This window comes from Lytechinus variegatus, chromosome 13 (genome assembly GCF_018143015.1).
Source record: "Lytechinus variegatus isolate NC3 chromosome 13, Lvar_3.0, whole genome shotgun sequence".
Lineage (NCBI taxonomy): Eukaryota > Metazoa > Echinodermata > Echinoidea > Temnopleuroida > Toxopneustidae > Lytechinus > Lytechinus variegatus.
Window position 1 is genome coordinate 6,875,018 of NC_054752.1, and position 288,358 is coordinate 7,163,375.

At 35.7% G+C, this 288,358-nt stretch overlaps 4 protein-coding genes and 2 long non-coding RNA genes across 8 annotated transcripts; 1 reads left to right on the plus strand and 5 right to left on the minus strand.

Moving 5' to 3' along the window:
- The first annotated feature begins 1,511 nt into the window (after nucleotides 1–1,511).
- On the plus strand, nucleotides 1,512–12,231 carry LOC121426500 (glycosyltransferase-like domain-containing protein 1). 3 transcript variants are annotated; one of them, XM_041622829.1, is made up of 8 exons: nucleotides 1,513–1,854; nucleotides 2,834–3,001; nucleotides 3,955–4,977; nucleotides 6,151–6,260; nucleotides 6,769–6,913; nucleotides 8,169–8,239; nucleotides 9,461–9,552; nucleotides 10,392–12,231. In XM_041622829.1, the coding sequence occupies exons 1-8, from the start codon at nucleotides 1,646–1,648 to the stop codon at nucleotides 10,497–10,499; spliced, it is 1,926 nt and encodes a 641-aa protein (XP_041478763.1). In that variant the 5' UTR covers nucleotides 1,513–1,645; the 3' UTR covers nucleotides 10,500–12,231. The 3 variants fall into 3 exon arrangements, 2 of the variants coding, with proteins under 2 accessions (XP_041478764.1, XP_041478763.1); XR_005971606.1 differs by lacking the exon at nucleotides 10,392–12,231 and having other exon boundaries at nucleotides 1,512–1,854; nucleotides 6,769–6,917; nucleotides 9,461–9,474; XM_041622830.1 differs by lacking the exons at nucleotides 8,169–8,239; nucleotides 9,461–9,552; nucleotides 10,392–12,231 and having other exon boundaries at nucleotides 1,512–1,854; nucleotides 6,747–6,859.
- An 8,461-nt stretch (nucleotides 12,232–20,692) lies between these two features.
- On the minus strand, nucleotides 20,693–216,862 carry LOC121426608 (mucin-19-like). The gene is made up of 161 exons (XM_041622966.1): nucleotides 216,832–216,862; nucleotides 216,186–216,227; nucleotides 215,413–215,814; nucleotides 214,361–214,411; nucleotides 213,400–213,441; nucleotides 211,943–212,344; nucleotides 210,597–210,650; nucleotides 209,255–209,308; nucleotides 206,108–206,160; nucleotides 205,083–205,190; nucleotides 202,426–202,501; nucleotides 200,570–200,784; nucleotides 198,441–198,542; nucleotides 195,847–195,889; nucleotides 194,827–194,856; nucleotides 192,770–192,798; nucleotides 191,527–191,640; nucleotides 190,415–190,454; nucleotides 189,610–189,639; nucleotides 187,760–187,813; nucleotides 186,990–187,046; nucleotides 186,528–186,566; nucleotides 185,806–185,853; nucleotides 185,161–185,214; nucleotides 182,656–182,697; nucleotides 181,140–181,166; nucleotides 178,688–178,971; nucleotides 178,135–178,378; nucleotides 176,912–177,198; nucleotides 175,981–176,161; nucleotides 171,666–171,872; nucleotides 169,911–170,134; nucleotides 169,434–169,590; nucleotides 169,114–169,173; nucleotides 168,215–168,421; nucleotides 167,067–167,290; nucleotides 166,590–166,746; nucleotides 166,270–166,329; nucleotides 165,371–165,577; nucleotides 164,223–164,446; nucleotides 163,751–163,907; nucleotides 163,423–163,482; nucleotides 161,657–161,863; nucleotides 160,507–160,730; nucleotides 160,035–160,191; nucleotides 159,707–159,766; nucleotides 158,530–158,565; nucleotides 158,216–158,248; nucleotides 156,957–157,088; nucleotides 155,927–155,962; nucleotides 154,999–155,205; nucleotides 153,717–154,139; nucleotides 152,823–153,029; nucleotides 151,531–151,953; nucleotides 150,635–150,844; nucleotides 149,407–149,829; nucleotides 148,506–148,715; nucleotides 147,615–147,650; nucleotides 147,295–147,327; nucleotides 146,035–146,166; nucleotides 145,017–145,052; nucleotides 143,663–143,869; nucleotides 140,893–141,315; nucleotides 140,001–140,210; nucleotides 138,773–139,195; nucleotides 137,883–138,089; nucleotides 136,585–137,007; nucleotides 135,693–135,902; nucleotides 134,461–134,883; nucleotides 133,136–133,345; nucleotides 132,131–132,166; nucleotides 131,819–131,851; nucleotides 130,159–130,287; nucleotides 127,570–127,793; nucleotides 127,109–127,265; nucleotides 126,817–126,876; nucleotides 126,448–126,654; nucleotides 121,587–121,810; nucleotides 121,114–121,270; nucleotides 120,789–120,848; nucleotides 120,406–120,612; nucleotides 117,111–117,334; nucleotides 116,638–116,794; nucleotides 116,313–116,372; nucleotides 115,930–116,136; nucleotides 112,633–112,856; nucleotides 112,160–112,316; nucleotides 111,835–111,894; nucleotides 111,452–111,658; nucleotides 108,156–108,379; nucleotides 107,683–107,839; nucleotides 107,358–107,417; nucleotides 106,975–107,181; nucleotides 103,673–103,896; nucleotides 103,198–103,354; nucleotides 102,869–102,928; nucleotides 102,074–102,273; nucleotides 100,869–101,007; nucleotides 93,686–93,895; nucleotides 92,692–92,727; nucleotides 92,375–92,407; nucleotides 91,633–91,761; nucleotides 90,319–90,741; nucleotides 89,425–89,631; nucleotides 88,122–88,544; nucleotides 87,229–87,435; nucleotides 85,916–86,338; nucleotides 85,022–85,228; nucleotides 83,713–84,135; nucleotides 82,817–83,026; nucleotides 81,819–81,854; nucleotides 81,504–81,536; nucleotides 72,628–72,762; nucleotides 71,602–71,820; nucleotides 70,133–70,342; nucleotides 66,595–66,630; nucleotides 66,270–66,305; nucleotides 65,502–65,708; nucleotides 63,734–64,156; nucleotides 62,839–63,045; nucleotides 62,257–62,679; nucleotides 61,367–61,573; nucleotides 60,785–61,207; nucleotides 59,891–60,097; nucleotides 59,309–59,731; nucleotides 58,419–58,625; nucleotides 57,836–58,258; nucleotides 56,946–57,152; nucleotides 56,363–56,785; nucleotides 55,586–55,795; nucleotides 53,690–53,725; nucleotides 53,376–53,408; nucleotides 52,641–52,772; nucleotides 49,333–49,368; nucleotides 49,025–49,060; nucleotides 48,250–48,456; nucleotides 46,120–46,542; nucleotides 44,095–44,304; nucleotides 43,610–43,819; nucleotides 43,089–43,124; nucleotides 42,769–42,804; nucleotides 41,976–42,188; nucleotides 40,950–41,159; nucleotides 40,430–40,465; nucleotides 39,765–39,977; nucleotides 38,730–38,939; nucleotides 38,208–38,243; nucleotides 37,886–37,921; nucleotides 37,088–37,297; nucleotides 36,196–36,408; nucleotides 33,224–33,433; nucleotides 32,700–32,735; nucleotides 32,200–32,241; nucleotides 30,777–30,803; nucleotides 29,499–29,534; nucleotides 27,783–27,839; nucleotides 26,596–26,859; nucleotides 26,077–26,105; nucleotides 25,253–25,357; nucleotides 22,917–22,959; nucleotides 20,693–22,112 (listed from the first exon to the last, which is right to left on the minus strand). The coding sequence occupies exons 1-161, from the start codon at nucleotides 216,860–216,862 to the stop codon at nucleotides 21,772–21,774; spliced, it is 26,946 nt and encodes an 8,981-aa protein (XP_041478900.1). The 3' UTR covers nucleotides 20,693–21,771.
- A 250-nt stretch (nucleotides 216,863–217,112) lies between these two features.
- Nucleotides 217,113–240,339, minus strand: LOC121426609 (mucin-2-like). Its single transcript, XM_041622967.1, has 25 exons — nucleotides 240,288–240,339; nucleotides 239,644–239,691; nucleotides 238,854–238,895; nucleotides 238,076–238,478; nucleotides 237,561–237,611; nucleotides 236,590–236,631; nucleotides 235,817–236,218; nucleotides 235,310–235,360; nucleotides 233,776–233,817; nucleotides 233,003–233,404; nucleotides 231,943–231,996; nucleotides 231,339–231,392; nucleotides 227,734–227,775; nucleotides 226,957–227,358; nucleotides 225,524–225,577; nucleotides 223,912–223,965; nucleotides 223,116–223,154; nucleotides 222,404–222,451; nucleotides 221,766–221,816; nucleotides 221,219–221,260; nucleotides 220,446–220,847; nucleotides 219,934–219,987; nucleotides 218,966–219,007; nucleotides 218,194–218,595; nucleotides 217,113–217,201 (listed from the first exon to the last, which is right to left on the minus strand). Exons 4-25 carry the CDS (start codon nucleotides 238,446–238,448, stop codon nucleotides 217,113–217,115), a joined length of 3,192 nt encoding a protein of 1,063 aa, XP_041478901.1. The 5' UTR covers nucleotides 238,449–238,478; nucleotides 238,854–238,895; nucleotides 239,644–239,691; nucleotides 240,288–240,339.
- Nucleotides 240,340–241,029: 690 nt separating this feature from the next.
- On the minus strand, nucleotides 241,030–242,505 carry LOC121426826. Its single transcript, XR_005971635.1, has 3 exons — nucleotides 242,463–242,505; nucleotides 241,791–241,841; nucleotides 241,030–241,061 (listed from the first exon to the last, which is right to left on the minus strand). It is a non-coding gene; the product is annotated as an uncharacterized LOC121426826 (long non-coding RNA).
- A 3,249-nt stretch (nucleotides 242,506–245,754) lies between these two features.
- Nucleotides 245,755–247,560, minus strand: LOC121426825. Its single transcript, XR_005971634.1, has 3 exons — nucleotides 247,403–247,560; nucleotides 246,355–246,408; nucleotides 245,755–245,805 (listed from the first exon to the last, which is right to left on the minus strand). It is a non-coding gene; the product is annotated as an uncharacterized LOC121426825 (long non-coding RNA).
- Nucleotides 247,561–269,310, minus strand: LOC121426610 (mucin-22-like). Its single transcript, XM_041622968.1, has 19 exons — nucleotides 269,223–269,310; nucleotides 268,451–268,852; nucleotides 267,939–267,986; nucleotides 266,965–267,006; nucleotides 266,196–266,594; nucleotides 261,829–261,882; nucleotides 261,232–261,285; nucleotides 257,611–257,652; nucleotides 256,834–257,235; nucleotides 255,391–255,444; nucleotides 254,757–254,807; nucleotides 253,372–253,413; nucleotides 251,924–252,325; nucleotides 251,409–251,459; nucleotides 250,435–250,476; nucleotides 249,662–250,063; nucleotides 249,147–249,197; nucleotides 248,180–248,221; nucleotides 247,561–247,805 (listed from the first exon to the last, which is right to left on the minus strand). Exons 2-19 carry the CDS (start codon nucleotides 268,827–268,829, stop codon nucleotides 247,561–247,563), a joined length of 2,802 nt encoding a protein of 933 aa, XP_041478902.1. The 5' UTR covers nucleotides 268,830–268,852; nucleotides 269,223–269,310.
- Nucleotides 269,311–288,358: the final 19,048 nt, after the last annotated feature.

Sequence of the window (288,358 nt, forward strand, 5' to 3'; positions counted from 1 at the left end):
AATCCTGTATTTGTGGTTGAAAAACTCTTCTTTTTTTTTTGGGGGGGGGGTTCGTCCAAATTTTCCATCTGAAAAATTTGCCCCCTCTTTTGGAAAATCATGGATCTGCCCCTGAATGTCGTATGTTGAACTGAGCATTACAGCTGGTTTTTTGATGATCTACATGTAATTTTACCAATACCGACCCCCAGGGATTGGGAAAATCGTTATTTCAAGTTCGGTGTTGGTGTTGATGAACTGTAGCTCACAAACAGGTGGCGAACTAGTCCTTTGCCAGGACTGTTCTACTTTTCAGTTAAGTTGTTGATCAATAACACAATCTTTGACCTCTACGCCCGAAATGAAAACAGCCGCACGATTTCCTACCATCATCATTGGTGAAGGGCGTGAAAGAGGGGATAGCACGATCACTGGGGAAGGCGCGCAGGGGATGGAGAATGAAGCAAATGGAGAGAAATAACAAGTACACCGACAATTAGAATCTAGACTAGCGGCGAACACGATGAAACATCTCTGTAAAATGATCTTTTACAGTTATGACTGAGTTACTGATGAACGCAAATTAGAAAAATTAGGAAAATGATATTTACACTTTCTGATTCTTGCAGTGATGTTAACCTTTGCATTCTGTAAAATAAGATGTTATGCAATTTCTCTCATATTTCACTTCCGTTGACAAGAAAATTTCTCGCGTAAAGTTGAGGTGATCAGCAGTGCAGGGCAGAGGCGTGACGTCATACAGGATCGGTATCACTTCTCTGAACCCAGCTCGGTGTTGGAGCTCGGTTTAGCAGCTTTTCATGCTCTCAACACCAACACCGAACACCATACGTGAAATTACCCATTGTTGGTGCCATGGCTCGGTAGGACAAAAAACACAACTAAACAGTATTTCTACTAAAAAGCATTACCGTAATATTCTTTATTAGCACTATTATCACAGAAATTGCCTAAAACCTACCTCAAAATATCTTTAATAGTGGAAAATAAGGCTTAAATACTCCATAAAATCTGCTGGAAAATGTTTGAAGGATATCGGTCCATCCCTATAGTGGGCTAATGGCTAACAATAGCCATTTTACAGTCTTTCATGCTGACCTAGACTGTGTGAGCCTCTGAGATGAGCCGTGGAAACATGTCACATCAATAGACAATGAACGTGGCTGCCAAAAAATGTGAAGATGTCCCTAAGTTGGTCTCCATTTTCACTCAAAATATAGAAATAAAATTTGAGGCCAATCCCATTGAATTTTTGGACACATGTCTACAGCACAAATCTAGTACCTTTGTCTAGCCTACCAATGCCTATTGGAGCAATAGACACTATTTATGATTAACTGGTTCCTTAAAAAAAAAAAAAGATCTACTATATTCATGATTCATGGAAAGAAATCCATATTTACCCCCCCCCACCCCCCGCCAAAAATAACAGATTGACATGTTTAGACTTGCGAATCGTTCCGGTTAGTGCTGAGTACTTGGGGTACTTGCAGCTTTTTTACCACCTTATGTGGGTCCCAGTGCCCCCGAGATTGAGTACTCAACTGTACTCAGTAGACAGTAGAGTGGGAAAATGGTTAAATCTACAATAAAATAGACAGTTATTTTTCTTTCATTTCTACTCCCAGGTACACACTGACCAGCCATGACTGAAGATCCCAGAGAAGAAGTCAATCGAGGAGTACTGCTGTTGGAACCATTCTATGGTGGCTCTCATCGTCAGCTCATTGATCTCCTTCATGAGAGTATCCCAGAATGCACTTTGTTTACCTTGCCCGCTTCCAAGTGGCACTGGAGAGCAAGGACATCGGCTCTATACTTCTCCACCGAAGTACCTTACGATCACTCATTCAGGTATCCTGGCAATCTTTTACTAACTATTGTTATAAGCTACTGAAATCTGTGCATCCGATTGGCTCGGAGCAAACTTTTCATCGAGAAACACGCCCGTGGCTTGGTGCATAGTTGGTGGAGCCCTGGGAACCGTTTCATAAAGCTGTTTGTAAGATAAAAGTGACTTTACGAACGACTGGTGAACCTTTCATATGCGCTAAACCATAGTGAATGAATATACCATTTACCACAAGAAAGGATCACCAGTCATTCTTGAAGTCGCTCTTAACCTGCAAACAACTTTATGAAACACCAACCTGATCTCTGCCTATTAGAGAAATGGATTTCTCAGCTTAAGTCTGCTGGGTTAATAGTGCTGAATGATATTTGATTTCAGTGTTAGTCCATTATCGCCAGTAAAATATTGGTAGTTATAATAAAATATCTCGCCCAGTCTGAAAGTTTATGGTATATATCATTTCCAATAATGAGCTGTAATTCTGTGAGAGTAGGGAAGGGGCAAATGATGCTTTATCAGTGCTTGTCCATAAAAAATGGGCATTTGGGTACCAATTTACAAACTTACATGTAGGAGTTGGCTTAAAACAATATAGAGCAGCATTTGGGGTCAATTAATGCTGATTAACTTTTCATAATTTTGGTAATATTATGTTATGATTATTATTGAAATATCGTCCTGCACAGGCTGCACTATGAATGAATCATCACTGATGCGTTTTACATTGAGCAATCAGTGGTAAAGATTTTGATAGCTTATAAGTGTTATTCATAAACTTGATGAAGGAATCCGGGCTAAGTAATTCGGAAATCTTAAAGGTCATGAGATATATGGGCAGGTTACATCATGATATCTAATATGATTCAGGAAAATTTGCTCATTCATACAAATAGGGTATCCTATGTCCATGTTTGCATAAAGGTTAAAATGCCCTGCCACTTACAGTATATTTATTTTTTTTTACTTTTATTTTTTCCCTAGTGTTCTGTTTGCAAGCTCCGTCCTGAACCTCGCAGAGCTGGTTGCCTTGAGACCTGACCTAGCAACGATCAGGAAAATCCTGTACTTCCATGAGAACCAGCTAGTTTATCCAGTCCAGAAACACAAGGACAGGGACTTCCAGTATGGTTACAACCAAATACTTTCATGGTAAATTGTGATGATATCCCAGGGTTTACTACCATGACACAGTCGTCATCATACTCGTACTCAAGATCATGGGCCCGTTTCATAAAGGACAAGTTTGCAACTGTTGTAACTTTGCCATTATGGCAACTACCATGGTAACGTTGATTATGATTGGCTGCTGAGCCCTGTTACCATGGTAGTTGCCATTATGGCAACTTTACGACAGTTGCAAGTCCTTTATGAAATGGGCCCCATGTATTAAGGGATTATCTTCAGGTCAGGGTGATGACTGACTGCACGCACATACCGTGAAAGATGTCACAAAATTGCCAAAAATGAGGAAAAATCGTACTTTCAAGAGCCTGGAATCATGGATATGTGCAAAAGAGTATACCACCCTATCATGAAGATGGCCTATTGAGGCACTTTTAACCCTAAAAAGACTGGGGGGGGGGGGATAGTTCAGGGACTAAATAAGATACTTTCAGATCATAGGATGGTTTATTGTTTAGCTATGTTTTGAAAGTCAATGTATGGACATGGTGTTAGCCTTGTAATAGCAGTGCAGCAGAGTTTGCTTGGCTCATGATCCATTGTAGCCTAGGTGTTTGGTTCCCTTCTTCAAAGTTCACATTGGGGATGGCAGATGTTTCTATGGCACTCATAGTGTATCTGTGCTGTCAGTGTAACAGTGTTTCCATCCTGCAACTAACCATGTTGATTTTTAGGATACAATTTACTCCTTTTAATGTAGTGATAAAATATCACATCAAATATCTGTTGTTGAGACGACCTTTTCATTCATTGCTGGATGGATGAAAGCCGGTCATGTATGTACAAGAAAAAACAACATAATTTCAATTGAAAAATATTGCTCTTTTTCAACCCATCTTATGGTAATTGGAATTAGTAGTGTAGTGCAAGTTACTTCCTTGTTAAGTGATCATAATTGCAATTTTATCTTTCATTTACAGCCTTGTTGCAGATGTTATTGTCTTCAATTCATATTATAACCAAGAGAGTTTCCTGACATCCATTGATTCCTTCTTAAAATTGATGCCAAATAGGCCAAGAAAGTTTGCTGAGAGGATTCGTCCAAAGTGCCAAGTCCTGTACTTTCCCCTTTATTTCCCTCCCGTCCTGCCTAGCAAGGCACCAGATCCAGACATGACTGTTCCTTCTGGCAAATACTCTGAAACACCCTTCAGCCACGATGTCGGGAGCAGACATTCTTCAGAACATACCCCTGATCAGAGCATCGGGTCACCAGATTGCAAGCCGCCAAGTTCTGCAGCAAAAGTAACAAGTTGTGCAGGTGGTGGGTGTAGCTCTGTACAGCCTGGACTGATGATAGACATAGCACATTGGGGTCATCTAGGGGAAGGGGATTTTAGGAGAAAAGAATATGGGATGACCTTTGATGAACTGCAGGACAACCAGGTTTCATCTCATGTCTCAGTGGACGACCGAGGTAATCCTGCAAGAAGAGCAATGAAATTGCAGGAATCAAAAGAAACGTTTGCTCATAGGATTGTATTAGATACTGTAGACCATGCTTCTTTCCCAAAACAGGAAGATGGGAATGAAATAGATGAGCGATCTTTTGATGACCAAAAGCGTATTCCTGTCTTATTTCAGAATCCTTTGGAATCTTCAGAAGTGGAACGATCATCTCAGGATTCAAAGGGAATGAGCTGTGCATCAAGAAAACCTGTAACAGATACCAAAGCTCCTGCTAATGTATTCAACCAGGAAGATACCAATGAAGATACAACCGCTGATGTTTTACCAGATTGCAGTACATTTACAGAACAACGTGAAAATATCTGTCGGGGAATAGAAAAAACAAAAATAGGTTCAGTAGGTCCTCATGGTGGAGGTAGTCGTGACCATGCCAGCACAGATGAGAAGCGAGTTGGTGATTGCAGCTCTGTCAAGAATGGAAATGATAATGGACGGAGCATTCGACCACTACATATTCTTTGGCCTCATAGATGGTAAGATATAAGAAAATGATGAAGTGATGTTACCTTGTCAAAAGTCCATGTGACTTCTTTTAGGAGGATTTCCACTAGTATGAAGGCACTTTGCGTCTTTTTCATAGCGGCTTTCCTGCCTTTCCATTGCGTTTGTGTGCAAATTGGTAATGGAAGGCCGTTTGTGGGATTCCCGCACGAAAATCATGGCTCTAACTTCTGACAAGTTACCAATAAAAATAAAGGTAAATGACTGTTGAAACAGGCAATTAATCTAAAAAGTAAAGGTGACTAATCATAGAACTCCCAAGAACGTTCTGTAATCTGATTGGTCTCAATTGGAACACATGATATTTAGCGAATTGCATTACGACATCCAAATTGCACTATCCTGCACTCTAACGTCATACTAAATGTAATATCCTTCACTCTAACATCATACTAAATGCAGAGTGCAGGATAGTACAAAGTCTGCACTGTGGCGTGCCGTACTACGTAGTGTGATCAGCTCGGCTGCGCCAACAATCGCAAGTCGAACAAATTTGTGACAGAAATTCCAGTTGCACTGCAACTCAGTGACATGGGAGAGGGGGAAGTTTGTAAAAAACAAAAAATACACATATTATTGTGCATAGAGGACCTAAATAATGAATTCTGTGCTCGACTCGCCAAATGGATATACCGCTCTCGATCCTGCGGACCTCGGTGCAATACATTGGCTCTTCCTGCACATCGTTCATTATTTGGCCCTACATATACACGCTTACGTGCATTACTTATATATTATATCTCTGAGGGAAGAGGGTGTTTTGCTGTCTTTGATGCTAATCACCAAAAAATTACTCATCAAAGACCAACCAATCAATGATAATGGTCTGGTCACTCTCTTTGACTGCCAGACCCAAGAAAGAGTTTTGACTTGCTGCATAGCTAGCCAAAGAAAACACATTATTTTCAGTTTGTTTTTGTCGTTTTTGATTAGTTATGAAGTTTACATCTACGCCAGGCCTGCATCCGGCATCGGATCCAGCAAAGCATTTCATGGGCCTAATTATCTGGGGATAATAGTGACTCTATTATGCTTGTGCATAGGCCCATACATTTTTTTGCCATAGCTAATGCTGGATACGCTATTGATCTAAATACCCTTCTTTTTGTTCCTCGTCTCTCTTTTTTGTCAACTTATGAATTTAGGGAACATGACAAGAATCCAGATCAATTCTTCTCTGTATTGTTTCAACTGCGTGAGCAAGACTGTAATTTTCATGTCTCTGTGTTGGGTGAAAGCTATCTGCAAGTTCCATGTAAGTTTATGCTTAAATAGTGTTAAAAATCCCCCAGATTTTGTGGCTGTAGATTGAATTGAAATTGATATCGACCTTGAAATGTATGGAGGGAGTAGAACTTAAACACCTATATATTTTAAGCAATGAAGGCTGTCAAACCACTGATGGGGGACCAAAACCTCCGCAATGGATAGCACTATGAATCATGAGTGGTGATAGATCATACATGTATATGGTTATGAGGTCACCCACCATAACGGGTGTTGCTATTCGATATTAAGGGTTACCATGTAAATCATGATTATTTTTATGAAATCAAGGGGGTTGTTCCAACAAAATTTGGTAACATTCTAGACCTGAATTCATTTGCAAGTAAGGTAGAAAGTTTCATGGCTGTAGGGTCTATAGAACTTAGTTGCACATACTCAAAGACAGAGCACCAGGGGTGGAGCCAGAAGCCTGTGTTGCATGTACAAAGTCAATGGGGATATAGACCTGTAACAGTGTTTATTATCTTCATGTACAGCAATCTTTGAGGAAGCAAAGCTTAAATTGAAAGATCATATTTTTAGCTGGGGGTTTCTACCAAGCAAGGAGGACTATTACAGGATACTTTCCGAGGCTGATGTTGTTGTTTCTACTGCAAATCATGAATTCTTTGGAGTCGCTATGTAGGTACCTTCTTCTTGTGAGATTGCTTTCTATTAAAGTTTTGATGTTTTTGATTGTCTATTGTTAATCAACCTAATATTAAATGTACTTTGTGTCAAAGAAGTAGTTTGTAGTAGTAGTGATAGAACTATATAGTAGTATGAACAGGAGGAGGAGTAGTAGAAGTAGTTGTAGTTGTAGTAGTAGTAATAGTAGTTGTAGTGATAGTGGTATTAGTAGTAGTAGTAGTAGTAGTAGCAGTAGTACTGTAGTAGTAGTGCAGTAATACTGTAGTAGTAGTAGTAGTCGTAGTAGTACTGTAGTAGTAACAGTAGTAGCAGCAGCAGTAGTAGTAGTAGTAGCAGTAGTAGTAGTAGTAGTAGTAGTACTGTAGTAGAAGTAGTAGTAGTAGTAATAGTAGTAGTAGTAGTAGTAGTAGTAGTAGTAGAAGTAGTGTAATTTGAATACCATTGGTAAAAGTAGGAGGAGGAGGAGAAAAGAAGGAAAAGAAGAAAAATGTTATCAGTTTAATCAGTGTAATAAGTATATAAAATCAGCCCCAGAATCAATTTCTAAGCTTTCAGTTTCCTTTATTCTCTCATTTCCAACAAAAATGATACAAAATTCACAAAAATTATCATCCTTATAAACAATTTGAATAAAAGGAAAGAAACATGCAATACAAAAAATAAATATAGATGAGTATCGATCAATCAACAAATATGATTGCTTGAAGTAATTTATCGATGATGGAAATTCATGTTACATAGTTCTGCGGAGCGTTTATCATGAAAGGGCTTGTCTGATGGTTTACCCGACAAATACCATAGTATGAGTAAGACACCTGTGCATGTCTACCATACAAACCCAAAGTAAGTTATCAGATTTGAAATCTCGTCAGATGATGCTTATTGATAAACTGATCTCCTAGGCTGCGAAACATAAAGTTTGTCAATTGATTGTTGAGCTGATTTTTATGGACTACCATCCACAATAATTAATGCAGTCATTCTTTTAAAATGAGCGTCGGGACAATCGCTAAGCTTTATGTTACAGGACCCAGAGGGCCATTCCATAAAGCAGTTAGTAAGGTAAGAGTGACTTTAAGAATGACTGTTGATCCTGTTTTACGCGCTAAACCATCGCCAGTGAATATACAATTTCCCACAAGAAACGATCACCAGTCATTCTTAAAGTCGCTCTTAACTTACGAACAGCTTTATGAAACACACACCAGTACTCTTTCTTTGCTATCCTTATATTCTTATTTGATAGGTTAGAAGCCACTTATTATCAGTGTTATCCGCTCTGCCCAGCCCGCCTGGTCTACCCAGAGATATTCCCCGGTAAGTTGACCCTTCGTGACTAAAGTCTTTGTCTGCTATTTCATATGGTAACAAAATTGTAGTTTGAATGATGATTCCAGTGAAAAATAAGGCTAATGACTAATATTTAGCACATGTGAAACCAAACAAGAACATGATTAGAATCACAAAGCCAAGAATACAATCACAATAAGTACGATGATTTAAAATGGCCTTGTAATCCCCCCCCCATGTTGTAATATTGGAGCTTGTTGCAGTGAACCATTCTACGTGCCATTATACTCTGTTATTGAGAGGACTATTTCTCTAAACATCTAGAAAAGGAATGTTTTGTAGTAGAAATTATATAGTGTTTTCTGTGCTTTCTTGTAATGTAAAGGTTTATTGGATTAATGATATAATAAAGCATAGTAAATTATTTTCAGAAATAATTTTTGTCCTTACCTTAATACTGACAGAAATTGGACCCTTTTTATTTTGGTTGTTGTGTAGTGGCATGATTTGTTTGTACTCATACCAAAATCATGATTATCTGACATAAATTGTCCATACTACATCAATAGAAGAGAGCTCTTGAAAAGATGCAAACAAAACACTTCCACTGGTGTGTAATGGTGCAAATGAAGGAAAAGTCCATCCAAAAATCAATTTACTTTTGAAAGAGAAGAATGGGAGATACAAAAGTGATGAAGGATTTGTGAAAATCCATTAAAGAATAACCGAGATGTGAGTTTTCCCACCTGTCCTGTAATATGAATTCAATTGACTACCATTCTCTCAGAAAATGAAGAATTTTGATGTGTGGACCAACTTTATTACTTGTTTATTTTTTATTTTTTTCTCTAGTATGAAAGCTCGTTTTTATTTTTCTAACATGATACAGTGAACATACGTTGTCAGGATATAACAGTTGGTGATAACAGCTTGGTGGTCAACCAAGGATCAGTGCAGAATTAGAAAGAATTATGGCTCACATAGCAGCCTGTCGAATTTATGAATGTGACGTCCCAACCTCAGCGCCCTCCCTCAGAGGATATAGCAAAACGCATTAATGGAGTTGTCAGAGATGCGCCTGCTGCAGACCTCAAACGCCTGCAAGGGAATGGCTTCAGCTTCTCAGATGGCAGCTTGATGATCTATTAGCTATACTTTGAACTGATTACCAATCCTTAACATACAATGTGTAATTCTGTAGGAAATATGGTATCAAAAGCAATCCCTTCTGTTTTGTATTTTTCACAGCTGAACACCTTTACAGAACACCAACACAGCTCTTGAAGAAACTAAAGAGATTTTGCAGAAGCCCAAACCTTGTCAGGTGTCATCATTTTCAGGTAAGAACTCTGAATTCGCAAAAGTGGCAAAACTGCAACAAAATCATGGATTATGTAGCTTTCTTTGTATCGTGGTCTATTCAACTAAGCATGAATATAACACCCATTGTATCTACTCACAATTACAGCAGTTTTGAACTTATTTACCGCCTCTTTGTCTAAACCTTTTTCATGAACGTGAGCAAATGACAACACTTTCTAATTTGTGCGATGCTTCAATTTCAAGTTCAAAGCCATTTATTAATTACAGCACAGAATCTAAAGTGAAGCAAAACTTGAGAGGATTGGCATTGGTAAAAGATTTCACATTGTGTGAAAGAGAGAGCATTCAGGGAATTCTGTCACTCTTTAAACCTGTGAATTTTCGGACCATTACCATTATCCATGTGTGTTATTCATAGACTTATTTTACATACTCTGTACTGTCATGGAAATAAAAAAAAACATTAAAAGTGGGTCTTTTTACCCTGATGGTCATTCTACTTTTGATATCCTGTTGTCCAGTGCATACAAGGCTAAAGGAGAGACAGATGCTTCAATAAGTTGAGACCAAACTACTAAGATTATCATTTTTGACGGAATAAAATGTGTTGATTAGAATGTTAATCAATGGTTATACATGTATTTAGATCTCAGCATATCATGATGGGTTGCTAAAATCTCAAAATAAAAAAAAATATGAAGACAGTTTTTATTGAAAGCTATGTTTTTCTACGATTGATTCCATTGGCTGCAATATATTGTCAATCGTAAAAATCAAATGTACAATTAAGTGCTAAAGTTTGTGTTCCGGCCCCCAGGAGTAGACCAATCAGAATTTTACTGTCTCTTCCATACAGGGTGACTTGACAAAATACAGCTGGAAGAATCTACAAGGTCACTATCATCAGCTATTGAATACTGATGAGCAAGGATATAAAGATGGAATATCTTCCTCAAGCAGCTGACATCTTCTTATTGATCGACAATTGTGATCTCAATTCTTCCAGTCATATGCTTCAATACTCTCCGATGATGCGCTGCTGCAAGTCATCCAGATCTGCAGGTGGGGTGCTGTACACTTATAACTTTAAGTACCCCTAGAGGAAGACAGGCAGACACTTCCCAGGGCCATGGTAGCAATTTCTATCAAGAAGTGCATCGAGAGAAATGGACAACATGTGGAAGGTCGAAGGTGGGAAGCTTTGTCCAAGTTGTGACCAAAATGACAATGAAAGGAACTTTTCTGGGAAGATGATTTATTGATATACTGGTTCTCTTGTTTATTTTTTCTTGAATACTAAAGATACACATAAATTTTACGCTCATTGTTTGTGTGAATGCCTTTCTCTCTCTTTCAGCAGCTAATCACCTGACTTGGCGCAAATGGCTTTTGACGCTTTTTCAAACAATGGCTGTTGTGCACTCATCCATAACAACAGCACTAAAACAAATTTTACCAAGTGACAATATTTACTCTATCTATACATGCTAGAAATTCTCTCTGAACCCATATTTTCTTTAAAAAATATTTAATTTAAAAAGAGTAACACTGTTTTGACTCGCACTATAGAAAAATGTAAAAATGTTTGCTTCTGAAACAAGATCCCATGATCTCAACTAAAACTTTCGTGGAACATTTACCTCATGACATACATGTAATAGCAAATGTCCCACACACACCCACACCACTTTGTCTGTCTTTATATTTCTCTTAGTCTTAGACACGCTCAAGACACCTACTGAACCTTTCACACGTCCATTCGTGCACACCCTCCCACACACAGAGACACCCATGTCAACAATCTCCCTATTTATCCAACCCACTCACACCCTGGCTTTCTCTCACACTCACACTCAGTACGTCTCTATGAATGTTACATACACACATTAAACCCGATTTCTAACATCAACTCTTTCTTTGAGCACACACATTTCACACACCTACGAGCGGACACACATACACCCATGTCAATAATCTCTGTATTAGTTTCTCAAACACACACGCACACCCTTTCTATCACTCATGCACACACAGTCTCTATCAATGCCCGATACACCCACTCACTCAATCTTTCATACACTTTCTCCGAGCACACACATTAAACCTCTCATACACATGCACAAAATGCCCTCGTACTGAGACATCCACAACAACTCCAAATCTCTTATGTCAGACACACAGTCTTTTTTTGTTCAATAACTCATACTATCAAACACGGTCAAACACACACACCCATTCTTTCTATCTAACCAACACACACCATCCTTAGTCTTTCTCAGACCTCACAGCCAATCTTTCGAACACATTTCTGTCACATACCACCAACAGTCTCCCTATCTCTCTCACACATACCCACCCATCCAAATTTAGTCTCCCCCATTCACACCACTTTGTCTCTCTATTTCTCTCAGTCTTAGACACAATCTCTCACACATAATCACCCTTGATTTTACACATCAACTCGCGGACACCCTCCCACAAACAGACACCCACTCATGTCAACAATCTCTGTGTTTCTCCAACCCACACACACCCTCCTTTTTTCTCTTACACTCTCACACAGTCTCTGTTCATGTCACTCATGTCAACAATCTCTGTGTTTCTCCAACCCACACACACCCTCCTTTTTTCTCTTACACTCTCACACAGTCTCTGTTCATGTCACTCATGTCAACAATCTCTGTGTTTCTCCAACCCACACACCCTCCTTTTTTCTATTTACTCTCACACAGTCTCTGTTCATGTCACTCATGTCAACAATCTCTGTGTTTCTCCAACCCACACACACCCTCCTTTTCTCTCTTACACTCTCACACAGTCTCTGTTCATGTCACTCATGTCAACAATCTCTGTGTTTCTCCAACCCACACACACACCCTCCTTTTCTCTCTTACACTCTCACACAGTCTCTGTTCATGTCACTCATGTCAACAATCTCTGTGTTTCTCCAATCCACACACACCCTCCTTTTCTCTCTTACACTCTCACACAGTCTCTGTTCATGTCACTCATGTCAACAATCTCTGTGTTTCTCCAACCCACACACACCCTCCTTTTCTCTCTTACACTCTCACACAGTCTCTGTTCATGTCACTCATGTCAACAATCTCTGTGTTTCTCCAACCCACACACACCCTCCTTTTCTCTCTTTACTCTCACACAGTCTCTGTTCATGTCACTCATGTCAACAATCTCTGTGTTTCTCCAACCCACACACACCCTCCTTTTCTCTCTTACACTCTCACACAGTCTCTGTTCATGTCACTCATGTCAACAATCTCTGTGTTTCTCCAACCCACACACACCCCCCTTTTCTCTCTTACACTCTCACACAGTCTCTGTTCATGTCAACAATCTCTGTGTTTCTCCGACCCACACGCACCCTCCTTTTCTCTCTTACACTCTCACACAGTCTCTGTTCATGTCACTCATGTCAACAATCTCTGTGTTTCTCCAACCCACACACACCATCCTTTTCTCTCTTACACTCTCACACAGTCTCTGTTCATGTCACTCATGTCAACAATCTCTGTGTTTCTCCAACCCACACACACCCTCCTTTTCTCTCTTACACTCTCACACAGTCTCTGTTTATGTCACTCATGTCAACAATCTCTGTGTTTCTCCAACCCACACACACCCTCCTTTTCTCTCTTACACTCTCACACAGTCTCTGTTCATGTCACTCATGTCAACAATCTCTGTGTTTCTCCAACCCACACACACCATCCTTTTCTCTCTTACACTCTCACACAGTCTCTGTTCATGTCACTCATGTCAACAATCTCTGTGTTTCTCCAACCCACACACACCCTCCTTTTCTCTCTTGCACTCTCACACAGTCTCTGTTCATGTCACTCATGTCAACAATCTCTGTGTTTCTCCAACCCACACACACCCTCCTTTTCTCTCTTACACTCTCACACAGTCTCTGTTCATGTCACTCATGTCAACAATCTCTGTGTTTCTCCAACCCACACACACCCTCCTTTTCTCTCTTACACTCTCACACAGTCTCTGTTCATGTCACTCATGTCAACAATCTCTGTGTTTCTCCAACCCACACACACCATCCTTTTCTCTCACACTCTCACACAGTCTCTGTTCATGTCACTCATGTCAACAATCTCTGTGTTTCTCCAACCCACACACACCATCCTTTTCTCTCTTACACTCTCACACAGTCTCTGTTCATGTCACTCATGTCAACAATCTCTGTGTTTCTCCAACCCACACACACCATCCTTTTCTCTCTTACACTCTCACACAGTCTCTGTTCATGTCACTCATGTCAACAATCTCTGTGTTTCTCCAACCCACACACACCCTCCTTTTCTCTCTCACAGTCTCACACAGTCTCTGTTCATGTCACTCATGTCAACAATCTCTGTGTTTCTCCAACCCACACACACCCTCCTTTTCTCTCTTACACTCTCACACAGTCTCTGTTCATGTCACTCATGTCAACAATCTCTGTGTTTCTCCAACCCACACACACCCTCCTTTTCTCTCTTACACTCTCACACAGTCTCTGTTTATGTCACTCATGTCAACAATCTCTGTGTTTCTCCAACCCACACACACCCTCCTTTTCTCTCTTTACTCTCACACAGTCTCTGTTCATGTCACTCATGTCAACAATCTCTGTGTTTCTCCAACCCACACACACCCTCCTTTTCTCTCTTTACTCTCACACAGTCTCTGTTCATGTCACTCATGTCAACAATCTCTGTGTTTCTCCAACCCACACACACCCTCCTTTTCTCTCTTACACTCTCACACAGTCTCTGTTCATGTCACTCATGTCAACAATCTCTGTGTTTCTCCAACCCACACACACCATCCTTTTCTCTCTTACACTCTCACACAGTCTCTGTTCATGTCACTCATGTCAACAATCTCTGTGTTTCTCCAACCCACACACACCCTCCTTTTCTCTCTTACACTCTCACACAGTCTCTGTTCATGTCACTCATGTCAACAATCTCTGTGTTTCTCCAACCCACACACACCCTCCTTTTCTCTCTTGCACTCTCACACAGTCTCTGTTCATGTCACTCATGTCAACAATCTCTGTGTTTCTCCAACCCACACACACCCTCCTTTTCTCTCTTTACTCTCACACAGTCTCTGTTCATGTCACTCATGTCAACAATCTCTGTGTTTCTCCAACCCACACACACCCTCCTTTTCTCTCTTTACTCTCACACAGTCTCTGTTCATGTCACTCATGTCAACAATCTCTGTGTTTCTCCAACCCACACACACCCTCCTTTTCTCTCTTGCACTCTCACACAGTCTCTGTTCATGTCACTCATGTCAACAATCTCTGTGTTTCTCCAACCCACACACACCCTCCTTTTCTCTCTTGCACTCTCACACAGTCTCTGTTCATGTCACTCATGTCAACAATCTCTGTGTTTCTCCAACCCACACACACCCTCCTTTTCTCTCTTCCACTCTCACACAGTCTCTGTTCATGTCACTCATGTCAACAATCTCTGTGTTTCTCCAACCCACACACACCATCCTTTTCTCTCTTACACTCTCACACAGTCTCTGTTCATGTCACTCATGTCAACAATCTCTGTGTTTCTCCAACCCACACACACCATCCTTTTCTCTCTTACACTCTCACACAGTCTCTGTTCATGTCACTCATGTCAACAATCTCTGTGTTTCTCCAACCCACACACACCCTCCTTTTCTCTCTTACACTCTCACACAGTCTCTGTTCATGTCACTCATGTCAACAATCTCTGTGTTTCTCCAACCCACACACACCATCCTTTTCTCTCTTACACTCTCACACAGTCTCTGTTCATGTCACTCATGTCAACAATCTCTGTGTTTCTCCAACCCACACACACCCTCCTTTTCTCTCTTGCACTCTCACACAGTCTCTGTTCATGTCACTCATGTCAACAATCTCTGTGTTTCTCCAACCCACACACACCATCCTTTTCTCTCTTACACTCTCACACAGTCTCTGTTCATGTCACTCATGTCAACAATCTCTGTGTTTCTCCAACCCACACACACCATCCTTTTCTCTCTTACACTCTCACACAGTCTCTGTTCATGTCACTCATGTCAACAATCTCTGTGTTTCTCCAACCCACACACACCCTCCTTTTCTCTCTTACACTCTCACACAGTCTCTGTTCATGTCACTCATGTCAACAATCTCTGTGTTTCTCCAACCCACACACACCATCCTTTTCTCTCTTACACTCTCACACAGTCTCTGTTCATGTCACTCATGTCAACAATCTCTGTGTTTCTCCAACCCACACACACCCTCCTTTTCTCTCTTACACTCTCACACAGTCTCTGTTTATGTCACTCATGTCAACAATCTCTGTGTTTCTCCAACCCACACACACCCTCCTTTTCTCTCTTTACTCTCACACAGTCTCTGTTCATGTCACTCATGTCAACAATCTCTGTGTTTCTCCAACCCACACACCCTCCTTTTCTCTCTTTACTCTCACACAGTCTCTGTTCATGTCACTCATGTCAACAATCTCTGTGTTTCTCCAACCCACACACACCCTCCTTTTCTCTCTTACACTCTCACACAGTCTCTGTTTATGTCACTCATGTCAACAATCTCTGTGTTTCTCCAACCCACACACACCCTCCTTTTCTCTCTTACACTCTCACACAGTCTCTGTTCATGTCACTCATGTCAACAATCTCTGTGTTTCTCCAACCCACACACACCCTCCTTTTCTCTCTTACTCTCACACAGTCTCTGTTCATGTCACTCATGTCAACAATCTCTGTGTTTCTCCAACCCACGCACTTTTTTTTTTTAAACAAGTCCACACCTAGTTACCAATAAATAGCATTTCCATTTATTTGAAAGCAAGATAAAAGAGCATTGTAGATTAAATGCCTTGCTGACGGACATAGGTGCCGCGGCGGGGATCGAACCCCGGACTTTCCATGTATAGCCAGGCGCCTTAGACCACTCGGCCACGGCACCTCACACACACCCTCCTTTTCTCTCTTACATAGTCTCTGTTCATGTCACTCATGTCAACAATCTCTGTGTTTCTCCAACCCACACACACCCTCCTTTTCTCTCTTACACTCTCACACAGTCTCTGTTCATGTCACTCATGTCAACAATCTCTGTGTTTCTCCAACCCACACACACCCTCCTTTTCTCTCTTACACTCTCACACAGTCTCTGTTTATGTCACTCATGTCAACAATCTCTGTGTTTCTCCAACCCACACACACCCTCCTTTTCTCTCTTACACTCTCACACAGTCTCTGTTCATGTCACTCATGTCAACAATCTCTGTGTTTCTCCAACCCACACACACCCTCCTTTTCTCTCTTACACTCTCACACAGTCTCTGTTTATGTCACTCATGTCAACAATCTCTGTGTTTCTCCAACCCACACACACCTCCTTTTCTCTCTTACACTCTCACACAGTCTCTGTTCATGTCACTCATGTCAACAATCTCTGTGTTTCTCCAACCCACACACACCCTCCTTTTCTCTCTTTACTCTCACACAGTCTCTGTTCATGTCACTCATGTCAACAATCTCTGTTTCTCCAACCCACACACACCCTCCTTTTCTCTCTTTACTCTCACACAGTCTCTGTTCATGTCACTCATGTCAACAATCTCTGTGTTTCTCCAACCCACACACACCCTCCTTTTCTCTCTTGCACTCTCACACAGTCTCTGTTCATGTCACTCATGTCAACAATCTCTGTGTTTCTCCAACCCACACACACCATCCTTTTCTCTCTTACACTCTCACACAGTCTCTGTTCATGTCACTCATGTCAACAATCTCTGTGTTTCTCCAACCCACACACACCCTCCTTTTCTCTCTTACACTCTCACACAGTCTCTGTTCATGTCACTCATGTCAACAATCTCTGTGTTTCTCCAACCCACACACACCCTCCTTTTCTCTCTTGCACTCTCACACAGTCTCTGTTCATGTCACTCATGTCAACAATCTCTGTGTTTCTCCAACCCACACACACCCTCCTTTTCTCTCTTACACTCTCACACAGTCTCTGTTCATGTCACTCATGTCAACAATCTCTGTGTTTCTCCAACCCACACACACCCTCCTTTTCTCTCTTTACTCTCACACAGTCTCTGTTCATGTCACTCATGTCAACAATCTCTGTGTTTCTCCAACCCACACACACCCTCCTTTTCTCTCTTTACTCTCACACAGTCTCTGTTCATGTCACTCATGTCAACAATCTCTGTGTTTCTCCAACCCACACACACCCTCCTTTTCTCTCTTACACTCTCACACAGTCTCTGTTCATGTCACTCATGTCAACAATCTCTGTGTTTCTCCAACCCACACACACCATCCTTTTCTCTCTTACACTCTCACACAGTCTCTGTTCATGTCACTCATGTCAACAATCTCTGTGTTTCTCCAACCCACACACACCCTCCTTTTCTCTCTTACACTCTCACACAGTCTCTGTTCATGTCACTCATGTCAACAATCTCTGTGTTTCTCCAACCCACACACACCCTCCTTTTCTCTCTTTACTCTCACAAAGTCTCTGTTCATGTCACTCATTTCAACAATCTCTGTGTTTCTCCAACCCACACACACCCTCCTTTTCTCTCTTACTCTCACACAGTCTCTGTTCATGTCACTCATGTCAACAATCTCTGTGTTTCTCCAACCACGCACTTTTTTTTTTTTAAACAAGTCCACACCTAGTTACCAATAAATAGCATTTCCATTTATTTGAAAGCAAGATAAAAGAGCATTGTAGATTAAATGCCTTGCTGACGGACATAGGTGCCGCGGCGGGGATCGAACCCCGGACTTTCCATGTATAGCCAGGCGCCTTAGACCACTCGGCCACGGCACCTCCACACACACCCTCCTTTTCTCTCTTACATAGTCTCTGTTCATGTCACTCATGTCAACAATCTCTGTGTTTCTCCACCCACACACACCATCCTTTTCTCTCTTACACTCTCACACAGTCTCTGTTCATGTCACTCATGTCAACAATCTCTGTGTTTCTCCAACCCACACACACCCTCCTTTTCTCTCTTACACTCTCACACAGTCTCTGTTTATGTCACTCATGTCAACAATCTCTGTGTTTCTCCAACCCACACACACCCTCCTTTTCTCTCTTTACTCTCACAAAGTCTCTGTTCATGTCACTCATGTCAACAATCTCTGTGTTTCTCCAACCCACACACACCCTCCTTTTCTCTCTTACTCTCACACAGTCTCTGTTCATGTCACTCATGTCAACAATCTCTGTGTTTCTCCAACCCACGCACTTTTTTTTTTTTAAACAAGTCCACACCTAGTTACCAATAAATAGCATTTCCATTTATTTGAAAGCAAGATAAAAGAGCATTGTAGATTAAATGCCTTGCTGACGGACATAGGTGCCGCGGCGGGGATCGAACCCCGGACTTTCCATGTATAGCCAGGCGCCTTAGACCACTCGGCCACGGCACCTCCACACACACCCTCCTTTTCTCTCTTACATAGTCTCTGTTCATGTCACTCATGTCAACAATCTCTGTGTTTCTCCAACCCACACACACCATCCTTTTCTCTCTTACACTCTCACACAGTCTCTGTTCATGTCACTCATGTCAACAATCTCTGTGTTTCTCCAACCCACACACACCCTTCCTTTTCTCTCTTACACTCTCACACAGTCTCTGTTCATGTCACTCATGTCAACAATCTCTGTGTTTCTCCAACCCACACACACCCTCCTTTTCTCTCTTACACTCTCACACAGTCTCTGTTCATGTCACTCATGTCAACAATCTGTGTTTCTCCAACCCACACACACCCTCCTTTTCTCTCTTACACTCTCACACAGTCTCTGTTCATGTCACTCATGTCAACAATCTCTGTGTTTCTCCAACCCACACACACCATCCTTTTCTCTCTTTACTCTCACACAGTCTCTGTTCATGTCACTCATGTCAACAATCTCTGTGTTTCTCCAACCACACACTTTTTTTTTTAAAACAAGTCCACACCTAGGTACCAATAAATAGCATTTCCATTTATTTCAAAGCGAGATAAAAGAGCATGGATAAATGCCCTCATACTCAGACATCCACATCAGTGTCTCTCTCACACGCTCATAACTTAGACATCCCCAATCTTTGTTTTGATTCAATTACTCACATACCAGCTCAAACACACACAAAAAACGCCCAGTCTTCCTTTCTAACCAACACCTACCCATCCATAGTCAATCTCATGCAGAAACAGTCAATCTTTCTAGCACATGCCACACACTAAGAACAGTCTCCCTATCTGTCACACACCCACCCATCAATCGTCTCTCCCCCACACACCACTTTGCCTCTCTATTTCTCTAACTTATTTAGTCTAAGACACACAATCTCTCACACATACTCAACGCACCTAGTCCCGTACACCCTCTCACACGCACAGACACTCATGTCAAAAATCTCTATTTCCCCAACTCAATCACACCCTCTCTATTTCTCTTACACTCACACACAGTCCCTATCATTATGTTCACCCGATCTTTCTCTTTATAACACACCACTTTCTCTGAACACACACTTTAAATCTCTCATACACACGCACAAAACGTCCTCTTACTCAGACATCTACAGCATTGTCTTTCTTAACATCTCTCACTCACACGCTCATAATGAAGTCAGGTGACGCATTTTTTTTTGAATCACTAACATCTCCACATACTATCTCTCTCAAACAACAACAATCTTTCTAACAAAGACACACCAACCAATAGTTTTTCTTTACACGGTCAGTCTTTTTAATGCGTACCACGAACAGTCTCCCTATCTCTCCCACACACACCCACCTTCCCACACACCATTATGTCTATCTTTCTATCTATCTTACTTCGCCTTAGACACACAATCTCTCTCACACACTCAACCTTTCACACGCCCACTCACGTACACGCTCCCACACAACTCATGCCAATCCAACCCACACATACCTCTCTCTCTCTCGTACACTCACACACACCCATGCAATCACACATACAATCTCTTTTTCTATATTGGACTCTTTTCCTCTCGGTTTCTAGGTTTCCATATCAGATTTTAAGGAAACATTCACTTAAAAATCAAAGAACAAACAGTTTCCATTTCATTCTTCTTCTTGTTTTATTATTCAGCTGCCATCTACAAGATTGAAAGGGCCATCTCTAAATCATCTCCATAAACATCAAGAAACAAAAGAAAAAAAAATGTATCCTTAACGGTGTATGTTACTCATAAATGCAATTAAAAGTATGATTTCATTCTACATTAAATTATGGAGTAGATTATAGTCTTTCTGCCATCTTTTCAAGGGCCAATTTTGTTTTAAATTTCACTTATACAGAACACATAGTACATGGTTTCAATTTAAGATTTTATCAATCCATCTTACTTTGCATTTGCTAATGAGTTAAAACTTGATAAACCTAAGTTACCTGTTACTCCTATTTTGTAAATACATTAAGGAATAACCAATCACCCTTAAATTACATTATAAATCTTATTGTTACATAGGTAAATAATCCAATCACCTCACATTAATTGACGATACTACATAAAACTACATAAAGGCGGATCTTATTATATATCTTTTTTCATTATAACACATTACTACAATAGTCTTTTAAATCAAGTAAAATACATCATGGAGACATGTTCATATTGACAATTTGGTGATTCTGATACAGATGTAAGAAAAATATACCAAGTCAATTTTATTTCATTTTGATGAACCCAAATGTTGAATGCACCACAAGTATAGATACACGTATGCATGGAGTGGATACTATAAACAAACTGAAAGTTTGCAGCTGCCAAGACTTGGAATGCTATCCCTCTTTCAATATGAAATGCTTCCGGTGTTCTTGGTTTCAAATCTTCCCTTAAGACATACCTTTTTCCTCAATAATTAAATTCCCTTTTTATCTTGAATATTGCAGTAATTATTGCAATTGTTGAATTGATATTCATACATTGTATGCACTATGGTACTTCTTGTTTTTAGCGCTTCGAAATATCCATTATTATTATTATTGTTATTAAAGTTGGCGATAAAACATTTCAAAAAGTTGTACATCTAAAACAGAAAAAGAGAGACAAACTGGCAGCTGAATCTTCCTACAGAAAAATATAATATATTTGTATATAGGATATCAAGGGATTCCAATCCCATCGCTTTATTTTTAGATACTACTACGGTACTACCGTTGTAGGATTGAGAGCTTGAATGGGATCGTAGGCACAGGTTTCACAGTTGCATTGCTCTATGACGTAGTACTGCTTCGTGTAAGAGGTGCCATCTGCACACAAGAACTCCGCCTCAAACATGTTGAACATAGTCGGCTTGCAGCAGCGGCAGAAGGAATCGAAGTACGGTGCACCATCGATAGAGGCATTCATCATAGCAGTAGAGTTGGACTCACACATACCATCACAATAGGACAAGGTGACTGGGGTAGTAGAAACGCAACCATCTCCCATCTCATAGTTATCTTCCTTTATACTTCGTGGCTGGCATGTTGGGACTTCTTGTTCTATTGAGGTGAAACAAAAGGGAAATACAAATGAAAAATAAATTAAAATGAAAATCCCAATTTCATTATTCAAATAGTAGTCTGAACTTATACTCCGAAAATTCATTTTGCTCAAACCATCATGGGCACCTTTTGCAGCGCCAAATCAACGATGCTCTTTCCCTTTATATGGTTCACATATGCAAAAAGAGTTTACAATTACGAACAAGCAGAGGTAGTACTTCATTCTTAAAGTACAAAGAGTTCTCGACAATAAAGACTATGTTTTCAATAAATTTCATACAGAACACATTATTTAGAGACATTCATTTTCATCAATACATTCTTGAATAAATGCCAAAGAGGGCAATAAACATTTTCTGCATTTGATTGCATGCATAGTGTTCAATTGAGAATACAATCGAAGCAATCATGATTTCAAAGTGGCTAACCCATTTTTGCATATCACAGGAAAATGGTTAGACCTTGCATCTCTGAAGGGCAGATTTCCTCTTTCTAGTTTAACTCTTTGCCTGCCACAGACAGAATCATTCGAGTGTCATTTCATGGTGCAACCTGAAGAGGGATAATGCATGGTTATGCCAATTCAGCTCACAATAGCTTTTGATCGCTTTATATTGTAAAGAAAAGCATTGTGACTTGCATCGAACAAAGCGGGCAAACAGTTAATACAGAGATAATTGATCTTACCCTTTTGAATGACAGTTTATCAAGCACAGGAGAAAATTTGTATTATTATGATTCATAAACTGTGCCAGATTCCAAGGAAAAGCAGAAAGAGAAAGTAAATGAATCCTCACTTACCACATACTTCACAGCATTCTCCTTCCCTTCTCACCAGCTTGCCCTGCAATTAATAAAATGTATAATAGGAAAATGTGAATGAAGCACCAGAATAAGGAAACAACAGACCCAAGTGTAGTGTACAGAGTGTTGTACACTAATAAGGTACCTTAGCAAAAGTCTGTACCATATCTTTTAGAAGGAATCCAGCTTGCTGTCAAGGGGAAGTCATACCTGGGTTCTATAACACATGTACAAGGAATTAATTGGATGCTCGACTGGTACAATTAATTTTACACTGTAGTCAATGCAATGAATTGTACAATAATTTTCTACAAGGATTGCTAAGCTTTGTGCATACAGGCACCTGGACTTTAAGCCTTTCTGTTTTCTGTCACCATTAAACTAATTTATTGATATAAGGCAGTCCATAATTTAAAGAACTGCACAAAATTTGCAGAAGGAACACATCTCTGTTTTCCTGATCACCACCCATGACTTAAAATACAGCGCGTCCCAAAAAAAATGTCCCTCTGACATAGGACTGAATTAATTCTAAAATGTGGTAGGATTCTCAAATAAATGTTCATGAGTAGAAAGCTCATTTCATGTTCTAACTTTTATGAAAATTACATTGGTCACGCTTCAGCGGTTTTGAATACACACTCTGTTACGTAACAGTGGTGCATTTTAGCTCATTCCAAGTTTGCAGCATTGATGCATTTCTTCATTGTCTATGGCATGTTAACCCCCATTCTTACATCCAGGATCTGAGCAGGGATAATTCCCTAATCATATCTAGGCTCATCAAATCATAAACTTGAGCATGTTCAGAGGACAAGAAACATAAAAAAATAAGTTTGTTTGATGATTGATAAGGGGAATCAGTGCACCAACTTGAAAGAAAATGTGAATGATGGATGAGTACAATAAGCTGAAAAAGGGGGAATCAAGTTAATCACCCTTTGCAAAAAGGAACTATAGGCCTACCAAAGAAAATTTTGACTTTTTTCTTTTAAAAAGTTACACTGCATTATTGAACTTGACCTCAGTAGCTAATTAACTAAAAAAAAGTAATGAAAACAAAAATGCAGTATTGTTGGAATTATGCATGAAACAGACATGACCCGTTGTCTCAATCATTGTGCATCTCCCGTTTATCAAACATGAAATGAACTGTCAATACTGTTTTTGCCCTTCTGAACATGCTCAAGGTTGTGATTTGATGAGCCTGGTTAGATCATGGAGATTTCCCTGGTCAGATCAGGGAATTCCTTGGTCAGAACAAGGAGATAGAGGTGAAATCTCCTTGGTCAGAATGGTCAAAGGTGGTTGATATGCAAGAAAGTGCAGAACACAAAGCAGTGTTGCATGCATATAAACTTGGAATGGGTTGAAAAGCACCACTGTTACATAATAGGCTGTGTATTCAAAACCACTGAAGCAAGACCAATGAAATTTTTATAGAAGTTAGGACATGAGATGGGCTTCCTATATCCATACATTTCATTGAGAATAATTTTTATTTTTGGAAGTTATTAAGCCGCATATCAGAGGGACATTTTTTTTGGGACGCGCTGTATAAACTACAAACTTTCACTTGGGGCCTTCTATATACACACCTGTTCTAGCTGTTAAATAATAAGTGATGCACTTAATCAACATTGATATCACAAACAATAATACTAAATATAGCAATAATAATAACACTAATATTACTATTACTACTACTGATAATGATAAATAATATTAACTGTTAAATAATAAGTGATGCAATTAATGAACATCAATACCAGTTCCATCACTGTTTAAACTTCTCAACAAACATACTTTGCCAACATCTTTATTCCTTGAAAAACTTGTGGGCTGTGAGGACAACATGGCTTAGCCCTAGGTAATTATAATAATGTGCATATTGAGAACTCCGATGAGTTGATTCAAGCTCTTTATAGGTCATATTATTACCATTATCATTCAAGTAATCAAAATATGACATAAAAGTTTTGGTAGGCCATACCAGTCTCACTTTCAATATATATTGTCACATTTACATAATATACATGTATGACATGTAAAGAAATGAGTATTCATTGATATCATGGTACATGGTTGGAAAGTTTGCACCATCCATCTACCTCTTATACCAAAATTACAGCCACACTTGAATGATTTTGAACACCAGCCTTTACAAAGAAAGTTCATTAACCACAAATCAATGATTCGTGTAAATGGGACAAAACATACAGTGTATGACAAGTGAAGGTATAACATATGGCATGCTGCAATTTAAAAACCTGGGTACAGATCCAATTCAGCATGGTTATAATTTGTTTGAAAGAAAGAAAAGGAAGACATACCACACAGACAATTGGAGGACATGACGTAGTTATTGCCATAATGCCCGTGTTTTCTTTGCAGATCAACTTCTCGCAAGGATTATCTGAAATGATCTCTTCTCCCCACTGTAAAGGGTTGGAATGAGAGGTAAAGAGAGAGAGAGAAATAGAGTGATAGATGGATAGAGAGAAAGACAGACAAGGTGTAAGAGACAAGAGAAAGGCAGAAAGAGAGAGAGAGAGCAGGAAGGGTATGAAGGGAGAGATTAATGAAAGAGAGAGAACACGAGAGAGCAAGAGAAGAGAGATAAATATTGTGTTACTAAATTAAAATGAAATCAAATAAAATGGGTGAGTAAATTGACTTCCATTGCTCTGGTTGTTCATAGAGAACCATTTTATGGAAGTTTGATAAGATAACAAAATCAAGCTGTATCTAAGAATGTAAAAACCTTCCATCTACACTTTAAGTTCACAATTTAGAATGAGGGTTGAAGGTAAAAGTTGGCTGCTTGCTTTATGGAATTACCCCGAAATTCTTGGAAACTGGAAATAAAATATCCGTGAGAGAATCGGCAGCCCGGCATATCTGACCGGCCTGATAGAACATAATATCAAGTATATGGTTTCTGCTTTAAAGTACGGGTATCTAGCTTGGTTATTACAATACCATTTGATACCAGGTACAATTTTTTTTTTTTGGGGGGGTGGGGGATGCTCCAAAATATATTGCTTAATCCGGTTAGATTCCAATAAACACACATTACACCTTTACCTACTTTATGCACTTGCCTCTAAATAAAATTATGAGAAAAGCAAAGTAATACGGGGCATTGTAAACTTACCTCATAACGTATACCATTCTTAAGACAGCCTGTTTGAAAAATACAAATGTATAAATAATTAATAAGCAGTTGTATAATTTGAGAGTTATTATGATGTTTAACTGATATGAACAGAGGGTGTGAATGGTGTTCTTTTCTGTCTTTCTATACAATTGCATGAATTAGCATAACTGAGTAAATAATTCAATAAAGGAATTATCCAAAAATAATAACAAACAAATGCAATTTCATATATTGGGTAGGTGAAAATGGAAACGCAATCACTTTGTAATAACCTGAAAACTGATTTTTTTAAATAAGCTTACCACTTTCATTTCCATTGAGAACATTATTCAATTATCTGTTCTCTTGAAAACTGGTTAAAAATTTGCAAACCATTCTTGTTTCACTAAGAACATATTGAAAATATCTATTAACTTGAAAATTTAAAAGAGAGGCTAACCAGTCTCATTTCTATTAAAACACAAATCTTTCAAGTATCTATTAATTTAAAAATTGATTTTCAAAAGAGGAGCATACCCGTCTCATTTCCTGGTTTTGGTGTAGTCATGATCATGGTAGTTACACTAGTGGTAGAGCTGGCAATTGGTGTGGTGGTTGTTTCCGTAGTTGTGACCCCTCCTTCTGTCACGGTCAACTCAGTGGTGATCTCCTCCGGTGTGGTTGTGGTCACCTTCTGGACTGTGGACCCTGCTGTAGCTGTTGTTTCAATAACTGTGGTCTTCTCCGTCGTCTCTTCTGGTGTTGTGGTTGTTTCACGGATCATTGTGGTTGACACCATTGCTAAAGAATAAACCATGCATGTTTGCGTGCAGACATATTTTAAAGAAATAATTGCTGATCATCAACATATTGATAATTATCATAACCATTCTTATCTTAATATTACTTTAATTACTTTAATAAATGATTTTACCAATGAAATCAATATACCAAGAAATGATGGGAAATTTATTTCCTCGGAGCTTAATTGTTAATTGAACCAATGTGAAAATTGCCAATGCACATAAATTGAGGATGTGCTAGAGGAGCATTTAATGGAACATGAGGACACACTGTAAAAAAGTTTGCTACCTAAAAAACATGACGATTGGTCACAGGTGTGTTGCTATAGAGCAGTAGAAGCCCACAGAAACGGTGTGAGCCCTTACAGAGCACAAACATTATGTCTTATAGTCACATCTTTCACATTGATCCAAGATGTATCTATTGCGCTGTTGTGACATTAGGAATTGCTGCGCCGATTGTAATGTTGCGCTGACAACACTTCTGTGCAGCCAGTACAGGAGGGGGATCTTTGATCTCAACTCAAGGGAACCCCACACATACCATGCCCTAATTCAAACAGCAAAATTTGAAGAAAAGAAATCTTCTGCCCTTGATCAATGGGTGCAGTAAGAGCATGCGCTATAAAAGTCATCACTGCATTGGTAAGATCAACTACTGCATATTCATTAATGAAAATGCGAGTTACATATCCTGTGCGCTTCGGCATTCAAACATGACTCCCGGTCGCGCCGAACTATTTATGAGCCCCCTCCCCGTTTTGGTTTTAATAATGACTTTGTCAAATCATCATTAAAACTAAATGCAAGAAATGCACAAAACATGTTTTAAAATGTTTTAATAGCACTGTAACATATGAAGCGATTAATAAGAAAAACCTTCACATGCAGTTTTCTCAAAATGCTATGATCTGAACTTACCTCCTGTTGTTGAAGGCCTTGTCACGGTGGTCGATTCTGTCCTCACAGTTGTAGGAACTAAATATACAGATGATAAAATAGATTTATTTCAACAAACTCGCTTGAAAAATTTTCAACTTTTTCAGAAGGCACAAAAGCTCAGCTGATGAAGTGGTGGTCTTGCAATCGGCAGACATGTATTCAAAACACATTTGAAGGGCTTATGCCTTTTTTGTGAGGTATTCATCCTGCTTACAGGGTCTCCATGGAGACGACCTCTTGGTGTAAGTCCTCAGTAGAGTTCTATTGAAGTCAGTGCACTTGCTTGCATGCAGACTCCCATATTCAATTCATATGAGCATATTGCATTGTTACTATGAAAACTATCGATCCAATGATGTTAACAAACATGTCTGAGCGACTGCTTACATTTCCCTTCACATTTCAGGGGGGTTTTCACAAAGAGTTAAGTATGACTTAGAGTTGCACTTAAATTTCCAGTTGGGTGCAGTACAAAAAGCATCACTGCATTGGTCAAAATCATGCTAAGGAGGTGCATAGTATTGCATATTAATTAGTATTATACAACTCCCAAGATTGTTCTGTAATCTGATTGGTCCAAATCGAATAGCATGATATTCAGCAAATTGCAATATTGCATCCAAAATGCACTATCCTACACTCTGACGTCAGAGTGCAGGATAGTGTGAGTTCTGGAATTATCTATTATCTTGAATAAAGATCAAATATAGCATTCGGGGCAACTCAGTAACATGAGTGAGGGGGGTTGTATAAAACAAACAATACACACATTCTTGTGCATATAGGACCTAAATATTGAACTCTAGGTTCAACTCGCCAAATGGATATACCGCACTTGCTCCTGCGGACCTCGATGAGGTATATCCATTGGCTCTTTTCGCACATCGTTCATTTTTGGCCCTGTATGCATGTGCTTACGTGCATTACTTGTATAAGATTGTGCATTACATTTAATGTGCACATTTCACTAAGCATGACCCTAAGACACGCTCAACTCTTTGTGATACACCCCCACCCCTCAGACGAAAGAATAAATATCCCCCTCTACCTATTTACAATCCAGAGAGCACAATCAGAACCAATACCACAATTATCAATAAACCTTAACCCCCCCATCTGTGTCCCATTTCGTAAAGGTTCATGATTTTGGTAACTTTTTGGTAACACAGCTCAACAGCCAATCACAATCACAAGTAAGGTTATCACGGTAATTTTAACAACTGGAAAATACCTTTAATTATTGAATGTCTCAATAAAATTGGCCCCTGACTTTGAATATAACATGTCCAGTACAATATGACATTTACGAGAAACACACTGATACTAACAACAATAATGATGATAACAAAAATATGACATACATGTAAGAACATTGTAATTTTTTTAAAAATAAACAGTGATATGGATCATAATGAAATGATATCCTAAGTATTAGTCAAATCTACTTATGACTGGTACTAATACGTTCTTTTCACCATTTGTATCAAATAACAAGGATCCATATCACTTTCTTAACAAACACATAATACTACTTGTACAGTAGCTCGGGCATTAGAATAATTACCTGCACATGTTCAATACCTTTGAAACAGTCCAAATGTGTCAGAACTGTTCCAAAGATACACTGTGCATATAATTCTTACTAATGCCCCCCATGATGGGTATTATTCGTATAATATTCATCTGTAAAATTACCTTCTGTACTCTCCCTCATCCTTGGGGTTGTAGTTTCTGTGTAATGATAAAGAAAAATGTAGAAATTCCAATGTTCGTTCAAAATGTATCCTTAAGTAATGGTACATTGTCACTTGGTTTTCACGAGCTTATATCTATTTTACATTTTGTGTCATCCCATGTGGTCTAACCCTATTTCATCTGCAACCGATTCATCTACTTGCCATTAGCCTGTTTACCATTTAATCTAATTTCCAGTTAGGCTACATCTCATTTGTCTAGTATCCACTTGGTTGGATACCAATTAGCCCATATGGTTAGACATATGCTTGGAAACCAAGATTTCTTTTTTTTTGCAGGAGTTTCTAAATAATTTATTCATTTATCTAAAATAAATTGACATCCTCCCAAAATAACAACGATATAAATAAATACATTTTATATGTGACAATCATTGAGATAAATAATGCTGACAAAGACTGATGATTAAATCATACATCAAGCATGTGATAGAATATGTTGGATAAAGCAAAGAGGCCAGCTATCTAAGCAAAAAACTGCTAGAAGCAATGGCAGCTAAATATAAATTTGACAAAGTAAGAATTGGGAGGCAAATAACTGATTAGGACCAACTGAGAGCTTCAATAAATGGAAATTAAACAAGGTGGCTATTACACCAATCTAGTGCAGACCAAACAGTAAATAGTAAACCGAATGAGTTTAGACCAAATATAGTATTAGGATCAAGTCCTTTTGGACCAAGTGAATTTGAGCCCTGAATAGCATTATATCATCATCATGAAAGACAAGGCAGGGTGCTACATAACTTTTTATATTCAGTTGCCCTGTCGGGCAAGTACATTTTTAAATAGTTGGAATATACTTGCCCGAAAAAATCCTTGAAAAAAAAGTTTTGCCTCTTCAAAAATAATATATTACAGTTTAAGAAACCATTGACCTTTTTTTTCTCTCTTTTGACATAAACTGATGAACTTTGTTCTTGCATATCTTTTTACAAAGTAATTTTATCTTGCCCGCCATGACCAATTAGAATTACCAAAATCAGGGTCAATATGATATACCGACCCTAATTTTGGTAATTTTACTGTGAGAATTTCGCTTGCCCAATTCGGGCAAGTGGTTTTTGTCTTTACTTCAAAACACTTGCCCGACTTTAAATTTTACTTGCCCCAGGCAATCGGGCAAGTGCTTATGTAGCACGCTGCAAGGGAATCACAAAGATGTTGGTTATCCAAAGGTGATATTACACTGATACATGGATGAACCTAAATCACATACCTGCACTGAATGGTGTCGTCACAGGTTCTGTGTCAGGATCATGATTATAAAAAAAGAGATATGTCAAGATTAAGCAGATAATTCCATTCATATCATATTATTCATTTTGCCTGGCCATCACATACAGTTGAGGCCAAAAGTTTATATACACCCATGGAATTCAGTGAAATTTGTTCGTTTGGCAAACATTGTAAAATTTAATAAATCTTCAAAAATATAAATAATACCATGACTAATTCGGTATCAAATGAAAGAGCGTATGAAGCTCTTTCCCATGATTGAGATGCCGTTGGGATTAAAGTATATTTCAGGTTGGAATTTCCTTTGAAGAAAAAGTAATATTCATGCCAAATGTATTCTATTGTTTGTTATATTCTTAATCATTGGTTCATAGAAATATATAGATGATTTATATTATATTTTCTATCATGATATGTCACCTCTGAACAAAAAAGTTTAATCTGATATGTTTGTGTTAAGAAGTAACTAGCACAAATATGAAATGTTTTTGTCAAGTTTTTCATTCTTAATTTTTCTTAAATATGATGATTTGGTGGAAAAAATGACACATTACTTTTCAGTTCCTGATGACAAAGCAATGTGATGAAGGGGCATGACATACTCATTTGTTTGAAATCAAATTTGTCATGATAGCAAAAATATTTTATAGTAAAGTAAATTTTATGATGTTTGCAAGTGTCAACTTTTCTTGGAATTTCCTGGGTGTATGTAAACTACTTGCCTAAACTGGACCTTAAAATCGACTTACAGCCCAAAATTGGGTAGGAATAAAATATTCTGATCAGAAGATTAAAAGATGGAACAAACTAAAATTCAAAGCTCTCAATCGTCATATGAATAACTGAATTAAAATTCATAGCTATTTCACTACTTTTTTTTTATTTCATTTTTCTTACTCTTCATAGACATGAAGACAAATTTAATTAAGAATCACAATGACAACAGCGATTAACATGCAATTAGCTACAACTTTAACATATGGATAAAATCAATAGTTATCCTCAACCTCATATAAGATCGTATTACCGGTATGTTAAAATCATTATAAATTGATTAAAATACTGTTTCTAAAAACTGGGTTGTTCAGCGTTTGTACATATACATCATTTTCTCTAGTACTAACATCAATGAACATTTTCCTTGAGGTATTATGTTTAATAGCAGAGACTATTAAGACATGTGATTTTCTTTTGCAGTTCAAATGCCCCTCCCAAATTATTGTACTCCTTTTTCCAATTGTTTTTTCTTGTGGGTAAAGATACACCAGAATAAAGAAGAGGCTTCAAGCTTTAAATTGATGTGTTATTTGTTGCCCATATTGGTGATGAACTTATGATATCAAGCTATAGATAATTCCCAGTTTTTTAATTTCCAGGCAGTGCTGTATAACATTCTAAATTACCTGTTGTAGTCGGTCTAGGTCTCGTTGGAGGAGTTCCAACATCTAAAAGTAAAGCAAAGTAAAAGTAAATGCAGATTTAATTGATGAAGTCATGTTGCAAAGTTCATATTGCCTAAAATTGAAAAAAATACTATGTAAGAAAATGGAATGAAAGAGAAATAAGATAATTTTGTCAAAGAGACATGTTTATTTGAAAATATTTTTAGTGGCTGATTTGAATTTAAGTATTCGTGAGCATGACAGCAAATTTCTACACCTTAGGTCAGCATAATGCAATATTTTCAGCACTTTACTTAATCATTCCAAGAAAAGATTTAAAGTTGCATGATCTGCGGATAATTCTGAAAGTGTCATAAGCTCATTGATTAATAACTTCACTCTTATTATCCTTTTATCTTCTTCGATTTGAACTTAACTTGACATTCAATTGAAATCACATACGATGAAAGGATAAGAAATAAGCATAGTAAACAAATGAAAGTGGGAAATCGTGAACCTACCTCCATCGCCTGTTTCAATTGGTTCAGTTGAAGGTTCTGTCAAAGAGAAAGGTTATCAGTTGAAATTTGTTTTACATCCTTGGTCCTGAATAAAGCCCACAAAATATTGTAAATCATGTCTGTGGGCTAATAAGTAAGGCATTTTAACAAGAGCCAGGGCTACATCTTTCATGCTAGGTCCCAAATCCGACTTCTAATGGCTAAAGTCATAGAAAAAAGCTAACAGGTATAACAAATCTCCATATAAAGGAGTTATGCACCGTCAACCGTGAGAGTCAAGGCATACTTTTACTTTTGTCAGTCCGAAGGGGGGGAGGGGGGTGTTGGACATAATCAAGACCCCTTTCTATGACCTCGGCTGTGGATCACATAATCCTTAAGGAATTGATTGATAAAAGGAAGTCATTAACTTCAGAGAACTGAAATAGCTAAGTTTGTTAAAATATAATGTAGTAAAATTACACTTGAAAGAAACTTATTGTTGATACTCATAGAGGCAATGTTAACAATACCAAGGTGAATACCTGGAGTTGTTGTTACTGTTGTAGTTGTCTGAGTTGTAGTGCCTTCAGGGGTGGTCATAATAACAGTTGTTGTCTCTTCAGAAACTGTGGTGCTTGCTGTTGTCGTGATAGTAGTTGTCATTTCCTCTGTCACTGTAGTGGTTGGAGCAGTTGTGGTCGCTGGGGTGGTAGTGGTTGCCACACTTGTTGTAGTTACAGTAGTTGTTGGCTCTGTAGTTTGATATATTGATTCCAAATATTTATACAATATAATACTAATAATGTAATTCATAATAGTACAACTCTAAATCCAGTTTGATTTTAGCTCATGTATTTATTCTCTTCAATGGAAATATTGGACATTTTTCAATAAAGATAACAACCCTACACATATTGTATACGGTCCACATTGTCGCATTTGTATGGGGTTTGATAACATGTTTCTCTAGTAAAAATATACATACACAAATACAATGCTTTCACATCAAACCACTGGTTCTAAATGTGATGAATTATATATCTTCATGCTACCTATAATATCAATTTTGATGATTTCTATGATTTGTGGTTGCTATTAAAGCAAAGCATGTTTTAGTCTGTTGCATGCGCTAGCACCAAAGTAAATGCATGCATGCGACTTTTTAGAGCTGGCTGACGCAGGCTCGACCGATATGCTGTTTACCGGGTCCAGGGAAGGGAGAGAAATTTGCCTCCATACAGTATATCTTTGTGAAAATTAAACCGTTTTTGATCAATTCTTGTCATATGATTTTCATTTTTGAAGCCTATCAGTCATTACTACTGTTTGATGCTTGCGCGCGATGTTGGCCCTGAAGTTAGAAATTTGGCCTGTTTGCTGCAACCGATAGATGGTGCACGTACCATATAGTGACACTACCAAATTAAAAGTACTCATTAAAAGGACATTAATTACAATATGAGATTCTCTTGAATTTGTTTAATTTAACTCTTGCCCCCCACTCATTTGTTTTGTATTTCAACTGTATTACATTGTATAAGGTGCAACATTTAATGATATATTGTAAAGTTGGCCATTATAAGGGTCTTTTCCTTCCTGGCTGCTCCCTGTCAAGCATCATTTTATACACTGTACCAATGTAAATATTTTTTTAGTGTATGTGTATCATATTATTATATTTTTAATGTTTTGGTTAACCCTATCCAGACCGGGGGAGGGGGGGGGCCCTCCTTAACGATTCGCGCAATATTTTCGCCGCATGAAATTTTTTGACCGCGCTGCTCACTGACATTTTACTTTCAAGTAGAGAAGAGTCCCCAAAAAATTTCATTGAAAAAACAATGAAAAACAAAATGTCAAAAAACAAAGAAATACATAAGAAATTGCAAAAAACAATATAATACATAAAAACTTCATCTGATATCGCAACTTTTTTCATGTACACTTGCTAAGAACATTACAAAGATTTTCTAAAGCAAAATTACAACATTTGGAGCTTTATTTAGGTAGTTAGAGGGAAAAGTATGTTTTCGCATACTAATTACGCAAATATATTACCCATAAATTAGCATTATCACTTAATAGAAATTTGCATGATAGAAATTACAATATAATTTTGTAAAGATTATGTCACAGACAACCTGCGTGACAATTTTTGGCACGATCGCTCGGCCAACGGCTGAGATCTCAAGGGGGGGGGGGGGGGTGCTGGGCAAATGAACTGAAAATACCTTGGCCTAGATAGGGTTAAATAAATTGAATTGAAAAAACACAGAAAATTAGTAGGCCATTCCAAAAATTAATGAAAATATACATGTAACATTGATAAAATAACAAGTGGAATGCCTCTGGCCGTCTCACCTGCATCACGCGGTTCAATATAGCAGCAGTGCTGACTTTGAATACTACTCTAACTCGCACAAGATGTTCAGTGATACATGGTTACTCTTATGTCCACTTTTTATGAACTAGACCAATAAACTTACAGAGATATGATGGTTATTCAACAAAAAAACCCAACATGGCCAAAGTTCATTGACCTTACATGACCTTTGACCTTGATCATGTGACCTGAAACTCGCACAGGATGTTCAGTGATACTTGATTACTCTTATGTACAAGTTTCATGAATCAGATCCATAAACTTTCAAAGTTTTGATGGTAATTCAACTGATACACCCAATTCGGCCAAAGTTCATTGACCTTTGACCTTGGTCATGTGACCTGAAACGTGCACAGGATGTTCAGTGATATTTGATTACTCATATGTCCAAGTTTAATGAACTAGACTAATAAAGTTTCAAAGTTATGATGGTAATTCAACAGATACCCCCAATTCGGCCAAAGTTCTTGACCCTAAATGACCTTTGACCTTAATCATTAGGCCTGAAACTTGCACAAAATATTCAGTGATGCTTGATTACTATTATGTCCAAGTTTCATGAATCAGATCCATAAACTTTTAAAGTTATGATGGGAATTCAACAGATATCCCCAATTCGGCCAAAGTTCATTGACCCTAAATGACCTTTGACCTTGGTCATGTGACGTGAAACTCATGCAGGATGTTCAGTGATACTTGATTAACCTTATGTCCAAGTTTCATGAACTAGGTCCATATATTTTCTAAGTTATGATGACATTTCAAAAACTTAACCTCAGGTTAAGATTTCAATGTTGATTCCTCCAACATGGTCTAAGTTCATTGACCCTAAATGACCTTTGACCTTGGTCATGTAACATGAAACTTTTATAGGATGTTCAGTAATACTTGATTAACCTTATGGCCAAGTTTCATGAACTAGGTCCATATACTTTCTAAGTTATGATGTCACTTCAAAAACTTAACCCCAGGTTAAGATTTGCTGTTGACGCTGCCGCCGTCGGAAAAGCAGCGCCTATAGTCTCACTCTGCTTCGCAGGTGAGACAAAAATAGCTGACTCTTCTGAAGTATAATGTACATGTAGTAAATTTTACAGAGAATTCCCCCCTTAAGAAAATCCATGTGAATACCTGGAGTAGTTGTTGTTACTGTTGTAGTTGTCTGAGTAGTGGAGCTTTCAGGTGTGGTCGTAGTAACAGTTGTTGTCTCTTCAGAAACTGTGGTGCTTGCTGTCGTCGTGACAGTAGTTGTTGTTTCCTCTGTCACTGTAGTGGTTGGAGCAGTTGTAGTTGCTGGGGTGGTAGTGGTTGCAACAGCTGTCGTTGTGACAGTAGTTGTAGGCTCTGTATTTAGATGATTTCAAGTAATGATCACAATCAAAATAAGTGACTAAAATTACGAGAAAAGAGAAGCTAATAAAGTTATCAACTAGTGCCATTCAGTGGCCTTGGTTATCTCCCCTCTTCTTTTCAAATTACAACTTTTCAGCAAAATACTTTTAGCAAAGTAATTAATGGAAGGAGTAATCCTGGGTTATTTTAGTGCATTTCTAATAGGGTGCAAGGTCTATTGGTTGCAGTGGACAGGCCCATTTCTAACTTCAGGGTCAACATCGCACACAGGAGCATGAAGCACACAGTGCTAGTGTACAGTAATGTGACTGAAATGCTTCAAAAACTGAAAACCATATTGCAGCCTGCCAGCTACAACAGATAGGTCGTGCCACATATTGTGAATTCACCAAATTGACTAACACTGCATAAATATGTATTTGGTATTTCTAGTCATGTATATATAACATTCATGTATATATAACATTAAAAAAAATAATAAAAAAAAGACATTCAAAGTAATGAGTAATTTGGATTGATACACATTGGTAATTTGTAGGCCTTTACAAACACTTATAAAATATAAATAGGTGGATTTATTGAGGTATAAATGTAGTTGTAGAATTTTTTTTTTCAAGGAACCTATACGTCATCGTCCTAAAGCCAATGTTTTCAATGTCATGGTGAATACCTGGAGTCGTTGTTGTTACTGTTGTCGTTGTGTGAGTAGTGGAGCTTTCAGGTGTGGTAGTAGTAACAGTTGTTGTCTCTTCAGAAACTGTGGTGCTTGCTGTTGTCGTGGTAGTTGTTGTTTCCTCCGTCACTGTAGTGGTTGGAGCAGTTGTGGTTGCTGGCAAAGTAGTGGTTGTAACACTTGTTGTTGTGACAGTAGTTGTAGGCTCTACAGGATATTTTAATAAAAACGATTTACAGCAATGATGATGATAAAAATAATACAAAAATTATAATGTAACTTGTGAAGGTTTCCATGGCAAAAGAGAAGTGCATATTAAGGTTTACTTCACACCAAGCATCTTTTGTGGCCATTTGTTGGTAATTAATAGGATCATCCAAAAATTATGATAACAAAACTAGTTATTACAGTATATCACTAATTCAACTCTCTAACATGCCAAAAGCCCATCACTGTATAATCAATACTTGGCCCATTTATTTTCCTTCTTAATAATAAAGTGTCATTGAACATAAATTCTGATATACAGCCGGACATGCTGATATCCTTATGGGGTTTGATAATAAATTTCTCTAGTACAGATTCCAGTACTAACAAATAATGGTTGTATATCAAATATTTGGTGTTAAATATGATGACATATACACATCCATACATGTATCGCCTAATATTAATGAAAACATGAAATTAATATTGTTCAGATATGGCCAAAAAATAGTCAATTTCAATACAAATATAAGAAAGATTAGTTTAAAATGAAATACGTTAAGATCAAAGTAGAGCATTTTAAATTACCAGTTTGTCCAGTTCTTGATCGTGGAGTTTCTACATCTATAAGGAAAACGATGAATGAAAAAAAATGTGTTACTCCACTTACTCCGTAGGTTGTATTGCTACTTTTATAACACATGAAAAAAACAGATGAACTTTGTAAGCGCATAAAAAGTGAGGAAAAAAATTGAAGCAAAGTGGCATGTGTATCAAATGGTGTCTTTTAATGGCAGACTGCAAACTAATGTCAATGGCTTGTTAAGAAAGATGATACTTCTTATGGGTTCCTCTTGCTTTATTTCAACTGAATTATATCCTTATCTTAACAGGTTTATAGTGAACCTACCTGCATCACCTATATCAGTTGGTTTTGTTGAAAGTTCTGTCAAAGAGAAATGGTGGATTAAGATATTGAATAGGACATGAGTTAAGTGTGTGTGTATAAGTGAACATGATCCACATCCAAATTTTGAATTTGTTTACACGGAGGGTCAAAAAGTTTGTTGAATCATGTCTCTTCTCAGTATGCCATTTGACCAAACAGAAAGTATATCCCCCTTTCAAATTACGATTTCTCAACAAAATGATTAAAAATAAATGACAGCAACATTTGTAAGTTCACAAGTTAACACATAAGAGAACTAAAATTATACATGACTCTACACATATAAATACTAAAGTTCATACAAGGACATTTATATAAAAACATGGTGTAATTTGAATTGATAAAAAAATGCTTATTACTGGACCTTTTCCAAAGTTGAAAAAAAAAAACAGAGAGAATAGATACAGCTCACTCTAGGAAAGTTTAAGATAAAAGGTATGACTGGTTTCCAAGTAGAAATGTTTGCAATATCTTGGTGAATACCTGGAGTTGTTGTTACTGTTGTAGTTGTCTGAGTAGTGGAGCTTTCAGGTGTGGTGGTAGTAACAGTTGTTGTCTCTTCAGAAACTGTGGTGCTTGCTGTCGTCGTGAGAGTAGTTGTTGTTTCCTCTGTCACTGTAGTGGTTGGAGCAGTTGTAGTTGCTGGGGTGGTAGTCGTTGCAATGCTTGTTGTTGTGATAGTAGTTGTAGGCTCTGTATTTGAATGATTTCAAGTAATGATCACAATCAAAATAAATGACTAAAATTACGAGAAAAGAGAAGCTAATAAAGTTATCAACTAGTGCCATTCAGTGGCCTTGGTTATCTCCCCTCTTCTTTTCAAAATACAACTTTTCAGCAAAAAACTTTTTAGCAAAGTAATTAATGGAAGGAGTAATCCTGGGTTATTTTGGTGGATTCATGTTGCGGAGCAAGATTTGTCAGTTGCGGTGGACAGGCCCATATCTCACTTCAGGGTCAACATCGCACACAGGAGCATGCAGCACACATTGCTAGTATACAGTAATGTGACTGCAATGCTTCAAAAACTGAAAACCATATTGCAAAAGCAGAAGAATTCTCTGAAAACTGTCATAATTTCACAAAGAAATCTGTCTGACATTTCTCTCCTACGTCCTGGACCCTGGTAAACAGCATAATTTCATGCATATACTATAGAGCATGCAACAGATGTCAACTTTTCCCCCATGAGGCTTTTTGAATTTCAGCCTGCCAGCTACAACAGATAGGTCGTGCCACACATTTTGAATTCACCAAATTGACTAACCCTGCATAATATGTATTTGGTATTTCTAGTCATGTATACATAACAACATAAAAAAAAATAATAAAAAAAGACATTCAAAGTAATGAGTAATTTGGATTGATACACATTGCTAATTTGTAGGCCTTTTCAAACACTTATAGAATATAAATAGGTGGCTTTATTGAGGTATAAATGTAGTTGTAGAATTTTTTTTTCAAGGAACCTATACGTCATCGTCCTAAAGCCAATGTTTTCAATGTCATGGTGAATACCTGGAGTCGTTGTTGTTACTGTTGTCGTTGTGTGAGTAGTGGAGCTTTCAGGTGTGGTAGTAGTAACAGTTGTTGTCTCTTCAGAAACTGTGGTGCTTGCTGTTGTCGTGACAGTAGTTGTTGTTTCCTCCGTCACTGTAGTGGTTGGAGCAGTTGTAGTTGCTGGCAAAGTAGTTGTTGTAACACTTGTTGTTGTGACAGTAGTTGTAGGCTCTACAGGATATTTTAATAAAAACGATTTACAGCAATGATGATGATAAAAATAATACAAAAATTATAATGTAACTTGTGAAGGTTTCCATGGCAAAGGAGAAGTGCATATTAAGGTTTATGTTACACCATGCATCCTTTGTGGGCATTTGCTGGTAATTAATAGGATCATCCAAAAATTATGATAACAAAACTAGTTATTACAGTATATCATTAATTCAACTCTTTAGCATGCCAAAAGCCCATCTCTGTATAATCAATACTTGGCCCATTTATTTCCCTTCTTAATAATAAAGTGTCATTGAACGTAAATTCTGATATACAGCCAGACATGCTGATATCCTTATGGTGTTTGATAATAAATTTGTTAAGAAAGATTATATTTCTTATGGGTTCCTCTTGTTTTATTTCAACTGAATTATATCCTTATCTTAACAGGTTTATGGTGAACCTACCTGCATCACCTATATCAGTTGGTTTTGTTGAAAGTTCTGTCAAAGAGAAATGGTGGATTAAGATATTGAATAGGACATGAGTTAAGTGTGTGTGTATAAGTGAACATGATCCACATCCAAATTTTGAATTTGTTTACACGGAGGGTCACAAAGTTTGTTGAATCATGTCTCTTCTCAGTATGCCATTTGACCAAACAGAAAGTATATCCCCCTTTCAAATTACGATTTCTCAACAAAATGATTAAAAATAAATGACAGCAACATTTGTAAGTTCACAAGTTAACACATAAGAAAACTAAAATTATAAATGACTGTACACATATAAATACTAAAGTTCATACAAGGACATTTATATAAAAACAAGGTGTAATTTGAATTGATAAAAAAATGCTTATTACTGGACCTTTTCCAAAGTTGAAAAAAAAACAGAGAGAATAGATACAGCTCACTCTAGGAAAGTTTAAGATAAAAAGTATGACTGGTTTCCAAGTAGAAATGTTTGCAACATCTTGGTGAATACCTGGAGTTGTTGTTACTGTTGTAGTTGTCTGAGTAGTGGAGCTTTCAGGTGTGGTGGTAGTAACAGTTGTTGTCTCTTCAGAAACTGTGGTGCTTGCTGTCGTCGTGACAGTAGTTGTTGTTTCCTCTGTCACTGTAGTGGTTGGAGCAGTTGTAGTTGCTGGAGTGGTAGTCGTTGCAACACTTGTTGTTGTGACAGTAGTTGTAGGCTCTGTATTTTGATGATTTCAAGTAATTATCACAATCAAAATAAGTGACTAAAATTACGAGAAAAGATAAGCTAATAAAGTTATCAACTAGTGCCATTCAGTTGCCTTGGTTATCTCCCCTCTTCTTTTCAAAAAACAACTTTTCAGCAAAATACTTTTTAGCAAAGTAATAAATGGAAGGAGTAATCCTGGGTTATTTTGGTGGATACCTAATAGGGTGCATGGTCTATTGGTTGCAGTGGACAGGCCCATTTCTAGCTTCAGGGTCAACATCGCACACAGGAGCATGCAAAACATAGTACTAGTGTACAGTAATGTGACTGTAATGCTTTAAAAACTGAAAACCATATTGCAAAAGCAGAAGAATTCTCTGAAAACTCATTATTTCACAAAGAAATCTGTCTGACATTTCTCTCCCATGTCCTGGACCCTGGTAAATAGCATAATTTCATGCATGTACTATAGAGCATGCAACAGATGTCAACTTTTTCCCCATGAGGCTTTTTGAATTTCAGCCTGCCAGCTACAACAGTTAGGTTGCACCCCATATTGTGAATTCATCAAATTGACTAACACTGCATAAATATGTATTTGGTACTTCTAAATATGTATATATAACGACGTAAAAAAAAAGACATTCAAATTAAAGGAATAATTTGAATTGATACACATTGCTAATTTGTAGAAATTTTTCAAACACTTATAGAATATAAATAGGTGGTTTTATTGAAGTATAAATGTAGTTGTAGAATTTTGTTTTTAAAGGAACCTATACGTCATCGTCCTAAAGCCAATGTTTTCAATGTCATGGTGAATACCTGGAGTCGTTGTTGTTACTGTTGTCGTAGTGTGAGTAGTGGAGCTTTCAGGTGTGGTAGTAGTAACAGCTGTTGTCTCTTCAGAAACTGTGGTGCTTGCTGTCGTCGTGACAGTAGTTGTTGTTTCCTCCGTCACTGTAGTGGTTGGAGCAGTTGTGGTTGCTGGCAAGGTAGTGGTTGTAACACTTGTTGTTGTGACAGTAGTTGTAGGCTCTACAGTATATTTTAATAAAAACGATTTACAGCAATGATGATGATAAAAAGAATACAATAAATAAAATGTAACTTGTGAAGGTTTCCATGGCAAAAGAGAAGTGCATATTAAGGTTTATGTTACACCACGCATCTTTTGTGGGCATTTGATAGGATCATCCAAAAATTATGATAACAAAACTAGTTATTACAGTATATCACTATTTCAACTCGCTAGTATGCCAAAAGCCCATCTCTGTATAATCAATACTTGGCCCATTTATTTCCCTTCTTAATGATAAAGTGTCATTGAACATAAATTCTGATATACAGCCAGACATGCTGATATCCTTATGGGGTTTGATAATTAATTTCTCTAGTAGAGATTCCAGTACTAACAAATAATGGTTGTATATTAAAAATTTGGTGTTAAATATGATGACATATACACATCCATACATGTATCTCCTAATATCAATGAAAACATGAAATTAATATTGTTCAGATATGGCAAAAACATAGTCAATTTCAATACAAATATAAGAAAGATTAGTTTAAAATGAAATATGTTAAGAGATCAAAGTAGAGCATTTTAAATTACCAGTTTGTCCAGTTCTTGATTGGGGAGTTTCCACATCTGTAAGGAAACGATGAATGAAATAAAATGTGTTACTCCACTTACTCCGTAGCTTGTATGGCTACTTTTATAACAAATGAAAAAACAGATGAACTTTGTAAGCGCATAAAAAGTGAGGAAAAAAATTGAAGCAAAGTGGCATGTGTATCAAATGGTGTCTTTTAATGGCAGACTGCAAACTAATGTCAATGGCTTGTTAAGAAAGATGATACTTCTTATGGGTTCCTCTTGTTTTATTTCAACTGAATTATATCCTTATCTTAACAGGTTTATAGTGAACCTACCTGCATCACCTATATCAGTTGGTTTTGTTGAAAGTTCTGTCAAAGAGAAATGGTGGATTAAGATATTGAATAGGACATGAGTTAAGTGTGTGTGTATAAGTGAACATGATCCACATCCAAATTTTGAATTTGTTTACACGGAGGGTCACAAAGTTTGTTGAATCATGTCTCTTCTCAGTATGACATTTGACCAAACAGAAAGAATATCCCCCTTTCAAATTACGATTTCTCAACAAAATGATTAAAAATAAATGCCAGCAACATTTGTAAGTTCACCAGTTAACACATAAGAAAACTAAAATTATACATGACTCTACACATATAAATACTAAAGTTCATACAAGGACATTTATATACAAACAAGGTGTAATTTTAATTGATTAAAAAATGCTTAATACTGGACCTTTTCCAAAGTTGAAAAAAAAACCAGAGAGAATAGATACAGCTCACTCTAGGAAAGTTTAAGATAAAAAGTATGACTGGTTTCCAAGTAGAAATGTTTGCAACATCTGGGTGAATACCTGGAGTTGTTGTTACTGTTGTAGTTGTCTGAGTAGTGGAGCTTTCAGGTGTGGTCGTTGTAACAGTTGTTGTCTCTTCAGAAACTGTGGTGCTTGCTGTCGTCGTGACAGTAGTTGTTGTTTCCTCTGTCACTGTAGTGGTTGGAGCAGTTGTAGTTGCTGGGGTGGTAGTCGTTGCAACACTTGTTGTTGTGATAGTAGTTGTAGGCTCTGTATGTGGATGATATCAAGTAAGTTAACCAGTTAACACATAAGAAAACTAAAATTATACATGACTCTACACATATAAATACTAAAGTTCAAACAAGGACATTTATATACAAACAAGGTGTAATTTGAATTGATAAAAAAATGCTTATTACTGGACCTTTTCCAAAGTTGAAAAAAAAAACAGAGAGAATAGATACAGCTCACTCTAGGAAAGTTTAAGATAAAAAGTATGACTGGTTTCAAAGTAGAAATGTTTCCAACATCTTGGTAAATACCTGGAGTTGTTGTTACTGTTGTAGTTGTGTGAGTAGTGGAGCTTTCAGGTGTGGTGGTAGTAACAGTTGTAGTCTCTTCAGAAACTGTGGTGCTTGCTGTCGTTGTGAGAGCAGTTGTTGTTTCTTCTGTTACTGTAGTGGTTGAAGCAGTTGTGGTTGCTGGCAAAGTAGTGGTTGTTACACTTGTTGTTGTGACAGTAGTTGTAGGCTCTGTATTTTTATGATTTTAAGAAACAATAATAATCAAAAGAATTGTAATACAAGGCAAACGCCAAGCGTTGTCTCGCCTGCATATTGCAGTCATGAAGAGACTGCATGTCAAAACTATGCTATATGACTTCTGAGGCTGTCAGCAGTTTAGGGCGTGAATTGTGGTGTGAATATTATGAATGGTGCCAAGAACTATAGCTCATTAAATAAATAACAACAGTTTTTAAAGAATAAATAAGTAAAATAAAAAAACTGGTTCAGGTATAGAGAGTACTGAGTTCTGAAGTAAAATGTTAGTGTTGAAAAGTATAAAATTATAAAGTTCATGTCATACGAGGAACAAAGTAGTATGAAAGTTCATTGACCTTTGACCTTAATCAAATCCAACTCACATTCGAACCTGACCTGCACCTTCAAGAGATGGACCTCTGTTACGAGTTTGGCGATCCCACCTCGAAGCTATAGAAAGTTATTGTGTGTACAACACAGCAGTGCCAGTCATGGAAAGTTCATTGACCTTTGACCTTAATCAAATTCAACTCATATTTGAACTTGACCTGCACCTTCAAGAGATGGACCTCTTGAATGAATTTCGCAATCCTACCTCGAAGATATAAAAAGTTATTATGTGTACAACAAGGCACAGTGCCGGTCATGGAAAGTTCATTGACCTTTGACCTTAATCAAATTAACCTCACATTCGAACTTCACCTGCACCTTCAAAAGATGGACCTCTTGTATGAATTTGGCGATCTCAACTCGAAGCTATAGAAAATTATTGTGTGTACAACATAGCACAGTGCCAGTCATGGAAAGTTCATTGACCTTTGACCTTATTCAAATTTGACTCATATTCAAACTTGACCTGTGCCTTCAGGAGATGGACCTCTGGTATGAAGTTGGTGATCCCACCTCGAAGCTATAGAAAGTTATTGGGTGTACAACACAATTGTTGACGAACACAGCACAGTGCCAGTCATGGAAAGTTCATTGACCTTTGACCTTATTCAAATTCGACTCATATTTGAACTTGACCTGTGCCTTCAGGAGATGGACCTCTGGTATGAATTGGGTGATCCCACCTTGAAGATATAGAAAGTTATTATGTGTACAACACAATTGTTGACGACGCCGACATCGGAAATAGTTATACCTATGTCTCGCTCCGCTACGCAAGCGAGACAAAAACGCTAGTAAAGATAAGCTAATAAATTATATCACTTAAACCCACTCTCAAACATTTTGGTGAATATCTCCCCTCTTTTTCAAAATGCAACTGTTCAGCAAAGTAATAAATTGTAGGAGAAATCCTGACCTGACTAACAACGGAGCAAAATGATTGTGATTGGTATTTCAAGTCATGTATGTGTAATAACCGAAAAAAGTAATTGCAAAAATGATATAAACATAGAAGGGGCAATTTCAATTGAAAAACAATGTTAATTGGTATGCATTTTTTAATTTTGAAGAAGCTCTAAACTTGATCAAATGTAAATAGGTGACTTGATTGAAGTGTTATGTTTTGTTCCAAAAAACAATATTTCAACCTCATGAAACCAATGCTTTCAATGTCATGGTGAATACCTGGAGTTGTTTCTTTGTCACCATTGTATTTGTGTCAGTTGTGGAGCTTTAAGGTGTGGTCATGGTATCAATTTTCTTAATATCACTCACAGTCTAGGGAAATACTCATGGCAAAACCAAATCTTATAGATGGGATTCCTCAATTACTGTTGTACAGGATTAGCAGGATAAGCAATAGCTGCCTATTTTTGAACATAAAATAATGTATTATGCTGAGGTCAAACTATTCACCTAATTCAAGGCATCCTCTGACTGTCACGTTTATGGTTACAGGCATGCTGGTGCTATCCAGTACTTCAATGTCAAAAGATTCCACAGATTCATCATTAAATGTATTTCGCACTACAAACATTCCACTTTCAAGAGCAGTGGAGTTAACAGGATATTCCTCCGTATCAACTTCTCCTGTACTGCTCACAATATTTGAGATGCGAACCCTCCGTACTGCATTGTTGTTTTCTCCTTCACCCTGCTCAAACAAAGTCAGCGCATTCACTGTTATTGTGTTCCCAGGGGAAGAAAGCGATACAGTGAACTTAGGAACTTCGGACTCCAGTGTGATTATACCATTAGTACTGCTATCACCATTTCCATCAGTAGGGATAAGGGTGATTATAACATTCAATTTATCCAAGTCCTGCTCCTCACACTCATCTAGAATAAAAGCAGATGACAGAAACAGGGTTAAGTTGTAAAAACATTCTGATATACCAGTCATCAGAAGATACAAAACATTCACACTTTGTTGCATTTCATTTTATTTGATAGCATCTTAAATCCTTCAAGAATAAAGTACTGTCACTGATATTCCCATCAGTTGGGGTGATCAAAACATTCACACTACCCAAGTCATCCTCATAGTTATCTAGCACAACTGTACAGAAGATGTTACAGGAAAAGACAGGGCCAGAAAAGATATCAAAATGATAAGAGTGATTTGAATTGATAAAACTTGCAAATTGGTACACCCTTGACTCTTGAAGAAACTTTAACATAAAATAAATAGGTGGTTTTATTGAAGAATAATATAGAAGTAATTTTTTTTTTCAAAACAAAATATACTTCATCATCATGTATCAAATGCTTTGAATGTCATGGTGAATACCTAGAGTTGTTTTTTGGGCTTCAAATTTAGTATGTAGTCTGAATTTTCAACTTATGATGCTACTTTGTTCATGGACTAGTTTTTTTTTCAATGTTTAACTATGGTTATATGGATATAAAAACAGATAGTATCTTCCCTCCCCTTTTAAATGGCAATTTTTAAACAATTTTTTTTCATCAAATAAAAAAAATAGCGGAAGCAATTCTAGAATAACAGGTTATGTTAGAACACAAAACTTGTACATAAGTCAATGCATAGAAAGAAACAAGGCAAAAGCAATTTAGTGTCTCGCCCACTTATGAAAATAACCAGAAATATTTTGATTTGCGAGGGCACGCAAGAGAATTATATCGAAACTTCATTGTGAAATGACTGGGATGGAATAACACTTGTCATAAGAGCCTTGCACATACACTTTAATGGTGACCCGAAATAAACTTTGACCTTACCATGTGACCTTGGACTGCAGCATGGCATGCACGTCCCCCAAGTCTATCTAACATCCAAGTTTGGTTGAAGGTTGACTTACGGTTGCGGAGTTAGGTGTGATAAGAGAGTCTTGCATGTAAACTTTAACGTTGACCTGAAAACAACCTTCCTTTGACATTACCATGTGACCTCCGACTACAGCATAACATGCAGGTACACCAAGTCCATCTACTATCCAAGTTTGCTGGAAATGCGACTTACGTTTGCGGAGTAAGTTGTCGTAAGAGAGTCTTGCAGGTAAACTTTAACATTGACCTGAAAATTACCTTTGACCTCCGACTGCAGCATAACATGCTGGTCCCCTAAGTCCACCCACCATCCAAGTTTGGTTGAAAAGCGACTTACGGTTGCGGAGTTAGGTGTCCTAAGAGAGTCTTACATGTAAACTTTAACATTGACCCGAAAATGACATTTGACCTTTTTATGTGACCTCAGACTGCAGCATGACAGGCTGTTCTCCCAAGTCTATCTACCATCCAAGTTTGCTTGAAAAGCAACTTACGGTTGTGTCATTACAGGTTTGTGACGGACGGACGACATTTGGATCCCTAAGTCTCGCCTTCACCTCTGGTGGGCGAGGCAAAAAGTACATAGGACATCAATTTACAAACAATTTTCAATTCAAATTAACAAACAATGGTAATTATTAGACTTTTTCCAAATTTCAAAATTAAAAAAGAAAAGACGAAAAAGGAAAAGTTCACTCTATTTAAGTATAGCCTCAAAAGTATGACTAGTTCCAATGAAGAAAACAAATGTTTAAATACCTTGAGTTGTTACTGTTGTAGTTGTCTGAGTAGTGGAGCTTTCAGGTGTGGTCGTAGTAACAGTTGTTGTCTCTTCAGAAACTGTGGTACTTGCTATCGTCGTGACAGTAGTTGTAATTTCTTCTGTTACTGTAGTGGTTGGAGCAGTTGTGGTTGCTGGCAAAGTAGTGGTTGTAACACTTGTTGTTGTGACAGTAGTTGTAGGCTCTACAGTATATTTTAATAAAAAAATGATTTACAGCAATGATGACAATAAAAATACTACAAGAATTATGATGTAAATTGTAAAGGTTTCCATGGAGAAGGAGAAGTGTGTACCATGAATATTTTGTGGGCAATTGTTGGTCTTTAAAAGGACCACCCATAAGTTATGATAACAATTTAATCATAACAGTATCCCACTAATTCCAGGCCCTGGCATGCCAAATCCCATCTCTGTATAATTAATACATTCAAACATTCATTTTCCCTTCTCTTGAAGCATCACTGTATATAAATTCTGATAAACAGTCAGAAATGCCGAAATCTTTATGGGGTTTGATAATGTATATATTTCTTGGGTATAGATTTCAGTACTCAAATATGTTTGGATATCAAACATTTGGTGTTCAATAAGATGACCTACACATCCATACATGTATCTCCTAATATCAATGAAAACATGAAATTAATATTGTTCAGATATGGCAAAAACATAGTCAATTTCAATACAAATATAAGAAAGATTAGTTTAAAATGAAATACGTTAAGATCAAAGTAGAGCATTTTAAATTACCAGTTTGTCCAGTTCTTGATCGGGGAGTTTCTACATCTATAAGGAAGCGATGAATGAAATACAAAGTGTTATTCCTCTTTACTTAGGTTGTATTGCTACATTTATAATGCATGCCAAAAAAAAGAGATTAACTTCGTAAGCACATCATAAGTTAGGGAAAATCAAGAAAAGATGCAGGTGTATTAAATGATCAATTTTAATGGCAAGCTTGTTTGGAAGATTACATTTTATATTGGCTCCTCTTGTTTGATTTCAACTGAATGATATCAATATCTTAAATGGATGATGGTGAGAAATTGGGAACCTACCTCCATCGCCAGTATCAATTGGTTCTGTTGACAGTTCTGTCAAAGAGAAATGGATGATTTTCTGTTGATTACTTTTGTAGAATAGGACATGAGGTAAGTTAACATGTTTCACATCCTAATTTCTGAGTTATTGTGTATGGAAGGACACTTGTTAAATAAAGTCTCTTCAGTACACTAATTGACCAACAGCCAGAGAAGTATCTTTATGCTGAAATCCCATATCCATCTTTTGACCACTGTTCCTCACATTTGTCATAGAAATAAATCTCATACGAATTACAATAATATATGCTTGAACAAAGAACTCTTCTTTCTGCGTTAAGAAATTCTTTGTGCTTGGATTATTTTATGCCTATATAGATATATGTATATCTGTGTCAAAAAATTGCTTGTTGTATACATTGTAAATGAAATTATTAATATCATAATATTTTCTTGAGTATATAATTTCTTCTTGAATTTCTTTTTTTTTTTGGATGTTGAGGCAGCTTTTTTATCTTTTATGGATATTGTTCATTAGATTTGTACATCAAACCGGTTTTGAGAAATAAACAGCCTGATGAATTTCATGCCTTGAGAAAAAGGGAATACCCAAGTCTGAGATGGATATTATCCTCCCTAGAATCTCTGGTGATCTTGTTGGTGTGAACCTCGATTTTTCTTCGTTGATCAGAAACCCTATATCCGAAGCCAGCTTTCGGACAATGCTTACGTTGTAGGCAAGAGTGGTCCTGGAAGGGCTGAGGAGCCAGTCATCCAGGTAACAGAAGATAGTAATGCCTCGCCTTCGTAACTCTGCGGCGAGGACTCTCACCAGTCGGGAAAATATCCTTGGGGCTGGCTTTAGGCCAAACGGAAGGGCTATGAACTGGTAACAATCATCTCCTACTTTGAAGGAAATTTGGATTGTATCCCAACCTTATTATCTCTAGAAAAAATTTGCCACTGAATATCTTTTCCCAGTTCTGTTAGCAAAGAAAAATTCTTCCCCCTACTGGGACTTGCTGAAGGAGGGGAATGACTTGTTTGATTGTCAAAAGTCCCGGTTTTGAGTGGGGGCACTGAATTCAGTGCGCTAAAAGTGGGACTGGCGGCCCCGTCCCCCACCCGAGGTTTCCTATGACTTTCCCAGCAGTCCCTTTCAATCCTGGCGTCACCACCGGACCGAGGGAAGAAGGAGAGGGATGACCCCTTATGTTCATTGTAGGTCTGGGGCTAGGGTCTGGAGCTAGAGCTTGCAAAAGGGGGTCTCTGGACCTGGCCCTGGGCCGGTCTAACATTAGTGCCCGGCAGAATAGATCTACTCGAGGAGAGCTTATAAAATATCTTGTCAGCTGTGGTGCTGGCTGAAATAGACTCGTCCTATACATCTTGAAAGTGTCCATGAAACAAGTCCTTACCTTCGCAAGGAAGCTTATTTAGAAGTCTCACTGCCCCTTTCTCAATCTTGAGAGCATCTAAAACTTTAGCCCTCCTTGCCCTCATGCATAGCAGTGTTTATCTTGCTGCTTGCACATACTGGAGATCAGCGATCTTTGTGAGTGACTCTAACAATAAGTTCTTGTCATTGCTAGAGACTCCAAGACGCTCAGCCTCACTAAGAGTGGTTAACAGGCACCCCTGGTACATCGTGAGTCTCATACTGCTCCGGGCGGCCGCGTCCAGCGCTGCTAGCTTGTAGTCGGCTGAGCGGTAACTAGTGCCGGAGAGGGTTACGGCCTGATCTAGACTTCCTTGCTCCCGCATCCCCGACACGGAAAGCAACGTACGGGACCAAAGGGGTGCACAAAAAATCCTCAAAGTCTTGAGCGGCAAACTGATAATCCTTCGAGACTTCTTTACTGATTGGTTTAAGCCAAGAGTGTTGCTTATCTAAGCCCCGAAAGCAGGATTTATACGGAGCATCCATCTTGATCGCAGGACTGACTTCGTCCGAACGACTGAAGGACGAGTTCAGGCGGAAGATTGACTTCTCACGCTCAGTTTCGCTACTAGTACTGTCTTCGAAGTTGAGAGCAGTATTTAGTCAAGATCAGGTCTGACTGATGCCTGTTGCCACTAGCCGGAGTATTGCGTTTGTGTATGCCAGAACTCTCTCGTACCCCTAATGGTGATTGTCCTCATTCGAATCCCATATGCTGGGCAGCTTGGAGGGAATGCATGGGGCTGCTATTAGAATTTGATGGAGAGAAATCGCCCCAGTCTCTTCTGCGAGATGTAACAGGTCGGTGGTAATCAAATTCCGAATCAGATTCTCCCACAATGGAAAACTCTTTTTCTCTACGGCTAGTACGAGGCGAGTTATCATTAGCCTCCACTCCGCGACCGGTACGAGGCAATGTAGACCTCTCTCTACGTCTAGAATGAGTCGAGTTTTCATTAGCCCGTTGTATCGGGTGGCTTTGTCTACTACTTGCCAGGCTGGCGGTAGGCGGTGCCCGCTGGGGGAGGATTGCCTGCAAGGCTTTCAAGATCCTACTACCAGCCTCGGCGGGGTCTGGCAATGAATGGACTGACCGGTCGCAGTCCCTGGCCAGTCGGCTCTTCTTCTGAATTACAGGGGGTTGTAGTGGGTCGTTAATTTGAGCCTGACTGTCATTAGAACACGAGTGGTCATCGCGAGGCCTCTTCTTGCCCCGATAGGAAGGAGTGTAAACAGTCTCTTCTGATTTATCCGTACCCTTGTCTAGTGGTTAGGGTTAGTGGCTTATATGCGGCGAGAGGGTTTTATGGGTCTCGTTCCGTGACGGGTTTCCCAGGCTATTTGATTGCAGTTAGCCTCTTTCTGGCAGTTTTTTACCAGTGGCTATTTGAGTAAGGGTAACGAATAGCAATTTGATGAGATGGTATAGGTAAGTATACTTGTTAGTAAATAACTTGTTTGTTTGAGTTAAATCTAATTTTCTATTTCTTTTCAAGGAGTCACACTACATTGGCTATGGTCACCACGCAAATTTTAAGGTTTGTAACAAATACCGAAATTAACCCCCCCCCCTTCAAATTAGAATTATTTCAACAAAATGATTAAAAACGAATGATAAACAATAAATGGTATTAACAATTCTAGGGTAAGTGGCTAATATTTAAGAAAAATATAATTATACATGAGTCAGCAAATAGAAATATTAATGTACATACTGGATATTGATATAGAAATAAGGTGAACTTCAAATTAATAAACAATACTAATAATTAGATCTTTTCAAAGTTGAAAAAACTAACACATAGACAGACAAGAAAGGTTCACTCTATTCAAATATAACTTAAGAAGTATGAGAAGAAAATGTTTGCAATGTCCTGGTGAATACCTGGAGTTGTTGTTACTGTTGTAGTTGTCTGAGTAGTGGAGCTTTCAGGTGTGGTCGTAGTAACAGTTGTTGTCTCTTCAGAAACTGTGGTGCTTGCTGTCGTCGTGACAGTAGTTGTTGTTTCCTCTGTCACTGTAGTGGTTGGAGCAGTTTAATATTTTAATAAAAACGATTTACAGCAATGATGATGATAAAAATAATACAAAAATTATAATGTAACTTGTGAAGGTTTTCATGGCAAAAACAGAAGTGTGTATTACATGTAAGTTTTATGTTACACCATGCATCTTTCGTGGGCAATTGTTGGTCCTCAATAGGATCATCCAAAAATTATAATAAAACTAGTTATTATAGTATAGCACTAACTCAACTCTCAAGCATACCGAAAGCACATCGCTGTATTATTGATACTTGGCCCATTTATTTCCCTTCTTAATAAAGTGTCATTGAATATAAATTCTGATATACAGCCGGACATGCTTTAAGGGGTTTGATATGTTTCTTAAGTACAGATTCCAGTACTCAAATAAAATGTTTCTATATCAAATATTTGGTGTTAAATATGATGACATATACGCAACATGTACACATCCCTACATGTATCCCCCGATACCAATGAAAATATTAAATTAATATTGTTCAGATATGGCAAAAACAATCAATTTTATTCCAAATATAAGAAAGATTAGTTGATAAGGAAACACTTTAAGATCAAAGTAAAACATTTTAAATTACCAGTTGGTCTAGTCCTTGATGGGGGAGATCCATCTATAAGGAAACAATGAATGAAATAACATGTGTTACTCAACTTTACATAGGTTGTATAGCTAAATTTTTAATGCATAACAAAAACAGATGAACTTTGTAAGCACATAAAAAGAGAGGGGAAAAAGAAGCAAGGAAGCATGTGTATCCAATGGTGACTTTGAATGGCAGACTGCAAACTGGTGTCAAAGGCTTGTTAAGAAAGATTATAGTTCGTGTGGGTTCCTCTTGTTTGATTTCAACTGAATTATATCCTTATTTTAACAGGTTTATGGTGAACCTACCTGCATCACCTACATCACTTGGTGTTGTTGAAAGTTCTGTCAAAGAGAAATGGAGGATTTATACATTAAATAGGACATGGGTTAAGTTTGCATGTATAGGTGAACATGATCCACATCAAAATTTTGAATTTGTTTACACGGAGGGACAAAAAGTTTGTTAAATCAAGTCTCTTCTCAGTATGCCATTTGACCAACAGCCAGAGAAGTATCTTTATGCTGAAATCCCAGATCCATCTTTTGATCACTGTTCCTTACATTTGTCATAGAAATAAATTTCATAAGAATTATAAAAGTGAACAAAGAATGAGACTCTAAATATATTCAAAAAATCTCTTAACTCTTAACTGCGTTACGTTCGCATTATTGCACATCCGTAGGCGTGTTTCGTTCGCATTTTTGCACAACCACACATTTCCAATAGACATCCCCTGTCCCATTGTTTTTGGAACAATTGCATGCCCTGGAGCATGTCTAGCTACAATGTATAGCCTGGCGTTTGTGTATACCGTACATGTGTTCCGATCGATCGATCACTCATGCGACATTAGTTTAGCGTTCGATGGATTATCGCAGTTTACAAATTACAGAATTGTTGAGTTTTCCTTGAAAATTTGTATAGAGATCAGCGGTAACCCCCAAAAAATCAATACATCCTGATCACAGCCAGGAAGTTCATTGAAAAAGGAGAGGAGAAAATCAATAAAACCCTCCTCACAAACAATATCATGGCCAGGTTTATTGTTAGGAGTCTGTGACTCGTGGCACGAATGTGAATGAGACCCTTTCAATGGAGTACAGTACCTTGACCAGGCAAAAATTTACTCTCTTTTATTTTCCACTATATATGGGCTATTTTTATTAGATTATCATGATTTTGGTATCAATACAAAGCTTATGTAATGGACAGTCCAAGTGGATACATAAAAATCATGCCACTAACACAAGAACAAAAGTAAAAGGGGGGCTAAATTTTGTTGGAGTATTAGGAGGAAACATTTAGAAAATGTAATTTACTATACATTTTTCCATAATTTATCCAATGAATTTATATACGATAAGAAAGCCCAGGAAACACTCTACAAGTTTGCTTACAACATTTTCTTTCAAAATGATCAGATAAAAAGTTATGGCAGTCTAAATAACAGAGTGTATTATACTGCGTAGAGGGGATCACTGCTAAAATAATGCAACACACAGGGGGTTTACAGGTGAACGCAAGAAGAGTTAAACTGCTCTTTTTTGTGTTCAGAAATCCTATGTTGTATGTAAAGTGCATAAAATTAGTATTAATATTATCTCATGTATTTCATTATTCATTGACTGTCTTATCTTTTTTTTTGTTGGGTATTGTTAATATAGCTTTTTCATTTTTTTCTATGGAAATTGTTTTTGATACTGTTTCAGTCACATGAAATCATACATTAATTCATCTTAATTGAGCAAAATGAAAATAACACTATAGTTATGAGTTTAGATAGAATAGAATAGAAATGTCATTAGGTATATAAACCATGGAAATTTTGAACAATAAACAGCCTGATGAAATTATGCCCTGAGAAATAACCAAAAACTTGTTTATTTGAATTCAATTAAATTTTTTGTTTTGCTTATTTTCAAAGAGTCACGCTACATTGGCTTTGGTCATCATGCAATGTTACGCTTCAAAATAAAAACAGATAGTATCTTCCCGCCCCTTTTAAATGGCAAATTTTAAACAAAATTATTTTCATCAAATAAAAAAAATGGCAGGAGCAATTCTAGAATAACAGGTTATGTTAGAAAACAAAACTTGTACATAAGTCGACACATGGAAAGAAAAAAGTGCATAGGACATCAAAATACAAACAAGTATGACTGGTTCCCAAGTAGAAATTTTTGCAACATCTTGGTAAATACCTGGAGTTGTTGTTACTGTTGTAGTTGTCTGAGTAGTGGAACTTTCAGGTGTGGTGGTAGTAACAGTTGTTGTCTCTTCAGAAACTGTGGTGCTTGCTGTCATTGTGACAGTAGTTGTTGTTTCCTCTGTCACTTTAGTGGTTGGAGCAGTTGTGGTTGCTGGAGTGGTAGTTGTTGTAATGCTTGTTGTTGTGACAGTAGTTGTAGGCTCTGTAATTTTATAATTTCAAGAAACAATAACGATCAAAAGAATTGTAATAAAAAACGCTAGTAAAGATAAGCTAATAAATTATATCACTTAAACCCACTCTCAAACATTGTGGTGAATATCTCCCCTCCTTTTCAAACTGCAACTGTTCAGCAAAGTAATAAATTGTAGGAGAAATCCTGACTTGACTAACAACGGCGCAAAATGATTGTGATTGGTATTTCAAGCCATTTATGTGAAATAAAAAAAACAAATTGTAAAAATGATATAAACACAGAAGGGGCAATTTCAATTGAAAAACAATGCTAATTGGCATGCATTCAATGTCATGGTGAATACCTGGAGTTGTTTTTTGTCACCATTGTATTTGTATCAGTTGTGGAGCTTTAAGGTGTGGTCATGGTATCAATTTCCTTAATATCACTCACAGTCTAGGGAAATACTCATGGCAAAACCAAATCTTATACATAGGATTCCTCAATTACCGCTGTACAGGATTAGCAAGATAAGCAATAGCTGCCTATTTTTGAACATAAAATAATGTATTATTCTGAAGTCAAAATATTCACCTAATTTAAGGCATCCTCTGACTGTCACGTTTATGGTTATAGGCATGCTGGTGCTATCCAGTACTTCAATGTCAAAAGATTCCACAGATTCATCATTAAATGTATTTCGCACTACAAACATTCCACTTTCAAGAGCAGTGGAGTTAACAGGATATTCCTCCGTATCAACTTCTCCTGTACTGCTCACAATATTTGAGATGCGAACCCTCCGTACTGGATTGTTGTTTCCTCCTTCACCCTGCTCAAACAAAGTCAGCGCATTCACTGTTATTGTGTTCCCAGGGGAAGAAAGCGATACAGTGAACTTAGGGACTTCGGATTCCAGTGTAATTATACCATTAGTACTGCTATCACCATTTCCATCGGTAGGGATAAGGGTGATTATAACATTCAATTTATCCAAGTCCTGCTCCTCACACTCATCTAGAATAAAAGAAGATGACAGAAACAGGGTTAACAAACAATAGTAATTATTAGACTATTTCCAAATTTGAAAAATAAACAAAAAAGACGAAAAAGGAAATGTTCACTCTATATACCCTCAAAAGTATGACTAGTTCCAATGAAGAAAATATTTAAATACCTTGAGTTGTGAATGTTGTAGTTGTCTGAGTAGTGGAACTTTCAGGTGTGGTGGTAGTAACAGTTGTTGTCTCTTCAGAAACTGTGGTGCTTGCTGTCGTCGTGACAGTAGTTGTTGTTTCCTCTGTCACTGTAGTGGTTGGAGCAGTTGTAGTTGCTGGGGTGGTAGTCGTTGCAATGCTTGTTGTTGTGACAGAAGTTGTAGGCTCTATATTTTCATGATTTTAAGAAACAATAACAATCAAAAGATTGTAATAAAAATGCTAAGATAAGCTAATAAATGATATTACTTAAACCCACTCTCAAACATTTTGGTGAATATCTCCCCTCCTTTCCAAAATGCAACTGTTAAGCAAAGTAATAAATTGTAGGAGAATCCTGACTTGACTAACAACGGAGCAAAACGATTGTGATTGGTATTTCAAGTCATGTATGCGTAATAACCAAAAAAAGTAATTGCAAAAATGATATAAACATAAAAGGGGCAATTTCAATTGAAAAACAATGCTAATTGGTATGCATTTTTTAATTTTGAAGAAGCTCTAAACTTGATCAAATGTAAATAGGTGACTTGATTGAAGTGTAATGTTTTTTTTTCCAAAAAAGAATATACATGTACTTAAACCTCATGAAACCAATGCTTTCAATGTCATGGTGAATACCTGGAGTTGTTTTTGTCACCACTGTATTTGAGTCAGTTGTGGAGCTTTAAAGTGTGGTCATGGTATCAATTTCCTTAATATCACTCACAGTCTAGGGAAATACTCATGGCAAAACCAAATCTTATACATAGGATTCCTCAATTACCGCTGTACAGGATTAGCAAGATAAGCAATAGCTGCCTATTTTTTAACATAAAATAATGTATTATTCTGAAGTCAAAATATTCACCTAATTTAAGGCATCCTCTGACTGTCACGTTTATGGTTATAGGCATGCTGGTGCTATCCAGTACTTCAATGTCAAAAGATTCCACAGATTCATCATTAAATGTATTTCGCACTACAAACATTCCACTTTCAAGAGCAGTGGAGTTAACAGGATATTCCTCCGTATCAACTTCTCCTGTACTGCTCACAATATTTGAGATGCGAACCCTCCGTACTGCATTGTTGTTTCCTCCTTCACCCTGCTCAAACAAAGTCAGCGCATTCACTGTTATTGTGTTCCCCGGGGAAGAAAGCGATACAGTGAACTTAGGGACTTCGGATTCCAGTGTAATTATACCATTAGTACTGCTATCACCATTTCCATCGGTAGGGATAAGGGTGATTATAACATTCAATTTATCCAAGTCCTGCTCCTCACACTCATCTAGAATAAAAGAAGATGACAGAAACAGGGTTAACAAACAATAGTAATTATTAGATTATTTCCAAATTTGAAAAATAAACAAAAAAGACGAAAAAGGAAATGTTCACTCTATATACCCTCAAAAGTATGACTAGTTCCAATGAAGAAAATATTTAAATACCTTGAGTTGTGAATGTTGTAGTTGTCTGAGTAGTGGAACTTTCAGGTGTGGTGGTAGTAACAGTTGTTGTCTCTTCAGAAACTGTGGTGCTTGCTGTCGTCGTGACAGTAGTTGTTGTTTCCTCTGTCACTGTAGTGGTTGGAGCAGTTGTAGTTGCTGGGGTGGTAGTCGTTGCAATGCTTGTTGTTGTGACAGAAGTTGTAGGCTCTATATTTTCATGATTTTAAGAAACAATAACAATCAAAAGATTGTAATAAAAATGCTAAGATAAGCTAATAAATGATATTACTTAAACCCACTCTCAAACATTTTGGTGAATATCTCCCCTCCTTTCCAAAATGCAACTGTTAAGCAAAGTAATAAATTGTAGGAGAATCCTGACTTGACTAACAACGGAGCAAAACGATTGTGATTGGTATTTCAAGTCATGTATGCGTAATAACCAAAAAAAGTAATTGCAAAAATGATATAAACATAAAAGGGGCAATTTCAATTGAAAAACAATGCTAATTGGTATGCATTTTTTAATTTTGAAGAAGCTCTAAACTTGATCAAATGTAAATAGGTGACTTGATTGAAGTGTAATGTTTTTTTTTCCAAAAAAGAATATACATGTACTTAAACCTCATGAAACCAATGCTTTCAATGTCATGGTGAATACCTGGAGTTGTTTTTGTCACCACTGTATTTGAGTCAGTTGTGGAGCTTTAAAGTGTGGTCATGGTATCAATTTCCTTAATATCACTCACAGTCTAGGGAAATACTCATGGCAAAACCAAATCTTATACATAGGATTCCTCAATTACCGTTGTACAGGATTAGCAAGATAAGCAATAGCTGCCTAGTTTTGAACATAAAATAATGTATTATGCTGAAGTCAAACTATTCACCTAATTTAAGGCATCCTCTGACTGTCACGTTTATGGTTATAGGCATGCTGGTGCTATCCAGTACTTCAATGTCAAAAGATTCCACAGATTCATCATTAAATGTATTTCGCACTACAAACATTCCACTTTCAAGAGCAGTGGAGTTAACAGGATATTCCTCCGTATCAACTTCTCCTGTACTGCTCACAATATTTGAGATGCGAACCCTCCGTACTGCATTGTTGTTTCCTCCTTCACCCTGCTCAAACAAAGTCAGCGCATTCACTGTTATTGTGTTCCCAGGGGAAGAAAGCGATACAGTGAACTTAGGGACTTCGGATTCCAGTGTAATTATACCATTAGTACTGCTATCACCATTTCCATCAGTAGGGATAAGGGTGATTATAACATTCAATTTATCCAAGTCCTGCTCCTCACACTCATCTAGAATAAAAGAAGATGACAGAAACAGGGTTAACAAACAATAGTAATTGTTAGACTTTTTCCAAATTTGAAAAATAAACAAAAAGACGAAAAAGGAAAAGTTCACTCTATATAACCTCAAAAGTATGACTAGTTCTAATGAAGAAAATGTTTAAATACCTTGAGTAGTGAATGTTGTAGTTGTCTGAGTAGTGGAACTTTCAGGTGTGGTGGTAGTAACAGTTGTTGTCTCTTCAGAAACTGTGGTGCTTGCTGTCGTCGTGACAGTAGTTGTTGTTTCCTCTGTCACTGTAGTGGTTGGAGCAGTTGTAGTTGCTGGGGTGGTAGTCGTTGCAATGCTTGTTGTTGTGACAGAAGTTGTAGGCTCTATATTTTCATGATTTTTAAGACACAATGACAATCAAAAGATTGTAATAAAAATGCTAATAAAGATAAGCTAATAAATGATATTACTTTAACCCACTCTCAAACATTTTGGTGAATATCTTCCCTCCTTTTCAAAATGCAACTGTTAAGCAAAGTAATAAATTGTAGGAGAATCCTGACTTGACTAACAACGGAGCAAAATGATTGTGATTGGTATTTCAAGTCATGTATGCGTAATAACCATAAAAAGTAATTGCAAAAATGATATAAACATAAAAGGGGCAATTTCAATTGAAAAACAATGCTAATTGGTATGCATTTTTTAATCTTGAAGAAGCTCTAAACTTGATAAAATGTAAATAGGTGGCTTGATTGAAGTGTAATGTTTTTTTTCCAAAAATAATATACATGTACTTCAACTTCATGAAACCAATGCTTTCAATGTCATGGTGAATACCTGGAGTTGTTTTTTGTCACCATTGTATTTGAGTCAGTTGTGGAGCTTTAAAGTGTGGTCATGGTATCAATTTCCTTAATATCACTCACAGTCTAGGGAAATACTCATGGCAAAACCAAATCTTATACATAGGATTCCTCAATTACCGTTGTACAGGATTAGCAAGATAAGCAACAGCTGCCTATTTTTGAACATAAAATAATGTATTATGCTGAAGTCAAACTATTCACCTAATTTAAGGCATCCTCTGACTGTCACGTTTATGGTTATAGGCATGCTGGTGCTATCCAGTACTTCAATGTCAAAAGATTCCACAGATTCATCATTAAATGTATTTCGCACTACAAACATTCCACTTTCAAGAGCAGTGGAGTTAACAGGATATTCCTCCGTATCAACTTCTCCTGTGCTGCTCACAATATTTGAGATGCGAACCCTCCGTACTGGATTGTTGTTTCCTCCTTCACCCTGCTCAAACAAAGTCAGCGCATTCACTGTTATTGTGTTCCCAGGGGAAGAAAGCGATACAGTGAACTTAGGGACTTCGGATTCCAGTGTAATTATACCATTAGTACTGCTATCACCATTTCCATCAGTAGGGATAAGGGTGATCATGACATTCAATTTATCCAAGTCCTGCTCCTCACACTCATCTAGAATAAAAGAAGATGACAGAAACAGGGTTAACAAACAATAGTAATTATTAGAATATTTCCAAATTTGAAAAATAAACAAAAAGACGAAAAAGGAAAAGTTCACTCTATATAACCTCAAAAGTATGACTAGTTCCAATGAAGAAAATATTTAAATACCTTGAGTTGTGAATGTTGTAGTTGTCTGAGTAGTGGAACTTTCAGGTGTGGTGGTAGTAACAGTTGTTGTCTCTTCAGAAACTGTGGTGCTTGCTGTCGTCGTGACAGTAGTTGTTGTTTCCTCTGTCACTGTAGTGGTTGGAGCAGTTGTAGTTGCTGGGGTGGTAGTCGTTGCAATGCTTGTTGTTGTGACAGAAGTTGTAGGCTCTATATTTTCATGATTTTTAAGACACAATGACAATCAAAAGATTGTAATAAAAATGCTAATAAAGATAAGCTAATAAATGATATTACTTAAACCCACTCTCAAACATTTTGGTGAATATCTTCCCTCCTTTTCAAAATGCAACTGTTAAGCAAAGTAATAAATTGTAGGAGAATCCTGACTTAACAACGGAGCAAAATGATTGTGATTGGTATTTCAAGTCATGTATGCGTAATAACCATAAAAAGTAATTGCAAAAATGATATAAACATAAAAGGGGCAATTTCAATTGAAAAACAATGCTAATTGGTATGCATTTTTTAATCTTGAAGAAGCTCTAAACTTGATCAAATGTAAATAGGTGGCTTGATTGAAGTGTAATGTTTTTTTTCCAAAAATAATATACATGTACTTCAACTTCATAAATCCAATGTTTTCTATGTCATGGTGAATACCTGGAGTTGTTTTTTGTCACCATTGTATTTGAGTCAGTTGTGGAGCTTTAAAGTGTGGTCATGGTATCAATTTCCTTAATATCACTCACAGTCTAGGGAAATACTCATGGCAAAACCAAATCTTATACATAGGATTCCTCAATTACCGTTGTACAGGATTAGCAAGATAAGCAACAGCTGCCTATTTTTGAACATAAAATAATGTATTATGCTGAAGTCAAACTATTCACCTAATTTAAGGCATCCTCTGACTGTCACGTTTATGGTTATAGGCATGCTGGTGCTATCCAGTACTTCAATGTCAAAAGATTCCACAGATTCATCATTAAATGTATTTCGCACTACAAACATTCCACTTTCAAGAGCAGTGGAGTTAACAGGATATTCCTCCGTATCAACTTCTCCTGTGCTGCTCACAATATTTGAGATGCGAACCCTCCGTACTGGATTGTTGTTTCCTCCTTCACCCTGCTCAAACAAAGTCAGCGCATTCACTGTTATTGTGTTCCCAGGGGAAGAAAGCGATACAGTGAACTTAGGGACTTCGGATTCCAGTGTAATTATACCATTAGTACTGCTATCACCATTTCCATCAGTAGGGATAAGGGTGATCATGACATTCAATTTATCCAAGTCCTGCTCCTCACACTCATCTAGAATAAAAGAAGATGACAGAAACAGGGTTAACAAACAATAGTAATTATTAGAATATTTCCAAATTTGAAAAATAAACAAAAAGACGAAAAAGGAAAAGTTCACTCTATATAACCTCAAAAGTATGACTAGTTCCAATGAAGAAAATATTTAAATACCTTGAGTTGTGAATGTTGTAGTTGTCTGAGTAGTGGAACTTTCAGGTGTGGTGGTAGTAACAGTTGTTGTCTCTTCAGAAACTGTGGTGCTTGCTGTCGTCGTGACAGTAGTTGTTGTTTCCTCTGTCACTGTAGTGGTTGGAGCAGTTGTAGTTGCTGGGGTGGTAGTCGTTGCAATGCTTGTTGTTGTGACAGAAGTTGTAGGCTCTATATTTTCATGATTTTTAAGACACAATGACAATCAAAAGATTGTAATAAAAATGCTAATAAAGATAAGCTAATAAATGATATTACTTAAACCCACTCTCAAACATTTTGGTGAATATCTTCCCTCCTTTTCAAAATGCAACTGTTAAGCAAAGTAATAAATTGTAGGAGAATCCTGACTTGACTAACAACGGAGCAAAATGATTGTGATTGGTATTTCAAGTCATGTATGCGTAATAACCATAAAAAGTAATTGCAAAAATGATATAAACATAAAAGGGGCAATTTCAATTGAAAAACAATGCTAATTGGTATGCATTTTTTAATCTTGAAGAAGCTCTAAACTTGATAAAATGTAAATAGGTGGCTTGATTGAAGTGTAATGTTTTTTTTCCAAAAATAATATACATGTACTTCAACTTCATGAAACCAATGCTTTCAATGTCATGGTGAATACCTGGAGTTGATTTTTGTCACCATTGTATTTGTGTCAGTTGTGGAGCTTTAAGGTGTGGTCATGGTATCAATTTCCTTAATATCACTCACAGTCTAGTGAAATAATCATGGCAAAACCAAATCTTATAGATAGGATTCCTCAATTACTGTTGTACAGGATGAGCAGGATAAACAATAGCTTCCTATTTTTAAACATCAAAATAATGTATTATGCTGAAGTCAAACTATTCACCTAATTCAAGGCATCCTCTGACTGTCACGTTTATGGTTACAGGCATGCTGGTGATATCCAGTACTTCAATGTCAAAAGATTCCACAGATTCATCATTAAACGTATTTCGCACTACAAACATTCCACTTTCAAGAGTAGTGGAGTTAACAGGATATTCCTCCGTATCAACTTCTCCTGTACTGCTCACAATATTTGAGATGCGAACCCTCCGTACTGCATTGTTGTTTTCTCCTTCACCCTGCTCAAACAAAGTCAGCGCATTCACTGTTATTGTGTTCCCAGGGGAAGAAAGCGATACAGTGAACTTAGGGACTTCGGACTCCAGTGTAATTATACCATTAGTACTGCCATCACCATTTCCATCAGTAGGGATAAGGGTGATTATAACATTCAATTTATCCAAGTCCTGCTCCTCACACTCATCTAGAATAAAAGCAGATGACAGAAACAGGGTTACGTTTTAAAAATATGCTGATATACCAGTCATAAGAAGATACAAAACATTCATACTTTGTTGCATTTCATTTTAATTGATAGCATCTTAATCCTTCAAGAATAAAGTACTGTCACTGATATTCCCATCAGTTGGGGTGATCAAAACATTCACACTACCCAAGTCATCCTCGTAGTTATCTAGCACAACTGTACAGAAGATGTTATAGGAAAAGACCGGGCCAGAAAAGATATCAAAATGAAAAGAGTGATTTGAAATGATAAAACTTGCAAATCCGTAAACCCTTGAATCTTGAAGAAGCTTTGACATTGATAAAATAAAAAGGTGGTTTTATTGAAGTATAATATAGAAGCAATTTTTTTTTCAAAACAAAATATACTTCATCCTCATGTATGAAATGCTTTGAATGTCATGGTGAATACCTAGAGTTGTTTTTTGGGCTTCCAATTTAGAATGTAGTCTGAATTTTCAACTTATGATGCTACTTTGTTCATGGACTAGTTTTTTTTTCAATGTTAAACTATGGTTTTATGGATATAAAAACAGTATCTTCCCTCCCCTTTTAAATGGCAATTTTTAAACAAAATTTTTTCATGAAATAAAAAAAATGGCATGAACAATTCTAGATTAACAGGTCATGCTAGAAACAAAACTTGTACATAAGTCAACGCATAGAAATAAACAAGGCAAAAACAATTTTGTGTCTCGCCCACTTATGAAAATAACCAAAATATCGTGATTTGTGTGGGCAAGCAAGAGAATTGTATCGAAACTTCATTGTTTAACGTTGACCTCAAAATGACCTTTGACCTAACCATGTGACCTCCAACTGCAGCATAACATGCAGGTCCCCCAAGTCCATCTACCATCCAAGGTTGGTTGAAAAGTGACTTACGGTTGTGGAGTTAAGTGTCACAAGAGTCTTGCATCAAAACTTTAACATTGACCTGAAAACAACCTTTGACCTTACCACGTGACCTCAGACTGCAGCATAACATGCAGGTCCCCCAAGTCAATCTACCATCCAAGTTTGGTTGAAAAACGATTTACGGTTTGTGACCGACGGACGACGAACGCCGGACGACATTTGGATCCCTAAGTCTCGCCTTCACCTCTGGTGGGCGAGACAAAAAGTACATAGGACATGAATTTACAAACAATTTGCAATTCAAATTAACAAACAATGGTAGGTATTAGACTTTTTCCAAATTTCAAAATTAAAAAAGAAAAGACATAAAAGGAAAAGTTCACTCTATTTAAGTATAACCTCAAAAGTATGACTAGTTTCAATGAAGAAAATTCATGTTTAAATACCTTGAGTTGTTACTGTTGTAGTTGTCTGAGTAGTGGAGCTTTCAGGTGTGGTGGTAGTAACAGTTGTTGTCTCTTCAGAAACTGTGGTGCTTGCTATCGTCGTGACAGTAGTTGTAATTTCTTCTGTTACTGTAGTGGCTGGAGCAGTTGTGGTTGCTGGCAAAGTAGTGGTTGTAACACTTGTTGTTGTGACAGTAGTTGTAGGCTCTACAGTATATTTTAATAAAAAATGATTTACAGCAATGATGACAAAAATACTACAAGAATTATGATGTAAATTGTGAAGGTTTCCATGGAGGAGAAGTGTGTACCATGAATATTTTGTGGGCAATTGTTGGTCTTTAAAAGGACCACCCACAAGTTATGATAACAATTTAATCATAACAGTATCCCACTAATTCCATGACCTGGCATGCCAAATCCCATCCCTGTATAATTAATACATTCAAACATTTATTTTCCCTTCTCTTGAAGTATCATTGTATATAAATTCTGATATACAGTCAGAAATGCCGAAATCTTTATGGGGTTTGATAATGTATATATTTCTTGGGTATAGATTTCAGTACTCAAACATGTTTGGATATCAAACATTTGGTGTTCAATAAGATGACCTACACATCCATACATGTATCTCCTAATATCAATGAAAACATGAAATTAATATTGTTCAGATATGGCAAAAACATAGTCAATTTCAATACAAATATAAGAAAGATTAGTTTAAAATGAAATACGTTAAGATCAAAGTAGAGCATTTTAAATTACCAGTTTGTCCAGTTCTTGATCGGGGAGTTTCTACATCTGTAAGGAAGCGATGAATGAAATACAAAGTGTTATTCCACTTTACTTAGGTTGTAATGCTACATTAATAATGCATGACAAAAAAAGATGAACTTCGTAAGCACATCAAAAGTGAGGGAAATTCCAAGAAAGGGGCAGGTGTATTAAATGATGACTTTTAATGGCAGACTGCAAACTTATGTCAAAAGCTTGTTTGGAAGATGACATTTTATATTGGCTCCTCTTGTTTGATTTCAGCTGAATGATATCAATATCTTAAATGGATGATGGTGAGAAATTGGGAACCTACCTCCATCGCCAGTATCAATTGGTTCTGTTGACAGTTCTGTCAAAGAGAAATGGATGATTTTCTGTTGATTTTACTTTTGTAGAATAGGACATGAGGTAAGTTAACATGTTTCACATCCTAATTTCTGAGTTATTGTGTATGGAAGGACACAAATCTTGTTAAATAAAGTCTCTTCAGTACACTAATTGACCAACAGCCAGAGAAGTATCTTTATGCTGAAATCCCATATCCATCTTTTGACCACTGTTCCTCACATTTGTCATAGAAATAAATTTCATAAGAATTACAATAGTATATGCTTGAACAAAGAACTCTTCTTTCTGCGTTAAGAAATTCTTTGTGCTTGGATTATTTTATGCCTATATAGATATATGTATATCTGTATTACAAAATGGTTTGTTGTATGCAATGTACATAAAATTATTAATATCATAATATTTTCTCGAGTATATAATTTCTTCTTGAATTTCTTATATCTTTTTTGGTTGTTGAAGTAGCTTTTTTTTTTCTTTTATGGATATTGTTGATTAGATTTGTACATCAAACCAGTTTTGAGAAATAAATAGCCTGATGTATTTCATGCCTTGACTAAAAGGAAAAACCCAAGTTTGGGATGGATATTATCGCCCCTAGAAACTCTGGTGATCTTGTTGGTGTGGACCTCGATTTTTCGTCGGTGATCAGAAACCCTATATCCGAAGCCAGCTTTCGGACAATGCTAACGTTGAAGGCAAGAGTGGTCCTGGAATGGCCGAGGAGCCAGTCGTCCAGGTAACAGAAGATAGTAATGCCTCGCCTTCTTAACTCTGCGGCGAGGACTCTCACCAGTCGGAAAAATATCCTAGGGGCGGGCTTTAGGCCGAACGGAAGGGCTACGAACTGGTAACAAACGTCTCCTACTTTGAAGCCCAGAAACTTGCAGGCCTCTGGGGCTATCGGGACATGATAATAAGCGTCTTTGAGGTCTATGGTGACTGCCCATTGGTTGGGTTTTATCAGAGGTAGGTTGGTTGTAAGGGATTCCATTCTGAATGTTTGATCTGGAAGGAGTTTGTTTACCGTCTTTAGATTGATTATCATGCGGAAACCCCCGCAGCATTTCTTTACAAGGAAAGCGGGGGAGAGGATGAGGGCCTTGTGGTCTGGGACTGTTATGATGGCTCCTTTCTGGAGTAGTGACTGTATTTCTGACCGGAGAGCCTGTCGTCGTGAAGGATCCCTTGGTATGGGGGTCTGTTGCTGAAAACGGGAAGGATGAATAACTCTTGGGAAATTTGGATTGTATCCCGACCTTATTATCTCTAGAACAAATTTGTCATTGGTTATCTTTTCCTAGTTCTGTAGGCAAAGAAATATTCTTCCCCCTACTGGGACTTGCTGAAGGAGGTGAATGACTAGTGTTTGATTGTCAAAAGTCCCGGTTTTGAGTGGGGGCCCTGAATTCGGTGCGCTAAAAGTGGGACTGGCGGCCCCGTCCCCCACCCGAGGTTTCCTATGACTTTCCCCGCGGCCCCTTTCAATCCTGGCGTTACCACCGGACCGAGAGAAAAAGGAGAGGGATGACCCCTTATGTTCATTGTAGGTCTGGGGCTTGGGTCTGGAGCTAGAGCTAGCAAAAGGGGGTCTCTGGGCCTGGCCCTTGGCCGGTCTAACATTGGTGCCCGGCGGACTTGGTCTACTCGAGGAGAGCTTATAAAATGTCTTGTCAGCTGTGGTGCTGGCTGAAATAGACTCGTCCAATACATCTTGAAAGTGTCCATGAAACAAGTCCTTACCTTCGCAAGGAAGCTTATTTAGAAGTCTCACTGCCCCTTTCTCAATCTTGAGAGCATCTAAAACTTTAGCCCTCATTGCCCTTGTGCATAGCAGTGTTTATCTTGCTGCTTGCTCATACTGGAGATCAGCGATCTTTGTGAGTGACTCTAACAATAAATTCTTGTCATTGGTAGAGACTCCAAGCTGCTCAGCCTCACTAAGAGTGGTTACAGGCACCCCTGGTGCATCGGGAGTCTCATACTGCTCCGGGCGGCCGCGTCCAGCGCTGCTAGCTGATAGTTGGCTGAGCGGTAACCAGTGCCGCGGAGAGGGTTACGGCCCGATCTAGACTTCCTCGCTCCCGCATCCCCGACATGGAAATCAACGTCCGGGACCGAAGGTGTGCGCAAAAAATCCTCAAAGTCTTGAGCGGCAAACTGATAATCCTTCGAGACTTCTTTACTGATCGGTTTAAGCAGAGAGTGTTGCGTATCTAGGGCCGGAAAGCAGGATTTATACGGAGCATCCATCTTGATCGCAGGACTGACTTCGTCCAAACGACTAAGGAACGAGTTCAGGCGGAAGATTGACTTCTCTCGCTCAGTTTTGCTACTAGTACTGTCTTCGGCCCGAAGTTGAGAGCAGTATTTAGTCGAGATCAGGGCTGACTGATGCCTGTTCCCACTAGCCGGAGTATCGCATTCGTGTATGCCAGAACTCTCTCGTACCCCTAATGGTGATTGTCCTCATTCAAATCCCATATGCTGGGCAGCTTGGAGGGAATGCACGGTGCTGCTATTAGAATTTGATGGGGAGAAATCACCCCAGTCTCTTCTGCGAGATGTAACAGGTTGGTGGTAATCAAATTCCGATTCAGATTCTCCCACAATGGAAAACTCTTTTTCTCTACAGCTAGTACGAGGCGAGTTATCATTAGCCCCCACTCCGCGACTGGTCCGCGACTGGTCCGCGACTGGTACGAGGCGATCTAGACCTTTCTCTACGTCTAGAATGAGTCGAGTTTTCATTAGCCCGTTGTCTCGGGTGGCTTTGTCTACTACTTGCCGGGCTGGCGGTACACAAGTCCAGAGGGTCAGGGTCAGGATGGGTCGATGGCAGCGCCTGCTGGGGGAGGATCGCCTGCAAGGCTTTCAACGAAAGAGGCTTATATGCGGCGAGCGGGTTTTATGGGTCTTGTTCCGTGACAGGTCTCCCAGGCTACCTGATTGCAGTTAGCCTCTTTCTGGGAGTTTTTTACCGGTTGCTATTCGAGTCAGGGTAACGAATAGCACTTTGATGAGATGGTATAGGTAAGTAAATAGTATATACATGTAGGTAAGCATATAGGTTAGTAAATAACTTGTTTATTTATTTGAGTTAAATATAATTTTCTATTTCTTTATGGTCTATGGTCACCACGCAAATTTTAAAGTTTAAGGTTTGTAACAAATACGGAAATTAACCCCCCCTTCAAATTAGAATTATTTCGACAAAATGATTAAAAACGAATGATAAACAATAAATGGTATTAACAATTCTAGGTTAAGTGGCTAATATTTTAGAAAAATATAATTATACATGAGTCAGCACATAGAAATATTAATGTACATACAAGGATATTGATATAGAAATAAGGTGTACTTCAAATTAATAAACAATACTAATAATTAAAACTTTTCAAAGTTGAAAAAATTAACACATACACAAACAAGAAAGGTTCACTCTATTTAAATATAATCTAAAAAGTATGAGAAGAAAATGTTTGCAATGTCCTGGTGAATACCTGGAGTTGTTTTTACTGTTGTAGTTGTCTGAGTAGTGGAGCTTTCAGGTGTGGTTGTAGTAACAGTTGTTGTCTCTTCAGAAACTGTGGTGCTTGCTGTCGTCGTGACAGTAGCTGTTGTTTCCTCTGTCACTGTAGTGGTTGGAGCAGTTGTAGTTGCTGGGGTGGTAGTGGTAGCAACAGTGGTTGTTGTGACAGTAGTTGTAGGCTCTGTATTTGGACGATTTCAAGTAATGATCCCAATTAAAACAAGCGCCAAAAATATTGATAAAAGTTAAGCTATTAAAAGTAATCAATTTGTGCCACTCTCTGGCCTTCAGTTATCTCCCATCTTTTTCAAGATACAACTTTTGGGCAAAATAGTTTCTAGCAGCGGAATATATGGAAGGAGTAATCCCAGGTTAATTCACCTAAATCTGCATGAAATCATTGATCTTTCAATTCAAGAATGACTATCAAGTGTAGAAATGAAAATCAAAATACAAGGTGTCATTCAAATTAATAGACAATGCTGGTTTGTACACCTTTCAATTCTTAAAGATGACAATTATATTAAGAACAATATTAGTTACATTTGTGACAAGTCACCCTAAAACCAACAATAAGTCGCCAAAAATGAATTTGGAGATTTTTATCAAGGTTTGCTCAGGCACATCCTAAGCTTTAAAATGTTATATGATTTGTCAAACTTCATCAACAATAACTCAAATATTTGATTGAATTTTTGTAGAGAAAACAATGCGTGAGCTTCAGAAAATACAGACAAACATTTGCAGTTTGTGTTCACTCAAGCATGATATTAGCGCACTGTGAAATTTCAATGAAACTTCCAAGCAGTCTGCAAAACCTTGTGTCAAAGAAATTTTTGTATGTTGTTTTCTATTCAATTTCACAACTTTTTTACAGTATCAAGATGAAGAAGTACTTTATCAGAAAAGCTAAATTTTGAATTTGGGCCTTTTGAATACCAATTTACTATTTTGGCTATTAACAGGAAACCTACCTGGCAAAGCATTGGTAGTTTTAAGGTGGTTGGCCACATTCATATAGCACTTCTTACAGTTTGTTCTAAGCACTTTACAGTGCAATTATTAATGCCCCAGTCATAGGATCCTGGCATGCCCACACACAATTTAATCACATTCTCCACTCCCTGGGGAGCGCTCTCAGAAGAGTTCCAAGACTCAATTGCTAGATAGGCTCTCGCATTCAACCAGGTGCCTATTTAACCTACGTGTAGAGAGTTGATTGACGCCTTGAAAAAGGACGCTAGCCCACGGTGAGATTCAAACACACGACCCTATGAGCGCAAGGTGAGAGTCCGAACAGCTACACAATGACTATCAAATATTGACAGAATATATATAGGTAATTCTATATAATTGAAATATGATATAATATTATAATTATTTTTAAGAAACTATTATTGATACCTATTATGACAATGTTTTCAATGTCATGGTGAATACCTGGAGTTGTTGTTGTTACTGTTGTCATTGTGTGAGTAGTGGAGCTTTCAGGTGTGGTTGTAGTAACAGTTGTTGTCTCTTCAGAAACTGTGGTGCTTGCTGTCGTCGTGAGAGTAGTTGTTGTTTCCTCTGTCACTGTAGTGGTTGGAGCAGTTGTAGTTGCTGGGGTGGTAGTCGTTGCAACGCTTGTTGTTGTGACAGTAGTTGTAGGCTCTGTATCTGGATGATTTCAAGTAATGATCACAATCAAAATAAGTGACTAAAATAACAAGGAAAGGTAAGCTAATAAAGTTATCAACTAGTTCCATTCAGTGGCCTTGGTTATTTCCCCTCTTCTTTTCAAAAAAAAACTTTTCAGCAAAATACTTTTTAGCAAAGTAACAAATGGAAGGAGTAATCCTGGGTTATTTTGGTGGATACCTTATAGGGTGCACTGTAGTAGACAGGCCCATTTCTAACTTCAGGGTCAACATCGCACACAGGAGCATGCAGCACACAGTGCTAGTGTACAGTAATGTGACTGCAATGCTTCAAAATCTGAAAACCATATTGCAAAAGCAGAAGAATTCTCTGAAAACTGTCATAATTTCACAAAGAAATCTGACATTTCTCTCCCATGTCCTGGACCCTGGTAAATAGCATAATTTCATCCATGTACTATAGAGCATGCAACAGATGTCAACTTTTTCCCCATGAGGCTTTTTGAATTTCAGCCTGCCAGCGACAACAGATAGGTCGTGCCACATATTGTGAATTCACCAAATTGACTAACACTGCATAAATATGTATTTGGTATTTCTAGTCATGTATATATAAAACAACATAAAAAAATAATTAAAAAAAGACATTAAAAGTAAGGAGTAATTTGGATTGATACACATTGCTAATTTGTAGGCCTTTTCAAACACTGATAGAATATAAATAGATGGCTTTATTGAGGTATAATGTAGTTGTAGAATTCTTATTTTTTAGGAAATTATACATCATCGTCCTAAAGCCAATGTTTTCAATGTCATGATTGAATACCTGGAGTCGTTGTTGTTACTGTTGTAGTTGTCTGAGTAGTGGAGCTTTCAGGTGTGGTTGTAGTAACAGTTGTTGTCTCTTCAGAAACTGTGGTGCTTGCTGTCGTCGTGACAGTAGTTGTTTTTTCCTCTGTCACTGTAGTGGTTGGAGCAGTTTAATATTTTAATGAAAAAGATTTACAGCAATGATGATGATAAAATTAATACAAAAATTATAATGTAACTTGTGAAGGTTTTCATGGCAAAAACAGAAGTGTGTATTACATGTAAGTTTTATGTTACACCATGCATCTTTCGTGGGCAATTGTTGGTCCTCAATAGGATCATCCAAAAGTTATAATAAAACTGGTTATTATAGTATTGCACTAACTCAACTCTCAAGCATACCAAAAGCACATCTCTGTATTATTAATACTTGGCCTATTTATTTCCCTTCTTAATAAAGTGTCATTGAATATAAATTCTGATATACAGCCGGACATGCTGATATCTTTATGGGGTTCGATAATATGTTTCTTAAGTACAGATTCCAGTACTCAAATATAATGTTTGTATATCAAATATTTGGTGTTAAATATGATGACATATACACAACATGTACACATCCCTACATGTGGGGGAAGGCGGGTTAAGTTGAGCATAGGGGCAAGTTGAGCCACCAGCCCCAGGCCAATAATGAATGAGTCAGACATTATGGTGGTGGTATGTATTGATGACCCATTACATAACCCCTAATCCCACCACATTGTTTTCATCTTTGAAGCAAAAAGTACTTATTTAGAGGGGCAAATACAGATTTCAGCCAAAAAAGTAAAAAAGGGTGTGAAATAGATAAGTGCTTTTTACCCACACACGTCTTTAAATATAATAAAGAAATAAGAACAATATTGTTAGTCCAGGTATGGATCCTCATTCTTGTCCTAGTCTTTTACATGATGGATGCATAAGAAATGTGTGGATGTAAAAATATTGCATGAAGTTAGGACTGGGGTAAGTTGAGCCAGCCAACATGGGGCAAGTTGAGCCATAGTAATTCATATGGTAATGTATAATAAAAAAACGAACAATCTTTAAAATGCCATTGATATGCAGGCCGAAGGGAGCAAAACCACGTGACAGTTCTTTTGCTTTTAGAGGATGTTAGTATTTAAAGAGTATTAGCAAGTGAAAAGACTTTAAATAAGAAATTGGCATACTAGTTCTTCCCGCATACATTTTGTACATAGTTTTTGTGGCTTAAATTACCCCCAGAAGGAGGCACAAATTACCCCACATATGGGGCAAGTTGAGCCATTTGACATCGTTTTTTTCAAAGGTCACAATTAATATTTGTGTGGGGGTAGAAAGTTTTATAAAGGTGAAAAATATTTCCCAAGAATCAAATTTAAAGGCAAGGTACTTATTCCTGCATTATTATTATTCATATCAATTCTAACATGCAAAATGCAAAAAGTGTCACAACTTACCCCGCCTTCCCCTATTAGTACACAGCTCCTCGTCATAATATTAAAGGTTACCAAAAATTTTCTGTAGAATCTGATTTTTTGTGCTATTTCCCCTATTTTGAGGGTGCTGAACATGAATCTGCTTGTTGCCAAATTTATAAATGCCGTCTTTGACCGTTGCCATGGCAACGAATTAATTTCCCAAAAATAGCATGTAAACCCCTGTAAATGGTAGATAAACATGATAAACATTAGCAAATAGATTGAAATCAAGGTTCCAATTAAATACAAATGAAATTCAGAAATATTTAGGATCATCAAAATAGTTCCAACTGCCCTGTTGCCATGGTAACGGCTCATTTTTCCTCCAGAAAAGTAAAAAAATTTGATTTATAGTTGTAGAATCTGTTTTTTTTTTTTCATTTTCCATGCGTTTACGGTGTTAAACATAGGAGTTATTTTTGCTAAATGTATAAATACACTCTCATTACATTGCCATGGCAACCAAATAATACCTTATTTGGTAAAAAAAGGAATAACATGGTAAAAAAGATAATGGCGAGAAATACAATAAAAGCGACCTAATCTACATGCGTTGGGTTTTTCCCAATCATTTAGAACAAAAACTACAGTAAGTATTCTGCAGGAGTTTATTGGAATGATAGGAATTGATGTTGCCTTGACAATGTTTGAATTTAAAGATAAATAGGAATATTGCAAATTGGCCGTTGCCATGGTAACAGCTTATTTTTCTAAGAAAAGTATCCATTTGATAGAAAATATTACAGAATCTGAATTTTCTTTCATTTCCTCTAATTACAAGATGCTATATCTATATATGCTTGTTGCTAAATGTATAAATACCATCTTAAGCCATTGCCATGGCAACCGAATAACATGGGGGAGATAATAATGGAAAATACCATAAAAATCACAATCTACCTGCGTAAATTTTGAACCATTCGTTTAATACTGAACAAAACTTACGGTAAGTTGTCTGCATGAGTTCATTTGAAAGAAAATAATTACTGTTGCCTTGGTAAAACTTGCATTTAATATAAATATAAATATGAATGTTGCAACCCCCCCCCATTGCCATGGTAACAGCTGATTTTTCTCAAAAAATTACGAAGTTGATAAAAACTGATTTTCCTTTCATTTCCCTTAATGATAGGGTGCTCAACATCCATATGCTTGTTAATGTAAAAATACTCCTTCGGGCCATTTTCAATTTACAATAAAGTCCAATCGACATAATCATTATCATTAATCATAAAGTTCAAGTTTCAGGTCATATGATCAAGGTCTTAGGTCTTTTACGATCGCCAATATTTGGCCATGTTGTATTATCATCATTGAATCTCATCAAGTTTCTGATAAGGCAAAACTTTGAGAGTGCATATAGGTATTCAACTATCACTGATCATTGTGCAGGAGTTTCAGGTTAAAGTTCTGGTCAATGAAATTTGACTGTACTGTGGTATCAACATCAGAAATCTTACTTAGGTTTAGTAATTTTCAAGTTAATTGTATATCATGTCACAAGGTGAAGGTTAAGGGTCTTTTGAGGTTAAAAAAAACCCCCTCAAGATTCTATTATTAAATGAATGGGTTTTTCATGAAAGTCCCACATTGAGTCTACATTAAAACATGGAAAAATTTTACCTTGTATTTCTCAAAAGGTCAGTTGTATCTAATAGAAGGCCAGGATTATGTCAATTTGCCAAATAAACTTTAGAGTTATAATTATTATCTTTCACAGCTTTCTATTAAAGGTCAAGTCCAACCCCGATAAATGTTGATTTGAATAAATAAAGAAAAATCATACTAGCATAACGCTGAAAATTTCATGTAAAAGAAGAAAGTTGTGGCATTTTAAATTTGCTTATTTTTCACATAACAGTGATATGCACAACTCAGTAATATGCAAATGAGACAGTCGATGATGTCCCTCACTATTTCTTTTGTTTTTTATTGTTTTAATTATACAATATTTCATTTTATACTGATTTGACAATAAGGGCCAACTTGACTGAACCATATAGTATTAAACAATGCTAATTACATGTGTTCATGTAGGAATAAAACTTTGTATTAGACATGAAAATGAGGAGAAAATAGAAAAATTTATATTTCACATAATAAAATGCAAAAGACATAGTGAGTGGATGACATCATCAGTCTTCTCATTTGCATACCAACCAGAAAATGCCAGTATCTGTTTTTTGTGAAATTAAGCGAAAATATAAAATATAAGTTTCATGTTTTACATCCGATTTTGATAAAATTTTCAGTGTTATGTTTGTTGGATTTTCTCTTTTTATTAAACTAAATTCTGTGTTGGGGTGGATTTGTCCTTTAAAATAAATACATACATTTTAACATTTATAGCAAGTTCTTCATGTAAACATGCTCAAAGCACTTTCCAATATAGCTTAACATTGTGGGGGCGTCGTGGTCTAGTGGTTAAGCCTCTTTCTTTCAATCTGAGGGACATGGGTTCGATTCCCAGCCGGGGTGTGTTTTCCTTTTAAAAGCAAGAAAATTATCCATATTGTACTGGAACCCAGGTGAGGTAAATGGATACTTGAAGGAAGTTGTGAGCACCGGATGCGGTAGACTAGCTTAGCCAGGGTAATATAGGAGCACGATACAAATGCTAGGCTATATTATTTCATTTATTATTATAAAAATGAATAATTCGACTCTTCGAGTGCTTACAATATATAAAGTGGGTGTTATATATAAAATTCAAAAAATAATTGTACAGAAGGACATAAACTGATTTTGAATACTGGGACCAGTGAAACTTGTGCACTGTTTACCCAAGTTTGGGATAGAAAAGGGTATGGAAAAAACCCAGCATGAAATGTATTGTGGTGTCAAGTTATTAATCTACAAGTAAACAAAGCAATTTTTCTATGATTCTGTTTTTGACCAGTAGCAAGTGAAGCTCTTTGAACAAAGGAAACATGATCATACTTTCTGGCTGTTGTAATGGTACCGACTGCTCGATTCTGAATGTGCTGTTTTGACTATATCTAGGCGCCTGAACACCAGTGATTGAACAGCATGATGGCAAGCATCATCCGTCAATATCTTTCCGACCATTATATTTTATCATGGTAGCTCCATGTTTGCATAAATGGGAGTTTTGGGTTTTACAAAGCGAATTTACTTGCTTACTCGTTAATGACGAATTAAGTTCAACACCTAGAATTCTAACAGATTCAGCAGGTTCAGAATTACCAATTAACAAATGAACATGGGCAGGTAAATAGTGTCTATGTCTAGGACTTTTTGTTCATTCAAGAGTAGGCTTAACTTTATTTCTTATCATTGATACATTAATTTCCGGAATACAATAGCATTGTGAAAACTAGTTGGAGATTTGGGAACTAAAGAAATCAAATTCAACATTATTCTGCCTCAAAGTGTCCCCAAGTGGTAATAAATACAGAGAAAAAAGTATAGGTCCCAGTACAAAACCCTGAGGAACGCCATATTCAAACCCATCACCCATTTTTAATTACTACCGACCGCCATTTGTTTTAAAGGCAAGGTCAGTGTGTCATATGTAAATGGGCCCTGTTGTACAAAGAGTTACGATTGATACGATCAATCGTAACTCTATGGAAATTCATCAGTGTCATAATTTCTTCTATGAAAATTTTGCACAATGTCCTTTGTAAACAAAGGAAATCACACAAAATTGTTCAGAAATTAATGACTTTACAGATATACATTCATACATTCATATCTAGAAATCTTTTTGAACAAACATGCATTTCATATGCTGATTTTGCTGGCTTTCCATAGTTGCGATTGATCGGATCAATTGCAACTCTTTGTACAACAGGGCCCCAATTTTGATTTCTTGACTCTAAAACCCCCAAATAAATATTTTGAACAACTCTCTATCAAAATGAAATCATTTGTGACCCTTAAATTGGCAGCAACCTTGGAGTTAGAAGTTGGGGGTAATTCAATTCAGCAAATAGATCTCGCATGTCAAGTTCTTAAAAACTTTACCCCTAAATCATTATTTCTGTCAGATTTCTAGGGCAAATTGCCCAAAATATTCTCAAAATTGTCTCTAGCTGAATTCTCCCAAATTTCACAAACCCTTAGAAAAATTGGCATACTGGCTATTTTTTTCGTTATAAAATTTATTAGAGCACAAATGGTCAGAAAAAAATCTTAACACTACACATTCCTCACTTGAACCTGGGAAGCGATTCGCTAGGTCCATTGGAGAGATTGAGCGTTGGCCACAGACTGTAGGTGGTTGGACAATAGGGTGACCCTTTGATTATGAGCAGAGCCATCAAGGGATTCAGTCAGGTGAAGGAAGCTACATCTTCATTTGAGTCTGTTTTTGGCAGGTTCATACTTAAAAGAGTGGATGAAGATGGTTATCTTCTTGCTTGTTTTTTTCCACCTGTGCTGATACCTCTCTTCTGATGTGTGGATGGGCAATACCACACTGTAGCTAGAGATCATCTGCTCTTGTTTTTGTCGCAGCCAGTAATTGCTCTGCAAGCAGCATTCAGGGCTGTATCAATCGTGGCAGCATGTGATGACCTAAAACGGATGAGGACTGCATACTCAGCAGTCAAGTAGCAAAGAGCAGGAGCTGTCGCACGGATGGTTTTGCACCTGTTCCCATTTTGTGTTGGAAAGCTTCTTCAGGATGCTGTTCCTTGCTCCAACTTTAGCCTTGTCTTGGCAACATGTTCTTTGCAGGTAAGGGAACTGTCTACAGTGACGTCAAGGTAGATTGGCTTACTGGTGTGTTCCAACCATTTTCTTTTATATACCATCTGACCCTTAGTTACTGGTCTGCATCTCTGTTTTTTAGGTGGAAAGCACTGAGTTGGGATTTCTCTGGATTTGCCCAGAGATGATTTGCAGCGTAGTAAAGGAGTCAGGCCTACCAGAGCATCGCTGAGTGCTTTTTCATCTCTTCAAAGGACTGTTTGTGTGAAGCAATGCAAATGTCAGCAGCGGACAGGTAGCTCTCATTATTTGGTGGATTGGTTGGTCATTTGTGTAGATGATAAAGAGTAGGACGATGATGCTTCCTTTTGGGAGACCTTTTGTGTGTCAGCCATCTGCTACTGGAACCACTGAGATTCACAAAACCGTTGATTTGAGAGCATGTTCTGAATCGTCTGTGTCAGGCTAAGGTCCTTTGTCATCTCAAAGACTTTCCTTGTGAGTATTCAATGATTGAGGTCAACAAAGGCTGCTCTTTTTATCAACCCTTCCTCGAAGCAATCTTCAATGTACTGTGTCAGATTCATCAGTTAACTAGTACAAGACTTTCCAGGCCTAAATCCTGCTTGTTCTGGAAGGAGGAGCTCATCCACCAAGGAGGCTATGTGGTGGAGTAGGAGCCTTTCAAAGATCTTGTATGACAAAGCAGAGATATTGGCCTGTAGCTCTTTGGGCTGGCTGGTGTTTTGCCTGGCTTGAGTAAGGCAACTACCCTTGATTTCCTCCATAAGTTTGGCATTGTGCTTTCACTCAAGACAGTAGTTTAGCATGTCAAGCCGCAGTTGGCGTGCAACGAGTCCAAGATGTTTCATCTGTTCACAGATCGAGGACATCGTCCAATCCAGCTGCCTTGCTGATCTTCATTGCTTTGATAGCATTGCACAAGTCGTTCATGCTGAAAGTTCTTGTGAATTCAGATGACTCTTGGCAGGCTATTCCCAAACTTTGAGGTTGGAACTTCGCGGGTTACCTTGGCTGTTCACTAGAAGCTGGCTGGCCACTTGGCCGGCAGTAACTTGGGACCTACATGTAGATTTGTAGAGTCATTCCCAAGGATCCGAATCTGGTGTTTTTGCTGGCCCTGAGTATAGCTTGTATGGCATCTCTGTGGAATATTCTTCCTTGATGATTTCTTCAACAGCTCTAAAATGTGTCGTAATGAGTAGGGAGTGCAGGGAGGTTCTGAAGATATGTATCCAGATCTATGGAAAACTGCTCACAGTTTACTTTCTTCAGGTTGAAAAGTCTGCAGGAGGGAACTTTGCGAGGAGTGATGTTTACCACGACATCAGGCAATTTGCAACATTGATATTTATCACATTCTTGATTAACCACTATCAAAGCAACAGCAACAAGCAAATCAATGTCTAGCAACCTACATGTATACTTTGGCGGAAATGAAAGAATAATCGGACATATTTTTATTAAAATTTGTTATTTTCTGGTGTAAATGGAGCTGTTACCATGATAATAGGCCATTTGCATCATTGATATTTATTAACAAAATCAAGCGTTGCCAAGGAAATATCCATTTTATCATTCTAATTAATTAATGCAGAATACTTTGAATTTTGCTTTAAGAATTAAATTAATGGGTCAAGCCTTTCGCATGTAGATTAGTTCGTTTTTACTGTACATCCACCATTACCTTTTTCAACAGGTTATTTTTTACCAAATAAGTTGGAATTTGGTTGCCATGGCAATGGTCTGAGATGGTACTTACACAATAACCAACAAGCATATTATTTTTTAGCAACCTAAACTTAGTGGAAATGAAAGGATAAAAACGTGACTGTACATGATTTTATCAAAATTTGTACTTTTCTGAGAAAAATAAGATGTTACCATGGCAACGGGCCATTTGCAACATCGATATATATTTCTAAATTCAAGCATTGTCAAGGCAACATCAATTCCTATCATTCCAATAATCTCATGCATAATACTTATGTAGTTATTGTTCTAAATGAGTGGGAAAAACCCCAACACATGTAGATTAAGTAGCATTTATTCTCTTTCCTGCCATTATCTTTTTTTCCATGTTATTATCTTTTTTACCAAATTAGGTATTATTTGGTTGCCATGGCAACGGCATGAGAGTGTATTTATACATTTAGCAAAATCACTTTCTATGTTTAACACCCTAATCGCAGGGAAAATGAAACAAAAAACAGATTATACAGCTTTAAATATTTTTTTTTACTTTTCTGGAGGAAAAATGAGCCGTTACCATGGCAACGGGCTAATTGGAACTATTTTGATGATCTTAAATATTTCTGAATTTCGGAACCTTGAATTCAATCTCTTGGCTAATTTATATCATGTTTATCTACCATTTACATGGGAATACGTGTTATTTTTGAGAAATTAATCGGTTGCCATGGCAACGGTCGAAGACGGCATTTATAAATTTGGCAACAAGCAGATTCGTATTCAGCACCCTAAAAATAGGAGAAATAGCACAAAAAATCAGATTCTACAGAAAATTTTTGGAATTCTTACTACTTGCCGCCTACTATATCCCCTGATACCAATGAAAACATAAAATTAATATTGTTCAGATATGGCAAAAACAATCAATTTTAATCCAAATATAAGAAAGATTAGTTTATAAGGAAACACTTTAAGATCAAAGTAGAGAATTTTAAATTACCAGTTGGTCTAGTCCTTGATGGGGGAGATCCATCTATAAGGGAACAATGAATGAAATAACATGTGTTACTCAACTTTACATAGGTTGTATAGCTACATTTATACTACTTAACAAAAACAGATGAACTTTGTAAACACATAAAAAGAGAGGGGAAAAAAGAAGCAAAGAGGCATGTATATCAAATGGTGTCTTTTAATGGCAGACTACAAACTAGTGTCAAAGGCTTGTTAAGATATATTATAGTCCGTGTGGGTTCCTCTTGTTTGATTTCAACTGAATTATATCCTTATTTTAACAGGTTTATGGTGAACCTACCTGCATCACCTATATCACTTGGTGTTGTTGAAAGTTCTGTCAAAGAGAAATGGAAGATTTATATATTGAATAGGACATGGGTTAAGTTTGCATGTATAAGTGAACATGATCCACATCCAAATTTTGAATTTGGAGGGACAAAAAGTTTGTCAAATCAAATCTCTTCTCAGTATGCCATTTGACCAACAGCCAGAGAGGTATCTTTACGCTGGAATTCCATATCCATCTTTTGATCACTGTTCCTTACATTTGTCATAGAAATAAATTTCATAAGAATTATAAAAGTGAACAAAGAATGAGACTCTAAATATATTTAAAAAATCTCTTAAACTGCTCTTTTTTGTGTTCAGAAATCCTATGTTGTATGTAAAGTGCATAAAATTAGTATTAATATTATCTCGTGTATTTCATTATTCATTGACTGTCATATCTTTTTTTTTGTTGGGTATTGTTAATATAGCTTTTTCATTTTTTTCTATGGAAATTGTTCTTGATACTGTTTCAGTCACATGAAACCATACATTAATTCATCTTAATTGAGCAAAATAAAAGTAATGATATAGTTATGAGTTTAGATAGAATAGAAAAAGAAATGTCATTAGATATATAAACCATGGAAATTTTGAGCAAAAAACAGCCTGATGAATTTACGCCCTTAGAAATGACCAATAACTTGCTTATTTCAATTCAATTATATTTTTTGTTTTGCTTATTGCAAAGAGTCACGCTACATTGGCTATGGTCATCATGCAACGTTAAGGTACAAAATAAAAACAGATAGTATCTTCCCTCCCCTTTTAAATGGCAAATTTTAAACAAAATTATTTTCATCAAATAAAAAGAAATGGCAGGAGCAATTCTAGAATAACAGGTTATGTTAGAAAACAAAACTTGTACATAAGTTGACACATGGAAAGAAAAGAGTACATAGGACATCAATTTACAAACAAGTATGACTGGTTCCCAAGTAGAAATGTTTGCAACATCTTGGTGAATACCTGGAGTTGTTGTTACTGTTGTAGTTGTCTGAGTAGTGAAGCTTTCAGGTGTGGTGGTAGTAACAGTTGTTGTCTCTTCAGAAACTGTAGTACTTGCTGTCGTTGTGACAGTAGTTGTTGTTTCCTCTGTCACTGTAGTGGTTGGAGCAGTTGTGGTTGCTGGAGTGGTAGTTGTTGCAATGCTTGTTGTTGTGACAGTAGTTGTAGGCTCTGTATTTTTATGATTTTAAGAAACAATAACAATCAAAAGAATTGTAATAAAAACGCTAGTAAAGATAAGCTAATAAATTATATCACTTCAACCCACTCTCAAACATTTTGGTGAATATCTCCCCTCTTTTTCAAACTTCAACAATTCAGCAAAGTAATAAATTGTAGGAGAAATCCTGACTTGACTAACAACGGCACAAAATAATTGCGATTGGTATTTCAAGTCATGTATGTGAAATAACAGAAAAAAGAAATTATAAAATGATATAAACATAGAAGGGGCAATTTCAATTGAAAAACAATGCTAATTGGTATGCATTTTTTAATTTTGAAGAAGCTCTAAACTTGATAAAATGTAAATAGGTGACTTGATTGAAGTGGAATGTTTTTTTTCCAAAAAAAATATACATGTACTTCAACCTCATGAAACCAATGCTTTCAATGTCATGGTGAATACCTGGAGTTGTTTTTTGTCACCACTGTATTTGTGTCAGCTGTGGAGCTTTAAGGTGTGGTCATGGTATCAACTTCCTTAATATCACTCACAGTCTAGGGAAATACTCATGGCAAGACCAAATCTTATACATAGGATTCCTCAATTACTGTTGTACAGGATTAGCAGGATAAACAATAGCTGCCTATTTTAAACATAAAATAATGTATTATGCTGAAGTCAAACTATTCACCTAATTCAAGGCATCCTCTGACTGTCACGTTTATGGTTACAGGCATGCTGGTGATATCCAGTACTTCAATGTCAAAAGATTCCACAGATTCATCATTAAATGTATTTCGCACTACAAACATTCCACTTTCAAGAGCAGTGGAGTTAACAGGATATTCCTCCGTATCAACTTCTCCTGTACTGCTCACAATATTTGAGATGCGAACCCTCCGTACTGGATTGTTGTTTCCTCCTTCACCCTGCTCAGACAAAGTCAGCGCATTCACTGTTATTGTGTTCCCAGGGGAAGAAAGCGATACAGTGAACTTAGGGACTTCGGACTCCAGTGTAATTATACCATTAGTACTGCTATTACCATTTCCATCAGTAGGGATAAGGGTGATTATAACATTCAATTTATCCAAGTCCTGCTCCTCACACTCATCTAGAAAAAGCAGATGACAGAAACAGGGTTAAGTTTTACAAATATTCTGATATACCAGTCATCAGAAGATACAAAACATTCATACTTTGTTGCATTTCATTTTATTTGATAGCGTCTTAAATCCTTCAAGAATAAAGTACTGTCACTGATATTCCCATCAGTTGGGGTGATCAAAACATTCACACTACCCAAGTCATCATAGTTATCTAGCACAACTGTACAGAAGATGTTATAGGAAAAGACAGGGCCAGAAAAGATATCAAAATGAAAAGAGTGATTTGAATTGATAAAACTTGCAAATCGGTAGACCCTTGAATCTTGAAGAAGCTTTGACATTGATAAAATAAATAGGTGGTTTTATTGAAGTATAATAAAGAAGTAATTTTTCTTTCAAAACAAAATATACTTCATCCTCATGTATCAAATGCTTTGAAAGTCATGGTGAATACCTAGAGTTGTTTTTTGGGCTTCCAATTTAGAATGTAGTCTGAATTTTCAACATATGATGCTACTTTGTTCATGGACTATTTTTTTTTTCAATGTTTAACTATGGTTATATGGATATAAAAACAGATAGTATCTTCCCTCCCCTTTTAAATGGCAATTTTTAAACAATTTTTTTTTCATCAAATAAAAAAAATGGTGGGAGCAATTCTAGAATAACAGATTATGTTAGAGAACAAAACTTGTACATAAGTCATCACATAGAAATAAAAAAAGACATAGGACATCAATTCACAAACAAGTTGCAATTCAAATTAACAAACAATAGTAATTATTAGACTCTTTCCAAATTAGAAAAATAAACAAAAGACGAAAAAGGAAAAGTTCACTCTATATAACCTCAAAAATATGACTAGTTCCAATGAAGAAAATGTTTAAATACCTTGAGTTGTTAATGTTGTAGTTGTCTGAGTAGTGGAACTTTCAGGTGTGGTGGTAGTAACAGTTGTTGTCTCTTCAGAAACTGTAGTGCTTGCTGTCGTCGTGACAGTAGTTGTTGTTTCCTCTGTCACTGTAGTGGTTGGAGCAGTTGTAGTTGCTGGGGTGGTAGTCGTTGCAATGCTTGTTGTTGTGACAGTAGTTGTAGGCTCTATATTTTTATGATTTTAAGAAACAAAAACAATCAAAAGAATTGTAATAAAAATGCCAATAAATATAAGCTAATGAATTATATTACTTAAACCCACTCTCAAACATTTTGGTGAATATCTCCCCTCCTTTTCAAAATGCAACTGTTAAGCAAAGTAATAAATTGTAGGAGAATCCTGACTTGACTAACAACGGCGCAAAATGATTGTGATTGGTATTTCAAGTCATGTATGTGTAATAACCGAAAAAAGTAATTGCAAAAATGATATAAACATAGAAGGGGCAATTTCAATTGAAAAACAATGCTAATTGGTATGCATTTTTTAATTTTGAAGAAGCTCTAAACTTGATAAAATGTAAATAGGTGACTTGATTGAAGTGGAATGTTTTTTTTCCAAAAAAAATATACATGTACTTCAACCTCATGAAACCAATGCTTTCAATGTCATGGTGAATACCTGGAGTTGTTTTTTGTCACCACTGTATTTGTGTCAGCTGTGGAGCTTTAAGGTGTGGTCATGGTATCAACTTCCTTAATATCACTCACAGTATAGGGAAATACTCATGGCAAAACCAAATCTTATACATAGGCTTCCTCAATAACTGTCGTACAGGATTAGCAGGATAAGCAATAGCTGCCTATTTTAAACATCAAAATAATGTATTATGCTGAAGTCAAACTATTCACCTAATTCAAGGCATCCTCTGACTGTCACGTTTATGGTTACAGGCATGCTGGTGATATCCAGTACTTCAATGTCAAAAGATTCCACAGATTCATCATTAAATGTATTTCGCACTACAAACATTCCACTTTCAAGAGCAGTGGAGTTAACAGGATATTCCTCCGTATCAACTTCTCCTGTACTGCTCACAATATTTGAGATGCGAACCCTCCGTACTGGATTGTTGTTTCCTCCTTCACCCTGCTCAGACAAAGTCAGCGCATTCACTGTTATTGTGTTCCCAGGGGAAGAAAGCGATACAGTGAACTTAGGGACTTCGGACTCCAGTGTAATTTTACCATTAGTACTGCTATTACCATTTCCATCAGTAGGGATAAGGGTGACTATAACATTCAATTTATCCAAGTCCTGCTCCTCACACTCATCTAGAAAAAGCAGATGACAGAAAAAGGGTTAAGTTTTACAAATATTCTGATATACCAGTCATCAGAAGATATAAAACATTCATACTTTGTTGCATTTCATTTTATTTGATAGCGTCTTAAATCCTTCAAGAATAAAGTACTGTCACTGATATTCCCATCAGTTGGGGTGATCAAAACATTCACACTACCCAAGTCATCATAGTTATCTAGCACAACTGTACAGAAGATGTTATAGGAAAAGACAGGGCCAGAAAAGATATCAAAATGAAAAGAGTGATTTGAATTGATAAAACTTGCAAATCGGTAGACCCTTGAATCTTGAAGAAGCTTTGACATTGATAAAATAAATAGGTGGTTTTATTGAAGTATAATAAAGAAGTAATTTTTCTTTCAAAACAAAATATACTTCATCCTCATGTATCAATTGCTTTGAAAGTCATGGTGAATACCAAGAGTTGTTTTTTGGGCTTCCAATTTAGAATGTAGTCTGAATTTTCAACATATGATGCTACTTTGTTCATGGACTAGTTTTTTTTTTTCAATGTTTAACTATGGTTATATGGATATAAAAACAGATAGTATCTTCCCTCCCCTTTTAAATGGCAATTTTTAAACAATTTTTTTTTCATCAAATAAAAAAAAAATGGTGGGAGCAATTCTAGAATAACAGATTATGTTAGAGAACAAAACTTGTACATAAGTCATCACATAGAAATAAAAAAAGACATAGGACATCAATTCACAAACAAGTTGCAATTCAAATTAACAAACAATAGTAATTATTAGACTCTTTCCAAATTAGAAAAATAATCAAAAGACGAAAAAGGAAAAGTTCACTCTATATAACCTAAAAAATATGACTTGTTCCAATGAAGAAAATGTTTAAATACCTTGAGTTGTTAATGTTGTAGTTGTCTGAGTAGTGGAACTTTCAGGTGTGGTGGTAGTAACAGTTGTTGTCTCTTCAGAAACTGTAGTGCTTGCTGTTGTCGTGACAGTAGTTGTTGTTTCCTCTGTCACTGTAGTGGTTGGAGCAGTTGTAGTTGCTGGGGTGGTAGTCGTTGCAATGCTTGATGTTGTGACAGTAGTTGTCGGCTCTATATTTTTATGATTTTAAGAAACAAAAACAATCAAAAGAATTGTAATAAAAATGCCAATAAATATAAGCTAATAAATGATATCACTCAAACCCACTCTCAAACATTTTGGTGAATATCTCCCCTCCTTTTCAAAATGCAACTGTTAAGCAAAGTAATAAATTGTAGGAGAATCCTGACTTGACTAACAACGGCGCAAAATGATTGTGATTGGTATTTCAAGTCATGTATGTGTAATAATCGAAAAAAGTAATTGCAAAAATGATATAAACATAGAAGGGGCAATTTCAATTGAAAAACAATGCTAATTGGTATGCATTTTTTAATTTTGAAGAAGCTCTAAACTTGATAAAATGTAAATAGGTGACTTGATTGAAGTGGAATGTTTTTTTTCCAAAAAAAATATACATGTACTTCAACCTCATGAAACCAATGCTTTCAATGTCATGGTGAATACCTGGAGTTGTTTTTTGTCACCACTGTATTTGTGTCAGCTGTGGAGCTTTAAGGTGTGGTCATGGTATCAACTTCCTTAATATCACTCACAGTCTAGGGAAATACTCATGGCAAGACCAAATCTTATACATAGGATTCCTCAATTACTGTTGTACAGGATTAGCAGGATAAACAATAGCTGACTATTTTAAACATAAAATAATGTATTATGCTGAAGTCAAACTATTCACCTAATTCAAGGCATCCTCTGACTGTCACGTTTACGGTTATAGGCATGCTGGTGATATCCAGTACTTCAATGTCAAAAGATTCCACAGATTCATCATTAAATGTATTTCGCACTACAAACATTCCACTTTCAAGAGCAGTGGAGTTAACAGGATATTCCTCCGTATCAACTTCTCCTGTACTGCTCACAATATTTGAGATGCGAACCCTCCGTACTGGATTGTTGTTTCCTCCTTCACCCTGCTCAGACAAAGTCAGCGCATTCACTGTTATTGTGTTCCCAGGGGAAGAAAGCGATACAGTGAACTTAGGGACTTCGGACTCCAGTGTAATTATACCATTAGTACTGCTATTACCATTTCCATCAGTAGGGATAAGGGTGATTATAACATTCAATTTATCCAAGTCCTGCTCCTCACACTCATCTAGAATAAAAGCAGATGACAGAAACAGGGTTAAGTTTTACAAATATTCTGATATACCAGTCATCAGAAGATACAAAACATTCATACTTTGTTGCATTTCATTTTATTTGATAGCGTCTTAAATCCTTCAAGAATAAAGTACTGTCACTGATATTCCCATCAGTTGGGGTGATCGAAACATTCACACTACCCAAGTCATCATCATAGTTATCTAGCACAACTGTACAGAAGATGTTATAGGAAAAGACAGGGCCAGAAAAGATATCAAAATGAAAAGAGTGATTTGAATTGATAAAACTTGCAAATCGGTAGACCCTTGAATTTTGAAGAAGCTTTGACATTGATAAAATAAATAGGTGGTTTTATTGAAGTATAATAAAGAAGTAATTTTTCTTTCAAAACAAAATATACTTCATCCTCATGTATCAAATGCTTTGAAAGTCATGGTGAATACCTAGAGTTGTTTTTTGGGCTTCCAATTTAGAATGTAGTCTGAATTTTCAACATATGATGCTACTTTGTTCATGGACTAGTTTTTTTTTCAATGTTTAACTATGGTTATATGGATATAAAAACAGATAGTATCTTCCCTCCCCTTTTAAATGGCAATTTTTTTTCATCAAATAACAAAAAATGGTGGGAGCAATTCTAGAATAACAGATTATGTTAGAGAACAAAACTTGTACATAAGTCATCACATAGAAATAAAAAAAGACATAGGACATCAATTCACAAACAAGTTGCAATTCAAATTAACAAACAATAGTAATTATTAGACTCTTTCCAAATTAGAAAAATAAACAAAAGACGAAAAAGGAAAAGTTCACTCTATATAACCTCAAAAATATGACTAGTTCCAATGAAGAAAATGTTTAAATACCTTGAGTTGTTAATGTTGTAGTTGTCTGAGTAGTGGAACTTTCAGGTGTGGTGGCAGTAACAGTTGTTGTCTCTTCAGAAACTGTAGTGCTTGCTGTCGTCGTGACAGTAGTTGTTGTTTCCTCTGTCACTGTAGTGGTTGGAGCAATTGTGGTTGCTGGGGTGGTAGTCGTTGCAATGCTTGTTGTTGTGACAGTAGTTGTAGGCTCTATATTTTTATGATTTTAAGAAACAATAACAATCAAAAGAATTGTAATAAAAATGCTAATAAAGATAAGCTAATAAATGATATTACTTAAACCCACTCTCAAACATTTTGGTGAATATCTCCCCTCTTTTTCAAAATGCAACTGTTAAGCAAAGTAATAAATTGTAGGAGAATCCTGACTTGACTAACAACGGCGCAAAATGATTGTGATTGGTATTTCAAGTCATGTATGCGTAATAATTGAAAAAAATAATTGCAAAAATGATATGAACATAGAAGGGGCAATTTCAATTGAAAAACAATGCTAATTGGTATGCATTTTTTAATTTTGAAGAAGCTCTAAACTTGATAAAATGTAAATAGGGTGACTTGATTGAAGTGGAATGTTTTTTTTCCAAAAAAAATATACATGTACTTCAACCTCATGAAACCAATGCTTTCAATGTCATGGTGAATACCTGGAGTTGTTTTTTGTCACCACTGTATTTGTGTCAGCTGTGGAGCTTTAAGGTGTGGTCATGGTATCAACTTCCTTAATATCACTCACAGTCTAGGGAAATACTCATGGCAAGACCAAATCTTATACATAGGATTCCTCAATTACTGTTGTACAGGATTAGCAGGATAAACAATAGCTGCCTATTTTAAACATAAAATAATGTATTATGCTGAAGTCAAACTATTCACCTAATTCAAGGCATCCTCTGACTGTCACGTTTATGGTTATAGGCATGCTGGTGATATCCAGTACTTCAATGTCAAAAGATTCCACAGATTCATCATTAAATGTATTTCGCACTACAAACATTCCACTTTCAAGAGCAGTGGAGTTAACAGGATATTCCTCTGTATCAACTTCTCCTGTACTGCTCACAATATTTGAGATGCGAACCCTCCGTACTGGATTGTTGTTTCCTCCTTCACCCTGCTCAGACAAAGTCAGCGCATTCACTGTTATTGTGTTCCCAGGGGAAGAAAGCGATACAGTGAACTTAGGGACTTCGGACTCCAGAGTAATTATACCATTAGTACTGCTATTACCATTTCCATCAGTAGGGATAAGGGTGATTATAACATTCAATTTATCCAAGTCCTGCTCCTCACACTCATCTAGAATAAAAGCAGATGACAGAAACAGGGTTAAGTTTTACAAATATTCTGATATACCAGTCATCAGAAGATACAAAACATTCATACTTTGTTGCATTTCATTTTATTTGATAGCGTCTTAAATCCTTCAAGAATAAAGTACTGTCACTGATATTCCCATCAGTTGGGGTGATCAAAACATTCACACTACCCAAGTCATCATAGTTATCTAGCACAACTGTACAGAAGATGTTATAGGAAAAGACAGGGCCAGAAAAGATATCAAAATGAAAAAAGTGATTTGAATTGATAAAACTTGAAAATCGGTAGACCCTTGAATCTTGAAGAAGCTTTGACATTGATAAAATAAATAGGTGGTTTTATTGAAGTATAATATAGAAGTAATTTTTCTTTCAAAACAAAATATACTTCATCCTCATGTATCAAATGCTTTGAAAGTCATGGTGAATACCTAGAGTTGTTTTTTGGGCTTCCAATTTAGAATGTAGTCTGAATTTTCAACATATGATGCTACTTTGTTCATGGACTAGTGTTTTTTTTTTAATGTTTAACTATGGTTATATGGATATAAAAACAGATAGTATCTTCCCTCCCCTTTTAAATGGCAATTTTTATACAATTTTTTTTTCATCAAATAAAAAAAATTGCGGGAGCAATTCTAGAATAACAGGCTATGTTAGAAAACAATACTTGTACATAAGTCATCACATAGAAATAAAAAAGGACATAGGACATCAATTCACAAACAAGTTGCAATTTAAATTAACAAACAATAGTAATTATTAGAATATTTCCAAATTTGAAAAATAAACAAAAAGACCAAAAAGGAAAAGTTCACTCTATATAACCTCAAAAGTATGACTAGTTCCAATGAAGAAAATGTTTAAATACCTTGAGTTGTTAATGTTGTAGTTGTCTGAGTAGTGGAACTTTCAGGTGTGGTGGTAGTAACAGTTGTTGTCTCTTCAGAAACTGTGGTGCTTGCTGTCGTTGTGACAGTAGTTGTTGTTTCCTCTGTCACTGTAGTGGTTGGAGCAGTTTAATATTTCAATAAAAACGATTTACAGCAATGATGATGATAAAAATAATACACAAATCATAATGTAACTTGTGAAGGTTTTCATGGCAAAAACAGAGGTGTGTATTACATGTAGGTTTTATGTTACACTATGCATCTTTCGTGGGCAATTGTTGGTCCTTAATAGGATCATCCAAACATTATAATAAAACTAGTTATTATAGTATAGCACTAACTCAACTCTCAAGCATACCAAAAGCACATCTCTGTATTATTGATACTTGGCCCATTTATTTCCTTTCTAAATAAAGTGTCATTGAATATAAATTCTGATATACATCCGGACATGCAGATATCTTTATGGGGTTTGATAATATGTTTGTTAAGTACAGATTCCAGTACTCAAATATAATGTTTGTATATCAAATATTTGGTGTAAAATATGATGTAACATACGCAACATGTACATATCCCTACATGTTTCCCCTCATACCAATGAAAACATGAAATTAATATTGTTCAGATATGGCAAAAACAATCTATTTTAATCCAAATATAAGAAAGATTAGTTTATAAGGAAACACTTTAAGATCAAAGTAGAGAATTTTAAATTACCAGTTGGTCTAGTCCTTGATGGGGGAGATCCATCTGTAAGGGAACAATGAATGAAATAACATGTGTTACTCAACTTTACATAGGTTGTATAGCTATATTTATAATACAAATAAAAAAACAGATGAACTTTGTAAACACATAAAAAGAGAGGGGAAAAAAGAAGCAAAGAGGCATGTGTATCAAATGGTGTCTTTTAATGGCAGACTACAAACTAGTGTCAAAGGCTTGTTAAGATATATTATAGTCCGTGTGGGTTCCTCTTGTTTGATTTCAACTGAAATTATATCCTTATTTTAACAGGTTTATGGTGAACCTACCTGCATCACCTATATCACTTGGTGTTGTTGAAAGTTCTGTCAAAGAGAAATGGAAGATTTATATATTGAATGGGACATGGGTTAAGTTTGCATGTATAAGTGAACATGATCCACATCCAAATTTTGAATTTGGAGGGACAAAAAGTTTGTCAAATCAAGTCTCTTCTCAAAATGCCATTTGACCAACAGCCAGAGAAGTATCTTTACACTGAAATTCCATATCCATCTTTTGATCACTGTTCCTTACATTTGTCATAGAAGTAAATTTCATAAGAATTATAAAAGTTAACAAAGAATGAGACTCTAAATATGTTTAAAAAATCTCTTAAACTGCTCTTTTTTGTGTTCAGAAATCCTATGTTGTATGTAAAGTGCATAAAATTAGTATTAATATTATCTCGTGTATTTCATTATTCATTGACTGTCATATTTTTTTGTTGGGTATTGTTAATATAGCTTTTTCATTTTTTTCTATGGAAATTGTTTTTGATACTGTTTCAGTCACATGAAACCATACATTAATTCATCTTAATTGAGCAAAATGAAAATAACGATATAGTTATGAGTTTAGATAGAATAGAAAAAGAAATGTCATTAGATATATAAACCATGGAAATTTTGAGCAATAAACAGCCTGATGAATTTATGCCCTGAGAAATAACCAATAACTTGTTCATTTGAATTCAATTATATTTTTTGTTTTGCTTATTGCAAAGAGTCACGCTACATTGGCTATGGTCATCATGCAATGTTAAGGTTCAAAATAAAAACAGAAAGTATCTTCCCTCCCCTTTTAAATGGCAAATTTTAAACAAAATTATTTTCATCAAATACAAAAAAAATGGTAGGAGCAATTCTGGAATAACAGGTCATGTTAGAAAACTAAACTTTTACATAAGTCGACACATGGAAAGAAAACAGTACATAGGACATCAATTACAAACAATTATGACTGGTTCCCAAGTAGAAATGTTTGCAACATCTTGGTGAATACCTGGAGTTGTTGTTACTGTTGTAGTTGTCTGAGTAGTTGAGCTTTCAGGTGTGGTGGTAGTAACAGTTGTTGTCTCTTCAGAAACTGTGGTGCTTGCTGTCGTCGTGACAGTAGTTGTTGTTTCCTCTGTCACTGTAGTGATTGGAGCAGTTGTAGTTGCTGGGGTGGTAGTCGTTGCAATGCTTATTGTTGTGACAGTAGTTGTAGGCTCTGTATTTTTATGATTTTAAGAAACAATAACAATCAAAAGAATTGTAATAAAATCGCTAGTAAAGATAAATTAATAAATTATATCACTTCAACCCACTCTCAAACATTTTGATGAATATCTCCCCTCTTTTTCAAAATGCAACTGTTGAGCAAATGAATAAATTGTAGGAGAAATCCTGACTTGACTAACAATGGCGCAAAATGATTGTGATTGATATTTCAAGTCATGTATGTGTAATAACAGAAAAATGGAATTTAAACAAGTGGAATGCCCCTGGCAGTCTAACCTGCATCACGCGATTCAATATAGCAGCAGTGCTGATTTTGAAAACTACTTTAACTCGCACAAGATGTTCAGTGATACTATGTTACTCGTATTTCCATGTTTTATGAACTAGACCAATACTTACAGAGATATGATGGTAATTCAACAAATACCCCCAACGTGACCAAAGTTCATTGACCTTACATGGCCTTTGACCTTGATCATATGACCTGAAACTCGCACAGGATGCTCAGTGATACTTGAATACTATTAAGTCAGATTGATATATATAAGAATTGTAAAAGCAATTGCATTCATTTATTAATTCCCCTTTAAGGATATTTTGGAATGATGAAGAATGTTCCAGCTGTGTTACACATGAGTAATCTTTGAATAATCTTTGTTATATCTGGTATGTCCCAAGAGAGACAATACAGACTGCTAAACAATGGGGATTGCTTTACAATAGACTTGTATTGGTAGTGTAAATGAACTATAGGCTTAGCTATTTTGTTGACATTGTTTATTTCAATGAGGTCATTCAAGAGTGTTTCAAGTGTAGACTGCTCTAGAAATGGGCAGAATGTTTTTAATGACAAAATGTAGACAATACTAGAACCTTCCATAATAGTGAATACTAGAACCCTCTAGAATAGTGAATACTAGAAGTTTCTAGAATAGTTGAAATGTGTTTATATAAGGTGGGAGTTTCTTTAAGGATCATCATATACCAGATCACTTCATCAGATCAGAACTAAGAGTTTCACGCCAGACTTTATGTCAGAGCAGAGTTTATTTACACCTGGAATATTTATCTTCTGTGGAATTATTTACCCGCCATCAATGAACTGTTTGCAGTTATTTTGAGAGAGGAATTCTCAGTTCTCATCGAGATCATCAACCTGTTTTAATGAACGCTTTTCAACCCATGGATTACTGAAATTGACTGTTAATCATCATTAACATCGTCTTCACGGACATTTCAACTCGTTACAGTGACTCTTGTTATTCATCATGCTTCAACATCGGTTTCATCGTTCGCCAACCAACTTGGATTTATTGGACACTTGGATAAATTGGACACGTATGTGAAGGATTCGTTGGATGCCCTCAAGATCTTTCAGGCTACGCAACCACCCTCGCAGGGGCCACGATTTCTCTTCACGATGGATATCTCATCTCTCTGCACTAATATTCCCATGAATTAAGGTCTTTGAGCTATCAGGTACTTTCCACACAAGTTTCCATCACCGGACCGTCCAGACGATACTACTGTTCTTCGACTCACTGAGTTGGTACTCAGACCTGCTGCTCTACAGTTCAATGGAGGCTTCTATCTGCAGATGAAAGCAGTTGCCATGGGAACTAAAATGGGACCTTCCTACGCATGCCTCTTTGTCGGTTGTATTGAACAGGAGATCTTGAGGAGCTTCCGAAGGCCCACAGCCTCTTCTTTCAAAGAGGTACATTGAAGACGATGTAGGAGTCGCATCTTGCCCCTTGGAGGACCTGAATGAGCTGATTGCTCATTTCAACGATTTCCATCCGTGTCTCAAGGTCACTCACAAGATCTCTGAGGATTCCCTCCAATTTCTAGACATTCAACTTTGGATATATGGCCAGCAGATTAAAACTAGTGTACACTACAAGTCTACAGATGCTCACTGCTACCTAAATTATTCTTCTCATCCACCCAGCTGCAAGCAGTCAATTCTTTTCTCACAACTCTTTGCAGTGATGACAAGGACTTCAGACAACGATCCGAAGAAATGACAGGGTTCTTCCGACAAAGGGTTTATCGAGAGCAAGTCATCCAAAAAGCTTCTTGGAAAGCTTCCAGTCTAAGTCCCTATGGAATAGCCTGCTAATTGATATATGAAGTTCTCCATCCTTGCCTCTCTTCAAATCAAAATTAAAAACATAATTATCTCTTCAGTTAAGAAAATATGCTGTGTAGACATAAGTAAAAAGAGCTCTGAACAAGCGCAGCTGAATATATCCATATAAAAGCTGCGCTATACAGTGCGTCCAAGAAAAAACGAAACCGAGATTTATTGATGATTTATCAAAACTTAATCATCAATAAAATAGACAAATGCCCTACCAATTTAAAGCTTGGAATCTCCTTTTTCATCTGAAAATACTTAGATTATTTCTCATTCACGCATGAGTGAGCAAAAACTATTTGAAGAGGGGATACCAAAAAGTCACTTTGCGGGCTGTATCTGGGTTTCCGAAAAGAAAACCACATTTTTAAAAAGTGTGATATCTGCTCTTCAATTTGATACCTCAATTACAGAAAATGGTCAAGAAATAACAAAGTTCTGGCTATTTGAAATAAGGCTTGAATTTCAATAATTTCATAAAATGAAGAGGTTTTACAGACTAGCCTTCAAACTCACTCGACACTCCGTTTTGTTGACGATCAGCCATGCATCACGTCTTTTGTTAACAGTGCGATAGCTTCTGTGGGAAATCGGTGAAAACACGTTTATTTAATGAAATTATGGAAATACAAGAATGTTTTGAGGGAGCATAACTTTTTGTATTTCTTGACCGTTTTCTGTGATTAAGGTATCAAATAAAAGAGCAGATATTGAACTTTTTAGGCATGGGGTTTCCTTTTTGAAATTCAGATACCCCCCGCCAAATGGGTTTTTGGCATCCTTTCTTCAAATTGTTTTTGCTCACTCATGTGTGAATGAAGAATAATCTAAGTAATATCAGATGAAAGAGGAAATTCTAAGCTTTACATTGGTAGGTCATTTGTCTATTTTATTAATGATTAAGTTATGATAAATCATCGCTAAATCTCTGTTTCGTTTTTTCTGGGACGCACTGTATAAATTAATGCTTATTATCATATTATTTTTAAGTCGCATGGCCACTTTGCAACCAAGTCAGGAGAACATGGAAAGGGTACCATTGTTCCTAACGTACCATCGGTCTACCGAGAGGATCGTCTCAACCATCATGAATACATGTAACACAGGCATTCTCAAGGAGGATGAGACTAACCGGGAGATATTCAAGAACCCTCCAATGGTCGCGTATAAGACAAGAGCTTCCGCAATCTGCTGGTACATTCCAAATTAACATCTACAACTACTGAGGAGAATCACAGGACCGTGAGATGCGGAAGAAGCAGATGTAATACATGCAACTTCTTACTGCAAAATACCACTATCAAGGGACCTAAGTCTACCTGGATTGCTCGGGATCATTTTACATGCAATACCTACAACTTGATCTATGTTATATTATGCACCACATGTGAAATGCTATATGTCGGTGAGACTAAACGGAGGATGGCCGATCGCACCAGTGAACATCTTACATCTACGATCAATCCGACATCACACCACAGGACTTCCAGTTGCTCATCATTTCAATCTTCCAGGACACTCCATCAGCAACTTCAATATACATGTATGTGGCATCGTGAGATGTTCTGGTGCTACAGATGAGGAGAGGAAAATCCGGGAAGAACGTGTGATCCACCGCCTGGGATGTCTCCAACCAAACAAACGGAGTCAACGCAGCCTTTCACTCCTTCCCTATGAACTCTTCGCTTCTTGTCAATATTCTTTGCTTCTTTGTTTTCTGGTGTGTTGTTGTCATCTTTTCTTTCTATAATCTTTCTCTCGCTCTCCCCCTTTCTCATACGTTCTCTCTCCCTCTTTCTCTTCCTTAGCTGGTATGTTCTTGCCTTTTCTTCTATTTTCTTTCTACCACTCCGCCCCTATATTTGTCTCTCTTTTCTTTTCTTCTTCTTTTTGTTTTTCTATTTCTAATTCTATTTCACCCCTTCTCTGTGTCTCCCACCTCTCTCTCTTCTATCCCTCTCCTTCTCTATCTCCCTCTCTATTTTATCCATTTTCTGTTCATTCTACTTTCTGTTCCTCTTATGTTTGCTTTTTCCTAATGCTTCTCTTTCTCTCTTGTTTCTGCATTCCTGTTTTCCTTTTGTTTTCATTTCTTTCGTTTATTATCTGATCCCTTCTCCTTTATTTCCTTCCCTCCTCTCTTTCCTTTGTTATGTAAAAGCGCCCCTCTGTTGGGTGCGCCTCCATCAAGGGCGCTCCCTGAGAGAGCGCGCTTTACCGTTGTTGATCTTGACGCATTTGATCTTAATCAATAAATCACTTGACAAAGCCCTATGGACGAAAATTTGTGAAAACAAAATTCACTAAGGAGTTTTTATTTATATATATATATATATATATATATATATATATATATATATATATATATGGAGCAGAAGTTAGAACGAGAGTTAATTCAAGACAACACATAGAATAAGAATTCAAGATAAAGAAAGAAAAAATTACAGGTCCGGCTCCACACAAAACATTATCAGCGCAAGGTAATAGGAAAGTGAGAGGTACATGTACTGTACTGGAGAGAAGCTCTATTGAGCTCTCCATCCATTCGAGCAATGTGGAAGGCAAAACAAGCTCAAACGTAAAAGACCAAGAAAGGGTCTTAAAATACACGAAAACTAACGCTAGTGTGCTAAACCTAGACTCAGATTGATATAACAGTAAAAAGAGTAACATAAAAAAACGCCAAGGAAAGAGTCTCCAATCATAATCATTCTAATGTTGGAGAGAGTTAGTTTTAGACATCTTGACTCGGTTAAGATACAAAGTGAAAAGAGGACGTGATGTGGCCATGATTAAGTAACTGGGCGTAATGCTTGGGTCAGGGAGATCGGTCACCGTGCAAGGAATTTCGTGTGGGTTATTGTCTTAGGTATAGTCAGTCAAGTGGATAAATGGCATAAAGGATGTATCCCAGTTATTGAAGTAAATAATAATTTGAATTTGCAATGTTCCTGCAGAAGAAAAAAACAAAACAATGTAAGGCACCTAACAGAAAATTAATACCATATCTATTAGCATAGTATTCATGAATGTTTTCATAATTTTAGAAGAAATAGGGAGTATGGGGTGAACTGCTGTTTAGTTAAAGATTCTTGGTGGAAGTCCTGCTAAAAGACAAGGGGTGGTATTCCAAAAGCCACAGTCCACTCAAAGGCCATAACAACCCCATACAAATATTGATTTGAATCATCAGAGAAATATCTAACAAGCATAATACTGAAAATTTATCTGATCGGATTTAAATACAAAAATCATGACATTATAAAGTTTCACTTAAATTTTTCACAATACAGTTAAATGTGCAATCCAGTGAAATGCAAATGTGAGAGTCGATGATGTCCTTCACTAACTACTCCTTTTTTTTATTGATTGAATTGTGCAGTATTTCAGTTTTTAAAGATTTGACAACAAGGACCAACTTGTCTGAACCATAAAATGTTAAAGGGATGGTCTAGGCTGGACATACTTATATCTCAATAAAAAGAGTAAAATTCACAAAGCAAAATGCTGAAAACTTGATCAAAATCGGATAACAAATAACAAAGTTATTGAATTTTAAAGATTATCATTATTCCGGTGAAACAGTTCTAGTCATGTCTCTATGAATATTCATTAGTTGGGCTGATGTTGTCATATCCCCACTTTTTCTTTTGTACTTTATTATATGTAATTATGTGTATTAAAAAAACTAAAACAATTGGATTGACAACTGATTAAGTGCATTAGTTATCTATTGCCGCAACTTATTTCATCATAATGGAGACACATCATTTACACATGTATGAAAAAATGAAAGACTTATGATTTCATGTAATAAATGAGAAAAAGGAAAGCGGGGATGTGACATCATCAACCCACCTACTGAAAATTCATGATGATGTGCATATAACTGTTTAAAAAAAGTATTGATAAACTTTAAGATTCAATAACTTTGTTATTTGTTATCCAATTTTTGATGAAATTTTCAGCATTTTGCTCTGTGAATTTTACAATATTTAATAAGATATAAATATTTTTAGCCTGGATCATTCCTTTAAAACAGTGATATTTTCACACATTTAGGAAGGAATTACACTTTGTTTCAAAGGCAAAGAGGAAAAAATTAGAATATTTCATTATTTCATATTTCCTATAATAGAATACAAAAGAAATAGTGAGTTGGTGACACCATTGTTCCCCTCAGTTGCAAAACTACCAGTCTCTGCATATGACTATATGTACTTTGTAAAATGAAACAATATTTTAAAATATCATTACTTTCAAATTTTATTTCTGATTTGATGAAACTTTTTAGTAATATGCATTTCTTTTTATTCTTTTTATTCAAATAAACTTTTTGCTGGGGTGAACTTGGCCTTTAATCATGTGGTAAATTATCTCTGCCATGAATAAGGAAAAAGTATTATGAAAATGAGCATTCTACTGTATAGAAGCGTTTGTCTGAATTTGTAGTCAAGGCCAGGGTTAAGACCTAGTTTAATGAGCAGAATACTGGTTCTATGACATTTGCTCTCGCGACAATTGCTCTGTTGCTATTTCCACACATTAATGGAATAACCAACTTTAACCCTGGATTTAACACTATACCCTATCCTAAACCTAACCCTGAACCTTATTGCATCCTTAACCCTATATTTTAGACAAAATAATACCCGGAGCAATTGTCACCAGAGAGAATGTTGTGTCACCCAGAATATCATCCAGGTAATTTTGTTAGGTCATTTTTCTTTGACATGTAGTAAGAAACCTTCTCATAATAATACAAAAAATGTAACTGGTGTCACCAACATCCTTTTTTCGATTGACAGGGTAAAATTCTCACCTGTGCATCCGTATATTTGTAAGTTCCACATTACATCTGTGGGGTAGTTGTCAGGGATGATCCGCAGATCTGTTATTGGATCAGTGATGTTGACATTAAATCTATCTGCAGTGTTCTCAGAACCATCAAGAACAAACACCTGTAAATTGGCCAAAGAAAAGAAAATGCATTTACTCTTTAATCAAATTTCTTCATGATTAAAATTTAGTTAATACTGGCCTTAGTTGGTTACAGTCATACTTGGAACAAATGTTCCTGTGTAGTCTTGATACAAACTACACAGATTATGCCAGTGCTTGCCTATCATGTGAAATTCCTACTCTGGAATACAGAAGGGAGAAACTCAGCCTGGATTTCGCAATGTCTTTAATCGAACATCCAACATTCAGTACCTGGTTACCTTCTCCAAAAACTTAACCATCAATCTCCGACATACTCCTAGATATCAGCAATACAGTAAGACAAATCGATTTCACAATAGCCCCATACCATATTTCATAGATCTCCTGAATAAAGACATGCCCATATTTTTTTCTACTCAAAATATTCAAAATTCTGTGCACTAGTTTGGTGAACTTCGTGAAGCTCTACCAGATGGAAGAAAAAAAATCGGTCAATACATAAAGAAGAAGCATTTTATGTGAATTTTGAAAAATATGCATATATCAATTTTTCATAAATAAGCATAAAAAATTTTCTAGTCATAATTTCTAAATTGTGTGTAGAAGTTTAATGAACCTCATGAAGCTTTACCAGATGGAAGCAAAAAAAAAAAATCAAAATCGGTCAACAAATAAAGAAAAAGAGGCATTTTCTCTGATTTATGAATAAATTTTACATAGATTGGCACAAATAATTTTCGTTGGACCGGATGAGCTAGAAATGTGACTAGCTGCCCCAAAACCAACAATAAGCCACCCAAAATCAATTTTGAAAGTTTTAAGAGTTTGGTTAAGCACATCATAAACTTTAATATGATATACAACGTGACAAAATTGATCAACAGCAACCGACACAATTCCCTGAATGAATGCAGAAGAAACTAGCGAGAGCTTAAAAAACAATGTTTGAAAATGTAGGTTCACCAAAGCATGAGGTGTGTACACTGTTCAATCTCATGATACTTCTAAGCAGTCTGCTAAAATATATGTCAAAGAAACCCTTGTATCTGGTTATTATAATAGGTGTGAATTTGAAAATCTCACCTTAATCATTTGGCTTTCATCCAGATAGGAACTGTTTCTTCCCTGGACAGTCGTGTACTCCAATCTAAAAGAATCAGTCAATCCTTCTACTGCCACACCAGTAACCATGGCTGGTTCACTAAACATGGCTGAAATCATGGATCCATTATCATCGATTTTCACATTTCCATTTAGTTTTACCAAGGGATCAGCACAATAACCTGAAATTTGAAGGAAACATATATATATATATATATATTGCATGGTTTATTGACTGCAAACAATAAAGTGTATATATATTCTTATATGTACTTTTTATCACCCATATGTAATCATTATCAATTACAGAAGACATCTTTATGGTTGAGGATATTCAAGCAATAAAATGAGTTAAATGAGGCATTAGACAAACAAGTATTCATAACAAGGCAAATGCCAAGCATTGTCTCGCCTGCATATTGCGGTCATGAAGAGACTGCAATATGTCAAAACTATGCTATATGACTTCTGAGGCTGTCAGCAGTTAAGGGGGTGAATTGTGGTTCTGACAGCTTACATATGCATTAATGGTATAGGCCTACTTAATCCCTAGAAAATCAGATAACACTAAGAATGCTCGTTGTTACAGTAGTTGTCGGTTCTGAATTTTAATACGAATAACTAGAAATTATAATCACAATAATAGGAAAATGATAAATGAAAGTAATGTAACTCATAATAGCCAGACTAAAATTTGAATACAAAAACAACTGTTGAAGCGTTTTAGCCCTATCATATAATTCCAAAATAAATGAAAGAGTAATCGCCTTAACCTACCAGAAATTGTAGATGAGGTGGTAGTTTCTGGGACTGATGTTGTAGTTGTTGTAACCGGACCTAGTAAAAATAATATCATGAAGACAATTATATTAGCTATCTTACATACATGTAGCTTTCAGTGCAAAGTTGATGTCAATTTGAAAAGCACTACTTAAACGTCCATACAGTCAAAGTATTAAATCTTTATTCCCAATTTTAGTCAGACATAAATTCAAAACAACAAAGGCAAAAAGACTAAATGAATGTATCAATGCCATCATTACTCTTTTGCTCAAAGTTATTCATGAGCTCTCATCCGAGATTAAGCAAATATAAATATTATTTACTTTCATTGCAGCCATGCAAAGTCATGGAAGTGATGTCTGTATCCTCCGTAAAAATTATTCGAACTGCACGGCTGGACGCAAGTCTTTCTGAGAAGCTGATTTCCACAGTAACAGTTCCATCTAACTGTAAATAGCGTTCAGTCGTACTTGGATTTCCCTACAGTAGATAAAGATAAAATAAAATTGAAAAATTTCAAAATGATAATAAAATTTCTTCAAAAGATCTATCCACACTCAAAATTATCCCAACTGACACAGACCACCCAAAATTTTGCAAAGAGACTATGCAATTTGATATTGATATTGATTTTGACTCTTCACCCAAAAGAAACAATTATCAAGGGAAAAGAAATAGTGGCAGCTAATTCATTCATGTCCATGAATAAACATCAAGAGCAGAGAGAGTACATTTGCCACTTAAAATTTTCCTGTTACTGATATGAGATAATAAATATAATTGAAGCGATATTTGTACCTGTGCATCCTGGACGTTTCTGACGAGAAGATTTGTCTTACTTGTTACATCCTCATAATTATCACCATCTGTTGTCACCTCAACAGAGAGAGATACATTCTTGACTCCTGATAAATTGGGAGTAACCTCGATTGCGGAAATATCAGCTGTTGACGATGGCAAGCGTACAGTGTAAGATCTAGTACTGTCTTTAGTGAGGTCCTCGGTCAGAAGATCATAACATTCTGTTAATGAAATATCATGAATTTCTAGTTACAAGGAATAAGAGATATATTTATAGCATCCAAATAGGCCTATATATATTTCATAAAACTTCTCAGATGAACCATCATATGCTTATATCAATATGCTTGACAAAAGTCATAAAAACTATATACTTATAGAAGAATAAACAGAGACACACTGCATGGATAGATAACTAGCACATCAAAATTGCACTAAAATTTGTCAAAAAAGTGTTTTAAAAAATTTCAACAAAGCAAACGCCAAGTGTTGTCTCGCCTGCATATTGCAGTCACAAAGAGACTGCATGTCAAACCTATGCTATATGACTTCTGAGGCTGTCAGCAGTTTAGGGGGTGAATTGTGGTTCTGACAGTTTTCATATGCATTTATGGTATAGGCCTACTTTATCCCTAGAAAATCAGATAAAACTAAGAATGCTGTTAGTACTATGAAGCTATAATAATTTCCATGCAAGTAAGGAAATGAATATTAGTGAAATAGAATTTAATTGATAATAATGTGAGTGAGTAAAATAATCAAATCAAATTAATTTAATTATTGAGGTGTTATGGCAAACTTATTGTTTGAAAATATGGAGGAAAGGTTGTACATGAAAGATAAATATAAAACTTATTGTTTGTGATTTTTAGCCATCTTGCCTTCACTTTAGCAGTAGGGTTTTCTAAATTGATCTGTGTGCATACGATAAGTAAATGAGGCAAGAGTGAAGTACTACAAAATACAATAAGTAATAGGGTATGAGTAGGAAGTTTGAAAGAGCAGTTTTTTATCAGCACATTTTGATTAAAGGCTATGATAGATGTGAGGGCAATATGTCTGCGGCACCACAGCGAGGACGCGGATCAAACTTCAAAATATTCACACTGTAATGAAATGCCAATCTTTGGCATTATGTTGGATGATGGTAGGGGCATAACTTTTCTCAACTTGTTTTATACAGTCTACAGTATTACAAGAACATGCACATACAGCAAATCTGAAGGGTAACATTTAAGAAACTTTGACAGCTTTTCTATTGTACCATTGGCAAATTTGTGTGAATATTAGAAATGGTGCTAATGCCAAGAACTATAGCTCATTAAATAAATAACAACAAGAGTTTTTAATGAATAAACAAGTAAAAAAAAAAATCTGGTTCAGGTATAGAGAGTAATGAGTTCTGAAGTAAAATTTTTGGGTTAAAAAGTATAAAATTATGAAGTTCATGTCATTAGAGGAAGCAGTGTGAAAGTTCATTGACCTTTGACCTTAATCAAATTCAAATCACATTCGAACCTGACCTGCACCTTCAAGAGATGGACCTCTGTTACAAGTTTGCAATCCTACCTGGAAGCTATAGAAAGTTATTGTGTGTACAACATAGCAGTGCCAGGCATTGAAAGTTCATTGACCTTTGACCTTAATCAAATTCAACTGACATTCGAACTTGACCTGCACCTTCAAGAGGCGGACCCTTGTATGATTTGGCAATCCTACCTCGAAGATATCAAGTTATTATATGTACAACACAATTGGTGACGCCGACGGTGGAAATAGTGATACCTATGACTCGCTCCGCTACGTAGGCAAGAAAAAAATGCTGATGTTATGATCAAATCAAGGCAAAATTTAGAACTTCAAATTATAAGTGAATTAGGTTATATTAATATGCTTGACAAAAAGTCCCAATATTCTGTATGGACAGAATACATGATATATGACTAGCACATCAATAAAAAAAAATACTGTAGCTATGAGAACATTTGAAAACATGGAAGCAGCAAAGCTGTTTTTAACAATAAACTAGCATTCTGTTACTTTTCTATTTAAATAAAACAACATTCACAAAAGACTCCTTAAATTATCAACATTACATAACATGCAAAGGAAATACGTTTAATCCAAGACTTCCCTTTCAAATACAAAGGCACTATCTCAGAGTCTTTAATGGCAATGATCAACAATCTTTCACCTTAAAAATAATATCTAACTCAAATTCTAGACATCAACAACAATGGAACAGTTAAAGTGGATCTAAGCAAAATGACTTATGGTAGTCCCGGTGGGGTCACTCAATATGACTTGGGGACCGCATGACCGTTACCAAAATCGCGGGAAAAGGGGTCAGTTTCACGGAACATCCGCGGACAGAACACTCCTCGAAGTAGTGAAAATATGCTCACTGTCCTCAATCTGATGGAAATAGGGGTCAGGAAAAAGGGGAGAACGATCACGGGAAGTAAAATCCGTCGCCGAGTCACCAGCTGCAGAGGGCACGCGCATCATGCTCTGTATCTTTATATGGACAACTCTACATTTATTTTTACAAAGAATTCTACTTTTCTTATTTTTCAAGAAAAATAAAGTTCTTTTGGATTATTGTATCAGTATACAACTTCAAGATCCTTACGTTCCTCCCTTTCCAAATCTCTTGTTACCCCCAAAGTTTCCAAAACCTAGGGTGAAAGATCATTTGTTTATTCATCCTCGAAGCTATGGAATAGCCTCCCTCATAACATCAAACAGTGCTTGACTTCTGAAACTTTCAAAAATTACATGAAAACATTTCTGTTCAATTCTTCTTAATTTCTTTAATAATTTCCTAAAATGCGCCTTGAGCACTCTACAGAGTGGATTTGGCGTGATATAAGTCTAATTATTATTATTATTATCATTATGACATGGCTCTTGGTCATCTTTAACATGTTTAAGGACTGAGCACTCTGACGCCTGTGTTGCAATTTCCTCTAATGAGGAAAGGGTGTAAATGCCCTGTCCTTGAAATATGTTAAATAGGGGTAAATTTGCGAAATGGGCAAAAGTGTCCTTGCAATCTTATAATTAGGGGTTTTTCAAGTTACCATTTTACCATAATTTTGTACTTGTTTTGCGTGAAAATAGGGGGGTAAATTTCACAAAATGTCCTTGAAATTGACTGCAATAGGGTTCACTTGCATTTGTGGTAACAGTCAAACGTGTCCCCCTCTGCGGCTGAGTGACCCCATTGGGATGGAAGTAATAATCCTACACAAATATACTAGTACATGTATTTGCACATATTTTATTAATCTCTATACCTCGAGTTGTTGTCACTGTTGTAGTTGTTTGAGTAGTGGAGCTTTCAGGTGTGGTGGTAGTAAGAGTTGTCGTCTCTTCAGAAACTGTGGTGCTTGCGGTTGTTGTTACTGTAGTTGTTGTTTCTTCTTTCACTGTCGTCATTGGAGAAGTTGTGGTTGCTGGAGTGGTAGTTGTTGAAACACTCGTTGTTACAGTAGTTGTCGGTTCTGTATTTTAATACGAATAACTAGAAATTATAATCACAATAATATGAAAATGATAAATGAAAGTAATGTAACTCATAATAGCCAGACTAAAATTTGAATACAAAGACAACTGTTGAAGCGTTTTAGCCCTATCATATAATTCAAAAATAAATGAAAGACTAATTGCCTTAACCTACCAGATGTTGTAGATTTGGTGGTAGTTTCTGGGACTGATGTTGTAGTTGTTGTAACCGGACCTAGTAAAAATAATACCATGAAGACAATTATATTACCTATCTTACATACATGTAGCTTTCAGTGCAAAGTTGATGTCAGTTTGAAAAGCACTTCTTAAATGTCCATACAGTCAAAGGATAAACCTTTATTTCCAATTTTAGTCAGACAAAAAACAAAGAGAAAGGCAAAATAACTAAATGAATATATCAATGTCATCATTACTCTTTAGCTCAAAATTATTCATGAGTTCTCATCCGAGATTAAGCAAATATAAATATCATTTACTTTCGTTGCAGCCATGCAAAGTCATGGAAGTGATGTCTGTATCCTCTGTAAAAATTATTCGAACTGCACGGCTGGACGCAAGTCTTTCTGAGAAGCTGATTTCCACAGTAACAGTTCCATCTAACTGTACATAGCGTTCAGTCGTACTGGGATTTCCCTACAGTAGATAAAGATTAAATAAAAATGAAAAAAATTCAAAATGATAATGAAATTCCTTCAAAAGATCTACCCACACTCAAAATTATCCCACTGACCCAGACCACCCAAAATTTTGCAGAGACTATGCAATTTGACATTGCTTTCAATTTTGACTCTTCACCCAAAAGAAACAATTATCAAGGGAAAGGAAATAGTAGCGGCCAATTCATTCACGTCAATGAATAAACATCAAGAGCAGAAAGAGTACATTTGCCACTTAAAATTTTCCTGTTACTGATATGAGATAAAGCATATAATTGAAGCGATATTTGTACCTGTGCATCCTGGACGTTTCTGACGAGAAGATTTGTCTTACTTGTTACATCCTCATAATTATCACCATCTGTTGTCACCTCAACAGAGAGAGATACATTCTTGACTCCTGATAAATTGGGAGTAACCTCGATTGCGGAAATATCAGCTGTTGACGATGGCAAGCGTACAGTGTAAGATCTAGTACTGTCTTTAGTGAGGTCCTCGGTCAGAAGATCATAACATTCTGTTAAAGAAATATCATGAATTTCTAGTTACAAGGAATAAGAGATATATTTATAGCATCCAAATAGGCCTATATATATTTCATAAAACTTCTCAGATGAACCATCATATGCTTATATCAATATGCTTGACAAAAGTCATAAAAACTATATACTTATAGAAGAATAAACAGAGACACACTGCATGGATAGATAACTAGCACATCAAAATTGCACTAAAATTTGTCAAAAAAGTGTTTTAAAAAATTTCAACAAAGCAAACGCCAAGTGTTGTCTCGCCTGCATATTGCAGTCACAAAGAGACTGCATGTCAAACCTATGCCATATGACTTCTGAGGCTGTCAGCAGTTTAGGGGGTGAATTGTGGTTCTGACAGTTTTCATATGCATTAATGGTATAGGCCTACTTTATCCCTAGAAAATCAGATAACACTAAGAATGTTGTTAATACTATGAAGCTAAAATTATTTCCATGCAAGTAAGGAAAAGAATGTTAGTGAAATAGAATTTAATTGATAATAATGTGAGTAAAATAATCAAATCAAATTAATTTAATTATTGAGGTGTCATGGCAAACTTATTGTTTGAAAATATGGAGGAAAGGTTGTACATGAAAGATAAATATAAAACTTATTGTTTGTGATTTTTAGCCATCTTGCCTTCACTTTAGCAGTAGGGTTTTCTAAATTGATCTGTGTGCATACGATAAGTAAATGATGCAAGAGTGAAGTACTACAAAATACAATAAGTAATAGGGTATGAGTAGGAAGTTTGAAAGAGCAGTTTTTTATCAGCACATTTTGATTAAAGGCTATGATAGATGTGAGGGCAATATGTCTGCGGCACCACAGCGGGGACGCGGATCAAACTTCAAAATATTCACACTGTAATGAAATGCCAATCTTTGGCATTATGTTGGATGATGGTAGGGGCATAACTTTTCTCAACTTGTTTTATACAGTCTACAGTATTACAAGAACATGCACATACAGCAAATCTGAAGGGTAACATTTAAGAAACTTTGACAGCTTTTCTATTGTACCATTGGCAAATTTGTGTGAATATTAGAAATGGTGCTAATGCCAAGAACTATAGCTCATTAAATAAATAACAACAAGAGTTTTTAATGAATAAACAAGTAAAAAAAAATCTGGTTCAGGTATAGAGAGTACTGAGTTCTGAAGTAAAATTTTTGGGTTAAAAAGTATAAAATTATGAAGTTCATGTCATTAGAGGAAGCAGTGTGAAAGTTCATTGACCTTTGACCTTAATCAAATTCAAATCACATTCGAACCTGACCTGCACCTTCAAGAGATGGACCTCTGTTACAAGTTTGCAATCCTACCTGGAAGCTATAGAAAGTTATTGTGTGTACAACATAGCAGTGCCAGGCATTGAAAGTTCATTGACCTTTGACCTTAATCAAATTCAACTGACATTCGAACTTGACCTGCACCTTCAAGAGGCGGACCCTTATATGATTTGGCAATCCTACCTCGAAGATATCAAGTTATTATATGTACAACACAATTGGTGATGCCGACGGTGGAAATAGTGATACCTATGACTCGCTCCGCTACGCAGGCAAGAAAAAAATGCTGATGTTATGATCAAATCAAGGCAAAATTTAGAACTTCAAATTATAAGTGAATTAGGTTATATTAATATGCTTGACAAAAAGTCCCAATATTCTGTATGGACAGAATACATGATATATGACTAGCACATCAATAAAAAAAAATACTGTAGCTATGAGAACATTTGAAAACATGGAAGCAGCAAAGCTGTTTTTCACAATAAACTAGCATTCTGTTACTTTTCTATTTAAATAAAACAACATTCACAAAAGACTCCTTAAATTATCAACATTACATAACATGCAAAGGAAATACGTTTAATCCAAGACTTCCCTTTCAAATACAAAGGCACTATCTCAGAGTCTTTAATGGCAATGATCAACAATCTTTCACCTTAAAAATAATATCTAACTCAAATTCTAGACATCAACAACAATGGAACAGTTAAAGTGGATCTAAGCAAAATGACTTATGGTAGTCCCGGTGGGGTCACTCAATATGACTTGGGGACCGCATGACCGTTACCAAAATCGCGGGAAAAGGGGTCAGTTTCACGGAACATCCGCGGACAGAACACTCCTCGAAGTAGTGAAAATATGCTCACTGTCCTCGATCTGATGGAAATAGGGGTCAGGAAAAAGGGGAGAACGATCACGGGAAGTAAAATCCATCGCCGAGTCACCAGCTGCAGAGGGCACGCGCATCATGCTCTGTATCTTTATATGGACAACTCTACATTTATTTTTACAAAGAATTCTACTTTTCTTATTTTTCAAGAAAAATAAAGTTCTTTTGGATTATTGTATCAGTATACAACTTCAAGATCCTTACGTTCCTCCCTTTCCAAATCTCTTGTTACCCCCAAAGTTTCCAAAACCTGGGGTGAAAGATCATTTGTTTATTCATCCTCGAAGCTATGGAATAGCCTCCCTCATAACATCAAACAGTGCTTGACTTCTGAAACTTTCAAAAATTACATGAAAACATTTCTGTTCAATTCTTCTTAATTTCTTTAATAATTTCCTAAAATGCGCCTTGAGCACTCTACAGAGTGGATTTGGCGTGATATAAGTCTAATTATTATTATTATTATCATTATGACATGGCTCTTGGTCATCTTTAACATGTTTAAGCATTGAGCACTCTGACGCCTGTGTTGCAATTTCCTCTAATGAGGAAAGGGTGTAAATGCCCTGTCCTTGAAATACGTTAAATAGGGGTAAATTTGCGAAATGGGCAAAAGTGTCCTTGCAATCTTATAATTAGGGGTTTTTCAAGTTACCATTTTACCGCAATTTTGTACTTGTTTTGCGTGAAAATAGGGGGGTAAATTTCACAAAATGTCCTTGAAATTGACTGCAATAGGGTTCACTTGCATTTGTGGTAACAGTCAAACGTGTCCCCCTCTGCGGCTGAGTGACCCCACTGGGATGGAAGTAATAATCCTACACAAATATACTAGTACATGTATTTGCACATATTTTATTAATCTCTATACCTCGAGTTGTTGTCACTGTTGTAGTTGTTTGAGTAGTGGAGCTTTCAGGTGTGGTGGTAGTAAGAGTTGTCGTCTCTTCAGAAACTGTGGTGCTTGCGGTTGTTGTTACTGTAGTTGTTGTTTCTTCTTTCACTGTCGTCATTGGAGAAGTTGTGGTTGCTGGAGTGGTAGTTGTTGAAACACTCGTTGTTACAGTAGTTGTCGGTTCTGTATTTTAATACGAATAACTAGAAATTATAATCACAATAATATGAAAATGATAAATGAAAGTAATGTAACTCATAATAGCCAGACTAAAATTTGAATACAAAGACAACTGTTGAAGCGTTTTAGCCCTATCATATAATTCAAAAATAAATGAAAGACTAATTGCCTTAACCTACCAGATGTTGTAGATTTGGTGGTAGTTTCTGGGACTGATGTTGTAGTTGTTGTAACCGGACCTAGTAAAAATAATACCATGAAGACAATTATATTACCTATCTTACATACATGTAGCTTTCAGTGCAAAGTTGATGTCAGTTTGAAAAGCACTTCTTAAATGTCCATACAGTCAAAGGATAAACCTTTATTCCCAATTTTAGTCAGACAAAAAACAAAGAGAAAGGCAAAATAACTAAATGAATATATCAATGTCATCATTACTCTTTAGCTCAAAATTATTCATGAGTTCTCATCCGAGATTAAGCAAATATAAATATCATTTACTTTCGTTGCAGCCATGCAAAGTCATGGAAGTGACGTCTGTATCCTCTGTAAAAATTATTCGAACTGCACGGCTGGACGCAAGTCTTTCTGAGAAGCTGATTTCCACAGTAACAGTTCCATCTAACTGTACATAGCGTTCAGTCGTACTGGGATTTCCCTACAGTAGATAAAGATTAAATAAAAATGAAAAAAATTCAAAATGATAATGAAATTCCTTCAAAAGATCTACCCACACTCAAAATTATCCCACTGACCCAGACCACCCAAAATTTTGCAGAGACTATGCAATTTGACATTGCTTTCAATTTTGACTCTTCACCCAAAAGAAACAATTATCAAGGGAAAGGAAATAGTAGCGGCCAATTCATTCACGTCAATGAATAAACATCAAGAGCAGAAAGAGTACATTTGCCACTTAAAATTTTCCTGTTACTGATATGAGATAAAGCATATAATTGAAGCGATATTTGTACCTGTGCATCCTGGACGTTTCTGACGAGAAGATTTGTCTTACTTGTTACATCCTCATAATTATCACCATCTGTTGTCACCTCAACAGAGAGAGATACATTCTTGACTCCTGATAAATTGGGAGTAACCTCGATTGCGGAAATATCAGCTGTTGACGATGGCAAGCGTACAGTGTAAGATCTAGTACTGTCTTTAGTGAGGTCCTCGGTCAGAAGATCATAACATTCTGTTAAAGAAATATCATGAATTTCTAGTTACAAGGAATAAGAGATATATTTATAGCATCCAAATAGGCCTATATATATTTCATAAAACTTCTCAGATGAACCATCATATGCTTATATCAATATGCTTGACAAAAGTCATAAAAACTATATACTTATAGAAGAATAAACAGAGACACACTGCATGGATAGATAACTAGCACATCAAAATTGCACTAAAATTTGTCAAAAAAGTGTTTAAAAAAATTTCAACAAAGCAAACGCCAAGTGTTGTCTCGCCTGCATATTGCAGTCACAAAGAGACTGCATGTCAAACCTATGCTATATGACTTCTGAGGCTGTCAGCAGTTTAGGGGGTGAATTGTGGTTCTGACAGTTTTCATATGCATTAATGGTATAGGCCTACTTTATCCCTAGAAAATCAGATAACACTAAGAATGTTGTTAATACTATGAAGCTAAAATTATTTCCATGCAAGTAAGGAAAAGAATGTTAGTGAAATAGAATTTAATTGATAATAATGTGAGTAAAATAATCAAATCAAATTAATTTAATTATTGAGGTGTTATGGCAAACTTATTGTTTGAAAATATGGAGGAAAGGTTGTACATGAAAGATAAATATAAAACTTATTGTTTGTGATTTTTAGCCATCTTGCCTTCACTTTAGCAGTAGGGTTTTCTAAATTGATCTGTGTGCATACGATAAGTAAATGATGCAAGAGTGAAGTACTACAAAATACAATAAGTAATAGGGTATGAGTAGGAAGTTTGAAAGAGCAGTTTTTTATCAGCACATTTTGATTAAAGGCTATGATAGATGTGAGGGCAATATGTCTGCGGCACCACAGCGGGGACGCGGATCAAACTTCAAAATATTCACACTGTAATGAAATGCCAATCTTTGGCATTATGTTGGATGATGGTAGGGGCATAACTTTTCTCAACTTGTTTTATACAGTCTACAGTATTACAAGAACATGCACATACAGCAAATCTGAAGGGTAACATTTAAGAAACTTTGACAGCTTTTCTATTGTACCATTGGCAAATTTGTGTGAATATTAGAAATGGTGCTAATGCCAAGAACTATAGCTCATTAAATAAATAACAACAAGAGTTTTTAATGAATAAACAAGTAAAAAAAAAATCTGGTTCAGGTATAGAGAGTAATGAGTTCTGAAGTAAAATTTTTGGGTTAAAAAGTATAAAATTATGAAGTTCATGTCATTAGAGGAAGCAGTGTGAAAGTTCATTGACCTTTGACCTTAATCAAATTCAAATCACATTCGAACCTGACCTGCACCTTCAAGAGATGGACCTCTGTTACAAGTTTGCAATCCTACCTGGAAGCTATAGAAAGTTATTGTGTGTACAACATAGCAGTGCCAGGCATTGAAAGTTCATTGACCTTTGACCTTAATCAAATTCAACTGACATTCGAACTTGACCTGCACCTTCAAGAGGCGGACCCTTATATGATTTGGCAATCCTACCTCGAAGATATCAAGTTATTATATGTACAACACAATTGGTGATGCCGACGGTGGAAATAGTGATACCTATGACTCGCTCCGCTACGCAGGCAAGAAAAAAATGCTGATGTTATGATCAAATCAAGGCAAAATTTAGAACTTCAAATTATAAGTGAATTAGGTTATATTAATATGCTTGACAAAAAGTCCCAATATTCTGTATGGACAGAATACATGATATATGACTAGCACATCAATAAAAAAAAATACTGTAGCTATGAGAACATTTGAAAACATGGAAGCAGCAAAGCTGTTTTTCACAATAAACTAGCATTCTGTTACTTTTCTATTTAAATAAAACAACATTCACAAAAGACTCCTTAAATTATCAACATTACATAACATGCAAAGGAAATACGTTTAATCCAAGACTTCCCTTTCAAATACAAAGGCACTATCTCAGAGTCTTTAATGGCAATGATCAACAATCTTTCACCTTAAAAATAATATCTAACTCAAATTCTAGACATCAACAACAATGGAACAGTTAAAGTGGATCTAAGCAAAATGACTTATGGTAGTCCCGGTGGGGTCACTCAATATGACTTGGGGACCGCATGACCGTTACCAAAATCGCGGGAAAAGGGGTCAGTTTCACGGAACATCCGCGGACAGAACACTCCTCGAAGTAGTGAAAATATGCTCACTGTCCTCGATCTGATGGAAATAGGGGTCAGGAAAAAGGGGAGAACGATCACGGGAAGTAAAATCCATCGCCGAGTCACCAGCTGCAGAGGGCACGCGCATCATGCTCTGTATCTTTATATGGACAACTCTACATTTATTTTTACAAAGAATTCTACTTTTCTTATTTTTCAAGAAAAATAAAGTTCTTTTGGATTATTGTATCAGTATACAACTTCAAGATCCTTACGTTCCTCCCTTTCCAAATCTCTTGTTACCCCCAAAGTTTCCAAAACCTGGGGTGAAAGATCATTTGTTTATTCATCCTCGAAGCTATGGAATAGCCTCCCTCATAACATCAAACAGTGCTTGACTTCTGAAACTTTCAAAAATTACATCAAAACATTTCTGTTCAATTCTTCTTAATTTCTTTAATAATTTCCTAAAATGCGCCTTGAGCACTCTACAGAGTGGATTTGGCGTGATATAAGTCTAATTATTATTATTATTATCATTATGACATGGCTCTTGGTCATCTTTAACATGTTTAAGCATTGAGCACTCTGACGCCTGTGTTGCAATTTCCTCTAATGAGGAAAGGGTGTAAATGCCCTGTCCTTGAAATACGTTAAATAGGGGTAAATTTGCGAAATGGGCAAAAGAGTCCTTGTAATCTTAGAATTAGGGGTTTTTCAAGTTACCATTTTACCGCAATTTTGTACTTGTTTTGCGTGAAAATAGGGGGGTAAATTTCACAAAATGTCCTTGAAATTGACTGCAATAGGGTTCACTTGCATTTGTGGTAACAGTCAAACGTGTCCCCCTCTGCGGCTGAGTGACCCCACTGGGATGGAAGTAATAATCCTACACAAATATACTAGTACATGTATTTGCACATATTTTATTAATCTCTATACCTCGAGTTGTTGTCACTGTTGTAGTTGTTTGAGTAGTGGAGCTTTCAGGTGTGGTGGTAGTAAGAGTTGTCGTCTCTTCAGAAACTGTGGTGCTTGCGGTTGTTGTTACTGTAGTTGTTGTTTCTTCTTTCACTGTCGTCATTGGAGAAGTTGTGGTTGCTGGAGTGGTAGTTGTTGAAACACTCGTTGTTACAGTAGTTGTCGGTTCTGTATTTTAATACGAATAACTAGAAATTATAATCACAATAATATGAAAATGATAAATGAAAGTAATGTAACTCATAATAGCCAGACTAAAATTTGAATACAAAGACAACTGTTGAAGCGTTTTAGCCCTATCATATAATTCAAAAATAAATGAAAGACTAATTGCCTTAACCTACCAGATGTTGTAGATTTGGTGGTAGTTTCTGGGACTGATGTTGTAGTTGTTGTAACCGGACCTAGTAAAAATAATACCATGAAGACAATTATATTACCTATCTTACATACATGTAGCTTTCAGTGCAAAGTTGATGTCAGTTTGAAAAGCACTTCTTAAATGTCCATACAGTCAAAGGATAAACCTTTATTCCCAATTTTAGTCAGACAAAAAACAAAGAGAAAGGCAAAATAACTAAATGAATATATCAATGTCATCATTACTCTTTAGCTCAAAATTATTCATGAGTTCTCATCCGAGATTAAGCAAATATAAATATCATTTACTTTCGTTGCAGCCATGCAAAGTCATGGAAGTGATGTCTGTATCCTCTGTAAAAATTATTCGAACTGCACGGCTGGACGCAAGTCTTTCTGAGAAGCTGATTTCCACAGTAACAGTTCCATCTAACTGTACATAGCGTTCAGTCGTACTGGGATTTCCCTACAGTAGATAAAGATAAAATAAAAATGAAAAAAATTCAAAATGATAATGAAATTCCTTCAAAAGATCTACCCACACTCAAAATTATCCCACTGACCCAGACCACCCAAAATTTTGCAGAGACTATGCAATTTGACATTGCTTTCAATTTTGACTCTTCACCCAAAAGAAACAATTATCAAGGGAAAGGAAATAGTAGCGGCCAATTCATTCACGTCAATGAATAAACATCAAGAGCAGAAAGAGTACATTTGCCACTTAAAATTTTCCTGTTACTGATATGAGATAAAGCATATAATTGAAGCGATATTTGTACCTGTGCATCCTGGACGTTTCTGACGAGAAGATTTGTCTTACTTGTTACATCCTCATAATTATCACCATCTGTTGTCACCTCAACAGAGAGAGATACATTCTTGACTCCTGATAAATTGGGAGTAACCTCGATTGCGGAAATATCAGCTGTTGACGATGGCAAGCGTACAGTGTAAGATCTAGTACTGTCTTTAGTGAGGTCCTCGGTCAGAAGATCATAACATTCTGTTAAAGAAATATCATGAATTTCTAGTTACAAGGAATAAGAGATATATTTATAGCATCCAAATAGGCCTATATATATTTCATAAAACTTCTCAGATGAACCATCATATGCTTATATCAATATGCTTGACAAACTTCATAAAAACTATATACTTATAGAAGAATAAACAGAGACACACTGCATGGATAGATAACTAGCACATCAAAATTGCACTAAAATTTGTCAAAAAAGTGTTTTAAAAAATTTCAACAAAGCAAACGCCAAGTGTTGTCTCGCCTGCATATTGCAGTCACAAAGAGACTGCATGTCAAACCTATGCCATATGACTTCTGAGGCTGTCAGCAGTTTAGGGGGTGAATTGTGGTTCTGACAGTTTTCATATGCATTAATGGTATAGGCCTACTTTATCCCTAGAAAATCAGATAACACTAAGAATGTTGTTAATACTATGAAGCTAAAATTATTTCCATGCAAGTAAGGAAAAGAATGTTAGTGAAATAGAATTTAATTGATAATAATGTGAGTAAAATAATCAAATCAAATTAATTTAATTATTGAGGTGTTATGGCAAACTTATTGTTTGAAAATATGGAGGAAAGGTTGTACATGAAAGATAAATATAAAACTTATTGTTTGTGATTTTTAGCCATCTTGCCTTCACTTTAGCAGTAGGGTTTTCTAAATTGATCTGTGTGCATACGATAAGTAAATGAGGCAAGAGTGAAGTACTACAAAATACAATAAGTAATAGGGTATGAGTAGGAAGTTTGAAAGAGCAGTTTTTTATCAGCACATTTTGATTAAAGGCTATGATAGATGTGAGGGCAATATGTCTGCGGCACCACAGCGGGGACGCGGATCAAACTTCAAAATATTCACACTGTAATGAAATGCCAATCTTTGGCATTATGTTGGATGATGGTAGGGGCATAACTTTTCTCAACTTGTTTTATACAGTCTACAGTATTACAAGAACATGCACATACAGCAAATCTGAAGGGTAACATTTAAGAAACTTTGACAGCTTTTCTATTGTACCATTGGCAAATTTGTGTGAATTTTAGAAATGGTGCTAATGCCAAGAACTATAGCTCATTAAATAAATAACAACAAGAGTTTTTAATGAATAAACAAGTAAAAAAAAATCTGGTTCAGGTATAGAGAGTACTGAGTTCTGAAGTAAAATTTTTGGGTTAAAAAGTATAAAATTATGAAGTTCATGTCATTAGAGGAAGCAGTGTGAAAGTTCATTGACCTTTGACCTTAATCAAATTCAAATCACATTCGAACCTGACCTGCACCTTCAAGAGATGGACCTCTGTTACAAGTTTGCAATCCTACCTGGAAGCTATAGAAAGTTATTGTGTGTACAACATAGCAGTGCCAGGCATTGAAAGTTCATTGACCTTTGACCTTAATCAAATTCAACTGACATTCGAACTTGACCTGCACCTTCAAGAGGCGGACCCTTATATGATTTGGCAATCCTACCTCGAAGATATCAAGTTATTATATGTACAACACAATTGGTGATGCCGACGGTGGAAATAGTGATACCTATGACTCGCTCCGCTACGCAGGCAAGAAAAAAATGCTGATGTTATGATCAAATCAAGGCAAAATTTAGAACTTCAAATTATAAGTGAATTAGGTTATATTAATATGCTTGACAAAAAGTCCCAATATTCTGTATGGACAGAATACATGATATATGACTAGCACATCAATAAAAAAAAATACTGTAGCTATGAGAACATTTGAAAACATGGAAGCAGCAAAGCTGTTTTTCACAATAAACTAGCATTCTGTTACTTTTCTATTTAAATAAAACAACATTCACAAAAGACTCCTTATATTATCAACATTACATAACATGCAAAGGAAATACGTTTAATCCAAGACTTCCCTTTCAAATACAAAGGCACTATCTCAGAGTCTTTAATGGCAATGATCAACAATCTTTCACCTTAAAAATAATATCTAACTCAAATTCTAGACATCAACAACAATGGAACAGTTAAAGTGGATCTAAGCAAAATGACTTATGGTAGTCCCGGTGGGGTCACTCAATATGACTTGGGGACCGCATGACCGTTACCAAAATCGCGGGAAAAGGGGTCAGTTTCACGGAACATCCGCGGACAAAACACTCCTCAAAGTAGTGAAAATATGCTCACTGTCCTCGATCTGATGGAAATAGGGGTCAGGAAAAAGGGGAGAACGATCACGGGAAGTAAAATCCATCGCCGAGTCACCAGCTGCAGAGGGCACGCGCATCATGCTCTGTATCTTTATATGGACAACTCTACATTTATTTTTACAAAGAATTCTACTTTTCTTATTTTTCAAGAAAAATAAAGTTCTTTTGGATTATTGTATCAGTATACAACTTCAAGATCCTTACGTTCCTCCCTTTCCAAATCTCTTGTTACCCCCAAAGTTTCCAAAACCTGGGGTGAAAGATCATTTGTTTATTCATCCTCGAAGCTATGGAATAGCCTCCCTCATAACATCAAACAGTGCTTGACTTCTGAAACTTTCAAAAATTACATCAAAACATTTCTGTTCAATTCTTCTTAATTTCTTTAATAATTTCCTAAAATGCGCCTTGAGCACTCTACAGAGTGGATTTGGCGTGATATAAGTCTAATTATTATTATTATTATCATTATGACATGGCTCTTGGTCATCTTTAACATGTTTAAGGACTGAGCACTCTGACGCCTGTGTTGCAATTTCCTCTAATGAGGAAAGGGTGTAATGCCCTGTCCTTGAAATACGTTAAATAGGGGTAAATTTGCGAAATGGGCAAAAGTGTCCTTGCAATCTTATAATTAGGGGTTTTTCAAGTTACCATTTTACCATAATTTTGTACTTGTTTTGCGTGAAAATAGGGGGGTAAATTTCACAAAATGTCCTTGAAATTGACTGCAATAGGGTTCACTTGCATTTGTGGTAACAGTCAAACGTGTCCCCCTCTGTGGCTGAGTGACCCCATTGGGATGGAAGTAATAATCCTACACAAATATACTAGTACATGTATTTGCACATATTTTATTAATCTCTATACCTCGAGTTGTTGTCACTGTTGTAGTTGTTTGAGTAGTGGAGCTTTCAGGTGTGGTGGTAGTAAGAGTTGTCGTCTCTTCAGAAACTGTGGTGCTTGCGGTTGTTGTTACTGTAGTTGTTGTTTCTTCTTTCACTGTCGTCATTGGAGAAGTTGTGGTTGCTGGAGTGGTAGTTGTTGAAACACTCGTTGTTACAGTAGTTGTCGGTTCTGTATTTTAATACGAATAACTAGAAATTATAATCACAATAATATGAAAATGATAAATGAAAGTAATGTAACTCATAATAGCCAGACTAAAATTTGAATACAAAGACAACTGTTGAAGCGTTTTAGCCCTATCATATAATTCAAAAATAAATGAAAGACTAATTGCCTTAACCTACCAGATGTTGTAGATTTGGTGGTAGTTTCTGGGACTGATGTTGTAGTTGTTGTAACCGGACCTAGTAAAAATAATACCATGAAGACAATTATATTACCTATCTTACATACATGTAGCTTTCAGTGCAAAATTGATGTCAGTTTGAAAAGCACTTCTTAAATGTCCATACAGTCAAAGGATAAACCTTTATTTCCAATTTTAGTCAGACAAAAAACAAAGAGAAAGGCAAAATAACTAAATGAATATATCAATGTCATCATTACTCTTTAGCTCAAAATTATTCATGAGTTCTCATCCGAGATTAAGCAAATATAAATATCATTTACTTTCGTTGCAGCCATGCAAAGTCATGGAAGTGATGTCTGTATCCTCTGTAAAAATTATTCGAACTGCACGGCTGGACGCAAGTCTTTCTGAGAAGCTGATTTCCACAGTAACAGTTCCATCTAACTGTACATAGCGTTCAGTCGTACTGGGATTTCCCTACAGTAGATAAAGATAAAATAAAAATGAAAAAAATTCAAAATGATAATGAAATTCCTTCAAAAGATCTACCCACACTCAACATTATCCCACTGACCCAGACCACCCAAAATTTTGCAGAGACTATGCAATTTGACATTGCTTTCAATTTTGACTCTTCACCCAAAAGAAACAATTATCAAGGGAAAGGAAATAGTAGCGGCCAATTCATTCACGTCAATGAATAAACATCAAGAGCAGAAAGAGTACATTTGCCACTTAAAATTTTCCTGTTACTGATATGAGATAAAGCATATAATTGAAGCGATATTTGTACCTGTGCATCCTGGACGTTTCTGACGAGAAGATTTGTCTTACTTGTTACATCCTCATAATTATCACCATCTGTTGTCACCTCAACAGAGAGAGATACATTCTTGACTCCTGATAAATTGGGAGTAACCTCGATTGCGGAAATATCAGCTGTTGACGATGGCAAGCGTACAGTGTAAGATCTAGTACTGTCTTTAGTGAGGTCCTCGGTCAGAAGATCATAACATTCTGTTAAAGAAATATGAATTTTAAGTTACAAAGAATAAGAGATATATTTATAGCATGAAAATAGGCCTATATATTTCATAAAAATTCTCAGATGAATCATCATGAGTGACTTGCGCAATCTTGTTAGATGTAATGGCATACGCAACATGTCTTAGTAAGCACCTAGGAAAAAATTTACAAATTAGTCCAGAGAGAAGGATCAAACAAATTTATAGAAGACATCTCTATTGTTGAGAATATTTAAGCAATAAAGAGAGTTATGAAAATTGAGCCATGAAGCAAACAAATAAATGCCGATATTATCAAATCAAGGTAAAATTTCGAAATTCAATTATAATTCAATTAGCTTATATCAATATGCTTGACAAACGTCATAAAAACTATATACTTATAGAAGAATAAACAGAGACACACTGCATGGATAGATAACTAGCACATCAATATTGCACTAAAATTTGTCAAAAAAGTGTTTAAAAAAATTTCAACAAGGCAAACGCCAAGCGTTGTCTCGCCTGCATATTGCAGTCACGAAAAGACTGCATGTCAAACCTATGCTATATGACTTCTGAGGATGTCAGCAGTTTAGGGGGTGAATTGTGGTTCTGACAGTTTTCATATGCATTAATGGTATAGGCCTACTTTATCCCTAGAAAATCAGATAACACTAAGAATGTTGTTAATACTATGAAGCTAAAATTATTTCCATGCAAGTAAGGAAAAGAATGTTAGTGAAATATACACAACAAAAAAAGTAAGTCCCCCTTGAACAAACATCAATAATTTCCGAACCAATTCGAATTATTGATATATTTTTACATGAGCGTGTAGGTAATTTTCTAGGCTACCCTCTGAGTAAATGTTATGGACATATTTTACGTCATGCTTCAGTGAGCACCGTCAGAAGGCAAAAATGTCACTTTTCAAAAGTCACAAGCCAAATATCATGACTTTGATTCCATTTTACTGGAAGTAATTCCACATTCTCATCATGAAAAATAGTCAGAAGGCTTGTAAAAGGTACTTTCTAAAGTACAATACAACTTTTTTGCTTAATTTCATGGTTGAATAAACACGAGTCAAAATTTGCAATAATTGGATTTTTTACACATTTATATCACTAAGAATGAAAGAATATGATGACAGTTATTTTTGGGAAGAGTATCTTCAACAATTTTCATCGTTTCACGGTTCAATGAACATTTATTGAAAACAAAAAATACGATTTTCAAATATCATAGACAAGTATTGTTTCATTTTGGTAACTGAAAATGATCTTTTCTCAACTTTTTCGTTATGTTCACGACCATTTAACATGCTTCAATGATTCAAAGGCGTTTAACTAAACATTCACGCTTGAATGAACATGTGGATTGTGATGCTCTATTTTTTACGTTATTGGAAAAAAATGCAATTCGTAACTATGGATATCTGTTAAAAACCTCCTTGCATAGTTCATTTGATTTGATTTTTATGAAAATCCCGATGTTAAATGCATCAGTGAGCACATAATATTCGAAAATTATGCAAATGAGAAGAAAGTTCAAAGCCTTGGCCCCACTCTGTGCCGTGTTGAATGGTTATTTTGGTGTGCGCGCCTTTTGGATAGTGTTACTCTGAAGCCATGTGCGAAGTTTCATGAAAAAACTGTTGGCAGAAGTAGCAAAAACCGTCCATGAAACAAACCCTCATTTCATATTTGTGAAAATTTTGACTTCTTCTCTCATAGACTTGTGTACATTATGAGTGCATATGTTTAAGAATAAGTAAACCCTCATTCAATATGGTGGAACTTTTTTTTCAAGGCTGTCTTTAGCAATGTCATTTGGCAGTAATGTTTATTAGCCTATGGGCAGAATTCTGTGCAAAAATGAAATCGATATGTTTATTCATGGATAAGGGAGCACGCATCAAAGTGGGAAAATTTGTATTTTCAGTGTCACAGACTCATTTTAAAGGGTCATAAAGTGCATATTGAGGGCAACTTCGGTTTCAAATATTTTTGTTTTATCATCCATCATTTCTATCACCACGCACTTTTCGAACTTAAAACATTTTCATGGTTGAGCGAGCACATTCGAAAACTTATGAATGAATACTCTTTATACGGCATAAATGTATTCTTTTCGTAACAATTTTTCATGACCAGTTTAATTTATGGGCAAATTAGTGGTGGACCCAGAATTTTAAAATGGGGGAGGGGCCTATAACCGGGGGAGCCACCAACATTTTCAAATTTTAACATGTTCTAAAGCAAGTTGTAAAGGATACTACCATAACCCCCTATGATGATACGTCAAAATACAGGGGCCACACAACGGTTTTCAAAGTGGGGGGGGAGGTGGGGGTAGCAGAGCCAAAAGTGGGAGGGTGGGGGCTGACCATGCAAAAAATCACAATCGTATAGTCATTTTTACATTTTTGTACATGCTTTTTAAAAAAAGTGGGGGGGCTGAACCCCCTCCCCCCGCTTCCGCGGCCCCTGCAATACATTGCGCTCACTCAACCATGAACATACGATATCAAAATTGTGTGTGGAGTGGCTAAATGATGGATAGTAAACCAGTATACCACCATAAAATTCACCTAAAAAACAACTTTTGTCTAACATTGTATTTGCACAATCTGAAACACGACTCTTGTGACTTTCAAAAATGGTCATTTTTAATTCAATCTTTGATTATTCACGCATGACCCAACCGATCAATTTCATATTTCCCCAGGAGTTGCCTAATGAGTGTAGAAATCTACCTACGAAATATCATATCTCAAAATAATTCCGTTCAAAAGTTACAGCAATTTGATTTAGGGGGGACTTACTCTTTTTGTTGTGTATAGAATTTAATTGATAATAATGTGAGTAAAATAATCAAATCAAATTAATTTAATTATTGAGGTGTTATGGCAAACTTATTGTTTGAAAATATGGAGGAAAGGTTGTACATGAAAGATAAATATAAAAACTTATTGTGTGTGATTTTTAGCCATCTTGCCTTCACTTTAGCAGTAGGGTTTTCTAAATTGATCTGTGTGCATATGATAAGTAAATGATGCAAGAGTGAAGTACTACAAAATAAAATAAGGAATAGGGTATGAGTAGGAAGTTTGAAAGAGTGCAGTTTTTTATCAGCACATTTTGCTTAAAGGCTATGATAGATGTGAGGGCAAAATTTCTGCGGCACCACTGCGGGGACGCGGATCACACTTCATAATATTCACACTGTAATGAAATGCCAATTTTTGGAATTATGTTGGATGATGGTAGGGGCATAACTTTTCTCAATTTTTTTTGTACAGTCTACAGTATTACAAGAACATGCACATACAGCAAATCTGAAGGGTAACATTTAAGAAACTTTGACAGCTTTTCTATTGTACCATTGGCAAATTTGTGTGAATATTAGAAATGGTGCTAATGCCAAGAACTATAGCTCATTTAATAAATAACAACAAGAGTTTTTAATGAATAAACAAGTAAAAAAAAAATCTGGTTCAGGTATAGAGAGTACTGAAATCTTAAGTAAAATTTTTGCGTTAAAATGTATAAAATTATAAAGTTCATGTCATTAGAGGAAGTAGTGTGAAAATTCATTGACCTTTGACCTTAATCAAATTCAAATCACATTCGAACCTGACCTGCACCTTCAAGAGATGGACCTCTGTTACAAGTTTGCAATCCCACCTCAAAGCTATAGAAAGTTATTGTGTGTACAACATAGCAGTGCTAGGCATTGAAAATTCACTGACCTTTGACCTTAATCAAATTCAACTCACATTTGAACTTGACCTGCACCTTCAAGAGATGAACCTCTGTTACAAGTTTGCAATCCTACCTCGAAGCTAAAGAAAGTTATTGTGTGTACAACATAGCAGTGCCAGTAATTGAAAGTTCATTGACCTTTGACCTTAATCAAATTCAACTGACATTCGAACTTGACCTGCACCTTCAAGAGACGGACCTCTTGTATGAATTTGGCAATCCTACCTCGAAGATATAAAAAGTTATTAAGTGTACAACACAATTGTTGACGCTGACACCGGAAATAGTGGTACTATGTCTTGCTCAGCTACGCAGGCGAGACAAAAATGCTGATGTTATGATCAAATCAAGGCAAAATTTAGAACTTCAAATTATAATTGAATTAGGTTATATTAGTATGCTTGACAAAAAGTCCCAATACTTTATAACAATGTGTGTTTAGAAGAATATTCTGTAAGGATAGAATACATGATATATGACTAGCACATCAATTAAAAACAATTACTGTAGCTACATGTATGAGAACATTTGAAAACATGGAAGCAGCAAAGCTGTTTTTCACAAAAAACTAGCATTCTGTTGCTTTTCTTTTTAAATGAAACATTTACAAAAGACTCCTTAAATTATCAACTTTACTTCACATGCAAAGGAAATACGTTTAATCCAAGACTTCCCTTTCAAATACAAAGGCACTATCTCACAGTCTTTAATGGCAATGATCAACAATCTTTCACCTTAAAAATAATATCTAACTCAAATTCTAGACATCAACAACAATGGAACAGTTAAAGTGGATCTAAGCAAAATGACTTTTGGTAGTAATAATCCTACACAAATATACTAGTAAATGTATCTGCACATCTTTTATCAATCTCTATACCTCGAGTTGTTGTCACTGTTGTAGTTGTTTGAGTAGTGGAGCTTTCAGGTGTGGTGGTAGTAAGAGTTGTCGTCTCTTCAGAAACTGTGGTGCTTGCGGTTGTTGTTACTGTAGTTGTCATTTCTTCTGTCACTGTCGTCATTGGAGAAGTTGTGGTTGCTGGAGTGGTTGTTGTTGAAACACTCGTTGTTACAGTAGTTGTCGGTTCTGTATTTTAATACGAATAACTAGAAATCATAATCACAATAATGGGAAAATGATGTAACTCATAATAGCCAGACTAAAATTGAATACAAAGACACCTGTTGAAGCGTTTTAGCCCTATCATATAATTCGAAAATAAATGAAAGACTAATTGCCTTAACCTACCAGATGTTGTAGATTTGGTGGTAGTTTCTGGGACTGATGTTGTAGTTGTTGTAACCGAACCTAGTAAAAATAATACCATGAAGACAATTATACCTTAAACGTCGATAATTATACTACTTAAACGTCGATACAGTCAAAGGATTAAATCTTTATTCCCAATCTTCGTCAGACATAAAATTAAAACAACAAAGGCAAAATAACTAAATGAATGTATCAATGTCATCATTACTCTTTTGCTCAAAATTATTCATGAGCTCTCATCTGAGATTGAGCAAATATAAATATTATTTACTTTCATTGCAGCCATGCAAAGTCATGGAAGTGATGTCTGTATCCTCCGTAAAAATTATTCGAACTGCACGGCTGGACGTAAGTCTTTCTGAGAAGATGATTTCCACAGTAACAGTTCCATCTAACTGTATATAGCGTTCAGTCGTACTGGGATTTCCCTACAGTAGATAAAGATAAAATAAAAATGAAAAAAATTCAAAATGATAATGAAATTCCTTCAAAAGATCTACCCACACTCAAAATTATCCCACTGACCCAGACCACCCAAAATTTTGCAGAGAGACTATGCAGTTTGACATTGCTTTCAATTTTGACTCTTCACCCAAAAGAAACAATTATCAAGGAAAAGGAAATAGTGGCGGCCAATTCATTAACATCAATAGCAGAAAGAGTACATTTGCCACTTAAAATTTTCCTGTTACTGATATGAGATAAAAAATATAATTGAAGCGATATTTGTACCTGTGCATCCTGGACGTTTCTGGCGGGAAGATTTGTCTTACTTGTAACATCCTCATAATTCTCACCATCTGTTGTCACCTCCACAGAGAGAGATACATTCTTGACTCCTGATAAATTGGGAGTAACCTCGATTGCGGAAATATCCACTGTGCCCGATGGCAAGCGTACAGTGTAGGATCTAGTACTGTCTTTATTGAGGTCCTCGGTCAGAACATCATAACATTCTGTTAAAGAAATATCATGAATTTCAAGTTACAAGGAATAAGAGATATATTAATAGCATCAAAATAGGCCTATATATTTCATAGAACTTCTCAGATGAACCATCATGACTTGTAGAATCTTATGCTAGATGTAATGGCATACACAACATCTCTTAGTGAGCAGTCTGAGCACCAAGGAAACAAGGCAAAAGCCTTGTTTTAAAAAAACAAAATATTCGTTATTGTGTGTACAGCACAGTAAAGTGCCAGTCATGGAAAGTTCTTTGACCTTTGACCTCATTCAAATTTGGCCCGCATTTGAACTTGACCTGCACCTTCAAGAGATGGACCTCTGTTATGAATTTGGTGATCCCACCTCGAAGATATAGAAAATTATAATGTGTACAACATAGCACAGTGCCAGTCATGGAAAGTTCATTGAACTTTGACCTTATTCAAATTCGACTCATATTCGAACTTGACTTGTGCCTTAAGGAGATTGACCTCTGATATGAATTTGGTGTTCCCACCTCGAAGCTATAGCAAGTTATTGGGTGTACAACACAATTGTTGATGACGACGCCGACGCGGGAAATAGTGATACCTTTGTCTCGCTCCGTTACGCAGGTGAGACAAAAACGCTAATAAAGTTAAGCTAATAAATTATATCACTTAAACCCACTCTCATATATTTTGGTGAATATCTCCTCTCTTTTTCAAGAGACTCACGCAGGATGTTTGGTGATACATAATTGACCTTATGTCAAAGTTCAGCAAAGTAAAAATTTGCAGGAGAAATCCTGACTTGACTGACTAACAAAGGCACAAAATGATTGTGATTGGTATTTCAAGTCATGTATGTGTAATAACAGAAAAAGTAATTGCAAAATTGATATAAACATAGAAGGGGCAATTTCAATTGAAAAACAATTCTAATTGGTATGCATTTTTTTAATCTTGAAGAGGCTCTTAACTTGATCAAATGTAAATAGGAGGCTTGATTGAAGTGTAATGTTTTTTTTCCAAAAAAGAATATACATGTACTTCAACCTCATGAAACCAATGCTTTCAATGTCATGGTGAATACCTGGAGTTGTTTTTTGTCACCACTGTATTTGTGTCAGTTGTGGAGCTTTCAGGTGTGGTCATAGTAAAAATTTCCTTAATATCACTCCCAGTCTAGGGAAATACTCATGGCAAAACCAAATCATATAGATGGGATTCCTCAATTCCTTATGTACAGGATTAGCAGGATAAGCAATATCGGCCTATTTCTTAAACAAAAAATAATGTATTATGCTGAAGTCAAACTATTCACCTAATTCAAGGCATCCTCTAACTGTCATGTTTATGGTAATAGGCATGCTGGTGATATCCAGTACTTCAATGTCAAAAGATTCCACAGATTCTTCATTAAATGTATTTCGCACTACAAACATTCCACTTTCAAGAGCAGTTCAGTTAATAGGACATTTCTCCGCATCAACGACTCCTGTACTGCGAACCCTCCATACTGTATTGTTTTTCTTTTTTTTTTTCAAAACACAATATACTTCATCCTCATGTATAAAATGCTTTGAATGTCGTGGTGAATACCTAGCATTGTTTTGGGGGCTGCCAAATTAGAATGTAGTCTAAATTTTCAATTTATGATGCTACTTTGTTCGTGGACTAGTTTTTAAAAGAAAATTTTAATCAAAAAAGAAAAGACGAAAAAAGAAAAGTTCACTCTATTTAAAGGGGAATCCAACCCAAATAAAAACTTGTTTTTATAAGGAAAAGAAAAATCAGACAAGTTGATAGGTGAAAGTTTGAACAATATTGGACAAACAAAAAGAAAGATACAAATTTTTAAAAGTTGTAAATATTGGTAATCACTATACCCATGGAGATTTCAAATTGGCCGCTTATGGGATGTCATAGTGATGTAAGACAAGGACTACTCTTCCATGTACTCCAATACATATTATGGCTAAAATGTCATTTTTCCAAAAAGTTTTATTTCAAATTATATTTTTCTTTCATGAGGACATAAAACAATATACTACATGGGTTATATTTAGATTACTGCCCCAGGGGAATGGGTACTTAGGAGAAAACCACAAATCCCTGATAATAAAGTACATGGTCTATGGGAAAGTTGTCCTTGCCCCTTGTCATACTTTACTTACCCAGTTGCCAATTTGAAATCTACATAATATTAGTGATCTCAATTTTAAAGCAGCTATAACTTTCTTATTGCTTGTCCAATTTCTTTCAAACTTTCACCATTCTGTTTAATTTATTTTTCTCTTTCCAAACACAACATTTTATGGCCAAGGCTGGATTCCCCTTTAAGTATAACCTCAAAGTATGACTAGTTCCAATGAAGAAAATGTTTAAATACCTTGAGTTGTTACTGTTGTAGTTGTCTGAGTAGTGGAGCTTTCAGGTGTGGTCGTAGTAACAGTTGATGTCTCTTCAGGAACTGTGGTGCTTGCTGTTGTCGTGACAGTAGTTGTTATTTCCTCTGTCACTGTAGTGGTTGGAGCAGTTTAATATTTTAACAAGTGGAATATTTCTGGCCGTCTCACCTGCATTGCGCGATTCAACATAGCAGCAGTGCAGACTTTGAAAACTACTATAACTCGCACAAGAAACGCGCACAGGATGTTCAGTGATACTTGGTTACTCTTATTTCCATGTTTTATGAACTAGACCAATACACTTACAGATATAGGATGGTAATTCAACAAATACCCCCATTGTTGCCAAAATTCATTGACCTCACATGACCTTTGAACTTGATCATGTGACCTGAAACTTGCACAGGATATTCAGTGATACTTGATTACTCTTATGTCCAAGTTTCAAAAGTGAGATCAGTAAACTTGCAAAGTTATGATGGTAATTCAACAGATACCCCCATTATGGCCAAAGTTCATTGACCTTTGACCTTGGTCATGTGACCTTAAAGGTGCACAGGATGTTCAGTGATACTTGATTACTCTTATGTCCAAGTTTTATGAACTAGACCAACATACTTTCAAAGTTATGATGGTAATTCAACAAATACTCCCAATTCGGCAAAAGTTTATTGACCCTAAATGACCTTTGACCTTGATCATGTGACCTGAAACTTGCACATGATATTCAGTGATACTTGATTACTCTTATGTCCAAGTTTCAAAAGTGAGATCAATAAACTTGCAAAGTTTTGATTGTAATTCAATAGATACCCCCAAATCGGCCAAAGTTCATTGACCCCAAATGACCTTTGACCTTGGTCATGTGACATGAAGCTCTGATAGGATGTTCAGTAATACTTGATTAACCTTATGGCCAAGTTTCATGAACTAGGTCCATATACTTTCTAAGTTATGATGTCATTTCAAAAATTTAACCTCAGGTTAAGATTTGATGTTGACGCCCCCGCCGCCGACGGAAAAGCGGCGCCTATAGTCTCACTCTGCTATGCAGGTGAGACAATAAAAACGATTTACAGCAATGATAGTGATAACAATAATACAAAAACTATAATGTAACTTGTGAAGATTTTCATGGCAAAAAAGAAGTGTGTATTACATGTAAGTTTTATGTTACACCATGCATCTTTCATTGGCAATTGTTGGTCCTCAATAGGATCATCCAAAAATTATAATAAAACTAGTTATTTTTGTATAGCACTTAGTCAACTCTCAAGCATACCAAAAGCACATATCTGTATTATTGATACTTTGCCCATTCATTTTCCTTCTTAATAAAGTGTCATTGAATATAAATTCTGATATACAGCCGGACATGCTGATATCTTTATGGGGTTTGATAATATGTTTCTTAAGTACAGATTCCAGTACTCAAATATGTTTGTATATCAAATATTTGGTGTTAAATATGATGACATATACACAACATGTACACGTCCCTACATGTATCCCCTGATACCAATGAAAACATAAAATTAATATTGTTCAGATATGGCAAAAACAATCAATTTTAATCCAAATATAAGAACGATTTGTTTATAAGGAAACACTTTAAGATCAAAGTAAAGCATTTTAAATTACCAGTTGGTCTAGTCCTTGATGGGGGAGATCCATCTATAAGGAAACAATGAATGAAATAACATGTGTTACTCAACTTTACATAGGTTGTATAGCTACATTTATAATACATAACAAAAACAGATGAACTTTGTAAGCACATAAAAAGAGGGGGAAAAGAAGCAAAGAGTCATGTGTATCAAATGGTGTCTTTTAATGGCAGACTGTAAACTAGTGTCAAAGGTTTGTTAAGAAAGACAATAGTTCGTGTGGGTTCCTCTTGTTTGATTTCAACAGAATTATATCCTTATTTTAACAGGTTTATGGTGAACCTACCTGCATCACCTATATCACTTGGGGTTGTTGAAAGTTCTGTCAAAGAGAAATGGAAGATTTATATATTGAATAGGACATGGGTTAAGTTTGCATGTATAAGTGAACATGATCCACATCTCAATTTTTTATTTGTTTACACGGAGGGACAAAAAGTTTGTTAAAGCAAGTCTCTTCTCAGTATGCCATTTGACCAACAGCCAGAGAAGTATCTTTACGCTGGAATTCCATATCCATCTTTTGATCACCGTTCCTTACATTTGTCATAGAAATAAATTTCATGAGAATTATAAAAGTGAACAAAGAATGAGACTCTGAATATATTTTAAAAATCTCTTAAACAACTCTTTTTTGTGTTCAGAAATCGTATGCTGTATACTAATGTAAAGTGCATAAAATTAGTATTAATATTACCTCATGTATTTCATTATTCATTGACTGTCTTATATCTTTTTTTGTTGGGTGTTGTTAATATAGCTTTTTCATTTTTTCTATGGAAATTGTTTTTGATACTGTTTCAGTCACATGAAACCATACATTAATTCATCTTACTTGAGCAAAATGAAAATAACGATATAGTTATGAGTTTAGATAGAATAGAAAATGAAATGTCATTAGATATATAAACCATGGAAATTTTGAGCAATAAACAGCCTGATGAATTTACGTCCTGAGAAATAACAAATAACTTGTTTATTTGAATTCAATTATTTTTTTTGTTTATTTTCAAAGAGTCACGCTACATTGGCTATGGTCATCATGCAATGTTAAGGTTCTAAATAAAAACAGATAATATCTTCTCTCCCCTTTTAAATGGCAAATTTTAAACAAAATTATTTTCATCAAATAAAAAAATGGCAGGAGCAATTCAAGAATAACAGGTTATGTAAGAAAACAAAACTTGTACATAAGTTGACACATGGAAAGAAAAAAGTACATAGGACATCAATTTACAAACAATTATGACTAGTTCCCAAGTATAAATGTTTGCAACATCTTGGTGAATACCTTGAGTTGTTGTTACTGTTGTAGTTGTCTGAGTAGTGGAGCTTTCAGGTGTGGTGGTAGTAACAGTTGTTGTCTCTTCAGAAACTGTAGTGCTTGCTGTCGTCGTGACAGTAGTTGTTGTTTCCTCTGTCACTGTAGTGGTTGGAGCAGTTGTAGTTGCTGGGGTGGTAGTCGTTGCAATGCTTGTTGTTGTGACAGCAGTTGTAGGCTCTATATTTTTATCATTTTAAGAAACAATAACAATCAAAAGAATTGTAATAAAAATGCCAATAAAGATAAGCTAATGAATTATATTACTTAAACCCACTCTCAAACATTTTGGTGAATATCTCCCCTCCTTTTCAAAATGCAACTGTTAAGCAAAGTAATAAATTGTAGGAGAATCCTGACTTGACTAACAACGGCGCAAAATGATTGTGATTGGTATTTCAAGTCATGTATGTGTAATAACCGAAAAAAGTAATTGCAAAAATGATATAAACATAGAAGGGGCAATTTCAATTGAAAAACAATGCTAATTGGTAGCATTTTTTAATTTTGAAGAAGCTCTAAACTTGAAACAAGTGGAATGCCTCTGGCCATCTCACCTGCATCACGCGGTTCAATATAGCAGCAGTGCTCACTTTGAATACTACTCTAACTCGCACAAGATGTTTAGTGATACATGGTTACTCTTTTGTCCACTTTTTATGAACTAGACCAATAAACTCACAGAGATATGATGGTTATTCAACAAAAAACCCCAACATGGCCAAAGTTCATTGACCTTAAATGACCTTTGACCTTGGTCATGTGACATGAAACTCTAATAGGATGTTCAGTAATACTTGATTAACCTTATGGCCAAATTTTCTTGACTAGGTCCATATACTTTCTACGTTATGACGTCATTTCAAAAACTTAACCTCAGGTTAAGATTTGATGTTGACGCCGCCGCCGTCGGAAAAGTGGAGCCTATAGTCTCACTTTGCTTCGCAGGTGAGACAAAAAATGTAAATAGGTGACTTGATTGAAGTGTAATGTTTTTTTTCCAAAAAAGAATATACATGTACTTCAACTTCATGAAACTAATGCTTTCAATGTTATGGTGAATACCTGGAGTTGTTTTTTGTCACCACTGTATTTGTGTCAGTTGTGGAGCTTTAAGGTGTGGTCATGGTATCAATTTCCTTAATATCACTCACAGTCTAGGGAAATACTCATGGCAAAACCAAATATTATACATAGGATTCCTCAATAACTGTCGTACAGGATTAGCAGGATAAGCAATAGCTGCCTATTTTTAAACATAAAATAATGTATTATGCTGAAGTCAAACTATTCACCTAATTCAAGGCATCCTCTGACTGTCACGTTTATGGTTATAGGCATGCTGGTGATATCCAGTACTTCAATGTCAAAAGATTCCACAGATTCATCATTAAATGTATTTCGCACTACAAACATTCCACTTTCAAGAGTAGTGGAGTTAACAGGATATTCCTCCGTATCAACTTCTCCTGTACTGCTCACAATATTTGAGATGCGAACCCTCCGTACTGCATTATTGTTTCCTCCTTCACCCTGCTCAGACAAAGTCAGCGCATTCACTGTTATTGTGTTCCCAGGGGAAGAAAGCGATACAGTGAACTTAGGGACTTCGGACTCCAGTGTAATTATACCATTAGTACTGCTATTACCATTTCCATCAGTAGGGATAAGGGTGATTATAACATTCAATTTATCCAAGTCCTGCTCCTCACACTCATCTAGAATAAAAGCAGATGACAGAAAAAGGGTTAAGTTTTACAAATATTCTGATATACCTGTCATCAGAAGATACAAAACATTCATATTTTTTGTTGCATTTAATTTTATTTGATAGCGTCTTAAATCCTTCAAGAATAAAGTACTGTCACTGATATTCCCATCAGTTGGGGTGATCAAAACATTCACACTACCCAAGTCATCCTCATAGTTATCTAGCACAACTGTACAGAAGATGTTATAGGAAAAGACAGGGCCAGAAAAGATATCAAAATGAAAAGAGTGATTTGAATTGATATAACTTGAAAATCGGTAGACCCTTGAATCTTGAAGAAGCTTTGACATTGATAAACTAAATAGGTGGTTTTATTGAAGTATAATATAGAAGTATTTTTTTTTTCAAAACAAATTATACTTCATCCTCATGTATCAAATGCTTTGAATGTCATGGTGAATACCTAGAGTTGTTTTTTGGGCTTCCAATTTAGAATGTAGTCTGAATTTTCAACTTAAATGTATGATGCTACTTTTTTCATGGACTAGTTTTTTTTTTCAATGTTTAACTATGGTTATATGGATATAAAAACAGATAGTATCTTTCCTCCCCTTTTAAATGGCAATTTTTAAACAAATTATTTTTTTCATCAAATAAAAAAAATGGCAGGAGCAATTCTAGAATAACAGGTTATGTTGGAAAACAAAACTTGTACATAAGTCGACACATGGAAAGAAAAAAGTACATAGGACATCAATTTACAAACAATTATGACTGGTTCCCAAGTAGAATTGTTTGCAACATCTTGGTGAATACCTGGAGTTGTTGTTACTGTTGTAGTTGTCTGAGTAGTGGAGCTTTCAGGTGTGGTGGTAGTAACAGTTGTTGTCTCTTCAGAAATTGTAGTGCTTGCTGTTGTTGTGACAGTAGTTGTTGTTTCCTCTGTCACTGTAGTGGTTGGAGCAGTTGTGGTTGCAGGGGTGGTAGTTGTTGCAATGCTTGTTGTTGTGACAGTAGTTGTAGGCTCTATATTTTTATCATTTTAAGAAACAATAACAATCAAAAGAATTGTAATAAAAATGCCAATAAATATAAGCTAATGAATTACTTAAACCCACTCTCAAACATTTTGGTGAATATCTCCCCTCCTTTTCAAAATGCAACTGTTAAGCAAAGTAATAAATTGTAGGAGAATCCTGACTTGACTAACAACGGCGCAAAATGATTGTGATTGGTATTTCAAGTCATGTATGTGTAATAACCGAAAAAAGTAATTGCAAAAATGAAATAAACATAGAAGGGGCAATTTCAATTGAAAAACAATGCTAATTGCTATGCATTTTTTAATTTTGAAGAAGCTCTAAACTTGATAAAATGTAAATAGGTGACATGATTGAAGTGTAATGTTTTTTTCCAAAAAAGAATATACATGTACTTCAACCTCATGAAACCAATGCTTTCAATGTCATGGTGAATACCTGGAGTTGTTTTTTGTCACCACTGTATTTGTGTCAGTTGTGGAGCTTTAAGGTGTGGTCATGGTATCAATTTCCTTAATATCACTCACAGTCTAGGGAAATACTCATGGCAAAACCAAATCATATGCATAGGATTCCTCAATAACTGTCGTAAAGGAGTAGCAGGATAAGCAATAGCTGCCTATTTTTAAACATAAAATAATGTATTATGCTGAAGTCAAACTATTTACCTAATTCAAGGCATCCTCTGACTGTCAGGTTTATGGTTATAGGCATGCTGGTGATATCCAGTACTTCAATGTCAAAAGATTCCACAGATTCATCATTAAATGTATTTCGCACTACAAACATTCCACTTTCAAGAGTAGTGGAGTTAACAGGATATTCCTCCGTATCAACTTCTCCTGTACTGCTCACAATATTTGAGATGCGAACCCTCCGTACTGCATTGTTGTTTCCTCCTTCACCCTGCTCAGACAAAGTCAGCGCATTCACTGTTATTGTGTTCCCAGGGGAAGAAAGCGATACAGTGAACTTAGGGACTTCGGACTCCAGTGTAATTATACCATTAGTACTGCTATTACCATTTCCATCAGTAGGGATAAGGGTGATTATAACATTCAATTTATCCAAGTCCTGCTCCTCACACTCATCTAGAATATAAGCAGATGACAGAAAAAAGGGTTAAGTTTTAAAAATTTTCCGATATACCTGTCATCAGAAGATACAAAACATTCATACTTTGTTGCATTTAATTTTATTTGATAGCGTCTTAAATCCTTCAAGAATAAAGTACTGTCACTGATATTCCCATCAGTTGGGTTGATCGAAACATTCACACTACCCAAGTCATTGTCATAGTTATCTAGCACAACTGTACAGAAGATGTTATAGGAAAAGACAGGGCCAGAAAAGATATCAAAATGAAAAGAGTGATTTGAATTGATAAAACTTGCAAATCGGTAGACCCTTGAATCTTGAAGAAGCTTTGACAATGATAAACTAAATAGGTGGTTTTATTGAAGTATAATATAGAAGTATTTTTATTTTCAAAACAAATTATACTTCATCCTCATGTATCAAATGCTTTGAATGTCATGGTGAATACCTAGAGTTATTTTTTGGGCTTCCAATTTAGAATGTAGTCTGAATTTTCAACTTATGATGCTACTATGTTCATGGACTAGTTTTTTTTTTCAATGTTTAACTATGGTTATATGGATATAAAAAACAGATAGTATCTTCCCACCCTGTTTAAATGGCAATTTTTATACAAATTTTGTTTTCACCAAATAAAAAAAAATGGCAATTCTAGAATAACAGATTATAGTAGAAAACAAAACTTGTACATAAGTCATCACATAGAAATAAAAAAGGAATAGGACATCAATTCACAAACAAGTTGCAATTAAAATTAATAAACAATAATAATTATTAGAATATTTCCAAATTTGAAAAATAAAAGAAATACGAAAAAGGAAAAGTTCACTCTATATGACTAGTTCCAATGAAGAAAATGTTTAAATACCTTGAGTTGTGAATGTTGTAGTTGTCTGAGTAGTGGAACTTTCAGGTGTGGTGGTAGTAACAGTTGTTGTCTCTTCAGAAACTGTAGTGCTTGCTGTTGTCGTGACAGTAGTTGTTGTTTCCTCTGTCACTGTAGTGGTTGGAGCAGTTGTGGTTGCTGGGGTGGTAGTCGTTGCAATGCTTGTTGTTGTGACAGTAGTTGTAGGCTCTATATTTTTATGATTTTAAGAAACAAAACAATCAAAAGAATTGTAATAAGAATGCCAATAAAGATAAGCTAATGAATTATATTACTTAAACCCACTCTCAAACATTTTGGTGAATATCTCCCCTCCTTTTCAAAATGCAACTGTTAAGCAAAGTAATAAATTGTAGGAGAATCCTGACTTGACTAACAACGGCGCAAAATGATTGTGATTGGTATTTCAAGTCATGTATGTGTAATAACCAAAAAAAGTAATTGCAAAAATGATATAAACATAGAAGGGGCAATTTCAATTGAAAAACAATGCTAATTGCTGTGCATTTTTTAATTTTGAAAAAGCTCTAAACTTGATAAAATGTAAATAGGTGACTTGATTGAAGTGTAATGTTTTTTTCCAAAAAAGAATATACATGTACTTCAACCTCATGAAACCAATGCTTTCAATGTCATGGTGAATACCTGGAGTTTTTTGTCACCACTGTATTTGTGTCAGTTGTGGAGCTTTAAGGTGTGGTCATGGTATCAATTTCCTTAATATCACTCACAGTCTAGGGAAATACTCATGGCAAAACCAAATCTTATACATAGGCTTCCTCAATGACTGTCGTACAGGATTAGCAGGATAAGCAATAGCTGCCTATTTTTAAACATAAAATAATGTATTATGCTGAAGTCAAACTATTCACCTAATTCAAGGCATCCTCTGACTGTCACGTTTATGGTTATAGGCATGCTGGTGATATCCAGTACTTCAATGTCAAAAGATTCCACAGATTCATCATTAAATGTATTTCGCACTACAAACATTCCACTTTCAAGAGTAGTGGAGTTAACAGGATATTCCTCCGTATCAACTTCTCCTGTACTGCTCACAATATTTGAGATGCGAACCCTCCGTACTGGATTGTTGTTTCCTCCTTCACCCTGCTCAGACAAAGTCAGCGCATTCACTGTTATTGTGTTCCCAGGGGAAGAAAGCGATACAGTGAACTTAGGGACTTCGGACTCCAGTGTAATTATACCATTAGTACTGCTATTACCATTTCCATCAGTAGGGATAAGGGTGATTATAACATTCAATTTATCCAAGTCCTGCTCCTCACACTCATCTAGAATAAAAGCAGATGACAGAAAAAGGGTTAAGTTTTACAAATATTCTGATATACCTGTTATCAGAAGATACAAAACATTCATACTTTGTTGCATTTCATTTTATTTGATAGCGTCTTAAATCCTTCAAGAATAAAGTAATGTCACTGATATTCCCATCAGTTGGGGTGATCAAAACATTCACACTGCCCAAGTCATCCTCATAGTTGTCTAGCACAACTGTACAGAAGATGTTATAGGAAAAGACAGGGCCAGAAAAGATATCAAAATGAAAAGAGTGATTTGAATTGATAAAACTTGCAAGTCGGTAGACCCTTGAATCTTGAAGAAGCTTTGACATTGATAAACTAAATAGGTGGTTTTATTGAAGTATAATTTAGAAGTATTTTTTTTTTCAAAACAAATTATACTTCATCCTCATGTATCAAATGCTTTGAATGTCATGGTGAATACCTAGAGTTGTTTTTTGGGCTTCCAAATTAGAATGTAGTCTGAATTTTCAACTTACATGTATGATGCTACTTTTTTCATGGACTAGTTTTTTTTTTCAATGTTTAACTATGGTTATAAGGATATAAAAACAGATAGTATCTTCCCTCCCCTTTTAAATGGCAATTTTTAAACAAATTTTTTTTCATCAAATAAAAAAAATGGCAGGAGCAATTCTAGAATAACAGGTTATGTTGGAAAACAAAACTTGTACATAAGTCGACACATGGAAAGAAAAAAGTACATAGGACATCAATTTACAAACAATTATGACTGGTTCCCAAGTAGAAATGTTTGCAACATCTTTGTGAATACCTGGAGTTGTTGTTACTGTTGTAGTTGTCTGAGTAGTGGAGCTTTCAGGTGTGGTGGTAGTAACAGTTGTTGTCTCTTCAGAAACTGTAGTGCTTGCTGTTGTCGTGACAGTAGTTGTTGTTTCCTCTGTCACTGTAGTGGTTGGAGCAGTTGTAGTTGCAGGGGTGGTAGTCGTTGCAATGCTTGTTGTTGTGACAGTAGTTGTCGGCTCTATATTTTTATGATTTTAAGAAACAAAAACAATCAAAATAATTGTAATAAAAATGCCAATAAATATAAGCTAATGAATATTACTTAAACCCACTCTCAAACATTTTGGTGAATATCTCCCCTCCTTTTCAAAATGCAACTGTTAAGCAAAGTAATAAATTGTAGGAGAATCCTGACTTGACTAACAACGGCGCAAAATGATTGTGATTGGTATTTCAAGTCATGTATGTGTAATAACCGAAAAAAGTAATTGCAAAAATGATATAAACATAGAAGGGGCAATTTCAATTGAAAAACAATGCTAATTGCTATGCATTTTTAATTTTGAAGAAGCTCTAAGCTTGATAAAATGTAAATAGGTGACTTGATTGAAGTGTAATGTTTTTTTCCAAAAAAGAATATACATGTACTTCAACCTCATGAAACCAATGCTTTCAATGTCATGGTGAATACCTGGAGTTGTTTTTGTCACCACTGTATTTGTGTCAGTTGTGGAGCTTTAAGGTGTGGTCATGGTATCAATTTCCTTAATATCACTCACAGTCTAGGGAAATACTCATGGCAAAACCAAATCTTATACATAGGCTTCCTCAATAACTGTCGTACAGGATTAGCAGGATAAGCAATAGCTGCCTATTTTTAAACATAAAATAATGTATTATGCTGAAGTCAAACTATTCACCTAATTCAAGGCATCCTCTGACTGTCACGTTTATGGTTATAGGCATGCTGGTGATATCCAGTACTTCAATGTCAAAAGATTCCACAGATTCATCATTAAATGTATTTCGCACTACAAACATTCCACTTTCAAGAGTAGTGGAGTTAACAGGATATTCCTCCGTATCAACTTCTCCTGTACTGCTCACAATATTTGAGATGCGAACCCTCCGTACTGGATTGTTGTTTCCTCCTTCACCCTGCTCAGACAAAGTCAGCGCATTCACTGTTATTGTGTTCCCAGGGGAAGAAAGCGATACAGTGAACTTAGGGACTTCGGACTCCAGTGTAATTATACCATTAGTACTGCTATTACCATTTCCATCAGTAGGGATAAGGGTGATTATAACATTCAATTTATCCAAGTCCTGCTCCTCACACTCATCTAGAATATAAGCAGATGACAGAAAAAAGGGTTAAGTTTTAAAAATTTTCCGATATACCTGTCATCAGAAGATACAAAACATTCATACTTTGTTGCATTTCATTTTATTTGATAGCGTCTTAAATCCTTCAAGAATAAAGTAATGTCACTGATATTCCCATCAGTTGGGGTGATCGAAACATTCACACTACCCAAGTCATCGTCATAGTTATCTAGCACAACTGTACAGAAGATGTTATAGGAAAAGACAGGGCCAGAAAAGATATCAAAATGAAAAGAGTGATTTGAATTGATATAACTTGTAAATCTGTAGACCCTTGAATCTTGAAGAAGCTTTGACATTGATAAAATAAATAGGTGGTTTTATTGAAATATAATATACAGTCTGACCTCTGTTATCCGGCCTCCCCTTATCCGGATCTCTCAATTATCCGGACGCACACTTGCCGAGATTTTTTTTTCATTATTTAATCCCGTACCGGTACGTGAGGAAATAAGATTTCAATCTAAAGTCAATCCTGTACGCAAACTAACTGATTACATATATTTCCCAACATAGTCAAATTACACCAAACATTTTTTCATGAAAATATCTCACCCAAATCACCAAAAGAACTTTAGGAATGATAATTTCCAGTAAATCAGGGTGACGCGCAAACATTTCATCACGTTTCTCTTTTTGCTTCGCGGGAAAACAACACATGTCTTGCTAGCTAACTTTAGGCCTCAATACGGACAGCGCCATCTATCATGTTTGAGCCTACAGTCAGTGTAACAATGGCTGACATTGCGAAGCTGCGATACCCGCCGCGATGATCTAATTTTAAAACTTGGTTTCATTGAGTTATTCTCTTTCTCTCGAGGTATGCTCGATGTATACCTCAGTCATTTTAGCAGGTAAATTATCCAAGAGTTTCGGCCGTCAATCGATTTAATTTCCATAAAAACAATGCCTATAATTTGCACTGACTCTGCAGTGAATTGCCTTTACCATACGCCCTATACAATAGTGTAGTGTACCGCCAGTGGCCTGGCGAGGCAGTCGGCAGCGCAGCTGCGTGTATTTAATATTGGGTCTCCCAGATCCAGATAAATCCCTTATCCGGATTGGTGCTGGTCCCAACCTGTCCGGATAAGAGAGGTCGGACTGTAGAAGTAATTTTTTTTTCAAAACAAAATATACTTCATCCTCATGTATCAAATGCATTGAATGTCATGATGAATACCTAGAGTTGTTTTTGGGGCTTCCAATTTAGAATGTAGTCTGAATTTTCAACTCACATGTATGATGCTACTTTTTTCATGGACTATTTTTTTTCAATGTTTAACTATGGTTATATGGATATAAAAACAGATAGTATTTTCCCTCCCCTTTTAAATGGCAATTTTTAAACAATTTTTTTTTCATCAAATAAAAAAATGGCAGGAGCAATTCTAGAATAACAGGTTATGTTAGAAAACAAAACTTGTACATAAATCAACGCATAGAAAGAAACAAGGCAAAAGCAATTTTGTGTCTCGCCCACTTATGAAAATAACCAGAAATATCGTGATTTGCGAGGGCACACAAGAGAATTATATCGAAACTTCATGTGAAATGACTGGGATGGAATAACACTTGTTATCAGAGCCTTGCACATAGACTTTAATGTTGACCTGAAAATGACCTTTGACCTTACCATGTGTCATCCGACTGCAGCATAACATGCAGGTCACCTAAGTAAATCTACCATCCAAGTTTTGTTGATAAGTAACTTACGGTTGCGGAGTTAGGTGTCATAAGAGAGTCTTGAATGTAAACTTTAACGTTGACCTGAAAATGACCTTTGACCTTACCATGTGACCTCCAACTGCAGCATAACATGCAGGTCCCCCAAGTCCATCTACCACCCAAGTTTGGTTTAAAAGCGACTTACAGTTGTGGAGTTATGTGTCATAAGACAGTCTTGCATGTCAACTTTAATGTTGACCTGAAAATGACCTTTGACCTTATCATGTGACCTCAGACTGCAGCATAACATGCAGGTCCCCCAAATCCATCTACCATCCAAGTTTGGTTGAAAAGCGACTTACGGTTGTGGAGTTATGTGTCATTACAGGTTTGTGACGGACGGACAACGGACGACATTAGGATCCTAATTCTCACCTTCGCCTCTGGTGGGCGAGACAAAAATTACATAGGACATCAATTTACAAACAATTTAAATTAACAAACAATGATAATTATTAGACTTTTTCCAAATTTGAAAATTAAAAAAGAAAAGACCAAAAAGGAAAAGTTCACTTTATTTAAGTATAACCTCAAAAGTATGACTAGTTTCAATGAAGAAAACAAATGTTTAAATACCTTGAGTTGTTACTTTTGTAGTTGTCTGAGTAGTGGAGCTTTCAGGTGTGGTCGTAGTAACAGTTGTTGTCTCTTCAGAAACTGTGGTGCTTGCTGTCGTTGTGACAGTAGTTGTCATTTCTTCTGTTACTGTAGTGGTTGGAGCAGTTGTGGTTGCTGGCAAAGTAGTGGTTGTAACACTTGTTGTTGTGACAGTAGTTGTAGGCTCTACAGTATATTTTAATAAAAAAAAAGATTTACAGCAATGATGACAATGAAAATTATACAAAAATTATGATGTAAATTGTGAAGGTTTCCATGGAAAAGAAGTGTGTACTAAGAATATTTTGTGGGCAATTGTTGGTCTTTAAGGACCACACATAAGTTATGATAACAATTTAATCATAACAGTATCCCACTAATTCCATGACCTGGCATGCCAAATCCCATCTCTGTATAATTAATACATTCAAACATTCATTTTCCCTTCTCATTTAAGAATCATTGTATATAAATTCTGATATACAGTCAGAAATGCTGAAATCTTTATGGGGTTTGATAATGTATATATTTCTATGGAATAGATTTCAGTACTCAAATATGTTTGGATATCAAACATTTGGTGTTCAATGAGATGACCTACACATCCATACATGTATCTCCTAATATCAAAGAAAATATGAATCAATACTGGTCAGATATGACAAAAAAAAAAAAACATAATTGAAATAAAAAGTGTTATTCCACTTTACTTAGGTTGTATTGCTATTATAATATGTGACAAAAAAAAGATCTCCTTCTTAAGCACATCAAAAGTGAGGGAAAATCAAGAAAAGAGGCAGGTTTATTAAATGATGACTTTTAATGGCAGACTGCAAACTTGTGTCAAAAAGCTTGTTTGGAAGATTACATTTTATATTGGCTCCTCTTGTTTGATTTCAATTGAATGATATCAATATCTTAAATGGATGATAATAATAACAATACATAGCAGATAAATTTATATTGCGCAATTTCTATTTTGATATACTCAACTGCGCATTACAATACATAGCAGATAAACAGAAAAACAATTATTAACAGGATACGCAAAAAATTTAAAAGTAAAAGTAAAATTAAGTTCGCTAAATTAATCGAAGAAAATAAGTAAAGATTAATCATTTCTACAAAATACATAACCAAAAACATGAAAGGTGACTTCTTTTTTAAAAACTATCTTGAAAGAGGTGGGATTTCAGTTTGGTTTTAAATAAGTTGACAGAGGATGCATTTCTTATTGAGGAAGGGAGACTATTCCAGAGTTTGGGTGCAGCACTGATAAAGGCACGGTCACCTAGTGTGATCTTTGTTTGATGGTGAGAAATTGGGAACCTACCTGCATCGCCAGTATCAATTGGTTCTGTTGAAAGTTCTGTCAAAGAGAAATGGATGATTCCCTGTTGATTACTTTTGTAGAATAGGACATGAGTTAAGTGAACATGTTTCACATCCTAATTTCTGAATTATTGTGTATGGAAGGACACACATTTTGTTAAATAAAGTCTCTTCAGTACACCAATTGCCTAATAGCCAGAGAAGTATCTTTATGTTGAAATCCCATATCCATCTTTTGACAACTGTTCTTCACATTTGTCATAGAAATAAATTTCATAAGAATTACAATAATATATGCGTGAACAAAGAACTCCTCTTTTCTGTGTGAAGGAATTCTTTGTGCCTGGATTATTTTATGCCTATAGAGATGTATGTATATCTGTGTTTAAAAAATGGTTTGTTTTATGCAATGTACACAAAATGATTAATATCACAATATTTTCTCGAGTATATAATTTCTTCTTGAATTTCATGTCTTTTTTTTGGTTGTTGAGGTAGCTTTTCTTATTTTTTAATGGATATTGTTGATTAGCTTTGTACATCAAAGTGGTTTTGAGCAATGAACAGCCTGATGAATTTTATGCCTTGAGAAAAAGGGAATACCCAATAACTTGTTTATTTGACTTAAATTTAATGTCCTATTTATCATCAAGGGGTCACACTACATTGGCTATGGTCATAATGCAAATTCTAAAGTTTAAGGTTTGTAACAAATACAGAAATTACCCCCCTTCATATTAGAATTGTTTCGAAAAAATAATTAAAAACAATTGATAAACAATAAATAGTATCAACAATTCTAGGTTAACTAGCATATTTAGAAAAATGTAGTTACACATGAGTCAGCAAATAGAAAAACTAATGTACAAACAAGGATATTAATATAAAAAAAAGGTGTCCTTCAAATTAATAAACAATACTAATCATTAGATCTTTTCAAAGTTGAAAAAACTAACACATAGACAAACAAGAAAGGTTCAAGTATGAGAAGAAAATGTTTGCAACGTCCTGGTGAATACCTGGAGTTGTTGTTACTGTTGTAGTTGTCTGAGTGGTGGAGCTTTCAGGTGTGGTTGTAGTAACAGTTGATGTCTCTTCAGAAACTGTGGTGCTTGCTGTTGTCGTGACAGTAGTTGTTGTTTCCTCTGTCACTGTAGTGGTTGGAGCAGTTTAATATTTTAATAAACACGATTTACAACAATGATGATAAATATAATACAAAAATTATAATGTAACTTGTGAAGGTTTCCATGGCGAAAAAGAAGTGTGTATTACATGTAAGTTTTATGTTACACCATGCATCTTTCGTTGGCAATTGTTGGTCCTTAATAGGATCATCCAAAAATTATAATAAAACTAGTCATTATAGTATAGCACGAACTCAACTCTCTAGCATACCAAAAGCACATCTCTGTATTATTAATACTTGGCCCATTTATTTCCCTTCTTAACCACATGACTGCGTAGCACGTAATATTATATGCTGGGCGAGTGTACAATCTGTGCGAGGCACGTAATATTACGTGCTTGACCTATCTTCTGTTTGAGGCATCAGCACCGCGGTGTTAATACCCCTACGATAAAAACAGCGCGTGTATATCAAATTCTAGACTATGGACACTAGATGGCGATATTCCACAAGTTATCGAAACTTTTACAGTGATTTATAAATGTTTGTATTCACTTTGCCATAGTGAAAGTGTATGATGCTCAGTTGAAAATGGCGACTCGGAGTTGAGAAGTGAAACAGGATTATGACAAAACTTTTGACGATAGGAGTGATAAATTTAGTAAAAGATCTGGGTCAGAAGGGGAGGATGATTTTTTTAATGGATATTGGAAATAGTGTTAAGGAAGCGATGTAATTATTAAGAATTTGTTCTCCCAAGTTGCTGTTGGTTGTAGTCCCAAATTGTAGTCCCATTTAGTAGCACCAGGGGGGTCAGTGCGCATTACAGCATATAGCAGTCAAGTGGTTAATAAAGTGGCATTGAATATAAATTCTGATATACAGCCGGACATGCTGATATCTTTATGGGGTTTGATAAGTTTCTCTAGTACAGATTCCAGTGCTCAAATATGTTTGTACATCAAATATTTGGTGTTAAATATGATGACATACACAACATTACACATCCCTACATGTATCCCCTGATACCAATGAAAACATAAAATTAATATTGTTCAGATATGGCAAAAACAAACAACTTTAATCCAAATATAAGAAAGATTATTTTAAAGGAAACACTTTAAGATCAAAGTAGAGTCTTTTAAATTACCAGTTGGTCTAGTCCTGGATGGGGGAGATCCATCTATAAGGAAACAATGAATGAAATAACATGTGTTACTTAACTTTACATAGGTTGTATACATGTAGCTACATTTATAATACATAACAAAAAACAGATGAACTTTGTAAGCACATAAAAAGTGAGGGAAAAAGAAGCAAAGAGTCATGTGTATCAAATGGAGTATTTTAATGGCATACTGCAAACTAGTGTCAAAGGTTTGTTAAGAAAGACAATAGTTCGTGTGGGTTCCTCTTGTTTGATTTCAACTGAATTACATCCTTATTTTAACAGGTTTATGGTGAACCTACCTGCATCACCTATATCACTTGGTGTTGTTGAAAGTTCTGTCAAAGAGAAATGGAGGATTTATATATTGAATAGGACATGGGTTAAGTTTGCATGTATAAGTGAACATGATCCACATCAAAATTTTTAATTTGTTTACACGGAGAGACAAAAAGTTTGTTAAAGCAAGTCTCTTCTCAGTATGCCATTTGACCAACAGCCAGAGAAGTATTTTTACACTGGAATTCCATATCCATCTTTTGATCACCGTTCCTTACATTTGTCATAGAAATAAATTTCATGAGAATTATAAAAGTGAACAAAGAATGAGACTCTGAATATATTTAAAAATCTCTTAAACAACTCTTTTTTGTGTTCAGAAATCGTATGCTGTATACTAATGTAAAGTGCATAAAATTAATATTAATATTACCTCATGTATTTCATTATTCATTGACTGTCTTATATCTTTTTTTGTTGGGTGTTGTTAATATAGCTTTTGCATTTTTCTATGGAAATTGTTTTTGATACTGTTTCAGTCACATGAAACCATACATTAATTCATCTTACTTGAGCAAAATGAAAATAACGCTATAGTTATAAGTTTAGATACAATAGAAAATGAAATGTCATTAGATATATAAACCATGGAAATTTTGAGCAATAAACAGCCTGATGAATTTACGCCCTGAGAAATAACCAATAACTTGTTTATTTGAATTCAATTATTTCTTTTGTTTCTTTTTCATCAAATAAAAAAATGGCAGGAGCAATTCTAGAATAACAGGTTATGTTGGAAAACAAAACTTGTACATAAGTCAACACATGGAAAGAAAAAAGTACATAGGACATCAATTTACAAACAATTATGACTGGTTCCCAAGTAGAAATGTTTGCAACATCTTTGTGAATACCTGGAGTTGTTGTTACTGTTGTAGTTGTCTGAGTAGTGGAGCTTTCAGGTGTGGTGGTAGTAACAGTTGTTGTCTCTTCAGAAACTGTAGTGCTTGCTGTTGTCGTGACAGTAGTTGTTGTTTCCTCTGTCACTGTAGTGGTTGGAGCAGTTGTAGTTGCAGGGGTGGTAGTCGTTGCAATGCTTGTTGTTGTGACAGTAGTTGTCGGCTCTATATTTTTATGATTTTAAGAAACAAAAACAATCAAAAGAATTGTAATAAAAATGCCAATAAATATAAGCTAATGAATTATATTACTTAAACCCACTCTCAAACATTTTGGTGAATATCTCCCCTCCTTTTCAAAATGCAACTGTTAAGCAAAGTAATAAATTGTAGGAGAATCCTGACTTGACTAACAACGGCGCAAAATGATTGTGATTGGTATTTCAAGTCATGTATGTGTAATAACCAAAAAAAGTAATTGCAAAAATGATATAAACATAGAAGGGGCAATTTCAATTGAAAAAAAATGCTAATTGCTATGCATTTTTTAATTTTGAAGAAGCTCTAAACTTGAAAAAAATGTAAATAGGTGACTTGATTGAAGTGTAATGTTTTTTTTTCCAAAAAAGAATATACATGTACTTCAACTTCATGAAACCAATGCTTTCAATGTCATGGTGAATACCTGGAGTTGTTTTTTGTCACCACTGTATTTGTGTCAGTTGTGGAGCTTTAAGGTGTGGTCATGGTATCAATTTCCTTAATATCACTCACAGTCTAGGGAAATACTCATGGCAAAACCAAATCTTATACAAAGGATTCCTCAATAACTGTCGTACAGGATTAGCAGGATAAGCAATAGCTGCCTATTTTTAAACATCAAAATAATGTATTATGCTGAAGTCAAACTATTCACCTAATTCAAGGCATCCTCTGACTGTCACGTTTATGGTTATAGGCATGCTGGTGATATCCAGTACTTCAATGTCAAAAGATTCCACAGATTCATCATTAAATGTATTTCGCACTACAAACATTCCACTTTCAGGAGTAGTGGAGTTAACAGGATATTCCTCCGTATCAACTTCTCCTGTACTGCTCACAATATTTGAGATGCGAACCCTCCGTACTGCATTGTTGTTTCCTCCTTCACCCTGCTCAGACAAAGTCAGCGCATTCACTGTTATTGTGTTCCCAGGGGAAGAAAGCGATACAGTGAACTTAGGGACTTCGGACTCCAGTGTAATTATACCATTAGTACTGCTATTACCATTTCCATCAGTAGGGATAAGGGTGATTATAACATTCAATTTATCCAAGTCCTGCTCCTCACACTCATCTAGAATAAAAGCAGATGACAGAAAAAGGGTTAAGTTTTAAAAATATTCTGATATACCTGTTATCAGAAGATACAAAACATTCATACTTTGTTGCATTTCATTTTATTTGATAGCGTCTGAAATCCTTCAAGAATAAAGTACTGTCACTGATATTCCCATTAGTTGGGGTGATAAAAACATTCACACTGCCCAAGTCATCCTCATAGTTGTCTAGCACAACTGTACAGAAGATGTTATATGAAAAGACAGGGCCAGAAAAGATATCAAAATGAAAAGAGTGATTTGAATTGATAAAACTTGCAAGTCGGTAGACCCTTGAATCTTGAAGAAGCTTTGACATTGATAAACTAAATAGGTGGTTTTATTGAAGTATAATTTAGAAGTATTTTTTTTTTTCAAAACAAATTATACTTCATCCTCATGTATCAAATGCTTTGAATGTCATGGTGAATACCTCGAGTTGTTTTTTGGGCTTCCAATTTAGAATGTAGTCTGAATTTTCAACTTACATGTATGATGCTACTTTGTTCATGGACTAGTTTTTTTTCAATGTTTAACTATGGTTATATAGATATAAAAACAGATAGTATCTTCCCTCCCCTTTTAAATGGCAATTTTTAAACAAATTTTTTTTTTCATCAAATAAAAAAATGGCAGGAGCAATTCTAGAATAACAGGTTATGTTGGAAAACAAAACTTGTACATAAGTCGACAAATGGAAAGAAAAAAGTACATAAGACATCAATTTACAAACAATTATGACTGGTTCCCAAGTAGAAATGTTTGCAACATCTTTGTGAATACCTGGAGTTGTTGTTACTGTTGTAGTTGTCTGAGTAGTGGAGCTTTCAGGTGTGGTGGTAGTAACAGTTGTTGTCTCTTCAGAAATTGTAGTGCTTACTGTTGTTGTGACAGTAGTTGTTGTTTCCTCTGTCACTGTAGTGGTTGGAGCAGTTGTAGTTGCAGGGGTGGTAGTCGTTGCAATGCTTGTTGTTGTGACAGTAGTTGTAGGCTCTATATTTTTATGATTTTAAGAAACAAAAACAATCAAAAGAATTGTAATAAAAATGCCAATAAATATAAGCTAATGAATTATATTACTTAAACCCACTCTCAAACATTTTGGTGAATATCTCCCCTCCTTTTCAAAATGCAACTGTTAAGCAAAGTAATAAATTGTAGGAGAATCCTGACTTGACTAACAACGGCGCAAAATGATTGTGATTGGTATTTCAAGTCATGTATGTGTAATAACCGAAAAAAGTAATTGCAAAAATGATATAAACATAGAAGGGGCAATTTCAATTGAAAAAAAATGCTAATTGCTATGCATTTTTAATTTTGAAAAAGCTCTAAGCTTGATAAAATGTAAATAGGTGACTTGATTGAAGTGTAATGTTTTTTTCCAAAAAAGAATATACATGTTCTTCAACCTCATGAAACCAATGCTTTCAATGTCATGGTGAATACCTGGAGTTGTTTTTTGTCACCACTGTATTTGTGTCAGTTGTGGAGCTTTAAGGTGTGGTCATGGTATCAATTTCCTTAATATCACTCACAGTCTAGGGAAATACTCATGGCAAAACCAAATCTTATACATAGGCTTCCTCAATAACTGTCGTACAGGATTAGCAGGATAAGCAATAGCTGCCTATTTTTAAACATAAAATAATGTATAATGCTGAAGTCAAACTATTCACCTAATTCAAGGCATCCTCTGACTGTCACGTTTATGGTTATAGGCATGCTGGTGATATCCAGTACTTCAATGTCAAAAGATTCCACAGATTCATCATTAAATGTATTTCGCACTACAAACATTCCACTTTCAAGAGTAGTGGAGTTAACAGGATATTCCTCCGTATCAACTTCTCCTGTACTGCTCACAATATTTGAGATGCGAACCCTCCTTACTGCATTGTTGTTTCCTCCTTCACCCTGCTCAGACAAAGTCAGCGCATTCACTGTTATTGTGTTCCCAGGGGAAGAAAGCGATACAGTGAACTTAGGGACTTCGGACTCCAGTGTAATTATACCATTAGTACTGCTATTACCATTTCCATCAGTAGGGATAAGGGTGATTATAACATTCAATTTATCCAAGTCCTGCTCCTCACACTCATCTAGAATATAAGCAGATGACAGAAAAAAGGGTTAAGTTTTAAAAATTTTCCGATATACCTGTCATCAGAAGATACAAAACATTCATACTTTGTTGCATTTCATTTTATTTGATAGCGTCTTAAATCCTTCAAGAATAAAGTACTGTCACTGATATTCCCATCAGTTGGGGTGATCAAAACATTCACACTACCCAAGTCATCCTCATAGTTATCTAGCACAACTGTACAGAAGATGTTATAGGAAAAGACAGGGCCAGAAAAGATATCAAAATGAAAAGAGTGATTTGAATTGATAAAACTTGCAAATCGGTAGACCCTTGAATCTTGAAGAAGCTTTGACATTGATAAACTAAATAGGTGATTTTATTGAAGTACAATATAGAAGCAATTTTTCTTTCAAAACAAAATATACTTCATCCTCATGTATGAAATGCTTTGAATGTCATGGTGAATACCTAGAGTTGTTTTTTGGGCTTCCAATTTAGAATGTAGTCTGAATTTTCAACTTATGATGCTACTATGTTCATGGACTATTTTTTTTTTAATGTTTAACTATGGTTATATGGATATAAAAAACAGATAGTATCTTCCCACCCTGTTTAAATGGCAATTTTTATACAAATTTTGTTTTAACCAAATAAAAAAAATGGCAATTCTAGAACAGGTTATTGTAGAAAACAAAACTTGTACATAAGTCATCACATAGTAATAAAAAAGGAATAGGACATCAATTCACAAACAAGTTGCAATTCAAATTAACAAACAATAGTAATTATTAGAATATTTCCAAATTTTAAAAATAAACAAAATACGAAAAAGGAAAAGTTCACTCTATATGACTAGTTCCAATGAAGAAATTGTTTAAATACCTTGAGTTGTGAATGTTGTAGTTGTCTGAGTAGTGGAACTTTCAGGTGTGGTGGTAGTAACAGTTGTTGTCTCTTCAGAAACTGTGGTGCTTGCTGTCGTCGTGACAGTAGTTGTTGTTTCCTCTGTCACTGTAGTGGTTGGAGCAGTTGTGGTTGCTGGGGTGGTAGTCGTTGCAATGCTTGTTGTTGTGGCAGTAGTTGTAGGCTCTATATTTTTATGATTTTAAGAAACAATAACAATCAAAAGAATTGTAATAAAAATGCTAATAAAGATAAGCTAATAAATGATATTACTTAAACCCACTCTCAAACAGTTTGGTGAATATCTCCCCTCCTTTTCAAAATGCAACTGTTAAGCAAAGTAATAAATTGTAGGAGAATCCTGACTTGACTAACAACGGCGCAAAATGATTGTGATTGGTATTTCAAGTCATGTATGTGTAATAACCGAAAAAAGTAATTGCAAAAATGATATAAACATAGAAGGGGCAATTTCAATTGAAAAACAATGCTAATTGCTATGCATTTTTTAATTTTGAAAAAGCTCTAAACTTGATAAAATGTAAATAGGTGACTTGATTGAAGTGTAATGTTTTTTTCCAAAAAAGAATATACATGTACTTCAACTTCATGAAACCAATGCTTTCAATGTCATGGTGAATACCTGGAGTTGTTTTTTGTCACCACTGTATTTGTGTCAGTTGTGGAGCTTTAAGGTGTGGTCATGGTATCAATTTCCTTAATATCACTCACAGTCTAGGGAAATACTCATGGCAAAACCAAATCTTATACATAGGCTTTCTCAATAACTGTCGTACAGGATTAGCAGGATAAGCAATAGCTGCCTATTTTTAAACATAAAATAATGTATTATGCTGAAGTCAAACTATTCACCTAATTCAAGGCATCCTCTGACTGTCACGTTTATGGTTATAGGCATGCTGGTGATATCCAGTACTTCAATGTCAAAAGATTCCACAGATTCATCATTAAATGTATTTCGCACTACAAACATTCCACTTTCAAGAGTAGTGGAGTTAACAGGATATTCCTCCGTATCAACTTCTCCTGTACTGCTCACAATATTTGAGATGCGAACCCTCCGTACTGCATCGTTGTTTCCTCCTTCACCCTGCTCAGACAAAGTCAGCGCATTCACTGTTATTGTGTTCCCAGGGGAAGAAAGTGATACAGTGAACTTAGGGACTTCGGACTCCAGTGTAATTATACCATTAGTACTGCTATTACCATTTCCATCAGTAGGGATAAGGGTGATTATAACATTCAATTTATCCAAGTCCTGCTCCTCACACTCATCTAGAATAAAAGCAGATGACAGAAAAAAGGGTTAAGTTTTACAAATTTTCTGATATACCTGTCATCAGAAGATACAAAACATTCATACTTTGTTGCATTTCTTTTTATTTGATAGCGTCTTAAATCCTTCAAGAATAAAGTACTGTCACTGATATTCCCATCAGTTGGGGTGATCGAAACATTCACACTACCCAAGTCATCCTCATAGTTATCTAGCACAACTGTACAGAAGATGTTATAGGAAAAGACAGGGCCAGAAAAGATATCAAAATGAAAAGAGTGATTTGAATTGATAAAACTTGCAAATCGGTAGACCCTTGAATCTTGAAGAAGCTTTGACATTGATAAACTAAATAGGTGATTTTATTGAAGTACAATATAGAAGTAATTTTTCTTTCAAAACAAAATATACTTCATCCTCATGTATGAAATGCTTTGAATGTCATGGTGAATACCTAGAGTTGTTTTTTGGGCTTCCAATTTAGAATGTAGTCTGAATTTTCAACTTATGATGCTACTATGTTCATGGACTATTTTTTTTTTATGGCTATATGGATATAAAAAACAGATAGTATCTTCCCACCCTGTTTAAATGGCAATTTTTATACAAATTTTGTTTTCACCAAATAAAAAAAAATGGCAATTCTAGAACAGGTTATTGTAGAAAACAAAACTTGTACATAAGTCATCACATAGTAATAAAAAAGGAATAGGACATCAATTCACAAACAAGTTGCAATTAAAATTAACAAACAATAGTAATTATTAGAATATTTCCAAATTTTAAAAATAAACAAAATACGAAAAAGGAACAGTTCACTCTATATGACTAGTTCCAATGAAGAAATTGTTTAAATACCTTGAGTTGTGAATGTTGTAGTTGTCTGAGTAGTGGAACTTTCAGGTGTGGTGGTAGTAACAGTTGTTGTCTCTTCAGAAACTGTGGTGCTTGCTGTCGTCGTGACAGTAGTTGTTGTTTCCTCTGTCACTGTAGTGGTTGGAGCAGTTGTGGTTGCTGGCAAAGTAGTGGTTGTAACACTTGTTGTTGTGACAGTAGTTGTAGGCTCTACAATATATTTTAATAAAAAATGATTTACAGCAATGATGACAATGAAAATAATACAAAAATTATGATGTAAATTGTGAAGGTTTCCATGGAAAAGAAGTGTGTACTAAGAATATTTTGTGGGCAATTGTTGGTTTTTAAAAGGACCACCCATAAGTTATGAGAACAATTTAATCATAACAGTATCCCACTGATTCCATGACCTGGCATGCCAAATCCCATCTCTGTATAATTAATACATTCAAACATTTATTTTCCCTTCTCATTTAAGAATCATTGTATATAATTTCTGATATACAGTCAGAAATGCTGAAATCTTTATTGGGTTTGATAATGTATATATTTCTCTGGAATAGATTTCTGTACTCAAATATGTTTGGATATCAAACATTTGGTGTTCAATAAGATGACCTACACATCCATACATGTATCTCCTAATATCAAAGAAAATATGAATCAATACTGGACAGATATAACAAAAAAAAATATATGAAATACACAGTGTTATTCCACTTTACCTTTACTTTGTAAGCACATCATAAGTGAGGGAAAATTCAAGAAAAGAGGCAGGTGTATTAAATGATGACTTTTAATGGCAGACTGCAAACTGGTGTCATAAGCTTGTTTGGAAGATTACATTTTATATTGGCTCCTCTTGTTTGATTTCAACTGAATGATATCAATATCTTAAATGGATGATGGAGAGAAATTGGGAACCTACCTCCATCGCCAGTATCAATTGGTTCTGTTGACAGTTCTGTCAATGTCAAAGAGAAATGGATGATTTTCTGTTGATTACTTTTGTAGAATAGGACATGAGGTAAGTTAACATGTTTCACATCCTAATTTCTGAATTATTGTGTACGGAAGGACACAAATCTTGTTAAATAAAGTCTCTTTAGTACACTAATTGACCAACAGCCAGAGAAGTATCTTTATGCTGAAATCCCATATCCATCTTTTGACCACTGTTCTTCACATTTGTCATAGAAATAAATTTCATAAGAATTACAATAATATATGCGTGAACAAAGAACTCCTCTTTCTGTGTGAAGAAATTCTTTGTGCCTGGATTATTTATGCCTATAGAGATATATGTATATCTGTGTTAAAAAAATTGTTTGTTGTATGCAATGTACACAAAAATATTAATATCACAATATTTTCTCGAGTATATAATTTCTTCTTGAAATTCATATGTCTTTTTTTGGGTTGTTGAGGCAGCTTTTCTTATTTTTTAATGGATATTGTTGATTAGCTTTGTATATACATCAAAGTGGTTTTGAGCAATGAACAGGCTGATGAATTTTATGCCTTGAGAAAAAGGGAATACCCAATAACTTGTTTATTTGACTTAAATTCAATTTCCTATTTATCATCAAGGGGTCACACTACATTGGCTATGGTCATCATGCAAATTTTTAAGTTTAAGGTTTGTAACAAATACAGAAATTAACCCCCCTTCATATTAGAATTGTTTCGACAAAATAATTAAAAATTAATGATAAACAATAAATAGTATCAACAATTCTAGGTTAACTAGCATATTTTAGAAAAATATAGTTACACATGAGTCAGCACATAGAAAAACTAATGTACAAACAAGGATATTAATATAAAAAAAAGGTGTACTTCAAAGTAATAAACAATACTAATCATTAGATCTTTTCAAAGTTGAAAAAACTAACACATAGACAAACAAGAAAGGTTCAAGTATGAGAAGAAAATGTTTGCAATGTCCTGGTGAATACCTGGAGTTGTTGTTACTGTTGTAGTTGTCTGAGTGGTGGAGCTTTCAGGTGTGGTTGTAGTAACAGTTGTTGTCTCTTCAGAAACTGTGGTGCTTGCTGTTGTCGTGACAGTAGTTGTTGTTTCCTCTGTCACTGTAGTGGTTGGAGCAGTTTAATATTTTAATAAACACGATTTACAACAATGATGATAAATATAATACAAAAATTATAATGTAACTTGTGAAGGTTTCCATGGCGAAAAAGAAGTGTGTATTACATGTAAGTTTAATGTTACCCCATGCATCTTTCGTGGGCAATTGTTGGTCCTCAATAGGATCATCCAAAAATTATAATAAAACTAGTTATTATAGTATAGCACGAACTCAACTCTCTAGCATACCAAAAGCACATCTCTGTATTACTTATACTTGGCCCATTTATTTCCCTTCTTAACCACATGACTGCGTAGCACGTAATATTACGTGCTGGGCGAGTGTATGATCTGTGCGAGGCACATAATATTACGTGCTTGACCTATCTTCTGTTTGAGGCGTCAGCACCGCGGTGTTAATACCCCTAAGATAAAAACAGCGCGTGTATATCAAATTCTAGACTATGGACACTAGATGGCGATATTCCACAAAAGTTATCGAAACTTTTACAGTGATTTATAAATGTTTGTATTCACTTTGCCATAGTGAAAGTGTATGATGCTCAGTTGAAAATGGCGACTCGGAGTTGAGAAGTGAAACAGAAGGATTATGACGAAACTTTCTGACGATAGGAGTGATAAATTTAGTAAAAGATCTGGGTCAGAAGGGGAGGATGATTTTTTTAATGGATATTGGAAATAGTGTTAAGGAAAGCGATGTGATTATTAAGAATTTGTTCTCCCAAGTTGCTGTTGGTTGTAGTCCCAAATTGTAGTCCCATTTAGGGGTCAGTACGCAATACAGCCTATAGCAGTCAAGTGGTTAATAAAGTGTCATTGAATATAAATTCTGATATACAGCCGGACATGCTGATATCTTTATGGGGTTTGATAAGTTTCTCTAGTACAGATTCCAGTGCTCAAATATAATGTTTGTACATCAAATATTTGGTGTTAAATATGATGACATACACAACATTACACATCCCTACATGTATCCCCTGATACCAATGAAAACATGAAATAAATATTGTTCAGATTTTGCAAAAACAATCAATTATAATCCAAATATAACAAAGATTATTTTAAAGGAAACACTTTAAGATCAAAGTAGAGCATTTTAAATTACCAGTTGGTCTAGTCCTTGATGGGGGAGATCCATCTATAAGGGAACAATGAATGAAATAACATGTGTTACTCAACTTTACATAGGTTGTATAGCTATATTTATAATACATATAAAAAACAGATGAACTTTGTAAGCACATAAAAAGAGAGGGGAAAAAAGAAGCAAAGAGGCATGTGTATCAAATGGTGTCTTTTAATGGCAGACTGCAAACTAGTGTCAAGGGCTTGTTAAGAAAGATTATAGTTCGTGTGGGTTCCTCTTGTTTGATTTCAACTGATTATATCCTTATTTTAACAGATTTATGGTGAACCTACCTGCATCACCTATATCACTTGGTGTTGTTGAAAGTTCTGTCAAAGAGAAATGGAAGATTTCTATATTGAATAGGACATGGGTTAAGTTTGCATGTATAAGTGAACATGATCCAAATCCAAATTTTGAATTTGTTTACACGGAGGGACAAAAAGTTTGTTAAATCAATTTGACCAACAGCCAGAGAAGTATCTTTACGCTGGAATTCCATATCCATCTTTTGATCACTGTTTCTTACATTTGTCATAGAAATAAATTTTATGAGAATTATATGAGTGAACAAAGAATGAGACTCTTAATATATAAAATAAGTCTCTGAAACTGCTATTTTTTGTGTTCAGAAATGCTACGTTGTATACTAATGTAATGTGCATAAAATTAGTATTAATATTATCTCATGTATTTTATTATTTATTGACTGTCTTATATTTTTTTGGTTGGTTGTTGTTAATCTAGCTTTTTCCTTTTTTTTCAATGGAAATTGTTTTTGATACTGTTTCAGTCACATGAAACCATACATTAATTCATCTTAAATTGAGCAAAATGAAAATAATGATATAATTATGAATTTAGATAGAATAGAAAAAGAAATGTCATTAGATATGTGACTCATCACACCCAAATGAGAGAGAAGTCGCAAAATCAAAATTCCTAGAAATTCAACAAACTAATAAAAAAGTCAAAATTTTGGAGATTTTTTTTCATTTTCAGATTACTCCATGTTTTATAATTACTCTTTGAAAAAAAATAAGTGAATTTGATGACAGGAAAGTGATAAAAACAGTTTTCTGTGAGTGTTTTTTTCCGGTCAGTTCGAAATTTTTGCGGGATCAGTAAGAAAGGGAAATAAACGACACAGATGACAAAATAGCAAACAATTAACAGCGGGAAATTAAGGTAGAATGGAAAGAGTCAAAAGTTCAATTGGAAAATTAACAAAAAAAAACAGAGAACTACATGTATAAACAGAACCGGGCTGCCTTGTGTTAATGTTTTAATCATACCCGCAATTAGATTTAAAATGGCGGCTAGTTTTAGGGTTTAAAATGGAACTTGGTGATAATAATAAAAACATACATACACAGGCTCTTCAATCAATCATTCTATCAGAGTTTTCTTTAAATGAAGTAAACCAACAAAAATAAAATTATGTCAATTCTTTCATATGCCTTAACCTACCAGATGTTGTAGATGGGGTGGTAGTTTCTGGGACTGATGTTGTAGTTGTTGTAACCGGACCTAATAGAAAAAATACCATGAAGACAATTATATTAGTTATCTTATATACATGTAGCTTTCAGTGCAAAGTTGATGTCAATTTGAAAAGCACTACGTAAACATCCATACAGTCAAAGGATAAACCTTTATTCCCAATTTTAGTCAGATATAAAATTTAAACAACAAAGGCAAAATAACTAAATGAATGAATCAATGTCACCATTACTCTTTTGCTCAAAATTATTCACGAGTTCTCATCCGAGATTGAGCAAATATAAATATTATTTACTTTCATTGCAGCCATGCAAAGTCATGGAAGTGATGTCTGTATCCTCCGTAAAAATTATTCGAACTGCACGACTGGACGTAAGTCTTTCGGAGAAGCTGATTTCCACAGTAACAGCTCCATCTAACTGTACATAGCGTTCAGTCGTACTGGGATTTCCCTACAGTAGATAAAGATAAAATAAAAATGAAAAATTTCAAAATAATAAAACTCCTTCAAAAGATCTACCCACACTCAAAATTATCCCAACTGACCCAGACCACAAAAAATTTTGCAGAGAGACTATGCAATTTGACATTGCTTTCAATTTTGACTATTCACCCCAAAGAATCAATTATCAAGGGAAAGGAAATAGTGGCGACCAATTCATTCATGTCAATGGATAAAAATCAAGAGCAGAGAGAGTACATTTGCCACTTAAAATTTTCCTGTTACTGATATGAGATAAAGCATATAATTGAAGCAATATTTGTACCTGTGCATCCTCGACGTTTCTGGTGAGAAGATTTGTCTGACTTGTAACATCCTCATAATTCTCACCATCTGTTGTCACCTCAACAGAGAGAGATACATTCTTGACTACTGATAAATTGGGAGTAACCTCAATTGCGGAAATATCAGCTGTTCCCGATGGCAAGCGTACAGTGTAGGATCTAGTACTGTCTTTAGTGAGGTCCTCGGACAGAACATCATAACATTCTGTTAAAGAAATATCATGAATTTCAAGTTAAAAGAATAAGAGATACATTTATAGCATCAAAATGGGCCTATATATTTCATAGAACTTCTCAGATGAACCATCATAATGACTTGTGCAATCTTATGTTAGATGTAATGGCATACACAACATCTCCTAGTGAGCACCTAGGAAAAAATTTACAAATTAGTCCAGAGAGAAGGATCAAACCAATTTATAGAAGACATCTCTATTGTTGAGAATATTTAAGCAATAAAAAGAGTAAATTGAGCCATGAAGCAAACAAATAAATGCCGATATTATTATCAAATCAAGATAGAATTTAGAAATTCAATCATAATTCAATTACCTTATATTAGTATGCTTGACAAAAGTCATAAAAACTATATAACTTTAGAAGAATAAAAAGGGATACACTGCATGGATAGAATACTAGCACATCAAAATTGCACTACAATTTGTCAAAACATTGTTTGCAAAACATTTCAAAAACGATTCATTGTAGCTAAGAGAAATTTTGAAAACCTGGAAGTAGCAAAGTTGTTTTTCAAAATAAACTAGTATTCTGTTACTTTTCTATTTAACATGAAACAACATTCACAAAAGGCACCTTAATTATTAAAATTACTGAACATGCGAAGGAAATCAGTTTAATTCACGACTTCAATCTCAAATCCAAAGGCACTATCTTAGAGTCTTGAATGGCATAGATCAACAGACTTGCACTTTAAAGATATTATCCGACTCAAAACTGATTACTTACATGTAGCAGGCAATGATTAGGGCAATGTCGCATATCATAAAACAATTCTGGATCTCAACATGAATGAAACAATTGAACAAAATGGTTTTGAGCAAAATGACTAAGGGTAGTAATGATCCTACACTAATAAACTAGCATCCGCACATCTTGAATTAATCTTTCTACCTCGAGTTGTTGTCACTGTTGTAGTTGTTTGAGTAGTGGAGCTTTCAGGTGTGGTGGTAGTAACAGTTGTTGTCTCTTCAGCAACTGTGGTGCTTGCGGTTGTTGTTACTGTAGTTGTTATTTCTTCTGTCACTGTAGTCATTGGAGAAGTTGTGGTTGCTGGAGTGGTAGTTGTTGTAACACTTGTTGTTACAGTAGTTGTCGGTTCTGTATTTTAATACATATAATTAGAAATAATAATCACAATAATATGAAATTGACAAGGCAAAAGCAATTTTGTGTCTCGCCCACTTATGAAAATAACCAGAAATATCATGATTTGCGAGGGCACGCAAGAGACTTATATCGAAACTTCATTGTGAAATGACTGGGATGGATTAACACAGTTTGTCATAAGAGCCTTGCACGTAAACTTTAACGTTGACTTCAAAATGACCTTTGACCTTACCATGTGACCTCCGACTGCAGCATTACATGCAGATCCCCCAAGTCCATCTACCATCCAAGTTTGGTTGAAAAGTGACTTACGGTTGCGGAATTTGGTGTCATAAGACAGTCTTGCATGTAAACGGTAACGTTGACCTGAAAATGACCTTTGACCTTACCATGTGACCTCCGACTGCAACATTACATGCAGATATCCCAAGTCCATCTACCAGCCAAGTTTAGTTGAAAAGCGACTTACAGTTGTGGAGTTATGTGTTATTACAGGTTTGTGACGGTTGGACGACATCCCGTATAGTCTCGCCTTCACCTCTGGTGGGCGAGACACTAAATCAAAGTAAATAAATGTACCTCATAATAGCTAAACTAAAATTTGAATGCAAAGACAACTGTTGCAGCGTTCTAGCCCTATCATATAATTCCAAAATAAATGACAGAGCAATTGCCTTAACCCTAAAAAGACTGGGGCTGAATCAGCCCCCCCCTCGACATTTTTCGCGATAAATCCGCCGTACGAAATTTTTTGACCGCGTCGCTCGCTGACTTTTTACTTTCAAGTCTCCCGCAACTTTTGAGACCAAAATTGTTACCCCCGGGTACGCCGTTTCAAAATTACCCAACATTTCGTAAGTGCATGCAGACCCCAAGTTACTCAAAAACGTGAATTTGTGTACAAATCCAATGCAAATAGTGTTCTTAGCCAAAATTCATAAATGTATCATTATTTTTCCTTTTACTGCTTAAAATCAATTAAGTTTATCTTGAGTAGAAGAAATAACCAGTTGTCTCACGATGTAGCAAACGTAGTGAGACAACTGGTTATTTCTTCTACTCAATCCTTCACCACGATGAACCTCTTCCACATCATAAGTTTATCTTGTTTATGGTCAAAATAAAGTCCCTGACAATTTCCATTGAAAAAACAATAAAAAAACAAAAAGTCGAAAAACAAAGAAATACATAAGAAATTTAGAAAACAATAGAATATATAAGAAAATAAATGTGATTTTGAAATTTTTTTAAAATCAATTTGATCAGATGCCTATCTAGAGTATGTGAAACAAAAAATAGCATTTCAGGGGCATTATTTTATTGATTAGAGCAAACTTATGATTTTACGCATAAATTAGCATAATTAATGAGACATGAGATTTTTTGCAGAATTTGATGTTATAGTTTTGTAGTTAATGCCATGGGTAATGCTTGTGCCAATTTTCGTCGCGATCGCGCGATCGACAGCCGAGATCAAAAGGGGGAGCTGAATCAGCCCCCCCAGTCTTCTTAGGCGTCGAAATAGCCCAGTCTATTTAGGGTTAACCTACCAGATGTTGTAGATGGGGTGGTAGTTTCTGGGACTGATGTTGTAGTTGTTGTAACCAGACCTAGTAGAAATAATATCATGAAGACAATTATATTAGTTATCTTAAATACATGTAGCTTTCAGTGCAAAGTTGATGTCAATTTGAAAAGCACTACTTAAACGTCTATACAGTCAAAGGATAAACCTTTATTCCCAATTTTAGTCAGACATAAAATTTAAACAACAAAGGCAAAATAACTAAATGAATGAATCAATGTCATCATTACTCTTTTGCTCAAAATTATTCACGAGTTCTCATCCGAGATTGAGCAAATATAAATATTATTTACTTTCATTGCAGCCGTGCAAAGTCATGGAAGTGATGTCTGTATCCTCCGTAAAAATTATTCGAACTGCACGACTGGACGTAAGTCTTTCGGAGAAGCTGATTTCCACAGTAACAGTTCCATCTAACTGTACATAGCGTTCAGTCGTACTGGGATTTCCCTACAGTAGATAAAGATAAAATAAAAATGAAAAATTTCAAAATAATAAAATTCCTTCAAAAGATCTACCCACACTCAAAATTATCCCAACTGACCCAGACCACCCAAAATTTTGCAGAGAGACTATGCAATTTGACATTGCTTTCAATTTTGACTATTCACCCCAAAGAATCAATTATCAAGGGAAAGGAAAAAGTGGCGACCAATTCATTCATGTCAGTGGATAAACATCAAGAGCAGAGAGAGTGCATTTGCCACTTAAAATTTTCCTGTTACTGAAATGAGATAAAGCATATAATTGAAGCAATATTTGTACCTGTGCATCCTCGACGTTTCTGGCGAGAAGATTTGTCTTACTTGTAACATCCTCATAATTCTCACCATCTGTTGTCACCTCAACAGAGAGAGATACATTCTTGACTACTGATAAATTGGGAGTAACCTCGACTGCGGAAATATCAGCTGTTCCCGATGGCAAGCGTACAGTGTAGGATCTAGTACTGTCTTTAGTGAAGTCCTCGGACAGAACATCATAACATTCTGTTAAAGAAATATCATGAATTTCAAGTTAAAAGAATAAGAGATACATTTATAGCATCAAAATAGGCCTATATATTTCATTGAACTTCTCAGATGAACCATCATAATGACTTGTGCAATCTTATGTTAGATGTAATGGCATACACAACATCTCTTAGTGAGCACCTAGGAAAAAATCTACAAATTAATCCAGAGAGAAGGATCAAACCAATTTATAGAAGACATCTCTATTGTTGAGAATATTTAAGCAATAAAAAGAGTAAATTGAGCCATGAAGCAAACAAATAAATGCCGATATTATTATCAAATCAAGGTATAATTTAGAAATTCAATCATAATTCAATTACCTTATATTAATATGCTTGACAAAAGTCATAAAAGCTATATAACTTTAGAAGAATAAAAAGGGATACACTGCATGGATAAAATACTAGCACATCAAAATTGCACTACAATTAGTCAAAAAAGTGTTTGCAAAAAAATTCAAAACGATTCATTGTAGCTAAGAGAAATTTTGAAAACCTGGAATCAGCAAAGCTGTTTTTCACAATAAACTAGTATTCTGTTACTTTTTTATTTAACATGAAACAACATTCACAAAAGGCACCTTAATTATTAAAATTATTTAACATGCAAAGGAAATAAGTTTAATCCAAGACTTCCATTTCAAATCCAAAGGCACTATCCAAGAGTCTTGAATGGCACAGATCAACAGACTTGCACTTTAAAGATATTATCCGACTCAAAACTGATTACTTACATGTAGCAGGCAATGATTAGGGCAATGTTGCATATCATAAACAATTTTGGATCTCAACATGAATGAAACAATTGAACAAAATGGTTTTGAGCAAAATGACTAAGGGTAGTAATAATCCTACACTAATAAACTAGCATCTGCACATCTTGTATTAATCTTTCTACCTCGAGTTGTTGTCACTGTTGTAGTTGTTTGAGTAGTGGAGCTTTCAGGTGTGGTGGTAGTAACAGTTGTTGTCTCTTCAGCAACTGTGGTGCTTGCGGTTGTTGTTACTGTAGTTGTTATTTCTTCTGTCACTGTAGTCATTGGAGAAGTTGTGGTTGCTGGAGTGGTAGTTGTTGTAACACTTGTTGTTACAGTAGTTGTCGGTTCTGTATTTTAATACATAAAATTAGAAATAATAATCACAATAATATGAAATTTACAATGCAAAAGCAATTTTTATGTCTCGCCCACTTATGAAAATAACCAGAAATATCATGATTTGCGAGGGCACGCAAGAGAATTAAATCGAAACTTCATTGTGAAATGACTGGGATGGAATAATATTTGTCATAAGAGTCTTGCACGTATTAATGTTTGCCTGAAAATGGCCTTTGACCTTACAATGTGACCTCTGATTGCAGCATAACATGCAGGTCGCCTAAGTACATCTGCCAACCAAGTTTTGTTGAAAAGTGACTTCCGGTTGCGGAGTCAGGTGCCATAAGACAGTCTTGCATGTAAACATTAATGTTGACCTGAAAATGACCTTTGACCTTACCATGTGACCTCAGACTGCAGCATAACATGCAGGTCCCCCAAGTCCATCTACCATCTTAGTTTGGTTGAAAAGCGACTTACGGTTGTGGAGTTACATGTATGTGATATTGAAGGTTTGTGAAGGTTGGACAACATTTGGATCCCTTAGTCTCGCCTTCACCTTTGGTGGGCGAGGCAATAAATCAAAGTAATGTACCTTATAATAGCCAGACTAAAATTTGAATGAAAAGACAACTGTTGCAGCGTTCTAGCCCTATCATATAATTCCAAAATAAATGACAGAGCAATTGCCTTAACCTACCAGATGTTGTAGATGGGGTGGTAGTTTCTGGGACTGATGTTGTAGTTGTTGTAACCGGACCTAGTAGAAATGATACCGTGAAGACAATTTTATTAGTTATCTTACTACACACATGTAGCTTTCAGTGAAAAGTTGATGTCAATTTGAAAAGCACTACTACAGTCAAAGGATAAACCTTTATTCCCAATTTTAGTCAGACATAAAATTAAAACAACAAAGGCAAAATAACTAAATGAATAAATCAATGTCATCATTACTCTTTTGCTCAAAATTATTCATGAGTTCTCATCTGAGATTAAGCAAATATAAATATTATTTACTTTCATTGCAGCCATGCAAAGTCATGGAAGTGATGTCTGTATCCTCCGTAAAAATTATTCGAACTGCACGACTTGACGTAAGTCTTTCGGAGAAGCTGATTTCCACAGTTACAGTTCCATCTAACTGTACATAGCGTTCAGTCGTACTGGGATTTCCCTACAGTAGAAAAAGATAAAGTGAAAATGAAAAATTTCAAAATGATAATAAAATTCCTTCAAAAGATCTAAACCACACTCAAAATTATCCCAACTGACCCAGACCACCCAAAATTATGCAAAGAGACTATGCAATTTAACATTGCTTTCAATTTTACTCTTTACCAAAAAGAAACAATTATCAAGGGAAAGGAAATAGTAGCGGCCAATTCATTCACGTCAATGAATAAACATCAAGAGCAGTGAGAGAGTACATTTGCCACTTAAAACTTTCCTGTTACTGATATGAGATAAAGCATATAATTGAAGCAATATTTGTACCTGTGCATCCTGGACGTTTCTGGTGAGAAGATTTGTCTGACTTGTAACATCCTCATAATTATCACCATCTGTTGTCACCTCAACAGAGAGAGATACATTCTTGACTACTGATAAATTGGGAGTAACCTCGATTGCGGAAATATCAGCTGTTGACGATGGCAAGCGTACAGTGTAGGATCTAGTACTGTCTTTAGTGAGGTCCTCGCTCAGAACATCATAACATTCTGTTAAAGAAATATCATGAATTTCAAGTTAAAAGAATAAGAGATACATTTATAGAATCAAAATAAGCCTATATATTTCATTGAACTTCTCAGATGAACCATCATAATGACTTGTGCAATCTTATGTTAGATGTAATGGCATACGCAACATCTCTTAGTGAGCACCTAGGAAAAAATTTAAAAATTAGTCCAGAGAGAAGGATCAAACCAATTTATACAAGACATCTCTATTATTGAGGATATTTAAGCAATAAAAATAGTATATTGAGCCATGCAGCAAACATATGAATGCCGATATTATCATCAAATCAAGGTAAAATTGAGAAATTCAATCATAATTTAATTAGCTTATATTAATATGCTTGACAAAAGTCATAAAAACTATATAACTATAGAAGAATAAACATGGATACACTGCATGGATAGATTACTAGCACATCAAAATTGCACTAAGATTTGTCAAAATTGTTTGCAAAAAATTTCAAAAACGATTCATTGTAGCTAAGAATACTTTTGAAAACCTGGAATCAGCACAGCTGTTTTTCACAATAAACTAATATTTTGCTATTTTTTTATTTAACATGAAACAACATTCACAAAAGGCACCTTAATTATTAAAACTACCTAACATGCAAAGGAAATAAGTTTAATCCAAGACTTCCGTTTCAAATCCAAAGGCACTATCTTAGAGTCTTGAATGGCATAGATCAACAGACTTGCACTTTAAAGATATTATCTGACTCAAAACTGATTACTTACATGTAGCAGGCAATGATTAGGGCAATGTTGCATATCATAAAACAATTTTGGATCTCAACATGAATGAAACAATTGAACAAAATGGTTTTGAGCAAAATGACTAAGGGTAGTAATAATCCTACACTAATAAACTAGCATCTGCACATCTTGTATTAATCTTTCTACCTCGAGTTGTTGTCACTGTTGTAGTTGTTTGAGTAGTGGAGCTTTCAGGTGTGGTGGTAGTAACAGTTGTTGTCTCTTCAGCAACTGTGGTGCTTGCAGTTGTTGTTACTGTAGTTGTTATTTCTTCTGTCACTGTAGTCATTGGAGAAGTTGTGGTTGCTGGAGTGGTAGTTGTTGTAACACTTGTTGTTACAGTAGTTGTCGGTTCTGTATTTTAATACATAAAATTAGAAATAATAATCACAATAATATGAAATTTACAATGCAAAAGCAATTTTTATGTCTCGCCCACTTATGAAAATAACCAGAAATATCATGATTTGCGAGGGCACGCAAGAGAATTAAATCGAAACTTCATTGTGAAATGACTGGGATGGAATAATATTTGTCATAAGAGTCTTGCACGTATTAATGTTTGCCTGAAAATGGCCTTTGACCTTACAATGTGACCTCTGATTGCAGCATAACATGCAGGTCGCCTAAGTACATCTGCCAACCAAGTTTTGTTGAAAAGTGACTTCCGGTTGCGGAGTCAGGTGCCATAAGTCAGTCTTGCATGTAAACATTAATGTTGACCTGAAAATGACCTTTGACCTTACCATGTGACCTCAGACTGCAGCATAACATGCAGGTCCCCCAAGTCCATCTACCATCTTAGTTTGGTTGAAAAGCGACTTACGGTTGTGGAGTTACATGTATGTGATATTGAAGGTTTGTGAAGGTTGGACAACATTTGGATCCCTTAGTCTCGCCTTCACCTTTGGTGGGCGAGGCAATAAATCAAAGTAATGTACCTCATAATAGCCAGACTAAAATTTGAATAAAAAGACAACTGTTGCAGCGTTCTAGCCCTATCATATAATTCCAAAATAAATGACAGAGCAATTGCCTTAACCTACCAGATGTTGTAGATGGGGTGGTAGTTTCTGGGACTGATGTTGTAGTTGTTGTAACCGGACCTAGTAGAAATGATACCGTGAAGACAATTTTATTAGTTATCTTACTACACACATGTAGCTTTCAGTGAAAAGTTGATGTCAATTTGAAAAGCACTACTGCAGTCAAAGGACAAACCTTTATTCCCAATTTTAGTCAGACATAAAATTAAAACAACAAAGGCAAAATAACTAAATGAATAAATCAATGTCATCATTACTCTTTTGCTCAAAATTATTCATGAGTTCTCATCTGAGATTAAGCAAATATAAATATTATTTACTTTCATTGCAGCCATGCAAAGTCATGGAAGTGATGTCTGTATCCTCCGTAAAAATTATTCGAACTGCACGACTTGACGTAAGTCTTTCGGAGAAGCTGATTTCCACAGTTACAGTTCCATCTAACTGTACATAGCGTTCAGTCGTACTGGGATTTCCCTACAGTAGAAAAAGATAAAGTGAAAATGAAAAATTTCAAAATGATAATAAAATTCCTTCAAAAGATCTAAACCACACTCAAAATTATCCCAACTGACCCAGACCACCCAAAATTATGCAAAGAGACTATGCAATTTAACATTGCTTTCAATTTTACTCTTTACCAAAAAGAAACAATTATCAAGGGAAAGGAAATAGTAGCGGCCAATTCATTCACGTCAATGAATAAACATCAAGAGCAGTGAGAGAGTACATTTGCCACTTAAAACTTTCCTGTTACTGATATGAGATAAAGCATATAATTGAAGCAATATTTGTACCTGTGCATCCTGGACGTTTCTGGTGAGAAGATTTGTCTGACTTGTAACATCCTCATAATTATCACCATCTGTTGTCACCTCAACAGAGAGAGATACATTCTTGACTACTGATAAATTGGGAGTAACCTCGATTGCGGAAATATCAGCTGTTGACGATGGCAAGCGTACAGTGTAGGATCTAGTACTGTCTTTAGTGAGGTCCTCGCTCAGAACATCATAACATTCTGTTAAAGAAATATCATGAATTTCAAGTTAAAAGAATAAGAGATACATTTATAGCATCAAAATAAGCCTATATATTTCATTGAACTTCTCAGATGAACCATCATAATGACTTGTGCAATCTTATGTTAGATGTAATGGCATACGCAACATCTCTTAGTGAGCACCTAGGAAAAAATTTAAAAATTAGTCCAGAGAGAAGGATCAAACCAATTTATACAAGACATCTCTATTATTGAGGATATTTAAGCAATAAAAATAGTATATTGAGCCATGCAGCAAACATATGAATGCCGATATTATCATCAAATCAAGGTAAAATTGAGAAATTCAATCATAATTTAATTAGCTTATATTAATATGCTTGACAAAAGTCATAAAAACTATATAACTATAGAAGAATAAACATGGATACACTGCATGGATAGATTACTAGCACATCAAAATTGCACTAAGATTTGTCAAAATTGTTTGCAAAAAATTTCAAAAACGATTCATTGTAGCTAAGAATACTTTTGAAAACCTGGAATCAGCACAGCTGTTTTTCACAATAAACTAATATTTTGCTATTTTTTTATTTAACATGAAACAACATTCACAAAAGGCACCTTAATTATTAAAATTACCTAACATGCAAAGGAAATAAGTTTAATCCAAGACTTCCGTTTCAAATCCAAAGGCACTATCTTAGAGTCTTGAATGGCATAGATCAACAGACTTGCACTTTAAAGATATTATCTGACTCAAAACTGATTACTTACATGTAGCAGGCAATGATTAGGGCAATGTCGCATATCATAAAACAATTCTGGATCTCAACATGAATGAAACAATTAAACAAAATGGTTTTGAGCAAAATGACTAAGGTAGTAATAATCCTACACTAATAAACTAGCATCTACAAGTATATGGATTATTTATAGACTGTTTTTTTTTTCTTTTCTTGGATTTATATATGTAATGTAAATAATGTATAGTTTTAGACTTATATATATAATCTCTGTAGGCCTAAACTCCTCTTCAACTCTTGATTCTGAGTGTCTAACTAAAAAAATCCTCATAGCGATATTTAAGTATTAATGCTAGATCTGTTATTTATTCATTTATACTTACTACAGACAACTGGATTAGTACCCCCCCCCGCCCCTGTTTTGTCGTGTGTACTTACCTTCCTCTACCCTACTCTAGTTAGTTGTTCTTTTTTATGTTATTACTGTATATATATGTATATATACTTTTTTTTCTTGCTTCTTATCTGCTTTCTTTTTTTTTTCAATGCAGACGTTTAATTATATTGTATCATACATATTTTGTTGTTGTATCAAAGGTGATCTGTGCTTAACAAGGGTTGCTTTTATACAGACCACCTCTTTCCCATATTTTCGATATCTTTTTAGCTCATTGCCCATAAGCTTTTATTCCTGTTGTGTTTTTTCTTTTAACCTTATTGATATCGTACATGTATGCATTGTATTTTGGTTGTGGAAAGAAATAAATGAACTTGAACTACACATCTTGTATTAATATTTCTACCTCGAGTTGTTGTCACTGTTGTAGTTGTTTGAGTAGTGGAGCTTTCAGGTGTGGTGGTAGTAACAGTTGTTGTCTCTTCAGCAACTGTGGTGCTTGCGGTTGTTGTTACTGTAGTTGTTATTTCTTCTGTCACTGTAGTCATTGGAGAAGTTGTGGTTGCTGGAGTGGTAGTTGTTGTAACACTCGTTGTTACAGTAGTTGTCGGTTCTGTATTTCAATACGTACAATTAGAAATAATAATCACAATAATATGAAATTGACAAGGCCTATATATTTCATAGAACTTCTATAGTATACATACAATTGAAATTTGTAAAATTAATTGCAGACTACAGGTATGTATTTTTTCCTCTCTTCAATGAAACATTGGACACATTACGGTAAAGAAAACATTCTCAATACTGCAATACAGTCCAAAAGTGATATTATTTATTGGGTCTGATATGGTTTTCTCGAACATATTTACATACATGTACTCACATATAATACTTTTGGATCAAACTTTTGCTGTTAACATATTCATGGTATTTCATACCAATGTTTATTACATTCTGAACGACTTCCGGTAACCTAGCACCATCGGTATAAACTTGAAATAAATAAGCCACACCAAAAAGAACAACATGATTAGTAACGCTCAGATAAAAATTAAAGGAAACACAAAGAGCATCAAGTTCATTTCTATATTACATGTACAACTAGGATGAAATTATGATATAAGAAAGAAATAATGAGATCAAATGATGCAAAGATAAATCATCATGGTTTGACTTTATTTTCCATACAAAGCAGAAGAAACAAGAGATGTTAAAGGATAGGCCTATATGTAATCACAGAGCTTTGACTTAAAAAAATAAAAAATGCATGTAAAGTTTGTAAATGCGATGCATGCATTTACATACATGTGACTGTTACTTAACAAATCAGAATTCAGAATAACATATCAGAATTCAGAATACGATGCGCCATCTATCGGTTCCAGAAGACAGGCTGAAATTTGAGCCCGCTAGTACTATAGTGCATGCATTCAGTGATGGTTGACGTGGTTCAACCTAGGGTCCAGGAGGTGGACAAGAAATTTGCCAGCACATTTCTTTCTTTCTGTTTTGGTTTATTTTCATATCTCATAAAATATCAAATACAATGTAACATCCATCGAAAGACAGTAAATCATTGATAATAATTAATTTTCCATTTTTACCCATCTAATTTTGCCACAACTGCTATGACAATTAAATATTCCATATGCAAACTCAATGCAGATATGGGTGAACAGATTTGCAAAATAAGTAGCAAATTAAACTTGGCCAAAAATACATTCCACAGCTTTTTCTTCAATGTAAGCCACAACTTCTTTAAATGTTGTTTTTTTACGCACATTCTTCTTAAAATTTCCAATTTGTCATTTGGAGAAACAATAAAATAATAGATCTTGTTTACATACAAATGCATGTACTCTCAACTCTGACCACATAGATTGATATCACACATTAGGTAATCGAGAAGCGCATATTGATATATGTTTAAAAAGAAAAAAGATATTGCTAATCAGCAGTGAAAATGCAAGAAACTTTTTTTTCTTCTTCACAGATTTCAAATAGCATTTCTTGTGTTTTGGCTTGCGATATAGTCTTGTAGTTATATGATGAGGAAATTGAAATATGGTATTTTCTATTTCTATGAAATACTTGCAAACAAAATTTTGACATCATCATGCAAACACTAAATAAAAAGTATATTATAAGCTACAATGATAGATAGACAATGACAATATGCTACATTGGTGGGTATGTTACATTAATGGATAGTGATAATATTCTACATGGATGGATAGAAACAATATGCTACGTTAATGGAGAATAACAATATGCTATAATAATGGATGACGATATGCTACATACATGGATATTACAAATGTGCTACATGAATGGATAATGACAATATGCTACATGTACATTAATATGTATAGTACATGCTAAGAAGTTCAATATACCATAGTATGAGCGTACATAGATTGAACATTTCTCGCCTGCATTTATATTTCAGCTCGGCGGCCGAGTTGAAATCTAAAAGCACAAGAGAAATTCAAGATTTATGTAGGGCGAATGATATTCTATATTAAACAACATTTAGCATGTACTATGTGTTATATAAGATGGGAACAATGAATTGAAAATGAATCAAAATATATCTGAACTTACCTTAACTACAAAATGCATCGTTGCACGGCTTTAGGTGATGTCACAATATGATTCAATTTATTGCACTCAGTAAAAAATGAACGTGTGATACGCGTGTGGCCTGCTGGCTAGCTGCCTTATCATGTGCACTTGTGGGATATTGCTTTTTACTTCAATATTTTTGCTCCTGTTTCATATATTAATACAGGAGAAAACTCAATCTTTTTCATATTTTTCCCTAATTCTGAGGTGTTGTACAAAACAAAAAGCAAATATTTATTGATTGATTTATTGTAATGTAAAATTGTTTTCTTCAAGGTGATCGATACATCACCATGATGAGATTTTGTACACAAGCTACCGTGCAAATATTGTTGGTATACGTATGCCATGATTGTGGCCATATACCGGATTATGTAATTGCAAAAATAGGGGAATTGACCAATCAGAGGCTTTCTCTCATACAACCTATCTCATATTGGATAACATGCAGCATTAATGGATGACAATATGCTAGTACATTACTGGATAAATGACAATTTGCAACATAAATGGATAATGATGATATGCTACATACATGGATATTACAAATGTGCTACATTAATGGAGAATGACAGTATGTGACATGTACATTCGTAGATGACAATTTGCTACATAAATGGATAATGAACATATGCTACATTAGTGAGTAGACAATGACAATATTCTACATAAATGGATAATAAAAAGATGTTACGATAATGAAAAGTGACAATATGCTACATTAATGGATGATGACAATTTGCTACATAAATGGATAGTGAACATATGCTACATAATAATGAGTGGATGACAATATACTACATAAATGGATAAAAAAATATTCTATGTTAATATGACAATATGCTACATTAATGTACAATGATAATATACTACATAAATGGAAAATGGCAATATGCTACATTAATGACTAGATAAGGACAACATGCTACATAAATGGATAAAAAACAATATGCCAGATTAATGGATGATGATAATATGCTACATTTACAGATAGATATATATGACATGAATAAGTGACAACTAATAAATCAGGAATGATGTTTATACTAAAAATGATACTGTAGTTGCATTTTTTCTTCCTAAATATAATCCCAAAAAACAATTGCACATAGGTTAAGAATTCATTATGCATAGCTTGCAATAAAAATAAAAACATCCTACATTAACCCTAAAAGAACTGGGGAGGGCCATGATGGCCCCCTCGACGCTTCAAGCGATATTTCTGAAACGAAAACAGATAACGGCACAAATTTTCATTACTTTTTCTTTGAAGTCTCGCGCAAATTTTTAGATCAAATTCACAGCATACGGGTATAGCTTCGCAACGTCACGTGACTTTTTACAAGACAAAGTCATGCCGAAAATGGCTAATTTATACTTTGTGTACAAAGCCTATGGGAGATGAAATTCATAAAAGGGTGATTATTTTTCATTGTAATTCGTCTGCTTAATTAATTTTGCCTTTAATTTAGTTCTTAAATGGTCTGTAATAATTTCCATAAAAAAACACTAAAAAACAAAAGATGAAAAAACAAAGAACTACATAAAAAAAAAGAAAAAAAAGAAATACAACAGGGAAAAAATTCATGTTATGCAATTTTTCTTTGTGGAAACCTTTAAATTAGATTTAAAAGATGACATCTGGAAAAGAAAATTTGAAGTGAAATTGGGTGTAAAATATGCAAATGTTTTTCACGAATAGATTTGCATATTTTAATAATGAATAAAAATAATTGTTTTCAATTTATCTTTTACTAGTTTGTAGATGTGGAAAAGAATGTTCGTGCCAAATTCCGGTGCAAACGCGCCATCATGCCCCCCCCCCATCAAATAGCCCAGTCCTTTTAGGGTGAAAAAAAAACAGCAAATGGAATTTATAAATAAAAATACCAGGGGCTTATAACGTATAGTTTAGCCATTGGTCATTACTTTGATGTATATAATTGATCGAAAATAAGATCCGAGTGAAATACTGCCCGGGGATGGGGTACTAAGGAATGGCATTAACGCCATGACAGCAACCCAAAAAAAAGGAAAAAACATTGTATCCCTGTTTAATGCATCCAGTATGACGGATGGAAGGAAAGACTCACGAGATGTGGGGGAACTTGATGCTGGATGGAGTGTAGTATAAGCAATATGACTGGCTGTGGAAGCTGTCCTATTTATGCAAGCAGGGCTATCACTTGGCTCACAATCAAAGTAATATTCCCCGCTGGTTATGTTCTTCTTGCAAGTGCACTTTTCACAATTTTCCCTGTAGTAACCTCCGGGCTAAATGTGTAATGAGACAAAGATAACAATAAAACACAAATTTTTTTCTCATTACATTATACTTTACTATTGTTCATAAGTATATTTACATTCTTTAAAAACAAAGAGCAACTTAAGGAGGTTCTGAGCACTTAATAAGTAGGCTCTATTATCCTTATCATTATTATTGCTTTTGTTGTTTTATTAATAGTTTAATATTCTTGTTGAACATAGAATAAAAGGGAAATTTATGCTTAAATTTCACAATACTTTCATATGAATGAGAAATGGCGTGCAATTGAGCTGGCGGATGATGTCACTCACTCACTATTTTTGTATCCTATTGTATGAAATCTACATTATATTTCAATTTTTCAACATAAGAGAACTCTTCATAAAAATCATGGTACAAAATGTAACTGGCAATTGGCACCCATATAGGAATAAATCAAACTTTCTCTCATGCTATAAGGAGATAATAAAAAGATTTCATAACATTACAATACAAAAGAAATAGTGAGTGGGCGATGTCATAATTTTCTCTCATTTGCAAATTGGCTGGGATTTTTCTAAAACATTTTGAGACATTGTAAGCAGTCATAAAAAACCCACTATCCCTGGCCTCTTGCAGATTTCGGTAGATATTTCGGTTGGTTAAACAATATCTTAGGTTAATGGCATACAGAAGTCAAAACAACTGAATCCCCGTTAAAAAACAAAAAAACAAAACAAAAAAAAACTAAAATATTGATGCTGAGGAGATGGACTGACCTGAATATTAATCGAATCATGCTCACAGAAGTAACAGTCACCAACCAGGGGTTCAACACACATTTGAGTCTCATAAACATTGCCTAAATTTTCCAATATGACCGCCCGCCTCGTTGACCTAGTGTCGTCTTTCACAAAGCCAGCCTTGCAACTGCACTTTAAATCCTCTTCCCAGAAAGAGGTCTTGCACTGAGGTAAAGCTGTCCAGGGTGATACGTATGGTGTGTCCATGACAGCTGCCTGATCCTCACAACTGAATGTTACATGACACTCATCACTGCATGGCACTAAAAAACAAAATATATGTGAAGAATTTAAACTGATATAATTATACAATTTCCATACTCAATGTGGAAAAGCCTTCCTAAAGACATCAAAAGATGTACCTCTGTCGGGTCGTTTAAATTCTTCTCAAACCGTTTTATAATTCTAAGCTCTTAATGAGCCTTGGGCAGAGAGAATGTTGTGCTTTATAAGTCACTTTACTATTAAAATTGTTATAATTATTGTTTATCGTCAGCCAGGCTGAAAGTAATCTGATAAAAACTGACAAAATCATGAAAAACACATTAATCATGGTGGGTTTTTCATAAAGCTGTTTGTAAGTAAAAAGTGGCTTGCGCCATGACTGGTTACCCTTTCTTGTGCTAAAATATATATCCATATGTAGCTAACTTAGCACCAAGAACATGTTTCTGTCGTTCGTAAAGTCATGCAAAACTTTGCAGCTTCATGAAAAATGCACTAGGGGGTGTTTCACAAAGATTTAAGTATGACTTAGGTCGCACTTAAATGCCGACGCGTACATGCTATGCAATGCACTCTCTTATTGATCAATACGCAGTAGTGCGCGTCCTCTTGGCATGATCTGACAAATGCTGTCATGCCTTTTACACCATGCGCAACTAGCCATTTAAATGCAACTCCAAGTCATACATGTATTTAAATCTTTGTGAAACACCCAAGGTTTCTTATTTATTCTACAAGCACAACCATTGTATTTCAAATATTTCTTACTTGCATGCATTTCACCCGACGCCCTACCCGAATCCTGTGCTTATTTGCTGATTTCTCAGCAATTACACAATTTCTTCCAGAATCCTTCGGCACATGCGTTTTATCTATACAAACAGACACTTTCGTGGTCATTTCATTGGATTCTGTACGAACTCATTTTAATATCGTTACCAAAACTAGCATTTACCTTTAAACAGCAAACTTACATGATGTACTGGTGGGTACAGGAGTTGTAGTACGAGGTACTTTCACTGCTGTTGTTGGAAGAGTTGTTACTGGAGCTAACTCAGTTGTGGGGGTTCGAGTTGAATAACTCTCAGTTGGAGAACTGGTTGTAACTTTTATGCATGTAGCATCATCAGTAGGTACACATTCAAAGTAGTACGTTTGGGAAGTGGTATTCTCCTTGCATGTGCATACCTCACAATTCTCCCTATAGTAGCTCTCCGGCTGGAAAATCGAAGAGATATTATGAAATGAAGATCAAAGTTCTGTAATGCATTAGATTGGTTTGTTTTCTGACACCAATATTCTTTGAGGCAGCCCAAGCTAAGGCCAGCGAAGTAATAACAGTACACTTCGAAATAGATTATTTCAAGACAGATGATGCTGGATTAATTCCTATTATTATTGTTATCATCATTAGCAAACCTCTAATACTTTCAAAAGATATTGAAACGAAAAAAGTTGCTACGGCAAACAGATTCATACTTTTTTCATTCAATCTCTGTAAAAAAAATGTTTAGTCATTGAACTCACCCCATACGGGAGGGATTCATGCTCACAAAACATACAATCTCCTTCAATAGGCTTGACACACAAACCGGTGTTATGAACTCCCCCAAGGTTCATCATGATTTGCATGGCATTGCCATAACTTATATCATCCTTAATATAACCGTCTTGGCATCTGCACTGTGGTCTGTATTTACTTCCAAACATATGGCGGCATTCAGCAGGACCTTCCCACGGCGCATCTCCCGATTGGCTCGCACTCCATTGGTCGTAGCATGTGTAGTTGACGTGACAATCCTCGTGGCAGGCTACCATTTATACAGATATGTGAAAGGTGGGAATTTCCATCAACAGAGTAATCAAATGGCATTAAACAGCAAGAACAGGATGTATTAAAACTCTGGACATGTTACACTCATTATTCAAGACCTGTTCAAATTATTTTGAAATATTAAAAACATGAAACATACAAAAATCTCTCGCTCTAACTAGTATCAGCACCTACAGCTATCAAATATATAAGCCACAGTGATGCAATACCATGAAAATGGTGATGTATAAACTGCTGGAAAAGTAGCATAATTCATCCTGTGATAGCGTATTAAACCCAAACTAAAGCAAAACCATAATATAGGATTGAAATAAATATTTTGTCTTCCACTCTCACACCAAATTGAATGTAAATTTCTTTTGAAATTGTACCTGATGCACTGAACCATTGCATTCTATGTCTACAGGAAAGTACTTATATTGAATCTACATGTAATTGTCATTTTCAGTTTTATCTTAATGTTAGGCCTATGCACCTACAAAAGAATGAATACATGCAGTAGCTTGTATTAAACCCCTTACAAAAAATTTACAAACTCAAATTTGAGGGGTAATACATTTGCATTGATACATCATTATAACTTAAGATGGTATCATTAGAACACATGTTTATTCATATCTACTGTGACATGTCTTTTATTAGGCTAATGCAATCATGCAATGCAGAGTATCAATAACAAAGCAGCTATGTAAAACAAGTGATTTGTGTCTCGCCCACTTATGAAAATAACCAGAAATATTGTGATTTGCGAGGGCACGCAAGAGAATTTTATTGAAACTTCATTGTGAAATGAATGGGATGGAATAACACTTGTCAGAAGAGTCTTTACTGTAAACTTTAATGTTGACCTCAAAATGAACTTTGACCTTTGAACACAATAACAAATGTCCCCTTCATTTTTATGAATCACAAACTACAAATCTCATCTGTGACTTATCCAAAAAATTCTTGCAGAACTAGATTTTTAAAATGAAATCCTAAAGAAACACACACACAAACTAGACTAAATTCGAGACTAAAGATCTACATCTTATGGCTACACTGTATTCAAATGAAGTATTCATGACTTCAGATCCAATGTTCCGGAAAACACATGAGCACAAAAAGCCAATATATGTACAGATTGTCATTATTTTCATGATTTGGATCATCATTAGAGTTTATTGTTTCTTAATAATGTCACTCACCAATTAAAGGTCAAATTATTATTATAATTCTTACAAAGAAATCAATTTTTATCTCACCTGTGGTATTCCTTAACAGCTTCCTTCCATTCATATCAAAGATGTCTATGGTGTATTCACAGTAATCAATTCTGGGAGTCATCTCTTGTGTATCGGAGACACTTTTCTTTGTCTTCCCCATTTCCATACTCTGATACCATTCAAATCATTACATTCTATTCTGATATGAAATACAGTGTGTCCCAGAAAACACGAAACCGAGATTAAGCGATGATTTACCATAACTTAATCACAAATACAATAGACAAATGACCTACCAATGTAAAAGTTATAATCTCCTCTTTCATCTGATATTACTTAGATTATTCCTCATTCACGCATGAGTGAGCAAAAACAATTTGAAGAAAGAATACCAAAAGCTCATTTGGCGGGGGTATCTGAATTTCAAAAAGAAAATCACATGCCTAAAAACTTCAATATCTGCTTGTTTATTTGATACCTTAATCACAAAAAATGGTCAAGAAGTAAAAAGTTAAGTTCAATCAAAACAACGCTTGCATTTCCATAATTTCATGAAATAAACATGTTTTCACCGGTTTCCCACAGAAGCTATCGCATGGTTAACAAAAAAATTAATGCATGGCTGATCGTCAACAAAACAGAGAGTCAAGTGAGTTTGAACGCTAGCCTGTAGAAGTAATTTCAGATGAAAGAGGAGATCCTTAGCTTTACAATGGTAAGTCATTTGTCTATTGTATTTGTGATTAAGATATGATAAATCATCAATAGATCTCGGTTTCGTTTTTTTTGTGGGACGCACTGTATACTGTATCAGAGTGAACACATACATGCAAAGGAAATAATTGGATGAAATACCTTCTCAATACGATACAAAGTGCTATTTACTAATTAAGGCAAGAAACAATACACAATCATCCATATAACAAAGAAAGGTCATTACCTGTTAAAGTCACTGTAGTTGTAGGAACTGGAGATAAAAGACATGATAGTTATTTGCATATTGTATATGGTTGACAACATACATTTATTAAAAGATTTCAATCCTAAATTTGAATCTCCTGCATGCCAGATTCAGGTGGAACCTTTAGAGAACCCAAGATTAAAAATAACTACCTAGTTCATCCAGGCTTTATAGTTCCTATGAAAACCTGTCTTTTTCAAGAGGGTTTTCAATAAATAAGGAACTTTTGTTATAATGTTATTGTTAGAGATAATGGGCAACCTTCATTTTCCTTTATTTCTGACTTAATTTTGCATGTTTTGCTTATCTTTTAATATTTCATTCTGATCACCTGCTACAGTAAGTATATATAGTGTTCAGTTGAGTATATCCACATAGACATTGTGCAATATAAATGTACAATTCTCATAATTTACTAGTCAATGGGATAGTTACCCTCACAAAATCATTCATTTACATCATAACAACTTCAGTGGCCCATGTCATAATGGACTTACTATTGTAACTTTGTCATTTTGGCAACTACTATGGCAACAGGGCTCAGCAGCCAATCAAAATTAAGGTTGCCATCATGGTAGTTGCCATAATGACATAGCTCTTTATGAAACAGGCCCCAGGTCAAGGATCACAGAGTCATGTCATCTATTTCATGCAAAGGTCAAGAGGCATTGTGACTTGCATGTCAAAATCAAAAAATGCTCAAATCCTTTTATGACCAAAGTATAGCGTGTTTTACTTCATTTTTAAGCATTTCTTTTTAGATCACTGGCCCAACTCTTGACTAACTCAACTTCTTCTTGGCCCCTATTTTTCAGTTTTAATATTTGCTTTTATCATTTCAGATGCACATATCTTATATTGAACACTACATTGATTTATATTAATCTTGAAGCTTAATGTCCATTACTCAAATCATGGAATGGTATGAAACATCTATCATGACCCCTATTACTAAATATGATTAACTCTTTGTCTGCCGTGCACAGAATCCCCTATTGCTGGATTAATTCTGTGGATACCAGAAATGGGTGCTCTGGTTTTTTCATGCGTAGTTTACATGGCCGTAACTTTTTTATGCTTTTCTTCTACAGAAAAAACGTTCTCCAATAAAGTTGTAGAGTATGAAATTAGCTTTCTATTGAGGTATATTTAATAAATATTTACTCATGTTTAGAAGATATATCTCTGATCAATGGAAACCTTCAAGTTTCAATTGGCAAACTATAGTGTAGGCCTACAGGCTATTCATTCCCAGATTTTTACAAAATATGAGAACAAGCTACTTATAATCCATTTGTTAAAGAATAATAGTACAGGCCCAATACTCTAAGCCTACACTATTTCTTTTTCAATGGCAAGGCAGGAAGTGCAGCTTAGAGAGCTTAGCTTTTGTGATTGATAGCATCGTATAAATCAATGTAATCGGATTGTTGTGAGATTTGTGCTGATTGGTGTACTTGGCAGACAAAGAGTTAATTATGAAAGGCAGTCTCACCTGTTGTGGTCCTGGGTGGTGTTGGGATAGTCGTAGTGCCTTCTGCATAAAACACAATTGATATATATGAATACATCATATGAATGTATAACATCTTGATTCGTACATAGTGTTTTATTTAACCTGTTCCACTTGATTTGAATTACTATGCATCAACCACCCCATACCATTTCATTTCACGGAAACAGAAGACTATGCCGTTGCCAACAATAGGCGGGGCTTAGCGTGCATTCTGCCAATAGAGCTCTTGGCTCTTGACTTCGGGCGATGAATAATAATGTTAAAGACTGTCTTCGATGAATATTCATCTGTTCTTGTTGAATTACCAATGGTGTGCACTTTATGATTTTGACATAAAAATCAATATTCATGAAAGAGCAGAGTTGTTTTCGCTCTAATGGGGGAAGGATGCAGAGGAGGGGGGGGTGGGGGTCACAGCATTGTATCAAGCACAAGAAGTACATGAATGTGCATGAGTTCAACAATATAATTAGTCTTATGATATAAAAAAATGATAAATATTTTTTTGGTAAGTCAAATTTATTCAAAACTTTATTGAATAATTCTGAGTGTATGCCGCTGGGTATTCGTGAACAGGTGTAATGCAATTAAATAGACGAATTTAAAATGTAATAGGGGGTAGTAGCCAGGATGGCTTGCAGTTTGGATGTTACAGTTCTCTCAGAATAAAACAATCTTTTATTATGTTTCCAATTTCACGAAAATCCACAAAAAATTATAATAAATTGATAAACACGGGTTTGATGATGATATTAAATAGATATCAATTTCAGACAATGTGTGGCGATAAGATGATGGATGATAAAACAAATGGAATGCCTCTGGCAGTCTCACCTGCATCACGCAATTCAATATATCAGCAGTGCTGACTTTGACAACTACTATAACTCGCACAAGATGTTCAGTGATACTTGGTTACTCTTATGTCCATGTTTTATGAACTAGACCAATAGTATACACTTACAGAGGTATATGTATGATGGTAATTCAACAAATACCCCCAATATGGCAAAAATTCATTGACTTTACAAGACCTTGTTCATGTGACCTGAAACTCGCACAGAATGTTCAGTGATACTTGATTAACCTAATGTCCAAGTTTCATGAATTAGGTCCATATATTCTCTATGTTATGATGACATTTCAAAAACTTTAAAATTAGGTTAAGATTTTGATGTTGATTTCCCCAACATGGTCTCAGTTCATTAACCCTAAATGACCTTTGACCTTGGTCATGTGACATGAAACTCAGGCAGGATGTTTAGTAATACTTGATGAACCTTATGGCCAAGTTTCATAAACTAGATCCATAGACTCTATAAGTTATGCTGTCATTTAAAAAACTTAACCTTTGGTTAAGATTTGGTGTTGATGCCGTCGCCGTCGTAAAAGCGGTGCCTATAGTCTCAATCAGCTATGCAGGTGAGACAAAAACAGCAATTAAATCACATTTAAAACAGAATTTGCTCCCATTATTCACTCTTTAACCCTCAAAATGAGTCTGTGACTTTCAAAATGCCACCCCCAATTGATGCATGCCCCCTCATCCATAAATAAACAAATATTTCAGGGTATGGGTCACGGACGCACAAAATAATTTACATGTAGGTCTCATCAGGGGTTAACCCTAAATAGACTGGGCTATTTCGATGCCTAAGAAGACTGGGGGGGGCTGATTCAGCCCCCCCTTATGATCGATCGCGCGATCGCGACAAAAATTGACACGCGCGTTACACATGGCATTATCTCCAAAATTGTAATATCAAATTCTGCAAAAAATCTCATTGCTCATTAATTATGCTAATTTATGCGTAATATCATAAGTTCGCTCTAATCAATAAAATAATGCCCCTAAAATGCTATTTTTTGTTACACATACTCTAAAATAGGCATCTGATCAAATTTATTTTATTGTTTTCTAAATATCTTATGTATTTCTTTGTTTTTCGACTTTTAGTTTTTTATTGTTTTTTTCAATAGAAATTGTTGAGAACTTTATTTTGACCATAAAAAAATCAAATTAATTAATTTTAAGCAGTAAAAGGAAAAATAATGATACATTTATGAATTTTGGCTAAAAACACTATTTGCGTCGGATTTGTACACAAATTCATGTTTTTGAGTAATTTTGGGTCTGCATGCACTTACGAAATGTTGCGATATTTGGAACCGCGTACCCGGGATTCACAATTTTGGTCTCAAAAGTTGCGCGAGACTTGAAAGTAAAAATTCAGTGAGCGACGTGGTCAAAACATTTCGCGCCGCGGATTTATCGCAAAAAAGTCGAGGGGGGGCTGAATCAGCCCCCCAGTCTTTTTAGGGTTAAGCCAGTGGCTCCATACAAAATCAACATGTTACACCATAAAGATAGCAAGGATCCAACTGAAGTAAAATGGAGGTAATGATAGCTTAATTGTAGTCCCATCATGCAGCATCACAATATCAGATATCAAAATGAATGAAAGAGTAATTGAGACAACTAACCAGGTGCTGTCGATTGGGTGGTTGTTTCTGGAGCTGCCGTTGTAGTTGTTGGAACTGGAAAGAGTAGTAATGATAACATCAATATAATTACATGAGTTATCAAAATCAATTTCAGTGCAAGTTTATACACATGTCAAAGTGACTTCTTTTTTTGTGATTGTGAAGAAAAGAACATTTTTCCAAGTAAACAAGTTTATTTGTCGAGAAAACAAATTAGAAACTCGAAGGAATGAGTGTTGATAATGATAAAAGCAATAACAGCATATATACCTAGGGTATCCACTTAATAACGAAAAAATGTTCTCCCAGCAGGCCCTGCTAGTACAATTACAATTGCTTCAACTTAGCTACCTAAGCACTCAAGCATTTGAGGAACTTCTACCTACCAGGTACCCACTCACCTCACCTGGGTTGAGTGCAGCACAATATGTGTAAAGTTCTTGCTAAAGGAAAACACAAGATGGCTTGGAATTGGACCCACGTCCCATAGAGTCATGACCACTAGACCACAACACCCCTACATAAAGATGGCAAGGATCCAACCAGAGTAAAAATTCAGGTAATGATTGCTGAATTGTAGTCCCATTATGCAGCATCACAATGTCAGATATCAAAATGAATGAACGAGTCATTGAGACAACTTACCAGGTGTTGTCGACTGGGTGGTTGTTTCTGGAGCTGCCGTTGTAGTTGCTGGATAAAGTAGTAATGATAACATCGATATTATCATAAGAGTTATTAAAATTAATTTCAGTGCAAATTCATATGCATTTCAAAGTGACTTATTCAACATCTGTAGTCATATGTAAATATTCAATTTGTTACAGCAGTCTGGTACAAATAGAATAACAAAGTACTCATAATTGCTCAAAATATGAAACAAAATAACCATATTAATAATTTCTGCATGAAAAAATGCTCTTTCAAATATACTTAAGTTCTTTTGACCTTGTTTAACCCTCTAACTACAGGAAAGCTGGCTTCTAATACTACAGGGTTGACATATTCAGCAAGTCAATCTTTGAATATCTCCTGTATGGGGTTCGATAAGGAGCAGATTTACATTCTCTATTATAATGATTTTGCATCAAACCTTTGATGTTAAATGTGATAACATGCATTATTTATTTCATCTACATGTAATAACAATTTTGATAAAAGTTTGACTAATAATTAACTGTGACTATAAGTGCATTATGTTCATTTTTTTAAAAATCAATATCAATAAATCCCACCAGAAAGAATATTGTAATTAATTAAGGTCAGAGATAAAATAAACATCTTTCTCTATAACATGAATCTAAATGTGAGAGAACTTTAATGGAAGTTTACCACTGTATGTGCATATGGATAGCAATATGAGTTACCTGTTTGTGTAGTTCTTGGTGGACGCGTAGTTTCTACATCTAAAAGTAAATATTGAGTAGAACATGATTTGTTACATATATGACATATTGAAAAGATATTCAAGCGCTTGAAAACAAATAAGGGAGAGAAAAGATTTTATTTTGTTCATATTATCAAAGCAAGGGAGAATTTGATATGATATTGTGTTTTAATGTCAGATTTTTATTTCATACATGTCTGGACCTGACAGGAAATGCATACAGCTTAGGCCTACATGAGGCAATTTTTTTTCTCAGCATTTCACCCCTTCATTCAAGAACAGAGTTTGAGTTCATGTCCCGTCTGCAAATTATTATAAAAGTGTCATAAGTTTGTTTTGTAACTTTACATGTCTTAACCTGTCACCTTGTATGAATTCAACTGAATAATATCTTTAAAAAAAATAATATCTTAAAAAAAGACGAGAGTTAATGTGAACCTACCTGCATCGCCAATTGCACCTGGTGTTGTTGTAACTGGAACAGTAGTTGTAGTCTCTGCTGTTAAAAACATTCAGAAAAAAATTATAAAATGCCCTCTCAACTCCATTCAATCATAAAGACATGTTTGCATGTTATCAATTCACAGGAAACAAACTGCTTTCCTGCTGCATATCAACTGAAGTACATTTTTGGCAAGGAGACTGTATAATTTGACCTATAGAGGGCGACATTTAAGCAAGCTGGCAAGCCAGCGCTATATAGCACTCAGAAAATGTCATATGTACATCGCAATAATTTTTTTTGTGCGATTATTTTTTTAACAGTCGCAGATCAGTATTATGATGTTGCTTGAAATACATGTAGGGCCTAAATTTATTTCATTTGGTGTGTTTAGATCTGTTTCACACATTGATGTTTGTATATCTTGCCTTAGTTTTCAAAAAGAAATCTTATCGAGTGCCCAGGTGTGTCGATTGATCCCATGCGCGTTAAATCGCAGTACCCCCCGTCTCTACCTGGCACTCGGCCCTCCATACCAGGCCAGCAGCGCCTCAAATCTGCCTTCCTTGTTGCAAAGAAAAAAGCTAAATGTCACAAGAGCTCATGATTGGATCAAAACAATGCTGAATTTGCGCGACTGTAAAGCTAGAATATGAGCAGAAAATACAATTTCGAAAGTGTGAGTATATTGGTCAATGATAGTTGCTGATTCCAATGCAAAAAAATGCAGCTTAGACTTTTGAAAAGATAACTAATTGATTCAACTTTACCAGATGTTGTTGATGGTGTAGTTGTTTCTGGAGCTGCCGTTGTAGTTGGTGGAACTGTATCAAAATATTATCAAAGTATTCAAAATATGAGTAGATTTCAGTGCAAACTTATATGCATTTCGAAGTGACTTCTTTTTTTCATGATTGTGAAGAAAAGAGTGTTTTCTTAAGAAAACAAGTTTTTTTGGTAGAGGAAACAAATTAGTAAAAGTGAAAAATAAAGTGTCATATGGGAATCATAAAATTGAATAAGGAAAGGGTTAACCCTAAAAGGACTGGGGGTCATGATGGCCCCCTATCAACGCTTAGTGCGATATTTCCAAAATGCAGAAAGATTGCGCTGCCAAATTTTACAACTTTTTTTTAAGTCTCGCACAACTTTTGAGAACAAATTTGGGACATATCGGTAGAGAATCGCGAAGTGACGTGACTTTTTACGAGACAAAGTAATGCCAAAAATGGCTCCTTTTTATACTTTGTTTACAAAGTCTGTGAAGATGAAATTCAAATAAAGGTGATTATTTTCATTTTATTTGGTCTGATTAAATAATCTAGGGTTTAATTTAGTTGTTAAATGGTCTGTAATAATTTTCATTGAAAAAAACCATGAAAATAAAAAGATGGATATAACAAAGATAATACAAAAAATTGGCTTTTGCAATTTTCCTTTGTGGAAACCTTTAGAGTAGGTTAAAAGATGACATCTGCAAAAAAAGAAAATTTGACGTGAAATTGGGTGTTAAATATGCAAATAATGTTTTTCATGAATAAATTTGCATATTTCATTCATGTAATTATTTTCAGAAATTGTTTTATATAATAGCTTGAAGTTTATGTAGTAAAGAATATGGGTGCCACACTTTGGCGCGATCACGCGAACAGCGGCCGAGATCAGAAGGGGTCCATCATGCCCCCCCCCCCAGACCTCAATACATCTCAAATAGCCCAAGACAAATAAGATAAGGCAACAAGTAATAAGTCGCAGGAACAAAATATAAGTGGAGGAAACACGTTGAATATAAGGCAAATGATTAACTAGTAGGTGAATGAGTCACGGTAACAACTTTTAAATCGAGAGAAGTAGAGCGAACGAGTTAAAAGTCAAGGGAACAAGTTTATAAGTTGAGGGAAAAAGTTATACATGTAAGTCAAGCAAACAAGTAATAAGTCGAGGAAACAAGTTATGAGTCAAGTGAACTTGTAACAATTTCTTGAATTACTTGGCAGCGTGTTTTGGGTTTTTATCTTGTTGGACGATCCAGAACACAACTACACTACCTAGAAAATCAAGTAATGGTTTTAGGACAAGACAACCAATGGTTTGGAGTGGCCAAGCCCTGAAATTCTATAATATATTAAATTAATGTAATCCTGTCTGTGTCAGAATTAAATTGCCAACAATTTCCATTGAAAAAAAATAAAAGAAGTAAAAAAGAAATTAATAAGAAATAAAAAGAAAAAATAAATACATAATTAATTGTGATATTAATCTTTTGAATCGACATTCTATCAAAATCATACAAAGCGTCTGTGAATAAAACAGAAGCATTATTTGGAACTTATTTTGTCAGTTAGAGCAAAACTTTTTTATTTTACCCATAAATTAGCATAGTAATTAGAAAAGAAATTCAGTCTGAAAGTTTTATAGATTATGCCATGGGTAATGCGGTTGACCTCATAAGGGGGCTGAATCAGCCCCCCCCCCCAAAAAAAAAGAAACTGTCTTCTTGGGCATAAAAATAGTCCAGACTCTTTAGTGAAATAAGATTAATTCCAAATGTCTATTTTGGTCAGCAGTGAGAATCTTTCCTTGCTTGACTGGGTTGTGACTATTACTATCCTCTACTTACCAGTAGTAACAGTAGTGGTTTCCACGGTTTCTGTAAAGTAAAATTAAATGTTGATAAAACTGAATATATGAGGTGATGATGATGATGCACAGCATTTGTAAAGCGCCATATATCTGTCAAAGACAATCAAAGGCGCATTGGAGGAGCCAGCCAATCTGGGTCGCCAAGAAGGGCACGCACACAGAACTGTGACTAGAACGTCTCTCCTCCCGATAACTGGTTGGGGAATACAGGTGGACCACTACACCCGGGTTTCCCCCTACTCTTATTCGAATAGTGCAGTGGGTTCTTAACGTGCAAAGGTGGTGATTCTCCTCTACACGGGGCCTCCATTTAACATCCTATCCGAGGGACAGAGTGTTTCCACTGTAACATAGCCTGCATCCATGAAACAGGGGAGAGACGTTTACACACAAAGCACTGGCTTCAGTCATCCGCCCGTGGTGGATTCGAACCCACGATCTATGGTTCGACGGGCAGACGCTTTACCGACTGAGCTAACTTCGCTCTCGTGTTTGATATGGCAGCAATCAATGACTCATCCACTTCATTCTAATACAGAATACAGGTAACATGCAACCGCTGCTCTATTCAGATGAAAGTCACATCATAAAACTTTTATTTTTTCAAAGTGAAAATTTTGTATAAAATCAAAGAAAATATGAAAATAAACAATCATCCTTCAAAAGTTATTTAGCATTCATATAGTAAAAGTAATTGGGTGCATAGAACCATAACATCATTATTTTGATATTTTTGTTCATTTGCATTTCTTTCTTTAATCCATGCAAAAAAAAGTACTTACTGCACTCATCACAGCATTGATGTGGGTAGTCAACGCCATCCTACATGTATGAAGAGAAGTTTCGAAAGTTGTAAAACATTTTTAATAAACAATACAGAGTGGACGTGAACAAAAAAAAACAATTACGCCTCAAAAATACTGCCAAAGCACTTGCAGGAAATATGGTTAATTCATCACACACTATTTCAAATATTAACATAATCGTGAAATAAAAACCTTTAAGTTCCAATTTACTTCATTAAAAAAATCTAAAAGCTTATTGATTTCAATATTGGGGTCCACCTTCAGGGTTATCTGTTCGTGATAAGATCGCATGGAATCGCAAGAGAGCCCAGAAATAAGATGTTTATTTTTCTGTCATGTGACATACTAGTGTACACTTTAACATAGAAATCCCCTCATACAAAAGCATACGTGTAATGTGCATCAATAGAGCAATATTGTTTTAACTCTCTTGCTAATATGTTTAATTCCAAGTGCAGCGCAGGGTAGTTAATTTCGCCATGTATAGGACTACATAATTACACATTTCAATGTATTCTAGCAAACAAAACCAGTTAATACAGAAAAAATGTTCATTTAATTATGGGCTATGAAATAAAAATGAAAGAATCAATCTTTAGTAAAGCTGATCATGAATTCTTGTGTAGATTGAAATGGTCAATACTAATTTTTACTGCACTGTGAGGTGGCAGAAGTGTTGAAAAATGGCTCAATTTTTTTAAATTAAACAGCGTAAAGAAATAAATATTAATCAAAATGTAAAAGAAATTCTTTTGGAACTGCATTTTTTTGCAGTAATGAATATATAATAAAAAAATCTTGCATGAATGATAGAGAGATTAAGTTTAATGTATCACATTGCATGAACAAAATAATAAACAAATTTAAGGAAAGCATGTTTGGGACAGAGGGATTTCGTGACAAACTTGTGCTATTTTTTGTCCGGATATTGCATGGTTGATGGCCAAGATTTGAGGGCATCTCAGGAACCCTCCCCCCCCCCTCCTCCCCCCCCCCATATTTTTTCATGGAACTGAGAAGCTCAGGAAGGGTTTACAACCTTGAAAACAAAAATTGTGTTTTTTAGAGAGAGAACAAATGTGAAATACCTGACAGCCAGCTGTGCAGTCATATACTTCATTAACAAACACAAGAATGCCATCATCATTACATATCATAACCATGCATGGAATGGCAAAATCCGTCTGAATTACAGTTCCAACCTGGAAAGAAATAAAAAACAAATAACAGTGAAGCATTTCTTTTTGTTACACACGTAATGGGGGCAGAATCTGGGAGCGTTGTGGTCTAGTGGTTCCGACTCTCGCCTTTCAAGCAGAGGGTTGTGGGTTCGAATCCTGGCTGTGGCATGTTTTCCTTAAGCAAGAAATTTATCCACATTGTGTGCACCTGAATTGGTAGCCTAGCTTAGCTGGGCAATAATAGCAGGGCCCGCTGGGAGAACAGTTTTCGGAACTGAAATGGCTACCCTGGGTAAATATACTGTTATTATTATCAATCTTTGCTTACAATGTATAGAAAAAAAGAAAAGAAATGGCATTTGCTTTCAATATCAGTATCATAACTCAAACAGATTGCTAATCATTTCTTACTTCACATCATGATCTATTCCAATTTTCTGCTCAATAAAATCAGGACCTAATTCAATTATAGTTCAATTAAATCATCAAGAGCTAAAACCAATCAAATTCTCATAAAATTGATTGTTTCACTGAAATTATTTTGAAACCTGTTGTGGGAGACCCCAATTTACATTATCCTAAATACATAAAATAACTAGGAATGGACATAAATTGTTTGGTTCATTAAAAAATCTCTCTTAAAAATCTGAACAGCCATGAGCATCTATGCCCAGATGGGGAGGATACAAAAACGTTTCATGGGAAAAATTTCGCAATTTTATAACTCATACTGATTGGGTGCCCAATCATAATAAAATGTCTGTTTATGTATTTTTTCACCAAGTAACATTGTTTCTCTGGCATAGAAAGGGTTGAAAATTGCAGGATATAATCTTTGACTATAGCTTTCTGATATACATGTAACATTATAAAAAGGGTTCTAGATATCCCAAAGTCAAACATTTATTTTTTGAAGAAAAGAAAATAGCAATGAAATTAGATTTGATGGCCAGAGGCAAAGCTATTATAAATCAATGGACGCATCTCTTTTTTAAGCTACCTTTAATATTGACTGAATGAATGTATTATGCAGTCACTCTGAAAGTGCTGTTTAAATTCGCCAATACAACTCTATCATTTCCAAGGAGCATGCTGTGACATTCACAATAAATTACACTACAGCATGCAAAGAACAATATTGTAAACTTACCGGATACTTCTGACCAGCAAAAATACAAGCTAAATATGTTGATAAAAAAGAACAAGAAATGATATTAAGTTGGGAATACATAACCTATCATTTTAAAGGTCAGGTCCACCCCAGAAAAATGTTGATTTGAATAAATAGAGAAAAATCAAACTAGTAAAATGCTGAAAATATAACCAAAATTAGATGTAAAATAAGAAAGTCATGACATTTTAAAGTTTTGCCTATTTTTCACATAACAGCGATATGCGCAACTCAAATGAGGTAGTCGATGATGTCCCTCACTATTTATTTTGGTTTTATTGTTTGAATTATACAATATTTCATTATTTATAGATTTGACAATAAGGGCCAACTTGACTGAATCATATAGTATTAAACAATGCTCATTCTACATGTTCAGGGAAAAATTAATCGTTGCTTCACTTGACAATGAGGAGAAAAATAGAATATTCCCTATTTCATATAATAAAATACAAAAGGAATAGTGAGTGGATGACATCATTGCCTCATTTGCATACCCACCAAGATGTGCATATAAATGTTTTGTGAAATTAAGCAAAACTTTAAAATGTCATAACTTTCTCATTATACATCCCATTTTGATGAAATTTTCAGTTTTCTGCTTTTTGGATTTTTCTCTTTTTATTCAAATCAACTTTTTGTTGGGATGGACTTTACACAAATTTCCACAAAGACTTCTTTCACAATTATGGACACACTGTGGAAGTATTTTGAAAGTCGGCCCAAAAAGGTGGCGGGGAGTAAACATCCATAAAACCAAAATCTAATGGTCATTTTTTCACATTTTAGAACATGTTTGCCATTCTGCAATCCCTGATTTAATTGGTCATTAACATGGGGGCCCTTTTCACACAAGTATTGCAGTCAACTTGTAAACCCTAAATATGAAACCAAAAATCCATAAAATTGACAATCACGTTTTACCACGTTTCCATGTACAATTACCTATGTAACCTGGGGTATTGCCATGGAGAGGCATTCGGCTCAATTAACTGATACTAATAATAACAAAAATAACAACGATAATAACAAATAATAAAACATTTTAATGTCACAATGTATAGTGTTCAATAGCAGAAAGTTGGCTGTGAGATTGGGTTTGTACCAAATAAGTAAATAGTTACTTGTAAGCATTCCAGGGGGTGTTTCATAAAAATTTGAGTATGACTTAGAGTCACAGTTAAATGCTTAGTTGTGTGCATTATAGAAGGCATGACCGCATTGGTCAGATCATGCCACAAGGACACATGCTATTGATTAATGAGATTGTTTTGCACATCGTGTATGTGACCGCATTTAAGTGCGACACTAACAGGGTGTTGCAAAAAATATTTGCAATCAAAATTGCGAATATTCTGATGCAATTCTAAAATCAATAGATCAATTTCAGTTGCAGCAAATCATATTAGAGTCCTTGTTTCAAGAAGATGATAAGCAATCAATCACAAAATTTATAATTAAATACAAGAGATATGATTGATTCAGGCACCCAAAATAGACTTGCAATTGATCACAAGTTTCTGGCAATGCCCCATAAGTCATAAATCTTTGTGAAATACCCCCCCATGTGTTCATTGCACAAGTAATTTCAATCAAACGCTATTCTTAAAATCAATGCAGTGTATTAAGTAGCAAATCAAACACGCACATTTAGGACTTGCACTTGATTTTTGGAGTTAAACAACGCTCTCATAGGATTGCCATTGAATAGGCATAGATGAATACTAAACCAATAACCCATCTGTTAAGGCCTGGTCCCACTGCACAAGATGAAGAGAGGATGCAAAACGGAAAAGAATCTTGCCATCAGTACTCTTTGCATACGTGTTTCATACATTCTACATATATATCCATCGAGCATCCGTCCACTGTGACTTCATTTTTTGCCCATTTTGTTTAGTGTCTGGAGCGGATGAAAACAGATGGAGCCACCACCGAATTTGCTTGTACGCTGTATCTGTTATGAATATGTTTTGTGTCCATCAGCCAGTGGGACCAGGCCTTTACATCTCCACATCTCTAACTGAAATACTTACCCTTTTCTGTATATCCTTTAGGTGTCGTAACTAAAAAAAAAATGAATGAAAAAGATCAATAAAATTTCGCAAACTATACTTTTTATTAGGTACAGATTATAAGTCTAAACTTTTCAATAGTGGGGATCCTCTCATTGACTTGTATGCAGTAACAATACAGTTTTGGAAACAGATGGGTTCCTGTAGGCATTTGCTCTGTAAAAGCAAACTTTAATTTGAAATCTGAGAATATCTTATTTTTGGCAAAAAATACTGATCTATACTATATACAATCTATGTACAATGTATGTGTTGTAAGTCTGAATGATCAAATCAAAAAGGTACATCGATGGTAGGGGTCCAAATACAGTTCTAAGAAAAGAAGATCTTTTAGAAAATCTCTAATATTACAGTATATGTTCTGTTGGGTATGTGCTATGATTAAAATGGTGCATGGTGGGTAAAGGACCATGGGCAGTTCAGTGGGGCATTTCACGAAATATTAGGGCAGTGACTTTCACAGACTGATTTGCTGTCAGAAGATTAGATTTGCAGTAGCTCACAGCAAACTACAGTGCAAATTCCCTTTCTGTCATGAAATACTCTCCTGGATCCCGGGTTTAAAGACTTATCAGAACAACAAATGTACAATTTCTAAAACAAATATACTATCAGCTGGTTGAAAAAAAAATTCAGTAGCTTTAAACTGTCAGTGCAAATAGTGCTATTATAACATGTTTTATGAAACAGGGGCCTGGACTTGGGTGATTTCAGTGTTGACTATTTTGGTCTTGGTGTAGTTCAATAGATTTTACACAAGTATAACACCAAACATATAAAATGAAGATGGTCCTGAAAAGTCACTCAATAGATGAGATGTCAATAATGTGATCTGGATCAGTTTTACAAACTTAGAATTGGTTTTGGAGCTAGGGGAAGCAATCCAATTTATACTTCCAATACCGGACTTGAAATCACCCAATGCGACTGAGCAACTTTGCCGTCAATTAAGAGCTTATTACAGATTACACAGTGACTTACCACTTTGACATTCAATACAGCAGTCTGTGGGATATTCGTTCCACTGTGTGAGGGTGCGTTTGTGTGTGTGTGAAATAGAAAAGAAATAAACTATACATCACAAATCAAGTGGCTATACTTTTCAAATAATTCAAGCACAAAGGTTCACCCCCTGAAACCAACGAGTCGCTTACAGAGAACGTTGTATGTAAAAGGAAAAAATTGCAATTCAATATTTCTTCAAAAGGTAAAATAGAAAAAACAGCATTGACAGAGTAACCATTCTATTCATGTTGTCAAATTTGAGGTTTTTAAGTTAAACAAAAGACAGAATATAGGATTTTTCACTTTTTTTCTGGACTACTTGAAGTTTACTGAGATTGCACAGTAGGCACATCTAATGTTTGATTGAACCCTGAACTTTAAGCCATCGTTTATTGAAGCTGATTTTTTTCTACATTCAATCAAGTCCTTGTGTGGGTTATTGCTGATCAATTTTACAAGCTACATATCACTTAAAGGGGAGATTCACCCTGACAAAAAGTTTATTGTAAAAATAGCAGAAAAAATAATGAAAAATATTGCCGAAGGTTTGAGAAAATTCATCAAATAATTAAAAAGTTATTAGAATTTCAATTATTTGATTTGTGACGTCATATGCGAGCAGCATTCCTACATAGCAAATGGTAAAAAATCAATGAAATGTCATTTTCTCAGAAAATTGAAAATGGTTTTTACTGTACCTTTTGTATATCAATAGAAAAATCATTTCACACCCGATCATGAATAGAAAACAAAATCAAGTCATCAGGAACCATATAAAATTTGAAATTCATCTGTTTTATATTACATAACACATGGGGCAGCTGCTCGTTTATGACGTCACAAATCCAAAACTTTGAACTCTAATAACTTTCTTACTCTTTAACAGATTTTCCTCAAACCTTCACCAATATTTTTTACTATTTTTTCTGCTATTTTTACAACAAAGTCTTCTTCAGGGTGAACTTCCCCTTTAAAAGCTTACGATGTGGTTTTACTATAGCACAAAGAAAGATTCAAAATTGAATGAATACACCGGAGTATCCTACACTTCAATCTTGCAATATCCATTTTCCAACAAATAAGCTATTCCTGTCCATGAAAACTTTTAATACCTCTTATTTCTGTCACTCTAAGATAAGAATTAGAGATTTTCTTTCTTTCACCATCTACAGGATTGTACACCTCTAAAGTGATCAAAGTGAATACAGTCAGAAAGAAAGATATTGACCCTTTGAACCCAAAAGGCCGGAAAACAGGCCACACAATAAACTTACAAAAACTGGAAAGGCTGAAATATCAGCCCGAAGCCATCTGACTTGACAAAACATGGTTTCTAAATGTCAGGTGATCTTCAAAAAATGATGTCATCCTGCTAGTGTGTTGAGCTTATAGGGGTAATCAGTTGATAATTTCAGTCTAGAGTGGTTTTGATTTCCGAAGTTTTAGCATAAAAATGGCAAAAATACACTACTCTACTGTAGAGGCCCGTGCATTATGTGTGGTACCATATGGCATACTACACAGCAAGTCAGCTGCTGACTATGGGGAAGCTATTGATAAATCTTACTTCCCTCTAAGCAGTGAATTTCTGGAAAACACAGACACTATACATGAGATATTTGTCAGAAGACTAGGTATACAAGAAGGTAAACACCTTCAGCCGGGCCGGGTAACAGCGGCGGGAAGATGCTGCTGGGGTTTTAATTATGAGATTTTTGTAAATATAGTTGATATATTCAAATAATGCAGGGTGTGGGTCATGACAGCCCAAAATAATTCAGGGTTCAAACAGTTAACCCTAAGAAGACCCCCTCGACATTTATCGCAAATCCGCCGCGCGAATTTTTTTGACCGCTTCACTCGCTGACTTTTCACTTTCAAGTCTTGCGGAACTTTTGAGACCAAATTTGTGACCCCCGGGACGCGGATCTGAAATTACACAGCATTTTGTAAGTGCATGCAGACCGAAAATTATTCAAAAACGTGAAATTTGTGTACAAATCCAATGCAAATAGTGTTTTTAGCCAAAATTCATAAATGTATCATTATTTTTCCTTTTACTGCTTAAAATCAATTAATTTTATCTTTTTTATGGTCAAAATAAAGTCCCTGATGATTTCCATTGAAAAAACATAAAAAAACAAAAAGTCGAAAAAACAAAGAAATACTTAAGAAATTTAGAAAACAATAGAATACATTAGAAAATAAATGTGATGTTGAAATTTATGAAAAATAAATTTGATCAGATGCCTATCATGAGTATGTGAAACAAAAATTAGCATTTTAGGGGCATTATCTTATTAATTTGAGCAAACTTATGATTTTACGCATAAATTAGCATAAAACTAAAGAGAAATGACATTTTTCGAAGAATTTGATATCAAAATTTTTGTAGATAATGCTATGTAAAAGACGCGTCCCAATTTTCGTTGCGATCGCGTGATTGATGGCCGAGATAATAAGGGGGGCTGAATCAGCCCCCCAGTCTTCTTAGGCGTCAAAATAGCCCAGTCTATTTAGGGTTAAGAGAGTAAATCAAAATCTGAAACAAATAAAGTAAAAGTTCTTACCTCACATGGCAAGTTGCACTCAAACCTGCTTGTTGCTAACGAGTCACCTAAGCAGGTATATTCAAGACATGGATCATCAATATCCTGATATTTCTCTCCATACTGTTGAAAAAAATACAAAAGGTATTAAATAATCGCAATGATATTCTGTGCTCATATGAGAGATATACTATGTAACAATGTAGTATTGGGTAGTATTTATTTCTGATTCAAGCGCTTCACAGTATATCATTATACCTGTCATCAAATTCTAGCTAGCCCTTACAAAATATCTGACTTTCTTCACTCCCTGGTTTCATAATACATAATTTGTTAAGTCTTCTTCATTTCCAGTAGACTTATCTTAAGTAATTTCCAATTTATTGCAAAGATTGATTTAATATTTTGAATGTGTCTTGTAAGGATTTCTTCCATGTAAATAGGGATAGAATCACCATGATCTTTATCATTTTATTGTAAAATGTTTTGTTCTATTTGTAATATTTTTAGGCCAATTCTTGTCAACCATCTCATACATTGATTGCACAAATGCCATAGCTTAGATCAACACTTCTCTACATTTTTTTACTAACAGGCCACTTTGACTCTCAGATTTGTTTTGAAGCCCATCTACAAAAATTTTAAGAAAATGTCAATTTTGAAAAAAATGTTTCATGAAATTCGAACAAAAAACTCTGAAGGATATTCAAATTAAACAGTTTGAGAACTAATCTGCATATGCAAATGTCCCATAAATGGGAAAGACAACAATTAACTACATGTACATACATGTAGAAATATGCATGCACATGAGGCTTACATCAGTTTGAATCGAAACCATCATAACTTAGTACGCATGTGCATGTTTTGCAACATGCATGATACCTAAAAGTGCTTTCGTTTTGTTTGACCCATGTAGACCTATCGGACATAAATGTTTGGACAGGTCTGTGAAACATACTACTAGTCTACAACTTCTCCCATATTTTTTCTCCCTCTGAAGCCTCTCACAGCCCACTCTCCCACGGCCCACCAGTGGGCGGCGGCCCATAGGTTAAGAAGTGCTAGTTTTATAGATGAAGGCAAAAAAATGGTGTATATTAAAGGGAAAAGTGAGATTGGTAGTGCTAAATGTGAGACATGATTCTTCAGTGAAAATTGGATGGGGTGTTGAGAACAGAGACAGGGTAATGAGGAGAGCAATGTGTGGTCTGAAGTTGATTGATTGGATGGGGGCAGAGAATTAGATGCAGATGTTAGGCTCATAAGAAATAGGGGGCAGGTATTCCAAGGCAATGGCCATGTTCATATTGGCATAAGCTAAAGGCGACCGCACACCTTACAATTGGTCTGCGACTCAATTTTAGAATAAAACGTAGAATTTGATGCTAATATTGAGACTTGGAATATCTTACTGTGTAATGTTCTAAATCATTGTACGAATACCCATATTCAAATTGGTGACTTTGCTATCATCCTTCTTAGAATAAAAGCAAATTTGATATATAGTCGTAATGACGTCATAGCAGTTGTAAGATTGGCTGCGATTTGAAACTTATTTGGCCTTCACTCCAAAACAAAGGCTTGCAATCTTATAAATTGTTATTAGTATTCTTTCAATTAATTTTAGCCTCAAATAAAATGATATGTTCCATTCACATTTTCAGAAAATGAGCAAAATGTGATTTGTTCCAAAATCGGATCGTGAACAGTCATAAGGTGTGCGGTGGCCTTAAGAAGCGATGGAAGGTACATGTATAAGGAAAGGATGGGTGGTTTAAGATAGGCAGTTCAAATACATGTGATGAAGATGATGGGTTCTTCTAAAGCGCTGGTATCCGCCTCAGCTGGGCGCTCATAACGATTTCTCAAAAATAGGAAATATCTCACAAATTTCAATGTCTTCAAACAGTGCTTAGGATCATCATTCAGTTCAAGTACTGTCCTACATGTAGTAATGCTACAATTGAGTTATTCTTGTGATAATGTTGTAGTGGGGAACAGAAAGGCTTTCAAGTTGGAGGGGATATAAGAGAATCAATTGACAGAGAGGAGGAGGGGTACGGGTGACTGCTGCGAGTGTTAGGTGTATCCACCCTCGCTCCGCACCGTCAAAGCCGGATTTGAAACAACTGACAAAAGAAACGCACCTGGTATGTTTGATTGTTGTATTCACATACAGGAAAGCATTCCTCTTCCAGGACACAATCGGTGTTATTCTCCGAGGCTGCCACCATTCCTTCTTCACAGAAACAGCCATACTCACACGTCGCATTAGGTGGTGGCGTTGCGCATGGTGTTACAATGTCTTCACAAGTTCGCTGGCAGTCACAATTAGTTCTGTAAATCCTAGGGGCCATGCAAGCTGAAATCACAAAAATACCCTTACATTAACCTTTTTTTAATTCATCGACCTCCTTTTAACCCATTAGTTACTGGACCCTGGTGATCTCTATACAAAGAGTATGGGACTAACAGATTTCAGAAGTCAATGGGTTAATCACTTGGAACCTTTACAAATATTTCAGATTCAGATTCATTTATTTTACACCTCTTTAAAATACACAAAGATACATAAATACATAAATAAAAATAAAATTTGATTTCATGCTGCTTATATCTGGAATCCTACCCAATATCTTCCATATTCTTATTTTCAAATTTTGGCATTAAAAAAATATATGAATACTTGCATTATATTCTAGTAATGTACTTTTTACGTTCTCAAGAACCAAGCATTATACAAGTATGGCTTCTTAGCAGGCATATTTTCATTTTTTTTATTATAAATTCCAGTTCTGGTAACGATCACAAAATGACTTTTTACAGAATCTAACATAATGACCACCCAAGTGTATGTTTGTTTGAATAAATAAAATGTGTCAAAAAATGTACAATAAATAACTTAAGAATTTCATGCATGATCTCCTCCCAAACTTTCAAATTTGTTCCATGGCCCCAGTATTCATTACAAGTATTTTCTGACTTAAAGAATAGTGAGGATCGGGAAATAGGTTATGTGGATAATCTGCTTAACCCATAAGACATTATTTTGCTGCCTACAGAGAGAGAAAGTGGCGGGCTTTGAAGATTAGGAATAATGATTATTTCCCTAATTCCTAATTCAACCAAGTTTGGTATATACATAAAAGACACCCATCACATTAAGAATATTACACTGTTGTGTTAAGGAAAGAATTATAAAAAAAACTTAATTTTCCGCTCAGTTGCTTATGAATACATTTTCAACTCAACTCCCAATGATATTCACTTTCTAGCTACTTCTGTTCATTAACCCTTTGAACCCTACATGCAAAAGCCGGAACACCTGTCATGTGACACGAAAACAAGGGATTTGGATGTCAGGTGACCTTTTAAAAATTACGTTGTCTTGGAGATATTCAGTCGATAACTTCAGTTTATAATTTCATGGATAAATGGTGTTCATTTGAACGGTTTCAGCATAAAAAAGGCCAAAATACACTACCCTACCAAGGAGGCTTTAGCGACAATACACAGTGAGTCATATACAGACTTTACATAAGCTATTGGTGAATCTTACTTCCAGCAGGCAGTGATTTTGAGGCTGGGCAAGACCGCCTACCAGCCGAGAAAGGTGCCGCTGGTGTGGCTGGGCTCATATCATGAGAACAGGAGATCATTTATCTAAAATGTCATGTTTTTCTTCATATTGCCGATAAACTGGATATCTGCAAATAATTCAAGAAGAAGAGGGTCATGACTGTCCCAAATAATTCAGGGTTCAAAGGGTTAAGGGGAAAGTGTCTGACTGTCTTGTTATTTGTTAAATTGGGCAGGCCACCAGGTTAGATGTAACACTGAAAGAGAATCGTTTAGTGAAGGCTAAAAGTGAGAGGATCAAAGGTGCTCTCAAACATGAAATTTGGGTGAAATTAGGGTCGAGCTGGCACTCCACAATATGCCCACACCTCCAGTGTAGAATTTGCAGAACAGAGAAAGGATAGAATTAAAAATAAATTCATACCAGGTGTTGTTGTCATCGTAGTAGTCATTTCACGGCATTCACAACAGTCGTCTGCAGTTTCAGCAACTATTTGGCCCTTCAAACAAATGAGACAAAATTATGAAACAATTTATATTAGTACAGAAAAATGCGTGTTTACTTAATAATGATGCACCATTAACCCTATCTAGGCCGGGGAATCGTGCGATATTTTCGCCGTGCGAAATTTTTTGACCGCGCCGTTCGCTGACTTTTTACTTTCAAGTCTTGCGCAACTTTTGAGACCAATTTTGCGTCACCCAGTTACGATTTGGTTTGATATCCCAATTTTTTTTACGTACACTTTTTACGTACACTTGCTAAGAACACCAAAAAGTGTTTCTATCCCAAGAATTAGTACATATGGAGCTTTATTTAGGGAGTTAGAGGAAAAAGTATGATTTCGCATACTAATTATGCACAAATTAGCATAGTCATTTAATAGCGATTCGCATGAAATGAATTACTATATAATTTAATAGATCATGTCCCAGGCAACCCGCGAGCCAATTTTCGGCATGATCGTGCGGTCGACGGCCAAGATCTCATGCCCCCCGGCCATAAGAACTCCAAAAATACCCCATCCTAGATAGGGTTAAATGACAGATCTTTTTATTTTTTTAGTTTGGATAGCATGTGCTTTATGTCCAAATGTAAGCTCCTCAATATTACTCAAATATTCACAGCTATTGTGTTCAAGATTCATACTATCTAAACCTTCTCCAATACTTCAATATACTTCCTCGAACCTAAAAGTATCAAGATATTTCCACACTCTGAACACATTGACAATGACAATGTGTTCAAATACTACAGTGCATGTGGAAATTTGATGTGTAATGTTGACATGCTCTACTTACACAGTGTGAAGGTGATTTCACAATGTGTTACACACTGTGAACACTGTGGCAGACACAATGGGGAAACTATGGCACATGCTATGGGGAACACCCCGACAGACACTATGGGGGACACTGTAGCACACACCATAAGAAATACTGTAGCACACACTGTGAGGAACACCTGAATATGCACTACAGGACACACTGTAGCAGACACTATCATAAACACTATGGGGCACACTTTGACATGCTATGGGGACACTATGACAGACACTATGGGAACACTGTACATGTAGCAGACATTATGGGAAACACTATGGCAGATCTGCCATTGCGTTTCCCATAGTGCCTGCTGCAGTGTGCCCACAGTGTCTGACAGTGTTTTCCATAGTGTCTGCCACCATGTGTCCCATAATGTCTGACAGTGTATCAACCAGTGTCTGCTACAGTGTTCCCCATAGTGTCTGCCATAGTGTTTCCCTTAGTATATGCAACAGTGTGCCCCAAAGTGAGTGTTTCCCATCTTGTTTGCTATAGTATGCCCCAAAGTGTCTGCCATAGTTTTTCCCATTGTTTGCAACAGTGTGCCAATAGTGTCTGCTACAGTGTGCCAATAGTGTCTGCAATAGTATGCCCCATAGTGTCTGCCATAGTGTGCCCAGTAGTGTCTGCTACAGTGTGCCCTATAGTGCATGGTAGACACTATGGGGTACACTGTGGAAGACACAATGGAGAAACCGTCGCACATGCTATGGAGAACACCCCCAACAGACCCTACGGAACACACTGTAGCAGACACTATGGGGAATACCATGACACACACTGTGGGGCACTCTGTGAAACAAGATGGGGGCACACTGTGGCAGACAAAATAGGGAAAACCATGGCACGTGCTATGGGGAACAACAGACACTACGGGACACACTGTAGCACACACTGTGGGAAACCATGTGACAAACACTACAGGACACACTGTGGCAGACACTATGGGGCACACTGTTGCAAACACTATTTCAGACATTATAGGTCACACTCTAACACACTATGAGGCACAGAATATGACCACTAAAGGGCACACACTATGGGAAACACTGGAAAAGACTATGACAGACACTATGGGGCACACTGTATTCCATATTCCATCTGTTTCAATTTTTGACATATCTGTATCAAGAGAATGATTTTGAATTCTCCTTAAACTGATTTTGTGCATTACATGTAAATGATGATCATTTTCGAGAGCCAGATACAAAAGCACAATATTTTCATCGCTTGTATTATCATTATTCCTATCATTATCACAATTATCGCACCATTGCATGAATAAGAATATTCGCTATTTGTGTTGTACAACACCTCGGAATTTAGCGAATATATGAAAAAAAATCACCAGTTTTTCCCTGCAGTAATCTATGAAAGACAGCACAAATATTGAAAGTGAAAAGCAAAATCCAACAAGCACACAAGACCTTGGACAGCATTTCACATTTAGCCAGCAGGCAATTATACGTGTACATCTTGCACCTCAATTTTTACGGAGCGTTATGAATTAAATCATTTTGTGACGTCAACTCCCTAAAGCCATGCAACGGCACATTTTGGATGGTACATTGTGTGTGCATGCAAAGGTACAAATGTTTGACATTCAGTCTCCCATTGGCTTGCGACAACAAGCTAAGTAGGCGTTGTACAACCACAAATAAATGAGGAACCATGTAGAAGCATGTTAAAATCAATTGTTAGATGGTGCATTTAATAAGATTGCAGGCAGAATTTTTTATTAAAAATTGAAAATACCTCTTGGCAATCACTTGACTGGAGGTTGCAACTGGTTCGGGAGCACATAAGTCCCATGTCCTGCACACAGCTACACGTTTCACATGGTCTCAGCACAATCTGTCCAACCTGAAAACAAATGGAAAGTCAAGGAAACATGAAAATGGATTCAAGACCTGGGTCCCGTAACACAAAGGTTAGTGATTAATTGTATGCTTGATTTTCACTGTCGATTGTACAGTGTAGTCAATGTAATGGATCGTAGAAAAATGTTCTACGATCATTGCTAAGCTTTGTGTTACAGGCCCCGGTAGCATTTCCACAAGAGATTTACCAGTGATTTCCCCTGAGTTCTTTGCTCTCAGCTAATCACACTCAAGGATTTCCTGTAACTTGTAACATTCATCTGAAGAAAAAAATGTAGAAAATATATTTCATAACAGCTCACTGACCTCACATGACCTTTTACCTTGACTTGGAAACACATTATTCACTTCATGTCATCTCACGCAGGTTTCATTTAATTTGATCACTTCTTCTAACAAGAGGAGCACGGCTGTCAGCCAAGCCTGTTACAGTGACTCTTGTTATTCATCGTGCGTAAACATCATTTTCATCATCGCCAACATTGTAGACTTTAATTTAAGGAATCCTCGCCAGCCAACTTGGATTTTATCTGGATATTAATAAAGGACTATCATAACTTTTGATTGCACAGCTAGCTCTTCAAGAGATGTAAGATCATTATTTATTTTTCTTATGTTTAGTGTATGATCTATTTCCTGTAATAAAAAAGGAAATCAAATTTAAAACTAAATTTCCAGTGTTATTTGTTGCTGTATCGTAACACTACCATTTCAACACTCAATGTCTCAATTTACTTATCATCCCAATATAGCTTCTGGTATAGAGCTGCTAAATGAATTATCCCTTTGAGTATCATGTTAGAGTTGCAGAGGCCTTAAAAAGGGAAATGATATTTTACAAGTTCATGTGTAGACTGAATAAATAGTTAAATTGTAAAAATGTTTAAAAATGGTACATACTTGATAAGTTGTAGAGGTGATTTCATCATAGCAAACATATGGTGTCGTAGTTCCTGAAAAAAAGCATAAAGCCCATTATTTAGCTTAAAAAAAAGTGAATGCTAAAACTAAAAAAGTTTCCTTGCCTGTATTTAGATGTACATACAGTTTTGAGACATGAGTGAATCTGCTGGTAAACAAATAGGGTCTATGAAAATGACAAATTTATTGTAATAGAATCCATTATTAAACATCAGAATGTCTGAACACATCTAAATATTTCCTACTAAAAGGAGTCTTTAATCAAGCGTTGAAGTAATCAATAACCTCAAAATTTTGAATGTCTACAAATAATAAAAGGAAAATCCAATATAGAAAAAAAAGGTATAATGCAACCTGAATGAATTATCAAAATGGCTATTCAAATGGTCATTTAAAATGGACAGGAATTGTGTAGTGACCCAAGAAGAAGATCTAAAATGAAGTTTGGAATTTCCTTCAGCTTGAAAAGGCGCATCCCAAAGTTTAGAAAGAATTAGTCACATTGATAAAAAATAGCTGAACTTTCTTGATTTAGTAATTTTAAGTAAGGCCTTCAAGGAATTTTCGGGTGTACTCAAGCAGTTCTGAAAAACTAAACTACCACAAAAGGTGATTGATACCCCCCCCCGCACTTCACCATTACCATGGCAACACAATTTTCCAACACATGGAATATGTCTTGCAAATCTCTTTACCTCAGGACCAATGTGTGAGCCAAATATCATGAGAATTGGTTGGAAACTGATGAAGCAGCACGAACTGCAAGATTTTTAAATAGCATTATTTTCCCAAAAATTTGGTACGAGTTACCAACTCAATCTCTTGATTTACAATGCATTCCCTGACTTATTCACACCTTTCCTCGACTTCCAGTTTGTTCCTCAACTAATATCACTCAATGCCTCAAATTGTCTGGAAAGTGCAAGAACGGGATCATACATGGCATAGAAAAATCACTTTTCATTCAAACAGAATGGATTCATTTCAGTTTGCTTACAAAAGGGTGAGGTCCACAATTATTTTTTTCAATATATATATACCTCAACCAAGAAGACAACACTGGCAGCATCAAATTCACTCATGAAGTCAAATAGGAAAAATCCAGTACCGGATGCAGAGCTGCCAAGTTGTATTTTGCATTTTCAGTATTCTTATCCCCCATATCAGTATTTTGACAAAAAAATCTGTATTTTTACCATCTGAGATAGATGTGCATGCATAATGGCAAAGTTCGATCACTTCTAACATTTGCGCCCCACACGAGACCAAAAGCTTCAGTCTCTGTACTTTGGTTGCTTCGCTGAACTGCGTTGGCTCACTCACCAATAGACTGAAGAGCTTGGGGGCCCGTACGTACTTAATTAGCAGTAACGTTAGATCTAACATTTGGTGGAAACCTGATTTTCCGCTCTTTTTTTGTACACAAAATGTCACCATATTAACTCTTCATGTGTTACGTTTGCATTATTACACATCCGTAGGAGTGTTTCGTTCGCATTTTTGCACAACCACACATTTCCCATAAACGTCCCCTGTCCCATTGTTTTTCGAACAATTGCATGCCACGGAGCGTGCCTAGCTACAATGTATAGCTTATACTATAGTATAGAGATCAGCAGTAACCCCCCCAAAAAAAAAATCAATACATCCTGATCACAGCCAGGAAGTTCATTGAAAAAGGAGAGGAGAAAATCAATAAAACCCTCTTCACAAACAATACCATGGCCAGGTTTATTGTTAGGAGTCTGTGACTCATGGCACGAATGTGAACGAGACCCTTTCAATGGAGTACCTTGACCAGGTACAAATTTACTCTCTTTTATTTTCCACTATATATGGGCTATTTTATCAGATTATCATGATTTTGGTATCAATACAAAGCTTATGTAATGAACAGTCCAAGTGGAAAAATAAAAATCATGCCACTAACACAAGAACCAAAGAAAGGGGGGGGGGGTAAATTTTGTTGGAAGTATTAGGAGAAAGCATTTAGAAAATGTAATTTACTATACATTTTTCCATAATTTATCCAATAAATTTATATACGATAAGAGAGCCCAGGAAACACTCTACAAGTTTGCTACACAACATTTTCTTTCAAAATGTTCAGATAAAAAGTTATGGCACTCTAAATAACAGAGTGTATTATACTGCGTAGAGGGGATCACTGCTAAAATAATGCAACACACAGGGGGTTTACAGGTGAACGCATGAAGAGTTAAAAAAAATTGCATCCATATTTACGGAAAAGTGTATGAAATTCAGAAATATCGTACCTTAGACCGCAGTTACCGGTAATTCCTTTCAAATAAGATCGAAACATCGTCATCTTCGATCCTTTTGTTGGTCAACGTAAGTTGCAATCTTGGATGACGTCATCATCCTTACAGACGTATTTACCAGTCGCTATATATCGCGATTTGAGCCGTTGCTTTGCGCTTGTAATCTACGTGCATGCGCTCGGAACTTGTTGCCTGCATTGATTCGCCAGGATATCAAAAATTCTATTTGGAAAGCCTTGATGAAAGCCCAACTCATTGAACGTAGATGGCAGCAACAAACGGCTGCCATTTTTTCATCTCCACCCGAAAGCTCCCGGATGCTTAATGAGGTGAAAAATACCTTTTCTTCTCTAATTTGTTTTTTTCCCGTATTTTATCATGAAAAGGCGTACTGCCGTATTTTAAATTGATTTCGTACTACTTGGCAGCTCTGCGGATGGTATTACCAAACTCTTCGTCTATAGGAAAGCTACCTCAATTTCAAGTCTCACCACCCTCTCCGAAAGTTGGGTGTTATCCCCACTCTTATGAATAGAACTAGATCAATCACCACAAAGGATTGTGACCTTGCAGAGAAAGAACACATTCAGACTTCAACTCAGGAGGTTGTGGTTATTCTAAAACCTGCGAATATGTTTTGAAGCCACCCAGCGCAAAAACTGAATCCCGCAAAAATAACAGCGTTTACAGAATAAAGCCATTTTCACTGTGGCTTTCCTGCATCCTCCATTGTTCTGTCTACATGTATGATGAAAGTGTGAGTATATTGGTAAATGAAAGCCCCTGATTCCAATTAAAAAAATACAGCTTAGACTGGAAAAGGTACCTAATTGATTCAACTTACCAGATGTCGTTGATGGTGTAGTTGTTTCTGGAGCTGCCGTTGTTGTTGGTGGAACTGGACAGAGTAGTAATGATAACATTAATACAATTATATGAGTTATCAAAATAAATTTCTGTTTAAATTTGTACATATTTCAAAGTGACTTCTTTTTTCTGATAGTGACGAAAAAAACATTTTCTCAAATAAACAAATTAGAAACTCAAAGGAATGAGTGTTGATAATGATAATAGTAATAACAGCATATATTCCCAGGGGATCCACTTTATAACAAAAAAATGTTCTCCCATCAGGTCCTGCTGGTACAATTACCCTGGCTTAAGCTACCTAGGCACTCAAGCACTTGACGAGCGTCTACCTACTAGGTACCCATTCACCTCACCTGGGTTGAGTGCAGCACAATATGTGTATAGTTCTTGCCATAGAAAAACACAATTTAAAACATTCCGAAAAAATTAAATAATGCCCTCTCATCTCCATTCAATCAATAAAAAATGTTTGCATGTTATTAATTGACAGAAAACAAACTGGTTTCCTGCTGGATATACACTTTTGGCAAAGAGACTGCATAATTTGAACTATAGAAGGCAACATTTAAAAAGGCATGCAAGCCAGCACTTTGTAGTGCTCCAAAATTATATACATAGCGAGAATATTTCCAGTGTGATTATTTTCTTAATAGTTGCAGAGCAGTATTTGAATTATGATGTTAACTGAAATACATGTACATGTATAAGTTCCTTTGTTGTTTGATTGGTGAGTGTTTAGGTCTGTTTCACACATCCGATGTTTGCATATCTCGCCTTAGTTTTCAAAAAGACGTCTTTTAGAGCGCCCAGGTGCGTCGAATGATCTAATGCAATTTGAATCGCCGTAGCCCCACCCGCCCGTCTCTACCCGGAGCTCAGCCATCCATACCAGGCCAGCATGCCTCCAATTTTCCTTACTCGTTGTCCGCCCAGCAAAGAAAAGGTGCGCTAAATGTAACAAAAGCTCATGATTGTTTCAAAATAATGTTGAATTGCGCTAATTTTAAGCTGGAATATGAGCTGAAAATACAATTTTATTGCCTGAAATGTTAATCAAAACCAGCCACACATGGGGAGGAATAAGGGGTGACTTTGTGATTTGCTAATATGTTTTGAAACCACGCAGCGCGAAAACTTAATCCCGCGAAAAATAACAGCGCTTACAGAAAAAGCTATTTTCACTTTGGCTTTCCTGCATCCTCTATTGTTCTGTCTATGATGAAATGTGAAAATATTGGTCAATGAAAGCCGCCGATTCAAATGCAAAAAAGGCCGCATAGACTTTTAAAAAGTACTACCTAATTGATTCAACTTACCAGTTGTTGTTGATTGTGTGGTTGTTTCTGGCGCTGCCGTTGTAGTTGGTGGAACTGTACATAGTAGTAATAATAGCAATAATATAATTATACAAAATATCAAAATATGAATAGACTTCAGAGCAAACTTAAGGGCATTTTAAAGTGATTTCTTCAACCTAGACAGTCTTATGTTCCTAATCTATTTGTGTTAGTAGTCTGGTGCAAAATTGAGAAAAAAAACATAATAATATGCAACATTTATGTATCGCTAAATGTTTCCAAGTGCTGCAATTAGCGATACCTAAATGTTGCATGTATCGCTAAATGTTTCCAAGTGCTGCATGCTATTGCCCCGGCTTTAGCACGTACCCTGATCGGCCGCATCGAGCTATCAAGAAATTCATTCCTACTGGGTAACCATTTACTACACCTGGGTGGAGAGTGGCAAATGAAAATAAACGCCTAGCCAAAAGATGCGAGTGCTGAGGTGAAATTTGAACACAGAACCTTGTGGGTCAAAGTCAGGAGACTTAAACACTGAGCTACAAAACCTCTAAGGTATCTAAAATTACTCAAATAACTATAGAAAATAACCATTTTATTAATTGTCTGCAAATTACAAAATGCTCTTTCAATTATACTTCAGTCCTTCTTACATTTGCTAAAACCTTTGACAAGTTGATTCTGATAGTTTAGTGTCATCCTTGATCTCTGTATGTCAATGGCATTGCAGCCTCATTCTCAACATCTTATCCCTTTCACTTGTTCTATTACTTTTTAAATAATTACCATAATACATTTCCAAAATGAGGATGACATGGTAAAACTGACTTTTATTACCTAAGTATTTTGGTTGAGTGATAGTGATCTTTAAATGTTTCCAAAATTAGTCGGTCCAAGACCTCAACAATGTGAGGGCCCAGACAAGAAAAGAAGAAAATTACATGCCCAAATAACTCCCATACATGTAATTGAATTTAATTCTCTGTGCTACTTCTTCTGATCTTGGAATGGTGCTCCTGCCATTTGTTCATTAAGTAAAACTAACTGAAAAAAACTTGAACATAATCTGATGTCATTGCAGCAATTCTTGTGTTCCAAAATCTGTTCACCAGGCCTAATATTTTGTTAATGCACACAGAAACTTCCATTATAGACTACATACACATAAAAGATGGAACAATCTATATGCTATGTTTATGCAATAAAAGCCAGAATCATGATTCGAAACATAAAACATAAATCATGGTAACTGCAGAATCAAAACCAATTTCACCAATTTATCTTGGACAGGATAAGCAATGACTGCCTATTTTTATTTTGAAATATAAGATATATTATCATGCTGAGTGCAAACTGTTTACCTTGTTCAATACATCCTCTGACTTGGACTTCAATAGTTAAGGGCCTGCTAGTCTCATCCAGTACTTCAATGTCAAAAGATTCAACAGGTGCATTTTCAAATGTATCAAGAACTCTAAACATGCCAGGAGGAGTGGAGCTAACATCATATTCAATAGTATCACCGCCGCTTGGACTAGACCTAATATTTGAGATGCGAACCCTCTCTAGAGGGGTGTTTTGTCCTCCAACCTCAAATAGACTCAGCGCATTCACTATCGTCATGTATCCTGGGATAGAGAGCTCAATATTGAATTTATTGACTCCAGACACCAGTGTGATTGTTTCATCGGAACTCTGATCACTCCCCTCAGCAGTAAGGGTGATGGTAACATTCAACATATCCAAGTCCTCCTCACAAACACCTAGAATAACAGCAGGTGAAAAAAACAAGAAAAGTCATCTTTCAAAAAGGTTATAGATATACCAGTTACAAGAATATGCAAGACATTTATTTTGTTTATTTAGTATGACTAAATAGGAAAACCTTAACAGAATCTGATCTCACTGCACCTATTTCCATGCTCCGAAATCTGTTTGCCAGGCTTAACCCTATCTAGGCCGGGATATTTTGGGAGTTCATTTGGTGCGGGGGGGGGGGGCTCTCGGTCGTCGACCGCGCGATCGTGCCGAAAATTGGCAAGCAGGTTGCCTGGGACATAATCTAAAAGATTCTATAGGGATTTATTTCATGCGAATTGCTATTAAGTGATTATGCTAATTTATGCGTAACAAGTATGCAAAATCATACTTTTTCCTCTAACTCCTTAAATAAAGCTCCAAATGTACTTTTTTTGGTATAGAAACTCTTTGTGGTGTTCTTAGCAAGTGTACGCAAAAAAAATTGGGATATCAAATAATTTTCTTATGTATTATATTTTGTTTTGCAATTTCTTATATATTTCTGTTTTTTGACCTTTTGTTTTTAATTGTTTTTTCAATGAAATTCGTTGAGGACTCTTCTGTGATGATAAAAAGCATGAAATAAATACATTTAGACCAGCAAAACTAAAAATAATCATGCATTTTTGAATTTTGGTTGAAAACACAATTTGCAATTTTTGGTCTGACATGCTCTTACATAATGTTGCATAATTTTGGAACCACATACACGGGTGACGCAAAATTGGTCTCATAAGTTGCGCAAGACTTGAAAGTAAAAAGTAAGTGAGCGGCGTGGACAAAAAAATTCGTGCGGCAAAAATATCGCGCGATTCGTTGAGATAGGGCTAATATTGTAAGAGTACACATACAAACTGGCATTAAATAGAGATAAATTCAAAAGTAAGGACACCTAGACTTAGTACAAAATTGAATTTGCTCCTATATCTCAAAGTTAAAAACAAATGTCACTGACTATTCAGTTCAAATGATAAGTACTTCTAATGAAACGAACACTCCAATTCATTATTATGTATACCTGGTGTTGTTGTCACTGTTGTAGTGGAAGTTGTTGTGGTCACTGCAATAAAAACATTCAGAAAAAAATCCTTCAATCTAGAATGAAGTGTGCATATTATCAATTGACAGTAAACAATTATGTTGCTGCACATCAACTGAAATACATTTTCCTGAATATCACTCTCAATCTTCTAATTTGGCCTTCTCTATTTTTTTTCCTTTACCTAGGACTTGCTGAAACCATGAAGAATGTCTAAATGGGAAACAATGTTAAGCCCTTTTGTACCAAAAACATACGAGATATAGCTAAAATTGTAGCCATCTCCAATGCCAACCTTCAGAGTTGTATCTACAAATCATTGTGATATATCTCCTATAGAATCTACATGACTTCATACAAAATTTGCTTATCATGCGACCTTCAATGACACTATAAAATTCAGGTCCCATTAGTGCATCTACTCCCCCAACTTTTTGAAAGGTGGCAGTTTACTTCCATAAGAAATACTGTAAAACCTAACACCTTACAAAAAAAGTATTTTTGACCCATGTATAGGCTACTCCTAATGGTACTCCCAAACTATTTGTCTATCTACCCACACTGGCCAGTATCTCAATTTCAAGTCTCACCATCCTCTCTACCAAAAGTTGTGTGTTATCCCCTCTCTTATGGATACAGCTATATCAATCATCACTAAGGATTGTGACCTTGCAGAGGAAGAACACAACCAGACTTCACTCAGCAGTTTGTGGTTGTTATAGAACCCGCGAATATCTTTCGATGCCACCCAGTGCGAAAACTGAATCCCACAAAAATGACAGCGTTTACAGAATAAAGCCATTTTCACTGTGGCTTTCCTGCATCTTCCATTGTACTGTCTATGATGAAGCGTGTGTATATTGGTCAATAAAAGCGGCTGATTCGCATTAAAAAAATACAGCTTAGACTGTTGAAAAGGTACCTGATTGATTCAACTTACCAGTTGTTGTTGGTCTGGTTGTTTCTGGAGCTGCCGTTGTTGTTGTTGGAACTGGACAGAGTAGTAATGATAACATCAATATAATTATATGAGTTTATCAAAATCAATTTCGGTGCAGTTATATACGCATTTCAGAGTTGCTTTTTGCGATTGTGAAAAAAGAGCGTTTTTGCAAGTAGACAAGTTTATTTGTATGGAAAACAAATTAGTAACTCTAAAAGAATAAGTGTTGCTAATGATATTAATAACAGCATATATACTCAGGGTAGGCACTTCATTACAAAGAAATGTAATACCAGTGGGCCCTGCTAGTACAAATACCCTGGCTTTAACTAAGCTACCTAAGCACTCAAGCATGTGAGAAACTTCTACCTACCAGGTACCCACTCACCTCACCTGGATTGAGTGCAGCACAATTTGTCACGAGAGTTATACACTGAGCCACAAAACCACTAAAGTATCTTAAATTACTCAAAACAATTTAGAAAATAGCCTATTTATCAACTTTCTGCAAATTACAAAATGCTCCTTCAATTATACGTCAGTTCTTTTTTCATTTGCTAAACCCTTTGAAAGGTTGGTTCTGATAGTATAGTGTCATCTGCGATATGTTCATGCCAATGATGTTACAGCCTCATTCTCAACTTTTTATCCCTTTGACTTCACTTGTTCTGTCAGTTTTAACATTCCAAAATGAGGGTGACATGGAAAAAACTAACCTCTATTACTTAAATAACCTGGTTGAGCTAAAATGATTTTTAAATGTTTTTAATGTTCTCAAAATCAGTTGGTCAAAATATGTTCACAAGGCCTAATATCGTTAGTGCACACAATAAATGGCATAGACTACATACACATAAAAGATTGAACAATCTATAGGCTATGTTTATGCAATAAAAGCCAGAATCATGATTTAAAACATACACATAAATCATAGTAACTGCAATATCAAAACCTATGTCACCAATTTATCTTGGACAGGATAGGCAATAACTACCTATTTTGATTTTGAAATAAAAGATATATTATCATGCTGAGGGCAAACTGTTTACCTTGTTCAATACATCCTCTGACTTGGACTTCAATAGATAAGGGCCTGCTAGTCTCATCAAGTACTTCAATGTCAAAAGATTCAACAGGTGCATTTTCAAATGTATCAAGAACTCTAAACATGCCAGGAGGAGTGGAGCCAACATCATACTCAATAGTATCACCGCCGCTTGGACTAGGCCTAATATTTGAGATGCGAACCCTCTCTAGAGGGGTGTTTTGTCCTCCAACCTCAAATAGACTCAGCGCATTCACTATCGTCATGTACCCTGGGATAGAGAGCTCAATATTGAATTTATTGACTCCAGACACCAGTGTGATTGTTTCATCGGTACTCTGATCACTCCCCTCAGCAGTAAGGGTGATGGTAACATTCAACATATCCAAGTCCTCCTCACAAACACCTAGAATAACAGGAGGTGAGAAAAATAAGAAAAGTCATTTTTAAAAAAGGTTATAGATATACCAGTTACAAGAATATGCAAGACATTTCTTTTCTTTATTCAGTACAACTAAATAGGAAAACTTTAACAGAATCTGATCTCACTGCACCTATTTCCATGTTCCAAATCTGTTTACCAGGCTTAATATTGTAAGTGTACACATACAAACTGGCATTAAAAAGAAATAAGATTAAAAGTAAGGACACATAGACTTAGTACAAAATTGAATTTGCTCCTATATCTCAAAGTTAAAAACAAATGTAACTGATGATTCAGTTCAAATAGTAAGTACTTCTAATCAAGAGAACACTCCATTTCATTACTATGTATACCTGGTGTTGTTGTCACTGTTGTAGTAGAAGTTGTTGTGGTCACTGTAATTAAAACATTCAGAAAAAAAATCCTTCAATCCAGAATGAACTGTGCATATTATCCATTGACAAAAAACAATTATGTTGCTGCACATCAACTGAAATACATTTTCCTGAATATCACTCTCAATCTTGTAAATTGGCATTCTCCTTTGTTTCTCCTTTACCTAGGCCTTGCTGAAACCATGAAGAATGTCTAAATAGAAAACAATGTTAAGTTAAGCCCTTATGTGCCAAAAACATATGTGATATAGCTAAAATTATTGCCATCTCCGACGCCAACCTTCAGAATTGCATGCACAAATCATTGTGATATATCTCCTATAGAATCTACATAACTTCATACAAAATTTGCTTTTCATGAGGCCTTCAATGACACTATAAAATTCAGGTCCCATTAGTGCATCTACTCCCCAAACTTTTTGAAAGGTGACAGTTTACTTCCATAAGAAATACTGTAAGCCTAACACCTTACAAAAAAGTATTTTTGACCCATGTATAGCCTACTCCTAATGGTACTCCCAAACTATTTGTCTATCTACCCACACTGGCCAGTATCTCATTTTTAAGTCTCACCATTCTCTCTACCAAAAGTTGTGTGTTATACCCTCTCTCATGGATACAGCTATATCAATCATCACTAAGGATTGTGACCTTGCAGAGGAAGAACACAACCAGACTTCACTCAGCAGATTGTGGTTGTTATAGAACCTGTGAATATCTTTCGATGCCACCCAGTGCGAAAACTGAATCCCACAAAAATGACAGCGTTTACAGAATAAAGCCATTTTCACTGTGGCTTTCCTGCATCTTCCATTGTACTGTCTATGATGAAGCGTGTGTATATTGGTCAATAAAAGCGGCTGATTCGCATTAAAGAAATACAGCTTAGACTGTTGAAAAGGTACCTGATTGATTCAACTTACCAGTTGTTGTTGGTCTGGTTGTTTCTGGAGCTGCCGTTGTTGTTGTTGGAACTGGACAGAGTAGTAATGATAACATCAATATAATTATATGAATTTATCAAAATCAATTTCGGTGCAGTTATATACGCATTTCAGAGTTGCTTTTTTGCGATTGTGAAAAAAAGAGCGTTTTCGCAAGTAGACAAGTTTATTTGTATGGAAAACAAATTAGTAACTCTAAAGAATAAGTGTTGCTAATGATATTAATAACAGCATATATACTCAGGGTAGCCACTTCATTACAAAGAAATGTTCTCCCAGTGGGTCCTGCTAGTACAAATACCCTGGCTTTAACTAATTACCTAAGCACTCAAGCATTTGAGAATCTTCTACCTACCAGGTACCCACTCACTTCACCTGGGTTGAGTGCAGCACAATTTGTCATGAGAGTTATACACTGAGCCACAAAACCACTAAAGTATCTTAAATTACTCAAAGCAATTTAGAAAATAGCCTATTTATCAATTTCCTGCAAATTACAAAAATGCTCCTTCAATTATACGTCAGTTCTTTTCCCATTTGCTAAACCCTTTGAAAAGTTGGTTCTGATAGTATAGTGTCATCTGCGATCTGTTCATGCCAATGATGTTACAGCCTCATTCTCAACTTTTTATCCCTTTGACTTCACTTGTTCTGTCAGTTTTCACATTCCAAAATAAGGGTGACATGGAAAAACTAACCTCTATTACCTAAATAATCTGGTTGAGCTAAAATGATTTTTAAATGTTTTAATGTTCTCAAAATCAGTTGGTCAAAATATGTTCACAAGGCCTAATATCGTTTAATGCACAATAAATGGCATAGACTACATACACATAAAAGATGGAACAATCTATAGGCTATGTTTATGCAATAAAAGCCAGAATCATGATTTAAAACATACACATGAATCATAGTAACTGCAGAATCAAAACCTATGTCACCAATTTATCTTGGACAGGATAAGTACCTATTTTGATTTTGAAATATAAGATATATTATCATGCTGAGGGCAAACTGTTTACCTTGTTCAATACATCCTCTGACTTGGACTTCAATAGTTAAGGGCCTGCTAGTCTCATCCAGTACTTCAATGTCAAAAGATTCAACAGGTGCATTTTCAAATGTATCAAGAACTCTAAACATGCCAGGAGGAGTGGAGCCAACATCATATTCAACAGTATCACCGCCGCTTGGACTAGGCCTAATATTTGAGATGCGAACCCTCTCTAGAGGGGTGTTTTGTCCTCCAACCTCAAATAGACTCAGCGCATTCACTATCGTCATGTACCCTGGGATAGAGAGCTCAATATTGAATTTATTGACTCCAGACACCAGTGTGATTGTTTCATCGGTACTCTGATCACTCCCCTCAGCAGTAAGGGAGATGGTAACATTCAACATATCCAAGTCCTCCTCACAAACACCTAGAATAACAAGAGATGAGAAAAACAAGAAAAGTCATCTTTCAAAAAGATTATAGATATACCAGTTACAAGAATATGCAAGACATTTCTTTTCTTTATTCAGTACAACTAAATAGGAAAACTTTAACAGAATCTGATCTCAATGCACCTATTTCCATGTTCCAAACCTGATTACCAGGCTTAATATTGTAAGTGTACACATACAAACTGGAATTAAAAAGAAACAAGATCAAAAGTAAGGACACGTAGACTTAGTACAAAATTGAATTTGCTCCTATATCTCAAAGTAAAAACAAATGTCACTGACGATTCAGTTCAAATATTAAGTACTTCTAATCAAGAGAACACTCCATTTCATTATTATCTATACCTGGTGTTGTTGTCACTGTTGTAGTGGAAGTTGTTGTGGTCACTGTAATTAAAACATTCAGAAAAAAATTCCTTCAATCCAGAATGAATTGTGCATATTATCAATTGACAAAATACAATAATGTTGCTGCAAATCAACTGAAATACATTTTCCTGAATATCACTCTCCTTCTAATTTGGCACTCTCCATTTTTTTTCCTTTACCTAGGCCTTGCTGAAACCATGAAGAATGTCTAAATAGAAAACAATGTTAGGTTAAGCCCTTATGTGCCAAAAACATATGTGATATAGCTAAAATTATTGCCATCTCCAATGCCAACCTTCAGAATTGTATCCACAAATCATTGTGATATATCTCCTATAGAATCTACATAACTTCATACAAACTTTGCTTATCATGCGACCTTCAATGACACTATAAAATTCAGGTCCCATTAGTGCATCTACTCCCCAACTTTGAAAGGTGGCAGTTTACTTCCATAAGAAATACTCTAAAACCTAACACCTTACAAAACAGGTATTTTTGACCCATGTATAGCCTACTCCTAATGGGACTCCCAAACTATTTGTCTATAGGAAAGCTACCCACACTGGCCAGTATCTCAATTTCAAGTCTCACCACCCTCTCTACCAAAAGTTGTGTGTTATCCCCACTCTTATGGATACAGCTATATCAATCATCACTAAGGATTGTGACCTTGCAGAGGAAGAACACAACCACACTTCACTCAGCAGATTGTGGTTATTATAGAACCTGTGAATATCTTTCGATGCCACCCAGTGCGAAAACTAAATCCCGCAAAAATGACAGCGTTTACAGAATAAAGCCATTTTCACTGTGGCTTTCCTGCATCTTCCATTGTTCTGTCTATGATGAAGCGTGTGTATATTGGTCAATAAAAGCGGCTGATTCGCATTAAAGAGATACAGCTTAGACTCTTGAAAAGGTACCTGATTGATTCAACTTACCAGTTGTTGTTGATGGTGTGGTTGTTTCTGGAGCTGCCGTTGTTGTTGTTGGGACTGGACAGAGTAGTAATAATAACATCAATATAATTATATGAGTTACAGCCTCATTCTCAACTTTTTATCCCTTTCACTTGTTCTGTCAGTTTCCACATTTCGAAAATGAGGGTGACATGGAAAAAACTAACCTCTATTACTTAAGTATTGTGGGTGAGTTATATTGATTTTTAAATGTTTTTAATGGTCTCAAAATTAGTTGGTCAAAATATGTTCACAAGGCCTAATATCGTTAGTGCACAAAATAAATGGCATAGACTACATACACATAAAAAAATGAAACAATCTATAGGCTATGTTTATGCAATAAAAGCCAGAATCATGATTTAAAACATACACAAAAATCATAGTAACTGCAGAATCAAAACCTATGTCACCAATTTATCTTGGACAGGATAAGTACCTATTTTGATTTTGAAATATAAGATATATTATCATGCTGAGGGCAAACTGTTTACCTTGTTCAATACATCCTCTGACTTGGACTTCAATAGTTAAGGGCCTGCTAGTCTCATCCAGTACTTCAATGTCAAAAGATTCAACAGGTGCATTTTCAAATGTATCAAGAACTCTGAACATGCCAGGAGGAGTGGAGCCAACATCGTATTCAATAGTATCACCGCCGCTTGGACTAGGCCTAATATTTGAGATGCGAACCCTCTCTAGAGGGGTGTTTTGTCCTCCAACCTCAAATAGACTCAGCGCATTCACTATCGTCATGTACCCTGGGATAGAGAGCTCAATATTGAATTTATTGACTCCAGACACCAGTGTGATTGTTTCATCGGTACTCTGATCACTCCCCTCAGCAGTAAGGGTGATGGTAACATTCAACATATCCAAGTCCTCCTCACAAACACCTAGAATAACAGGAGGTGAGAAAAACAGGAAAAGTCATCTTTCAAAAAGTTTATAGATATACCAGTTACAAGAATATGCAAGACATTTCTTCTCTTTATTCAGTACAACTAAATAGGAAAACTTTAACAGAATCTGATCTCACTGCACCAATTTCCATGTTCCAAATCTGTTTACCAGGCTTAATATTGTAAGTGTACACATACAAACTGGCATTAAAAAGAAATAAGATCAAAAGTAAGGACACGTAGACTTAATACAAAATTGAATTTGCTCCTAAATCTCAAAGTTAAAAACAAATGTCACTGATAATTCAGTTCAAATAGTAAGTACTTCTAATCAAAATAACACTCCATTTCATTATTATCTATACCTGGTGTTGTTGTCACTGTTGTAGTGGTAGTTGTTGTGGTCACTGTAATTAAAACATTTAGAAAAAAAATCCTTCAATCCAGAATGAACTGTGCATATTATCAATCGACAAAAAACAATTATGTTGCTGCACATCAACTGAAATACATTTTCCTGAATATCCCTCTCAATCTTCTAATTTGGCATTCTCCATTTTTTCCTTAAAATAGGCCTTTCTGAAACCATGAAGAATGTCTAAATAGAAAACAATGTTAAGTTAAGCATTTATGTGCCAAAAACATATGTGACATAGCTAAAATTATTGCTATCTCCAACGGCAACCTTCAGAATTGTATCCACAAATCATTGGGTTATATCTCCTATAGAATCTACATAACTTCATACAAACTTTGCTTATCATGCGACCTTCAATGACACTATAAAATTCAGGTCCCATTAGTGCATCTACTCCCCGAACTCTCTTTTTTTATTGGTCAATAAAAGCGGCTGATTCACATTAAAAAATACCGCTTAGACTGTTGAAAAGGTACCTGATTGACTCAACTTACCAGTTGTTGTTGATGGTGTGGTAGTTTCTGGAGATGCCGTTGTTGTTGGAACTGGACAGAGTAGTAATGATAACATCAATATAATTATATGAGTTTATCAAAATCAATTTCGGTGCAGTTTTATACGCATTTCAGAGTTGCTTTTTTTGTGATTGTGAAAAAAGAGTGTTTTCGCAAGTAGACAAGTTTATTTGTATGGAAAACAAATTAGTAACTCTAAAAAATTAGTGTTGATAATGATATTAATAACAGCATATATACTCAGGGTAGCCACTTCATTACAAAGAAATGTTCTCCCAGCAGGCCCTGCTAGTACAAATACCCTGGCTTTAACTAAGCTACCTAAGCACTCAAGCATTTGAGGAACTTCTACCTACCAGGTACCCACTCACCTCACCTGGGTTGAGTGCAGCACAATATGTGTAAAGTTCTTGCTAAAGGAAATCACAAGATGGCTTGGAAATGGACCCCCGTCCCACAGAGTCATTAACCACTAGACCACAACACCACTACATAAAAGTGGCAAGGATCCAACCCAAGTAAAATTAAGGTAAATATTGTTGAACTGTATTCCCACTATGCAGCATCACAATGTCAGATATCAAAATGAATGAACAGGTCATTGAAAAAAAACTTACCAGGTGTTGTCGATTGGGTGGTTGTTTCTGGAGCTGCCGTTGTAGTTGCTGGACAAAGTAGTAATGATAACATCAATATTATCATAAGTGTTATTAAAATGAATTTAAGTGCAAATTTATATGCACTTCAAAGTGACTTCTTCAAAATCTGTATTCATATGTAAATACTCCATTTGTTACAGCAGTCTGGTAAAATAAAAGAATAACAAAGTACCTATAAAATATTAATAATTTCTACATGAAAAAATGCTCTTTCAAATATATTCAAGTTCTTGTGACCTTGTCTGAACCCTCTGACCCTCTAACTACAGGAAAGCTGGTTTCACATACTTCAGTGTTGAAATATTTAGCAAGTTAATCTTTGAATATCTCTTGTATGGGGTTCAATAATGTATATTTTTAGTGCAGATTTACATACTCTACTACAACGATTTTGCATCAATCCTTTTTAAATGTGATAACATGCATTATTCATTTCATCAACATGTAATAACAATTTTGATAAAAGTTTGACTAATAATTAACTGTGACTCTAAGCACATTATGTTCATTTCTTTAAATCAATATCAATAAATCCCATCAGAAAGAATATTGTAATGAATAAAGGTCAGTTATGAAATAAACATCTTTCTCTATAACATGTATCTAAATGTGAGAAAACTTCAATGGAAGTTCACCATTGTATAGGCATACGCATAGCATTTTGAATTACCTGGTTGTGTAGATCTTGGTGGGCGCGTAGTTTCTACAGCTAAAAGTAAATATTGGGTAAAACATGATTTGTTACATATATAACACATTGAGAAGACATGTCAGCACTTGAAAACAAATAGTACCGGAGAGAAAAGAGGTTATTTTGTTCAAAAATAGTACCGGAGAGAAAAGAGGTTATTTTGTTCATTTTATCAAAGAAAGGGACAATTTGATATGATATTGTGTTTTAATGTCAGATTTTTATTTCATACATTTCTGGACCTGACAGGAAATGCATACAGCTTAGGCCTACATGAGGCAATTTTTTTCTCAGCATTTCACCCCTTCATTCAAGAACAGAGTTTGAGTTCACGTCCCGTCTGCAAATTATGAAAGTGTCATAAGCTTGTTTGTAACTTAACATTTCTTAATCTGTCACCTTGTATGAATTCAACTGAATAATATCTTTAAAAGAATAATAATGATAATTATACTTGCTTATATACCGCTTAATACTTACTTTGTAAGAAGTCTCTAAGCGCTCTACAGTATATGCAGAATAATTACCCTGGCTTTAGCAGTGCAGCTGTTATGCGCGCTGCGTTTCAAGTAATAAATTCCTGCCAGGTACCCATTTACCTCACCTCGGTTGAGTGCAGCAAATTGTGGATCAATTTCTTGCTGAAGGAAATTACGCCATGGTTGGGATTCGAACCCATGACCCTGTTTCAGAGCCCGGAGACTAATCCACTGGGCCACAACGCTCCAAGAAGAGAATATCTTTTAAAAAAAGACGAGAGTTAATGTGAACCTACCTGCATCGCCAATTTCACCTGTAGTAACTGGCATGGCAGTAGTTGTAGTCTCTGCTGTTAAAAACATTCAGACAAAAAATTAACAAAATGCCCTCTCACCTCCATTCAATCATATAGACATGTTTGCATGTTATCAATTGACAGGAAACAAACTACTTTCGTGCTGCACATCAACTGAAATGTATTTTTGGCAAAGAGACTGTATACTTTGACCTATAGAGGGCAACATTTAAGCAAGCATGCAAGCAATCACTATATAGCACTCCAAAAAATGATAAATGTACATAGCAATTATTTTTATAGCAGTTGCTGATCAGTATTTGAATTATGATGTTGCTTGAAATAAATGTATGGAAAGGCAGGGTAAGTTGTGACACTTTTTGTTTTTTGCATGCTAGAATTGATATGATTAATAATCTTGGGAGAAATAAGTACCTTGCCTTAAAATTTAAGTCTTCTGAAATATTTTTCAGTTATATATTACTTTCTACCCCCACACTAAAAAGTCATTGTCACCTTTGAAAAAAGAGATGTCAAATGGCTCAACTTGCCCCATCCACGTGGTAAGTTGAGTCACCTTCTGGGGTAAGTTGAGCCACAAAAACTATGTACAAAATGTATGGGGGAAGAACCAGCATCTCAACTTTTTATTTAAAGTCTTTTCACTTGCTAATTCTCCATGAACACTAACATCCTCTACAAGGAAAAGAACAGTCATGTAAATTTGCTCCTTTCTGCCTGCATATTGACGGACTTTTAAGGTTTGTTTCTATTTTCATATACATTACCATAAGAATTACCATGGCTCAACTTACCCCAGTCCGAACGTTATGCGATAATTTCACATCTACACATTTTCTCATGCATCCATCATGTAAAAGACTATGACAAGAATGAAGATCCATACCTGGACCAACAATGTTGTTCTTATATCTTTATTATAGTTAAAGACATGTGTTTGTAAAAAGGGCTTATCTATTTTACACCCCCTTTTACTTTTTTGGCTGAAATTTGTATTTTACCCTCTGAAAAGTACTTTTTGTTTCAAATTTGAAAACAATGTGGTGGGGTTAGGGGTTATGCCATGGGTCATCAATACTTGACACTGCCACAATGTCTGACTCATTCATTATTGGCCTGGGGCAGGTGGCTCAACTTGCCCCTATGCTCAACTTACCCTGCCTAAATTCTCCTACATGTATTTCATTGTTGTGTGTTTAGGTCTGTTTCACACATCCAATGTTTGTATATCTTGCCTTAGTTTTCAAAAAGATATCTTGTCGAGCACCCGGGTGTGTCAATTGATCCTATGCACTTTAAATCCCAGTACCCCCCCTCCCGTCTCTACCCAGCGGACGGCCGTCCATACCAGGCCCGCAGCGCCTCAAATTTGCCTTCCTTGTTGTCCGCTATGCAAAGAAAAGTTGCGCTAAATGTCACAAGAGCTAATGATTGGATCAAAACAATGCTGAATTGCGCCACTGTAGAGCTAGAATATGAACAGGAAATACAATTTCGAAAGTGTGAGTATATTGGTCAATGAAAACCGCTGATTCCAATGCAGAAAATGCAGCTTAGACTTTTGAAAAGATAACTAATTGATTCAACTTACCGGATGTTGTTGATGGTGTAGTTGTTTCTGGAGATGTGGTTGTAGTTGGTGGAACTGTATCAAAAAATTTATCGAGGTAATCAAAATATGAGCAGATTTCAGTGCAAACTTACGTGCATTTTAAATTGACTTCTTTTTTTCATGATTGTGAAGAAAAGAGTGTTTTCTTAGGAAAACAAGTTATTTTTGTAGAGGAAACAAATTAGTAAAAGTGAGAAATAAAGTGTCATATGGGAATCATAGAATTGAATAAGAAAAGGTTAACCCTAAAAGGATTGGGGGGCCATGATGGCCCCCTCTCAACGATTAGTGCGATATTTCCGAAATGCAAAAATTACGACTTTTTTAAAAGTCTCGCGCAACTTTTGAGACCAAATACAGGACGTATCAGTAGAGCATCGCGAAGTCATGTGACTTTTTATGAGACAAAACAATGCCGAAAATGGCTCCTTCTTATTCTTTGTTTACAAAGTCTGTGAAGATGAAATTCATGAAAGGATGAATATTCTCATTCTATTTGGTCTGATTAATTCATCTAGGTCTTAATTTAGTTGTTAAATAGTCTGTAATAATTTTAATTGAAAAAAAGAATGAAAATCAAAAGATGGAAATAACAAAGAAATACATAAGGAAAAAATTGGCTTTGGCAATTTTTCTTTGGGGAAACCTTTAAATTAGGTTAAAGGATGAGATCTGCAAAAAAAAAATGAAGTGAAATTGGGTGTTAAATATACAAATGTTTTTCATGAATAAATTTGCATATTTTATTCATAGTAAATAAAAACGAATTATTTTCAGAAATTTTATTATATACTAGCTTGTAGTTTATTTAGTAAAAATGTGGGTGCCAAAACAGCGACCTGAATAGCATCTAAAATTACTCAAACCAATATAGAAAATAACCATTTTATCAAATTTCTGCAAATTACAAAATTCTCCTTTCAATTATACTTCAGTTCGTCTTCCATTTGCTTAACCCTTTGAAAAGTTGGTTCTGATAGTTTAGTGTCATCCGCGATCTGTTCATGCCAATGACATTACAGCCTCATTCTCAACTTTTTATCCCTTTCACTTGTTTCATCACTTTCCACATTTCGAAAATGGGGTTGACATTGTAAAAACTAACCTCTATTACTTAAGAAATAGAAGTTACTTAAGTAACGTTCTCAAAATTATTTGGTCAAAATCTGTTCACAAGGCCTAATATTGTTAATGCAAAATAAATGGCATAGGCTACATACACATTAAAGATGGAATAATTCAAAAGCTATGTTTATGCAATAAAAGCCAGAATCAAGATTTAAAACATAATCATAAATCATAGTAACTGCAGAATCAAAACCAATGTCATCAATTTATTTTGGACAGCAAAAACTACCTATTTTGATTTTGAAATATAAGATATATTATCATGCTGAGTGCAAACTGTTTACCTTGTTCAATACATCCTCTGACTTGGACTTCAATAGTTAAGGGCCTGCTAGTCTCATCCAGGACTTCAATGTCAAAAGATTCAACAGGTGCATTACCAAATGTATCAAGAACTCTAAACATGCCAGGAGGAGTGGAGCTAACATCATATTCAATAGTATCTCCGCCGCTTGGACGATCCCTAATATTTGAGATGCGAATCCTCTCTAGAGGGGTGCTCTGTCCTCCAGCCTCAAATAAACTCAGCGCATTTACTATCGTCATGTACCCTGGGATAGAGAGCTCAATATTGAATTTATTGACTCCAGACACCAGTGTAACAGTTCCATCGGTACTCTGATCACTCCCATCAGCAGTAAGGGTGATGGTAACATTCAACATATCCAAGTCCTCCTCACAAACACCTAGAATAATAGGTGATAAGAACAAGAAAAGACATCTTTTTAAAAGTCAATAAATATACCAGTTACAAAAATATGCAAGATATTTCTTTTCTTCATTCAGTAAAACTAAATACATGTAGGAAAACTTTAACAGAATCTGATCTCACTGCACCTATTTCCAGTTTCCGAAATCTGTTTACCAAGATTAATATTGTTAGTGTTCATATAAAAACTGGCATTGAGTAGAAATAAGATCAACAGCAAGGACAACTAGAATTAGTACAAAATTGAATTTGCTCCTATATCTCAAAGTTAAAAACAAATTTTGCTAACGATTCAGTTCAAATAATAAGTACTTCTAATGAAAAGAACACTCCAATTCATTATTATGTATACCTGGTGTTGTTGTCACTGTTGTAGTGGAAGTTGTTGTGGTCACTGCAATTAAAACATTCAGAAAAAAAACTTCAATCTAGAATGAAGTGTACATATTATCAATTGACAGTAAACAATTATATTGCTGCACATGAACTGAAATACATTTTCCTGAATATCACTCTTAATCTTCTAATTTGGCATTCTCAATTTTTTTTCTTTACCTAGGCCTTGCTGAAACAATGAAGAATGTCTAAATAGAAAACAATGTTAAGTTAAGCACTAATGTGCCAAAACATATGTGATATAGCTAAAACTATTGCCATCTCCAATGCCAACCTTCAGAATTTTATCCACAATCATTGTGATATATCTCCTACAGAATCTAATTAACTTCCTACAAAATTTGCTTGTAATGCGACCTTCAATGACACTATAAAATTAAGGTCCCATTAGTGCATTTACATCCCTAACTTTTTGAAAGGTGGCAGTTTACTTCCAGAAGAAATACTGTAAGACCTAACATGACCTGTCAACCTCATATAACCTAAAACAGCACAATTACAAGAAAGTTTACCTAGGGCATCCATGAACCAAGGTTGGTTGGCACTGCAAATCTTGATCAATGCAATACAGCACATAGAAAAACTCTAAAAGCTTGTTCAAACAAGTCAAAAAATCAAGTTTCACTGAACATCTGCCACAAGACAATACACCAATATATTTTATAAATAATCTTCTCAAGCAGCATTTTAAAAAATTGTCTCAAATAATATTAAACTAACTGAATATGCTAATGAAAAAAGTTCAACTATGACCATGACCTTGATATCAAATGTAGATTCACCTTCCTTAAGACAAAATAATGAAGCCCCTATGGTACAATAACATTATTTTCCCCAAACCCTTAATTTTAACTGCGCTCCCGGACTTATTTACACCATGCCTTGACTAACAGCTTGTTCCTCAACAAATATCACTCACTGCCTCAAAGTTTAAATCCTTTACATTACTAATAACTATATCAAATTCAAGAAAACAACTCATTAATTTGAGTAAACAAGTTAACTGAAGTGGCTCTTCTGATTGATGTGAAGACATGAGAAAGCATTTTTTTCCACAAACAGAAAATTTATCTGTTTTGTGGTAAGCTTTTGCTTGCTAGGCTGCAAGCTTCGTCAGACCATTGTTGTACATGTATCTGGTGCTATCGCTGATGCACATCAATGAAGTACGGAATCGTACGTCGAGAATAAAGTGTATTATACAGTTTGATGAAGCTTGTAGTCAAGCAAGTGAAAGCTCACGAAAAACAGGTATATTTCTGTGATTTCTCAATCTCATGTCTACTTAAAGAAGGACCTTGGTTTCATTGCCACACCTAAAGAACTACAGGTTCAAGACTTCATAGTAGTGTCAGAACAAGTCACTTGCAATCTCATCAGTAGCAAGGCTCGTAGGAATGATGTAGTTGGCATTCTCAAAAATGCAAAACTTCCTCGACCAAACATCACCAGTGAAGAAAGAGAAGCCATCAACAATCTGTCCAAGAACAAAGACATACCATCTGCCTGATGACAGAGGTAAAGCCACTGTAATGTTGAACACCCAAGATTTCAAGAGCAAGGTTAGTAACATGATTAGTGATAAAAGCATTTCTGAGATTTTTTTCCTCCTGATCCTACCCCTTATAAAAGGAAGTTACTAGCATTACTGAAACCATCAAGATGAACAGAAAATATCAGCTAAGCACTAAGAATATTTCTACCCTACGGAGGAAAATATTCCTTGTCTCTACTGGATGCCGAAAATCCACAAAGAAGCATTTCCTCTTCGTCCTTTTGTCGATTATGCTAGATCTGTAGGATATAAAACCTCCAGACCTCTGGCCAACATTTTGTCTCCTGTTGCAAAGACGGAGGATCTCAAAAACATAACATTCAGGCCTGTGAGTGGGGTTTCAAAAAAATAGCGGAAAATCTGAAAATTTGAAATAATCTGAAATCGCCAAGCCGCTGCAATTGCCCATCACGATTCACGGTGTATTCTAGACCAAAAGCTTCAGTCTCTGTATTTGGTTGTTCCGCTGAACTGCATTGGCTTACTCACCCATACATAGACTGAAGAGCTTGGAGGCCCGTACGTACAGACAACGTATTTTAGCAGTAACGTTAGATCTAAAACTGGAAACCCGATTTTCCGATCGTTTTTTTGTACATAAAATGTCACATTATGAAAAAGAAATCACATCCATATTTACGACAAAATGTTCAAAATTCAGAAATATTGTACCTTGGACCGCAGTTACCGCTAATTCCTTTGAAATAATGATGGAAACATCGTCATCTTCGATCCTTTTGTTGGTCAACGTAAGTTGCCATCTTGGATGACGTCATCATCCTTACAGACGTATTTACCAGTCGCAAAATATCGCGATTTGAGCCGCTGCTTTGCGCTTGTATGCCAACAAAGGCAACGGTGCACGGTGTGATCCGCAGCAGTTTCATAGTTACATAATTCGAAACTTCGCGAAGGCAAAATACAAGGCCCCGTAACGTGTATATATATTCACAACAAACACATTCTGCTCGCATCCATTTACCTAGTCTTGTTTTCCAGCCGTTTTGAATAAAATAGCGGAATTTTGACTAAGAAAAAACGGAAATGGAACACAGGAAAAAGCAGAAATTGAAATCGGTCTTAAAGATGAAAATAGCGGCTTTCCGCTAAATAGCGGAGATTTCACAGGCCTGAACATTGGACAGGGGAGAGATAATGGTGCCCTTTGATGTTGCAAGTCTATTCACCATCACCCCATAAAGCAATCAATGTTGAAAATAGACTTAATCACGACGCAGACTTAAAGAAGAGACCTTACCTTTCTGTCACTGACATTGTAACGCTCCTCCATTTCATCCTGACAACATATTATTTCCAGTTTGATGGTGTTTTATACCGCCAAACGTTTGGAGCCACAAAGAGGAGTCCTGTGTCACCCATTATGGCTTACATCTAGAACAGGAAGCAATCACCACTGCTCCAGATGACATCAAACATCACTCTGGAAGCAGAATACAGATGATGCTCTTGCCATTGTGGAAAAGAACAGTATGGACGGACTATCTTCTCACCTCAACCAAGTAGACAACACTGGCAGTATCAAATTCACTCATGAAGTCGAATAGGAAAACTCTAGTACCGGATGGTATTACCAAACTCTTCGTCTATAGGAAAGCTACCCACACTGGCCAGTACCTCAATTTCAAGTCTCACCACCCTCTCTACCAAAAGTTGTGTGTTATCCCCACTCTTATGGATAGAGCTAGATCAATCACCACTGAGGATTGTGACCTTGCACAGGAAGAAGAACACATTCAGACTTCACTCAGAAGATTGTGGTTGTTACGGACCCCGAAAATATCTTTCGATGCCACCCAGTGCGAAAACTGAATCCCGCAAAAATGACAGCGTTTACAGAATAAAGCCATTTTCACTATGGCTTTCCTGCATCTTCAATTTTTCTGTCTATGATGAAGCGTGTGTATATTGGTCAATAAAAGGGGCTGATTCGCTTTAAAAAAATACAGCATAGACTGTTGAAAAGGTACCTGATTGATTCAACTTACCAGTTGTTGTTGATGGTGTGGTAGTTTCTGGAGATGCCGTTGTTGTTGGTGGAACTGGACAGAGTAGTAATGATAACATCAATATAATTATATGAGTTATCAAAATAAATTTCGGTGCATTTTTATACACATTTCACAATTGCTTTTTTGTGATTGTGAAAAAAGAGCGTTTTTGCAAGGAGACAAGTTTATTTGTATAGAAAACAAATTATTAAATCGAAAGAATGAGTGTTGATAATAATTGTAATAACAACATATATACTCAGGGCAGTGGGCCATGCTATTACTATTACCCTGGCTTCAACTAAGCTACCTAAGCACTCAAGCATTTTAGGAGCTTCTACCAAACAGGTATCCACTCACCTGGGTTGAGTGCAGCACAATATGTGTAAAAAGTTCTTGGTAAAACAAAACACAAGATGGCTTGGAATTGGACCCACGTCCCATAGCGTCATGACCATTAGACCAAAACACCCCCACATAAAAGGTGGCAAGGATCTAACTGAAGTAAATGTAAGGTAATGATTGCTGAATTCTAGTCCCATTATGCAGCATCACAATATCAGATATCAAAATGAATGAAAGTGTAATTGAGACAACTTACCAGGTGTTGTCGATTGGGTGGTTGTTTCTGGAGCTACCGTTGTAGTTGTTGGAACTGGATAGAGTAGTAATGATAACATCAACATAATCATACGAGTTATCAAAACAAACTTCAGTGCAAATTTATACACAATTCAAAGTGACTTCTTTTCGTTTTGTGATTGTGAAGAAAAAAAACGTTTTCTCAAGTAAACAAGATTATTTGTAGAGAGAACAAATTAGTAACTAGAAGGAATGAGTGTTGGTAATGATAAGAGTAATAACAGCATATATACTCAAGGTAGCCACTTCATTATGAAAAATGTTCTCCCAGCAGGCCCTGCTAGTACAAATACCCTGGCTTTAACTAAGCTACCTAAGCACTCAAGCATTTGAGGAACTTCTACCTACCAGGTACCCACTCATCTCACCTGGGTTGAGTGCAGCACAATACGTCACAAGAGTTATACACTGAGCCACAAAACCTATAAAAAGTATCTAAAATTACTCGAACCAATTTAGAAAATAACCATTTCATTAATTTTCTGCAAATTACAAAATGCTCCTTCAATTATACTTCAGTTCTTCCATTTGCTGAACCCTTTGAAAAGTTGGTTCTGATAGTTTAGTGTCATCCGCGATCTGTTCATGCCAATGACATTACAGCCTCATTCTCAACTTTCTATCCCTTTCACTTGTTAGGTCAATTTCCACATTTCCAACATGAGGGTGACATGGAAAAAACTAACCTCTATTACTTAAGTATTCTGGTTGAGCTATAATGATTTTTAAATGTTTTAAATGTTCTCAAAATTAGTTGGTCAAAATATGTTCACAAGGCCTAATATCGTTAGTGCACACAATAAATGGCATAGACTACATACACATAAAAGATGGGACAATCTATAGGCTATGTTTATGTTGGCAAAGCCAGAATCATCATTTAAAACATACACATAAATCATAGTAACTGCAGAATCAAAACATATGTCACTAATTTATCTTGGACAGGATAAGCAATAACTACCTATTTTGATTTTGAAATATAAGATATATTATTATGCTGAGGGCAAACTGTTTACCTTGTTCAATACATCCTCTGACTTGGACTTCAATAGTTAAGGGCCTGCTAGTTTCATCCAGTACTTCAATGTCAAAAGATTCAACAGGTGCATTTTCAAATGTATCAAGAACTCTAAACATGCCAGGAGGAGTGGAGCTAACATTATATTCAATAGTATCACCGCCACTTGGACTAGGCCTAATATTTGAGATGCGAACCCTCTCTAGAGGGGTGTTTTGTCCTCCAACCTCAAATAGACTCAGCGCATTCACTATCGTCATGTACCCTGGGATAGAGAGCTCAATATTGAATTTATTGACTCCAGACATCAGTGTGATTGTTTCATCGGTACTCTGATCACTCCCCTCAGCAGTAAGGGTGATGGTAACATTCAACATATCCAAGTCCTCCTCACAAACACCTAGAATAACAGCAGGTGAGAAAAACAAGAAAAGTCATCTTTCAAAAAGGTTATAGATATACCAGTTACAAGAATATGCAAGACATTTCTTTTCTTTATTCAGTACAACTAAATAGGAAAACTTTAACAGAATCTGATCTCACTGCACCAATTTCCATGTTCCAAACCTGTTTACCAGGCTTAATATTGTAAGTGTACACATACAAACCTGCATTACATACAAATAAGATCAAAAGTAAGGACAACTAGACTTAGTACAAAATTGAATTTGCTCCTATATCTCAAAGTTAAAAACAAATGTCACTGACGATTCAGTTCAAATAGTAAGTACTTCTAATCAAGAAAACACTCCATTTCATTATTATCTATACCTGGTGTTGTTGTCACTGTTGTAGTGGTAGTTGTTGTGGTCACTGTAATTAAAACATTCAGAAAAAAAATCCTTCAATCCAGAATGAAATGTACATATTATCAATTGACAAAAAAAAAATTATGTTGCTGCACATCAACTGAAATACATTTTCCTGAATATCACTCTCAATCTTCTAATTTGGCATTCTCCATTTTTTTTCCTTTACCTAGGCCTTGCTGAAACCATGAATTATGCCTCAATAGAAAACAATGTTAAGCTAAGCCCTTATGTGCCAAAAACATATATGATATAGCTAAAATTATTGCCATCTCCAACACCAAACCTTCAGAATTGTATCCACAAATCATTGTGATATATATCCTACAGAATCTACATAACTTCATACAAAATATGCTTATCATGCGACCTTCAATAACACTATAAAATTCAGGTCCCATTCGTGCATCTTCTCCCCGAACTTTTTGAAAGGTGGCAGATTTCTTCCATAAGAAATACTGTAAAACCCAGCACCTTACAAAACAAGGCAAAAGCGATTTAGTGTCTCGCCCACTTATGAAAATAACCAGAAATATCGTGATTTGCGAGGGCACACAGGAGAATTGTATCAAAACTTCATTGTGAAATGACTGGGATGGAATAACACTTGTCATAAAAGCCTCGCAAGTGAACTTTAATGTTGACCTGAAGATGACCTTTGACCTTACCATGTGACATCCGACTGCAGCATACCATGCAGGTCGCCTAAGTACATGTACATCTGCCATCCAAGTTCTGTTGAAAAGTGACTTATGGTTGCGGAGTTGGGTATCATAAGAATGTCTTGCATGTAAACTTTAACATTGACCTGAGAATGACCTTTGACCTTACCATGTGACCTCTGACTGCAACTGAAAATGACCTTTGACCTTACCATGTAACCTCAGACTGCAGCATAGGATGCAGGTCCCCCAAGTCCATCTACCATCCAAGTGTGGTTGAAAAGTGACTTACGGTTGCGGAGTTTTGTGTCATTACAGGTTTGTGACGGACGGCATTTGGATCCCTAAGTCTCGCCTTCACCTCTGGTGGGCGAGACAACAAGTATTTTTGACCCATGTATAGCCTACTCCTAATGGTACTCCCAAACTATTTGTCTATAGGAAAGCTACCCACACTGGCCAGTATCTCAATTTCAAGTCTCACCACCCTCTCTACCAAAAGTTGTGTGTTATCCCCACTCTTATGGATACAGCTATATCAATCATCACTAAGGATTGTGACCTTGCAGAGGAAGAACACAAACAGACTTCACTCAGCAGATTGTGGTTGTTATAGAACCCGCGAATATCTTTCGATGCCACCCAGTGCGAAAACTGAATCCCGCAAAAATGACAGCGTTTACAGAATAAAGCCATTTTCGCTGTGGCTTTACTGCATCTTTCATTGTTCTGTCTATGATGAAGCGTGTGTATATTGGTCAATAAAAGCGGCTGATTCGCATTAAAAAAATACAGCTTAGACTGTTGAAAAGGTACCTGATTGATTCAACTTACCAGTTGTGGTTGGTCTGGTTGTTTCTGGAGCTGCCGTTGTTGTTGTTGGAACTGGACAGAGTAGTAATGATAACATCAATATAATTATATGAGTTACAGCCTCATTCTCAACTTTTTATCCGTTTCACTTGTTCTGTCAGTTTCCACATTTCCAAAATGAGGGTGACATGGAAAAAACTAACCTCTAATACTTCAGTATTCTGGTTGAGTTATAATGATTTTTAAATGTTTCGAATGTTCTCAAAATTAGTTGGTCAAAATATGCTCACAAGGCCTAATATTGTTAGTGCACACGAGAAATGGCATAGACTACATACACATAAAAGATGGAACAATCTATAGGCTATGTTTATGCAATAAAAGCCAGAATCATCATTTAAAACATACACATAAATCATAGTAACTGCAGAATCAAAACCTATGTCACCAATTTATCTTGGACAGGATAAGTACCTATTTTGATTTTGAAATATAAGAGTATTATCATGCTGAGGGCAAACTGTTTACCTTGTTCAATACATCCTCTGACTTGGACTTCAATAGTTAAAGGCCTACTAGTCTCATCCAGTACTTCAATGTCAAAAGATTCAACAGGTGCATTTTCAAATGTATCAAGAACTCTAAACATGCCAGGAGGAGTGGAGCTAACATTATATTGAATAGTATCACCGCCACTTGGACTAGGCCTAATATTTGAGATGCGAACCCTCTCTAGAGGGGTGTTTTGTCCTCCAACCTCAAATAGACTCAGCGCATTCACAATCGTCATGTACCCTGGGATAGAGAGCTCAATATTGAATTTATTGACTCCAGACACCAGTGTGATAGTTCCATCTGTACTCTGATCACTCCCCTCAGCAGTAAGGGTGATGGTAACATTCAACATATCCAAGTCCTCCTCACAAACACCTAGAATAACAGGAGGTGAGAAAAATAAGAAAAGTCATTTTTAAAAAAGGTTATAGATATACCAGTTACAAGAATATGCAAGACATTTCTTTTCTTTATTCAGTACAACTAAATAGGAAAACTTTAACAGAATCTGATCTCACTGCACCTATTTCCATGTTCCAAATCTGTTTACCAGGCTTAATATTGTAAGTGTACACATACAAACTGGCATTAAAAAGAAATAAGATCAAAAGTAAGGACACGTAGACTTAGTACAAAATTGAATTTGCTCCTATATCTCAAAGTTAAAAACAAATGTCACTGATGATTCAGTTCAAATAGTAAGTACTTCTAATCAAGAAAACACTCCATTTCATTATTATCTATACCTGGTGTTGTTGTCACTGTTGTAGTGGAAGTTGTTGTGGTCACTGTAATTAAAACATTCAGATAAAAATCCTTCAATCCAGAATGAACTGCATATTATCAATTGACAAAATACAATTATGTTGCTGCACATCAACTGAAATACATTTTCCTGAATATCACTCTCAATCTTCTAATTTGGCATTCTCCATTTTTTTTCCTTTACCTAGGCCTTGCTGAAACCATGAAGAATGTCTAAATGGAAAACAATGTAAAGTTAAGCCCTTATGTGCCAAAAACATATGTGATATAGCTAAAATTATTGCCATCTCCAACGCCAACCTTCAGAATTGTATCCACAAATCATTGTGATATATCTCCTATAGAATCTACATAACTTCATACAAAATTTGCTTTTCATGCGACCTTCAATAACACTATAAAATTCAGGTCCCATTAGTGCATCTACTCCCCCAACTTTATGAAAGGTGGCAGTTTACTTCCATAAGGAATACTGTAAAACCTAACACCTTACAAAAAAAGTAGTTTTGACCCATGTATAGCCTACTCCTAATGGTACTCCCAAACTATTTGTCTATAGGAAAGCTACCAACACTGGCCAGTATCTCAATTTCAAGTCTCACCACCCTCTCTACCAAAAGTTGTGTGTTATCCCCACTCTTATGGATACAGCTATATCAATCATCACTAAGGATTGTGACCTTGCAGAGGAAGAACACAACCAGACTTCACTCAGCAGATTGTGGTTGTTATAGAACCCGCGAATATCTTTCGATGCCACCCAGTGCGAAAACTGAATCCCGCAAAAATGACAGCGTTTACAGAATAAAGCCATTTTCACTGTGGCTTTCCTGCATCTTCCATTGTTCTGTCTATGATGAAGCATGTGTATTTTGGTCAATAAAAGCGGCTGATTCGCATTAAAAAAATACAGCTTAGACTGTTGGAAAGGTACCTGATTGATTCAACTTACCAGTTGTTGATGGTGTGGTTGTTTCTGGGGCTGCCGTTGTTGTTATTGGAACTGGACAGAGTAGTAATGATAACATCAATATAGTTATATGAGTTACAGCCTCATTCTCAACTTTTTATCCGTTTCACTTGTTCTGTCAGTTTCCACATTTCCAAAATGAGGGTGACATGGAAAAAACTAACCTCTATTACTTAAGTATTCTGGTTGAGTTATAATGATTTTTAAATGTTTTTAATGTTCTCAAAATTAGTTGGTCAAAATATGTTCACAAGGCCTAATATCATTAGTGCACACTATAAATGGCATAGACTACATACACATAAAAGATGGAACAATCTATAGCCTATGTTTATGTTAGCAAAGCCAGAATCATGATTTAAAACATACACAGAAATCATAGTAACTGCAGAATCAAAACCTATGTCACCAATTTATCTTGGACAGGATAAGCAATAACTACCTATTTTGATTTTGAAATATAAGATATATTATCATGCTGAGGGCAAACTGTTTACCTTGTTCAATACATCCTCTGACTTGGACTTCAATAATTAAGGGCCTGCTAGTCTCATCCAGTACTTCAATGTCAAAAGATTCAACAGGTGCATTTTCAAATGTATCAAGAACTCTAAACATGCCAGGAGGAGTGGAGCTAACATCATATTCAATAGTATCACCGCCGCTTGGACTAGGCCTAATATTTGAGATGCGAACCCTCTCTAGAGGGGTGTTTTGTCCTCCAACCTCAAATAGACTCAGCGCATTCACAATCGTCATGTACCCTGGGATAGAGAGCTCAATATTGAATTTATTGACTCCAGACACCAGTGTGATAAGTTCCGTTGGTACTCTGATCACTCCCATCAGCAGTAAGGGTGATGGTAACATTCAACATATCCAAGTCCTCCTCACAAACACCTAGAATAACAGCAGGTGAGAAAAATAAGAAAAGTCATTTTTTAAAAAAGGTTATAGATATACCAGTTACAAGAATATGCAAGACATTTCTTTTCTTTATTCAGTACAACTAAATAGGAAAACTTTAACAGAATCTGATCTCACTGCACCTATTTCCATGTTCCAAATCTGTTTACCAGGCTTAATATTGTAAGTGTACACATACAAAATGCATTAAAAAGAAAATATAAGATCAAAAGTAAGGACACGTAGACTTAGTGCAAATTGAATTTGCTCCTATATCTCAAAGTTAAAAACAAAAAAATGTCACTGATGATTCAGTTCAAATAGTAAGTACTTCTAATCAAGAAAACACTCCATTTCATATATCTATACCTGGTGTTGTTGTCACTGTTGTAGTGGTAGTTGTTGTGGTCACTGTAATTAAAACTTCAGGAAAAAAAATCTTCAATCCAGAATACAATGTACACTTATCAATTGACAAAAAAAAACACAACCAAAATTCAGTCAGCAGATTGTGGTTATTATAGAACCCGCGAATATTTTTGATGCCACCCAGTGCGAAAACTGAATCTCGCAAAAATGACAGCATTTACAGAATAAAGCCATTTTCACTGTGGCTTTCCTGCATCTTCCATTGTTCTGTCTATGATGAAGCGTGTGTATATTGGTCAATAAAAGCAGTTGATTCGCCTTATTCGCATACGATTCACATTCGTATTTTGTTGCATTCCATTTATGATTAAAAGAAAGATGATTCTTCCCTTCCCGTTCATTGGCTGTTCATGTGGGACCTGGTGTCCTCAGATTGCTAGAGCTCCTGTGAGTTATGTACTGACTGGGTTTACCCCTAAAATTGTCAGTGAACGGGGCAGCTAGAGGGCACTGGGTTCGGCATGATGATGGGCTGATGGATGGGTTGGGGTGAACGAAGCAGATGTGAAATTATTATTCTTACATTGTACTTGTTAATAGTTCTTGTGTAGTATTTATATCAATTTCTATAAAATCTAATTTTTACATTGTAAAAGAGAACTGTTGCTCGGCTAATGCCATGAGTGTCTGCTGACAGTGTGTGCGTTCTACAAATATACACTATTATTATCATTATTATTAAAACATACAGCTTAGAATGTTGAAAAGGTACCTGATTGATTCAACTTACCAGTTGTTGATGGTGTGGTTGTTTCTGGAGCTGCTGTTGTTGTTGGAACTGGACAGAGTAGTAATGATAACATCAATATAATTATATGAGTTTATCAAAATCAATTTCGGTGCATTTTTATACGCATTTCAGAGTTGCTTTTTTGTGATTGTGAAAAAAAAGCGTTTTCGCTTTTTTTAGACAAGTTTATTTGTATGGAAAAAAAATTAGTAACTCTAAAGAATAAGTGTTGATATTGATATTAATAACAGCATATATACTCAGGGTAGCCACTTCATTACAAAGAAATGTTCTCCCAGTGGGCCCTGCTAGTACAAATACCCTGGCTTTAACTAAGCTACCTAAGCACTCAAGCATTTGAGAAACTTCTACCTACCAGGTACCCACTCACCTCACCTGGGTTGAGTGCAGCACAATATGTGTAAAGTTCTTGCTAAAGGAAATCACAAGATGGCTTGGAAATGGACCCCTGTCCAACAGAGTCATGACCATTAGACCACAACACCCCTACATCCCTACATAAAGTTGGCAAGGATCCAACCCAAGTAAAATTAAGGTGAATATTGTTGAACTGTAGTCCCACTATGCAGCATCACAATGTCAGATATCAAAATGAATGAACAGGTCATTGAAAAAAAACTTACCAGGTGTTGTCGATTGGATGGTTGTTTCTGGGGCTGCCGTTGAAGTTGCTGGACAAAGTAGTAATGATAACATCAATATTATCATAAGGGTTATTAAAATTAAATTCAGTGCAAATTTATATGCACTTCAAAGTGACTTCTTCAAAATCTGTATTCATATGTAAATACTCCATTTGTTACAGCAGTCTGGTACAAAATAGAATAACAAAGTACCTATAATTGCTCAAAATATTAAACAAATAGCTATATTAATTTTCTACATGAAAAAAGGCTCTCTGAAATATATTCAAGTTCTTGTGACCTTGTCTAGACCCTCTGACCCTCTAACTACAGGAAAGCTGGTTTCACATACTTCAGTGTTGAAATATTCAGCAAGTTAATCTTTGAATATCTCTTGTATGGGGTTCAATAATGAATATTTTTAGTGCAGATTTACATACTCTACTACAACGATTTTGCATCAATCCTTTTTAAATGTGATAACATGCATTATTCATTTCATCAACATGTAATAACAATTTTGATAAAAGTTTGACTAATAATTAACTGTGACTATAAGCACATTATGTTCATTTTTAAAAATCAATATCAATAAATCCCATCAGAAAGAATATTGTAATGAATAAAGGTCAGTTATGAAATAAACATCTTTCTCTATAACATGTATCTAAATGTGAGAAAACTTTAATGGAAGTTCACCATTGTATAGGCATATGCATAGCATTTTGTATTACCTGGTGTGTGTGTATCTTGGTGGGCGCGTAGTTTCTACAGCTAAAAGTAAATATTGGGTAAAAGATGATTTGTTACATATATAAACACATTGAGAAAGACATGTAAGCGCTTAAAAACAAATAGTATCAGAGAGAAAAGAGGTCATTTTGTTCAATTTTATCAAAGAAAGGGACAATTTGATATGATATTGTGTTTTAATGCCAGATTTTTATTTCATATATTTCTGGATCTGACAGGAAATGCATACAGCTTAGCCTACATGAGGCACAATTTTTTTACTCAGCATTTCCCCCTTTCATTCAAGAACAGAGTTTGAGTTCATGTCCCGTCTGCAAATTATTATAAAAGTGTCATAAGCTTGTTTGTAACTTAACATTTCTTAACCTGTCACCTTGTATGAATTCAACTGAATAATATCTTTAAAAGAATAATAATTATACTTGCTTATATAGCGCTTAATACTTACTTTGTAAGAAGTCTCTAAGCGCTCTACAGTATATGCAGCATAATTACCCTGGCTTTAGCAGTGCAGCTGGTACGCGCGCTGCGTTTCAAGGAAGAATAAATTCCTGCCAGGTACCCATTTACCTCACCTGGGTTGAGTGCAGCACATTGTGGATAAATTTCTTGCTTAAGGAAATTACGCCATGGTTGGGATTCGAACTCACGACCCTGTTTCAGAGCCCGGAGACTAATCCACTGGGCCACAACGCTCCAAGAAGAGAATAATATCTTTTAAAAAAAAGACAAGAGTTAATGTGAACCTACCTGCATCACCAATTTCACCTGTAGTAACTGGCATGGCAGTAGTTGTAGTCTCTGCGGTTAAAAACAATTCAGACAAAAAATTTACAAAATGCCCTCTCAACTCCATTCAATCATAAAGACATGTTTGCATGTTATCAATTGACAGGAAACAAAATACTTTCGTGCTGCATATCAACTAAAATGTGTATTTTTGGCAAGGAGACTGTATACTTTGACCTATAAAGGGAACATTTAAGCAAGCATGCAAGCCAGCGCTATATAGCACTCCAAAAAATGATAAATGTACATAGCAATAATTTTTTTCAATGCAATTATTTTTATAGCAGTTGCTGATCAGTATTTGAATTATGATGTTGCTTGAAATAAATGTATGGAAAGGCGGGGTAAGTTGTGACACTTTTTGCTTTTTGCATGTTAGAATTGATATGATTAATAATCTTGGGAGAAATAAGTACCTTGCCTTAAAATTTAGGTCTTCTGAAATATTTTTCAGTTATATATAACTTTCCACCCCCATACTGAAAGTCATTGTCACCTTTGAAAAGAGATGTCAAATGGCTCAACTTGCCCCATATATATATCTCAAAGTTAAAAACATTTTTTGCTTACGATTCAGTTCAAATAGTAAGTACTTCTAATGAAAAGAACACTCAAATTCATTATTATGTATACCTGGTGTTGTTGTCACTGTTGTAGTGGAAGTTGTTGTGGTCACTGCGATTAAAAATTCGAAAGAAAACAATCATCTAAGAATGAAGTGTGCATATTATCAATTGACATTAAAAAATTTATATTGCTGAATATCAACTGAAATATAATTTCCTGAATATCACTCTCAGTCTTCTAATTTGGCATTCTCAATTTTTTTTCTTTACTTAGGCCTTGCTGAAACAATGAAGAATGTCTAAATAGAAAACAATGTTAAGTTAAGCACTAATGTGCCAAAACAGATGTGATATAGCTAAAACTATTGCCATCTCCAACGCCTACCTTCAGAATTTTATCCACAATCATTGTGATATAGCTCCTACAGAATCTAATTAACTTCCTACAAAATTTGCACATCATGCGACCTTCAATGACACTATAAAATAAAGGTCCCATTAGTGCATTTACATCCCTAACATTTTGAAAGGTGGCAGTTTACTTCCATAAGAAATACTGTGAGACCTAACATGACCTGTGTCAACCTCATATTACCTAAAACAGCACAATTGCAGGAAAGTTTACCTACGGCATCCATGAACCAAGGTTGGTTGGCACTGCAAATCTTGATCAATGCAATACAGCACATAGAAAAACTCTAAAAGCTTGTTCAAACAAGTCAAAAAATCAAGTTTCACTGAAGCCTAGACAGGTGTGGAGACCTACATGCTGCACATCTGCCACAAGACAATACACCAATATATTTTATAAATAATCTTCTCAAGCAGCATTTAAAAAATTGTCTCAAATAATATTAAGCTAACTGAATATGCTAATAAACTATGACCTTGACCTTGATATCAAATGTAGATTCACCTTCCTGAAGACAAAATAATGGAGCCCCTATGGTACAATAACATTTTTTTCCCCAAACCCTTAACTCTTCATGCGTTCACCCGTAAACCCCTTGTGTGTTGCATTATTTTAGCAGTGATCCCCTCTCATTCACATACGTGCCATGAGTCACAGAAACCTAACAATAAACCTGGCCATGGTATTGTTTGTGAGTAGGGTTTTATTGATTTTCTCCTCTCCTTTTTAAATGAACTTCCTGGCTGTGATCAGGATGTATTGATTTTTTGGGGAAAACTCAACGATTCTGTAATTTGTAAACTGCGATAATCCGCCGAATGCTAAAGTAATGTCGCACGCGCGATTGATCGATCGATCGGTACACATGTACGGTATACAAAAACGCCAGGCTATACATTGTAGCTACATGCATGCTCCGGGGCATGCAATTGTTCGAAAAACAATGGGACAGGGGACATCTATGGGAAATGAGTGGTTGTGCAAAAATGCGAACGAAACACGCCTACGGATGTGCAATAATGCCAACGTAACGCATGAAGAGTTAATTTTAACTGCGCTCCCGGACTTATTTACACCTTGCCTTGACGAACAGCTTGTTCCTCAACAAATATCACTCATTGCCTCAAAGTTTAAATCCTTTACATTACTAATAACTATATCAAATTCAAGAAAACAACTCATTAAGTTGAGTAAACAAGTTAACTGAAGTGGCTCTTCTGATTGATGTGAAGACATGAGAATTCATATTTTTCCACAAACACAAAATTTATCTGTTTTGTGGTAAGCTTTCGCTTGCTAGGCTGCAAGCTTCGTTAGACCATTGTTGTACATGTACATGTAGCTGGTGCTATCCAGTGGTGCAATCGCTGGTGCACATCAATGAAGTACTGAATCGTACATCGAGAATAAAGCGTATTATACAGTCTGATCAAGCTTGTAGCCTAGCAAGTGAAAGCTCACGAAAAACAGGCATATTTCCGTGATTTCTCAATCTCATGTCTACTTAATAAAGAACCTTGGTGTCACTGCCACACCTAAGGATCTACAGCTTCAAAACTTCATAGTAGCATCAGAACAAGTTGCTTGCGATCTCATCAGTAGCAAGGCTCTTAGGAATGATATAGTTGGCATTCTCAAAAATGCAAAACCTCGACCAAACATCACCAGTGAAGAAAGAGAAGCCATCAACAATCTGTCCAAGAACAAAGACATACAATCTGCCTGATGGCAGAGGTAAAGCCACTGTAATGTTGAACACCCAAGATTTCAAGAGCAAGGTTAGTAACATGATTAGTGATAAAAGCACTTATGAGATTTTTTTCTTCCTGATCCTACCCCTTATAAAAGGAAGTTACTAGCATTACTGAAACCATTATGATGAACAGAAAATATCGGGTAAGCAGTAAGAATATTTCTATCCTACGGAGGAAAATATTCCTGTCTCTACTGGATGCCGAAAATCCACAAAGAAGCATTTCCTCTCCATCCTTTTGTCGACTATACTAGATCTGTAGGATATACAACCTCCAGATCTCTGGCCAACATTTTGTCTCCTGTTGCAAAGACGGAGGATCTCAAAAACATAACATTGGACAGGGGAGAGATAATGGTGCCCTTTGATGTTGCTAGTCTATGCACCATCACCCCATAAAGCGATCAATGTTGAAAATAGACTTAATCACGACGCAGACTTAAAGAAGAGACCTTACCTTTCTGTCACTGACATTGTTACGCTCCTGAATTTCATCCTGACAACATATTATTTCCAGTTTGATGGTGTTTTATACCGCCAAACGTTTGAAGCCACAAAGAGGAGTCCTGTGTCACCCATTGTGGCTTACATCTAGAACAGGAAGCAATCACCACTGCTCCAGATGACATCAAACATCACTCTGGAAGCAGTATACAGATGATGCTCTTGCCATTGTGGAAAGGAACAGTATGGACAGACTATCTTCTCACCTCAACCAAGTAGACAACACTGGCAGTATCAAATTCACTCATGAAGTCGAATGGGAAAACTCGAGTACCGGATGGTATTACCAAACTCTTCGTCTATAGGAAAGCTACCCACACTGGCCAGTACCTCAATTTCAAGTCTCACCACCCCCTCAACTAAAAGTTGTGTGTTATCCCCACTCTTATGGATACAGCTAGATCAATCACCACTAAGGATTGTGACCTTGAACACATTCAGACTTCACTCAGAAGAATGTGGTTGTTATAGAACCCGCAAATATCTTTCGATGCCACCCAGTGCGAAAACTGAATCCCGCAAAAATGACAGCGTTTACAGAATAAAGCCATTTTCACTGTGGCTTTCCGGCATCTCCCATTGTTATGTCTATGATGTAAAGTGTGTACATTGGTCAATAAAAGACACTGATTCAAATTTAAAAAAATAAAGCTTAGACTGTTGAAAAGGTACCTGATTGATTCAACTTACCAGTTGTTGTTGGTCTGGTTGTTTCTGGAGCTGCCGTTGTTGTTGGTGGAACTGGACAGAGTAGTAATGATAACATCAATATATTTATATGAGTTATCAAAATAAATTTCGGTGCATTTTTATACGCATTTCACAATTGCTTTTTTGTGATTGTGAAAAAAAGAGCGTTTTTGCAAGGAGACAAGTTTATTTGTATAGAAAACAAATTGTTAAATCGAAAGAATGAGTGTTGATAATAATTGTAATAACAACATATATACTCAGGGCAGTGGGCTATGCTATTACTATTACCCTGGCTTCAACTAAGCTACCTAAGCACTCAAGCATTTCAGGAGCTTCTACCAAACAGGTATCCACTCACCTGGGTTGAGTGCAGCACAATATGTGTAAAGTTCTTGGTAAAACAAAACACAAGATGGCTTGGAATTGGACCCACGTCCCATAGCGTCATGACCATTAGACCAAAACACCCTCATATAAAAGGTGGCAAGGATCTAACTGAAGTAAATGTAAGGTAATGATTGCTGAATTCTAGTCCCATTATACAGCATCACAATATCAGATATCAAAATGAATGAAAGTGTATTTGAGACAACTTACCAGGTGTTGTCGTTTGGGTTGTTGTTTCTGGAGCTACCGTTGTAGTTGTTGGAACTGGATAGAGTAGTAATGATAACATCAACATAATCATACGAGTTATCAAAACAAACTTCAGTGCAAATTTATACACATTTCAAAGTGACTTCTTTTCCTTTTGTGATTGTGAAGAAAAGAACGTTTTCTCAAGTAAACAAGTTTATTTGTAGAGAAAACAAATTAGTAACTAGAAGGAATAAGTGTTGGTAATGATAAGAGTAATAACAGCATATATACTCAGGGTAGCCACTTCATTATCAAAAATGTTCTCCCAGCAGGCCCTGCTAGTACAAATACCCAGGCTTTACCTAAGCTACCGAGGCACTCAAGCATTTGAGAAACTTCTACCTACCAGGTACCCATTCACCTCACCTGGGTTGAGTGCAGCACAATATGTCACGAGACTTATACACTGAGCCACAAAACCTATAAAAAGTATCTAAAATTACTCGAACCAATTTAGAAAATAACCATTTCATTAATTTTCTGCAAATTACAAAATGCTCCTTCAATTATACTTCAGTTCTTCCATTTGCTAAACCCTTTGAAAAGTTGGTTCTGATAGTTTAGTGTCATCTGCGATCTGTTCATGCCAATGACATTACAGCCTCATTCTCAACTTTTTTATCCCTTTCACTTGTTCTGTCAGTTTCCACATTTCCAAAATGAGGGTGACATGAAAAAAATAACCTCTATTACCTAGGTATTCTGGTTGAGTTATAATGATTTTAATGTTCTCAAAATTAGTTGGTCAAAATATGTTCACAAGGCCTAATATCGTTAGTGCACACAATAAATGGCATAGACTACATACACATAAAAGATGGAACAATCTATAGGCTATGTTTATGCAATAAAAGCCAGAATCATGATTTAAAACATACACATTAATCATAGTAACTGCAGAATCAAAACCTATGTCACCAATTTATCTTGGACAGGATAAGCAATAACTACCTATTTAGATTTTGAAATATAAGATATATTATCATGCTGAGGGCAAACTGTTTACCTTGTTCAATACATCCTCTGACTTGGACTTCAATAGTTAAGGGCCTGCTAGTTTCATCCAGTACTTCAATGTCAAAAGATTCAACAGGTGCATTTTCAAATGTATCAAGAACTCTAAACATGCCAGGAGGAGTGGAGCTAACATCATATTCAATAGTATCACCGCCCGCTTGGACTAGGCCTAATATTTGAGATGCGAACCCTCTCTAGAGGGGTGTTTTGTCCTCCAACCTCAAATAGACTCAGCGCATTCACTATCGTCATGTACCCTGGGATAGAGAGCTCAATATTGAATTTATTGACTCCAGACACCAGTGTGATAGTTCCATCGGTACTCTGATCACTCCCCTCAGCAGTAAGGGTGATGGTAACATTCAACATATCCAAGTCCTCCTCACAAACACCTAGAATAACAGGTGAGAAAAACAAGAAAAGTCATCTTTCAAAAAGGTTATAGATATACCAGTTACATGAATATGCAAGACATTTCTTTTCTTTATTCAATACAACTAAATAGGAAAACTTTAACAGAATCTGATCTCACTGCACCTATTTCCTTGTTCCAAATCTGTTCACCAGGCTTAATATTGTAAGTGTACACATACAAACTTGCATTACATACAAATAAGATCAAAAGTAAGGACAACTAGACTTAATACAAAATTGAATTTGCTCCTATACATGTATCTCAAAGCTAAAAACAAATGTCACTGACGATTCAGTTCAAATAGTAAGTACTTCTAAACAAGAGAACACTCCATTTCATTATTATCTATACCTGGTATTGTTGTCACTGTTGTAGTGGTAGTTGTTGTGGTCACTGTAATTAAAACATTCAGAAAAAAAATCCTTCATTCCAGAATGAACTGTGCATATTATCAATTGACAAAAAAAAAATTATGTTGCTGCACATCAACTGAAATACATTTTCCTGAATATCACTCTCAATCTTCTAATTTGGCATTCTCCATTTTTTTCCCTTTACCTAGGACTTGCTGAAAAAATGAAGAATGTCTAAATAGAAAACAATGTTAAGTTAAGCCCTGGGCAAAAACATATGTGATATAGCTAAAATTATTGCCATCTCCCACCCCAACCTTCAGAATTGTATCCAAAAATCATTGTGATATATCTCCTATAGAATCTACATAATTTCATACAAAATTTGCTTATGCGACCTTCAATAACACTATAAAATTCAGGTCCTGTTAGTGCATCTTCTCCCCAACTTTTTGAAAGGTGGCAGTTTACTTCCATAATAAATGCTGTAAGACCTAACACCTTACAAAAAGAGTAGTTTTGACCCATGTATAGCCTACTCCTAATGGGACTCCCAAACTATTTGTCTATAGGAAAGCTACCCACACTGGCCAGTATCTCAATTTCAAGTCTCACCATCCTCTCTACCAAAAGTTGTGTGTTATCCCCTCTCTCATGGATACAGCAATATCAATCATCACTAAGGATTGTGACCTTGCAGAGGAAGAACACAACTAGACTTCACTCAGCAGATTGTGGTTGTTATAGAACCTGTGAATATCTTTCGATGCCACCCAATGCGAAAACTGAATCCCACAAAAATGACGGCGTTTACAGAATAAAGCCATTTTCACTGTGGCTTTCCTGCATCTTCCATTGTTCTGTCTATGATGAAGCGTGTGTATATTGGTCAATAAAAGCGGCTGATTCGCATTAAAAAAATACAGCTTAGACTGTTGAAAAGGTACCTGATTGATTCAACTTACCAGTTGTTGTTGGTCTGGTTGTTTCTGGAGCTGCCGTGGTTGTTGTGGGAACTGGACAGAGTAGTAATGATAACATCAATATTATTATATGAGTTACAGCCTCATTCTCAACTTTTTATCCCTTTCACTTGTTCTGTCAGTTTCCACATTTCCAAAATGAGGGTGACATGGAAAAAACTAACCTCTATTACTTAAGTATTCTGGTTGAGTTATAATGATTTTTAAATGGTTTTAATTTTCTCAAAATTAATTGGTCAAAATATGATCACAAGGCCTAATATCGTTAGTGCACAAAATAAATGGCATAGACTACATACACATAAAAGATGGAACAATCTATAGACTATGTTTATGCAATAACAGCCAGAATCATGATTTAAAACATACACAGAAATCATAGTAACTGCAGAATCAAAACCTATGTCAACAATTTATCTTTGACAAGATAAGCAATAACTACCTATTTTGATTTTTAAATATAAGATATATTATCGAGACAAGGGCTAACTGTTTACCTTGTTCAATACATCCTCTGACTTGGACTTCAATAGTTAAGGGCCTGCTAGCTTCATCCAGTACTTCAATGTCAAAAGATTCAACAGGTGCATTTTCAAATGTATCAAGAACTCTAAACATGCCAGGAGGAGTGGAGCTAACATTATATTCAATAGTATCACCGCCGCTTGGACTAGGCCTAATATTTGAGATGCGAACCCTCTCTAGAGGGGTGTTTTGTCCTCCAACCTCAAATAGACTCAGCGCATTCACTATCGTCATGTACCCTGGGATAGAGAGCTCAATATTGAATTTATTGACTCCAGACACCAGTGTGATAGTTCCATCTGTACTCTGATCACTCCCCTCAGCAGTAAGGGTGATGGTAACATTCAACATATCCAAGTCCTCCTCACAAACACCTAGAATAACAGGAGGTGAGAAAAATAAGAAAAGTCATCTTTCAAAAAGGTTATAGATATACCAGTTACAAGAATATGCAAGACATTTCTTTTCTTTATTCAGTACAACTTAATATGAAAACTTTAACAGAATCTGATCTCACTGCACCTATTTCCATGTTCCAAATGTGTTTACCAGGCTTAATATTGTAAGTGTACACATACAAACTGGCATTAAATAGAAATAAGATCAAAAGTAAGGACACCTAGACTTAGTACAAAATTGAATTTGCTCCTATATCTCAAAGTTAAAAACAAATGTCACTGATGATTCAGTTCAAATAGTAAGTACTTCTAATCAAGAAAACACTCCATTTCATTATTATCTATACCTGGTGTTGTTGTCACTGTTGTAGTGGAAGTTGTTGTGGTCACTGTAATTAAAACATTCAGAAAAAAAATCCTTCAATCCAGAATGAACTGTGCATATTATCAATTGACAAAATACAATTATGTTGCTGCACATCAACTGAAATACATTTTCCTGAATATCACTCTCAATCTTCTAATTTGGCATTCTCCATTTTTTTTCCTTTACCTAGGCCTTGCTGAAACTATGAAGAATGTCTGAATAGAAAATAATGTTAAGTTAAGCCCTTATGTGCCAAAAACATATGTGATATAGCTAAAATTATTGCCATCTCCAACGCCAACCTTCAGAATTGTATCCACAAATCATTGTGATATATCTCCTATAGAATCTACATAACTTCATACAAAATTTGCTTATCTTGCGACCTTCAATGACGCTATAAAATTCAGGTCCCATTAGTGCATCTACTCCCCCAACTTTATGAAAGGTGGCAGTTTACTTCCATAAGGAATACTGTAAAACCTAACACCTTACAAAAAAAGTAGTTTTGACCCATGTATAGCCTACTCCTAATGGTACTCCCAAACTATTTGTCTATAGGAAAGCTACCAACACTGGCCAGTACCTCAATTTCAAGTCTCACCACCCTCTCTACCAAAAGTTGTGTGTTATCTCCACTCTTATGGATACAGCTATATCAATCATCACTAAGGATTGTGACCTTGCAGAGGAAGAACACAACCAGACTTCACTCAGAAGATTGTGGTTGTTATAGAACCTGCGAATATCTTTCGATGCCACCCAGTGCGAAAACTAAATCCCGCAAAAATGACAGCGTTTAAAGAATAAAGCCATTTTCACTGTGGCTTTCCTGCATCTTCCATTGTTCTGTCTATGATGAAGCGTGTGTATATTGGTCAATAAAAGCGGCTGATTCGCATTAAAAAAATACAGCTTAGACTGTTGAAAAGGTACCTGATTGATTCAACTTACCAGTTGTTGTTGGTCTGGTTGTTTCTGGAGCTGCCGTTGTTGTTGTTGGAACTGGACAGAGTAGCAATGATAACATCAATATAATTATATGAGTTACAGCCTCATTCTCAACTTTTTATCCCTTTCACTTGTTCTGTCAGTTTCCACATTTCCAAAATGAGGGTGACATGGAAAAAACTAACCTCTATTACTTAAGTATTCTGGTTGAGTTATAATGATTTTTAAATGGTTTTAATGTTCTCAAAATTAGTTGGTCAAAATATGTTCACAGGGCCTAATATCATTAGAGCACACAATAAATGGCATAGACAACATACACATAAAAGATGGAATAATCTATAGGCTATGTTTATGCAATAAAAGCCAGAATCATGATTTAAAACATACACAGAAATCATAGTAACTGCAGAATCAAAACCTATGTCACCAATTTATCTTGGACAGGATATGCAATAACTACCTATTTTGATTTTGAAATATAAGATATATTATCATGCTGAGGGCAAACTGTTTACCTTGTTCAATACATCCTCTGACTTGGACTTCAATAGTTAAGGGCCTGCTAGTCTCATCCAGTACTTCAATGTCAAAAGATTCAACAGGTGCATTTTCAAATGTATCAAGAACTCTAAACATGCCAGGAGGAGTGGAGCTCACATCATATTCAATAGTATCACCGCCGCTTGGACTAGGCCTAATATTTGAGATGCGAACCCTCTCTAGAGGGGTGTTTTGTCCTCCAACCTCAAATAGACTCAGCGCATTCACTATCGTCATGTACCCTGGGATAGAGAGCTCAATATTGAATTTATTGACTCCAGACACCAGTGTGATTGTTTCATCGGTACTCTGATCACTCCCCTCAGCAGTAAGGGTGATGGTAACATTCAACATATCCAAGTCCTCCTCACAAACACCTAGAATAACAGCAGGTGAGAAAAACAAGAAAAGTCATCTTTCAAAAAAAGTTAAGCCCCTTTTACACTTTCACGGAAGCAACATGGATCATCCCGGATTGTCAATCCGGGGTCATCCGTGTACACTCTGGGACTACCGTGTACACTCCGGCTACTCATCCGGCGCCATCCTTGATATACCATCATGTCCAGGAGAAAAATTGAACATGTTCAATTTTTCATCCCGGAGTACACAGACTGATAATCATCCGTGTTCATCCTTGTAGCCTCCTTGTACATCCGTGTAGCTACAAAATGCATCCGGGAGGCTCCTTGTAAGAACCGGGTGATCCTTGTTGATACCGGCTTTATCCGGGGTAAAATGTTTGTATTGTTTGCGTACATGAACAATAGTCCGTATTCATAACCAAGCTTGAGCATGCTCGAGATGCTGCAAAAAGGGGCTAAAATGTGAGCAACCGTGAAGGTCCGTGTAAAGACCCAGTAACATCCGTGATCATCCAGGTATTCCGTGTTGGCTCTGGGAGCATATCAAACAGGATCCATATTGCTACCTTGACTATCCTTGTAGACTCTGTACTTTTCCGTACATATCCGTATTTATAACCAGTTAACTCCGTACTCACTCCGGGAATGCTAGGAAAATACAAATTTGGCACCCTGGATCATCACGGACTGAGATCCGTGATGATCCGTGTTGCATCCGTGATGGTGTAAAAGGGGCTTTATAAATATACCAGTTACAAGAATATGCAAGACATTTCTTTTCTTTATTCAGTACAACTTAAAAAGAAAACTTTAACAGAATCTGATCTCACTGCACCTATTTCCATGTTCCAAATGTGTTTACCAGGCTTAATATAGTAAGTGTACACATACAAACTGGCATTACATAGAAATAAGATCAAAAGTAAGGACACCTAGACTTAGTACAAAATTGAATTTGCTCCTATATCTCAAAGTTAAAAACAAATGTCACTGATGATTCAGTTCAAATAGTAAGTACTTCTAATCAAGAGAACACTCCATTTCATTATCATCTATACCTGGTGTTGTTGTCACTGTTGTAGTGGTAGTTGTTGTGGTCACTGTAATTAAAACATTCAGAAAAAAAAATCCTTCAATCCAGAATGAAATGTGCATATTATCAATTGACAAAAAAAAATTATGTTGCTGCACATCAACTGAAATACATTTTCCTGAATATCACTCTCAATCTTCTAATTTGGCATTCTCCATTTTATTTCCTTTACCTAGGCCTTGCTGAAACCATGAAGAATGTCTAAATAGAAAACAATGTTAAGTTAAGCCCTTATGTGCCAAAAACATATGTGATATAGCTAAAATTATTGCCATCTCCAACGCCAACCTTCAGAATTGTATCCACAAATCATTGTGATATATCTCCTACAGAATTTACATAACTTCATACAAAATTTGCTTATCATGCGACCTTCAATGACACTATAAAATTCAGGTCCCATTAGTGCATCTACTCCCCTAACTTTTTGAAAGGTGGCAGTCTACTTCCATAAGAAATAGTGTAAAACCTAGCACCTTACAAAAAAGTATTTTTGACCAATGTATAGCCTACTCCTAATGGTACTCCCAAACTATTTGTCTATTGGAAAGCTACCACACTGGCCAGTATCTCAATTTCGAGTCTCACCACCCTCTCTACCCAAAGTTATGTATTATCCCCACTCTTATGGATACAGCTATATCAATAATCACTAAGGATTGTGACCTTGCAGAGGAAGAACACAACCAGACTTCACTCAGCAGATTGTGGTTGTTATAGAACCCGCGAATATCTTTCGATGCCACTCAGTGCGAAAACAAAAATGACAGCATTTACAGAATAAAGCCATTTTTACTGTGGCTTTACTGCATCTTCCATTGTTCTGTCTATGATGAAGCGTGTGTATATTGGTCAATAAAAGCAGCTGATTCGCATTATTCGCATACGATTCGCATTCATATTTTGTTGCATTCCATTTATGATTAAAAGAAAGATGATTCTTCCCTTCCCTTCCATTGGCTGTTCATGTGGGACCCGGTGTCCTCAGAATGCTAGAGCTCCTGTGAGTTATGAACTCACTGGGTTTACTCCTAAATTTGTCAGTGAACGGGGCAGCTAGAGGACACTGGGTCCCGCATGATGATGGGCTGATGGATGGGTTGGGTTGAACGAAGCAGATGTGAAATTATTATTCTTACATTGTACTTGCACATAGTTCTTGTGTAGTATATTATATAAATTTCTATAAAATCTAATTTTTACATTGTAAAAGAGAACTGTTGCTCGGCTAGCGCCATGAGCGTCTACTGACGATGTGTGCGCTCTACAAATGTACACTATTATTATTATCATTATTATTAAAACATACAGCTTAGACTGTTGAAAAGGTACCTGATTGATTCAACTTACCAGTTGTTGTTGATGGTGTGGTTGTTTCTGGAGCTGCTGTTGTTGTTGGAACTGGACAGAGTAGTAATGATAACATCAATATAATAATAGGAGTTTATCAAAATCAACTTCGGTGCATTTTTATACACATTTCAGAGTTGCTTTTTTGTGACTGTGAAAAAAAAAAGTTTTCGCAAGTAGACAAGTTTATTTGTATGGAAAACAAATTAGTAACTCTAAAGAATAAGTGTTGATAATGATATTAATAACAGCATATATACTCAGGGTAGCCACTTCATTACAAAGAAATGTTCTCCCAGTGGGCCCTGCTAGTACAAATACCCTGGCTTTAACTAAGCTACCTAAGCACTCAAGCATTTGAGGAACTTCTACCTACCAGGTACCCACTCACCTCACCTGGGTTGAGTGCAGCACAATATGTGTAAAGTTCTTGCTAAAGGAAATCACAAGATGGCTTGGAAATGGACCCCGTCCCACAGAGTCATGACCACTAGACCACAACACCCCTACATAAAGGTCGCAAGGATCCAACCCAAGTAAAATTAAGGTAAATATTGTTGAACTGTAGTCCCACTATGCAGCATCACAATGTCAGATATCAAAATGAATGAACAGGTCATTGAAAAAAACTTACCAGGTGTTGTCGATTGGGTGGTTGTTTCTGGAGCTGCCGTTGTAGTTGCTGGAACTGTATCAAAATATTATTGAGGTAATCAAAATATGAGCAGATTTCAGTGCAAACTTATATGCATTTCTTTTTTTCATGATTGTGAAGAAAAGAGTGTTTTCTTACGAAAACAAGTTATTTTTGTAGAGGAAACAAATTAGTAAAAGTGAGAAATAAAGTGTCATATGGGAATCATAGAATCGAATAAGGAAAGGTTAACCCTAAAAGGATTGGGGGGCCATGATGGCCCCCTCTCAACGCTTAGTGCGATATTTCCGAAATGCAAATATTACGACTTTTTTAAAAGTCTCGCGCAACTTTTGAGACCAAATACAGGACGTATCAGTAGAGCATCGCGAAGTCATGTGACTTTTTATGAGACAAAATAATGCCGAAAATGGCTCCTTCTTATTCTTTGTTTACAAAGTCTGTGAAGATGAAATTCATGAAAGGATGAATATTGTCATTCTATTTGGTCTGATTAATTCATCTAGGCCTTAATTTAGTAGTTAAATAGTCTGTAATAATTTTAATTGAAAAAAAGAATGAAAATCAAAAGATGGAAATAACAAAGAAATACATGAGGAAAAAATTGTCTTTGGCAATTTTTCTTTGGGGAAACCTTTAAATAAGGTTAAAAGGATGAGATCTGCAAAAAAAAATTGAAGTTAAATTGGGTGTTAAATATACAAATGTTTTTCATGAATAAATTTGCATATTTTATTCATAGTAAATAAAAACGAATTATTTTCAGAAATTTTATTATATACTAGCTTGTAGTTTATTTAGTAAAAAATGTGGGTGCCAAATTTGGTGCGATCATGCGAACAGCGACCTGAATAGCATCTAAAATTACTCAAACCAATATAGAAAATAGCCATTTTATTAAATTTCTGCAAATTATAAAATTCTCCTTCTTCAATTATACTTCAGTTCGTCTTCCATTTGCTAAACCCTTTGAAAAGTTGGTTCCGATAGTTTAGTGTCATCCGCGATCTGTTCATGCCAATGACATTACAGCCTCATTCTCAACTTTCTATCCCTTTCACTTGTTTTATCACTTTCCACATTTCGAAAATGGGGTTGACATGGTAAAAACTAACCTCTATTACTTAAGTAATAGAGGTTACTTAAGTAACGTTCTCAAAATTAGTTGGTCAAAATCTGTTCACAAGGCCTAATATGGTTAATGCACAATAAATGGCATAGGCTACATACACATAAAAGATGGAATAATTCATAGGCCATGTTTATGCAATAAAAGCCAGAATCAAGATTTAAAACATAATCATAAATCACAGTAACTGCAGAATCAAAACCTATGTCATCAATTTATTTTGGACAGCAATAACTACCTATTTTGATTTTGAAATATAAGATATATTATCATGCTGAGTGCAAACTGTTTACCTTGTTCAATACATCCTCTGACTTGGACTTCAATAGTTAAGGGCCTGCTAGTCTCATCCAGGACTTCAATGTCAAAAGATTCAACAGGTGCATTACCAAATGTATCAAGAACTCTAAACATGCCAGGAGGAGTGGAGCTAACATCATATTCAATAGTATCTCCGCCGCTTGGACGATCCCTAATATTTGAGATGCGAACCCTCTCTAGAGGGGTGTTCTGTCCTCCAGCCTCAAATAAACTCAGCGCATTCACTATCGTCATGTACCCTGGGATAGAGAGCTCAATATTGAATTTATTGACTCCAGACACCAGTGTGATAGTTCCATCTGTACTCTGATCACTCCCCTCAGCAGTAAGGGTGATGGTAACATTCAACATATCCAAGTCCTCCTCACAAACACCTAGAATAATAGGTGAGAAAAACAAGAAAAGACATCTTTTTAAAAGTCAATAAATATACCAGTTACAAAAATATGCAAGATATTTCTTTTCTTCATTCAGTAAAACTAAATACATGTAGGAAAACTTTAACAGAATCTGATCTCACTGCACCTATTTCCAGGTTCCGAAATCTGTTTACCAGGATTAATATTGTTAGTGTTCATATAAAAACTGGCATTGAGTAGAAATAAGATCAACAGCAAGGACAACTAGAATTAGTACAAAATTGAATTTGCTCCTATATCTCAAAGTTAAAAACAAATTTTGCTAACGATTCAGTTCAAATAATAAGTACTTCTAATGAAAAGAACACTCCAATTCATTATTATGTATACCTGGTGTTGTTGTCACTGTTGTAGTGGAAGTTGTTGTGGTCACTGCAATTAAAACATTCAGAAAAAAAACTTCAATCTAGAATGAAGTGTGCATATTATCAATTGACAGTAAACAATTATATTGCTGCACATCAACTGAAATACATTTTCCTGAATATCACTCTTAATCTTCTAATTTGGCATTCTCAATTTTTTTTTCTTTACCTAGGCCTTGCTGAAACAATGAAGAATGTCTAAATAGAAAACAATGTTAAGTTAAGCACTAATGTGCCAAAACATATGTGATATAGCTAAAACTATTGCCATCTCCAACGCCAACCTTCAGAATTTTATCCACAATCATTGTGATATATCTCCTACAGAATCTAATTAACTTCCTACAAAATTTGCTTGTAATGTGACCTTCAATGACACTATAAAATTAAGGTCCCATTAGTGCATTTACATCCCTTAACTTTTTGAAAGGTGGCAGTTTACTGCCATAAGAAATACTGTAAGACCTAACATGACCTCTGTCAACCTCATATAACCTAAAACAGCACAATTACAAGAAAGTTTACCTAGGGCATCCATGAACCAAGGTTGGTTGGCACTGCAAATCTTGATCAATGCAATACAGCACATAGAAAAACTCTAAAACCTTGTTCAAACAAGTCAAAAAATCAAGTTTCACTGAACATCTGCCACAAGACAATACACCAATATATTTTATAAATAATCTTCTCAAGCAGCATTTAAAAAAATTGTCTCAAATAATATTAAGCTAACTGAATATGCTAATGAAAAAAGTTCAACTATGACCATGACCTTGATATCAAATGTAGATTCACCTTCCTTAAGACAAAATAATGAAGCCCCTATTGTACAATAACATTATTTTCCCCAAACTCTTAATGTTAACTGCGCTCCCGGACTTACTTACACCATGCCTTGACTAACAGCTTGTTCCTTAGCAAATATCACTCACTGCCTCAAAGTTTAAATCCTTTACATTACTAATAACTATATCAAATTCAAGAAAACAACTCTTTTCACAATTAATTTGAGTAAACAAGTTAACTGAAGTGGCTCTTCTGATTGATGTGAAGACATGAGAAAGCATTTTTTTCCACAAACAGAAAATTTATCTGTTTTGTGGTAAGCTTTTGCTTGCTAGGCTGCAAGCTTTGTCAGACCATTGTTGTACATGTAGCTGGTGCTATCGCTGATGCACATCAATAAGTACGGAATCATACATCGACAATAAAGTGTATTATACAGTCTGATGAAGCTTGTAGCCAAGCAAGTGAAAGCTCACGAAAAACAGGTATATTTCTGTGATTTCTCAATCTCATTATTACTTAAAGAAGGACCTTGGTTTCATTGCCACACCTAAAGAACTACAGGTTCAAGACTTCATAGTAGTGTCAGAACAAGTCACTTGCAATCTCATCAGTAGCAAGGCTCGTAGGAATGATGTAGTTGGCATTCTCAAAAATGCAAAACCTCGACCAAACATCACCAGTGAAGAAAGAGAAGCCATCAATAATCAGTCCAAGAACAAAGACATACAATCTGCCTGATGACAGAGGTAAAGCCACTGTAATGTTGAACACCCAAGATTTCAAGAGCAAGGTTAGTAACATGATTAGTGATAAAAGCACTTCTGAGATTTTTTTTCCTCCTGATCCTACCCCTTATAAAAGGAAGTTACTAGCATTACTGAAACCATCGAGATGAACAGAAAATATCAGCTAAGCACTAAGAATATTTCTACGCTACGTAGGAAAATATTCCTTGTCTCTACTGAATGCCGAAAATCCACAAAGAAGCATTTCCTCTCCGTCCTTTTGTCGATTATGCTAGATCTGTAGGATATAAAACCTCCAGACCTCTGGCCAACATTTTGTCTCCTGTTGCAAAGACGGAGGATCTCAAAAACATAACATTCTGGCCTGTGAGTGGGGTTTGAAAAAAATAGCAGAAAATCTAAAATTTGAAATAATCTGAAATCGCCAAGCCGCTGCAATTGCCCATCACGATTCACGGTGTATTCTAGACCAAAAGCTTCAGTCTCTGTATTTGGTTGTTCCGCTGAACTGCGTTGGCTTACTCACCCATACATAGACTGAAGAGCTTGGAGGCCCGTACGTACAGACAACGTATTTTAGCAGTAACGTTAGATCTAAAAGTGGAAACCCGATTTTCCGATCGTTTTTTTGTACATAAAGTGTCACATTATGAAAAAGAAATCACATCCATATTTACAACAAAATGTTCAAAATTCAGAAATATTGTACCTTAGACCGCAGTTACTGCTAATTCCTTTGAAATAATGATCGAAACATCGTCATCTTCGATCCTTTCGTTGGTCAACGTAAGTTGCCATCTTGGATGACGTCATCATCCTTACAGACGTATTTACCAGTCGCAAAATATCGCGATTTGAGCCGCTGCTTTGCGCTTGTATGCCAACAAAGGCAACGGTGCACGGTGTGATCCACAGCAGTTTCATAGAGTTACATAATTCGAAACTTCGCGAAGGCAAAATACAAGGCCCCGTAACGTATATATATATATATATTCACAACAAACACATTCTGCTCGCATCCATTTACCTAGACTTGTTTTTCAGCCGTTTTGAATAAAATAGCGGAATTTTGACTAAGAAAAAACGGAAATGGAACACAGGAAAAAGCGGAAATTGAAATCGGTCTTAAAGATGAAAATAGCGGATTTCCGCTAAATAGCGGAGATTTCAGAGGCCTGAACATTGGACAGGGGAGAGATAATGGTGCCCTTTGAAGTTGCAAGTCTATTCATCCTCACCCCATAAAGCAATCAATGTTGAAAATAGACTTAATCACGACGCAGACTTAAAGAAGATACCTTACCTTTCTGTCACTGACATTGTAACGCTCCAGCATTTCATCCTGACAACATATTATTTCCAGTTTGATGGTGTTTTATACCGCCAAACGTTTGGAGCCACAAAGAGGAGTCCTGTGTCACCCATTGTGGCTTACATCTAGAACAGGAAGCAATCACCACTGCTCCAGATGACATCAAACATCACTCTGGAAGCAGAATACAGATGATGCTCTTGCCATTGTGGAAAGAACAGTATGGACGGACTATCTACTCACCTCAACCAAGTAGACAACACTGGCAGTATCAAATTCACTCATGAAGTCGAATAGGAAAACTCTAGTACCGGATGGTATTACCAAACTCTTCGTTTATAGGAAAGCTACCCACACTGGCCAGTACCTCAATTTCAAGTCTCACCACCCTCTCTACCAAAAGTTGTGTGTTATCCCCACTCGTATGGATAGAGCTAGATCAATCACCACTAAGGATTGTGACCTTGCACAGGAAGAAGAACACATTCAGACTTCACTCAGAAGATTGTGGTTGTTAAGGACCCCGAAAATATCTTTCGATGCCACCCTGTGCGAAAACTGAATCCCGCAAAAATGACAGCGTTTACAGAATAAAGCCATTTTCTCTGTGGCTTTCCTGCATCTTCCATATTTCTGTCTATGATGAAGCGTGTGTATATTGGTCAATAAAAGGGGCTGATTCGCTTAAAAAAAAATACAGCATAGACTGTTGAAAAGGTACCTGATTGATTCAACTTACCGGTTGTTGTTGATGGTGTGGTTGTTTCTGGAGATGCCGTTGTTGTTGGTGGAACTGGACAGAGTAGTAATGATAACATCAATATAATTATATGAGTTATCAAAATAAATTCCGGTGCACTTTTATACGCATTTCACAGTTGCTTTTTTGTGATTGTGAAAATACGATATTTTCGCAAGGAGACAAGTTCATTTGTATAGAAAACAAATTATTGACTCAAAAAAATTTTGATAATAATAGTAATAACAACATATATAATCAGGGCAGTGGGCCATGCTTTTACTATTACCCTGGCTTCAACTAAGCTACCTAAGCACTCAAGCATTTCAGGAGCTTCTACCAAACAGGTATCCACTCACCTGGGTTGAGTGCAGCACAATATGTGTAAAGTTCTTGGTAAAACAAAACACAAGATGGCTTGGAATTGGACCTTGTCCCATAGCGTCATGACCATTAGACCAAAACACCCCCACATAAAAGGTGGCAAGGATCTAACTGAAGTAAATTTAAGGTAATGATTGCTGAATTGTAGTCCCATTATGCAGCATCACAATATCAGATATCAAAATGAATGAAAGTGTAATTGAGACAACTTACCAGGTGTTGTCGATTGGGTGGTTGTTTCTGGAGCTACCGTTGTAGTTGTTGGAACTGGATAGAGTAGTAATGATAACATCAACATAATCATACAAGTTATCAAAATAAACTTCAGTGCAAATTTATACACATTTCAAAGAGACTTCTTTCCGTTTTCATATTGTGAAGAAAAGAACGTTTTCTCAAGTAAACAAGTTTATTTGAAGAGAAAACAAATTAGTAACTCAAAGGAATGAGTGTTGGTAATGATAAGAGTAATAACAGCATATATACTCAGGGTAGCCACTTAATTATGAAAAATGTTCTCCCAGCAGGCCCTGCAAGTACAAATACCCAGGCTTTAACTAAGCTACCTTGGCACTCAAGCATTTGAAAAACTTCTACCTACCAGGTACCCATTCACCTCACCTGGGTTGAGTGCAGCACAATATGTCACGAGAGTTATACACTGAGCCACAAAACCTCTAAAGGATCTTGAATTACTCGAACCAATTTAGAAAATACCAATTTCATTAAATTTCTGCATATTACAATATGCTCCTTCAATTATACTTCAGTTCTTCCATTTGCTGAACCCTTTGAAAATTTGGTTCTGATAGTTTAGTGTCATCAGCGATCTGTTCATGCCAATGACATTACAGCCTCATTCTCAACTTTTTATCCCTTTCACTTGTTCTGTCAGTTTCCACATTTCCAAAATGAGAGTGACATGAAAAAAACTAACCTCTATTACTTAAGTATTCTGGTTGAGCTATAATGATTTTTAAAAGTTTTTAATGTTCTCCAAATTAGTTGGTCAAAATATGTTCACAAGGCCTAATATCATTAGTGCACACAATAAATGGCATAGACTACATACACATAAAATATGGAACAATCTATAGGCTATGTTTATGCAATAACAGCCAGAATCATGATTTAAAACATACACATAAATCATAGTAACTGCAGAATCAAAACCTATGTCACCAATTTATCTTTATTATTGCTTATCTTGGATAAGCAATAACTACCTTTTTTTGATTTTGAAAAATAACATATATTGTTATGCTGAGGGCAAACTGTTTACCTTGTTCAATACATCCTCTGACTTGGACTTCAATAGTTAAAGGCCTGCTAGTTTCATCCAGTACTTCAATGTCAAAAGATTCAACAGGTGCATTTTCAAATGAATCAAGAACTCTAAACATGCCAGGAGGAGTGGAGCTAACATTATATTCAATAGTGTCACCGCCGCTTGGACTAGGCCTAATATTTGAGATGCGAACCCTCTCTATAGGGGTGTTTTGTCCTCCAACCTCAAATAGACTCAGCGCATTCACTATCGTCATGTACCCTGGGATAGAGAGCTCAATATTGAATTTATTGACTCCAGACACCAGTGTGATAGTTCCATCGGTACTCTGATCACTCCCCTCAGCAGTAAGGGTGATGGTAACATTCAACATATCCAAGTCCTCCTCACAAACACCTAGAATAACAGCAGGTGAGAAAAACAAGAAAAGTCATCTTTCAAAAAAGTTGTAGATATACCAGTTACAAGAATATACAAGACATTTCTTTTCTTTATTTAGTACAACTAAATAGGAAAACTTTAACAGAATCTGATCTCACTGCACCTATTTCCATGTTCCAAATCTGTTTACCAGGCTTAATATTATAAGTGTACAAATACAAACTTGCATTACATACAAATAAGATCAAAAGTAAGGACAACTAGACTTAGTACAAAATTGAATTTGCTCCTAAATCTCAAAGTTAAAAAAAAATGTCACTGACGATTCAGTTCAAATAGTAAGTACTTCTAATCAAGAGAACACTCCGTTTCATTTTTATCTATACCTGGTGTTGTTGTCACTGTTGTAGTGGTAGTTGTTGTGGTCACTGTAATTAAAACATTCAGAAAAAAAATCCTTCAATCCAGAGAATGAACTGTGCATATTATCAATTGACAAAAAACAATTATGTTGCTGCACATCAACTGAAATACATTTTCCTGAATATCACTCTCAATCTTCTAATTTGGCATTCTCCATTTTTTTTCCTTTACCTAGGCCTTGCTGAAACCATGAAGAATGCCTAAATAGAAAACAATGTTAAGTAAAGCCCTTATGTGCCAAAAACATATATGATATAGCTAAAATTATTGCCATCTCCAACGCCAAACCTTCAGAATTGTATCCAAAAATCATTGTGATATATCTCCTATAGAATCTACATAGCTTCATACAAAATGTGCTTATCATGCGACCTTCAATGACACAATAAAATTCAGGTCCCATTAGTGCATCTTCTCCCCCAACTTTTTGAAAGGTGGCAGATTACTTCCATAAGAAATACTGTAAAACCTACCACCTTACAAAACAAGGCAAAAGCGATTTAGTGTCTCGCCCACTTATGAAAATAACCAGAAATATCGTGATTTGCGAGGGCACGCAGGAGAATTGTATCAAAACTTCATTGTGAAATGACTGGGATGGAATAACACTTGTCATAAAAGCCTTGCAAGTAAACTTTAATGTCGACCTGAAGATGACCTTTGACCTTACCATGTGACATCCGACTGCAGCATACCATGCAGGTCGCCTAAGTACATGTACATCTGCCATCCAAGTTCTGTTGAAAAGTGACTTATGGTTGCAGAGTTGGGTGTCATAAGAGTGTCTTGCATGTAAACTTTAACATTGACCTGAGAATGACCTTTGACCTTACCATGTGACCTCTGACTGCAACATATGATGCAGGTCCCCCAAGTCCATCTACCATCCAAGTTTGGTTGAAAAGTGAGTTATGGTTGCGGAGTTAGGTGTCATAAGAGAGTCTTGCATGTAAACTTTAACAATAACCTGAAAATCACCTTTGACCTTACCATGTAACTTCTGCTGCAGCATAACATGCAGGTCCTTCAAGTCCATCTACCATCCAAGTTTGGTTGAAAAGTGACTTACGGTTGCAGAGTAAGGTGTCATAAGAGAGTCTTGAATGTAAACTTTAACGTTGACCTGAAAATGACCTTTGACCTTACCATGTAACCTCAGACTGCAGCATAGGATGCAGGTCCCCGGAGTCCATCTACCATCCATATGTGGTTGAAAAGTGACTTACGGTTGCGGAGTTATGTGTCATTACAGGTTTGTGACGGACCGACGACAGACGGACGGCATTTGGATCCCTAAGTCTCGCCTTCACCTCTGGTGGGCGAGACAACAAGTATTTTTGACCCATGTACAGCCTACTCCTAATGGTACTCCTAAACTATTTGTCTATAGGAGAGCTACCCACACTGGCCAGTATCTCAATTTCAAGTCTCACCACCCTCTCTACCAAAAGTTGTGTGTTATCCCCACTCTTATGGATACAGCTATATCAATCATCACTAAGAATTGTGACCTTGCAGAGGAAGAACACAACCACACTTCACTCAGCAGATTGTGGTTATTATAGAACCCGCGAATATCTTTCGATGCCACAGAGTGCGAAAACTGAATGCCGCAAAAATGACAGCGTTTACAGAATAAAGCCATTTTCACTGTGGCTTTACTGCATCTTCCATTGTTCTGTCTATGATGAAGCGTGTGTATTTTGGTCAATAAAAGCGGCTGATTCACATAAAAAAAAATACAGCTTAGACTGTTGCAAAGATACCTGATTGATTCAACTTACCAGTTGTTGTTGGTCTGGTTGTTTCTGGAGCTGCCGTTGTTGTTGTTGGAACTGGACAGAGTAGTAATGATAACATCAATATAATTATATGAGTTACAGCCTCATTCTCAACTTTTTATCCCTTTCACTTGTTCTGTCAGTTTCCACATTTCCAAAATAAGGGTGAAATGGAAAAAACTAACCTCTATTACTTAAGTATTCTGGTTGAGTTATAATGATTTTTAAATGTTTCTAATGTTCTCAAAATCAGTTGGTCAAAATATGCTCACAAGGCCTAATATCATTAGTGCACACAATAAATGGCATAGACTACATACACATAAATGATGGAACAATCTATACGCTATCGCTAAAGGGTATTCATTTGTCTCGCAATCTACTATGGTCAACAGGGAAATTTGTGATCACTCTCGCAAAAAGTGTTCACTGGCTTTCTACGAAATTCGTGATCACTCTCTCAAAAAGTTTTCACTAGCTTACAAGTTCACAAGCTTTCGAGTGCCGCTGCAACTCTTTATCAAGTGACTATAGGCTATGTTTATGCAATAAAAGCCAGAATCATGATTTAAAACATACACAGAAATCATAGTAACTGCAGAATCAAAACCTATGTCACCAATTTATCTTGGACAGGATAAGCAATAACTACCTATTTTGATTTTGAAATATAAGATATATTATCATGCTGAGGGCAAACTGTTTACCTTGTTCAATACATCCTCTGACTTGGACTTCAATAGTTAAGGGCCTGCTAGTCTCATCCAGTACTTCAATGTCAAAAGATTCAACAGGTGCATTTTCAAATGTATCAAGAACTCTAAACATGCCAGGAGTGGAGCCAACATCATATTCAATAGTATCACCGCCGCTTGGACTAGGCCTAATATTTGAGATGCGAACCCTCTCTAGAGGGGTGTTTTGTCCTCCAACCTCAAATAGACTCAGCGCATTCACTATCGTCATGTACCCTGGGATAGAGAGCTCAATATTGAATTTATTGACTCCAGACACCAGTGTGATAGTTCCATCGGTACTCTGATCACTCCCCTCAGCAGTAAGGGTGATGGTAACATTCAACATATCCAAGTCCTCCTCACAAACACCTAGAATAACAGCAGGTGAGAAAAATTAGAAAAGTCACCTTTCAAAAAGGTTATAGATCTACCAGTTACAAGAATATGCAAGACATTTCTTTCCTATATTCAGTACAACTTAATACAGAACTTTAACAGAATCTGATCTCACTGCACCTATTTCCATGTTCCAAATCTGTTTACCAGGCTTAATATTGTAAGTGTACACATACAAACTGGCATTAAAAAGAAATAAGATCAAAAGTAAGGACACGTAGACTTAGTACAAAATTGAATTTGCTCCTATATCTCAAAGCTAAAAACAAATGTCACTGACGATTCAGTTCAAATAGTAAGTACTTCTAATCAAGAAAACACTCCATTTCATTATTATCTATACCTGGTGTTGTTGTCACTGTTGTAGTGGAAGTTGTTGTGGTCACTGTAATTAAACATTCAGAAAAAAAAATCCTTCAATCCAGAATGAACTGTGCATATTATCAATTAATAAAATACAATTATGTTGCTGCACATCAACTGAAATACATTTTCCTGAATATCACTCTCAATCTTCTAATTTGGCATTCTCCATTTTTTTTCCTTTACCTAGGCCTTGCTGAAACCATGAAGAATGTCTAAATGGAAAAAAATGTAAAGTTAAGCCCTTATGTGCCAAAAACATATGTGATATAGCTAAAATTATTGCCATCTCCAACGCCAACCTTCAGAATTGTATCCACAAATCATTGTGATATATCTCCTATAGAATCTACATAACTTCATACAAAATTTGCTTTTCATGCGACCTTCAATAACACTATAAAATTCAGGTCCCATTAGTGCATCTACTCCCCCAACTTTTTAAAAGGTGGCAGTTTACTTCCATGAGAAATACTGTAAAACCTAACATCTTACAAAAAAAGTATTTTTGACCCATGTATAGCCTACTCCTAATGGTACTCCCAAACTATTTGTCTATAGGAAAGCTACCCATACTGGCCAGTATCTCAATTTCAAGTCTCACCACCCTCTCTACCAAAAGTTGTGTGTTATCCCCACTCTTATGGATACAGCTATATCAATCATCACTAAGGATTGTGACCTTGCAGAGGAAGAACACAACCAGACTTCACTCAGCAGATTGTGGTTGTTATAGAACCCGCGAATATCTTTCGATGACACCGAGTGCGAAAACTGAATGCCGCAAAAATGACAGCGTTTACAGAATAAAGAGATTTTCACTGTGGCTTTCCTGCATCTTCCATTGTTCTGTCTATGATGAAGCGTGTGTATTTTGGTCAATAAAAGCGGCTGATTCGCGTTAAAAAAATACAGCTTAGACTGTTGAAAAGGTACCTGATTGATTAAACTTACCAGTTGTTGGTCTGGTTGTTTCTGGAGCTGCCGTTGTTGTTGTTGGAACTGGACAGAGTAGTAATGATAACATCAATATAATTATATGAGTTACAGCCTCATTCTCAACTTTTTATCCCTTTCACTTGTTCTGTCAGTTTCCACATTTCCAAAATGAGGGTGACATGGAAAAAACTAACCTCTATTACTTAAGTATTCTGGTTGAGTTATAATGATTTTTAAATGTTTTTAATGTTCTCAAAATTAGTTGGTCAAAATATGTTCACAAGGCCTAATATCATTAGTGCACACTATAAATGGCATAGACTACATACACATAAAAGATGGAACAATCTATAGGTTATGTTTATGCAATCAAAGCCAGAATCATGATTTAAAACATACACAGAAATCATAGTAACTGCAGAATCAAAACCTATGTCACCAATTTATCTTGGACAGGATAAGCAATAACTACCTATTTTGATTTTGAAATATAAGATATATTACCATGCTGAGGGCAAACTGTTTACCTTGTTCAATACATCCTCTGACTTGGACTTCAATAGTTAAGGGCCTGCTAGTCTCATCCAGTACTTCAATGTCAAAAGATTCAACAGGTGCATTTTCAAATGTATCAAGAACTCTAAACATGCCAGGAGGAGTGGAGCTCACATCATATTCAATAGTATCACCGCCGCTTGGACTAGGCCTAATATTTGAGATGCGAACCCTCTCTAGAGGGGTGTTTTGTCCTCCAACCTCAAATAGACTCAGCGCATTCACTATCGTCATGTACCCTGGGATAGAGAGCTCAATATTGAATTTATTGACTCCAGACACCAGTGTGATAGTTCCGTCGGTACTCTGATCACTCCCCTCAGCAGTAAGGGTGATGGTAACATTCAACATATCCAAGTCCTCCTCACAAACACCTAGAATAACAGGAGATGAGAAAAATTAGAAAAGTCATCTTTCAAAAAGGTTATAGATCTACCAGTTACAAGAATATGCAAGACATTTCTTTCCTATATTCAGTACAACTTAATACAAAACTTTAACAGAATCTGATCTCACTGCACCTATTTCCATGTTCCAAATCTGTTTACCAGGCTTAATATTGTAAGTGTACACATACAAACTGGCATTAAAAAGAAATAAGATCAAAAGTAAGGACACGTAGACTTAGTACAAAATTGAATTTGCTCCTATATCTCAAAGTTAAAAACAAATGTCACTGATGATTCGGTTCAAATAGTAAGTACTTCTAATCCAGAGAACACTCCATTTCATTATTATCTATACCTGGTGTTGTTGTCACTGTTGTAGTGGTAGTTGTTGTGGTCACTGTAATTAAAACATTCAGAAAAAAAATCCTTCAATCCAGAATGAAATGTACATATTATCAATTGACAAAAAAAAACAATTACGTTGCTGCACATCAACTGAAATACATTTTCCTGAATATCACTCTCAATCTTCTTTGGTATTCTCCAATTTTTTTCCTTTACCTAGGCCTTGCTGAAACCATGAAGAATGTCTTAATAAAGAAACAATGTTAAGTTAAGCCCTCATGTGCCAAAAACATATGTGATATAGCTAAAATTATTGCCATCTCCAACGCCAATCTTCAAAATTGTATCCACAAATCATTGTGATATATCTCCTACAGAATCGACATAACTTCATACAAAATTTGCTTATCATGCGACCTTCAATGACACTATAACATTCAGGTCCCATTAGTACATCTACTCTCCCAACTTTTTGAAAGTGGCAGTTTCACTATGAGATCCCCGGCCAAAATCTCTCCATACTCTCTCGTTATTAACTCATCAATGTCACGAATGGCCTCCAATTCGACTAATTTTCTACTTGGCCAAAATCACTCGTTTTTATCTCGTCAGGGTGAAAGGGGGTAGTTGTAAAAAAGTTGGAAAAAGGATATATTTGAGATTTTTCATACATCGTTGAGCCAATGGCGAAGGTCAGAGAACTTCAATTCCTCTCAAATTTGACAACGGTCGTAAACCATTGCTGAATCACTAGAAACCGTCCCGATTTAATGTCCCTTTTTACGAGCGGCCGAAGGGCGCTCACTCCCCAGATAGGTCATCAAATAGTCTGTATATTCATACATTGGATTGGATATGATAATGGCATCGACCAACATGGCCAGCATTTTCTATTCTGCAAGTAATATAGTTAATGAATTAACAATGAAATGAATCAATGTATCATATACTTTAATTCATTTTTCCACCAACACCATTGTTTATTGTTTTTTATCTGACATTCCCACCAATTTGGTCTGGACAAACAACTGTACGTAGACTATGAAGTCTGGCCCCGATATAAACAGAAGGTCATTGGTCTGGGTGAAGTATAGAAATTAGCTAATCATGATTATTTCCCTATCTCATTTACATGATATCGACTAAACATGTAAAAAAATGAATAGAGTATGAAATTTCATGTTAAAACAAACTTTAAACGAAGGAAATTGATGCACGAGAAGTCGACTTTCTGCACATGGAACATAGCCTCATGTCAAGACTTTTGGTATCGGTTTATTATTTTGTTCTTTTGGTGGCAGCCCCATAATAAGGCTATTTCTGCTGCCTTCTGAGCTGTCTCCTCATTTCACAAATCATTTCGATTTCTTGTGTATCTCTCGCATGAAGAAATATTAAGCTTACCAACTAAAACTTTTAAAGCAATTTCCGCCAACATCTAAATAATTCTGGCACTATGGTGGTTGTAGCAGGGTTTTTTTTTTCAATAAACCTCGCCTGAATTGAATTAAATCAGTGGCGTAATGACCCCCCCCCCAAAAAAAAAATAATAATAATAAATGAGGGAGCTGTATAGCTTTTCGGGTATATTTATGAAAAAGATTTCAACATTTCAAAATAAATTTACGATATTGTGATAAATGTTGGCATAATACTCAAATAATAAATTTGACACTTCTCTATTTTTTCATTCTTAATCGTGATTTTAATTTCTTTTGGGGTGGGGGGTAAAGCGCCCCAAGTAGGGGGGGGCATCTGTGCGCCACTGAAATGATAAAGCTTTAAGTTGAGCTCCCCCACCAAACTTCGAGGAAAAGGGGCCCAACTGCATAAGGCTCTAAAATACCATAAACACGATTCCACCTATTATAATGATCATGGTACTGCATCCGTATTCATTGAAAATATTACGCAAGCTTTGTTTTCAAGAAAAAAAAAATAATAAAAATGATTTTTAAATCATTAAATAATTGATTTACTTATTTATTCAATCATTTATCTATTTTCATGTACAATGAAAATGTTCAGGACAGGCCTAACGGAAGAGCTGTTTTGATTAAATGCAGAGACGCAGTCATGTGAAAATTACATTTATTTCTTGACGTTTGTTTAGAGAACCTCTATTCGTATGCTTATAGTATGCAAATATATTTCTTTCAGGAAGGATTTCCCTTAAATTAATACAATATTAGGTCTATAGGATATATATATATATATATATATAGGTATATTCTCAAGCATCAATGCGCTCCGCTGGTCATGCATTCTATATTTGTACAGGTCTAGAATTCACTGTTAGAAAAAATAGAAGAAGTTCCTGCAGCAGAGTCTCGAGAACATCTTACCGAATTGCGTAATCTTACAGGAAATTGGTATTTGATGTATGGAATCTTACAAATTTCCTTGAATAAAACACCCTTTTCCCCCTTTTTAAACAGACCTGTTCTGTTAAATTGCAGAAAAATACTTGTTTTATGAATTTACAGAATGATTATTACGCAATTCGGTAAGATTACAGGTGTTCTCGAGACTCCGCTGCAGGAACTTCTTTTATTTTTTCTAACAGTGTTCGTATACATTAAATTGTCATCGCCATGAGAGTCATGTACAGACGCTGGCGCAAAAGCATATTGAAATTCCTCAGTTTATTTTTTCATTGGGTAACTCCCGCCACCACTTATGGCAGTTACACTATAAGGGCGAAATTTTGAGTTATTGTATATCCTTGGTTTCGCCATGGACACATCCGTTGAGAATACACGCATGTATGTGAAAGAGGATAGAGAAGGGAGAGATGCGTGATTGATTCAATCCATATGTTGGCATTTCATTGTAAGTTTGTGCTCCAACTCTTGGAGCTTGGAGTGTGGTAATATCTGTTAATAGCTCTATGGTAATATTGATAGAGAAAGTCATTAAACTTCTGTTTATTCTAGTGTAGATCTAAACACTTCGTTTTGTCCAATATAAAACAGATAGACAAACAATCAAAGTATAGACACACTGGCGTGAATGTAAGCGGTGGTGTCATACCCTGTCATCTTTGTGGAGGCGGATATTTTTTACAAAAAAAAGTCCTATCCCATACTGCAAGGCAATCAAGAGTGTATGATGAGATTACATTGATCAAATCAACCCGTTAATGACACATTACGTTTGGACAATATTTCCCATATAATTATCTTTGCAAAGTATCCAATATATATGGTGACTGCATCATTTTTTAATATAAGTTTAAAATCTGTCCTATAAATTTTTATTTTTATTTTAATCATCCTGCTATTTCCACGTATTTATATAAGCCTGTTGTGGCCTGTGGTGGATTATAATTATTTCATAAGGCATCCTAGATAATGACAACAACCAATTTGACCAGCAATAACTATTCTGAAATTAAATATGCAGTTTTTAAATTAGCAATTAAATGAAGCAAAGTGTAATAAATATAACACCAACGCCATTGTTTTTGTTTTGTTTAACTGACATTCCCTCCCGACTGGTCTGGACAAACAAGAGCAACTGAAATCTGGTCCAAATAGAAGTTCATTGGACTAGGTGAAGTACAGATGGCTAATCTATTTCCATTGCTCATTTACACGATTTCGAAAAAAAATATGCAAAAATGAATAAAATATGAAATTTTATGTTTAGATAAACTTTGAACAAGAAAATTGACAAGTAAGCTTTTCTCCACATTGAGCATAGCCTCATGCCAATACATTTGATATAGATTCATTATTTTGTTCTTTTGGTGGCAGCACCAATAAGGCTTCTCTGTATTCTATGCCTTCTCCTCGTTTATAGTATTAAGCAAACATATTCGTTTTTATTCATTTTTATCTATATTTTCAATTGCACACATTTTATCTCTCTTCTTTATCATTTACTATTGTGAATATAAATCATTTTTAATTCTCAATTCATTTTTCAATGGGTACTCCAATCTGAACAATATTTACATCTAAATGAATAGAGTATAATTCACAGAGCAAAATGCTGAAAATTTAATCAAAATCGGATTAGGAATAACGAAGTGATTGAATTTCAAGTTTTATCAATATTTTGTGAAAATAGTTATCTGCACGTTTAATATTCATTAGGTGGGCTGATGATGTCACATCCCCATTGTCTTTTTTAAATGTTATTACATTAAATCAATACGTGTAAATGATGTGTTTCCCTTTTAATGAAATCAGTTGAAGCAATGAATATCTGATGCACTTAATATGTTGTCAATGCATTTTTTTCAGTTCTTGCTTGAAAAAGAATGTAAAAAGCTAATTTCATATAATTAAATACAAAAGAACAAGTGGAGATATGACTTCACCTTGCTCACTGAATATTCATAAAGACATGCCTAGAACTATTTCACCAAAATAATTCAAATCTTTAAAAATGCCGAAACTATTCCTTATCCCATTCGGATCCAATGTATTGTTTGCCTGATTTTTATTTATCTCTTTAAATTATATTATTTTCAGCCCGGCTGGAGTACCCCTTTAATTGAATTGAATAAGTGGCATAATGAGCCATTTTTTTGTAAGGGCTGGATATTATACTATAGTAAAGTATTTATTTTCCGTATATTAAAAAAATGCAAAACGGATGGATAGCCCATTTTCAGTTTAGTCTACATGACTATACTGTTCTTTCATGGGTCCATATATACAAATAAAAAAGTAAACACATATAGAACATATACGGTAAATCAAACAGAATAACAAAAGTGACATGATATATGTTGTTATAAGAAAAGATCATAAAATTAAATAGTTTGGCAAGAATTTACACTAAATATTTTATAAAATTGAATGAATTAGGCTGATACCACGTTATTGAAAAGGCTTTCACAAGGAGCAAGGAATAATAAAATAGGTACAATGATTCAAAATGAATATGTAATTATTGGAAACTGTCATCATAACACACAATTCTGGTGCACGCATACAATTTTAAGAGGACAAACAATATAAGAGTGTAAAATATTGAAAGGAATTCAGCATAAAACTACAGATTGCATTGAGACAACATATATATATATATATATAAAAACATGTATATACACTAATTGGAATCATATGAGGGGTAAAATATAAAAAGTGAAAAGGATCATGGCTTATTAGACAACATTTATGAAAAGTTGTCAGCGTGCAAGCAAAAATTCTGACATAAGTATTATGATAAATTTTGACATATTCAGAAAATGTATTTCACCTTTCTCTCTTTTCAATTTCTTTTTTTCTTGGTCGTGATTTTTTTAGTCAGGAGCAAGCGCCCCAAGGCTAAGTTCTCCATATGCACGCCACTGAGTTGAATAAAGTTTATGTTGACTCCCCGCCCCCCCGCCTTCATGGAAAAGGGACCAACGCTCAAAAACATCAAAATGATGAATCCTCCTGATATCATACTGCTCGCGCATATTCATTCATTCATTCATTCAATTGTATTTACTCTTATTTACAATGGCAATTTACATGATTTATTAGGCAACAGGCCTAATAAACGAGCTGCTTTAATTTATGAGACGCCAATCATGTGAAAATTACATTATTATGTTGACGTATGTTTCGAAAACACATATATATTGTATGTGGTTATAATATTAAAATTTACTTTTCCTTCGGGACGAATACAATTTATAGGGAAAAGGTATACTCACAAACATCCACGTGTTCTGCTGGTCATTCATGCTACTGGTGGACAATTCGTCGCCATGATATATATCACAATGTACAGAAGCCTGCGCGAAAGCATATTCCCTCAGAGTTTCCCAGTGAGATAGTTCCCGCCACCACTGACAGTCACGTTACGCGCGAAAGTTATATCCGCGCATCCCGGGGTTATATCCCTGGGTGAACCCAGCTGGGTTCACCGTATAAAATACACACATACATGTGTTTAGAGGATGGAGAGCCAGAGAGAGAGAAAGCATGATGGATTGTTCAATGAAAATATTAATCCATATATTGTTCACATTATTGTAAGTTTGTGCCAGATGATCCAAACCATCTTGGAGGATGGCAATATCCATATAGAGGAAAGTCATTCGTCTATAGATCTGGACGTCTTTATTTTGTCCAATATATGGTCCACGGTATGACCATAGACCAATAAATCATAATACAAATGTTCATTTCATCTACTTCAGACCTTGTAGTTTGAGCTAGGGGTTAAACCCTTGACCCATGGAGCTATTAGCCCCATTCTCAACCACTGCCAGGAGGACTGGACATGACTTGTGTCATGCAGAACATGGATATATAACTTCCACATCCAAGTAGGCAATATATGCAAGCATTGCCCGCCAGTAATAGTATTTTCATTAGAGATAATCAATACGCACCTTGTGAAGAGAAATGTACTTAAAAGAAAAAATATTAATTGATTAATGTTCAAATAATAACGCGTGAATTCATAATTTAATGCACTCAAAATGTTTTATTTTGCCTATTATTTTGCATTCTAAAAACGAAAAGTTCCTCTGCGGTCTTTCCGCTTTTGCAGTCAATCATGATATAATTTTTTTTTTTTTCTAATTCATTTTATCTCGATTTTTAAGTATACATATTTTTTTTTATTTATTGTGAATATCAATCATTTCAGATTCTCATTATTCATATGTTACTGTGTACATAATATTGTGCACAATTAAGTCTATGACCGCAATCATGTTTCTTATTATCATTAACGGCTCCGTATATGAACTGTATGATTTCATTAACTTTAATAATATAACTTTGATCATGAACCGAACCATCCTGACATTCACTGGCGTGGATGTTAGCGGTGTGTGTGGAAGCGAGTGACATATTCTTTTCTTCTTTTTTTTAATACTTCAAAACAGTTAAGTGTATATATATGATCAATGTCATTAATGAAACACTTATACGATAGGACAACAACATTTCCGACATATCTCTACAATTTTATTCATTTTATAGGGTAATTACATCATCTCTGCATAGTTTTTAAAGATTGTTCAAACTCTGTCCTTTTCGCAATATTTTCCTTTTCATTTTAATCATCGTGATATTTCCAAGTTTTTTGTTTGAAGTTGTGGCCTGTAATGGCATAATCATTTCATAAGACATCCCTATACCCGATAACCATCGTCTAAATATCTCACCTCTAAAAAGTTAGGAAACTAGTTTTCATTTCAATTTTAGTTTTATTTTATTGTTCACATGGAAATTTGTTCTGCTCATTATATTAACATTTGTAATAATTACCTAATACTTAAATGATTCGACTTCAAAGAGCAATTTGTTTTTGTTTTTTATCCTTATTTGCCAACTGTGATGTGACAACTAATTTATATTTCGTTTTCCAATTCTTATTAGAGTTCAAGTCCACCTCAGAGCAATGTTGATTTGAATCAATAGAGAAAGATCAGACAAGCACAATGCTGAAAATGTTATCAAAATCGGATGTAAAATAAGAAAGTAATGACATTTCAAAGTTTCGCTTATTTTTAACAAAATAGTTATATGAACGAGCCAGTTACATCCAAACATGCCAAATGAGAGAGTCGATGATGTCACTCACCCACTATTTATTTATTTTATTTTATTGTTTGAATTATACAATATTTCACTTTTTAAGAATTTGACGATTAGGACCTCCTTACCTGACGCACACAATGTTAAAATAATGGAACTCCACGTGTTCAGGTAGGAATAAAACTTCATTCACATGACAATGATGAGAAAATAAAAAATATTTCATATTTCATATAACAAAATACAAAAGAAATAGTGAGTGAGTGATGTCATCAGTTCTTTATTTGCTTACCGACCGAGATGTGCATATAGGCCTAACTGATTTGTAAAATGAAGCGAAACTTTAAAATGTCATAACTTTCTTATTACATCCGATTTTGATCAAATATTCAGTGTTATGTTTGTTGAATTTTTTCTCTTTTTATTCAAATCAAGTTTTTGTTGGGGTGGACTTGTCCTTTAAGTTTTCGTTCTTCTTGCACTTACTTTCTTCTGTAATAATATGCACATTACTTTCTAAGCAATCTTCAAGGCTCACTCACTACGCTCGCTTACATACCCCTTGAACGACGTTTTAGATACTATTCTGCCTTTAGCTGCTAAAGATCTAATTTCCATAGCAATAGCCATCTGGAAAAAAAATCGAGAGAGGCCTTATCTGTTAACACGATATTAAATTCAGAAATGGTAGTATTATTGTTCACGGAGCCCCATATGCGTGTGATAAATACTGTAAACTACACTTGAAATATGGTTTGGACAACATAATTCTGTCCTTTGATGTAGTAATAATTGAAAACTGTTTCACTCGCCTAGTTCCCACATTGATTTATATCATTTACGCCATCAAATAAATAAAGGCACAATCTATCTGGGTCGAGGGGGGGGGGGAGGAAACTTTCCATCTCCTGCGATCAAACGAAGTCGGGAAACTCTTTCATGAAATTTGTAGACGTGTTTCGTAAACAATAAAATCTTGCTAGAAGTCAGTGCTAACAATAATGGAACCCCGCCTTGACCCCCTGACCCATGGTCTGCACGCTTTATGGGAGGTCTAGTATTAATAGCTCTATGGTCTGAGGCATTTATACTTTCTGGCAGGAGACGATTTTTTTACATGCTATACATGCATGGAGGGAAGGAGAGGGGGTGCAAATGGAGCTTCAAAGCTTACCACTTAATATTATACATCTCTTTCGGAACATAGCCCCTTGATTGTTATACCAGTGAGAAGAAAACAAAATAAAAAGAAAGTTGCATAACATACGAGAGAGGCAAAATAATTTTTCTATTAAAAAAATACTCCCTGCTAACATAAATAATTGTTTATAGCCTAAATGATTCGTAAAAAATATTTTTAGCCAACACGCCAAATTTAGACTCTAAAATAGTATATTTTGCTTTAGAATTCAAGGATGAGACCCCCCCCCCCACTTCGGATCGTCGGGTGTGCCAAAAATGTGGCAGCCAAAAGGCATATGCAGCGTGCAACGATCTTTGGTCGATATCATGGTGCGTGTGCCAGTGTTGTAGTGCCTTGATGCTCGGCCTTGGCCTTAAGGCGCCTTAAGGCCTATTTTTTCAAAGCCTTGGCCTTGAACATTCAAGCCTTGGCCTTGAGAGGGCCTTGGCCTTGGCCTTGAGGATTTTGAGCCTTGAAATTTCAAGGCATTTTCAAGGCTTTTTCAAGGCATTTTGTATTTTGTACTTTCAGTTTTATATAAGTAATTATAAATGTTTCAATTGTTCTGTAATGACACTAATGGTCAAAACTACCAGTCACCAGTAACAGTAGCAACAGCAGTAAGTGTAATAGCTGTCATTGATTGTAATTGTTAAATCATCATTATTAAGAATTATCATCACATTGTAACAAAGAAAACAGCAGTAATGAAAAATAACTATTAATTGGTAATGTGTTGTAATCATGACTAATGATGATAATGACAATATTAATAATGATAATAATGACAGTAATAATGATTATGATCAAGATTATAGTGCTTTGATGAAAGGAATAATTCTGACAGATCTGACTGCAATTTTGACAACAACTTTCATACTTTAAACATAGCTAACTCTAAGGAATGATTTATAACAAGGTTGATTTCTATTCCATTAGGATTTTCCTTGTATTATTTTCTTTAGCCAACAAGAATGATTTAAGTCTTAATTATATTCTGAAAAGATTTGGAAAACTTGTACACAGACTTTAATTTTGTAATATCCAAATTGGCTATGTCAATGGCATGATGAGCCAAAAATTTAGAGGGGCCAAGCATGGCATATAGAACAAGATTTCAGCCAAAAAATTTGAAAGCGATTGAAGCGAGCGAGCGAAAAAAAATTGTCACCCTTTTGCTATAAGAAAAGCTTTTTTTTTGAAAGACTGTGACAGTATGTTTAGAAAATAATATCAAATTTACTCCACATTTTCCTTTCCTTTATCCCCCTATTTTAAGTTTATTCTTGGTGGTGGAACTTCTTCCTCTCTCTCTCTCTCTCTCATTTTTTTTTGGGGGGGGTCTGATATATTTTTAAACAGACGAGAAAGAGGAATGGGAAGAGAGAGAGAGGATGAGAGAAATATTTAAGGGCGTAAGAAAGATGGGCATGGCTGGTTTGGCAGAAAATACTGCAAAATTAGTTAATGATAGGCAGTATATATTTTCTAAATTGTAAGGAGAAACATATAAGGGCGCAAGAAAGATGGGGGTGGCTGGTTAGGCAGATCATACTGCAGAATTAGTTAATAATGATAGGCAGTACATCTTTTCTAAATTGTATACATTTTGTTTTGGGTCTAGTGTCTCAGATTGACAAAACAAAGGGAAAAAATCAATGAAATAACGTATTTGTGTTTGTGTCAATATGGGTTCAAGAAATAATGATTAATTAATATAATGATATATAATAATTATTAATATTATTAATAATTAAATGTTTCAGGATATAATCAAGATTTACCCCCCCCCCCCCAACTAAGGGTATGGGGTGCGCCCCATTTATTTTGTATCCTTTTGAATAAAACTTTATTTTGTAAGTATTCTTTATTCTGGTTTTTTAGGTAAAATAGGTGTAGAAGATACAAGAAATGAGAATTGAAATTTGAAAGTGATTGTAAGCAGAAAAAAACATGAAAACTGGCAAGAATCCTAAAAATGACACATTTTCAAGTCAGCATTTGAAAATTTCAGCTTGTGCTCTGTGCTCTCTTGTCCCCCCCCCCCCACAAAAAAAAAATCCTGTAGGAAAAAATGCCTCTTTTTCCAAAGTAAAAAATGCCTTCTTTTTCAGAATGATTTTGCCCTTTTTCAAAAAGAAATACCTTCTTTAATAGTAAAAATGATACATTTTAGGTTTGAAAATCACAAATTTTGAATCATGCTTACATCAGTTATTGTTTAGTACAGTACTACATGTAATCCTGTTCATAGTTACAAAAATGTAGAATGGTGTTTTCTGGTTGGAATATCACAAATTTTTGGCTCGCTTTCTGCACTCGAATCAATTATTGTACTCATTCTATTCCTGTTTACACACAAAAAATGCTTAGAATGTCCAGTTTTCAGGTTGGAATATCACAATGTTTTTTAGCTCGCACTTTGCGCTCGCATTACTTTGATTGGTGAGTTATGTATCCTATTAAAAATGCAGTCCTTAAATGCTTCCTTTTCTGATCTGTACATTATCTAGCATTATTTCTTTAACTAGATGTACACATCTTTTTTCATGATTACAAAAACAGCTCAGAATATTTAATTTTCATGTCTTATTACTTATGTCCAGAAGATTGAGATCGTGGTTCGTACCGGCAACATCACGCAACAGTGATTTAGTGCTTTAACAGTCATTAACCCCATAATTGACCAAAAATCAAGTTTTACAACTTCAGAATTGATTTTCTTTTCATACAAAACTGCTTGCTCGCTACACTTTCTCGCTGAGAAGTAAAACCTAAATCAAAATATCTATCTTATCAATAAGAAATAAATTTAAAAAGGCTTTGCTCAACTTAATTTCTACAAAACAAACAACTACTTCACGCAGTTGATAATCTCATTTTGAAAATACATGTATCTGTTAGCACCAAAAATTCCCATTTTGGTATATAAGTGCCTTTTTGGCTCTGAACCACCCCCAAAAAATATTATATATAATATATTATGACTAAATTTATCATGAAATTATTTTTGTTTTAAATGTACAAGGGTGAAATTCTTTATTCGCTCAGTCCGCTCGCTCACAAACATTTTTGCCATGTGTGATGTCTAGCGGCCTATAAGCATTGTTAGCTCATTGTTCTGTATATCGTAAGTTTGAAATGCCTTGGCCTTGGCCTTGAGGTTTTCAGGCCTTGGCCTTGGCCTTGAGTTTCCATGCCTTGGCCTCAGCCTTGGGTATTGAAGCCTTGGCCTTGGGTATTAAAGCCTTGGCCTTAGCCTTGGCCTTGGAGGTTTGAGCCTTGACTACAACACTGGCGTGTGCTTATCTGATTTATTTTTACATGAGTCATGGCAGGCATAACTTTAACATACACACTGACATAGGGGCAATGATTTTCTTTTCTTCAGCTGATTTTGTTTTCTGTTATGTTGTCAATTACAGCTGAGATTCCGAAAAAAATATACGGTAATCAAATGTAGACCGTGAGTGTAACCCCGGGGAGTGTAACCCATCAGTATGTCAGTGATTTTATAAATTTGCAAGGAATCCTGTCCTCCTAGCGCCGAACAGTATTGGATTAAACGAAATAATAAGAAGTACAGCAATCACACCACATTGGTTTGCATAGCTTAATACAGTTAGCATTTAAAAACAATCAACAGGAACCATGATCGTAATATTAAGGCTGTGTGAAACATTTTAAGCCAGAATACTATATTTCCTACGTTTTTCAGTTTCATTTTTCATCAAAGCTATAAACGTTGTATCGATATTTTTTGTTGCTTCCCAAACTTTCTGTTGGCCAAGAATTATTCATTATCGTCACAGTTATTATCATTGTGTTGTTGAATAACTATCATTGTTTTCTCGTACAAGATATATTATTCCAGAGGTCTTTTTTTAATTTACTTAATCTACTGATGGGTTACTTTTCTGTACATTGTTAATCCATAGATCTGTAATTAAACTTTTATAAAGGTGCACCCCCGCACGGACCTCAACATTTCTTAACTACAAAATATGAAGACTGGATTCCCCTTAAGCCGCGGTGCAAAACGATTCGTAGCGATCCGAAAAGCAAATAAATTGTAATAACATTTGATGCAAATTTTATTAACATTACATCTAATAAAATCTTAGCGTTCAAAGTAGTGGTAATGAAATCGAAATTCAATCTTGTTCGAGCCTTTGTGTACGAGAACAAATTTATTTTGATAATGAAATTCATCCCTATAACCTCTAAATTATTGATTGTCCTACATAGTAAAAAAATATATACAATGCTGTTTACTATACGAACCTTACAGTAATTGTGTAAAATGATTAAACAAGGGTTAGTGTTTTACTCTTAAGCAACAAAGTTTAATTTTCAATATCTTATCTTCAATAAATTAAACAGGATTGTTTAAATGGTTAAACAAATACTGCAAGGTTCATATAGTAAACAGCGTTGCATAAAGTCTTAAAACATACCCTTAATTACTTTTGATAAATTTTCAATTTGATAATGTTCTAATAGCGTCCCTTTTCCTTTTGCACAAGTTTTCCTACTACATGTATAAAGATTCTGGAAACACACATTTTAAATTACTAATATTATATCGAGCCTCGAGGAAAACGAGGCTGTTGCTAAAATCAAATGATAAGCTATGTACATTAGTTTCATGTCAAAGTTTTGTGAGTGCAGTGAGTGCCATTTCGGGAAAAAAATGTGCCCTTAACCCTCCCCCTTTTCAACTTCGCTCCACCACCCCTGGAATTCTGTGAGCTCTTATTAAGCCATACGGGCCAAATATGACTTTCCTTGTCTGATGACAGTTCACCGTTGATTTCCTTCAATTTAAAGGTACACATATGCAAAATGTTAGGAAAAATACTGTCCACACAAAAATTGATTTGAAATTTTTATCCAACTCTGGGTAGTTTTCAAACAAAGCACACATTATTGGTTTAAAACTACCCAGAATTTGATAAAGTTTTAACCAATTGTTGTGTGGACTGTATGTTGCCAAACAGTTTTGAGAGTGGGTTTTACAACACTTCTCAAACGCATGGTTTGACCGATGTAGATTACTGAAATTAAATTGTTAAATGCTGTAATTTGAATTAAATCATCTTGATCCATATCCCGTTATTGTATACCAATGCAGATTTTCTCTTGAATATGATCGACTGTAATTTGTTTAAATAATAATAATAACACATTGATATAAAGTCATTTTATATATACTATTTAATTTGTATTCAACTTTGATCCTGCCTCATTTAAACTATGGTATAACAGCATGGGGAATTGTGCTGACTGCCTCCTGAACAGAATTTTACTTTTGCAGAAAAAGGCTATTCGTATTATTTGTCATGCTGATTTTCGTTCACACACTGACGAACTTTTCTATAAATATAATATTTTAAAGATTGGTGACTTGTATACAATCTTGGAAAACTCATGTATAGTTTAGATAAAAATGAACTTCCAAATATTTTTTATTCCATGTTTACTAAAAATGTCGATATTCATCATTATCCTACTAGGTCTGCCGGGCTCTTTCATCCACCAAGAGCTAGAACAATCCTCTTGAATAAAACATTTATTTTTACAGGTATCAAACTATGGAACTCCCTTATAGAATCATTACGTAACAAACCAACACATTGAAGTTTCGGTCGAGGGTTGAAGAAAATTTTTATCCTTCAGTATAAACCCCAGAACTCAAACATTTCTGTGTAAGCAGCTACCACCTCTTTTGTTCTTCTTCCCTTCTTATTTTCTTCCTTCTTATCTTTCTCCCTCTCCTCTCACATTTCTTTTTTCTCTCTCTCTTCCTGTCATCTTTATGTCTAGTTCTATTGCTTTTATAATCTTTCTGTCCGTCTATGTTTTGTAGTGTGTTTTGTTATGTTTCTTTCCTTTTTTCTGCTGTCTTGTCCTGTTTTGTTTTTGTTTGTGTGTGTGTGTGCCATTTTGTTTCTTTTCCTTTTTTTTTGCTGTCTTGTCCTGTTCTGTTTTGTTTTTTGTTTGTGTGTGTGCCGTTTTTGTTTTTGTCTTTGTTTTGTTTTTAGTATTCGTCCTCTCTTGTCCAAGTGATTGTCTGTTCAAACACTCCTGAACTTAGTTTTTTTATTTATACAGCAGGGGCACGATATAACATTTTTTTCTGTTAATTGTAACTTATTTAGTAAACATAAAAAGCTTGACCCCACTGGTATTCTTTTTCATTGTACAAACCTTTTTAATTTACGAATTGAATTTCATCGATCAAATATATACTTTAACTATTTATTGCAGGGAACCCATACTAACAAGCTTTGCTTTCCAGTGGGTTCCCTTTTTTCATTTCTGTATATGATATTTTTGTGTTATGCTTTACATTGTAACTTTTGTTAAATTTGGAATGAAAAAGAATAAATGCAATCAATCAATCATTTTTCGGTGCTCTTCCCACCAATTATTACCACTGCAACTTGCTGTTATAGAGCTGTGGGATAACTTTGTATTCTTGATATTAAACAGATCATACTGGTGGAATTTTTTTTTAAATATATCTTACCAACCACCAACAAATACAAATTTCACAAATACAAATTCAATTTAAAAGGCTTCGGTTCATAAATAACTCCATCTGTATGGTGATGTGTTGTTCTAATAGGGAATATACACGACTATGTTTGTGTTCTCTTTAATCCGTTTCAATTATGCAAATTAACTTTTAATGGATGTCATGTAAATTGTATAATATCCAGTTATCTCTATAATTCATATAAACAATCTTCACTTGATTTTTCTGTAAAATGTGCAAAGAATTCTAAATCATGTCAAGCCTGGCAATTCCAGCCTGCTGCTTCTACGGCTACGCCTGACACATCCCGCCTTGAGTTCCGGGGAATTACAGTCCGGGTCGGGCATCATTCCTGCTGGATATTTTGAAAGATTTTATGCCATACGTAATATTTATGTTTTCTCCTTGTTTTCGATAAGATCCGTATAATTGTCCCGTTAACAATATAATCAAATGTCATTTCAACAGAGTTTTCGTTAAATTTGCTCCTCTGAAATTACATGCAACATGTTTGGGCCTATAAAATGAGGTCATTTTGAAAGCTGTGAAGAAAATCAACCTTTCTCCAGCTTCTTAATCAAAGCACTCGCTATTCGATAAAAAGAAATTTTACAAGGCTGATTTTTTTTATGCTGACTAATTAGACATATCAATAATTTATTTCATTATTTGCATGATTTTATTTGCATTTGATGATCTTAAACAAATATTTCTGTTTTGAAATTTTACGCCCTCTATGGTTGAACATTGATTCAGTATGAATATTATAGAATTATTGTAACAGTTTTCTTTCTTAAAATAGTTTAAAAGTAACATGATTTTATACCATAATACAATGATATTATAGTGCATTCCTTTCCCATCTTTTTAAGACTGGATTCAATGTATAAAAACTTCTGAAATATGGTCATTTTGTGATGTTTGAAGTCAAAAGGCCGACTTTTTTCAATTACATTATGCATGTACTGGTAAAAGGGCGAATGGGATGTTTTTCCTTGTCTAATTATACTTCACTAGTGCCTTCGTTCAATTTACAAGTTCACACATGTATATACACTTCTCAAACACGTAAAATGCATGCATTCAATCCAAAGTTTGACAGACTTCCCAAATGAAATTGTAAATTGCTATAATTTGAATAAAAGTTAATAATCTTGATCCATATCCCCATTATACAGCAGTATCAACCATATCTTCTTTTGAATAAGACTGTATTTTTTGTAATAATAACTAAAAATACGCTCGTAAAATGTTGGGTAACAAACTGTCCACACAATTGGCCAACAATAGTTTTCAACCGGTACTGTAGTTTTCACCCCAAAACTACACAATATTTAATACAGTTTTAACCAATTGTTGTGTTGCCAAACATTTTAGGAGTGTGGGAAACATTCTAGAATAACATGTCTTGCCAACCACCAACAATGTTTGCCGACTGTTTGCTATTCAGGCCCACCTTTCGAAAATTTGAATTCATTTAAAAGGCTTTCCGTTCAATTGAAATAACACCATCTGTATGACTGAATCTCTGAATTTATCGAGATCTACACATCCATCTCCTGTCTGTTTTGAAGTTTTTTAACCAAGTTATATAGAGGTTATTTCCAAGCCTCGCCTACACTCTAAATTACAGGGATTTAAAATAAGTCCACATGGACTGTAGTTAGGGACCAATCGAATTCCGGATTTAGTTTGAATCCTTAAGATTCATTTCTAAATCTCGAAAGATTTAAATTTAAATCATTTGAGATTTAAATTTAAGTCTTTGTGATTAAAACTAAGTCCAAAAATCGATTGGTCCCTAACTACAGTCCATCTGGACTTAATATTTTAAATCCCTGTAATTTAGAGTGTACATGGAAAAGTAAAAGTCCCGCATCTAGCTTGCAGCATGTATATGCCTTTCATAATCATGTTGAGCTCTTTTTTCTTCGTACTCGAGTATGTAACTCGAGTTATATAAAGAATATCAAAACTAGAGCAGGTTAAAGTTTCAGAAAAAGTTCTAAAATTCAGAGCTTCAACGCCATTCGCGGGAAGGAGTATTTGCTCCCTTTGCACATTTTACAGACAGATCAAGTGAATATTATTTATATGAATCACTGAGATATAAACTGGATAGTATACAATTTGCATAACATCCATTAAAAGTTAATTTGCGTATTTGAAACGGATTAAAGAAAAAAATGAACACAGTCGTTCACCCAAAGCACACATTATTGGTTTAAAACTACACAAAATTGAAAAAAAAGTTTTAACCAGTTATTGTTGTGTGGACAGCATGTTGCCAAACATTTTAGGATTATGGGAAACATTCTATATATCATATCTTGCCAACAACCAACAATGTTTGACAACTGTTTGCTATTCAGGCCCACCTTTCACAAATGTGAATTCATTTAAAAGGCTTTCGGTTCAATAATTAAAATAACTCCATCTGCATGATCTGTATATCACTGAATCTCTGAATTTATCGAGATCTTACATTTGAGAAACCCTATACGTTTGGAAGTGTGTCACGGTGATGTGTTGTTCTGATAGGGAATTACACGACTTTGATTGTTTCCTATTTTAATCCGTTTCAAATATGCAAATTAACTTTTAATGGATGTCATGCAAATTGCATAATATCCAGTTATCTCTGTAATTCATGTAGATAATCTTCACTTGATCTGTCTGTAAAATGTGCAATGGGAGCAAATACTCCTTCCCGCGAATGGCGTTGAAGCTCTGAATTTTAGAACTTTCTCTGAAACTCTAACCTGCTCTATAGTTTTGATATTTTTATAAATTTATAACTCGATTACGAAGAAAAAAAAGAGCTCAACATAATAATGAACGGCATGATGCAAGCTAGATGCTGGACTTTTACTTTTCCATGCAGGCGAGGCATGGAAACCTCTGTAACTATAATTAAAACACTATTCAAAACAGACAGGAGATGGATGTGCAGCGATATAAAAAGTTTCATCACATATACATTTTCATGTAGCATGACACGAATTAAATGCCTCCGCCCCTGTGAGCAGATACTTTGCTCAAAAATTGCTTGCTGAAAAGCGGAAGAAATAGTATTTTGGAACTCGGGGAGTGAAGGAAGTGTTAATCCGCTCCGAACAGAAGAGCCGAAATTTTGTGTATTTATGTGCAATGAAAAAAATACTTTTCATACCCTTACATCGTGTATACTTTACAATTTCTGGCAAGATAGGGGAAAACTGAGTAGAAAAAAGGTGTGGGAACTAATGGAAACCAAAATTTATATGGAGAGAGAGAAGAACGTCTGGAATATAGGTTTTATTCTTTGGACAGAAAGAAAAAAACACAAAGCCATATAGAGGACTTAACTGTGTATTAAACGTTTGTTCTATCATGTGCAAAGGGACCGTGTTCATTATTAGCTGCCATGGCATTTGAAGCTTCATATCCCAGAGCAACAAATAGACAAGGTTCTTATTCCCCGGTCTTATTCGCGTTTCACTGTTCATTTGAAATCATGATCATGTTCACAACTTTTACTATACATGGTGATCGGTCCAAACACACCCATCTTTCGAGACGGTGGCACCTTAGTCTACATGCAGACCCACATCTGCACCTCAGCTGATTCAACGAGTCTGCACAGCAGACTAGGTCTACTGAGGCTGCAGAATATGGATGAGGCTGCAGAAGATGGATGAAATGGCTCGCTTCGCTCGCCCTTTCAGGCTGGTTTGCTTCGCAAACCAGTAGCAGATCCCACCTCACGAGCCATTCAGAGTCTGCATAGCAGACTAGTGGCACCTTTGTTTTCCCTCTGAAGTACCCATAAAAAGGCTAAGGGTTAAGGTCGAGAATAGTTTACCTACATCATGGACCCTACCACGTAATAGGTCCATGATGTGACCATAGAGCAATACATTGGGAACAACTTAAAGGTCTAG

Coding starts and splice junctions, on each gene's coding strand:
- LOC121426610 (XM_041622968.1), bottom strand. CDS start 268,829: ATGTTGAATGTTACCATCACCCTTACTGCTGAGGGGAGTGATCAGAGT. Junction 251,460..251,923: donor CAGAGGATGTATTGAACAAG/GTAAACAGTTTG, acceptor TACTCTGTCCAG/TTCCAACAACAACAACGGCA. Junction 248,222..249,146: donor AACCAGACCAACAACAACTG/GTAAGTTGAATC, acceptor TTTTAATTACAG/TGACCACAACAACTACCACT.
- LOC121426608 (XM_041622966.1), bottom strand. CDS start 216,862: ATGATTGATATAGCTGTATCCATGAGAGAGG. Junction 187,814..189,609: donor AACCACTACTGTTACTACTG/GTAAGTAGAGGA, acceptor ATTTTGATACAG/TTCCACCAACTACAACGGCA. Junction 140,211..140,892: donor CAGAGGATGCCTTGAATTAG/GTGAATAGTTTG, acceptor ATAAAAATATAG/AGCCGACAACTACTGTCACA.
- LOC121426500 (XM_041622829.1), top strand. CDS start 1,646: ATGACTGAAGATCCCAGAGAAGAAGTCAATCGAGGAGTACTGCTGTTG. Junction 1,855..2,833: donor CCTTACGATCACTCATTCAG/GTATCCTGGCAA, acceptor TTTTTTCCCTAG/TGTTCTGTTTGCAAGCTCCG. Junction 6,261..6,768: donor AAGCTATCTGCAAGTTCCAT/GTAAGTTTATGC, acceptor CTTCATGTACAG/CAATCTTTGAGGAAGCAAAG.
- LOC121426609 (XM_041622967.1), bottom strand. CDS start 238,448: ATGTTACCATCACCCTTACTGCTGATGGGAGTGATCAGAGTACCAACG. Junction 233,818..235,309: donor AACCAGACCAACCACAACTG/GTAAGTTGAATC, acceptor TTTTAATTACAG/TGACCACAACAACTACCACT. Junction 223,966..225,523: donor TACACCATCAACAACATCCG/GTAAGTTGAATC, acceptor TGTTTTTAACAG/CAGAGACTACAACTACTGCC.